General features: G+C 35.8%; 6 protein-coding genes across 8 annotated transcripts; 2 read left to right on the top strand and 4 right to left on the bottom strand.

Annotated features, from left to right (window-relative positions):
• Window positions 1-5,365: 5,365 nt before the first annotated feature.
• LOC134742791 (androgen-dependent TFPI-regulating protein-like) lies at window positions 5,366-21,968 on the bottom strand. 2 transcript variants are annotated; one of them, XM_063675986.1, is made up of 4 exons: window positions 21,810-21,968; window positions 7,853-7,996; window positions 7,169-7,389; window positions 5,366-5,757 (listed from the first exon to the last, which is right to left on the bottom strand). In XM_063675986.1, exons 1-4 carry the CDS (start codon window positions 21,828-21,830, stop codon window positions 5,463-5,465), a joined length of 681 nt encoding a protein of 226 aa, XP_063532056.1. In that variant the 5' UTR covers window positions 21,831-21,968; the 3' UTR covers window positions 5,366-5,462. The 2 variants fall into 2 exon arrangements, with proteins under 2 accessions (XP_063532056.1, XP_063532048.1); XM_063675978.1 differs by lacking the exon at window positions 21,810-21,968 and adding an exon at window positions 11,886-12,132.
• A 6,556-nt stretch (window positions 21,969-28,524) lies between these two features.
• On the top strand, window positions 28,525-166,243 carry LOC134742670 (neural cell adhesion molecule 2-like). Its single transcript, XM_063675863.1, has 11 exons — window positions 28,525-28,774; window positions 148,810-148,925; window positions 149,050-149,254; window positions 150,091-150,222; window positions 151,099-151,260; window positions 151,972-152,032; window positions 152,583-152,691; window positions 153,925-154,086; window positions 159,218-159,332; window positions 159,670-159,765; window positions 160,583-166,243. Exons 1-11 carry the CDS (start codon window positions 28,726-28,728, stop codon window positions 160,771-160,773), a joined length of 1,398 nt encoding a protein of 465 aa, XP_063531933.1. The 5' UTR covers window positions 28,525-28,725; the 3' UTR covers window positions 160,774-166,243.
• Window positions 117,932-119,240, bottom strand: LOC134747393 (uncharacterized). Its single transcript, XM_063682021.1, has one exon. The coding sequence runs from the start codon at window positions 119,121-119,123 to the stop codon at window positions 118,683-118,685; it is 441 nt and encodes a 146-aa protein (XP_063538091.1). The 5' UTR covers window positions 119,124-119,240; the 3' UTR covers window positions 117,932-118,682.
• A 2,980-nt stretch (window positions 166,244-169,223) lies between the features above and the next one.
• LOC134742119 (limbic system-associated membrane protein-like) lies at window positions 169,224-184,491 on the bottom strand. The gene is made up of 10 exons (XM_063675083.1): window positions 184,327-184,491; window positions 183,285-183,424; window positions 182,550-182,745; window positions 182,258-182,389; window positions 181,035-181,229; window positions 180,317-180,374; window positions 171,755-172,013; window positions 171,018-171,102; window positions 170,461-170,583; window positions 169,224-169,660 (listed from the first exon to the last, which is right to left on the bottom strand). The coding sequence occupies exons 1-10, from the start codon at window positions 184,376-184,378 to the stop codon at window positions 169,305-169,307; spliced, it is 1,596 nt and encodes a 531-aa protein (XP_063531153.1). The 5' UTR covers window positions 184,379-184,491; the 3' UTR covers window positions 169,224-169,304.
• Window positions 184,492-200,122: 15,631 nt separating this feature from the next.
• Window positions 200,123-245,942, top strand: LOC134742487 (ATP-binding cassette sub-family G member 1-like). Its single transcript, XM_063675702.1, has 12 exons — window positions 200,123-200,265; window positions 229,811-229,928; window positions 231,981-232,173; window positions 232,866-233,011; window positions 233,268-233,506; window positions 235,480-235,626; window positions 236,630-236,778; window positions 237,512-237,680; window positions 240,269-240,369; window positions 240,850-241,005; window positions 241,425-241,608; window positions 244,232-245,942. The coding sequence occupies exons 1-12, from the start codon at window positions 200,124-200,126 to the stop codon at window positions 244,384-244,386; spliced, it is 1,899 nt and encodes a 632-aa protein (XP_063531772.1). The 5' UTR covers window position 200,123; the 3' UTR covers window positions 244,387-245,942.
• Window positions 206,114-218,026, bottom strand: LOC134742555 (uncharacterized). 2 transcript variants are annotated; one of them, XM_063675772.1, is made up of 6 exons: window positions 215,150-217,862; window positions 214,596-214,714; window positions 213,816-213,956; window positions 212,298-213,011; window positions 211,651-211,810; window positions 206,114-210,311 (listed from the first exon to the last, which is right to left on the bottom strand). In XM_063675772.1, exons 1-6 carry the CDS (start codon window positions 215,211-215,213, stop codon window positions 209,803-209,805), a joined length of 1,707 nt encoding a protein of 568 aa, XP_063531842.1. In that variant the 5' UTR covers window positions 215,214-217,862; the 3' UTR covers window positions 206,114-209,802. The 2 variants fall into 2 exon arrangements, 1 of the variants encoding a protein (XP_063531842.1); XR_010127950.1 differs by lacking the exons at window positions 206,114-210,311; window positions 211,651-211,810; window positions 212,298-213,011; window positions 214,596-214,714 and having other exon boundaries at window positions 213,044-213,956; window positions 215,150-218,026.
• Window positions 245,943-247,572: the final 1,630 nt, after the last annotated feature.

Raw genomic sequence — 247,572 nt, 5'->3', positions numbered from 1 at the left:
GTAACCATGGTAACTCCAGGTTTAACCGGTTAACCCCGGGTTAGTGGAATGGTGCAAGTGGGCCTTAGTGTTTGCTTTATTAAACAAACAGTGTAAATAATTTTAAGCACTGTTCTAATCTGTTGCTTTGCAGCAATATGAACTTATTGCACTATAATTACGGTTCTAAATTAGAAAGAAACCCATGAGTTAATAGGAGTTCTCGGAGGTAACCCTCGGAACCGTCACTAAATCAACGGATTCAGTTTATCATGCGCCTGCAGGTAAGCTTCCCCACATTTGTTATAGTTTGGTAGAGTTACAATTATATATTTAGTTTAGTAGATTGAACAAATCCAATTTAATCGTACTCTGCGTTAGCGAATATTCCAGTTTGACACTGCTAAGGCAGTCGTGGTCTGTCTGTCTGTCTGTTACCTCTTCACGCTTAAACCGCTGAACCGATTTTGTTGAAATTTGCTATAGAGATAGTTTGAGTCCCGGGAAAGGACATAGGACTTCTGCTGCTGACTATTCTTATCTCTCTCTAGCCATTCTAGTTATACGTAAATGATCTTCAACTGTATTGCTTTGGTGCATGCAAACTATATAAGTTTAAGTGGTGAGCTACTTCCTCTAAGCTTTGCACGCTACATTGACAACATCGCCTCTTCTCTCCGGCGGCTAAATTTAGTTCATCGATGCCATTAGTTACTCGTGCTTGAATCTATTTAAGCTACTAATAGTTAGATAAGTACTGTAACAGACTGACATCAACATTAATTTATTTATTCTCTCGGAAATTACTGAATCTGTTAGTTTGATTTCGCGCGTTACATTTGTACTGAAAATACGACAGTGGAATCTGAGCGCCTGGCTTTTTTTAGGTATCAGGTATGGTAGCGGGGATGTCACTCGACTTAGATTAAATCTATACAACAATATCACAAGAAGAAATATCTTATTAAAGTAGAAGGGAACTGCATGCTGGAGAAACATATGAAGTTAAGAATCGTGACGTGCTTCACGCCTCCGAGGGCCTACCGCGAACCACGTTCGACGTGTTGCCTCCCTGTCACACATCCGTACGAATTTACAAGTGCGACAGAGAGGCAACACGTTGAACGTGGTTTGCGATAGGCCCTCTGATGCCGTGGATGGAGCTCGCGCCAGTTGCAGTAGATGCAGATTGGAATATACTACACTATAATGATATAAGCTGCAAGCAAGATAAAGAAAACTTGAAAAATTTCTACGAATACTATACTTTTACTTTTTTTTTCTATACTTTTATGTGTACTTTCACATAAATTAATATTATACGACATTCTTACATAGATTGACTAAGTCCCATGGTAAGCCCAAGGAGGCTTGTGTTATGGGTACTCAGACAACGATATATATAATATATAAATACTTAAATACATGGAAAACACCCATGACTCAGGAACAAATATCTGTGCTCATCACATAAATAAATGCCCTTACCGGTATTCGAGTCCAGGACCATCGGCTTGACAGGCAGGGTCACTAGTGTCACTACCCACTAGGCCAGACCGGTCGTCAAAACCGCCGTCGGTCGGTCGGCATTATCTTGAACTATATTTATATACTCGTCTAGTTTAGTATATCTATAAATCAGGGTGTTTTAGGTGTAGCATAAGACATATAAGTACATTTTAATGTTGGATAGTCTAAGAGACTTCTAACTAAACTACAACATTAATTGTAGGTGCTAGTGTAGATGAAGTTCTGTCAAAATGTCAAATGCATAGAACTTTTGGTGGTTTCAAGCTTTTTTATCGGGAATTTTCACTGCTTATTCATAATTGTGATAAATCTTTGTCCATCTTTAATTAATCATGGTAAACAATAGATATAGCTCAATAAAAATGTTAGTTGTTTAAAAAAGTGCCAACTAAAATACATGCAAAATTAAACAGGTTGAAAAAATGCCACATTTAGACGTTAAAATACTTTTGTGAAAGTATATTAGAACGTATTGATTTTATAAAAATAAGCATAGAAGAATTTTGAGATCTGTTTTTCTGGACCTACATCTACAGTGGCGCCAACTGGTGAGCACAAAGAAGGATAAGTATATTAGAAGGTATTGATTTTATAAAAATAGAAGAATTTTGAGATCTGTTTTTCTGGACCTACATCTACAGTGGCGCCAACTGGTGAGTACAAAAAAGGTAGCCCTCATTGAACATATCTACGAGTATGTAGGTACCTATATCATCTTCGCACACTGATAAGGTAAAAAAAAGTTGCATTCGAAAATCCAGTTGTTTTCCGTATCGAGCCTTGAAATAATTAAAAATAAATCTAATCAGAGCACAAATCTTGTTTATCTCCTGTTAGAATTGGTAAATAATCAAGTCACCAGCGGGGGTTCTCGAACGGTATTAGTTTAATAAGTATTATTCCGTATTAAATCGTATGAGTTTCCATAGCAACACACTAATATCGTTCGAGAAATGGGCCCCTGGGAACCGTTATCTCTCTTACTTACTTAATTAATGTCCCTCGTTCTATTTACAAAAGCAGCGTCTCGGTAACAAATGCATCGTGCATAGATAACATAACAACAAGATAGGTTGTTTGTTACCAGGCTGTCTTCGCCAGCTCAGTCAGTTAAGAGCGATGGGACCGGTATTCCGAAAGGTCGCAAGTTCGAGTACCTATTGCCCGAAGTGAAAACTTTTTAGATTGCATACTGATAATTTATACCTATTTTCAATTTTACACCATCAAGTGACATATCTTCGTGCCATTCTCTTCGGGCTTCACAGGCGGCATCTTTTAGTGACAGGACTCCTTTGTGCACTGGACTAACTTTGCCCAAAATAAACTTGTAGCGCTCTCGGTTATCGTACTCGTACGATATTTGAAGGTAACCATCAAGCGTCAACGACCATAGCATAACCAAACTGCACCTTTGGAATTAACAAAATCAGCAAACAGCAACAAAGCTCATAAGCTCATCACCGGAAAAACTACTTCTTATTCTATGGTTTAGCTTTTGTTTGTCAGTCTGTGAAGTAGCTTTAACCACGTGATCAATTCACAAAATAAACAGAATGACGCTAATAATTAAAGAATATTTACCTAGCAGAAACAACGAGTAAAAATTATTTACTGAAATTCAGATTATGGTTTTATAGTTTAACAGTTTGCCTTATGTTTGTTATTTGATTTATACAGCTTCGAATATCTGGTGAGATTATATCTTCACAACCGCTGGTTGCTTATTACTTCTTGGTTTAATGTGAGTTTTTTTACATGTATAAATAGAATACATATACCACTTATACAATCGTGCATCCCAAGAAGAGTACCGCGTTGGTCGATTTCAGTAACATAAAACGTACCTACATTCTTTAGGGCGTTGGTACAAATCTGCGCCCCTTGTCACAAATAAAGAGTTGAATTGGAACACACACTATAGAAAATGAGAAGTTTTTATTGTTATAGTGTCCAAATATTAAGGATAAGTAATCTTCCTACAATTCTACAATCTTAAAAATCTAAGTACATAGGAACTGTACCCGTACCATGAGTCACTGACAGTGTCAAAACTGACATAATTATACTCTAACGTCTACGTAATTTACTTTCTATACATCTCGCTCGCACTAATAATATGTCAGTACGAGCGAGATGCATAGAATAGTACATTTCGATGCTAGTGCGGAAAGTATGTCATTACTTCACGATTACCGAGATATCTTGCCACAAGCCGTAGGCGAGTGGCAAGACTCGGGACGAGTAAAGAATGACATTTCCGCACGTGTATCGAACGACGTTTTTTAATACAGTTGCGAAAAAATAAAAAAAGCAACAAGTAAGGAACGGAATTCACAACTTTTATATTATTAATTCTGTGACATCATTGACATTGACATTACGAAGAAGTGTTTTTCTAGCTTTTATTCGACTAGAATAGATTTTGTTATTATAGTTGGTCAAACCAAATTGGCAGTAAATAAGAAAAAAAAAACTATACTCATCCTTTTCTTTCGGGTGCTAGTACTAGTGTAAGATAAAGATAGTATGATTGTCTATGTTTGAAATAAGACAGTCCTTTGACAAACTATATTATTGAACCCACTTCAATAAAAGTTTTTTTTTCAAATGCATGTTCTATAAGACAGAAACAATTGTAAATATTAAAACATTGTACTATTATTACCTAAATATCGTTATTTATGATTATTTGTGTATCGTATATTTATAAAAACAACAATATCGAATGTTGCCTTTGGAAACTTAAAACATTCTTGCAGTAAGAAAATACGCCTCTTCTTTGACAGGCGTTCCGTTCCATTCAGACAACTTATTAAGAACGGTTTTTCAACATTAAAAAATAAACGTGTTATAATACTTATAATGATGAAATAGTACATTATAATACAAGTGTGCTAATAAGCGAGCGCGCAATAAGAAAGCCGATGTGTGTAATGACTAATGCACACGCGTTTCATACGACGTTTTTCAACACACTTGCGAGAAAAAAAAGAAACTTTCATATTAATCAAATTTTAATAGTTAAAACAGTTAGTATTGTGTGTTGCATCTGTCATACTGCCGGCCGCCCCTCGCCCCGGCCAAGAGCGGCGCGGCGGGCGGGCCGGCCGGGCCGCGCACCGCGCAGGCGGTCGGGCGCGCCGGTGCCCGCCAGTCCGACCAATTAAAGAAGGCTTCTTTCCATGCATATTATTAGCAATCAGTTACCTTCTTAACTCAGTCGAATAATATAATGAAAAAGCACGAGTGGAATAATACACTGAAAGAGCACGCGTGTTTAATATCTAGGATTATGAGCCAAAAATCGGTGGAATAAAAACGTCGTTTTGAGCAAGTGTGTTGAAAAGGTAAGTAATAAAATATGAAATATGCATATTTTTCGTATTCTTACATTCAGATTTCAGATTTCAGATGATTTATTGATAAATGTACATCTCATTTACATGTCAAACAAAAATACAAAATATTCAAAGATAATATAAACATTAAATTATTTGTTATTAACATTAACAGTAGGTTTTTATGTTGATTACGACGTTTAAAGGAAACTAATATTAACACTCATCAATAAGTAGTCATGAATTGGAACAAGTAAAAATTAAAAAAAATTGGAAAAGTAAAAAGCACTAGTTCGCGAAAACCAATTTTCCGCACGCTAAACAGCCACGAAAAGTAGCACTTTTTGAGCAACTGTATTAAAAAGTAAGTTACGTTCACGCTAGCGTTTATGTCAGTGCCAAACTGATGGTAGCCGTACTGGTAAGGTAATGTCAGTAATGTGGGAGTTAACTGAAAAAAAAATGTGAATATTTTTTTATTTACGATTTCACTATCTGTAAATTTGCTCCAATAACTCATCCATATTAAAATAATATAGCACCTAAATATTACTTAGAAACGAATAATGTATAACATAGGATCTTGCAGTTATGTTAGCTAATACAACTAGTTTAGGAAGTTTTTATTTTGTTGCTGTTTTTAATTTGGCTTCCAGTATTAAATAATTCCATTTTATCTTTTCTACTTTCGTTTAATTCTAATTGGCGCCTTGGAAATCTTTGTAAAGATATCAAAGCATGAGTTTGCGTTGTTCGACCCCATACTAAATCGAGTATCAGCCACTGTATTGTGAAGTAGAAAAAATGTTCTACGCTTGCAAATATTACCAACGGGATAAAATTGTATCCACTGAATAGCCTCAGCAGTGGGTAAATGTGCTCGTTGTTTATTATACTGCGACCGCATCTGGAAATATATTATTAATATGTAAAATTAATTAGTTTGTTCAGCGTTGCACCCACGTAATAATTACATAAATATAAAATTATGTAGTTTGCACATACGAACATAGACATATACGAAAAATGTTTACCTCCACATCATCATAATAAATTGCATATCAATAAAAACAATACACTCCTTTTTTGGGCAGTCGTGTAAAAATTAGGGTAAAATGCTTTTGATGTCATGATGTCAATCAATTGTTTTGAATTTTAATTATCTTATATATTACTAAAATGTTTTCATGTAAATAACACACGATACATAGGGAATATAACATTTTGGCTTTTTGGTAGAATAATTTTTGGTAGGCCAAATAATTATAGCCTGGCCCACCATTTCTGTCACTAAGAAAAGGTGTGACTTTAGAAGTGACTACAATGATTTGCCAAACTATGAGAATACAAAATAAGTTCGTTGATGGCCAGTGTATAATCTTATAATCTTTAAGGCCTTAAGTTTTGAGAATTAATGTAGTTTAGAAAATGTCAAGGACGAAACATTTGTGCGTCATAATAGTAGTTTATGTGACTGCTACATAATGAAAGGCATTAAAATACGAGTGGGAGTTTATGAAACGAATGAAACTAGTCTCATAAAAGGATTACACGAGTATTTTAATGCCTAATTATGTAAAGTTACATACACTGCTTTATCTACATCAAGCTTCAACAAAACAAAGTAATTTTGTACTTACAAAATGCTTACAAACTAATTAAACGTCAAATGGCGGTAATGCAAACTTTCTCGCGCACGTCGTCACGCATTCGTTGTTTTTTTTTATTCAGCGACAAACTAGTCGGAGGCCGACTGCCATATATCTTTCGATATCAAGTAACATGCGAAGTTTGTCAAAATTATTTGCAACTGACACTTCATTTTGAATAAAACGTCATCTCGACTGATATTAGAATAGAGGCCAAATCAAATTTCTTTGTTTCTCAGAGATGTTCTTGAATGTAAATTAAGGTATCGGCTATCGATAAAGTAAAGTTAAAATTACGATACACCCCTGTGGGCCTATATTAACAAACCGGTATCTGTATACCGGTTTGTTAATATAGGCCGTTAGCTTATCGTTTTTGAATATATTATCAGGAGGGGTATGATATTGATGTAGATAAAGAAATTTGCGTTCGCCTTATTTTCTGTGATCATTGCCAAAGTCAAGGGATATTAAACCTTATTTATATCCCCATAATCGCCTTCTCCTTTTATTTACTCTATGCAACAAAATAGTTACTTAAAAAATGTTAATAAAAAAACAACTCTTGGATAAATCGACCATAACTCAAAGTTTTTAAACGTGACTATGTTCCACACTATGTTCCTTCGGGCTCCTCCCGAGCACCCTGTAATAGCCAAATTCACTTACGTGACAGCGTAGGCAGCTAGGAACGTTGTCAACACGTACACTCCAAATGTTAGGTTTTTAGGTCTTTTCTTCGGCACCAGCAGGAGGTCTAACAGGATGATGACCAGCGTGATGGTGTGGAGACAGTGCTGCAACCACATAGGCACCAGGACGTCCACTGCAGGTGGCGCCACCAGCTCGCGGTTCTTCGTCCACAGCCTCCAGAACAGGATATCTGAGAACTGGGAAACAGTTAATCATCAGTAAAACGTCTTGCTTGTTGCCTGAAGAGCGGAATAAATGCATAGTTCATTTTACCGCTCTCTGAAGTACTCGTTGTGGACGTTGTAGTAATAGGCCGTTTAATTATAAACACCTATAACGCGTAAGTCTCTTCAACTCAACATTTTACTCTTAGCTAGGTGAATCCTGCGTTTTCATTCACTATTTCGTTTCAATCACGACGTTGTAGTGACGACTTTGTTTCGAATAGTAAAGCTATTTAGTAGATTAAGCTCGTAAAGTTGTAAATGACATTTATATATTATTATGTTGCACTGTTCTGATTTAATCACACCTATGAACTAGTTTGATGGTGGCTTAGCCGCGTTAAACTATTTCCAAAATAACACATTAGAACACATTAACTCTCATATAAAACTAAAAACTCGTTTTTTATTCTCTATTTTACTCAGGGAAACTTACACAAGTAGCTGGGAACAGGATACTGGAGAAACATACGAATCTAAATTTGTTAAGAATCGTGACGTGCTTCACGCCGCGGTTGGTGCCGCGGAGCTCCCGCCAGTCGCAGTAGATGCAGATTGGCGTGTACACTAACGATATTAACTGCAATTATATAAACATAATTTTTAAGAAAAAAAAACCGACTTCAATGGGGGATGCCGTTGAGAGGTTACTTATTGTTGATGGTGCACTCCAGACAATGAAATGAAAAAGACAGCACCGTTTGCCTAACTAAAAGGAGGTAAAACCACCCACTTTTCTAGTAGCATTTCGTTTCTGTAAGGGTCACAGTTCTAACCAAACCTAACCCAATATTCTGATAGCATTTCGTTTCTGTAAGGGTTACAGTTCTAACCTAACCCACTTTTCTGATAGCAGTTCGGTTCTGTGAGGATCGCAGTTCAAAAAAGTTCCACATGCTGGATTTGTTGATGAAAATACAAAAATCACTATATGTAAAGTGACCACCAAAATGGGTTCCAAAAAGGTAAATCCACCACATTGGCCACATTTAATTTAATAAACAAGATAGTTGATAATGTAGATAAGGGTCACAAAACTGTTGCCATTTTCTTTGATATGAGCAAAGCTTTTGACCATGTATCGCACAGGTTATTACTAAAAAAATGTGAAGCCTATGGCATGAGAGGACTGGTAAACTCGTGGATTGAGAGCTATCTCAGCAATCGACGCCAAATAGTTGAAATATTAGGTGCAGACGATGACAAAATGCAACAGAATTATAGATCAAACATGTTATGTAATAGGGTCGGAGTACCTCAAGGGACTATACTTGGACCTTTATTGTTCCTTCTATACATTAACGATCTGCCTCTAATTACAAATCACAGTTGTAGCTTATTTGCGGCGATATCTCAATTGTTATTTGCGATAGGGATAATGAAAATTATGAGAATATTATTAATAATGCAATTGCTGACATAATTAAATGGTTAGATGATTTACAAGTTAATATTGATAAAACAAAGTATATCCAATTTATTAATAGAAGAGGAAAGAAGGAGAAACTGCATATAGCCTATAATGGACAGACTCTCGTAGAATGTGATACCACTACGTTTTTAGGGTTTGCCCTAGATGATCGATGTACTTGGAAAACGCATGTGGATAAGGTATGCTCAAAAATTAATAGATTTGTATATGTTTTATGGCGATTGACACGCATAACTGATATGAAAACCGCTATAATGGCATATCATGCTTATGTTGTATCCAATTTAAGGTACGGTATATTGATGTGGGGAAATTCGTCATATGTAAATCATGCCCTTATAGCACAAAAACAATGCATTAGAGCAATATGCAACATGCGTCAAAGAACATCTTGTGTAAGTTCTTTTATTAAATTGAAATTGTTAACTGTACACTCGATTTATATATACGAAGTTTGTGTATTTGTTAAATTGCACCCCGATATATTCGTCAAAAAAAGAGATATAACACATTTTAACACTAGATATCCTGACAGACTAGTACTCCCTAATATGCATACAGTCATGAAAAATAAAAGTTGTTATGCAATGTGCGTTAAAATATTTAATAGACTGCCTGATGAGCTTAAACAGCTACCACTCAATAAATTTAAAAACAAACTGTACTCTTTCCTTGTCGACAAATGTTACTACAGTCTGAAGGAATTTTTAGTTAATTAACTGTCACTTCATAATTTGTTAGTAACAGTCCACGTTAATAACTAATGGCTTTATAACTAGGTTAATAATGCATGTTTTGATTAAAATAATGATGTCAACTTAAATTTAGTATAAGTTTTCAATTTGCATGGCTTTTTAAAGTCTAAATGTGTATGGCTCTATAAATAATAATGTAACACCATTGTATACCACATTTAATGGCAAATAAATATATTTCTATTTCTATTTTCTATTTCTATGCCTTTCACATTTGAGGAGTTGCCTCGATTCCTCATGGATCCCATCATCAGAACTCGAGCTAGACAAAAATGCGTCTTGAAAACCTAACTTGCTCAACAAACATAACGAAGAGGACAAATCGCCAAACGTGAACTATGCGTCATTGAAGAGTTCCGTTCTGATCATCATCAGCAGTTCCACTTCATCAAATGTCACTTTTTTAAATGGAAATGCTGGATTTGTTGACGAAAATACAAAAATCACTATATGTATGCCTTTCACATTTGAGGAGTTCCCTCGATTCCTCATGGATCCCATCATCAGAACTCGAGCTTGACAAAAATGCGTCTTGAAAACCTAACTTGCTTAACAAACATAACGAAGAGGCCAAATCGCCAAACATGAACTATGCGTCATTGAAGAGTTCCGTTCTGATCATCATCAGCAGTTCCACTTCATCAAATGTCACTTTTTTAAATGTAAATGCTTGATTTGTTGATGAAAATGTATGCCTTTAACATTTGAGGAGTTCCCTCGATTCCTCATAGATTCCATCGTCAGAACTGCGTTTTGACAAAAACGGGACCAATCTGTATGTATATACTTACAATCAAAAAAAAAAATTTCAAAATCGGTCCAGAAATGACGGAGTTATGGAGTAACAAACATTAAAAAAAACATACAACCGAATTGAGAACCACCTCCTTTTGAAATCTTGAAGTCGGTTAAAAATAACATATTATGATCAACTTAATATAGACAGACATAAACGCTAATTATTTAGCGCATGTCAGAGCTAACTAAGATCTATCCCAAAGATAATACACTTTTATCTATTTCTTGCCCTCATACTTTTATTAGGGCTTGTGCTAGTGAGTAACCCATATTCATAAAACTTTCAAAACCTATGTTCATGTTTGTCTCTTTCTAAACACAATTGTCAAAATGATAGACCAATGATTATTAACGACTTGTTAGTTGTTCTTCTTCTTCTTTTAAAATTATGGCTTCAGCCCAGTGGGACTATTTCGCCAGTATCAAGGTATTAAGAGGTTTAAAAACGACAAAAATTGTACGGTTGTACAAGACAGTGTACGGTGATTTGTTAGCTCTTGTAAATCGATAGCTAGACTTTACAAGAAGCACGTGGACTACCGGCCGTTGACTCCAAGATAGTGGTTAAACGCGCTTCAAAATTAATTCTCCATTCACTACACACTACCACATTAGTTTACTGTATAATAAGCTATCGATATTACACTTTAAACAATATTAATGAGCAAAAAACAAAGTAATTAATCACGATGCTAACTATCAAGATGGCGCTCGAACCGGAAGTCCTGTTAGTTGTTAGACTTAACAGAAGTTTATAAATAACGTATTGCAATGAGTCAACACATATTATTATATATCTACGTTAGAAACAATAATATTTGTAATATGAAAGCATTAGAAAGTAAATGCGAATTGAAAAATTATTTCATTTCTGAAATCATAATATTTCATTAAAGACAAAACACCACACACCACACAACACACACACACACACACACACACACACACACACACACACACACATGACATAGGTTTTTTTTTAATAAAAACATTATTACCTTTTATAAGTACATATAATATACATATAAAATAATAAAACGTCCTGCCCTTTTGGACCTGAACGTTAACTACCTATATACTGGAGCATAACTTCTGGCTGTGACTTATATTATATCATCCGACACCGGTCTCAATCTAGTTCGCAGGCATATCAAACATTTTGGCGAATCTTATCACCTATACAATATCCTTAACTTTCGGGAACAAATTAAAATACTAATAAATGTATGCTACATCCATAGACACCATAGATATACTTATTGTCTTATAAAAAATACAAACATGGTAAACTTTGTAATTAATGGAAGAGCGGAGCATTCTGGCACAAGTATCTATTTACTTAAAATTGCTTAAAAGAAGGTTCTTGTTTTGATACTAGTTTTCATTTTTTTTACAAATATGCCACGGCCATTTAAATACATAGTTTATGTATACATAATTCATAAATATTATTAAATTTTTTGACAAAATATAGATAAACTCACATTAAACCATGAAGTAATAAGCAGCCAGCGGTTGTGATGATACAGTCTTACTAAAGGATCCTCGGCAACAGTAAAGTCTATTCGTATTAGCATTAACCCAATAACAACCATGAGACAATATGTTAAACTGTAAAACCATAATCTTATTTTCAATAAATATTTTTCACTCGTCCGAATATTGTTACTTAAATATTCATTTAGTATTTTTGACATTGTAATCACTTTGTAATTTTAGGAATATCACAACTTGTTCACCATCCAAATCAGCCGCAAGGACTGAGCAAAAGGGTACCATACCTATACCGTATTTATGGAGAAACATTAAATTTGTTTGATGTTTTTTCCTGGTAGATACAGTCAACAAAACCTGTGGGCCTCCACTACTACGTAGTATGGTAACTAAGTATAATGATAAAAAAACGTTCGTTTTGTTTTCTAGATTGCTGCACCCAAATGTAAATGTTTGCCAATTCTGTCATCAAAAAAAAACACTAGTAGCGGAGCGGTAAGGCGTCCGGCTTCCAAGCTGTGGTTTATTAAACCCGGCTTGTACACCAATAAATGAGCAAATTGAATTTTTGATAAATGAGATAGGTAATTGGGAATAAAATAGGTAATACTAAAAGCAAGCTATAGATAATCTTGAATATATAAATTTATCTCCGTCTGTGTCGTATGCATTAGCAATAGAACAATAAGCAGTGGAACCTACACAAATGTATTTTAAATAAAGTAGACATCATTCTTGTATCTATACTACCTAAACATTATCATGATGCCTTATTTCTTTCCCGGAACGTGATGCAAAATTATCCAATGAGGTCAATGACACGTCATGAGCAGTCAGCCCCTTTTAAGTATCACGGTACCGTTTGTGGACGATTTCGATTTTTGTACCTCCCTCACTAATTAACTGCTAGTTGCTGTTAATGTTAACAGCTGATACTTGACCTTGTGTTCACTACTCATTATTGTCGTTGCCCTTATGATATATCCTATTTTTCCCAAGAATAAGAACTATTTCTCAACTGTAGGAAAAAGTTGTTTCGTGCACAAAAGGGTCGGAATAACTTCAAATAACTTCTAAGGTGTTGACATCAAAGTTCGTCGAACAAAAATCAGACTGTTGTCATGTTGTGATACCAATATTATTATATATTATTTAGATGATGATTGTATCTATATAGATGCGTATTATTCAAATGTTTGTTAATCAAAATGTATTTTTTAATACAGTTGCTCAAAAAGTGCTACTTTTCGTGGCTGTTTAGCGTGCGAAAAGTTGGTTTTCGCGAACTAGTGCTTTTTACTTTTCCAATTTTTTTAAATTTTTACTTGTTCCAATTCATGACTACTTATTGATAAGTGTTAATATTAGTTTCCTTTAAACGTCGTAATCAACATAAAAACCTACTGTTAATGTAAGAATATGAAAAATATGCATATTTCATATTTTATTACTTACCTCTTCATCATTATAAGTATTATAACACGTTTATTTTTTAATGTTGAAAAACCGTTCTTAATAAGTTGTCTGAATGGAACGGAACGCCTGTCAAAGAAGAGGCGTATTTTCTTACTGCAAGAATGTTTTAAGTTTCCAAAGGCAACATTCGATATTGTTTTTTATAAATATACGATACACAAATAATCGTAAATAACGATATTTAGGTAATAATAGTACAATGTTTTAATATTTACAATTGTTTCTGTCTTATAGAACATGTATTTGAAAAAAAAAAACTTTAATTGAAGTGGGTTCAATAATAATAACAAAATGTATTCTAGTCGAATAAAAGCTAGAAAAACACCTCTTCATAATGTCAATGTCAATGATTTCAGTGTCACAGAATTAATAATATAAAAGTTTCGAATTCATTCGAATTCCATTCCTTACATGTTGCTTTTCTTATTTTTTCGCAACTGTATTAAAAAACGTCGTTCGATACACGTGCGGATATGTCATTCTTCACTCGTCCCGAGTCTACGTGGCAAGATATCTCGGTACTCGTGGAGTAATGACATACTTTCCGCACTAGCATAGAAATGTACTATTTTTCGAGCTAGTGTTTTGATTGGTAATCAAAATGACATACTCGTATTATAAGGGTTTTTTTTGTATTCTCCTGCGCCTCCTTCACTCCCTACAAATTTAATAATTGTTGTTCCAATCGTATAAAAATAACTACACACACAAACACACACACTATGACGAAGTCAAAAGTATTTTAAGTCTGTTATGGATCTATGTGGCTACCACCAGTTTGCTATCTATAAATGATATCGAGAACGTAACTGACTTTCTATGCATCTCGCTCGTACTCGCATATATTATTTAGTGCGAGCAAGATGTATAGAAACTACATTATTGTTTTAAAATGAAAATGAAAATGAAAATGAAAATGAAAATGAAAATGAAAATTTATTAATAACATTAGGTTACAGGTCAGGGTTGTATAAGATTTGAAATTCGTATAGTATCAATAAATACAGTATACATATTTATACCTATGAGTATATTACACATTCAATTTGTATGTCACAATGTTACAATTATAAGTACATTTTTATTCTTATAGTTAATTTTATTTAGGTACATCAATAATCTCACTGGAAAAATATTCATCTATGTCATAAAATGGTGATTTTAGTAACCAGTGTTTTAATCTACTTTTAAAATTATGGAAGGAAGGTGCATCCCTGATACTTTTAGGTAGGTGGTTGTATATACGTGGGCCAAGTACATAGGCTGATCGTCCACTTTTCGCTAACTTATGTGGCACAGATGCGAGGCAGCCCGCGTTCTTGTTACTACGCAGATGATGATTTAGATTAACCTGTTTCACAGTAAATTTGTTCGTGTTGGCGTAGGTAAATCTCGCTATTTGCTGAATAAGTACACAGGGTAGTGTTAGTATACTGTATTCTGTGAAGTACTGACGAGCAGAGACGTCATCAGAGACACACGCTATTGCTCGTACGGCTCGTTTCTGTAATGAGAACACTCGACGCCAGTCAGCGGCTCCACCCCACAGCTCGGTGCCGTACGAAATGAGCGAGTGCACAGTTGCAAAATAGCAGCTCCTAACGACGTCCCTGGTCGCAGTACTCGCGAGACGTCTTAAAGCGTAGCACGCGCTGCCCAGCCTCGCGCACAGATGGTCGATGTGTACGTTCCACCTCAGGCCACTATCGATGGTAAAACCTAATAACTTTATGTCCATAGCTTGACAGACAGCGTCGTCGCCGGCATACGTGGTCATGGGCCTGGATGTGTGGCCATTTAAGTTGAGTTTACGTAGTCCTTAATATAATTTTCAATATTTGATGTCGTAGCTTTAGTAATTGTAGATAGTTTAGTATTATTTTCGCCTATAAAACGTTGCACCACGTGAATTACTTTCTTTGTTTTGTTGTTTTTGCTTAGCGCGTTTTAATTGGTGCTGTGGTGTAACAGATGGCGTCAGCTGCTTGTCATTTATGTCAAAATTGGTCGCGTTCACGTTTTAGTTTGTATCGCCATCATTACGTTACTGCGATCTGTCATTTATTTCTTTGTAATCTGTTTGTTTTATTGCCATATTGTTTTAGTTTTTTATCGCCCTCTTATCTTTTTAGTTTTTATCCTATATACATAAAATGTAACTGTCATCTGTTATTTATTTCTTTCTAATTTGTTTGTTTTATTGCCATTGTTTATTATTCATTTATTCTTTTTTTATGTTGTGTACTTTCCGTGCTTGACTCGTGGCCCCGACGGAAGACCAGCGTTGGCCTATCCAGGCTAACACCATGCTGAGTCGGGACCATTTCGTGGCTAATATCGGTCGTGTCATGTAATGTAATGTTATGTGTAAGTTTGCTTTTGGTTCTTCTTGTGTTATAATGTGCCACGAATAAACTATTTCTATTTCTATTATGTAGACGTTTGCGTATATGTCAATTTTGACACTGCCAGTGACTCATGATACGGCTACTACTATCTAGTTATTCATTCGTTTTCGAGTTTGTTGATACCAACATATTATAGTACTCTTTGATACCAACCCGAAGCTAGTAGGTAGGTGCTGTTATAGTATAAGGTGTATATGTAAAGACGCTGGTCGCACACCGGATGCGTAGTATGCCTCACGTCTCCGTCTGCAGTTCCATTAAAATTGAGACTGTATGTGATGAAAGGCCAAAAGTTGGGGAATCAGTAGGACGCCAATATTAATATACTAATTTATACATAAATTAGTTAATTGGTTATTGGTATTGGTTATTGGTGGTTCTAATAATAGAAAACACAATTCCCCTAAATGAGGGCGTCACTGGACGGTCCACATAGTCGTAAGGAATTTTTATGCTTTGATAAACGTTTTATAGGTTGCAAACGTGAGGTTATAGGAAGTAAAAAAAAACAAGAATTGACGCGGGAAAATTAAGAAAAAAGCGGGAAAAGAAACTAAGGCCTTGGAATTTGTCCTATTTCTTCATTAAACATATATATCTAACGATGTTTCGTACATTTCCTACATTGTTATATTCGTAGATTTTGTACAAATGATAGTTACGAGAGAAATTCTCGTAACTATCATTGATTCGGGCTCGAACTATATTGTAGGTACAATACTATTGTATTGTATTGTATTGTACATACAACATAGTTCGAGCCCGACCTGCAAACAGGTGCTCGCGGTGTCTTGTTTGTAACATTTGGGTGGTATAAATTACTTAGTTATTAAATTTATTCCAAATATTTAATAAGACGCGATAGATACGTCTTATTAGGTATTAATATTCGAAATTGCCTGCCGTGAAGTTTGGTTCTGGACTGCAAATCAACATTATAAAGGCAAGTCTCGGCCTGGCATCTCGGGTTGACATGAATCTTATTGCCGGTAACCCCAACAAAGTACTGGAATTTATTTGGGTTTTACGATAAGAATGTCAAGTTAATTAAACTTTACGCAATAATTTTATCCCTTCGTTAATTAACTACTGTTTATAAAGTAAAGTGGAGAAGACTTCGATAAATAGTTTCGATGTGGCTTCGACGGATGTCTTGACTCACACTAGAGAATATTACTTTTGTAGGTATCTATTCATTCGTCTTGTAATTTTATACATAAAAACCAAGATATGCATTTGAAATAAAAAAAACTGTTACGTATACACAAGTAAATATATAAAAAAATATAACCGACTGAAAATACCTGAAATATTTTTTCAAAACATGTTTATTAAACGATTGCATCGCCATCTGCGTAAAGTTTTGAACGTTAGTCGGCATTCTCGCTTGAGAAGTTTTAGCCTCCTAAGATCCAGAAGCATTTGTTTTACACTGATATAAACTTTCACGATTTTTACTCATTATTATTCACAACGACGGGACTTAATCGCGTAAAATAAGTTTTAAATTTACCTCCGACGTTGTCCTCGTCTTTAGCCAGTCTTCTCCGAGGCCAAGGGGACAACGCCGTCCTCGAAACGTCGGAGGTACATTTAAAACTTATTTTACACGATTAAGTCCCGTCGTTGTGAATAATAATGAGCATTTGTTTTGTTTTTGAATTTGGAATCCTTAGTTACTTAATAAAAGTTCAAAATAGATTGGGGAAAATGTACAAAAATATGTACGCAGAGTCTTAAGAGGTTAGATACTTCATAAATAATTTTGTAAAACTAGATATATCGCTGAAAAAAATGTAAAGGTTTACTAAATAGTTACGAACAAAATAATACTCCATATCGTATTTTTGCATTTTATTTACCATACTCGTATATTATACCCCTATTAAAAAATGAGCAATGAACACGAAATGAATAAACCATACCGAGTATTTAATTAGTTCTGCTCTATGCTATTCAACGCTTATGCCATTTTCCACTTTTATTAACACGTATGAATGAGAAGTTTTCAGGGACAGCTCGTGAGCAGTAAAATATTAAAATCTACATCTACAGTATTAAAATCAGTACTCTACAGTACCTATCTAAATCTACATCTGCAGCAGTATTAAGATGAAAGTGGAGGACCCGTGCGAAATCGCTTTTTCATACAAACGTAGTCCTCACTTTCCTCTCTGGATATTAACATTAGTGAAAATATTTCACTAACATTAGTGAAAGTCAATTATATGAGCCAACATAAAATGCAACTTTCTCATCAGTTTTGAACAATCAAGAGACCCTTTTCCAGCTGGTGTGGTGAAAAAATACATAATATATTTACCTTGTATTAGTGAAGTCAAATTAGTCAACACGAACCAGTTCCTTGAATGACACTTCAAAACAGGTTTCTAACTACAATTTTCCTCATCTTCCGCAAGTAGATGAGACAGTGGAGTCCCGAATGTTTGCACACATGGGAGACTATAACCATTTTTTTCATATATTATTTATTATTTGGCACGTTGATATATTTGTTTATGATTCAAATCTCCCACCTGGGCAAGTCTCCCGAACTAATATATATAGCGTTCCGTTACTAGGTAGTGTTACTGACTTACTTTTATTTTTGTTTACGCAAAAATGTCCACAGAATCACAAGACTGAGCCGACCGTCCAGTGGCACCCTCATTAGGGGGATTATGTTTTCTAATAAACTAATTATTTTTGTTTAATTCAGTATATTAATGTTGCAGCCCTACTGATTCCCCAACTTTGGTCTTTGTCACATAGTTTTATTTTTCTAATTAATTGCTTTTACATCTAAACTACATTTTTCCGTGTAGGCGATGAAGTCAAAAGTAAGTAATATAAAACGATATTAGGTAGATCAACTAATATTACAAGCAGAAGGGGAGTTGAAAATAGAGTTCCGGTTAATCCAGCTATAATCGAATTGTGATAATATAATTTTAACTGAAAATTGTTGAGCATTACACTTTTCGGTCGTCGCGACATCTATTGTCAACTAGCAGTATTGATAATTCCCGCTACTTGACGCTAGGTGTCGACTACGAAATAACTCGCGTTTTGGTACGAAAACTGATGTATGGAGTTCCTTACTTATATTTATCTACTGCTTTCTAGCCTCTCTCAATATTTTTAAAGTTATGTTATGATCAGTCGCTTAAAAGAAAAACATTTATTTCTTCAATTTGTATTGGTACAAAATCGTCGTGTTATACCTGGAATGCTAATATAAGAAAAGGAGGCCGGATCTGATGCAACAATGTGTTAAGGTTTTAACACGCCCATATGGGTCAAAGTCAAACACAAAATTATGTTCACGTCTTTCCTGTAGACATACTCAAAAGTTAAGGGCTATATAGGTTAATTTTCTTATTTAACCCTTATCCACATGAAAAGGTACTCCTTTCATTTGGATAAGTATGATAAAATCATTACCTACATGCCCACAGGCTGTTAACTATGTCCACAGAAGAGAAAACTTGTGTGTTCTATAACTCACGCTGATTCGCGTCGAGTCGAGTCATAAGGCATATCACTCGCACCAAAGATAGATATAACTCGGTAATAGATGGATACAGTCTAAGGAAAAAACGTGCCTCGAAAGTCAAGAAAATTTGATTCTCGATCAGAGGGCGCTACTAGCTTTGGCCTACTGTCGTATAGATGGCGTTGACGGTTTCGTTTGTTATTTAACAATTGGGTAGGTAAAGTTTTTTGAAGATAGGCAAATTATATTTTTGACCGATAGTATTCGTCATAACGATCACGGAAATGCAGCTCTTTTATTTTTATTTCGTATTATTTATTAAATATATTTTTTTAAGTGACCGAGATGACGTTTGTGAAATTTAATAGCAGATCAGGCACTAATGCCTTTGCACGTGATTTAATTGATGAGATAGAAAAAAAAACGATGTCAACTGTCAGTGTCACTTAGCTGTCATTGACGAAAAATAACAGACAACGGCCCAACCTTTTCTGTTACCTTGCGATTTAGAGTTATCATATGGTTATCATTGAGATTTTTGACGACCTCAGCACGACCCAAGGACTTCTGATTCCCCACGACATCTGCGAGTATTTTGATAAAGATTGAATCTACTTTCGACAACTTGGCACTGCTTATTGGACAACGTTTTCTTCCCTTACGACGACCCGACCCCTGCGCTGACCCTTGGACTGAGTTTTGCAAGAAGGATGAGCGAGTTTATGCATGCAGATTCTACAAACTTGCCCCACATGGACCTAGTTATGATTTTAAATTATTATCATAACAGCGATAAGCACAATGCCGCCGAAATTAGAGGAGCGAAGGCCCTCCTGTACGTATCCGTGAAATACATACATTAAACATTTTGTTATTAACATTTTTCGGCAATGACAGCTAAGTGACACTGACAGTTGACATCGTTTTTTTTTTCTATCTCATCAATTAAATCACGTGCACAGGCATTAGTGCCTGATCTGCTATTACATTTCACAAACGTCATCTCGGTCACTTAAAAAAATATATTTAATAATTAATACGAAATAAAAATAAAAGAGCTGCATTTCCGTGATCGTTATGACGAATACTATCGGATAAAAATATAATTTGCCTATCTTCAAAAAACTTTACCTACCCAATTTTAACGCATATAAGTGAAAGGACATGGGTCAAAATCATAAAAATAATTAATGCAAATAAAATAAAAAACATTCATCCACATTTAAATACATTTTATCGTATCTTTATATATCTTCATTTTTAGTTTTAAAGTGTGTCGATAGATGGCAGTGAATTTACTGTGGTTACAAAATTTACTATGACAGTACCGCTCTATCTTATTATATCCTCTTTGCTCGCACTTATTGTCGCATATCGTGAGATGCATGCACTGCGAGCCGTGTCATAGGAAAAACAACTACTTATACCATTTGGATCGGCCTCCAAGCAACATGAATAATGTAACAACGTGATTTATCCGGACTTTAACCACTAGCCCCAGTGCAGTTAACGGCGTTTATAAAACCGTTTAACTGCGCTGTAAATTAAAATCTGCTTTTTTATCCGCTTGATAAATAATGAAAATGCGTTTTACTTGCTGCACTGGTAAATAACGTATAACTATGAAGGTTAGAAACTGAATCCATTATCTATATATATAAACGTAAAAGCCCTGACTGACTGACTGACTGACTCACTTAAATCAACGCCCAGCCCAAACCGTTGGACCTAGAGAGCTGAATTTTTCACAATAGGTAGCTTTTATGACGTTAGTGTCCATTAAGAAGGGGTTTTTCAAAATTCATCCCCTAAGGTGGTGAAAAAGGGGTCGAAAGTTTGTATGGAGATCATAAGTTATTTCAACGTTCTTAAAAATTCAACTCCTAAAGGGGTTAAAAAGGGGATGTAAGTTTATATGTGGTACTTGAAACTTTGGTAAAAAGGGCATTATATTAAAATAGACGAAGACTGATTACTTACACCGTTTTTAACAAGTTTGTATTAATAGTTTCGGGAGCAATATTTTTTTTAAATAGTGGACTTGTAAATCTTCTAAGAGGGTCGAGAGGGATTATATCGGGAACAATTTTTTTCAGTTAGGGTCTTGAAACTTCGTAGTTTGTGAAAGACAAATTTCATGCGTTGTATAATTATTAACAAATGATTAACCGTCCCTACTGATATCTTTTGCTGCATAATGTTCTATATTATGCTCATGTATAATATATAACCACCAACATACAAATCCACGCGTACGAAGTCGCGGGCAACAGCTAGTAAACTATACTTGTCGGACATTATATTCTTGGGCATAAAATTATTTTTCTCGTCTCCTTTTTTAGTAGTCTCAGTCTCCGTGTTTTGATTTTTTCTTATTTTTTCACGCCAGTCTCATTTCGTAGTGATATCTAGGTACTGTAACAAGAATGACAAAATAGTAGTATTTATGAATTTCGGTTAAAAAGGTCAGCTCCACTAGCAAGCGTATAGGGTGTATGTAAATTACAGTTTTATGTTATTTTTACGGTCCTGACCCTAAACTTGTTGGTATCCATCAGCAAGGCGTCGTAACTGCTCTTCGGAATAGTAGTTTAGAACTATTCCAATCAGGAACACATCGGTTCGCCGCGACACAAACTTCTTTAGTCGCGATCAAAGTCTTCACAAATTCGCTGGAGAGCCTGGGCCTCGTACTGGGACTGGAAGACAAATTTAATAAGCTTACAAAGTCAATGGCTGTGAAATACATTTGCAGACTTTTGATACCAACATAATAAATAATGCGCGAAACATTACATTTAGCTAATAGAATCTATTATAAATATATGTCAGGCGATATATCTAATAATTATTACATACTATTTAAATTATAAGTTAATCTAATAATGCAAGAGGTGTCAGTCTTTACGAAAGGCGAAGCGCATATACCAATGCATATCCCGAAACTGCCACATAACCGATTCCGATTGCTATCTATCGAATCTCTCTCTAAAATTTTCTTACATTTTCAACTAAGATACAATCTCTACTAATTTAATATTATAACTGCGAAAGTAACTCGTCTGTCTGTTTCTTCTTTACGCTTAAACCGTTGAACCGATTTAGACGACATTTGGTATGGAGATAGTTTGAGGCCTGAGGAAAGACAATAAGATAATTTTTCGTCGTCGCGGGCAGAAGCTAGTATAATGTTATTGACTAACTCGTAATAATGATGGATTTACATATAAAACACTATAGATGCAATAAGTGCAATATCAAGATGACGGGCAACTGCGCTAATGCGTTGCACTTGCATTTACGCTTCTTCACTCCCCTACTCATGGTTCGGCGACCAGCTAAAAGGCTTTAAGTGAGATAAGAAGCCTCGTTAAGTGAGTAAACTTATCCTGAAGGATTAGCCTCACGGTGTTAGGTTGAGTTGCAATACCTAACACAGCGCAGGGCAATGACATACGAGGAAAAATAATTCGGTTAAGTACGAGTCGGATTTAAGGTATAGGGGTCAGCGCCACCTTAACACGACGTCACACACGAAATTACTCATGGGAGAGTTTCGTTTCAAAATCGTCATCTTCGTGGTTTTTCTCGCATTTAAAAGTCAATCAGTTATTGTGTAAATTAATTCTTATCACGTTTTGTGAAACTATGCGCCTGTAGATAGTAAGTGAGCAATAAGGTAATTATAACAATTTGAGAAATTTATACGTTTGCAACACTATAACTTATAACATTTAAAACTTTCGCGGTTTGAACACATATTAAATCACATTTAGAAACGGGTCTATCGCGTATTTATTTTGTTACCTTTATTTACCGACGTTTCGACACAGGTTTCACTGGTCGTGGTCGCGGCTAACTTTATAACTTTTAATCTTATCTTTAAAAAAGTAAACTGATTCTTTTGTGGGTTATAATCCCGTACAAGTCTAGGAAATGTATATGTAGTTTATTCCGATGTGATTCCATCTGCTTTTGCTTCAGTACCTCAATAGGTACAGAGAGGAAAATGGGCACTACGTTTGTATGGAAAAGCGGTCGTACAGTTTCCTTTTAACAACGGCCAATGGCGTAACGGGCTCAGTTCATGTAAATATGATTTAATGAATTTCATTCCACCAATATAAATATGTTAATTTTTATTACATAGGTAATGAAGTCATTGAAATTATAGGAGTGTTAAAAAGTACAGGGTATTTTTTTTCGTCCCTAGTACCTATAGGCCGTGATTGTTAATCGACATATTCCTTAAAAGAGGTTATTCTAGAGCTCAATTGCAATGATTTAAGTCTTGTCAACCTAGGGTCTAAATTGGTTTAAACTATTTCAGTTTTTTTTTATTCCACACCTTTATTCACCATATCCACACCATATTTATCTAATAGCCAACAAACGACTGATTGCCTACTCTAAGTAAACTGTTGTCATAAATTCCAAAAACTTTAGATATATAACTACCTACAAGGACTTGAAATCATTTATTATAAAAAAAATATTAAATGTTTTTGTAATCGAAGTCATTACTTAAAAAATACACTTTGATTAAAAAAATGCAGGCATTATTTCCTCAATAATGTAATAATACTAATAATTGTCAAAAATATCTTGCATGTTTTTTTATGTCAAATTTTAAATCAAAAAAAGCTAAATACCCTAAAGCTTGTCCAAGAAAAAAAGGTCGCATTTTAATTTTCAACAAAATCTTACACAACAGTTCAAGATTAACTGTTCTGAAGTAAATTTTTGTTACAAATTTAATATACAACATGTATGTATGCATGTTTTGAGTCTGACTTTATAAATCCAGAAATTTCGTAATTTTGTTGTACGTCCCGTAAGTTTGTCTATCTGACCTAACTAGTTTTTCACTCATCTACTCGAAGGTTAGCTGGAAGAGATTCCTTATAGGGATAAATTCGCCTTTGTACTTCCATTACTGTAATTTATTTTAACAAACCTGTGTTGTTTACAATAAAGTGATTACTCGCACTTAAACTATCGTGAGACATGAAATAAAACTATGAAAACGGATTATATCGCGTATATTGAATTTATAATACATCCCGACGTAGTGTTGGATGATGCTGGACATTCTGATGTTTTGAAAAGATGTGTCCCGCCGAGTTTGTTGCCGGTCCCATATTGGGATACCCTCCTACAATTTAGGAGGGAATTAAATCTTCTCGGGTCCGTGGTGTAGGGTTGGAGCCGGCATAGTTTATTTTTATCGCGTATATATATATATCTTTACTTGAAAAATAATTATAGTGTATAACTAGCCTTATGAACCGATTTTGCATGTACAACCAGCCTTAAAGTTTGTAGTCTATGATTGTTCATTATTTTAGTATGTGGGTATTTTTGCATTTTGTAATTTTTCCTCAGTCACCCGTTGACCACGAACGCTGTAAAGAGTTCGAAACGTCGGGATGTATTATAAATTCAATATACGCGATATAATCCGTTTTCATAGTTTTATTTCATGAGTAACTATCGCGGTAACCGAAGACAATATTATCGTGAGACATATTTCAAAATATTTATCAGTACGGTTTTTACTCACTATTATTTTTAGTCGCTTTTGGCGACATGTTTCGGATTCTTTGGGAACAACCGCCGCGGACACTCGTGCCTGAGGATGGATTCCCAAAGAATCCGAAACATGTCGCCAAAAGCGACTAAAAATAATAGTGAGTAAAACCGTACTGATAAATATTTTGAAAGTGATTACTACTACTACTAAATACTATTTATGTTGGATGATCGATATTTGAAATATCATTGATATGGCATAGCTTTCAATTGTTCGGTAGATTTAAATATAATGTCCGTGTAACAACAACGCTATTAATTACTTAAAAAAAAGCTATGTCATATAGTTTAGTTAGTGTCCTTAAATGCACTTAATAATACTCCTAACTTAACGGAGTTTAAAAAATATCAACCTGTATAATGTGAGCCATCTTCCATTCCATTTTGAGTTGTTCACTATGTTTGTTGGTGTTTTCTGAAATGTTTAATACATTCGGTTTATCTATACACTGTGTTTTTTTTATTTCCGTTAAATTCGACATGTTGCTTGGTACATTAATAGAAGCTACCTGGTATATCGCTTTTTGTAAATTTCCAAAAAAAAATATTTTTTTCCTTTTTCATACAAAATAAGTGAATATTGCATTGTAAAAGGTCCTTTACAGTTACGTAAAAGTTAGTGTGACACATAATGAAAGAAAAGTAGGTAATGTCGTAATTGTCAAACTAACTCACATCAGTAACCTTCTTGTAGTGAATAGCTATCAATGGAAAACTCTTTAGTGACGAAACTTAAAAAATAAATAAAATTTGGAGGCAATGAAGAATCTTTTACACAGGTTCAGCAATTAAATTTATTGATTGAATATCTCAAAAACCGTAAGAGTTAAAACACTAGTTTCTTAGAGAAATTAACTTTATTTAACCTGAAGAATCTCCCCTTAAAAAAAACGGAAATCAAAAAAATACGGGTATATATAAACGTAAGAGTCCTGACTGACTGACTGACTCACTTAAATCAACGCCCAGCCCAAACCGTTGGACTTAGAGAGCTGAATTTTTCACAATAGGTAGTTTTTATAACGTTAGTATCCACTAAGAAGGGGTTTTTCAAAATTCATCCTCTAAGGGGATGAAATGAGGGTCCAAAGTTTGAATGGGGTTCAAGTTTTATTTTAAGCTAGCAATTTGAAACTTCGTTAAAAGATATATTATTAAAATACAAAAAAACTAATTTCAGCGTTTTTGAAAATTCATCCGCTAAGGTGGTGAAAAGGGGGTTGAAAGTTGAAAGTTTGTATGGAGATCAAACATTTTATTGAGTGCGGGACTGGATTCTTTGTATAAAGGTATATTATTAGCATAGAAGAAAAGTAATTTCAGCGATTTTAAAAATTCACCCCTTAAAGGGTTTGAAAGTTTGTATAGGGTTCAAATTTTATTTTAAGCTAGGAATTAGAAACTTCGTAAAAAGGTATATCATTAAAAGAGTAGAAAAATGATTTTAGCGTTTTTGAAAATTCATCCCCAAAGGTGCTAAAAAAGGGGGCTGAAAGTTTGTATGGACATCAAACATTTATTTGAGTGCGGGACTTGAATCTTTGTATAAAGGCATATTATTAGAATACAAGAAAAGTATTTCAGCTTTTTAAAACTTCATCCCGTAAAGTGGTTAAAAAGGGGTAGAAAATTTGTAGGGGGCTAATTTTATTTTAAGATAGGTACTTGAAACTTTGTAGAAAGGTATTTAATTAAAAGGGAAGAAAACTTATTTTAGCATTTTTGAAAATTCATCCTACAAGGTGGTAAATAAGAGGTTGAAAGTTTGTATGGAGATCAAACCTTTTTTTGAGTACAGGACTTCAGTCTTTGTATAAAGGCATATTATTAGAATACGAGAAAAGTAATTTAAGCGTTTTTGAAAGTTTGAATCCATTACAAATGCTTATTGAAACTTCTTAGAAAGGCATTGTATAATATTACAAAAAAAGTTATTTCAACGTTCTTAATAATTGTACCCCTAAGGGTGTTAAAAAGGGGATGTAAGTTTATATGTAGTACAAGTTTTCGTTTTAGCTAGGAACATGAAACTTGGTAAAAGGGCATTATATTAAAATAGACGAAAACTGATTGCACCGTATTTGAAAAGTTTGTATTAATAAAGTTTGCAGCGGGAGAGAACATTTTTTTAAATAGTGGACTTGAAAATCTAAGTGTTGAGAGGGATTATATCGAGAACATTTTTTTTCAGTTAGGGGCTTGAAACTTCGTACTTTGTGAAAGACAAATTTCATGCGCTGTATAATTACTAACAAATGATTTACCGTCCCTACTGATATCTTTTGCTGCATAATGTTCTTTGCCCATTTAAAATATATAACCACCAACATACAAATCCACGCGTACGAAGTCGCGGGCAACAGCTAGTTTATTTATGTGAGTGCTACAATGCAATAGTATGGTATCATCGAGCTGATCTTATGACGGAGACAGGAGGTGGCCATGCGTTCTCTGAGATAAAACAACATAACCTAATCGTGTTTGGGGTTGTCTCGACGAATATTAGTTGCCTGTTGAAAGAAAAACTAAGTACAGTCAGCGATAAAAGCTTGTATTAAACACGATTATTTATCAAAAAACATATTTATTTGTAGTAGGAAAAGTGCACAACTAAATCGAGTACTCTGGATATTGCTAACTATATGCCGATGCCGTCGAGTTTGCTAAAGAATGAAGTCTCCGTTAGTAGGTTACTTATAATACCCATGTACGTTAAGCATTGCATTATTAAAGCAGGTTTTTAGGTGAAGACCGACGCATTCAACTTGGCAACACATTTGGTATATCCACGCCAAGTAGGATTGATTATGTAGGTACTTGTGACCCAAAAATATCTGGCAAAGGATTGCGAAGTCTCGTTAATGGCTGCTTTGGTCAATAAACGCGGTTGAAACTAGCGACAAACTTCAACATAGATATTTGCAGAATTCGCAAGTTCAATATTTGAATATTGGTCATCAATAGTTTCGATACAAATATTTGGAAAACTTTGGTTGTATTAAGATAGACCATATTGTGTTATAAATTTGACATGGTGATGATATGAATTTTCCATGACATATATTACAGTGGTCCAGTTCCGCAACATAATCATTATTCATCAGACATTTTGTTCTAAAGCAGTTAAAGAGCAGCTAAAGAGTTAACGCAGTCACTAACGTAAACATCAAGTGTCAGCTTGTGGTATGGCTAAAGAATGTAAATGCTCTCTGAAACATGTCGCGCGAGTGACTAAAACATTAAAACAAGTGAGTCTAAACCGTATAATTATTTAATGAAGGTAAATGCATTTTGAACTTACCTACTAACGTTGACAGTGAAATTCAAAGTGAAAACTAAATTGAGCTAATTATGCAGGGTTTCGGGTTCGAACCCTATTACAAAGTAAACCTTCGAAAGTCTATCTCCATGTTTATCTACACACTGCGCATCGAAAAAATAACACGAAAACCGGTCAAACGTGAATGGGTTTTATAAAAAAAAAATGGTACGGAACTCTCGAAGCGCGATATGTGTCTTGCACTTGGATTTGGTCAGGTTTTTAGTTACTGTTATTATATCGTTTAGGGTCACTTTTAAACTATATTAACGTTAGAATTTTTTGAATTAACTTAATAATCAAAATATGTACTTATTTTAAACAGAACGTACCAATGAATCTACATTAGCGCATGCGCGATAAGGAGTGTCGACTTGTGGGACGCTCGCTCCTGTAGTAGGCCTGTAGAACCCGCCGGCATCGGCGCTTTAGCCCCCACGGCTCCAGTTACGAGAAAGTTTTTTTCAGAATTAAAAAGATAACTATTAAAAAAGGGTAGTTTTCATTAGTGTAACGTGGAGTGCCGTGATTCAAGCAACATGCGGCGGCTTCTGATGGTGGCGATTTGTTGCTACGTGGTCTGTTCAGGTAAGTTTATTTACAAACTTTTTCGTATGCTCTCTAACGTCAGCTGTTTTGAGTTTTTGATAAGAAAAACGTTAAACAAACATGTGTTATACCGTAAGTTTATAAAAGGATACCGTATTCGTATACGGTACGATACGAGTGTTCCGACATAATTTTCCAAAGTATTTTAAGTAATTAGATGCGAGAGAACGTCAGGAAATTAAAATTATCACGGGTATCGTAAAAATCCTGACATTTCTTTATCGTCCAAAATAATATAGGGCCAAGGTGTGTTGGGGTTTATTACAGTCCATTTTTGGAATTACCCTACAGTGTAAAGTACTCGGAGTGACACGATTACGCCTTAGTAGATTTTTTTAAATATTATGAGCTGCAGAGATAGTCGACATCCCTACAAACAAATGTCTATGCCCCCAGGGGTCAGTTATCTCTGCAGCTGACGTTAGAAAGCTTTGTAGCTCGTAGGTGGGTACTCGTATCTTACATCAAATCAATGTCAGTAGTAAAACATAACACAGGGACATTGATGGATTAAATAAATAGAGCTATACATTATTATAATATAGATAATAGGACAGGTAGGTATTTAAAACATATATATTTAAATGTTAAACTTATTATTAGTAAGTATTGATTGAGGAAAGGGGACGGCCACTTCTCCATACAAACGTAGTCCCCATTTTCCTCTCTGGATATTGACATTATGGAAAATATTTTTACATAATTTGATGTATAATATAATATTAAGCTAAATTTTCAGCCGAGTTCCTGTTTTATACCTATTCCTTTTCCCTTTATGCGGAAGACAGACATCCACAACCATCCGTTTAATTATTCTGTTGAAAAAGTGTTTTTATAAATTTTAATGAAAATTGTCGTCATTTTATACACCGTGTTAAATGTGACCCTAATTACCGAACCGAACCGAACAGAAATATTTTTTGTGTAAGTGCTAAATTACACGTGCAACGCAGAAGAAGTTGTTTTACTGCAAATTACCACGTTTGTGGTTGTGTGTTTGACTTATTTAGATTTTTTGATTAGGTATTGTAAAATTTAGGAGCAAAAAACAGATTTCATAAATTTTTTTAAATGTTAGGAGTAACTTATAATTCGAACAAAATCAAACGTAGGGGCATAGCTGTGGTTGCTAAACAACAAATTGTGTCAAAACATTTTCAATAATGTTAATATCCAGAGAGGAAAATGAGGACTACGTTTGTATGAAAAGGCAATTTCGCATTCGCATGGCTCCTCCACTTTTGTCTTAAGGACTATTACAAACTAAGGATACAAAAGTTCTTGATAAGTCTTTTACTTTACTTCAATTTTATTAGGAAATAAACACAAAACGAGAATGAAAGCAATATTGCTTATTACATTTCGGGACGAGAATTCTGGTCACGTTGTGAGTCGAGATTTAAAAAAGTTTACGGCACCGGATATCCCTTAAGAGTCACGAGTTTTTGAAAAAGGAAATAAAAAGGAAATAAAGGGGTGTACTCTGTTTGTTTTACAAATAGACCAGAAAATAAAGCAACAGCCTGTATTGCTATTATTTTTATTAAGTTATATCTAAAATTTAATAGTTTTACCGGATACTTTCATTACGAATAGCGTAGGTAGAAATAATGTAATTAGAAGAAGATATATGCTCGTATATGGTGATTTTTTGCCATTAACTTTTTTGCACCCAAATAAATCAATTTATTGTTAAAAAAAACTTCTAACACATGCCTTGGTTTAAAATGACCGGTATTTTCTTTCTTCAAAATGATTAATACTGAGTATACTGACTGAAAAACAGGCTTTGTGGCCTTATTGGTTATAGTTGGAATTTTTTAGGGTATGCAAATGTTAAATTGAGCTTCGTATAAATTAGACGTTTAAAAAAACTAAACGCGCTATTTCTCATCATATCATATCATATCTGTACATTATTGTTTACTAGGTAGGTATGAACATGAAGTAATGAATTTCGCTAGTACAGCTTGAGGGACTACGAGTTTACCTCCGTAAAGTCGGCCAACGTCACACCCTGTATAGTGCCTTTATTTCATTCAACACTGTTAGGTAACATTGCAGAACAAGTCAGCAACAGTTAAGTAAGCAAAGTTTGTAAAAATATAAGACTGCACAGTCGCGGTAAGCAAGGACGAACAAGTTTATTACAAACTGAATCAACTCGCAGACGAAGTTAACACTACGAATTCCGACTTGGAGTTCCAGTGACTTATGATTTTCTTTTAATTCCAATCCGTTCATTTAGTAACAACAAAACAATAAAATATTGGTTATAAAATTTTCTCCGTTCTATTAATGCACAAAAACACTAAAGAGGTGCAATTTGAAATAAAACTATGAAAACGGATTATATCGCGTATATTGAATTTAGGTATAATACATCCCGACATTTCGAACCCTTTACAGCGTTCGTGGACGTCAGGATGTATTATAAATTCAATATACGCGATATTATCCGTTTTCATAGTTTTATTTCATGTGTAACTATCGCGGTAACCGAAGACAATATTATGACCTGCAATTTATTTATTAATAACGTGCACGTTATATAAGAGTGCCAATTTGTACTTAATTATTAATAGTAGTTGCTAGTTGATTCCGATTTTTGTTGGTTTTCTCATTAAATTACTTTAAAAAAAGTTATGCTATTAAGTTATTTCTTATTTCAAAATAATACCCCTTTTTAGCATTGTGTGATATAAAAAAACAGTTTTTTTAATACATATCTCAACGATCTTAATGACCATAATCATTCATAAAGCAGCAGCCCATTTCCTGTCACCCAGTAGGTATTAATTTAATTAATGAATCGCTAGTAGTGAGGTTTGCATTTGTGAATAATTTACTATACTATACGATTATACTTAATCCTCAATTGTCATATAAAATGGTGTAAGTGACACATAAGGCGCGCACGTCTGTTTAATTGGGAGGTCAGCCGGTGTGTCAATTATAGTTCATTCAACCAATAAAGATACACACCTACTGAGCTATTATAGTGCCAATGGCGATGACGAAAGCTTTTCACGCAACTTATTTTAAGAATTAAGAAGAATAATGCTTTAAAGAAGTTTACTAATCCTGCTATCGAAGCTAGAATGTATGTGACCGCTGAAGTATCAAATATCTCGCAGTAATATCGGTTGATATTCGCTCACATTAGTTCATTTGCGGTAATTAACTATTTGATGTCGACTGATGCCAGACGATAGGTTTAAGGATACCGCGCCGGGCCCGGGTCTTTATGTTCGAAATATCATCATGATGCGAGATGGTGACGTTCGGATGGCAACTGCAGCCGCATTGTTGTTGCAACATTGCAGCAGCGGCCTTGACGTGGACGTTGTTACTGTCAGTTTCCTTGATAAAATAGATTGCACGTGCAGTTGCCATCGGAATGTTACATTTTATAAGGAAAAATCTTTTTTTTTATGCGTCATTTTGCTGCGCCAGAGAAGAGAGAGAGAGAAGATTTTGTTTGGTTCTGGATTTAAAACAAAAAAAAAAAACCGGACCAAGTGCGAGTCGGACTCGCGTTCCAAGGGTTCCGTACTTTTAATGTGAAACATGGGTCGGATCAAAAACTAAGTAATTAAGTCCGACTCACGCTTGACTGCACATTTCTAATAGGTTTTCCTGTCATCTATAGGTAAAGAACTATTTCGTGTATTATTCTCAAAATTTTAGAGTCTGTAGTTTCGGAGAAAAAAATATTTTAAAATTACAAATAAAATATATTTGAGATTCTCAAAATGAGCTCTTTCATTTGATATGTAACACGATATAGTTTAAAAAACTTTATTTCTAAATTTTCTCATTTACCCCCCAAAAGTGGCCCCCATATTTAAAATTCATTTGTTTACGTTACATGTCCGTCTTTGGGTTACAAACTTACATATGTGTACCAAATTTCAACTTAATTGGTGCAGTAGTTTTGCAGAAAATGGGCTGTGACAGACGGACTATAAGGGTTCCGTTTTTTTCCTTTTGAGGTACGGAACCCTAAAAATGACCTTTCAAATATCTTTGATGAGTATTTAATCTTTGACGAGTACTTAATCGATACCGATATAACACGTTGAATCACGCTCGGCACTAATATTGAAAGGTTGATTGATGACGCCATCAAGCCGTTGATATACGAAATAAAGTTTTACGAGATATAAAAGCTTGCTATTAGACAATTTGATCATTAAACAGGGAAATTATAATTCTGCCATTAGTGACGCTATTAGTGGTATGTAGGTGCGGCGACGGCCACTCCCTAGGCTAGGGCATTCGCTATTTCAGCCAATGACAGGTCAACGACTCTGACCTAAGTAATTGCAACTATTGCAAGTAACGTGTTGCAGTTAAAATTAGTAAACTTGTAGTGGGTAATTTTGCGTACTATGTCGTTCACAATACAGTGATACAAATACTCTTTATTGCACACCTTAATAAAATTAAAAAAAAAAACAATATAAAAAGAATAAAACAGCAACAGAAGTAAAGGTAAACAACAGGCGGTCTTATCACTAAAAAGCGATCTCTTCCAGACAACCTTTAGGTAGCGGAAATTGAAAAATTTACGCAATGTTAGTAGGTTGTATAGTGTCGTTTACTGTACTAAAAGATTCATTATCATAAGTAAAGTAGCCTTTAGTCTCGAAAATGTGTGCAATGAATAGGTACGTATATTATTAAGTGACTGAGTAAGTATATAATGTATGGCATTGCTGTATACAATATTTTGGTTTTTATACTTGAACTGTAAGAATTTTTTTATATATACTCATAATGTAGTTTATATAGGAACAATTAAATACCCTTATCTTATTATAAACCATATTAGGAGCAGGAATCTAAAACAAATATTAAACCATTGCTCGTACCAATAAATACCCGTATGCATTCCCCAGGGCTGTCGCCCCCGTCGCGTCGCGCCCAGTAAATATGTATTGAGAGTGGCGTTGAACTAGGAATGAAAATAGACAATACCATCCTTTAGTGCAATTTAAATGAACTAAAACGAGCAAGTTTTTGCCGCAACTATGTTTTGCCAGGCTATTTTTTTACTTATCATGGTATTCTACAAAATGTCACTTAACTATAAAACTCCCGTGAGACTCAAACATATTAGATTATTTTAAACCGGGTTAATAATACGTGAGTGACCCGGTTTAAAATAATCTAAAATGTCACTTCTAAGATAGTAACTTATAGTTATATGTATTATTAAAAATTAATATAGTAGGGTGTTGCTTATTTTGTCGAACTTAAAATTTTCTATATCTCACCCGCTTAATTTATTCTCTTTCACTAAAAAACAAATGTGTTTTTTTTTTTAGAATTTTTAATTACAGTACATGCAAGTATTGAAGCTATTAACATGTAATTCAATAGTAGGTAGGTATGGTTAATATATATTTTTAAATAATTTTTATTCCTGTTTTAGGAGTGCGCATTACTTTATCAATATTTAGAACGCCTAAAACACGCATAATATTCTTTAAAATAATTAGGGGTATTATTTTATGTTCAACTGCGCATTAATGTACCCTGAACCGATGTCTCATAAAAAAAAGGGGAAAAAAAATCTCGTATAAAGGGTCCAAATTTTCAAAATTCGGTAGCGACCCCTAAAACGTAATTGAAAATTCTGAAAAAAAATCCAAAAAATCGAAATCGAAAATTTTAACTTCGACGAAATAAGCAACACCCTATTATACCTATAGGTACAGTCAGCTGCAGAGAAAAGGCACCCCCCCTGCATACAAAGTTCTGTAAATTAGTATGGACGTGGGGTACCTTTTCTCTGCAGCTGACTGTACAATGACAGAAGTTTTCGTGAAAATATTTATTAAGTAGAAGGAGTGAACCATGAAAATAAAAGTTGCTTTAACTCATAAAAAGCATTTCATTTATTTTATTTACATATTTAAATTACATTTGCAACTTACAGCTAACACCATAGCGTCATAAACTCAGTTACTACGTATGTACTAATTAATACATTCATTCATCTCAAACATGCATATACTTTTATAACTCTTTGTTTATTATTTAATTATTTCATACAATTTATATTATTAATTTATTACAAGTTACACATGCCTACGAAACAATCCGCAAGCACTCTTTGCCTCCATAGTTACCTTTAATTTAATTTATTTAAAGGACCTAATATAGGTATACTTCGGGTAGATATGTTAGAAGTTGAATGTATTTTTAAATAAATTCATTAATTGTCACATTAATTCATCGAACAGGATGCACAGAGCGCTCGGCTCCGCCGCAAATTGAATTCATTTCGACTCGTCGCCGGCTCAGTGACGTGATCGGTCGCCATGCGACGACGTGCCACTTTTGTTTTTATTTCATAACATAACTGTCTACAATTACACATGTAGTGTTCTCGCATGAATAGTAATTGCTGCATATAAAATGTCCATATGAATAGTCATTTTGAGAATAAAGCTAGGATTATATAAATTAAATAGTAAAAGAAAAAGTCTTAAAATGTTGCAAATAAGATTATATACATTATAAAACTTAAAAAAAGGCTTAAGGAATGGTTAACTTTATTGTTTGTTTAAATATTTATTACCAGTTTCTCATTGTTCCTAGTTGCATTTGGTATAGGCGAGAGGATAATAAAATTTAGCAAAGACTCTCGTAAAATGGGTAACAACGTTCGGTTGGCCTTTAATGAAGGTGTTGTAAGGCGTCCCTTTGACAATACTGTGCTCTAAGTGACCCACCGTGTTACCCTAATTTGCCTCAATTTCCGTACGTACCTAAAGTACGGCATTTGCAACATTACGCCGCTTTTGCAAATAATTAATTTATAAATTTGCGTATTTCAATTTTAATACCACGCACCGTTGATGATTTAGCAATTATTAATGGTTTCAAACTTTAGAATTTGTGAATTGGAAATGATGGCAGACAAACAATATTTGAACCAGTCAGGCAACAAAACCGTAACCGCATAATAGGCTAGATAACACTTTTTTATTAATGGTATGGTACTCGATCAGGTTTGTTTTGAGGATCAAATATATAAGGGACCCATTGCTTTGAAGCAATATCGGAAATTGCATTCAAGGTCTGACAATTGTACTCTACGATGCCAGCAAAAGTTTTCCTTTTAGTGGAATGGCCGAAAAATCAGTCAGATATAAACACTTGTTTGTAATCATTTGGTTATTATTAATTATAATTATGTTATGCAATACATGGTTACTTTGACATTATATGACAATACCGGCAATGTTTAGCTTTACTTTATAGTTTTAGGTACTGTAAAACTAAATCATATCTACCTAAACCTAAAGGTTGTCTGGAAGAGATCGCTTTTTAACTATAAGACTGCCTGTTGTTTAATCTCTTCTTTTCTGTGTTTTTGTATTGTTTTCTGTAATGAGGTATGCAATAAAGAGTATTGTATTGTATTGCATCTCTGAATAAACTGAAATATAAATATTGACAGACCAAATCAACTGTTAAATTCTATGGTGGTAATTTGAGCATAATCTGACGGCTTCTTATTTTCCGAACACGCAAAAACTTTCTGCATAAATAACCTCGGTGTTGGCGTTGACTTTACGACTATTCTGTAGGAAGTTGGACTCATCATTTTTTTTTTGCGGAGAGTTATAAGGGTGCATAGTGGAGCATAATCCGATATCTCTTTATTCTTTTTATCTATACAGGATTGGTCGTTGTTAGAAAGAGATGGGTCTCGTAGTCGTGGAAAGTTGGAGGGTATAAATTAATCGCAGTGTGCATTTGACACTTTTGCACAATAACTGTCGGAAAGCAGAGAAAGCATACGCTACTACTATAAATGCAAATGTGCTCTTTTCAGCTCATGTGAAATTGATCTCTTAAAGTTTTCGGACACTGCTCTTTGAATAATATACATTAGCATGATTAGCATTAATAGTAGGTACAAAATGAACGACCTTGTTAGTACAAACCACTCATTTCCTTTAAAATTGTGAAAATTGTTTTTGTGTATTTTGTTTCATATAAATTGGTATGAGATTTTCTACCATTTCTTTAAAAAAAATGAATGTGTATTTTTCAATGTAACACAACACACACACAAACTATTTCAAATAAAATAAAAAAGTCGCGGTTGGTTGACATCTTTGGCTGGATAAGATATAGTTCTACTTTTTGTAAGGGCGTTTAAACTTTAATAAAGTTAGAACCGCGCCATATAATAGAATTTGTATGCAACATTGTTGTGGCGTAAGTTGGGACTTCGATGGGTTTAACTTTTTAATTTTTAACCGATTATCAACTAACCAGCAGACTCAGTTTACGGCCATTTTTAGAAAAAAAATGTACTTACTCGCGATACATACATTGACAACAGAACACGTGAGTGATGTCACTTAACTTAACCAGCGCAGTATGTGTATCTACGTGGTGTAGTTTACTAGTACCTATTTACATGACTTTTCTTTGGGCCCTAGCATTATGATTCATACGGTACAGCGGATCTTATTGCCGTTTTTTATAACCCTATTATATTTCCCTTTACTTTGAGGGGCATTTTCTTGTCGCACATAACGCCAGCCAACTCTTTCCTTCTGTATGTGTTTATTTTTCCGTCACTGCTAATCACTGAACCCAGGTATTTGATCTTTTCGGAACCTTAAAAATTATAGCCTTTTTTATATCTAGGGCGTATTGTACCTTTTTTCGTACTTTGCACATAGTTATGCTTTAAAAAATGCCCTACTAAACTAAAATCCAAATTATAACTATCCAAACTTCTCATGGAAAAATCGTGTATGATACAGGGCTATGGGGGTTCGCGAGGTCTGCAGCTCACATAGCCACTAGTAATATAACTATTAAATTAGAATAATTGTCATCATTAAATCTTGGCAAAGACCTAATAATACATTGTTGTAGTTGGCAATTTGTGGATATTTTTCAAGCAATACTTTCAAAGGTTTATGGGCAATTCGAGTCGAAAATCTCTTATTATTAATTTTTAACAAGCAGAAACGTCTGCGATCGATGCTATTAAGCTCTCAAAATCTCTTAGTTACATTTTGTGTATACTAACTTATTTTAAATTGTATAAAATACATAAGGTAAACGTTATCACACTTTACGGATATCTAGTATATCTATCAGTTTGATCATCATGGGACGACACAAGTTTTTGTTTTCCAGCCTCTTCTTCTAGATACCTATCTAAAGTTTGCTTTTGAAATGCGGCTCGCTGTTTGTATTGTACTTATTCTCTACTTTCACAATGCGAACTGGCGTAGTCAACGTCCCTGCTTTTTGCTTAGTTTTATTATAACGATATTTATTATTATATATATTAACGGTTACATTTGCTTATAGTTATTCAAGAAGGGATCGCTTGGCATCGAAATGTAATAAACAATAAACGCTGGCATTCAGTAGGGAGCTATCGTCGCCGACTTAATAACGCTAAGATCAGCCGTTTGTCCTCTTGACCCATCGTAATAAAGTTAGGCCGTTAGGCATTCGAGTGGGTACTTTATTAAGAGCACAACTACGTTTCGAGCCAGTCAGAGGTCAGAGGTGTTGGACATTTGGACAATGATAAACGATTACAGTTTCATCGATACTTATAATTCAGGGCAAACAATTCAAGTGAGTTGGAAACTAAAGTCATGTAAGAGACAGGGGTATTTCTATAGGTCCTGCCATTTATACAGAGGTGAATGGAAATAAATAAAAAATAAAAAAAAACAAAAAGCATTTTTTGGAAATAATGATGATTTAATGGAATAATACTCAAAGAGATAAATGAAGTATGGAGTTGAAAAATGTTGTTGATTCATGTGCACAGTGTATAGTAAAAATAGGTACCTATATGTGTAATGTGTATAGCTTCCACACAGAGAATTTGAGCGGGCCAGACTTGATAAATTGCCGGAAGTAAATATATTATAAAATTGATGTACAAATACAAACTAGTAGTAAATAGGCACAATACATGATATCAGTATATATTTATTGCCTAGAACATTGGTGTTACACTTTAGGGTTGCGTAGTTTAAAAATGGTTCATTTCTTCTGTACCATACCACATACCATACTGTATTTAAGTCGACCATTAAGGTATGTGTACATATACTATATCTTTAGTGACTACCATAGGTCCCGTTATTTTATTTGCAAACTATTGAACTGGTAAAATGAGCATTTGCTCACTCGTTGATGCAAGGCAATTAGACAGTATTGTTTTACACGGTGTGTAAGTAGAAAATCCTGTTAACAAAATAAATCTGCATTATCAAGAACTTACGTAGTTCTAGTAATTAATATTACGAGTAAGTATATGTTAGCTTTTTAATTTATGTAAATAGAAACACACAATGTGGTTAGTTATTAATTTACCAAATTATTCATTGCACATATTTTAACACGCAAGGAATCAAGGGAGGCAATCTGTTGTAATCATTCTGTAACGTAATTAATTACAGTAGCAGGTGAGAATTATTCAGGTCGCCATTTCCGACGAGATGGTGCCGGTCGCGGACCCTAATTAGATTGCCTCTTTTGTTTTAGTAAAAGCGGTAAATTGTGAAAATACGGGCGTTTCAGTTACTTAGCGTATGTTGTATTTCGTTGAAGTTACTCGACGCCGACGAGCGTCCGTTATAACTAAGAAGCTGTTACTCGCATTTGATGTTAGTTACAATAAGTAAAGTGTTGTTATTTGTGTCCTTAAATAGAAACCATTGATCAGTTAAGTCCAGTTTATACAGATCATTCAGCCCCAAGTAATATAGTTTATGTGCCAACCCCGGACTCGAATACATACACGTGATGGGTAAAATGTTCGCAGTAGGTAAGCCTGTGCTTTTGCGTTGCTTTTGAAGACGGTCTGTACCACGTTGTAAATTTTATTTTGAAATCTGTCGCATAACGTAGGTCATCATTTATAATGGTTGTATGGGAAAGCAAGTCGCTTATTCAAGGATCAAATTATGCAACATTGTATAACTTTTATTTTTTCTTTATAACGAAATAGATGAACAAACCTTTTCTGTACCTACATATGTATATCAGCTAGTGAAGCGCGTTCTTGACTGTGGTCCTAATTCCCGAATAAGCTGCGAAACACGTCCGCGAATGGTTTTGCAAAGAGTTCACGCAGCTGCGCGGTGCGTGACGCCAGATGACGCGCTCATCGATAACAATAAAAAAAATCTCATTGCTCATACATTATCGTGAACGTTCCTGTTGCTAATGTTCCATTGTGGATTCAGGCATTGTAACAGAACTGTTGAGTTTGAGTAACAGAACATCATAGATGGTTAAGGCCGGGGTGCAGGCAGACCGAAAAGGAGATAGCGGGACGACTTGGATGCATTCTAAGTACCCAAAATGGTAGGAAAATACGAATGACAGGGTCAAGTGGAGAAAACGACGGGAGGCCTTTGCCCAGCAGCAGTGGGACACTTAAATGGGCTAATAAATAAAAAACTTGTCACATTGCTTAGCTATGAATCATCAATTTATTAAAGAAATTGATATTGAAATCACCCACAAAGAAGCAGTAGCAATTATTTTATTTCCATGCAGTTGAATTCAACAAAAACCCTGTAATATCTAGTTAGAGCGTTTTTCGAGTTTGTTAATAACTACATATTGTAAAATGAAACGAGCAACCTAGGAGGGTTAAAATATTAAAAATATTAGAATAAATGTGGGGGTGTTATGTATAGATATGTGGGTACCTATAATAATGTATGCATACCGCCAGTCGGAATAAAGCATCAGCTGTGTTAACGTACTCGTGGTTTCAATTATCCAAAATACCTCATTGGCAAATACATAAGGTTAATATTTAAATCACATTTACAATCGGATCTATCGCCAAGTTAATATTTCACCGACAAAATCGCAACTTCTTTGTTTTACATATATCGAAACGGCTTCTGTTACATGGTGACGTCACGATGTATCGCCATTTAGTTAGGAGCGTTTTGCCAGTAAAGTGCGATTGTCAGACTTTGATTATCATTTGTGACTTTTGTATTGCTTTAAGGCAATGGGTCCCATATAGACATTTGATCCTCAAAACAAACCTGATCGACTTAAAAAAATGTCAACTAGCCTATTGAGACCATCTATTTTAATTTGAACTAGCGAGGTTTGTATTTTGTGAATATGTAAATAAACTGACACATGATTTTGCAGATATTCTAGTAAACATTTGCTTTTAAAAACTACAATTAGGGGCACGCTAAATTAAAATGTTGCCAGTTAAAAGGCGTGGTGTATTTTCTACCTAAAGATATTCTTCTTACTTAAACACACTGTCGCCAGTAGAAAATGATGGCAAATTTTGCGCCTTTATTGAAAAATTGGTTTACCAGACTAAATTTAACTACTTACCCTATGATTCGGTGCCTATTTATAGTAAGTACTTCTGCTTTCATTTTGCTACGCTCCCGGTCCATCTTTTCTGTAGCTTTGCTTGGTCGGACGTCAAAGGGAAAGCCCGCTTGGCGACGTGTGACGGCTATCGTTCTGGGACTCGAATTGAAACGCCCGTAAAGGAATATTTTTGTAAATTCACGCTCGGGTGATTTTATAAATGTATTTTATAAGGGTTCACGCCGTTTACATCTAACGCGGTAGGGCGACGGGCATAGATAATTGGACACATATAAAAGAATATAGCAATTAAGTACACCCAATAAGAATCTAATTGTGAATAAAGTGAGACAAAGCTGCGCTAATTATCTTAAACCTTGTGAAAGAAAACTCAATTATTTTCATAAATGTAAAGGTTGAATGAAATGAAAGAAAGAAAATGCTTTTTTTGTTTTTGTAGTAGGTATTTGAATATGCTTCACAGCCTTCACATGGTTAGGGAAATTAACTGATGTATGAGTATTTCGCAATAAATTAGTATAAATTAAACAGTAGTATTCAACAATATACCTACCCAATATTATTAATTACTTATTCTTGGTATTGTTTGTATTATACCTATACAACGTTTAAATCGTAAAAAAATAACTTAAAATATTATAAATTAAAACGTGTCAGTGTTTGACTGAAAGTATTTATTTATACGTTGTTTTACTGGACCAAAACTAAAAAGTTCCACTTTATTTAAGCGTATACACGCTTTGTATTCGAGCATCAACTCAACTCCAACCACATGTTTCTTTAATATTAGTTTCAGTTTGTTCCATTCTATATTTATTATTGTCCCAAGTCCAACTGCGAGAGTTGGAACATAGGTACCTGCAATGCAACATCATATTTTCGTGGAAGGATTTTATTGATTTTTATACTTATGATATATTTTTCTATCAGTTTATTTTATTAAAAAACCGACCAAGTGCGAGTCTGACTCGCGTTTCAAGCGGAACCCTTGGAACGCGAGTCAGACTGTTGGAATCATTTGCTTATTCGGGTATCGGGCACGTTAGACTGGGCCGTGTCCGGGCCGGAGCTTCCGGCGCTTCTTTTTCTATGGAAAGCACCACGTGATCACCTGTCATGTCATAGAAAAGTAAGCGCCGGAAGCTCCGGCCCGGACACGGCCCGGTCTAACGTGAGTCATCCTTAAAACCTTTGTAAAACAAGTAACTAGGTACCTATATTATCGTTTTTAACACACCGTAACTACGCCTCCAAACAAAATAATTATCACTACTAATACATACTAAAAATGCGAAAGTAACTCTGTGTGTCTGTATGTCTACCTGGCCTAAATAAATTACTTTCCCACATTTTTTTATTAATAATCATCATTATTCTACATAGACAAAGTCGCGGGCAAAAGTTATTGACGTACCTAATAAAAATTAAGATTGAACAAGAAGAAAATTACAATTTCCATATTTTTATTAGGTAATTTTAAACACTTGAAAATACAAACAACTGACAATGGTATGACTGTATTATTGTATTGTTATTAAAATACATTCTATTAGGTAATTCATGTGTTCGAATGTTGGATTCACTCAGAAGTTGTGCAATCATGGTACTCCGCAAGAGTATTGTTTTGTTTGTGTTTAACACAATATGTTTGAAGCACTTTATTAAATTTCCTTCGAAGCGTCACAAAGGTTCATTCGCGACGTTTAAGATTAGATTCCACTGGGTGTTCAAATATTTTTTCAGTTAAATTTTATTTTTATCGTGTTAAATAAATTGAGTTTGGGGTGACTTGTGTCTTTTTTTGTTTAAACACACATATAATTATATAAACATTTAAACATTTTGGTTACGATTCTGGAACCCATACAAGATGCATACGATCACGATCGTAAGACAAGAGAGAAAACTACAAGGAAAAAGAATAATACGCCACTTGCGTAGAACGTAGAACCCATAGTGTCCTATACATAGTACTTACGATTATGTGTAGGCACGACTGAAGTCTGTTTTCTTTTCTTAACTTTTAGCGTGACTATAAATGATTGAGTATTCATGTTTAAGTGCAATATTATTGATAAAGACAGAGATGACAAAATACATTGATAGAGATACCGCGGGGTTGGGGGCTCCACAAGGCGCCCAGCAAACGCTTAAGGTGCAGTAGATTCAGAAAACGAAGTTTTCAGACAGTCGTGGCGCTTTTTTCGATCACAATACGGCTGCCATAGATTTAATTAGCCATTACGTAATAAATATAAGAGCCTCGGTAGAGAGTATCATTTCGTTCCATTTGGAGTTGAAACTCTAGGTCCATGGGGTCCCAGCGCGCATAAGTTGTTTGCAGAAATCGCGAAGCGTCTGGTTGACGTAACTGGTGACCGAAGAGCTGGCGGCTTTCTCGCACAACGTATCAGCATTGCGGTACAGCGGGGAAATGCCGCCAGCATCCTTGGTACAATGCCTCAAGGGCCTATTTTAGATTTAAGCTAGTTATTAATTTCGTTTACGTAGTACCACTGTATATATCTTGTATGTAAATAAATTTGTGAATTATTAGCCATCTTGAGGCCTTTCTCGAGGGACTGTATCGATTCGAATCCTGAGTTTTTGACTCGCTCGATAAAAAAAATCACGAATATACCTAGGTCTAAATTGCTTCTAAAAATCGGCAAAATCATGTTTTAGGGAAGTATTTCGATAGATATTTTTTTTATTGAAACGTACAAAAAATTTAAATTAAAAAACATGATATCCACGCTTTCGGGCACGCACTTCCATCTCGCTCAAGCTTACGCTCAGTGAGAGAGAGACAGAAGAACACGAACTTACTGGGCCTTAAGGTGATCCTCGCGCGCGGGCGGATTTCTCATTCAGCGCAGGAATGCCGCCTGCGTGATGAACACCTTACCTAGGAAGCAAATTTTATACAGGCCTTAGACCTACATGTTTTAAGTTAAATTTGTTTATCCATTCGTTTTATTTTATTTAAGTGTTATCAATTAACAATGTCTTTATTAACTTACTTTGAAAATGCACTTGTGAAATAATTATAAAATAAGACTGCTGCCCAGTCTGTAAACTATTTATCATGATGGAGCACCCCTAAACAAAAATATAAGCTGAAAGATCTACAGACAATTATAAATACATTAGAAAGTTTATCGATTAAAACACAGAGGTCGGTAACCTTAACAGAAAGATAGCGTGTTAACAGAATGCTTCCGAAAGTGTTCCGAAATTAGTACAAAACTTGTAAATCCGTCTAAGTTCGTCTGTAGCGGTAGCGGCACACAGAAAACGCACCTACAGCCAAAAGTTTATATTACGCCTAAGCGGGGTTGGGGTCCCAACTTATGTAATAACACTAGTGCAACGACCAACTCTCACCTTATTTTGGTATGTATACTTTGTTTTGCTTTCGCCCTCTGATATTCAAGAACGAGCGTCTTTGACGAAACTCCAGCTTAATGTTAAGCTGTAAAATCGAATAGAGTTGAGAATCTTGGCAGGAGGTTGGCTGCTGACGTTTTAGTCTTTGAGATTGTATTGGGGTTGATTAATTGTTACATCCATAACATGTTATGTATTAGAGGGAAATTAGATGTAATGTCATATAACGGTTTGAACAGCTACTTTGGGGTATAAGAAAATACGCATGGCGATTTATATAATTGAAATTTATTATCGCAAATTGATTTGGTATGGTGGGTTCCTATGAAAAATCTATAAGGCATTAGTTACGTAAATGACCTGCCTTATTACCTTTAAAATTAATTTAACAACCACTTTACAAAACAGCCTAAAATGCCATTGAATGGTCTTTGTCAGCAGTTTCAATTTACCAAATGGTGCTTCTTGAGAGCAAATAAACGGGGTGACATTTTAGGATATCAACTGTAGCGCCATTACTGCGGTGGTGTTGTCACGCGGCCGCTAGAATCTGCAATACAGCTGCAGTTCTGTTGCCATTCGAATGTCACCTTTACTACCTATAATAAAATAAATCACTACTTAATAGCCCTATAGTACGCTTAATGATCGTCAGTTAATTAAAACTTGTACTAAAATTTGTAGGCCCAACTTGGAATTGCCTAACTTCTCAGTAAAAGTTGTTTGTATGAAATTTTATACATATGTCAGAGTGGTCACTAGGGCATTAAACAGAAGACTCGATCATCTGGGCCAGCATCGATTCGGCTGTGACGTCACGGGCGAGACGTCGCGGCGCGACAGAGCGTCGCCAGCGCACCCTCCAAAGGGGATGATAAAATCCCCTGACCTAGATGTGACGACGAAGTAATACGCTACTGCGGCATGCTCTAGCGAGTATAACTTATTAATTTGTGTTACTGGGATATGTAAATTGATAACTTTGGTTTAAATGCTGTGATTTTTGTAATATTATTTTAGCGCCCCGGCAGATTAAAAGTTACTCGTAACGTCATATTACAATCTTCGTAACATCATGATTATAATGTATTGATATAAAATAGCTAATTTTAGCTTCTAAAACAATGTTATTATTTTAGCAATTTAGAATATATAAATCTACATTTTATATTACATCGACATTCTAAACTTCTAACATTATTTTATAAAGGCAAGTTATTAAATAGGTATTATACAGCAGCATGAACACAGAACTAGTCATTTTCGCTGTATGTATAATAATAATAATATTGTATACATGGGAGTCAAATTGGTAGGTATAAAAGTACTTTATCAGCTTGCGTATGATCCATATACTAAACCTGAACTGAACAGTATAAGGTATAACATTCAACATCGTTAAAATAAAAACAAGTCTTTAAATTAAATAATAGAATAAAAAAGTATATATTATGTTTATTGTTTGTAGTTTACTATGTATTCTCTTCTTCTTCTTTGTCGTTGTACTCTTTGCAGAGTGTTGTGGTCAACTGCTGACATGAGGCACAGATGTTGCTTGTCGTACGATTTCAGGCCATTTTCCACGGTTGGAGGTCTTTCTACTTACTATGTATTACCTAATTAGTATCTTTTTTGTAGATAGTAGGTAGTGATCTCGTTTAAATATTCTCAATTTTAAAGCTTTCACCTAATATACGTCTCTGTCTGGCCCAGTAGTTAACTGGTAGAGAATGCCTTAAGTCATTAAGATCGCCATTTGTACTTATTATTTTGCGTGCAACAAAGATTAGACAAATAAATAAGAATTATAATATATCTTAGGTAGCTTTTAATAGATATTATGAATGATATTATAGCTCGCAAGTTAAATTGTAAACTGACGATAGGAAGGTTACAGACTAACCTGACCTACTGCGTTAGATTGTAACTAACGGTTTCACAATCTTACGGTAATTATATATGATGATAGATATTTCCCATTAAACTTTTATTAGATCTACAATGTGACCTTATCACTACAAAATCTATTAGGTACACTAAATCTAATAAAAGTTTTTACGGAAAAGGTAGATAGATTAGGTTATAAATGTCACGGCAATGTTAAACAGACCGGAGCGACATTCTCCACTGCCCCAACGACCCTTGGGCCTTGTTGAGCGTTTTCCGTTTTTCTACTTGATCGATTGGGCTGTTAATCAAATCCCAGACCGAGAGAGAATTAAGACCCAATTTTGACTCGAGAAAATAGTACATTCTGTTGTACATAACTACCGAGTGTGTACTCCCTCTTCCGGAAATAGTTTTTTCCGGATCGCGATTTTTGCTATTCGTAATTTTAACGATTTATTTTTTTCTCAATAGCTTCCTATCCCGAAAGCATGTCTAACCATTCGCATATTTTCCCATTAATTTTATTTTCCAGGTAGCTTATGTTCCTGTTACGTTTTCTAACCATTCGCATAATTTCCCACTATATAAGTATTTCATTTGTTAACAATGACGGAAGACAGATAATAGATAGGTGCGACGACGAGCGAAGCGAGGAGGAGTGTGTTAGGTGAACTGCGAGCAAAACAGTGCGCCAGAACCGACTTATTTTATATTAGGTTTTGTAACTATATAAGCTACAATAGTTTTGTAGCTAGGCCACCAGCGCTTCCAGAGAAAACTATATTATAATTATAACTAATTGTTTAAAACCGGAGGGCCTACCGCGAAACACGAAAATCTAAATACCGTTATATGCCTCTCTATCACTATTGCATATTGGAACGATATAGAGGCGGATAACGAAGTTTCGATTTTCGTGTTTCCTGGTAGGTTCTCTGGTTCAGTGTAGGTATTATAACTGACTTACGCTTCTGAAATATATAAAGAAAGTATTTAATAAGTAAGTAGTAATAACTGCCATATTTTCTTTACTTTTGTAAATTATGATATAAATAAGTACTTAGAAGCTTAGTATTTACTAAAAGGGAGTGTAATAATATCTATATATTTTCATCACATATTCGAAATATCAAGTTTCGCAGTAAATAAACCGAAGAACATACTCGTAGGGCAGGTATCCCAAGTCTCAACATGGATAGTTTAGTCAATACGCCTTGATTGGATTCTTATAAAGTAATACAAGTGCTTGTCTTTGGGTGGATTTTTGAGACATTTAGTTTAACAAACTATTCAATTCTCTAAACATTTACACACAGGACTAAATACTTCATATAATCAGGATTAAAATTCATCTCAGGTAAGTTAGTTTAATCCTATCAAATTAATGTCAGCTTTCACACTCACTTTTTGGACGCTATACTTATCCTAAATCATATAGTTAGATACATATTGATGAATCAATATTGTCTGAATATAACGGTGAAAGCGAAACGTAAAAATTGATTTCGACTCAGTGCTCTCGGATAAATAGATTTCGCATGATAAATAGACCTTGAATACCGGACCGACAAAGCGGAAAAAGTGACGTCCAAAAGGTACCTACACGATAGAAGTACGAGCTGGGGGACGCCAGTAGACACATTTTGTAATGAAGCTATAAGACAATGAAATCTGGCCATGCATGATATGGTCAATCTGGCCATGCATGATATGGTCATTCTGGCCATTCATGATATGGTCATTCTGGCCATGCATGATATGGTCAATCTGGCCATGCATGATATGGTTAATCTGGCCATGCATGATATGGTTAATCTGGCCATGCATGATATGGTCAATCTGGCCATGCACGATATGGTCAATCTGGCCATGCAAGATATGGTCAATCTAGCCATGCATGATATGGTCAATCTGGCGATGCATGATATGGTCTTCTGTGACTGATATTACTGTGATATCGATCCATTCATGCATTCTCTTGCTGCTTTAAGAGAGCATAGGAGATCCAAACTGTTGTTGATGAAATAATTAATAAATTATACCTAATGTTTTACTTATTTCCTCTTCGCAAAAACGCTTTTGTATCTTTTGATGTTTACATTTATTAACCTCCAGGACTGTTTTTATATATTTTGTAAGTTATATCTATATTTTTATGTATGACTGATATGTGTTCTGAACAATAAATAATAAATAAATAAAATTTCATTCGGTAAAAAGATATACCAGATCATGTATGGCCAGAATTTATCGTGTAAAGTCTAGATAGTGCCCACAAAAGTCGAATCATAGTAGGCGGGGTGTCAGAATCGAGCTCACAAATTGAGCTGACAAGTGCCATACAACGGATCTTGCCCAACGCGTTCCTCGTCATCGTTGTAGGTGGCGCTATTTTTATGTCTACATTTTAGCTTTGTGCCTATAACTACTCGCATCTCACTGTTAATTATAACTTCATAGCTTACAATGATTGGCTGGCTGCTGTCACTGGCACTGAATTGCAATGAAAGCATTTTAGACTAAACTCGTCTTCCAAGAACAATGTTAGGAATGGTTTGTTATAAATAACAGAAGTAATCATTTCGCCGAGCATATTATTCTGAATACTTTTTGTCAACAGAAAAATAAACAGTGAAACATTATAACCGAATCTACATAAACATGCTTGTGATAGGCTAATTAGGGTATGGTTTAACAGCAGCTGTTAAATCATGGCCTGATGCAGGCGGGATGCAAATGCGGCTAATAACCCGATGTGCATCCGCTTTAATGGCTTAGTTTTACGTCTACCATAAAATTATACCGGTTTTTAGATTATTACATGTACTTATTTCGATTTTCATTATTATTTGTTATTTCAACAGATTTATTATAATATATTTTCTGATATAAATCCATGAATTAATCTCAATTTATTAATTTTCGATTACGTATTTACAAAAAAGTTGGCAATGCGTATACGACAGCTCTGAAAATGCAAAGGTTAACACGCTAAGGTGACCACTTACTTGTCTTGTTTTTGTTTATGAAAAAAGGAACTAGTTCACAAAACAGTATGCTATCATTTTTGGCCTTCATCAGCAGCTTCACGTCATCCAATGTCAGTTCTAACCGAGAACAATTAAATACCTAATTGACTATAGGCGTGTTTAATAATATTTGGAGTTTTCTCGATTCTTACAGGATCATTTAACCTTTTAACGCTTATGTTTAAAAAATACACAATTTAAGCCTCATCGCATCAAAACTATAAAAAAAATACAAAACATGATGTTGTAGTGTGGTCATTTTTGACACATTGACAAGTTGCCAGGATTAACAGACAACAGTGTGGAACTGTATGAGAATTTGAGGTTCATACTTAAAAAGCTCGCTCGAGAATCGCCTCCTTTTTGATGTCGGTTAAAAATAATATTAATATAGTCTTTATTTAATTATTATTTATCAGTTTATTTTTACAAAAGGTAGATTAACTAAAAATATAACTATATCTAGTTGCCCATCCCGCATTCGTTACAAAAGACATAGAGAAAAAAAAACCGGACAAGTGCGAGTCGGACTCGCCCACCTAGAGTTCCATACTTTTTAGTATTTGTTGTTGTAGCGGCAACAGAAATACATCATCTGTAAAAATTTCAACTGTCTAGCTATCACAGTTCATGAGATACAGCCTGCTGACAGACAGATGGACAGCGGAGTCTTAGTAATAGGGTCCCGTTTTTACCCTTTGGGTACGGAACTCTAAAAAGTAAACTAACTTAAATAATTTCTATTTGCAAAAGGTATCATTACGGTAAAGTTAAATGTGTAATACACCCAAAATAAAAGCCTACTTGGTAAGCATTGTTTTAATTTAATGCCCCCAATGACTGCTAAAATGGGGACTCATCGTCCATCATGAATTATTACCTCATTTAAATATTCTATTTTGTGAGAATAAATTAGAGTCATACCCTGATTCAGTAGGAAGAATGTATATTAAATGTAAACTCACGCTATTTACAAAACGGAGGTTGAAAATAAACAACAAACTTCGTAAGATGTCGATGTCGTCAAAGGCAGTGAAGGTTCAAGCGATTCGTGTAAATAAGCCTTAGAAATTGATATAGCGAACCTGTATTTAATAATTAATTAAACCTAATTATTGGAACCTTTGACAAAGTTTTGCTGATAAAGCCTTCAACGATAATCCTCCGATTCAGGAGTGTTGTTTCAAAATTGTTTTCGTAAGAGGTATTCTAGTTCCATGCCGCATTACTTAGATAATTGAAACGCTTATTAGGTGAGGCGTAGGGCGTAGCAATACTTTCCACACCTTTTTTTATAGTGCTTAAGTTTATGTACCTATGTACCAACAGCAACAACACAAAATCATAAATATCGTGTAATTAAAAAACGAAAATGTCATCCGGTTGTTTTGGCGTTCTGCTGGGAAATTGAATACTTGCAGCTCCGTCGCTCCCTCATCCCGCTCGCCGTCGCGTCGGAAAAATCGCTCACCGGCTCATTTGTTGCGACTGCGATAAACAGAGATAACAATCGTGCATGAAATAAGTTTTATTTTTTCACTGGTAAGAGCATTTCCCTCATAGGTATGCTATAAACACTACAGGTAGGTAGACAAAACGCTGCAGCTGTAGGTATATTTTATCTTATAAATAGGGGTTTTACTGTGTGTCTTGAATGATGTTGTACCTATTTGTTTATTTTTATATGTTATTTATTTGTTTATCATAATGTAATTCGTTGTATATATATATATATATATATATATAATATATATATATATATATATAATTTATAATATAATTTATTATTATGAAATAAATAAATATAATCTAAATCTATATACAAACACATAAACAAAAATTAAGTAATATACATTTATTTGTGTATATATATATATATATATATATATATATAATATATATATATATATATATATACACAAATAAATGTATATTACTTAATTTTTGTTTATGTGTTTGTATATAGATTTAGATTATATTTATTTATTTCATAATAATAAATTATATTATAAATTATTTTAAGCTAATCTATACGAATTACATTATGATAAACAAATAAATAACATATAAAAATAAACAAATAGGTACAACATCATTCAAGACACACAGTAAAACCCCTATTTATAAGATAAAATATACCTACAGCTGCAGCGTTTTGTCTACCTACCTGTAGTGTTTATAGCATACCTATGAGGGAAATGCTCTTACCAGTGAAAAAATAAAACTTATTTCATGCACGATTGTTATCTCTGTTTATCGCAGTCGCAACAAATGAGCCGGTGAGCGATTTTTCCGACGCGACGGCGAGCGGGATGAGGGAGCGACGGAGCTGCAAGTATTCAATTTCCCAGCAGAACGCCAAAACAACCGGATGACATTTTCGTTTTTTAATTACACGATATTTATGATTTTGTGTTGTTGCTGTTGGTACATAGGTACATAAACTTAAGCACTATAAAAAAAGGTGTGGAAAGTATTGCTACGCCCTACGCCTCACCTAATAAGCGTTTCAATTATCTAAGTAATGCGGAATGGAACTAGAATACCTCTTACGAAAACAATTTTGAAACAACACTCCTGAATCGGAGGATTATCGTTGAAGGCTTTATCAGCAAAACTTTGTCAAAGGTTCCAATAATTAGGTTTAATTAATTATTAAATACAGGTTCGCTATATCAATTTCTAAGGCTTATTTACACGAATCGCTTGAACCTTCACTGCCTTTGACGACATCGACATCTTACGAAGTTTGTTGTTTATTTTCAACCTCCGTTTTGTAAATAGCGTGAGTTTACATTTAATATACATTCTTCCTACTGAATCAGGGTATGACTCTAATTTATTCTCACAAAATAGAATATTTAAATGAGGTAATAATTCATGATGGACGATGAGTCCCCATTTTAGCAGTCATTGGGGGCATTAAATTAAAACAATGCTTACCAAGTAGGCTTTTATTTTGGGTGTATTACACATTTAACTTTACCGTAATGATACCTTTTGCAAATAGAAATTATTTAAGTTAGTTTACTTTTTAGAGTTCCGTACCCAAAGGGTAAAAACGGGACCCTATTACTAAGACTCCGCTGTCCATCTGTCTGTCAGCAGGCTGTATCTCATGAACTGTGATAGCTAGACAGTTGAAATTTTTACAGATGATGTATTTCTGTTGCCGCTACAACAACAAATACTAAAAAGTATGGAACTCTAGGTGGGCGAGTCCGACTCGCACTTGTCCGGTTTTTTTTTCTCTATGTCTTTTGTAACGAATGCGGGATGGGCAACTAGATATAGTTATATTTTTAGTTAATCTACCTTTTGTAAAAATAAACTGATAAATAATAATTAAATGAAGACTATATTAATATTATTTTTAACCGACATCAAAAAGGAGGCGATTCTCGAGCGAGCTTTTTAAGTATGAACCTCAAATTCTCATACAGTTCCACACTGTTGTCTGTTAATCCTGGCAACTTGTCAATGTGTCAAACATGACCACACTACAACACCATGTTTTGTATTTTTTTTATAATTTTGATGCGATGAGGCTTAAATTGTGTATTTTTTTAAACCTACGCTTAGGTTTAAAAAAATACACAATTAAAAGGTTAAATGATCCTGTAAGAATCGAGAAAACTCCAAATATTATTAAACACGCCTATAGTCAATTAGGTATTTAATTGTTCTCGGTTAGACATTGATGACATTGGATGACGTGCAGCTGCTGATGAAGGCCAAAAATGTAGGTATATTTTATCTTATAAATAGGGGTTTTACTGTGTGTCTTGAATGATGTTGTACCTATTTGTTTATTTTTATATGTTATTTATTTGTTTATCATAATGTAATTCGTATAGATTAGCTTAAAATAATTTATAATATAATTTATTATTATGAAATAAATAAATATAATCTAAATCTATATACAAATACATAAACAAAAATTAAGTAATATACATTTATTTGTGTATATATATATTATAGGGGTTTATATGTTACCTAAAATATAAACTTAATATACATATAATATAAACTATATATGTATATACTACATATACATATATATATATATATACACACACACAAACATATTGACGACTGATCTGGCCTAGTGGGTAGTGATCCTGCCTGTGAAGCCGATGGTCCTGGGTTCGAATCCAGGTACGGGCATTTATTTGTGTGATGAGCACAGATATTTGTTCCTGAGTCTTGGGTGTTTTCTATGTATGTATTTATATATTATATGTATATATTGAGTACCCATAACACAAACCTCCTTGGGCCTTACCGTGAGACTTAGTCAATCTGTGTAAGGATGTCCTATATTTAATCCATACTAATCCATCCATACTAATATTACTAGTGGCTCTGTGAGCTGTAGACCTCGCGAGCATAGCTGAAGATGAATGTGTCTAGGGCTGTCCTGCCGACTAACCACCAAACGATGGCGTGATTGTGCACAATTTGCGAATTATCACCATCGTTTCCAAAACTCAAACATTTTCTAAGACGTGTTGATATTCACGGATGCAACAAAAATATGACGTCTAAATCGAAATATATTAACACTCAACAGTAGAGACTGTCACACTTCATCAAAATTGTGTAAAGACTGCAAAATATAGCAATATCTTGCATTCACATACACATACCAATTAGTATTTGTTGTTATAACGGCAACAGAAATACATCATTTCTAAAAATTTCAACTGTCTATTAGCTATCACAGTTTATTAATTAGATACAGCCTAGTGACAGACAGACGGTCAGACGGACAGAGGAGTCTTAGTATATATATTATAACAGGGTCCCGTTTTTACCCTTTGGGTACGGATCCCTAAAAATCGGCCCGTTTTGACCTCACGATGTTACCACCTGTCGAGTAAATTAGGCACTACTTAGTTAGGTCACCAGACCTCTGTTAAAGTGACATCTTTGTTAGTTATTATTGAACAACTTTACCATCTTGTTTGACATGGATAGTGTAAAGGTCACTCACACAAACAGGCGTTGAGTAAAATTTTCTCATTTTTTATTGAATTTTTCAATAATATTATTGAATAATTGGCTCCATAAACCCGCTTAGACAAACGAATCTATATACTATACTTAAACCTCAAAGTTTATGGTGCAAGAAATCTACGTATTTTAAAAGAAAAACTGTAAATCCAACTGTATGAAATTCGGAATAAGGAGAACCACTTAAAGCTAACTAAACGTATGGCTCCGCCGTTCAGAACACTTTAGAAAACACATCTCAAAAATGCTGTTATAATATCGATACGACTATTTGTGTAGGCGCGAGCTATCACAACTCCGCCATTTTGAAAAAATTTCAAAAACCGGATCGACAATTTTTTTTTATTTAATTATAGAATTTGGTCACAAAATTTTACGAGAATCGGTTGAGAATTGCGACCTGTAGAGGAGAACATCCGGACATACAAAAGCAAAATGCCCGAGTCAAACCGTAGACCTTCGCTACGCTTCGGTCAATAAATGCGAATTTCTGTCTGTGTGTTACCTCTTCACACTTAAACCGCTGAACCGATTTAGCTGAAATTTGGTATACAGATAGTTTGAGTCCCGGGGAAGGACATAGGATACTTTTTATCCCAGAACTCACCCCTCAAGGGGGTGAAAAGGTGGGTGGAAATTTGTATGGCGAATCAATAACCGCTGAACCGATTTAGATGAAACTTGGTATGGGGATAGTTTGAGCTGTAGGAAAGGATATAGAATAACTTTTATCCCCGAAATCATCCCTTAAGGGTGTAAAAAATGGGGTGGAAATGTATAGTGTGGACCAATTTGGGGGTGAAAAAATTTGTTTAAGAATTAAGGTACCCAAATTACTAATTCCACGCAAACGAAGTCGCGGGCAAAAGCTAGTATTTATATAAAGCCCTTCATACAGGCTGTAACCGACTTGTACCGCACAGCGAGAAAGTTCAATACAGGACTCTCATGGGTTGTAATGTAACGCACTGAGAATGAGTTCACAAAATGCTGCTTCGCATTGAACGTGTTAAAGAGCTACCTGTAGATAGGTACCGAACTTTTCGTAGTGCTACGACGCAAGTCTACGACGACGTTCGCGAGTTGCTACGCCACGCCACTGCCAGACCCGTTAATGCCAATATCGGTCAATGTCGAATGCAGTGAATTGCTGTATGTTTCAGCTGAAATATTCAGTTTATAAGCGGCGTCAGATAGATATTCACTTTAATACTTCACTGACACGGAATAAGAAATTATGAAAATAAGATATGGTATTTTTTTTTTCATTAAGACTTACGGCTCGTTTGACTTCTACATTCTGTTTTGATTTTGAGACTTCTTTATTTACATGGAATCATATGACAGAAATGAATTGCAGGATGTAAGAAGTTGTTAAATTAGGTAAATGTAATATTTTGAACATCCGTGTTGCTACAAATTCCGGTCGTTAGTCGGTAGTTGTGCCGTAAAAGCCTCATAAAATGATCACTTATCTGCTGCCGCCGTTAACACGATTAAGTATTCTATTGAAGGCGCCACGGTACTTAATTTAAACTAAGTGTTTCAAGTTATGTAGTTAATTCTACTAGCGCGCAATGCCATTATAGTGGGAGCGCTCTATGGACTCACAGAGACGAAGCTTAGTATATATCTAATTAAACTGTCATTGTATTATACTAGTCCCTGCCAGAGACTTTGTCCGCGTAGAAATTGATACATTTTGTAACAATATGTTACTGCAGCGGATGCACATATTAATAGTATCGATTTTTTTTGTTTCAGTTAAGGCAACTCTTTTGAAATAAAAGTCGTAATGAGTAGGGTGTATCTACATATTTATAACAGGCGAATACCTAATCAATGCTATAGGTGAGAGTAAAAAAATATAAGAACACGAATATAACATAACTTTGAACATTTAAATTGTAGTTTTATTTATGTAGATGGAAAATATTTCTTTTAGTTTTTGATACCTCACTTTTAGGAGTAGTAAAAAAAATGGTAATGGTACTTAATTGAGGTCCAATTAGATCGGCTACAATGATCCAAGTTTTGTAATAAGAGGCGATGAGACGTCACAATGGTTTATTAGTTTTATTACAATACATAATAGCCTACCTAATAGTAATATTAGTATACCAAGTAATGGTCTAATCAGCGGCTGGTGACTATACCTATATATATGTGTGTTCACTGTCATAGTAAAAAACTACACATTCAATTAACTCTCTTGAAATTGAACTCTCTTATAGATTTTCGGTATTACGAATAAGTATCTTGACCTTGTCAACCGATAGACGCCAACTGCAGTGCATTTTATCGATGGATTCTAAGTTGTGTGTTGTTTTAAAATTTTATGGAAATATGTGCTAAATTGCACAGCCGTCGCCCGGCCCATAGGTATGTAGGTAACACCAAAGATAGATATAACTCCGTACTAGATGGATACAGTTTAAGGAAAAAACGTGCCTCGAAAATCAAGAAAATTTGATTCTCGTTCAGAGGGCGCTACTAGCTTTGGCCTACTGTCGTATAGATGGCGTTGACGGTTTCGTTTGTTATTTAACAATTTTAACGCATATCAGTGAAAGAACATGGGTCAAAACCATAAAAATAATTAATGCAAATAAAAAAAAAAACATTTATCCATATTTAAATACATTTTATCGTATTTTTATAAATCTTCATTTTTATGAAATAATAGTTTCAGTCTTCATTTTTAGTTTTAAAGTGTGTCGACAGATGGCAGTGAATTTACGGGGGTTACAAAATTTACTATGACAGTACCGCTCTAGTATAAGTTACTCTATGGTAACACGAAAAACGAAATACCTAGTTACTTTTATCACAACGACATAATGCAACCACGGTGTTTTTGCATATTGATCTGATTTAAAGACATATAAATTTTTGACGAACATTGTTACGAAAGTTCAAGGTCTTTCTTTTATATTAAACTCGAGTTTCATTCATTTTTAAACACAAATTATGTGCACTCACTGTTTAAACTCTTGATTAATTATTTATAATGAAAAAGAGCCAAAATTCCATTCACGTACTTCAAAATTTACTACAAACAAGTGACAATATGGCACGCACAATGCGCGCGCATTCGACGAGAGGGCACAAGGTCAAACGAGCTACGGAGCGCCGCTCCAATTTTACCTCTTTCTTCATAGAAAATCTTCTGTTTCACGTGCGGAACTGTGACGAAACTTCTCTTTTGATCTTATTGAATTTCCTATTGATTTTATGTACTAAATCTTTTTCATAGGAGCGCAATCCAAAGCGCTCCGCTTCGCGCGTTACCTTCCTATGAAATTATAGAAGGAGGCCGAGTAGTATAGGCTGTCTATAAACTTATAATGAATAAAGGTATTGACTTTTGTACGTTAGATTTTAAAGAGTAATATATTAATTAGGTACTATAATTTCATTATGATTATTGCATTATGGGAGTGCACTGTACAAGCGCTCCTTAGGGATTGTTATTATCATAAAGCTTAATAGAAATAATTGGCGTTAAAAAACAGCATGTGAAAAATTCTAAATGTGTTTTTCATGCTAGACGTATGGAAAACTTTTTCTCCCGTTTATGACCTAGTGCCCTAACCTAGGTTTGTTCTCTAAGAAACTTTTGATCCCGGATAGAAGGAATTGAGTGGACTGTCATAAAAAAATGAATTTATAAAAAATCTAGTCTTAATATGGACATTATGGACTAACAATGTTAGTCTCTGTTTAGAGTTCATATTAAGACTAGATTTTTTTATAAATTAATTTTTTAGGCCTTTAGAGGCCTCCCGTAAAAAGGGATAATACTGATGAACAGGTATGTGCGGCGACCTCTATTGGTGGGCCGGGAGTCATTCAATAATAGCACGTGAGTGCGTCTCGCCATCAGGGAACGAACGTCCATACAATACTCTTTCATGGTGCGAGACTAGGGTTTTGGGAATCCGCATTTGCTTACAAATTACTTATATACAAAGTGAGACTTAACCTGACAAAGCGTTGACCTGGTTATTATTTCGAATCGATGGAAACCCAGTAAGATAAACGTCCCAGTGTTTGACATGCTAATGGCCAATGAGTAGGTAGAAATAACGAAATATTTATAGTACCATAGAGTAACTTATACTAGAGCGGTACTGTCATAGTACATTTTGTAACCCCAGTAAATTCACTGCCATCTGTCGACACACTTTAAAACTAAAAATTAAGATTTATAAAAATACGATAGAATGTATTTAAATATAGATAATTTTTTTTTGTTTATTTGCATTAATTATTTTTATGATTTTGACCCATGTTATTTCACTGATATGCGTTAAAATTGTTAAATAACAAATGAAACCGTCAACGCCATCTATTCGACTGTAGGCCAAAACTAGTAGCGCCCTCTCAACGAGAATCAAATTTTCTTGATTTTCGAGGCACGTTTTTTCCTTAGACTGTATCTATCTATTACGGAGTTATATCTATCTTTGATAGTACCTACATTGTGCAATGGGGGTAAGTGAAATATTGTACTAGAGTCTATAATATATTCACGGCAGCTGGAGGCTGGAGTGAATTAAAGACTCTAGTAACAATATTCTTACCCCCGGATTTACACACAATGGTTTTCATCACACTTGCATGCGAAGACGAAACTAAATGTTAAGCGAAATCATTCTTAAATACGGTGACATTTCAAACATTCGTCCGCCATTTTGAATTTTTTGGCAGTTTAGGCATCGAAGGCATCCCCAACCCATCGGCATTCAGCCACAATTGATAATTGTTTAAAAATATTTGGAACGGCTATTAAATTATTCAAATAAAATATTTTAAAGCATAAACAAAAAAAAAATATAAACTTTTTCTCCCGTTTATGACTTTTCTAGTGCCCTAACCTCAGGTGAATTGACAATTAAATTTACAATACTCCCTCAGACCATATTAGCAACTAAGCATTTGCCACGCCGGTCTCGCTTCAGCTGCATTGTGGCGATATTCGCTGCATAACTGTCGAAACGTGCCGACGGTGGGCTATTTGGGATGCGTTGGAGGTTGGAGGAGAACAGCGAGAGGAACCACTAGGTTTTCGGTAATATGTGAACAGTCAGTGATTGTCATTTAAAGACGTGCACTGGTTTAATAAGCTCAAGAAGATATACTCAGCTGACAACTGAGCATAATATTCAGCATGCAAATTTTAAGAACTGTTGCTTTAATTTTGATTACATGCACACACCAAATACAAATACCACGCCACGCCACGCCACCTCACGCTTGCCGTATATGAGCCGTGGCTCATAGGAACCTGGGGTCCGGCTTTTTAGCCGGAATAACGAGAGGAAGATGATGATGGAGTAAATTTTAAACGATTGATTAGTTAATTAGATATGTATGTTTATACTAAAATCGAAATGGAATATATAGGTTTAGTTTGCCTGACTGAACATACACGTCGCGTCGCTGTCTAGATTTTTATTTCCCCTTTACAATACTATGTTTCAAATATGTTAACTTTGCGTACCACTGACTCTGCCAACCAGTTTATCTTTTAAAACTCTTCTGAAATGAGAAATAAATAGAGTGGAAGATGCGTTTACTCATATTTTTATATTTTCTTAGATGATGTACTTTACTTGTCGTAGTAGGCTCGAAATCCCCGTCCGATTGTGCAAGTATATTAGGTATTTGCCGCGTGCCTTTGCTGTTACGTTCCGCTGCGATATCCCCGCATTACCACCGAGATGTGCTGATGCATAGGTACATCCCCATAACGCGTCCTGAGGCGAACGGGATTCGCTTAGCTCGTGGATTACCGGTGATCGAGTGGTTATTGTTAGTTGAGTAGGTATAATTGAAAAGCAGATGGATATGCTGATCAATATACGTTGCTGTTAAAACGTGTTTTCCTGCTTAAAGCTAGTAAGACGATACCTGGCGGACAACCGCTTCTCCATACAACCTAAGGTACCCTTTTCCTCCCTAGTTATAAAAGTATATAGACCATAGCTATGCCCCTTTGTTTGACTTTTTTCGATTTTTAATTATTAAGTATACGGTTAGGAGCTTTTAAAAATTTGCATGAAACAAAATCGAATCGAAATCGAAAATCGATAAAAATATATCAAAGTGCCTTGGCGTAGCTGAAATTAACGACTACTAAAACTTAGAGGCCGTAGTCGATTTTGGAGCAAAAATGTAAAATTGATAGATTTAGTCGTTGAAATTATACACGTTTTGTTACGTAATATCTAAATAACAAGTATTGATTTCTATTAGCACGTCTTCTCATCTTGCCTTTTAATAATGAGGTCGCGAGCGTGCGTCACCGGTAATGCATGAAGAAAAGGGGCAGTTTTTAAAAATTCATAAAAAAATCATGTTGGTAAATTATACAAATTGATGTACAAGAATAGTTTCAGCAAATGTTGTAGATTGTTTAAGTATCAAAATTACGTTGAAATTAAGTCGATTTTTAGAGAAATTGTCACTTGTTTTGAAGTAATTTCTGGAGAAAATTGATTTCGTCTAACTTTCATTTACACTACTTCAAAGTCATAATAATAAAAATGTAGTCTGATAAACGTCAATTACAGGATATGTGTAATACAAAATTACCATGTTTAGCCGTCCAAACATTACGAAATTTACAAATAAGAGCGACAAAATCAGTGCTTTACGCGCGTTTACCTAAACGTCCATCAGACAAGCAAACATTACTAATTTAGTGAGTCTGTTTTCAAAAAATTGATCTGATAAAAGGTAAGATAAGAAGACGTGCTAATAGAAACCAGTACTTGTTATTTGAATTAGGTAACAAAAGGTGTAAAATTTCACGGACTAAATCTATCAATTTTACATTTTTGCGACTAAAATCGACACCGGCCTCTTAAAGTACCCACTTATTCGCTAAACATGTAAACCATATAATCTAAATCACATTTAGAAACGGGTCTATCGCGAATTTATTTTGTTTCCTTTATTTACCGATGTTTCGACACAGGTTTCACTGGTCGTGGTCGCGGCTAACTGACGTCCCAGCAAAATGTCAAAACAGAGATTTGTGTGACTACCCCACGAAAAGTGCATTTAAAGTTTGAGGTAGACATCACATTTTCAAACCACCCACTACACATAAAAGCGATTGAAATCAAGAAGCACCCCAGAAATTTTAATAGGGAAGATGGTTTTAACTTATCGGCAACTTGGGGACCAATGATCCAGAAGTTAAAGCCAAGGGATCTATCTTCGGATGTGTGCGCGGATGTTGTGAGTGTTGTGTGTCGGACTGTTGACAATAATTAACTTTTATGTGTGGGTGGTTTGAAAATGTGATGTCTACCTCAAACTTTAAATGCACTTTTCGTGGGGTAGTCACACAAATCTCTGTTTTGACATTTTGCTGGGACGTCAGTTAGCCGCGACCACGACCAGTGAAACCTGTGTCGAAACGTCGGTAAATAAAGGTAACAAAATAAATTCGCGATAGACCCGTTTCTAAATGTGATTTAAATATGTGTTCAAACCGCGAAAGTTTTAAATGTTACATATAATCTAAACCTTATAACTAAACTATGTAAATAAACTTGGACTTGGGTGGACTTGGTTACTTTTTATTTAGTGTATGATATCTATTTCAGTTTATTATGTAAATAAATTAAAATTAGTTAATAAATACAGGAAACGCGACACGCGGCCGTGGGTTATATATTCTATACAAAAAATATATATTTAAAAATGAAATCACAGAACGATTGTCTCTGCCTATGCTCCATTGACAAACGACTCTTGTCGTGACTTTATATTTGCTTCATATAGACATTTAAAAGTGGTAATTGTATTTATTTATTTAACCTTTATTGCACAAAAGAAAAACTTACAGTACAAAAGGCTGACTTACGTATTTCCGCAAATAGGCATGTATTTCTAAAACAATGAATTTTACGCGCACTTGTGTGTACAGAAGGCAAGCTTAACCCAATCCACTTTGAAACTACACGCAAAGCTATTTAAACTATTTTAAACTTTGGTGCACATCAATATTCCAGCGTGTTATTAATTTGCCAAGAGTTATATAATGTCAGGCGTACTCCAAACTTTGTATGTATGTGTGTACATGATAATTTTAATAATTAATTTGATTTATGTAACCTACTAAAAAAACGACATGTAACAATTGTAACCAATAAATATTTTGATTTTCATTTTCATTTGTATATGCTTTATTGTACATAGAAAAAGAAACACTAACTAGCTTTGCTTGCCCCAAGTGATCTGATTTTTATTTATTTTTTAAGTAATTGATTTAATTTTATACAACTATGTAGATCATTTGCACCGGTATTGTGCAAACTTAATTCTAATCTATAGCATTGAGATGAGCCTCTGATTAACTACAAACATGCGCATTTAGTTCCCTGGAAGCTAGTAAAACTCCTCTCCTATTTATTACAATTTTCGATATCCAGGTTGTACGCCACCAGCTCAATCATCTGGCCTGTCCACTGTGATTAAGTGTAATTTAAAACGTATACGCGAGAGGACCCTTACTCAACTTTACTCTCCGTCTTCACAATAGACGATTGCGTCAGCACTGACGTGATGTTGAAATTTCATTTCCTATTTCCCATTCGTAAAACGTCCCTAATTTACTCATCAAATTTTCAACCCGGAATTAATTTTGAATTACTTAGCGCCACAAATCATACACGTATAGAGGTAGGCAGTGTTTTCCCGCGGGGATCGCGTGCACTGGCACATAAATTGGCCGCCTTTGTAAAGCGGAATTGGTTTTTCTCCAAGTTCGATATAGACATCGGCAAAAAAAGAAAAAATCCGTTATGAAAACAAATGGTACTGATAGAAGAGATAGGTCGTGATCGGCAAGCCCTGCGGCCAAGTGAAAAGTATTAAGAGAAAACGGAATTTACTTTTGGACTAGGTACCTATATTAATGAAATGATGTGGCCAGATTTAGTTTTGTAACACTTTAAAGTAGGTTGACTGGTAGAGAATGCCTTGTAGCATTAAGTCCGCCTTTTGTACATTTTTATTTTCTTTTGTGCAATAAAGATTAAATAAATAAATAAAGTAAAGATGATTGTATTTATTTTTTGCATAAACCATAGCGACTTTGAATCTAGCAAAGCTATGTATTTATAGGTATTTAAACAAAAAAAAATATACTTATATCATATCACTAGCTGTTGCCCGCGACTTCGTACGCGTGGATTTGTATGTTGGTGGTTATATATTTTACATGAGCATAGAACATTATGCAGCAAAAGATATCAGTAGGAACGGTTAATCATTTATTTTGTTAATAATTATACATACAACGCATGAAATTTGTCTTTCACAAAGTACGAAGTTTCAAGCCTCTAACTAAAAAAAATTGTTTTCGATATAATCCCTCTCAACGCTTAGATTTTCAAGTCCACTATTTAAAAAAATGTCCGATGCAAACTTTATTAATACAAACTTTTTAAACACGGTGCAATCATTTTTCGTCTATTTTAATATAATGCCCTTTTACCAAGTTTCATGTTCCTAGCTTAAACAAAAACTTGTACTATAATATAAACTAACATCCCCCTTTTAACCCACTTAGGGGTTGAATTATTAAGAACCTAATACCTTCACAAGAAGTTTCAAAGCATTTGGATTCAAACTTTCAACCTCTTTTTAACCCTTTAAGGGGATGAATATTTAAAAGCGCTTAAATTACTTTTCTTGTATTCTAATAATATATGCCTTTATAAAAAGACTGAAGTCCTGTACTCAAAAAAAGTTTTGATCTCCGTACAAATTTTCAACCTCTTTTTTACCACCTTAAGGGATGAATTTTCAAAAATGCTGAAATAGGTTTTCTTCCCTTTTAATTAAATATCTTTCTACGAAGTTTTAGCTTAAAATAACCCCTACAAGTTTTCAACCCCTTTTTAACCATTTTACGGGATGAATTTTTAAAAACGCTGAAATTACTTTTCTTGTATTCTAATAATATGCCTTTATACAAAGATTCAAGTCCCGCACTCAAAGAAATGTTTGATCTCCATACAAACTTTAAACCCCCTTTTCACCACCTTGGTGAATGAATTTTCAAAAACGCTAAAATCACTTTTCTACTCTTTTAACGATATACCTTTTTACGAAGTTTCTAATTTCTAGCTTAAAATACAATTTGAACCCTATACAAACTTTTAACCCCTTTTCAACCGCTTTAAGGAGTGATTTTTTAAAATCGCTGAAATTACTTTTCTTCTATGCTAATAATACCTTTATAAAAAGATTCAAGTCCCGCATTTGATAAAATTTTTGATCTCCATACAAACTTTCAACCCCTTTTTCACCACCTTAAGAGATGAATTTTCAAAAACGCTGAAATTAGTTTTCTTGTTTTTTAATAATATATCTTTTACCCAAGGTTCGAATTCATAGCTTAAAATAAAACTTGAACCCCATACAAACTTTGGACCCTCATTTCATCCCCTTAGGGGATGAATTTTGAAAAACCCCTTCTTAGTGGATACTAACGTTATAAAACTACCTATTGTGAAAAATTCAGCTCTCTAGGTCTAACGGTTTGGGCTGGGCGTTGATTCAAGTGAGTCAGTCAGCCAGTCAGGACTTTTACGTTTATATCGGGTGGAACAGAATGAGGGACTTTTATGCAAACGGGGAATTGTTTAGGCAACATACTTTATTTTTCACTTATTAATCACTTTAATATTTATAACCGTTTGTGAGATACAGTTTGTTAAACATTAGTGCAAAAATAAGCATGTTTCAACCCTAGCAAGTATATCCGAGCATCGAATATAGTCAAGTTAATGGCGTGTGTCAATTTAAAATGTAAATAAATGGTAGGATTGTCACTGATATAAAAATATTACATTTTAATGATTTTGTTTTACTCTTTAATCCAGCTTTACGATTATAATAACTTGATTGTAGATCACTTAGATAACATTATTCTTTCAGTTCAGTCTAGAAATTTTCCACCCTGTATATATAGATAAGTGAGATAAATGCACCAATAATTATTTGTTTAACAAGTTTAACCGCTCGTGCTTATTTTTGCTACCCGAATTATTGATACCCGATCAAGCGAAAGAGTTCAAAATTGAAACACAAGCGTAGCTAGTGGTTCGAAAAGTGGAATCTTGAGCATTGCGAGCGTTTCAAGGCAAGAGGGTTAAACAAATTATGCCACGGAGCGAAACACTTGTTTCACCACATCAACGCGAGGAAAATATCAACTGAAACGTGAAACAAAATTAAACCAAATCAAATCCAAATTAACGTTACTCATTCAAAATCATAATTTAAAAGTCGTTTCTACCAGCCAACATAAGGAAAGAACTTAAAATTTGCATCAAGTTACTTTGCCACTCTTGTGGGTAAAGAGTTTCTTATCAGTTTTTGAACAACCAAGAGAGCCTTTACGAGCTGGTGTGGTGAAAAATAATTTTATGAAAGAAATAAGGTAGTCTGTCCCGTAACTTGTGTGGTGTATTAACATTGCGGGCCGAATTATTTTGTATGGTTAAAGTTTTCATTGTATTTTTGAGCAAAATATATCTTAATATATTTCTTAATGATAACCACCGTTTGTGTGTTAGTGTCAAAAGTGACGTTTTTGTTTGAATAAACGTCACTTTTGACACTGACATATCTAATCTATATCGTTTCTAGACCTCATATTTGATGTATCTTAAAGTTCGAATCAGGCCGTAATTTTGAAATTACTTTAGGTGCTGTAATCCAGTAATTAAACCTTTGTTTTTGCGTTCCTCTAAATTTGTCCATGAGTATCATCATAAAGTTTTCTTTTGTCAAAAATTGACAGAGCACCACAGAACTATATCAAGATAGAAGGAAACAGCTCGGCAATTTGTAGGGAGACCGAGCGTGTAACATTTTGCGTAGGTACTTTGACGTCACGAGCGTAATTTAGTGATGAGAAACATAAGCCGCGCGAAACGATTCAAAAGCATCGATTCACAGATCGATAAGAACACGGCATCGATTCTAAAATATCGATAAGAACCGACAGAAGAAATGATAATTATTTTCGACAGAGGAAATGATAATTCACGTTGACAACGGAGCCACGACGTTTTCTATTGCCAAAATAGTAATATTAATAAGACAAAATATATCACACATACGCACGCACGCACATTTTTTAAAATAATGTTTAACCTTATGTAAATGTGTACCTTTTCATCATTTGACATCATCACTATATCAATAGTCGGATAAGCTGTACCGATTACTCGTCGGTACTTTGATGGGCCAGTAAAGGTGTCTTCGTGGAAATGTATAGAATACATTCGGCTGCTCTTTGTAGGAAACCATTTTTTACGACCAGTTGATTCAATCCATTTATTTTTAATATTAGGATCATTCGGAAAACTAAAACAAAATTGCAATATAGAAATAACCAAACCCTGTTTGTCAATAATATTTGCTTTGCACTACGTACATTATATAGCTGCATAATAATATAAGAACGTAATTATTATTTCGTCTGTTTTCGAGTAAGAAAATCGCAGTGTACAGCACTATTCTTACTTTTGACAGAAAAAATGAGAAATCGGCCTTGAGCGTGACTCGACAGTTTAAATAGCTTATTTTTACATCGCTGGTTTTGAACGCACGCCAAGTCTGGCTCGTCAAATTAAAGCCGCAATGGAAAGCTAGGACAAATTGTACTTACCTATGAAAGGAAATACCTCCATTAACAGCTCAAACGTTATTGGTAGTGTTTGAACAGTTAATTTTTGTGCAACAAACCATTTTGTTTTTAAAACCTGACGTCGCAAGCAGACATCGATCGGGAGTTAGCGGCGAGCAACTGAGACACCGTGTCTTAGTTTCGCCACGCGGTACATACACTCTTTCCTTCTATCTTGATATAGTTCTGTGCAGAGCACATAGTGGAATTTATAAGCGCAACGAAATGACGCAGGAAAATGAGTTTTGCAGAGACCTCATTGTCACAAGCAGGATCAAATTAGCGGTCACATCACAGAGAGATTACTTACGAACGAACATAGAAGCGTGCGGCAGACTTAACGTCTTCAACAGTTATCGACGTTGCAATCCTATAAACTTGCTGGTGGCTACTTAAAACCACAAACAACCATTTAAAACTGTTATTGCTGTTGGCTGTTGCTTGAGATTTAACATCTCTATAAGTACATACAGGCTAACGGTAAAAAGATGTTTTGTAGGTATAGGTAACTTCATTTTGCTCACAAACGAGTTAGATGAAAACGTGAAATTTGTTTAATGAGAGAAACTAATTTTAAAAGGCTTTATAATATTTTATTTCAGCAGTTTCAATAAGCCAATCAACTATGCCAGTCAGGCGTGTTGCAGTATCGTCTTTTATAATTATAAATTTTGACTCACAGTAAAATAAATTAAAAAATAGCGCGGGTTATCCTCCAAAAGGCCAAAATAATTAAATATGATTAATTAAAGGACAAGAAATTTAAATTAATTTATGAAGATTAAATTAATGAAATACATTGAAATGATAGTTGAATCATTCTGAATTAGTTGGTACTGCCGATTATAATCAGGCATAGGTACCTACGACCTAACAGAAGTTCTATTTTAAAATTTAAAGAAACCATCTAGCACAGTTAAGCATCGAAGTCTTGCTATAATAGCTCTTAATGTCCCGCCGTCCGCCTTGAATGGATTCTTATTTTTCTAGACGCAATAACCCGAATGGTAACGATGAAAGCAGGTGGCACCTCCTGTTCAGAATGGCGAGTAATGTGCTTTTTTCTCGCCAAACCCTTTAGGCGAATCTAGAAATGACTTAACATTTCAACAATAATTGTTTTGTGGAATGGTCAATGTTGTTTAATTGTTACTTTTTGAAATGATTACAATATTGAAGTTATTACGACTTTAGTTTACGAGATGATGCAGAATGTTTAAGTATTAATATTGTATATAAAGTTTAAGAAATCTAGATTTTGTTAATCACTTTTCATACCTTATTACTTCATTTTAATTAAAATAATATACAGGGGTCCACGTTTGTCATTCTATAATGTTTATAACAGAGTGTTATATGAAGCTACTTAGGTATATGATTTTTTTTGTTTTCAAAATGCAAATGTAAAAGTGTGGTGTATTATTTAATTCATTTAAATTTATGATTAGAAAACAATTAATCTGAAAAAATATAAAAAGCTGTTTTTAATATTTTTGCATTGTTTTTATTTATTCGTGAATACAGTACGCAGAATAAGTCTCGTGCATTTACTTTCTTAATTATTACCCCATTTAACATTTATTTAGCTAAAAACATTAAACATTATTTTTTTCTTCGTAGGTGCGATTAAAAAATTAATTTGTGGCCATATTAAAATTATAATGTCGAATCATAAAAATAGTCTACCCTTCGGGCATCGGACTTCTGGTTAACAATTTGGAATCTTGTTAATAATTTGGAATGTACTAATTTAATACCCAATCGCAAACCTACTCGACAATCAAATGGATAAATCTGGCAGCAAAAGCAACAACGCTACGAATTGACTTCGGATTAGCCTCATAGCGATTAGTGGCTTGGCATTTTCTCGAAAAGTCTTCTAGAAATCGATTTTCGCTAATGTCATCTCGGATATGGGTATATTTGGTGTCAGTACATGCAGTATAATGTTCTGAGCACAAATATATGAGATGATAAGCGCAAAAGTGGTGGGGGTAGTTGCTGTGAGGTCAATAAGTTGGCAGTACAATTTTTTCTTCTTTTAAACATACCATGTGGGGTACCAAATGAAAGGGCTTTATGAGTAGATCACAAATATCTGGGCACTGGAGGCTTTGGTCATTTTTTCCTTCGTATATGATATTTATTTCAGTTTATAGTTTAAATAGTAGTGTGTCTACTTGAAAAACCACAAATTAAAATATTTTCATAGAAAATAATTTAATTTGTTCTTAGAGATCACAAATATATAACATACTGTAACTTTTTTAATACTTAGTCTAACAAATTATTAGAAGTCGTTCAAAAATTTCGCAATTTCAGAGTTTACTTTGAACTGCTCTAAATTGAAAATGACTGACTGGATTATTCCAAATTTTATACAAAATGACTGTGATGTCCTCTATAATTTGCTTAAAAATAATTAACCAGATATATCAAAAAATAAGAAAAGTACATTTAACTGCTTTCTGTTACGTTTAACTGCAACTATTAAACAAAAAACCCAACTGAACGAACACATGAACGAGAAGTAACCTAAAACCTGTTCCGCCGCCCTACTATCAGTGAGCTATAAAAGTTTACTTTTGTGATATATTCCAAATGAAATATTAGCTATTCATAGCCTCGTCCTGCCCAGTGTTCTGAAAAAATAACACTATTTTATGTGGTTCTTGCCGAGAAAACCCAAAATTAGAACGAGTGTCCTTATTTGATAACATGGGATAAAGTTCCTTAAAAATGCTTGGGCTGGAGGAGGAGACATGTGTAAAAATAGGTGTGTAAAATTATAGTTGTACTTTGTTATTTATTATATATTGTTAATACTTATAAGTAAGTAATTGTACGCCTATTATATAAGAAAATGTAGTTTAAAAATAGTATTTTAGCATTATAATTCTTTACATAGAAATCCTTAATTTAAAGTTTTTCAATATATTTGCAATGAGTATCAAGGTTCTTAAGCTTTATCTATTCTTGACAAAAATAATCATTAATTCATCAGAAATATGCTATAAAGAAAACTGATTATTTTGGTCCTAGAAAACATACCTATCGCTTTGAGTCCACTGCCATTTGCGTTTATTTATATATATAAACGTAAAAGTCCTAACTGACTGACTGACTGACTCACTTAAATCAACGCCCAGCCCAAACCGTTGGACCTAGAGAGCTGAATTTTTCACAATAGATAGCTTTTATGACGTTAGTATCCACTAAGAAGGGGTTTTTCAAAATTCATCCCCCAAAGGGGTGAAATGGGGATCCAAAGTTTGTATGGGGTTCGAGTTTTATTTTAAGCTATGAATTCGAACCATGGGTAAAAGATATATTATTAAAAAACAAGAAAACTACTTTCAGCGTTTTTGATAATTCATCCCCTAAGGTGGTGAAAAAGGGGTTGAAAGTTTGTATGGAGATCAAAAATTTTATCAAATGCGAGACTTAAAACTTTGTATATGGGCATATTATTGGAATACAGGAAAAGTAATTTCAGAGTTTTTAAAATTCATCCCCTAAAAGGGTTAAAAAGGGGTTGAAAAGTTTGAAACCATTACAAATGCTTTGAAATTTCTTAGAAAGGCATAATAGCCGCTTACAAAAGGTTTAAAAGGGGATGAAAGTTTGTCTTGGGGTTCAAATTTTATTATAACTTAGGAACATAAAACTTTGCAAAAAGGTATTATATTAAAAAACAAGAAAACTAATTTCAGCGTTTTTAAAAATTCATCCCCCAAGGTGGTGAAAAGGGGGTTGAAAGTTTGAATGGAAATCAAACATTTTATTGAGTGCGGGACTTAGATCTTTGTATAAAGGTATATTATTAGAATAGAAGAAACGTAATTTCAGCGATTTTAAAAATTCACCCCTAAAAAGGGGTTGAAAGTTTGTATAGGGTTCAAATTTAATTTTAAGCTAGAAATTAGAAACTTCGTAAAAAGGTATATCATTAAAAGAGTAGAAATTAATTTTAGCGTTTTTGAAAATTCATCCCCCAAGGTGGTGAAAAGGGGGTTGAAAGTTTGTCTAGAGATCAAACATTTCTTTGAGTGCGGGACTTGAATCTTTGTATAAAGGCATATTATTAGAATACAAGAAAAGTAATTTCAGCGTTTTTAAAAATTCATCCCGTAAAGTGGTTAAAAAGGGGTTTACAATTTGTAGTCCTAATTTTATTTTAAGCTAGGTACTTTAAACTTCGTAGAAAGATATTCAATTAAAAGGGAAGAAAACTTATTTCAGCATTTTTGAAAATTCATCCCCCAAGGTGGTAAAAAAGAGGTTGAAAGTTTGTATGGAAATCAAATCTTTTTTTGAGTACAGGACTTCAGTCTTTGTATAAAGGCATATTATTAGAATACAAGAATAGTAATTTAAGCGTTTTTAAATATTCATCCCCTAAAAGGGTTAAAAAGGGGTTGAAAGTTTTAATCCATTACAAATGCTTTGAAACTTCTTAAAAAGGCATTGTATAATATTACAAAAAAAGTTATTTAACGTTCTTAATAATTCAACCCCATACAACATAGTACAAGTTTACGTTTAAGTTACGAACATGAAACTTGGTAAAAGGGCATTATATTAAATTAAAATAGACGAAAACAACTGATTGCACCGTATTTGAAAAGTTTGTATTAATAAAGTTTGCATCGGGAGCGAACATTTTTTTTAAATATGGACTTGAAAATCTAAGTGTTGAGAGGGATTATATCGAGAACAATTTTTTTCAGTTAGGGGCTTAAAACTTCGTACTTTGTGAAAGACAAATTTCATGCGTTGTTGTAACAAATGATTAACCATCCCTAATACTGATGTCTTTTGCTGCATAATATTCTATGCCCATGTAAAATATTTAACCACCAACATACAAATCCACGCATACGAAGTCGCGGGCAACAGCTAGTTACTCATATTACTGGCCTGGCAATTTTATTAAAAAAGCCAAATTGATAACTGATGACCATTCGTTTAGTGTTTTTAGTTATTCTTGCTAAATAGACAAAAGTTTGAAATGGGAACTCGGCATTTTTATTTTTTATATTTAAATTTTGTTCAAAAATATAAGAACTTACATTTTTTCGAGAAGCATAGACATAGTATAGTAGTTATTGAGAAGTGACAATGTTAATGTCATTTCTCTTTGAAGGCCGCCCCTGAACATTTCTGTCAGTCGCATACCGGATATAACTTTATCCGAGTAGCAATACAAATTTGTTAAGAAGTTTGAACGTGAAATATCTCTTGGCAGGCAGGAACAATGGAAAATAGGTGTGACGTAAAAATATTAAATTTATAACGTCACAAGAATTGAACGCGCTCCGTTATTAAATCAGGCGAGTTGAGACAGCAGGTGTGCCGCCGATATTGCGTTGTTCGACGATGCTTTAAAGTATACAAGGAATTTAAATTTTCTATCCATGACTGTAAATATATATATATTATATATATTATATTCATATAAAAGCAACAAAACAATAGAAATGTAAGATAAAATTACCACTGTGATAAAAACGAATCCTCAATAAATAATCCATATTCTCTTAACTACTACCCACTACTAACTACTACTACTACGGTACACGCGTGAAAAAGAATCTGTAAATATGTAATTGCGTCTCTCTCACAGTTATTTTTTAGGGATCCGTACCCAAAGGGTAAAAACGGGACCCTATTACTAAGACTCCTCTGTCCGTCTGTCTGTCACCAGGCTGTATCTCATCAACCATGATAGCTAGACTATTTTTGTTGCCGCTATAACAACAAATACTAAAAAGTACGGAACCCTCGGTGGGCGAGTCCGACTCGCACTTGTCCATTTTTTATATATAACTAAGTGACAGGTGTTTATTTATCACTCGATAAATATGACCCATGTCTAAAAATAAATCTATTTACCTTACCTTACCTTACGTAAACGTGTATGTGTAAAGTCGTAAATCTAATTTTCCTCTTGATCTTTCTACTCGTTTATATATGAATTTAGACACATTATAAAAAATATAAATAATGTAGACAGTTAGACACATATTTTATTTCTTGCAATATAAGAGGACTCACAAACATCAGTTTTTGTAGGCATCAGTAATTCAGCATGTACCTGTGGGTCTCTGAAGCAGAAACGCTGAAATATCACGGCCAACCCCGCCCCGCCTGCGAGTAAGTGCGCCACTGCACTCGCTGCATCGAAGCCGTACAACTAATGCGCTGTTGTAAAATATGTGCTACGAGCTAGCCACTGACTGACTGACATGAATAGCAAGCATTAACAAGACTTATTCAACGTCTTGTATCTTCGTTTAAACACAATTTGCGGCGATCAGATTCGAAACATTGTAGCACGTGTAATCTCCACATACTTCATATTCCTTTGGAATAGACTATCGTACCTAATATAATATAATAGGTATACAAGTATGTACAGTAAAATGGGGTGAGTAGGGTTCGCGGGGAGAGTTGGGTTATAAATGGGGAGAGATGGTTTGAAAGGGGCACCAAGGGGAGGTGGGTTTTAAGGGCTACTGCTACAAAAATAATGTATTCCAATTTAAAATGGAGCTACTTATAATAAAAAAATCGGACCAACAATCTTCCAAAATCACCTTTGTATGAAAACCCATCTCACCCCAATTACGAGGGACTACGGGGTGAGGTGGTTTTTCCTGTTTATCGTCAAAGTTATGAAATGGAACTACCCAAACAAAATAAAAACTAAAATACAAACGTCCAGAACACTTATTATATACACCATTCAGTTTGCATATGTAAAAATAAAATGTTATCGAGGTTTGAATGTCAGTTTTGCTCCTACTCACCCCATTTTACGGTACCTACATAAACAAAAGTGAAAAACGCAAGTCCTTACCTAAGATTGCTATGTTCTGTTAGTAGAATGTAGTCTTAATCTGTGTATAGTGGATTCCAACATATGGATTAAGTCTAAGTTAAGTGAGAGGATCTGTGTCTGCCACTCAGGCCAGCTTAGTGCAGCATTCGTTAACTTAAAAACCCATCAGCTTTAGCGGGCATTGGAGCGTCTAAATGCTTTGTGTAATCAGATACCTACTGGGTCCAGAACTTTGAAGCAAAATTAGTTGCGACGGACAATTTATTTCATCTCTAACACCTTTGCTTTAAGTGAATTGCAAATTGAGGTGTGAACGCAACGCTTCGGTGGGCTAATGGCCTCGGAGAGAATTTGAAGTCTGTTTCAGTATCTGTATTCGAAAGCCATTTCATGTTAGATATTTCATACAGTATTTGCTACACTTTTAGAAAATGGCGAAGTGGAAAAGAAGAATAGGTGTAGAGAAATAGTGTTTTTAAACTTTTTTCTACTGAATGTTTTGAAGTTAAGGTTAAGTTTGTTACCAAGTAGGTTTACCAACAATTTGTCAATTTGAGTACATACTGGTACACACCTCCCTAATCTGTTCAGTATACACATCCGCTGTTTCTAAGGCGACCACTAATGCCGACTCTAACTAACATCACAAACATGGCGTTATCTCACATTTCTCGTCTCCAAAGGCACAGAAGCATGTTGTGTAAAGATAAGCTTAATCGACAGGTTACACAACAGGCCGACACAAGTTCACTGGGTTACAATTAGGTATTCGGCAGAGACTATATTATATTCATAAACGTATTAAGGAAAGCTCCAAAGCCAATAGTACATTGGCGGTACATGCCTGGCTGGGGCGTATCTAAGTTAAATATTGCAAACGAGAGTATAGTTAAATCGCGACGGCTTGCCGGAACGATTTATAGACTCGAGTTGGCAATATTATTACGCCCCGAGTTACACACAATGTTTTTTATCACACTTGCGATGCAAAAATGAAGTATAAAGACAAAAAACTGTTAATTATAATCCTAGAAACGTTATAACTCCCTAGGGAAAACGCTTTTTCTATAGTTGACGCAAGGGTTTAAGGTTCGAAAGGGAAACAAACTTTGATGCCTAGTGTGACGTAACGTTTAATATTTAAAATATATTTTACAGTACATATGGTGCTACTTTTCCGCACTAGTGCGTAAATTAGCACATTTCGTAACTATGTCAAAAATGTAAACTGCCGTATGTACTGTAAAACGTTGTACAATACACGTGCGAATAGGTAATTTGCAACTCGTGTCGATTTAAAACACTCCCTTCGGTCGTGTTTTAATTTATCGCCACTCGTTTCGAATTTCCTCTTTTTCGCACTTGTATCGTAAATAACTATTTTCACAAACCTGAAACATAAAAAAACCTGTAAAATTGTAGTTGTAGGTAAGTACTTCTACTAGTTAAAAAAATAAAGCAAAGCCAAAACATGTGTATATATAAAGCTGCCGCTATTTATTACAATAATAGATAGAATGTCATTGTTACAATTGTCTTACATAGTCACATTGTAAAATTTAATGACAAATTTAATGTATACATAAACATGTCGATACAAAAACTGATTATAGGTAGTCGTATCGTCTAAGACCGAAATCGCGAATATATTTTCAAATAAACAGGAAAATACTACTAACATTATTAGCAACATGTGTTGATAAGTCGGACCAGACAGCACTAACAAGTCCATCTCTTCAGGGTGCCTAGCCAACGTGCCAGTTGTTTACGCTGCGTAACGTAGTCATCTCTCTGTATCACTATTCCATATTAGTGCGACAGAGACAGTTGCGTTTCGTTCGCTACGGAGCGTAAACGATTGGCACGTTGGCTAGCCACCCAGGAGTGATGGGCACGGGAGCGTTATGTGTGAAGATAAGCGTCACCTGTCACGTTCATGGACGATTGATAACCGCCACTATTCGTCCCCAAATGTTAAGATTTTACGGAAAAACTATTGGTGCAGCTTATTGTCATAGTAGTAGGCAAATATTCATTATTTGGATAAAATATGTCAAATAAAAGAAAAAAACCGGCAGAGCGCGGGTCGTGCCACGCATCTTGAAGGGTTTCGTACGATATGGATAACACCATAAAAGCAGAAGAGCGTATGTTCGCGACAATTTCGGTATTTTTATCATTACAATAAGAATTAAAATGAATATCAATAGAATAAATAAGAAGAGAAGTTTTATGGAAAAAACTCAGTAATGGAGGTTGAGCCATCATGTTTAAAATAGTCTTCATTAACAGTATTTTATAAAGATTTGTTATTTTAATTTTTTCCGGTTCAAATATCACGTTTAAAGTAAACTTTAGTTATTATTAAAGACCTATTGAATGATGTACGAGTAGTCCCATGTTGATTTTCAATGGTTTTTTATTTTTATTTTTAAATTACAAATGTCATTAAATATACACAGATCTTTCTAGTAAAATGGCTGTGAGCTGTGACACACGCACAGACATGGACATGACGAAACTAAAGGGTTCCGTTATTGCCATTTTGTTTAAGGAAAAATTGTGCCCTGAGTTCGACAGCGCGCGTCCGGGTACGGCGGCATATAAGTAATTATGTTTTGTGGTAAAGAAGAGAAGCCTGTCCCTATCTCTATCGCACGCGCGTAAATATATATCTGTCCCGCCCATGATGGCGGCTGTCAATGTCACTGTGCGAGCGACACAGTAACATAATTAAGGGCGTACGAAATCCTCGTGCTAAATGGATTTTCTTTAGGTAACTAAATCGGGTATTCCACAAATTTTTATTATTGTTATCTGTCGATCAGGTTTGTTTTGAGGGTCAAATGTCTGTATGGGACCCATTGTCTTAAAGCAGTACAAAAGTCACAAATTATGGTCAAAGTCTGGCACCCGCACTTTACTGACGAAATGCTTCTACCAAATCGGCATTACATCGTGACGTCAGCATGTAACGTCGCTATTGCTTAGAAGCCGTGGAAAACAAGAAAATTGCGATTTTGTCGGTGAAATATTGTTGCAATTTTTTAATAAAATGTAAGGAATCGAATGGTACCATTATTTTTTCCTATTTGGAAGTTATTTTTTTTACTGAATTCTTGTATTTATTTATTATTCCCATATATTTTTTGTTTTCAATTTATTGTGATAAATTGTTCATTTTCTATCTATTAACTAGATTTAGTTATAAAATTCAACATGTGGAAACAACCCTATTGTCAAACGTCAACTTTTAACCACCAGAACATCACCAGAATGACCGCAATATGTACAGAGCTGTACTTTCAGCGCCATGCATGTCATGTACGAATTTAGCTTAGACTTTACACACAATGCATCATCATCGTAGGTAACAATGTCAATATTTTAGTGGATTTCTAAATACTTATTAGATAAATATGCTAGTAGGTATTGTGTGATAAGGCGGATATCACACTACAGCTACATCCGGTCGCAATATATCATGAAACTCGGCAGTTTCATCATCATTATCTTTCTAGTGTTGTCCCGGCGGACAACACTAGAAAGATAATGATGATGTACCTAAAGAAACCTTTTTTTTGTTTCAGGTAATCATGTTCCGATAATTCAAAAATCAATATCACAGATGTACCACGGTAGAAAGTGAAAGGTATAGATCATCTGCGCTTGGAACAATATTACGTATCATCAAACTAAGCAAGCATAGTTTTAAATAAGCAAATTTCTGTAAAAATATGCTTGTTTATTGATAAAAATGTTTTACAAGCAAGCGTAACGTAAAATGTTTTTTCAGTACGTAATGAACCGCGGAAAAACTGAAACTATCCGTTTTTTCGCGGATATATGTTGAACAGTCAAAGTTGCCAGTTGGGACATATTAAATATTACCTATATACATGTTGTATGAACCAAATTTCATAATCCATCCTGGAAAAAATGTGAGTGATGTTTAATAGACACCCAGTAAAAAAGTTTGTAGGTACCTACCATAGAATTAAGTACAGGCTTGCATTCAAATATCGTCTTAAATAATAATTATTTGTAACAAAATTATAGGTGTATCGTTTAACAGAATCGATTTGTAAAATATTATTATGGTCAGCTACGGACTTAACGGAATGGTTGAAGGCTGGGTTGCATTGCCTGAAGTTAATTTGTATTAATTTAGTAAGAATGTAATAATACTTATGTGTAAACTTGTTTTATTCTTAAAACTCACCTCCTTAGTACTAGAAAACTCAGCTCCTTAGTACTAGAAAACTCAGCTCCTTAGTACTAAAAATCACCGCGCAATTTCTTTACTAACCGCCTAAGATAAGTGGTAGACCTATAATTTGATATCAACAAAGATATATGTATTATACAGACAATACAATCAAATAAAACAAGCGTAATTCACAATCATTAAAATTTGGTTCTATGTAAAGAACAAAAATCCAGTAGGTACCTAAATAATATTCACATATAAAAACGAAAAAAATATAATCATAACAATTTATTAACCTATTAAAAATAAAAGTATCTTAAGGTATACTTAAAGTTGGAACACAAGACACTAAACCTCAACATTACTCACGTCTTTTGTTTTAGTAGTCCAAAGAAGCAAAGAATACTGTTGTTCCCATATAAAACAAGCGGTAACACGAACATACATTATTGTTAAAGTGGGCACGACTTTAATGACGTTAAAACGAAACATGACGCCGCGCCGAGCATCAAAAACTTCGTAAGCTCAGATTCCTCTACCACTACTTCCTTTTCTACTCATCTTCCCCGTTTAGTTTGTTTACTCTTACCTCCTAAAACCTCGAGGAAGTATGAAATAAAATGTTATTGAATATAACAAAGCAAGAGGATTGTAGGTAATGTAGGTATCATGATGAATGTGATTGTATGTCACATGTGCCTACATAGTAGAAAAATTTGAGGCGAACTGGAACAAAAGAAACTGCTTTAGCATTCAACACGCTCCTGCTCATTACTGCCGTCTCTGTTCTATTATTTACGGGCTACGTGCACTCTTTCTACAAGCCTTGCAGTCCTTACATAAAATACCTTAACTTGGTAAAATTTTAAAATGGTATACTATTAAACTGAGTTTTTAACGGCGCGCCCCAGGACGCTAACTTTTGAAGAACCGATAAAAGTTCAACGAAGACTGTTCTGTAGTGTTTGAAACAATCGCAACTAATACTTATGTTTGTGCAGTTGTATCGTATGTGCAGGTATCTTGATGGTCAGAAATTTGCAAAATTAATTACAAATAACTACTTAACATTTGCAAGCAAGTTGTTATTAAAAGTTTTTATCGATGTTCGTTTATTAAATGATTATACAGTAACGTATCTTTGATTTTCCTTCTCACATTTCGATGTTCCGTACAGATTCCGCGACATTTGCTTTAAAGTCCCATTAACGCTTCTGAAAAGCAAAAACAGAATGCTATCGGTAAGGGGGAGGCAGCGCGCGTCATAGTAACATCATTTATAGTATTATATTACACTTTATTAGGTCTACTTGGGAGGTTTATGAGTAAATTTTTTGTTTGATTTCTTGTAACCAGAAAGTTTTTTGTTACAAGAAACCAAACAATAAATTGACGTGTAAACCGACCAAGTAGACCTAATATTATGTAGGACGAAAGTACACGTACGGATGCATATGTGCATGCACACAAACATACTTAGTTTCGGAATAAAATTAGAGATGACGCTTTCAAATTAGTTTTTATAATATGCTTCAAGCGGGCTCTATTTACCTCATATACTTTCTTTACTCTTTGATTTAAATTTTGCAACTCTGTGACCGCAAAGTTTATAGTATGTATATTATGTTGATCTCAGTGACCAACTTTATACCAAAATTGCAAAAACCAATTCAATGCTCTACAAAGAGCTTTATCGTGATATTTACCCGTTTATTATAAAGATCGTGTACTAGTGACATAGTTTTTAATATTTTTATTAGCATAATTGGGCAGAGTGTGTACAAGGTTGTTTGCAAAATTGGCGCACAGCCAAGCGTCATTCTAGCGAGGTCGTTTGAATGAATTATCAATCGTCAGTCTTGTAATTTCTTATAATTTTTTGGCGTAAAACATTAAAAAACCGGCCAAGTGCGAGTCGGACTCGCGCACCGAGGGTTCCGTACTTTTTAGTATTTGTTGTTATAGCGGCAACATAAATACATCATCTGTGAAAATTTCAACTGTCTAGCTATCACGGTTCATGAGATACAGCCTGGTGACAGACATACAGACGGACAGACGGACAGCGGAGTCTCAGTAATAGGGTCCCGTTTTCACCCTTTGGGTACGGAACCCTAAAAATTGAAAAATTATTATCACGAGCACTTCACATACACACTTCACTTTAATTATTGTTCTAGTCATTTATTATTTCTACTTGTTTTAAATGCTTGTGTACAAACAGCTGCAAATAAACTAAACTGCAAACTGTATAACTGCATACTATTTGAATATTTAGATGATAGGGTTCAGCTATCCTTCAGCTGATTCGATATACTTACTAAAAACTTGCTACAGACGAAATAACATAATTATGTATTTTAAAATACTGCCGTGGTGGATGAGTGGATGTATTTATAGCCTAGATTTTTTAATGCTCATTTCGGTCCCTGTTTTACTAATGTATGTGTGATAATGATAAACCTAACAGGTACACGTTTATTTATTATAAATTTTCATTTATAACAGACATACTACTATAAAGTATGAAAGATGACGTCTGATCCCCGTGGTCCCCGAAGCAAGTTTTAAGACACGCAAGTAGGGATCCCAAGATGAATTGGTGTCAAATTTGATTAGGTACTGTCACTATTGTTTGAACCCCAAAAACTGTTCTGTTTGTCTGTCTGTTTTTGCAATCACATTATTTAGCCCTAAATATATGTCCGCCATCAATTTTAGTAAATTTGTATTGCATAGCACTCGTGTACCAATTATTAACCTACTGTATAGTCCGTTTTTTTATTCCGTAGACTAAAATGACATTTCATGTGTTGCTAGTTTTTTACGTGTTGTAAATATAAATATAAGACGTAAAAAACTGGCAACACATGAAATGTCATTTTAGTCTATGGAATAAAAAAACAGACTATAGTATATTTGATTGAAATCTGCTTAATAGTTTAGGCGCTATAAGAAAAAGTATAATTTCATATTCGGCGTCCTCTCAAGGCGGCTGTATTGATTTTTATTTAATAAACCAAGTGTAACCAGGTTGTAAAGGGCAAGATCAATCTCTTAATACGTCATTTGAAAAAAACCGTCCACTATTCTAGGCTACAGGGTGTACTGAATCATCAGTACTTAAACCCATTACCCTAGTTTCTGGTGAAGTCGATTAAAATGTTGATATTGGGGTAGATCATGTACGAATGTATAGACAAAAGTGGAATTCATATTCCTCTAAGTTTCCTATTAAGATAATGTCCTCTGGAAAGGTATAAATAAGCGCTAAATCTGGATTCAGCAAGTACGAGTATTTTCTCTAAGAACATGTATTTTTTCCGCAAAATTGTGTAGAATTTAATCGGGTTTAATGTTGCATTACATCACAATTGTAATAGAGAACTTAGATTCCGAGTATTTAAAATGCAAATTTCTCCAAGACGGTACACATTTTCCAAGATGGCGGCGGTTCCTCGAGGTCCCCAAATGTCAAATAGTGTGGACATGAAAATAGACCTTTTATTAACATAAATACCAAACAGGACTATCCCAGAGATTTCGAAGTTAGTCCTAATCGTATTGTGCTAAATCCGGAGGACGCGGGTTCAAACCCCGGCTTGTACAAATGAGTTTTATGGAACTTATATAGGTACGAAATATCATCTAATATTTACGAAGATGTAAAACGGACTAATCTTAAAAAGGCTTAGGTTCTCCTCATGGATGGAATGTCAGGTGGCAGTCGCTTTTGTAAAAACTAGTGCCTATGCCTACGCCAGTTCTTGTCGCAAATGTCTGTTGTAGCTGATTGATTACGCATCGTCGCAGGGACAGTTGCATTCCTTAATGAGCCAATTGCCCCCGCTCCGGGAGGACTATCGTTAGCAGAACGAGCACTCTCCATTTCAAATGGCACATGTGCCAAGCAAGAAAGCACCTGCCAGGATGTGTGAAACCCTTTATTAAAATAGTGCAATATGGTTAATATTTACATAACTAGGTTTTTTTTTTTTTACAGAACTTGACATATCTCTTCTTCGTCTTGTATGACAACTAATTTAATTATTTGTGTTCTTAATTCAGTAAAATATGAGGTTGTCGTTTATATTACAGCTACAACCACGTGACGCATTGCATCTTTAATAAGTATTTAAAATATTTAGTTTTCAAAATTGCACCTGATTATGATTTATTAAAAGCAGGAGCGGCATTCGAACATAAAACATCTGTTACTGATATGTTATGACATGACTCTCAATATATAAGTAGGTATAGTCTGTCCGCTTTTCTAAGATCAAGTACGCCATAATAAATCTATGGCGAACTTGATCTTAGAAATCGGACAGGCTAATACGAGCGAGATGCCTGGGACATTATATCGAAATTGCGAATCGGCTCCCTGCGAAGGCTGATTGTGTCCATAGGGGAATAAAATTTGGAGCCTAAATCATAAATTATTTATTTGCATTAATATAATTAATTTAATTATTAAGTTTTATTGAGACTCGGCGAGAAAATACTGTACAACGGGCTAGAGACCTGGGCTAATAATAAAAGAACTTACAGACTACTAAACTGAACAGCTTTTCGCAATGTTAAAAAAATGCTACAAGATGTGGTGTGATTCACATCATAGAAAGAGTCGTAACAGAATATTTATGGTCAGCTGCAGAGAAAAGGCATCCCCCTTGCATACAAAGTTTTGTAAATTAGTATGGACGTGGGGTACCTTTTCTCTGTACATTTCAATGCAAGTGTGGAAAGAGTGTTATTATTTACGAGTCCCGAGATGTCTTTTAAATATGAGCCGTAGGCGACACGGGACAAGTAAATAATAACACTTTCACGCGTACATTGAACGTTTTTTAATACATTTGCGAAAAAACCACAATAAAACAAAAAAATACACTTACAGTTACGAATTTTCCTTGAACTGGAATGATATTGTATATTATATATTTCATCATTCAGCTCTATAAACTACGTCCAGCGTTGATTTATATTGCAAAAATTAATCAGATTAACTCATTTCATACAAAAACACTCTTACAGTTGCAATTTAAGTTAATTTATTTTGATACAGCTAAATTTTAAGTGAAACTAGCGGGTGCCAGTTTTACTTTTAATTTTTTTCTGTTAAGAGGAAAGGGGACGGCCGTTTCTCCATACAACCGTAGTCCCCATTTTCCTCTCTGGATATGGGCCTCCACTTTCGTCTTAACGACAGCCAACGTGGCAATGATAGTTCCATTCAGCCAAATAATGAAAGATTTTTAGTGAAATGTCGTATTTTATAACGTTTTATTTATATGTATAATAAATACATATTTACTTTATATCGTGTAGCAATACTTTTTAAGGATGACACGCTAGACCGGGCCGGGCCCGAGCCGAGGCGTCCGACGTGTCAATTTCTATGACGGCTGATCGGTGATTTCCATAGAAAACGAAGTGCCGGAAGCTCCGGCCCGGCCCCGGCCCGGTCTAGCGTAAGTCATCCTTTATACGTAAGTAATAAAAATGTCTAATGGCAAAAAAAAATATATAAAATTTTTGAACATCCAAACTTAATAGCTACGTAAAGAAGCACTTTTTGAGCAACTGTATTAAATAGTATTTTTCAATATTTAAGTCTTGTAGGAGGCTTTATTTCTGCACTGCCTAAATGTAAGTAATAACTGGTAGGTAGGTATCACACATTTCTCTATGCAATTTCGAAGCTCACTGTACATACATACATTATTGGTAAAGAAATTCGACTCTCATTAACGCACACTCATATTTATACATTGTCAAAATCATAATTCCGAAAACCTTTCACCGTTCCCAACGAATTCAGACTTCAATTTATCGTATCGACTTGTTTAATGGCGGTACTTCAAACTTGCAATTTTCATTAAAACGCGCTTAACATGAACTTTCCGCGCGATTTCGAATGCATTCATAGCGTTGAAAATCGGGAGGGAAGTGAAATATTTGGAGCGCATTTGTATGACGACTGTGACAACTTGACTGTGATGTTTGTTTGTAATTTCATTACCCAGCTGCTAATAAATGTTGTTCTATTTTGTGATTTAATCAAGATATACGTAAAATGCAAAAATTAAGCAGTTTGGAAAATACTAAACATTGGGTACGGTTTTTTCATAAGATTCTGAAAATTAGGGTTATTTAATCAAATTTATTTACTCGTAAAAAAAGCTTTTTATTTTCTCAGAAGCAAAATCATCGCAAAAAGACGCGACTAACCATTAAATAGGATCGTCAGTTTGATTATGATGAAACCTCCTTCATCTAAAGGCATCGGTTAAGGCAGTTAGAAGTTATGGTGGAAAAAAGAAACTCACATAGGTACAAACATGAACATTGAAAACAATACTTTTTTTGTGCAGTCATGTAAAAATATGTCAACACACAACAGTTTTTTTCTTATTAAAATTAAAAAAGTGTAAATTTTATCATTGTCTTTTTAAAAATACACGACTCGGTAATATCAGGTTGATTTCACAGATTGCAAGCAAGTTTATCATACCTAACTAGCATATTAGCCAAAGAATTCTGCCCTTACAATGAGAGTTGGTTCCGTTGCCTACACTATTCAGAATGTGAGCCAACATTTTTCTGATACAACGCTAGTTAGGGTCCTAACAAGCGCTCTTCACAGTTCCCTGTAGCTCGCAAAGAAAGCCTGCGATGTCGGACGAAATAAAATGTATATAAAAAAATGTTTTGTTATAGGTAGACCTATTAGTTACCGGACACGTAACTAATGTTCAAAGAATATTGGTGATTATTTTATTAGATTGAATATTGTTGTAGAGTTTTTGTTTTGATATATTTATCATATCATTTTTAGGGTTCCGTAGCCAAATGACAAAAAACGGAACCCTTATGGATTCGTCATATCTGTCTGCCTGTCTGTCCGTCCGTATGTCACAGCCACTTTTTTCCGAAACTATAAGAACTGTACTGTTAAAACTTAGTAAGTAGATGTATTCTGTGAACCACATTAAGATTTTCACACAAAAATAGAAAAAAAAAACAATAAATTTAGGGGTTCCCCATACTTGAAACTGAAACTCAAAAAAATTTTTTTTCATCAAACCCATACGTGTGGGATATCTATGGATAGGTCTTCAAAAATGATATTGAGGTTTCTAATATAATTTTTTTAAAACTAAATAGTTTGCGCGAGAGACACTTCCAAAGTGGTAAAATGTGTCCCCCCCCTTGTATGTAACTTCTAAAATAAGAGAATGATAAAACTGAAAAAAATATGTGATGTACATTACCATGCAAACTTCCACCGAAAATTAGTTTGAACGGGATCTAGTAAGTAGTTTTTTTTTAATACGTCATAAATCGTAAACCGCAATTTACCTCTCACTCACGTTTCACATAAAAAATACATTGTTTAAATTGTGTAATGTACGGAACCCACGGTGCGTGAGTCTGACTCGCACTTGGCCGGTTTTTTATAAAAGAGGTAGGTAATTAAAGATGATCGCCGTGTAATATGAAAATGGTACATTTTTGCCTTGCATCGGATAAGGTATTGCTGATTTTTAAAATTTTGATGGTGAATGCTTAATATATCCCCCACCTCGTAAGCCCTCCGGGTCATTGTCTCATTCTGGAATATTACATGTTAAAAGACGTTTCCCACGAAAGACGTTACGTCAAATGTCACTGAAAATATTTAAGTAAGTGGAGCATATACAAAACGATTCCTATGGTCGAGTCCCCGAGATAAAACTGCCGCTTCAGCCTTGGTCGACGTTCTTGCCCCATATCTGATCTAAAATTAAACAATCATATCTGAAATTAAAGAAGCAAAAAATCGGGTTTAAATACTATTTGGGCAATTATGTCTGACTTGCTCGAGTAACTCTAAAAATCCTCTGTTGGTTTCTCCTATTACATTGCAAGTTTGTTACTACTAAGATTTTATATATCTACAGTGAAACAGTAAATGCAACTAGGTAGTAGTTAATTTTGTGTGTTTGTGGGTAAATAAAACTTATTAGCACAAAGTACAGGTACACTCTTCTTTGTCACTCTTAATTATAAGGAGAAAATTAAACATTGTTTAACTCTCCAAAATAGAATAACTTAATAAAAAGCTCGCTGAAGTTATTTGAGAAAGGAAACGTTTTCTTTTCTACCGGAAGGTAAGTCCTTGGAACTTGCAGGCAAAGGATGTAAAACTGTCTCAGTCCTCCTTTTTATGTTGCTTTGGTGACATGTTTTTAATGATAAGCTTTTAGAAATCTACTAATAGTTTAATTAACATATTATTAAGATTTAGTAAAAGAAGATACCTACCCATATTTAGTTCATTGTTTTTCATATTTATTCAGGTAAATACTATAGTCTGTTTTTTTACACTATAATAAAGTACTACGGCATATATTTTCTATGCTAGAAACAAATGAGCCTTCCGTACTATTTCCTATAGGCTAAAACATCATAATAAAAAAAAGCATAATATAGTTTAAAATACGAGTTTAGGTTCTAAGAAGAGGGAGGGACAAAGAAAACGATTCTTAACTCCTATTTCCTCCTTAAGACTATTTAATCAACGAGTAAGAAATTTTAAACCCACAGAAAAATAATGTTAGTGTCCTATCAGCAAGGAAAATAATACAATCATTTTGTATGTGACTTGATTATCCACATAAATTAAAGAAATCCATAATCGCACAAAATCGGAATTATGTAACTTATATATTTAATTAGCGAAAGCAATCAATCCTGAATATTATATTAATAAAACAAGCGACGTCAAGCGGCCCACATGACAACTGGGTGTGTTGAGGCAGTGTATGACCAGGGGCCCGTTGCTCAAAAGCTTGTAACTTGTAATACAAGCGGATGTCACTTTTGACAGCTTTTGTTAGAAAGGGACTTCTACTTGTATTACAAGTTACAAGCTTTTGAGAAACGGGCCCCAGATCAAAAAATATATTGTACACACAAATAAAGAGTGTATATCCATATAAAAATTATATTCACAACAAATATGTAATTTTACTCGTATTAAAATGCACAGTTTTTTTTTTTCATGTCATGTAGACAGTGTCGCGTTCAGTACGGATCAAACGAAGGCCAATGATAGGATCTTAAGACGTAAGTGGACGACCGCCCCGAATCCGCCTTTCCATATAAGCGTAGTCCCCATTTTCCTCTCTGGATATTAATTGAAAATATTTTGACACAATATGATGTATATTAACCACAGCTATGCCCCTTCGTTTTTTTTTTTGTCGTTTTTTTTATTAATATGAGTTAGGGGAAGGAGAGGGAAGGCCTTTGCCCAGCAGTGGGACACACTAATAGGCTAACGAAAAAAAAAATGAGGAGCATTTAAAAATTTGTACGGAATTCGTTTTTCGCTCCAAAACTCTTATAGTAATAATCAAAACATCGAACGTCATGAAAAAGTCAAAAGAAGGGGCGTAGCTTAAAAATGTATGTCTTACATTAATTCAAATGTTCCACTTATTACGGTGACGCAACGACCTAAAGTGAGTCCTGGCCTCCGACACCAGATCACGCCATGCCTTTCGGTCTTGCGATTGCTCTCGCCAGTCGTCATGGCCGAGGTTGAGCAACGTGGTTCGCGGTAGGCCTTCAGGTCTTGAGCTACTACGTCGTTCCAGCGGTACCTAGGACGTCCAATCGGGCGTCTCCCATTTGGTTGTCCCAAGTACGCTCTCTTCACGGCACGATCCTCTCCCATTCTCTCTAAGTGTCCGAGCTACTGAAGCCTAGCCGCTTTGGTCTCTCCAATAATGTTGGGTTCGGACACTAGGTCTTCTATCTCTATGTTCTTCCTGACTCTCCACCTCCCGTCTACCACCTTTGTCAGCCCCAGAATCATTCGCAGTAAGAAATGCTCCATGCTCCACTAACAATTAAAATGATTTAATACATGTCAGTAAACATATCGGTATTTTGTGTTCAAATAGTATTCCTTTAATTATTCATTATTGATTTTGTTTGTTATTCATTAACTTTGAAAGGATGTAACTGATTTGGCTAAAACTGAGAAACACATTGTTTGTTCTGGAAAAATGGAATTAGACCTATATGTACCTACATATATCAATAACAGCGATTTTTAGCTTATGTGATTAAGATGAAACTTAAAAATATAAGGGTGGATATCTTCTTTTATAATCCTTGCATCAGAATAAAAAAATATTTTATATTTTTACCATGCAGAGCTGCCAATTTTAGATTCATAGCTAATATTACCTAAGAACTCTTCACCAACCAAAGTAATGTATGTCCTTACAAGTCACTACTACATACAAGAGAGGCTTAAAGTTTCATTTTCCTTACGTGACGGTGTCGTTGGATTGTCTCATTCACTATAGAAGGACGATATAAGTACCTTTTCTCAAAAATGAACGGCAAAGTCGACGTTGCCGGTTAAAAAGTAGTTCGCGAAGTGCGTAGTTTATGGTCAGTCAAAAAATTAAAAAGTTAAAAACATTGCAGTCTCGATTTCGGGACTGCAATGTTGCATACAAATTCCATTATTTGTCGAGTTCCAAACTTTTTAAAAGTTGAAGTGGCCATATCAAATGAAGGCATAGGTCCATTAAACAGCCAAACAGATGATCAGTACTTATTATTATAATGTTGGTACCGCGACTATTTAGGTGTCTCAAATAGGTTGGCGTATTTTCAGCAGAAAAATACACTTCCATTTTCAATTAAAAAAATTAAACGGCGGCAAAGCAAATCTTTTTACTTTTTTCTGTGAAAATATATACATAAGAACGTTGCTTCTGTAAAATATTTCTATTATATTTGCATTTATTGCGCCATTTTTGAGAAAAGCACTATATATGACTCGGCTGGAAGGCTACTTGCTGGCTTCGGATTCAATTAAACGGACTCCCAAGGTCGTCCGTTTAAAACGAATCCTCAGCCAGCAAGTAGCTACTTCCGAGCCTCGACAATAATGTACTAATAATATATGAGTTACTTATTTAAGGGCTGTACCAAAAAAAAACTGTAGAAAATGAAAAAAACTGATGCTATTGATAAGGATTTTTGGATTTTAGGATTACTAGAATATAAAGCTAGCTTATTGAATGACATTTATGTAATTACAACATAATGTAACGGCACCTAAATAAAAGTGAAGCAGCCGCATACTGATGCGTGTGAACGTTTGAAGTAGAAACTTACTCCTCTACAAATGACGCCAGTTAGACTCCGAAATTCAAGCGCAATACCAGAATTTACAAGATGAATTTGAAATACCTAGGCGTTTAATAACGACGATAGGCCATTTTGATTCGTATTATGTGGAAGGATAACCTAAATGCTTTGTAAATGCTATTAATTAAATCTGAGGCTTAAACATAAGCACTGGTAATTTACGTGTAGGTATACAAACAATATTCAAAGCTACCCTTTGAAGTAGGTTATTACTAAACCGGAACATTTGCTATTTAAATGACTATATTATATTATTTAAGCTCTGCAATGAGAATACCAAAACAAAATTAGGTCTCTATATATATTACCTAAGCTGTATTTGCTGCAATGCTTACTTTCTAAGGGTCCTTAAAAAGGAACGTTTTCAAGATCACTTTGTTATCTGATTTGGGTAAGAGATCCCTACTATAATAATATATGCAAATGTAACTGCCTATCTGTGACCTTTTCACGCTTAAACCGCTGAACCGATTAAGATGAAATTTTGTTATGGAGATAGTTTGAGGCCCGGGGAAGGACATGGGATAGTTTTTATCAAACATCATCATCATTCCACGCAGACGAAGTCGGGGGCAGAAGCTAGTACCAATATATATAGCAGACAAATTATGTCTGTCTACTGAAAATCTTGTACTTGTAAATATAAATAACAGTGGCTTTCCACAAAATGAGTACGTGATGTACCTACAGAAAAATGCACGGCTTAGGCGCTTTTTGCACTACCTACCTATAAATATAAACTCAACACGTCGTATACCAAAACTTTAATACAAACTTGTAGAGATATTTTTCTCTGAAGATATTTAGACAGACGTTTGTTCTTCTTGTTAGTACCTCAATATGCCAGTTTTGATATAAATATTAGCCATAGGTATATCCAATAATTAGTCACGAGGCAGGGAGTCCTTTTAAAAATGCAAATAATTATTATGAAAGCAGAATATTCATTATTCCAATAATATCACCATAAAGCTGTGTATAGATAAGTACAAGTAGGTAACACGTTAAATAGCCATAGACGTATAATGAGTGTTTGTTATAGTTAAAACGTTTTGAGTTTTGAGGTACTAGGTACTCGTGTATTAAGTAAACTTATAGTAGTTTATGTGACTGCTAGATAATGAAAGGCATCAAAACTCGAGCGTGGGTTTATGAAACGAACGAAGTGAGTTTCATAATAGAATCACACGAGTGTTTTAATGCCTAATTACCTATATATACAGTTACATACACTGCTTTATCTACACACATATTATAAACTTTCTATGAGATATTCACTAACCTCATATTACAGCCGACATTGGGTCACAGTTGCTTTCTGGCGGAATTCGCGGATAGGAGGTGGCGTCTCCGAAATATCTTATTTATCTCATTTACACGAAACTTTTGCTAGAGTTACTTTCAAAACAACCAAACAATTTTTTTTTTACTTACAAACTATTTATTTATCGTATGGCATATGTACATGTCACTGGATTATAATTAAACAACAAAACTTATGGTTTTTTTTTAATACCACGACGGTGGCAAACAAGCATACGGCCCGCCTGATGGTAAGCAGTCACCGTAGCCTATGGACGCCTGCTACACCAGAGATATTACATGCGCGTTGCCGACCCTTTAAAAACCTGTACACTCCTTTTTTGAAGGTTCAATACCGCTTGTGAGTTTGGGATCGTCGACAATTCGTACAGCGCGCCTTTGGACCGAGTCTAATGATCCAAGCTGGCATCCAGGTGCTCCTGCCCAAAGGTGACAGCAGTACTCCATATGGGATCTGACTTGCGATTTATATAGCAGCAGTCTTTGCCCCGGAGTAAAGTATCGCCTCGCTTTATTGAGCTCACCGAGTTTTTTGGATGCCAGTGCAGCCTTCCCTTCCAGGTGGCTACGGAATTGGACGTCACTGGAGATGTCGACACCGAGGATCCCTATACTTCCCGACATGGTGAGGGCTGTGCCTTCGAACTGAGGGACCACAGTAAATGGGGTTTTCTTAGCGGTAAACGCGCAAACTTGTGTCTTGGTGGGGTTGAATCGCACTAAATTGTCTCGGCCCCACACCGAAACTCTGAATAGAGTGCTCTCAATATCCGATACAAGCTTTTCACGACTCTCCAGCACCACGGAACGAGGGATGTTGGCACGGCCTGTGTAATAGGCATCCCCAGTACTGTCGTCTGGACAGCAATGAATGTCGTCGATAGACAACATGTCATTGATGTGCAGCAAAAACAGCGTTGGGGATAGCACAGAACCTTGCGGAACGCCAGCGTTAATGTCCATGCTATCGGAGCAGCTTCCGTCTACTACGGCTCGTATGCGTCTGCCGGACAAAAAGCTAGCGATCCATTTGCATAGTCCCTCCGGCAATCCATAAGATGGTAACTTCGACAGGAGACCCCGATGCCAGACCCGATCGAACGCCTTCGATATATCTAGGCTAACTGCCAATGCCTCACCTTGACTCCTCTCAATGGTTTAACCTATGCTGTTGCTTATGTTTTATGTTTTGTTTTATGTTGAATTTACAAACTAATTAAATATAAACTGCACGTCAAATGGCGGCAAAGAAAAGTTTTTCACGCATGTCACGCATCCGTAGTTTTTTTTTAAATTCAGATACAAACTAGAGTGGGGGTCGATTGTGATATCGTTCGATACCAACTCTAGCAAGCGAGATTTATCAAAATTGTATGCAATTGACATTTTATTTCGAATAAAACGTCATCTCGACTGATATTAGAATAGAGGTAAAATCAAATTTCTTTGTTTTTCAGAGATGTTTGAAATTTGAATGAAATAATATTATCGAAATCGATGTTATTATTAAGCAATAATAACATTTTCACAGATAAAAAATTTGCCGTAACAAAACAGTTTATCTTAATGTTGGCCATTATTTACGGATTTTGAAGGCATCATAGAGGGTTTATGATATGTGTGTCTTTCCCCTATGGGAAAGACAGATGGTAGAGAGTGCAATGTGGTATGAAATCCGCCTTTTTGTTTGGGTTAACGATTTTTATTTAAAAATACTTCAATTTCCGACTAAACTAATTAATTTGATTAAACTAGTGGAAATTATTCAACAGAAGCAAAATACGATAGTGTTGTGTCATAATTTTAAGTGAATATTTAGTGACCACTAGAAAATGTCCGTAGTGACACTAGCGGAAAGCCAGAAAGACTATTCTCGTCTAACATTGCATTTCTTCAATTAATTAACAGTGCTACTAAAGTCCATTTTGCGTTTCAATATACAGCTTCTTATTAGAACGGAGCCATACTAATCCTAATTTACAAAACACCACTGCACATATTTTGAATTGTTGGCTTGCAATGCTTCTAGGCAATTTGCTAAATGCTGAACATTATTGTTTACGAATTGCATATACCCTAAAGCTACAAGTATTATTTAAACCGCGCTTTAGCAAATAACGGGGGGTCCGATATGTCAAAAATGATCGTAAGTGCCAATCCGATATCGGATGTCGGGTGGCCCCTATGGGAAAGACAGATGGTAGAGAGTGCCATGTGGTATGAAGTCCGCCTTTTTGTTTGGGTTAACGGATTTTTTTGCCATGCAGATTTTTTACATGAAAAACATATTTTATCCGATGTGCGATATCGGATCGTACAATGTAAGAACGCTCTTAGATTAAATGCTAGCATGGTTGTAATTTAGCTTTTTTGCACCTACGCAACAGAAATAAGGGCTCCTAGTCTAGTCGGTAGTGACCCTGCTAGGAGGTCCCAGGTTCGAATCCTGGTAAGGGCATTTATTTGTGTGTTCATCACAAATATTTGTTTCTGAGTTATGGATGCTTTATACAGGGATCGAAACCGGTTTTTTGTAAAAACTTGGAAATAATCATATATATTTTTTTATACTTCATATAGTGTTTTTAGGTAACGACTTCGTATTATTATATTGCCCAATTAGAACTGAAATAATTAACAAAGAAAGAAAAAATACTGGTTGTATATATTGTGTAAGTATTTCGTCTGGTACCCACAAACACAAGCCCTATTGAGTTTACTGTGGGACTAGGTCGATCTGTGTACAATGGGGTTGGCAACTGTCAAAGGTTTGCAGAGATGGCGCCATCATAGCTTGCCCCTTTTTCTATGAGATTTGGCATAAAGGGCAGGGCATTAAAAAAATAAAACTTTGACACAAGCAAGCTATGCTGGCGCCATCTGCTAAACACTTTGACCGGCTAACCCCATTGTCCTATAATATTATTTGAATAACGCTACTTCTTTGTACCATTTGAGTCACTAAAAGTGTCAGGGAACCGTGCATATCACACGCTAAAAGTATCTGCCACTCCGGGTTACTTCTCCAAGTATTCAAAACTATCTTTTACAGTCTAATTATTCTTCATTTTATAATCATATATTTTTTGGTAAGCAGTTAGAGAATGGTAGATACTTTTGACGCGTGGCCGCTACTTTTGATGCTAACTATACTCCGTGTCTCTGTTTGTGTTACATAGGTATATAAATTGTACTTATATAATTTCGGGTCAATACTGGCTAAACGTAACTAGTCAAACAAATTACTTTTGCAAGTAATCTACAATTTTGACAAACACTCGTATTTTGCATTCATTGACGCGGTCGGCCTATTTTGTGATACTTCTCTACCTTTATTGGATTCCGTCTCAAAGTGCTTCTAGTCACATCTAATTGTGTTCTCATTATATTTTAATTTATCAAATTTACCTTTTGGCCAGTGGACACAGGAAGGACAGAAGGTAACGGAGATTCAAGCCGTACATACCTATTTACTTAAAATTGTCGGTTAGGTTATTTATTGTCTTCGAGAATAGGCAGGAAGTGTCAAATTAGCTACGCTCAAAGAGTCTCGCCAATGGGGAAGATATATGACCTCCTAAGTAGCTCGCTCAATATGAACTCAGCGCACTCAATAGAGCTCCTTCATCAAAAAGGCTTAACAGGAAGCCTTCTTTGCTAGCTATTGAAATTTGAGTACTGAACGTCTGATCAATATAGTTACTAAGTTTCTAACGCAGTAGAACATTTATTTATTTCTCATAAAAATATTTTTTCGAGTGTATAAAACACATTTGAAATTGTAAACTTCAATAATGCACTATACCTACCTATTGTTTTCAGAAACTTAACTATTTTTATTATGGCTGTCCACTATCTGTTTCCAGAGAATCTTTATGTTCCTATTTCGGACACGTCGCTCGTAAGACCCGGATAGCTTAGAAAAGCAGATGGTAGTTGGTAAGGTCGAAGGGGAAAGAGGACGTGGTCGATCGCTTACCCGGTGCGGTGGTCAGACTTGATAAGTATCATCACGGGCTTGCCAATACCTGAAGCTATTACGACCGCCGAGGACAGGAACACTTGGAAGAACATGGTACATCGCACAGGAAACTCTTCAAACTAGACACGACCTTCATCTTCAGCAATGAAGACGCCGACTAAGATGAAGATTCCATTTGTTATAAGGCGAAAAATGTAAACATAACTTTGACGTTAACTACAGGTTAAATAAAAAAAAAATGCAGGTGCTATTGCAGGTGTCCGCAAACTTTTGAGCATTACGGGACTTAGTGGAAAGAAGTTTCCGCATTTTACTCTTAAGTGCGCAGTCGTATACTACTATGGTATGCAAGGTAACGTTATATGAGTACAATTACTTAAATTAAATTAAAATTAGACATACTAGACTTATATTGACCGGGATATGGACCGTGATTGCCTTTTGTATAAGTCTAGTGAAACTGACCGTGAGTCATTTATAACTCTTAAAATTAGACATGTTTTCCTGATTTTTTTCTACCTAAGTAGTGAGGTTTTGTTGGAGTCTGCCCTTGCAAATATAATCTAGTTTCCGTGTGAATTAATTCATGGTGTTTTCCTTAGTAAAATATGTAACAATTCAATGTAAAAACTACAATTTTGCGTTAGCCCCCTCTAAACCATCGCTTGATATGCACTTCGCTGCTATTTATCACGGCGGCCTCCGCAAACGCTTAAATATATCCCGTCGAATCCGTTAAAGTTATTAAATAACCATTATGTGCCCTGCTCAACGTTCGAAAATTATTAATGGACGAATTTTTATGGAAATTACGGCCACGAATGGCCTGAATAAGAAGTGTTTTTTTTATTAATTATATTTTTCATGTTTAGTCACCGACCGCTTTGAGTGTTTGTCTGACTTACATGGTTATCAGAATGATCAGAATTCGCACGTCACTCCGGTGTACGAGCGTGACAGCGCTATGTACGTATATAGCGATGTCCCACTCGCACATCGGAGCGACGTGCGAATTCGCATGCGACGTGAAGACCGCCTTAGAGCGTTCTCACATTGCCCGATCCGATATCGGATGGCGGAAGGTTGTAAAATGTAAGATATATGTGTTTTTCTGTATTTATTTATGCATTAAATAAATCATTATTACTAAAAAACGATAAATGTTACATACCTCAAAGGCAAAAATAGAACCCTTATAGGATCACGTTTGGCTGTCTGTCAGTCCGTCTGTTACAACCGATTTGCTCCGAAACTACTGGACCGTTTGAATTGCAATTTGGCACAAATACGAGTACTTTCAAGAATTTTCATGACCACATTATTAAATTTCAAAATCGATGCCATTTTCGTAATTAACGTCCCAAAAACCATAAAAACGGCACATATTTATATTTAGATATTTTAACCTTATTTCACCCCAACAAGGGAGATATATGGTTTTCACGTCCGCCACGTTGGATTTTAAAATCGTTGTTGTTTTCGTAATCAGTGACCCGATAAACCATAGAAACAATACCCATGTTGATTTTCACATTTTGTCACCACATTTCCCCCTTTTAGGGGTTGAATTTTCAAAAAACCTGAAACACGTGTTTATTCATTTATCGTTAGTAATACTCCTGTGAAGTTTCAAATAAAATAGTCTAACTAATCTTATTTCCCCATACAAACTTTGGACCCCCATTTCACCCCCATCGGGGGTGAATTTTGAAAAATCCTTCCTTAGTGCACCCTTCTAGACCTTATAAGAAACCTACTTGCCAAATTTGGAATCTCTAGAACCAGCGGTTTGGGCTGTGTGTTGATATGTCAGTCAGTTAGTCAGTCGGTCGGTCAGTTTCTTCTTTTATATATTTAGATGGAAGATATTACAAACTTAACAAAAAATATTTATTGCATTTTTATCAACGAAACTTATACATAACATCTAAATGTTCTAATGTTGTCAATGCTTTTGTACAGATAACGAAAACACGTTTTTAACATATCTAATTAAATAAAGAAACCTTTACCTATTCGATTATTTATGCAGAAACCGTGAGAACCTATGGCGTTTATGCCATTTTGTAAAGAATTCAGGGGGCTAAAATTCCAACTCTAATGGGGCAGATTAAGCTCCAAATAACATAATTTAATTCCTTAAAATTATTATAACATTAAACACTGCAGCAAATACATTTCATTGGATTATCAACGCGAGGTCTGAAACAGCACAGAGATACCGCAAAATATAGCATTTAAAGGCGCGTAAATTATTGGTTTCACTGCCGGCTTGGCGAGCGGCTCGCCGTCAAGCGGCGCTGTGACGCGGCAATGAATGTGGCACATAAATTAATGGCGCCTCCTGATATGTAGCGGCTGTAGCACTACGTTACGGGTTACGGGATATTGGAATTCTAGATTACTGGCCTAACTAATATACGATCAGGCCAGTGTACAGCAGTGGCGCACTTGTATAGTTACTTAACTTGAATAAGTCCTCAGAGATCAGAGTGCACCCGTATTTTGCGAATAAACTCGTTAAATATATGTTGATATGCGAACATAGATTGCCTCACACAGACTCCACATTGTAAAACTTATAAAGATCATAGTCACACAATACATGTAAACTCCTTGTTTTACTAAAATACTTCTTCCTGAGCCACAACACATCGCGTAGGTAAATATTGTATGCCAATTATTTCTACAACGCACGAAAATTAGCTACAGTAGCTTTACAGAAATATTTGTTGGTATTTTTAATTTATTTGACAATGTCCAAACCGTGGATGAAACTAAAATGAGTAATAATTCAAATAATTACTATACGACTGTCAAAGTGTGGTAACCGCGAATCATCTTATATACCCCATCCATTAGGTGTGTCTGTATATCCAGCATACGAACTCAAATTCAACGTTAACTTTATAATTACAAGCTTCATTGGAATTATTTCTCAACGAAATTAAACCTGACAACTTTGTGTTTTGAAATAATTTCCGCTGTTGAAAACAATCGTCTCCAAAGTTGAGATCTACGGACAGCCTAGTCAATCTGTGCCAACAAACGAAGATTATGCAGATTGGCTCATTAATATGCACGGCACTCCTAAAATACCCACTTGATTAACAGGGCCGCAGCGAATCCCTAAGCAGATAGTTTGACATTCATAAACGCTACGCACGAATTGTGTCAAATCAAATCTGCGGTGATTAAATCAGATTTGTAATATATTTAGGTTTGTAAGTAATTCACTTACTCACTTGCAACCAATAGGAATCTACAGGAATTACCGGCAGCATTTAAATGTTGATTTATCTTACTCAAATTTAATCTTTTCCCACAGCAAGGCCTGTGTACGAGACTTAAAATCAGAGACATTGTTCGGTAAAATGTTAAAGCAATAATAATGATGTTCAGTAACTGTGTCAGATTAATTCAGTATTATACCGTATTAAAGTTGATTTAAAGCTGACTCCTTCTGTGAAGATTTCTCTAAATTTCACGCTGGTTGAAAACTTATTTAAATGTTTTATGTAAATTTAAATATACAATTTTAGCAAGTGTCCTTAACAAATAGTAATATTACCTATTTTATCTTTATATTTTATAATTATTCTATTATTTTATTATTATTTATTTTATCTATTCCCAGTTCACTATAACTTGGATCTTTTTAAATGGAGAGTGAATAGACAGACATTTTTTAGGTAAGCATGTTCCATCCTAGACTGCATCGGCACTTACCATCAGGTGAGATTGCTTGCAGGTCAAATGCTTACCTTTTCTAATAAAAAATAAAATAATATATATATGTGCGTGTGTCCTGACTGACTGCCTAATTCAATCAACGCAAAGCCGAAACAAAAGATAGAAACTTGAAGTTTGCACACCAGGTTGCATAATATATAAAGTGTACAAGAGATAAGTAGCGATTTTGAAAAATTCAATCTCTTAGGGGGTTAAGAAGCGTATTTGAACATTCTGCCCCTAAGGTGGTGAAAAAGGGGTTGAAAGTTTGTATGGAGATCGAACATTTTTTTGAGCGCGGGACTTTGAATCTGTGTATGAATGCATATTATTAGAATACAAAACAAGTAATTTCGGCTTTTTTGAAAATTCATCCCCTAAAAGGTTAAAAAGGGGATGAAAGTTGTTGTATAGAGTTTAAATTATATTTTAAATGTATTTTATTATAAGAGAAGAAAACTAATTTCAGCGTTTTTGAAAATTCATCCCCCAAAATAGTAAAAAAGGGGTTGAAAGTTTGTAAATAGATCAAACATGTTTTTGAGTGCGGAACTTGATTATTTATTTTATTATTATGTGTATAAAGGCATATTACTAGAATACAAGGAAGATAATATATATTATATATATACATATATGTTCAAGACTACGATACCACACTCAATAAAGGTCTTGAAAGTGTCCTAAACGTCCAACTGAATGAAGTGCAGTGGAGCCAGGCAACACTTCCTATCCGCTATGGGGGTTTAGGGATCCGTAGCATGAACGATGTCGGAGTTGTAGCGTTTCTTGCCTCCTCTCATGCGTCGACAGGTCTTGTCACTAAAATACTATCTTTTAATGGTGGCAAAATCTGTCTTCCATTTGTAGAGGAGGCCTTAAATGAGTGGACGACCCGCTGTTCTGGAGGTGTACGCCCGGACAACCCTGATCTTCAAAGACCTTGGGACGACACCTTGTGTGAGCGCACGTATTTCAACTTATTGAACAGCGCTCCACAAGCAGAAGATGTCGCCAGACTAAAAGCCGTCAGGCAACCCGAGTCGGGGGCCTGGCTGCATGCACTGCCTTCACCACAATTGGGTACCTTCCTTGACGATGACACGTTAAGAGTCGGAGTCGCCTTAAGACTAGGGTGTAAGGTATGCGAACCCCATCGCTGCATCTGCGGGACTATGGTCGAGACTAATGGGCACCACGGCTTAAGCTGCTTGCGATGTGCGGGTCGAATACCAAGGCATCACGCCATCAACGAGCTGATCCGTCGTGCTATGGTCTCGGCCAGTGTACCATGCATCCTGGAGCCGCAGGGTTTAAGCCGCACAGACGGTAAGCGACCGGACGGCCTTACGTTGGTACCTTGGGCAAAAGGCCGCAGCCTGATTTGGGACGCCACTTGCGTTAACACCTTTGCCCCCTCCCACATCACTCATACCAACAAAATGGCAGGCGCGGCCGCCGAGAATGCTGCAAAATTAAAAAATAACAAATATGCAAACTTGGTACCAACATACGACTTTGTTCCGGTCGCTATAGAAACGGCGGGGCCTTGGTGTGCGGAGGCCAAAACACTTATAAAAACTTTGGGGCGACGTTTGAGGGATAGGGGCTGCGACCCCCGTTCCGGGTCTTACCTGGTCCAGCAAATATCGCTGGCCGTGCAACGCGGCAATGCCGCTAGCATTTTTGGCACGTTTGGACCAGGTGACAGTCGGAACGGGACATAGGCCTTTTATATACCTACCTATACATTGCCTGTTAGTTTGCTAAAATTATAATTAATTTTATTTTTAGGTTTAGTACTTCTAGTTTTAATTTTATATACTTAAATAGATAAATACATATTTACATACATAGAAATAAAATATATATATATATATATATAAATGCGTGTGTCCTGACTGACTGATTGATTCATCAAAGCAGAGCCGAAACTACAAAAGATAGAAAGTTGAAATTTGCACACCAGGTTGCATATATAAAGTGTACAAGAGATAAGAAGATTTTGAGAAATTCAATCCCTAGGGGGTTAAAGAGGGGATGAAAGTTTGTACGGGGTTCGTTTTATTTTAAGCTAGGAATTTTAAACCATGTAAAATAGTATTTTATTAAAAAGCTAGAAAACTAATGTGAAAAAGGGGATGACAGTTTGTATGGGGATCAAGTTTTGTATTAAGTAAACCGTAATATATTTTTATTCATAATTACACAGGTCAAAAATACAGAAATACAATGTCAAAAATTAAGTTAGGAACTTGAAACTTCTTAATAAGACATTTTCCACTAGTATATATATATATATATTGTCCAATAGGCTTCGGAAGCCGACGTCTAAGTAGGTACCCTCCTGCATAGAACTTGGTTAAGATGTTTCAAGGGGGTCAAAGGTCGTCATCTTAATTTATACTTGACCGACAAGCTCAAATATTAATTCATACAAATGGCAAAATAAATTCGGATTGCAACCCTAGCAGCGCAACGTTATCAAAAGGAAATTGACAGAAAAATCACCCATTTTCCGCAGCTTCAACATTGCAACAGCAACGCTGCAGCAGTCATGCTAAAGTCGCAGTCTATGTCATCTTTGAAGCAAACGGTCCTCTATTGTTTTGACTTATGTATTAGTAAATTACTAATAGAGGCTTGTAAAGTTTTAAGAATAAGCGCCACTTGCACCATCCCACTAACCCGGGGTTAACCGGTTAAACCGTTAACCCAGTGACAAATTGTACTGGTAACCATGGTAACACCAGGTTTAACCGGTTAACCCCGGGTTAGTGAATGGTGCAAGTGGCTCTTATGCCATTACCTATAATGTTTCTACAAAAGAGTTCATACATTAAATCTATGGAAGCGAGTATATATATGTAGAAACATGCGAGTACAAGGAATGGCGAATTTGACATTCCGGTGGTGAAAAATAACTTTGTTTTATTACCACTTCTTTGTAAATAAAACTGTTGAAATGTTTATTAACCCGGGCCCCCTAGGAGTAATTCGTGGAGTTTTGCTGAAAACGTGAAAATTGTAACAAGTAGGTAACTTAAGAATCGTAAAAGAGTAATTAATTTCTTCATAGCAGTAAACATTAATGTATTAGTTGACGAAATTCGAACGATATCACTATATACGTTTCAAATTTGAAAACATAAACGAGCAACAATGAGAAATGAGGCATAGGAAAGTGAAAATAAAAGTGCCTTTATTAGGTTTTCGTTGTCTCGTAAGATACAGCAATATCTCAGTGATCCTGAAATCGGGGCAAAAAGCCAGGTCAGATCGGCGACAGAGTGTCTGGCCAACACTGGTGAAGTTAGAGGCCACGTGAACTAGTGCGTCCTAAAGTTGACCTTTGAGCGATTAAACAAACACGAGACAAGATGTACTTAACAAAAATATTTTCATCTCTCACACTCTGATTCTCAGGCAACACAGTATGGCGAATTATTTCTTTAGGGTTCCTTCTGTATAGGTACAGGTAGTGGGGATGAATGTTTATGGTGCCGTTGTCGTCTCTCAGAATAGAGGCCCTGAAAAGACAGTTTTTTGATATGTAAAACTTTTAGGAATAAGAATTTTACCCTAAAAGGAATCAGATCGAAAACTCAAATTCAGTACACCACAGTTTTATCGCAAAAGCGTTAAATTAAAAGCGGATAAGAATGTCAGAATAAATCTTTTTACTTAGCGTTAAGCTGTCTCAGTCTGAACTCAACATTACTTGAAAAATTTTAAAGCCTTTAATCCGAATCGCTATAAAATCGCTAATGTTGCCTTTTTGGTATATATCCTTGAAAACTGGCAGAAATGGCAGAATAATTTAGATTTGCATGGACAGTCTCTCGTATTCGTAAACAAATCAATGGGAATTCCTTATTGTAATATATAGGTAAATAGAAAGAACTGCTTACTGATTGTTAAAAGTTAAAATCTGTTACTAACTAGGTGACAATCGCAACGTCTGTGAAAAAAACCAGGATGTTGTATTTAGTAAAAAACAGAAATAAAGGGATTTATTATTCAGTTTTCATGAAAAAAACTTGTATTTCGTAAATAACGCCATGATAACAAACAAGGTTGCGAAATTCGAAAAACGGGACACTTACCTAAGTCACACATAATTTCAATGACATTGAACATGCTAGTTTTTAAATATTTTTCCTGGTTCCTTGGTTGTATTTAAACCCCCTTTGATATATCTATAATTTTCGATGTTTTATGAAATTCATTTATCTTGCCAATTCAAGCGTTGAAAACAATAGTTATTTAACCGTTAATAATATTTCGTATTGTATCGTACCTATCGTAGTTGTTGTTTAACCTCTCGTGCTATTGATAACCGAGCAAGTGAAAAACTTCAAAATGTGGAATCTTGAGCGTTGCGAGGGTTTCAAGGCACGAGGGTTAAACAAACATTGCTCCCGAGTGAATCAACATTTTGCACCACTCCAACGCGAGTGAAATAATAATAACCCTCTTTTAGCAAACCTCTGCTAAAATTCGTCTCTTTCTAACAAATACAACAAAATGACGGATAAAGACAAACGATTATCGAGGGCTTGTTAGGCTTGATAAGCGTTAAAATACGAATAACGCCATAATAACTAGATACTTTTCTATCTTTTTGTTTTTGTTATAGGAATCCATATGATATGATATGATGATATGATTTATTTATCTCACAATATACAATTGCACTTAAAATTACACATGGTAAATTCTTAGGAATTTCGGCTTTTTACATTATGAATAATTGAATATGAAAAATAACAGTGACAATCAAAATTACATTCAAAATTATTAAATTACAATCGTATGTCAGCAATTTCGTTAAATCCAAAACAATAGATTAAAAGCATTCAATAAATTAAAAACAATTATTTAGAAAATAAATTCGCTAGGAATGGGTCGTTATTAAGCTATAAAGTAAATAAACAAAATTGAGCACTTATGTCACAGAAATTAAGGTCACCATTAAACTAACAAATAAGTAAATTACCTATACAATAAACCTTGCAATTCCGATGTCAGCAAAGTACTATTTAAATAAATCTAATTAGTGATTTCATATAACTCTAAGACGCCCTGTTGAGCGAATCACCTTGCCAGAGACGTCTACTTTAGAAAACGACAAGTTATTTCTGACATACATCAAAACTTCAAACATATGTAGTGATTAGTGCGTCATTATTCGGTAGCCTACGAAAATACCCCTACACGAATGTCTTGTTTTAACGCCATCCATGGCGCGGAGGGCACGCTTTTGTAGTTTTATAGAGCTTATTACACTATCCTAATTTAGTGACTAACAAGAGGGACGAAGCTATACGTGAGAAACGATAGGATGTATCTCTTATCGCGTCTCACGTATAGCGGCGTCCCTCTTGTTAGTCACTGAATTAGGATAGTGTAATAAGCTCTTAAGACTCGATTCGCATCCGTCGAATGCCCCCACATTATAAGACATTCGCGAATGATATTTAATTAAATAATGAGTGCTGTGAAATTACAATGAAATTGTTTAATATAATAGGTATTAATCTTAAATTTACGGAATTATTTATTTATTTTGTAGATAAGATAAGATAAGATAATCGTTTATTTGATAAAACACGAATTACATATAAGATGTAAATATGTACAAATTCAGTTCTTTACATGTCTGGCCGGAATTTCAGCATTCAAATATTTATCACAAAAATAATTACAAATATTAAATAAGAAGTACAGAAAAATGTTGAAAAAATGTCAATGTGTGTCAATGTCAAACTACTAAACTAAATTATCTAAAAATTATTAATTTTAAATAGTTATATTTAATTATTAATGTCATAAAACAATTTTCTAACAGTTAACTGTACAGTTCTTCACATGTCTGGCTTCAGCATTCTATTCAGCACAAAAATAAAAATAAATTACAGGTAAAAGAAGCATGACAGAATAATGTAAAATAAAGAAAACGAATCAAATGTTAATATGTATCAATGTCAAATTTGGTACTTAGCTAAATTATATATCTAAAAGTTATTAATTTTAAAATGTTGTATTATTTATATCATTTATGTTATAAAAACAATGTTCGAGTAATATGCTGTACAGTTTTTTTCGAAAAGAAAGAAGTATATATTAGCTCTTAAGACTCGATTCGCATCCGTCGAATGCCCCCACATTATAAGACATTCGCGAATGATATTTAATTAAATAATGAGTGCTGTGAAATTACAATGAAATTGGTTAATATAATAGGTATTAATCTTAAATTTACGGAATTATTTATTTATTTTGTAATTATGATACTTGATAATTATATAGCATAGTAATTTTGCATGCCTGATGTGGCGAAACATGCATTCATGACATTTTTATATCTCTGACATGACTATTGCATCATTTGTGTATATTATTGCAAAATAAATGATTAATTGATTGACCTGTAAAACATTATAAATTAAATTCCAATGAACGTTAATAAATATTTATCATTGATAATCATCACTTAAAACTTTGTCAATTCTACCAGCCAACATGAGGAAACCACACAAAATTTACAATGGATTACTTTTCCACTCTTGTGGACAGAATGCAACTTTCTCATCAGTTTTTGAAGTATAAAGAGAGCCTTTACGAGCTGGTGTGGTGAAAAACACTTTACCTCTGTTTTCAGAGTCAAGCTTTCTAACTACTTATACCTCGATCGGCGAAATATGGGTCTTGTGCATAGACATAGTATAGTAGTTATAGACATGAAATCAAGGGCCTGACACTCTTTGATAGAGAAAGATAGTCTTATTGCGTTTCCTATAAGAGAGAAAATAGTGCCTTGCTTTGTCCTTATCACCGACCGGGTGGCGTCATAGGTAGGACATTCCTTCTGTGTTGTATATAATTGACATTATAATATTTATTGGAGAAAGTGGGGCGTTTGGATTTCTGTGGTTGAGATACGTCACGCACCCTACCTGCATCCCCATACTGGTGACCCCGGCGTGATAGACACGACCTGCGTCCCCATATTTACATCGTTGGTCAGTGTCGACTAGAGAAGTGGTGTATCGATAAAACAATTTTCAATAATAGATACGAATACATTAAAATAATGTCATTTTTAAGTAATACAAATGGATATTTTTTATCTTGGGGATATAGTACATAAATAAAGGAAATATTTTGTTATGTAAAATAAAAAAACTGCTAATTTTACTGATTTGGCTGTTATACAGTACAACCATTGCCCTAAAAAAAGTAAAATTATCGATACTTTGGCTTTATTAACTACAAGAAACTACAAATAATACCATTTGAAGTGTCACAGGACTCATCTTTCGCCGATCAAGGTAGGTAAGTATAGTGTAGGGGGCTGAGGAATAGAGGCGAGCGTGGGCTGGAAGCCGAAGCTTTCAAGGCAACTGAGACTATATGATTTTTGTATTCAAAACATTGACTTTCCGTCATATATAAAAATATCGAATAACATGTACATGATCTAAACGTGTGTTAAGTAAATACTGTTTTTCTGACCCATCTTGGGTTTAAAAGCCGGCTTTTCGCCTAAAGCAATATTCATTATGTCACGCGCTTGGCGGTTTCGTCGCTAGCAAGCTCATGAATTAAGGTAGGGGCCATTATGGCAGACAGGAAATTTGCACGCCTCGCGTTTCAGATGCGTAGATACGGCTATTTTATATAACCCAGCCTGCAGCAAATATGTTTATGAAGCCGAATGCAGAGTAAATATTTAGACAGATAAAAACGTTCTCGAAATATGTTAAGTATTGCTTTATAGGATATAATTTTAAAATAGCAAAATAGAAGCAATAGTCAAGCTATAATGCCTGAAACTACTCATATTATAAAAGCGAAAGTTTTCCTAAACTGGACGGATATACATAAAGTTCTCGTGAGGAAATTAAAATATTTAACAGTGTATTCCTGATCGTATTTAGATATTTAAATGTTAATACTTCCAATCATATTTCTTTTAAAACATTTTAATGACCGACTTTTTTCAATGACTTAGTGTACATTTTTAATGTCCGTCCTAGGGTAATGACCAAGCCTTAATAGAGTTGGCCGGGACATGCTGTTAGGCCAACATGTTGACGGATTGTTGGCTCGTTGGGTGAATAACGTTCGAAAAATCGAGGGGCACTTTTGAATGAGACTAGCCCAGGACCGGGATAAGTGGCGTACACGAAGAGAGGCCTATGCTCAGCAGTGGGCGACTGAAGGCTAAAATGATGATGATGATGATATGATGTACCTATCATGCTTGTGGGAGATACTTTTAAACGTAGAGATGAAATTTAGCTCTACTAGCCTCCGCTACGTTACATACATAAACGACTTTATATGATTATTAGTATTACATTAAATTAAATAATTATTTCAAACAATAATGCAATCAATAATAATCAGATAATAATGCCAAAACCAAATCATGTCATTCATTACCTAAAAAACGAAACCAAGAGGCGTATTCTAATTCTTAACGTTTCTGGTTTAAGAAATGTCAGTTTTGACACTGACAAGTCATATCCATAACAAATCCAGATCAACTTCATAACCTATTATTACAATCAGAATACGCCCCCAGTAAAATAATCCTAGGGTGAAATTAGTAAATTACTACCGATACAACGATCGGGTCGGGTACCGCTGCCAGTGGCAATCCATTATCTCAATTCACCATCAGTCATAAGCGGCAACAATGCAGCTTATAATTTAATAATGTAAGTACGATTCGGTACTTAATTTATCCACCTTCTTCTTAATTTATCGAGTGACTAAAAATGAAATTTATCCACCGTTCATACAAACCGGTTTTAAATTTTTGCTTATAATTTTCGGCCTCCACGTGCAGTAATAGTGGGCACCCATTTAAATACCTACACTATTTTTATTTATTGATGGGATGTTAATTAATAAAGTTTTTAGGCAACTATGAAAATACACGTTCAAAATTATGTTTGAACTGCAAAGCGATGTAAGCGATTAGATGTTAAGGTACATACATTAGTAATTAAATATGTGGCACAAACAAACAAAGGAACATTACACGTTACCCACCTGGTCCTGTATTCCCAATGCATTGCACCCACTATTGTTCGTCGCACACAAACCAATTTAGTAATCAAGGGCCTATTTTAGATTTAAGCCAGTTATTAATTTAGTTTAGTAGTAGCACTGTATATAATTTTTTATCTTAATCTCCTAATTACGCTAGGGTAATATTGTAATAAGTAGGGCATCTATCGCAATTTGGAAAAATGATTTTGCCCGATGTTTCTTTACCCATATTTCTTATCATTCGCCAATGCGTCTTGCTTGCGCTGGTACATGTACGAAGAAGTACAAGAGAAATGCACGCACGAATGATAACAGCCAGGTTGATATATATGTAAATGACATCACTTCTACGCGTTTGGGGAAATGAAAATTTAGCAAATGAAATATCGGACAAAAATATTTCGAGGTTGTGATAGAACTTACCCCGATATCACAGTTACACTGGTATTCATCAGGCGTTAGCACGCGACGCGCACGCGGGCGGGAACGCGACGGGAAAAGTCAAACAACTAGCCATCGTCTGGTTCATAATAGCCTCCTGGACAGTCCCGGAGGACCTAGTGCAAAGAAGGTAAATTATGTAATGTTCCTCCCCGCAACAAACATTGTGTTTTTTGTGCTTATTACTCAAATTTATGAGTAGGTACATTATTGACATTGTAAATAAACATTTTAATTAGCAGTTACTCACAAAATTATCAATTTAGTTGCTAATAGTTGTGTTAAGCAAGGTTTGTAATAGCGAGTCGGTACTTTGTCTAAAAGTCTTCTAGAAATCGATTTTCGCTCATGTCATCTCGGGTATGGGTAAATATGGTATCAATGCATTCAGTATGATCTCCTGAACACAAATATGTGAGATGACAAGCGCGAAAATGTGGGGTTAGGAACTGTGACGTCATAAAGTCGGCATGGCAGTACAAAGTTTTTTCTTTTTTCTTTTAAACATACCATGTGGGCTACCAAATGAAAGGGCTTTGTGAGTAGACCACAAATATATAAGTAACATACTATAAAATTTTCACTACTTGGTCTAACAAATTATTAGAAAACGTTCAATAATTTCACAATCCAGTTGATTTTGTACTGCTCTAAATTGAAAATGACTGAATGGTTTATTCAAAATTTTATACCAAATGACTACAAATGTCCTCTATATAATGTTTACCTTTTTTGATATTTTTACTATTAAAAGGTGTTTATCGCTTGAAATTGTAAGGTAATTCGTTTTCGCTCCTAACTTATAATCGTAACTGAGTTGTCCTGTAAGTGAATACTGTATATCGATACCTACTATGTAGTAGTCAGCTAGTCATCATCGACTCCCTGGCCGATCCTCCTCATGTTAAAACTAAACGAATACCTACGTTTAATATCTCGATTACTGTCTTACCAAATTTCATTAATCTCGTGAGGCTCATTATATTACATTACAATATAGGTACCTACACTCCGGTTTAATGGAAATTTAATCCTTCCTAAAATGTTAAACAATGTAAAACACATTTCTTTTGTGTTATCATTTTATCGAACAAAAGAAATTCAACTGAAGCAAATTATTCGTAACTAGATATTTTTTCTAGCAAACATTTTGTATCGTTAAGAAGAATCCGATTATAGGTATAAATATCGTAAGACTGACTTTCAAAAATCTAAAGACACAAGACAGAGATGTGCTTAGTTAAATTGAGCAATAATAGCTGTGCACGATGGATTAATTAAAAAGTCAGAATTGAGAAAAAAATATTGTCAAAAAAACCGGCCAAGTGTGAGTCGGACTCGCGTTCCAAGGGTTTCGTACAATTTTTAACAATGTATTTTTATGTGACACGTGAGTGGAATGTCTTTAAAAAACATCCGTAGGGGTCGGATCAAAAACTAAGTAATTAAGTCCGACTCACGCTTGACTGCACATTTTTAATATGTTTTTCTGTAATCTATAGGTAATGAACTATTTTGTGTAATTTTTTCAAAATTTTAGAACCAGTAGTTTCGAAGATAAAGAGGAGGGGAAATGTAATTTTTTGCCTATTTTTAACCGACTTCAAGATTTCAAAGGAGGAGGTTCTCAATTCGGTTGTTTTTTTTTTATTTTTTTTATTGTTTGTTACTCCATAACTCCGTCATTTCTGGACCGATTTTGAAAATTCTTTATTTGATTGTAAGTATATACATACAGATTGGTCCCGTTTTTGTCAAAAAGCAGTTCTGATGATGGGATCCATGAGGAATCGAGGGAACTCCTCAAATGTTAAAGGCATACATATAGTGATTTTAGTATTTTCATCAACAAATCAAGCACTTACATTAAAAAAGTGACATTTGATGAAGTGGAACTGCTGATGATGATCAGAACGGAACTCTTCAATGACGCATAGTTTACGTTTGGCGATTTGTCCTCTTCTTTATGTTTGTTAAGCAACTTAAGTTTTTAAGACATATTTTTAAAATATAATTGAGATTCGCACGAGTTCTTTCATTTGATATGTAACAAGAGATAGTTTTAAAAAGTTTATTTTTTAATTTTCTCTTTTACCCCCCAAAAGTGGCCCCATGTTTAAACTTCATTTGTTTACGTCACATGTCCGTCTTTGGGTCATAAACTTACATGTGTGTACAAAATTTAAACTTAATTGGTCCAGTAGTTTCGGAGAAAATAGGCTGTGACAGATGGACAGACAGACAGACGCACGAGTGATCCTATAAGGGTTCCGTTTTTTTCTTTTGAGGTACGGAACCCTAAAAAATACGTAGTAATGTCATTTCTTATTATACACATTTTTTATAAGTTTATTTGAATTGATGTACCTATTTTAGCTCCTTTTACTATTTTGTCTGCACACTATTTGTATTTGTGTAAGTATGTGTATTTGACAACCAGAATCAAATCATATCAAATGTATAGGTGGCCTACAAATTATATAAGGCGAATTTATTTATTGATTTAATATAATTAATATTTATGAACTAAGTATTATAAACGTCACTAAGCGACAATTACTTATTTAATTTTAAAGCAATAAACAACACGTTTATACAAGTAATGCTTTCAAGTACGATTGTGTGAGTTTTGTGCGGATGTAAAATAGAACTATACTATATCTAGGAAGCGCCGACGACTACATACCCATAGCCATTTAAACGAAATGCGTCCAATATTAACCATATCCCGAGTGACCCTGAGCCTTATGCTGTTCGCGTGACCCATTATCCCATTAATTAGGTGGTTGATGCCACCGACCGCTCCGCCGCTCCGTTACCGTTTGCCTAGCCAGTGTTGACTCTGCCACGTCACTGCAAATACCTACAATGTTTAGGGTCATTTACACCAATTCCTAAGTTATTTTCAAAGCTTTCCTTTTTACTTACTATTGTATGAGTTACATTTATGAGATATAAACCATGTGATAAGTCAACCAGACTAACTGTTTATTGAATTTGTTTAAATCTAAAAATCGTACGAGCTACCACACAATAACGCAATTATTATTGACCCAAAGTAATTTTTAGACAGTAACTTTAAACTCGATCGATATATTTCTGACAAGAGACAATAACATTAGCTTGACTTGACTGTCGAAAGAAAGGTGCGTCCAAATACTTGGCAAGGCACATAGAGCTACATGACAGGATTACAGGACTTGAGAAGATTTCTTACCGACAAATGCAAGATATTACATTACTTCGTTTCGTACCCAAAAGGTAAAAACGGGACCTTAATATTACTAAGACTCCTCTGTCCGTCTGTCTGCCTGTCCGTCTGTCTATCTGTCCTTCTGTCTGTCCGTCTGTCACCAGGCTGTATCTCATGAACCGTGAACTATAAGTTGAAATTTTCACAGATGATGTATTTCTGTTGCCGCTATAACAACAAATACTAAAAACAGAATAAAATTAATATTTAAGTGGGGCTCCCATACAACAAACGTGATTTTTTTGCCTTTTTTGCGTAATGGCACGAAACCCTTCGTGCGCGAGTCCGACTCGCACTTGGCCGATTTTTTTATGGTGATAAGGTAATACAATTAAATAATTTCCGTTTTATATTGGATAATCCCACTATCTACTTCACATTAAAAAACACGTGATAAAAGATTGCATTAAATAGGTACTTATTGAGGTCTATGGGAAACATGTTTCATTTTTTTATTGAGGAATGCAAGCGAAAAATTTATCATTGTATAGAAACAAGGTAGTACCGTATTTATGTTATACAAGATTTTAATATGTCGCCAGACTAAAACCCGTCAGGCAACCCGAGTCGGGGGCCTGGCTGCATGCACTGCCTTCACCACAATTGGGTACCTTCCTTGACGATGACACGTTAAGAGTCGGAGTCGCCTTAAGACTAGGGTGTAAGGTGTGCGAACCCCATCGCTGCATCTGCGGGACTATGGTCGAGACTAATGGGCACCACGGCTTAAGCTGCTTGCGATGTGCGGGTCGAATACCAAGGCATCACGCCATAAACGAGCTGATCCGTCGTGCTATGGTCTCGGCCAGTGTACCATGCATCCTGGAGCCGCAGGGTTTAAGCCGCACAGATGGTAAGCGACCGGACGGCCTTACGTTGGTACCTTGGGCAAAAGGCCGCAGCCTGATTTGGGACGCCACTTGCGTTAGCACCTTTGCCCCCTCCCACATCACTCATACCAGCAAAATGGCAGGCGCGGCCGCCGAGAATGCTGCAAAATTAAAAAATAACATATATGCAAACTTGGTACCAACATACGACTTTGTTCCGGTCGCTATAGAAACGGCGGGGCCTTGGTGTGCGGAGGCCAAAACATTTATAAAAACTATGGGGCGACGTTTGAGGGATAGGGGCTGCGACCCCCGTTCCGGCTTTTACCTGGTCCAGCAAATATCGCCGGCCGTGCAACGCGGCAAGGCCGCTAGCATTTTTGGCACGTAAATTTGGTTTGGTAAATTTGGCATAGAGATAGTTTGAGTCCCGGGGAAGGATATAGGATAGTTTTTATGTCGGAAGTAAAGAGGGTGAAAAGGGGGATGAAATGAGAAAATTAATAAATTGCCTGTTAATTGGTGTAAGCAATTAAGCATATTATGCTCAAAATTATTGCCATTAGATTTTATCCAGGCGCTATACTTGCTCTAACTGCTGGAACTAATTCCACGCAGACGAAGTCGCGGGCAAAAGCTAGTACTAAATAAAAATAAGTAAATATATACCGAATAATTTTTTTTAGTTTAGAAGTTTTTACCTGGTAACATGAATAAACTTTTAGTTTAATTCCAGGGGGAGTGTAGTGAAGCCGCTAACGATCCCGATATTTAATGACGTGTGAAATTAATAGGGGGAACTTTGATGAATATTCCTTAATTATGGTAAAGTAAGCAATGAAGGGCTTCAAATAAACGATAGCACAGGTGTTCGTATATTAAATGACTTGACGTTACAGGGCAGCCTCGGTGAGGCAACGAAAACATAATACCTATTAGTGTTCTACAGTGCATTGAAATCAGACGTTTGAAATAAAACGGACAGCTATTAATGCTACGATAAATAAATAAATACATGTTATAGAACAACGCCTAGTTTCTCTTCTGGGTTGGAAGGTCAGATCGCAGTCGCTTTCGTAAAAACTAGTGCCTACGCCATTTCTCGGGATTAGTTATCAAACACAAAAAAGCCGGGATAACGCGAGGAATATGATGATGAAATAAATAAATAAATGTTATACACAGATCGACCTAGCACCACAGCTAGCTCAGGAAGGTTTGTGTTGTGGATACTTACTAAAGAAGAGACGCCTTCCAGATAGATTTTCGTACATTACCCGCCTGTTGCTATTTCTATTGCACGCGCATACTCGTAATTATATTGCTGTCAAACAATTTTTAATATTTTTTGCAGTTTTTATTTTACCATTCTGTCGCTATCGCCATGCATGATTTATGTATTCATGCCAAATTGCTGCTTTCTAGCACCAACGATCACGGTACAAAGCCGCAGACGGACAGGCAGACGGACATGGCAAAATTATAAGGGTTCCTAGTTGACTACGGAATCCTAAAAAAAGAGAGGAGGTTCTCAATTCTCAAGTCACCGAGGTCCTCAGACTCTAAAAGCAACAGTTGCTTATGTGTTATTATAATTTCGTTCATTCTCGGAATAAAAAAAACCGGCCAAGTGCGAGTCGGACTCGCCCACCGAGGGTTCCGTACTTTTTAGTATTTGTTGTTATAGCGGCAATAGAAATACATCATCTGTGAAAATTTTGACTGTCTAGCTATCACGGTTCATGAGATAAAGCCTGGTGACAGACAGACGGACAGCGGAGTCTTAGTAATAGGGTCCCGTTTTTACCGTTTCGGTACGGAACCCTAAAAAGACGAAAATTGGGCCCTTCCCATGTTTATTATTTACTTTACGAAGAAAATGCGGGCATTTCAAATTGTAAAATAGCACTTAGGTGTGTATTTTCTCTTCTTCCATGTATCCATATCATATTCTCTAAGCCGTAATACTAATACCAGTGTAAGCCTCACGTTAGAAATCTATTTAAAATAATATTTCCAGGAAATAAGGCATGTTACACTGATTGTATTATGAAATAGCAAACCGAGTTATACGGTCTCTAATCGGCATACTGCTGTCACATTTCCATAAATATTCGTTTATCGGGCTCGCCGTGATTCGAGAAGAAATGCTTCGTAGGCAAGAAACAGGCGCGGAAAACAATAAACGCCCACTTTCTTGCGCCTGCCAGCGCGAAGTGAATAGGCAAAATTAAAACGAGCACATCGATTTTGTCGATATTTCGAAAAACAATGTTTTGACTTTATTTAACTTCTAACTTTTGCAACGAAACTATAGGTTAGGTACCTCTTCATAATAGTGTAAGCCGTTCGCATAAAATAACCGCAAATCGATGTACAGGTTAGCCGTTTGGCACACGCAAACTAGAGATGAAAACAAAATTTTTGACCCGCAGTTCCTAAAAAAATTCCCTTAGGAGGGGTACTTTTTTTGTGTTTTTTTTTTCTAAAGCTATAGTGTGTGGTATTATTAAAAGGGATTTTGAGGCGATTCTAATAATATACCACATCATTACATTTTAGCCATTTTTTCGTAATAAAAACAAAAAGAATTTTCATAATATACCAAGTTTGGACTCCTCCAGATACGATATGGCAGATTTTTTTTGTACAATATACTACAAATGGTACGTAATATCCTCATATCTAACCCCAAGAAAGCAATTTTGAAAATAATTAACTTAAGTTTTTTTTTTTTTAGTTTTTCAATTTTACAAAGTGACACAGTTCTATTTCAATACCTATTTTACGAGACTTATGAAATTGTACTGCAGATACGGTACATATTAATCGTAAAATGAAACGTAATATCCATATACCTATCCAACGGGAAATACCTCTTTAACCCTTTAACTGCGCCTTTTCATCAGTTGGTATAGTTTGTTTAGTTTTTGACACAAAATATCAAGGTGTATCCTTCAGTTACGATATACCTTACTGGTTTTTTTTTGTACAATATACCACAAATTAAACGTAATATCTTAATATCTAACCCCAAGAAAGCAATTTTGAAAATAATTTCATCAAGTTTTTTTAAAATATTTTTTATGTGTATATTTTCAATTACAATATTGAAAAATTAAATAACAATACTAAATAAAATTATTTTCAAAATTGCTTTCTTGGGGTAATGGGGTTAGATACTTAGGCTTATTCTTTGAGAAAACAATGCAACCTGTGTTTAGATTCGTTAGAATTGTCTCGATGATAGTTGACTGTTGAAAACAAAGTACAAAAGTTGTATTTTTTTTTGACAAAAATCTTTTTTCCATTTATCTATTCGAGAAGTTGTCATGGATGTCCACTCGTAGGTCGTTAGGGGCACGGAATTGCAGTGTTCAGTTGTTGACACCGCGACATGCTTCAGCAGCTTTGCGTGGGAGCTTTAGGTATACATGGCCACCCGCTGCTGGAATAATATACATCCTCCCCTCAGGAGCCTACAAAGTATCATAAGTTTCATAAGTTTTAAAGCCAAACTTAAACCATGTATACTCCAACACCAGCGTCCAGCGGCAGCAGGAAGTTTTTAGAAATGACACAAGTTTCATTTAGCGTAATATTATTTTAGTCAAATAGTTTATGTGCTTACTATGTTATATACTTAACTAGTGAGCAAATCAATAAGTAAATAATATACCAGGCGCTCAAAGCGTCCGTATACAGTTGTTGTTGTCATCATTTCCTTTCGTTTTCTTGCAACTCGTGCATGTCGGCGAAGTTCTACTATTCGCATGGTCTGCATGGTCATCGGGTGGCACGTTTTCATGACCATCCCTTAGGATAGAGATAATAGAGAAGAAACAGACGTTTCACTTAAAACTCACTTTTATTTACGACACGGGTATAGATAGCTCTTACACAGTCGAGGCTTAGCATAAGAATGAAATCAAACAACGGCATGCAACCGCTTAAATAACCTTTCCAACCCTACCCCTCCAGGTAACACCTGCCACCTGCTATCTGAGATCACGCCACACCACCTGCGGTATGGTTGTTCTATCAATACCTATACAATTCCCAATTATTCATATTTCCGAGATCGTCTAAAAATAACAATTAATTTAATAATAATATTTATTTAATACAGTAACCTTGTGATTATTTTAATTAAACACATTCAATTTATCATTTCAAAATTATAATTAGTCAGTCAATTGACTATGCTTCCTTTGAATCAAATATTTTTATTTTTATTCGTAACTATCGACTTAAATAATAAAAATCTAATTAAAATTATTTAAAAAAACACGCATGTAAACAAACATCAAGGATTGCCGCCCACACGGCCATTCTGCTCCAGCGCGCTCCCTGCGCTGACCCTGGCATCACCCATCCTGGGATCTAGCCCACATCGGCATCACTCAACATAGAGATCTAGCCGCCAAGACCGGGAAAAAGGAAACGCGTGGTGGCCAGCCAGCGTTATAAGGAAGGTGTTGTGGATAAGGTGGAACAATGCATACACATAATTATAAATTTGTTAATACAAAAGAAAACACTTACAATAATATCTAATGAATAAAACCACGTTTGTTGAGTCTCGGTCTGTGAGCAGTTTTCATTTTGAACACTGCTACTCGTCTCATCCACCGCCCACACGGTAGACTCGTCATCATCAGTAATTCAGTATTAAATGGATCTGTCTGTCCCGTAGGAGTAGGTCTTAATAAATCATGGCTGGCGATCTTTTCAGTACTTCCACGTAAATTAACATGTTTTAATTTATAACGATAGTTTAGTAATATTTCTAACATTTCCATGGGACCTCAAATTTTGCACCCAATTTGGTAGTATGTCTTTCATGACGACGCATCAAAACAAAATCTCCACTTTGTAAGGTTTGACTCGCGCTTTACCTATATCAAACCTCACTGTCTTGAAAAGATCGCTCGTCCATCCTTTGCTTACAAACATTTCTAACAAAAGTAAGGTTTCTATAGGCTCATCATCGTCAACTTGAAGAAGCTTGGTAATATACTCTGCTCTGCCTGACCATTTGCTCTACTAGCGCCTTTAGCCACAACGTAATGCTCAGTACGAAAATTATTACAAAATCTTTAAATTCTAGCGACGTCATACTTTTATCTTGGTCTGTTATAATAGAGTTAATAATTCCTTTTTGTTTTTTTTTTGCGGAATCTATTGTACGGTCGTCAGCATAAACTAGATGAACGTATTTGGTGAATGCGTCTATAAAAACTAATGCAGACTCGGTTTCAGTTCGGGTCCCATACATACGGCCAGTTATGTCCGCATGGGCGGTACGAAAGGAGCCACTTTATCAATAGGATATAGAGATATTTGCCTAGTGCTTTGTTTATGGCGTAAAGTAACGCACCTTCCCTAACCTATCTATCTGGTTAGCAATCAAAGGCAATGGAAACTTGGAAAGTGGGCTCTTAAAGTGCTAGCATCCAGCTCACGGAAATCTATGCAAAATCGATCTAAACCATCCTTTTTCTTAACTATCAAAATTGGACTACTAAAAGGAAGTGTTGTTTTCAATTTACTGGTATTTACTTTGGAAACTAGATTTTGAAAGCTGTCTTTATATTTATCAACAATGCATGCATGTAATATTTTTTTTTTTTGTAAATCAGTATCTTTTACGTCAGTATTTAAATCAGGCTCAAGACATGATTATTTTTGTATGCATTCGCTTACTAAGAAATTGCGTTTTACAGAAATATCATTTTTTTGCTTGGATGACAAAAAGTCAAATCCAATTATGATATCATGTTGTATCTCAGTATCTTTAACAACATAAAACTCCTAACTCAACACAAGTACCAGCTATTTCCACCGTATTAGTAACGGTCTGTCTTGAATCAAATGAGTGTTCACCTGCACCGAAAAAGTGGCGTTAACAGCCTTTCTCTTCCCGGGAATCGAACCAAAGAAGTGATTTCGCATCAGTGAACAATCAGCACTAGTATCAAACAAGCAAGGATAAGTAACGTTACCTATTTTAACTGTAGTAATACTACGGGCCTGGCGGTAAAAATTACCTACTGCAAAGGATTACTGACTTGACTGAATTCGACCGCTCATTTAACATTTTACGAAAACAATTATTTTCAACATGACCCTTTTTATTACAATATTTGCATTCCACTGATTTAGTATCATTAGGGGCTTTAGACTCGCTTCCGACAGTAGTGGAATTATCAGATCCGGAATAATTAAGCGCCTTGCAATCGCGAAAGCGATGACCAGGTTTATTACACCTAGAGCAAATAGACAAATAGTCTGGTTTAATACCTACTTCATCTTCAGTGGCGCGAGCTTTCTGAGAATTGTTATTATTGTTTGTTTTTTCTAATGTATCGAATTTACGTTTACGGTATGTCTTCAAAACAGGTACTAGTTTAGGCAAAGAGTCAGGCGTATTTCGTAACAATTCAGATCTAATATGTTCAGGATAAATACCTGTGATAACCGCATCCACAGCATCGGCATCATTAGCTTCCGGCCGCACGCGCTTGAATAATGTTCAAGCTGTAATGGCGTATTCGGCGTAGCTCGATGCTTGGTCCGACGTGTAGTTGCGCCATTTCTGTACATCATCAGCATACCGGAACTCCTTCGAGAAGGTCTTGATTAGATCTTCCTTCACCTGGTCCCAAGTAGTTGAATGTAGAGACCACGTGTCGGCCCACACTTTTGCTCTTCCTTTTAACTGAAGTATGGCTTTCATCCGTGCTTCTTTAGGTGATATAGCGAAAACGGAAATGGTTTCATCGACATTAGCGCACCAATCTCGAATATCATGAGATCGTACATCCGGGTCGAACGGAGGTAGGTAAAAATTTCCTCGTTCACGGGGTAGCGCCGGCTGTTGTGGATTAGCGGCGGTGGCGGACACTGCCGCATTAACAGCACTTGCTGCGGCTTGCTTGGAGACTGTTGTTACCAGGCTCATCACTTGGTCCATGGTAAAAGTAGGCTCAAGTTGAACAAGCGATCGGCGGCGCCCGCCTAGTATAGGGGATTGTGATCCCACCGCTGCTGTCGGCGAAGTTCTACTATTCGCATGGTCTGCATGGTCATCGGGTGGCACGTTTTCATGACCATCCCTTAGGATAGAGATAATAGAGAAGAAACAGACGTTTCACTTAAAACTCACTTTTATTTACGACACGGGTATAGATAGCTCTTACACAGTCGAGGCTTAGCATAAGAATGAAATCAAACAACGGCATGCAACCGCTTAAATAACCTTTCCACCCTACCCCTCCAGGTAACACCTGCCACCTGCTATCTGAGATCACGCCACACCACCTGCGGTATGGTTGTTCTATCAATACCTATACAATTCCCAATTATTCATATTTCCGAGATCGTCTAAAAATAACAATTAATTTAATAATAATATTTATTTAATACAGTAACCTTGTGATTATTTTAATTAAACACATTCAATTTATCATTTCAAAATTATAATTAGTCAGTCAATTGACTATGCTTCCTTTGAATCAAATATTTTTATTTTTATTCGTAACTATCGACTTAAATAATAAAAATCTAATTAAAATTATTTAAAAAAACACGCATGTAAACAAACATCAAGGATTGCCGCCCACATGCATCACCATTGCGCGTGTAATTGTGTATTTATTGTGTAATCATTTTCTTCCTATAATATCTGTTTTGCATTTGTAACAACAAAAGTCAAGCTTCTTATACGCTCTGTTGTAAAAACACATGCTTCTGCAAAGTAAATATTTTGGTGACTGTAAATCTAAATCAGCTAGGTACCTATTATTGTTTATTTTACATTGTATGTTTGTATTTCATCTTCTTTGTAATGTTATCGAGTTTATTTCATGTAATTTTCACGAAAGCTATTACGTATTATATGAATTAAATAGGAAATTAATCTAACAACACTTGTGCGGCATGGCCTTATAAGTCATCATGACATTTTAGGATAGGTTGGATGGCGCTGACGCCACCGCAAAGTGGATGCGTTCGGTGATAGATAAGGCCGTATTGTACAATTTTCTATTCATTCAATTTTGTACCGTATTGATAAGACTTTAAGTAGATATTAATAAGTAAGAGTAACTGGTCAAAAAATCTTCGTCAGTTTCCATTGGTGGATAATGTAAATAAGTGACCGTTTCTCGGGTGCATGCGAAAATGAACCATGCCTGGTCAAAGCGTTACTGTCGGCGATAGTACTGTACGACTTCTACGGTTGTGTTCGTGGCCCACAAATGGTCTCGTCGGAAGACCAGCGCTGACTTTAGGGTTAGCATTATGCTGAGGCGGGACCATTTCGTGGTAAACTATATACTTTTTGTTTTAAATATACTTTTTCTTTGTAATACTTTTGTATGAAATGTAGTTTGCCATGAATAAATGAATTATTCTATTCTTATTCTTATTAATGATGGCCAACCAATATAAAGAAGCTTATTAGAAAAATATTGGCGAAACCTGAATTGTTTACAGTTAAATAAGTGACATTGACAGTTTTGACAGTGAGGAATCTGTCAAACAAAAAAAGTTAAACCACCGGTGACAAAAAATATAAGCAAAAATGTTTGCCTACGTTTTGGCGTGTTCAGGCCTATGTGCCTTCAATCTTTGTAATATCCAGAGAGGAAAATGAGGACTACGTTTGTATGAAAAGGCGATTTCGCGCGGGTCCTCCACTTTCGTCGTAATAATACAAGTGTAAGCAGGTTGTGAAGGGCAAGAGGAATCTACCGTTACGTCATTCTAAAAAATCCGGCCAGTATCCTAAGCTACAGGGTGTACTGAATCATCTACTATTACGGAAAAAGGTTAAATAAATATTTAGTGCCTAGGCTGTTTAACGAAATAGGGTGGTTAAGAGTTAAATCTAGGTTTAGTAAGGCGGTCCTTAAAAAGAGGCTGTATAAGAAGACGTATTTTTTCGCAAAGATATTTAAGACTGTTGTGTAGAATTTAATAAGCGTTGCCTTACATCATATTTTCATAGAGAACGTAGATTTAGAGTAAAACACGATTTTCTCCAGGATGGTACACATTTTCCAAGATGGCTGCGATTCCTCGAGGTCCCCAAATGTAAAATGATGTGGACATGAAAAGGGGCCTTTAATTTACATACATTCCAAATTTCAGGACTGTTCCAGAGATTTCGAGGTTTGTCCTATTCCGATTGTGTTAAACTTACACGCACGTCGCACAATCATACGTAAACAGACATACACCCAGGATAATTTCGGTCAGCAAATTCCTAGCCACTTGGTTTAGTAAATAGTTTACCTGCCATATTTTTCTTTTTTGTTCGAATTCATAAGTTCCTGACCGACCTTGTAATGGTAGTTAACTTTTGTAACGTTAGATGGAGCTTTACTTTCACGTGTGCGCCGCGAAGCTCTTCCATGTGTGCGTGCTTGCGGGGAGGGAAGAAGCTATCGCGCGTGGCTTACGAACCGGCATTCGCGGCTGCAGTAGCCCCTTAACTAAAAGAGGTAGTACCTACATTTTGTTTGTTATTATCGTTTCCACCATTCAGTAGTCGCGGCACGCATCAACACGGAACGGCCGGCTGTTTCAGATATTATGACAAATGCTATTAATTATAAATACTCGTATCTAACGGTATATACCGCGGAGTACGAGACTGACCAGTGAGTCGTATCACAAATATTTATATGAATTAGGTAACTTTCTTTCATGCTATATGTATGAAAAACCTTTATCTTTAAATTGTGGCTTTTCTACTGCCCTAACCTAGGTTGGTTTTTTTGATCCTGGATAGTAACTTTTTTTTCCAAAATCTGTAGGTAAATGCCAATCATCGGTACTTAAAAAGTTAGGGAAGAACTCCTAAGTCAATTTTTTTCATAGCAGCACGAGATAAGGTAGCTGGCTTTAATGCCCACTCAATTTTTTTTAAATCTACCCTGTAATTATACGTGCCGTGTTGGTAAAAGCTCGATAAATATCTATTGAATTTTTACACAGCCATTATGTCAAGACGTCAAATCATCCATTATAGGGGATAGCTTGTTAGGTAAAGTGATCCTTGCGAAGGTAAACAACGTGTGCGCTGTGCGTTTTTGTTGTCGAATCACCTCAGCGTCTTATTGTCAGTTCGAGACACTCCCTTACATAATCACCCAGTCATGTTGATCGGATACCTTTAAAATGATAAATAGAAAGAGGAAGAGGAGGTTGATTGTGAAAAGTAGATAGTATCTAAATGGTCAAATAGGAAGAAATACATTACGTGGCTCACACAGTAATAATGATAACAAAACGGCAAAAAAAACATCTTTAGTTGAAAATTAAAGATCCATCGTAATTTTTATGGTTTATCAATATTGTGGGCATTTGTATTACCAATGCTCATAATTATTCGTAAACCGAGAAATGAGACTTAAACATCTGAGCATAACCCATAATGTTTTCAACAATTTTCCTTAAATTTGTGACTCTATATTTATTCACATACTTTGTAGTAAAATGAACTGGTTAAATTCTCAACTCTTGAACGTGACTGACATCATACAAACTTATATTGCTCTCAAATCATTAGAGCCCTAATATCTGCGGAAAATTCGACACGTTCAACTTTAGTCAAAACATAACTTCCCTGGAAATTGATTGAAGTTATTCGCAACGCAACGTCAAAAGTTTGCAATCAAAACTCGACTTCAATTTGAAGCTTGTCTACATTTATAAAGTAATTTGACTTCCTATTTTAGGATCAGAGCTGAAGTTAATTGTAGATAAATATGTAGCTAATTTTGAGAAATCTTACACTATATAGATATACCTATATATTTAGCACTAACAATATGTAGCACTAATCTAATTTCCAAATTGCATGCTTTGAAAATCTACAAAACATTTAACTTGAAATGCTCGTTCGCACGTAATTATTCAAAAATATACCTATAGTGAAACTTGATTAAGTGGGACCTAGATAAGTGGGAAACCTCTATAGCTGGGTGGGACTCATGGTGCGGTCCCGACACTTTAGCACTGAATTACCTCTATTAGTGAGACAAATCAAATCTCTATAACTGAGATTAGCACTTTCGATTTTATACTTACATTTACCTCTATAATTGAGACAGGGAGTGTAATTTACCTATTTTAATGAGACTATACCTATTTGAAAGAATACTGTTTCCCAATTGTTTGTTTAGGAACTGACTATGTTAAAGGACTGACCTCTATCCATGACCTCTCTAACTCGGACTTTATGGCAGCTCAATTTAATTTTTTTTTGACTCATTGTTAGTCTGCCCACAGATTCCGCATTTGGTTGATTGTTTCTAAACGTCTTCAAGTTGTATTTAGTACCTAATTAAATCTTTCGAAACGTAAGCTAAAATCTTAATACGTAAGACGAAAACAAAAAAAATACCATTTCTTAAAGTGGTAAGATGCAATAAAGTGTAATATTAAATTTAATGTGACAACATTTATCCGTTGAATAAGTAAATAATGTCGAAAATTAAACATACTTAAAAAAATCACTCAAAGTTTTGAAGGACAAGGATTATTTTACTTTTTAGGGTTCCGTACCAAAAAGGTACAAAAGGAACCCTTATGGTGTGACTCTGTCCGTCTGTCTGTCTGTCACATTGCTAAATATTTCGAGAACTACTGTAGCGATTTGAAACTTGGAATAGTTATGAACAGGTAATTTTTTTATTTTATTTTTATTAATTATGAAAGATGCCCAATATAAAGAGGGGGCAAAAAGTCAAAGTCTAGTTAGTAGGTCGAGTGGGATATCATTTAAAAGAGCTCGAATTGAACATTACAAAACATTTTTTTTATTTGTTTCTCATAGTGAAAAAAAAAATTGAATTATGAATGAAAATGCTAAAAAAAATACAATCCCCCCCCCTTATCACCGAAGTTTGCCAACGAACATTTTTGAAATTTTTACACAATAATAATATTATCTATATATATAAACGTAACTCACTTAAATCAACGCCCAGCCCAAACCGTTGGACGTAGAGAGCTGAATTTTTCACAATAGGTAGCTTTTATGACGTTAGTATCCACTAAGAAGGGGTTTTTCAAAATTCATCCCCTAAGGTGGTGAAAAAGGGGTTAAAAGTTTGTATGGAGATCATAATATTTTTTTTAGTGCGGGACTTGAAACTTCGTATAAAGGCATATTATTAAAATACAAGAAAACTAATTTCAGCGTTTTTGAAAATTCATCTCCTAAGGTAGTGAAAAGGGGGTTGAAAGTGTGTATGGAGATCAAACATTTTATTGAGTGCGGGACTGGAATCTTTGTATAAAGGTATATTATTAGCATAGAAGAAACGTAATTTCAGCGATTTCAAAAATTCACCCCTTAAAGGGGTTGAAAAGGGTTTGAAAGTTTGTATAGGGTTTAAATTTTATTTTAAGCTAGGAATTTGAAACTTCGTAGAAAGGTATTTAATTAAAAGGCAAGCAAACTTATTTTAGCATTTTTGAAAATTCATCCCCCAAGGTGGTAAAAAAGAGGTTGAAACTTTGTATGGAGATCAAACCTTTTTTTGAGTACAGGACTACAGTCTTTGTATAAAGGCATATTATTAGAATACAAGAAAAGTAATTTAAGCGTTTTTAAATATTCATTCCCTAAAAGGGTTAAAAAGGGGTTGAAAGTTTGAATCCATTACAAATGCTTATTGAAACTTCTTAGAAAGGCATTGTATAATATTACAAAAAAGTTATTTCAACGTTCTTAATAATTCTACCCCTAAGGGTGCTAAAAAGGGGATGTAAGTTTTCAACAAGTTTTCGTTTTAGCTAGGAACATGAAACTTGGTAAAAGGACATTATATTAAAATAGACGAAAACTGATTGCACCGTGTTTGAAAAGTTTGTATTAATAAAGTTTGCAGCGGGAGCGAACATTTTTTTAAAATAGTGGACTTGAAAATCTAATTGTTGAGAGGGATTATATCGAGAACAATTTTTTCAGTTAGGGGCTTGAAACTTTGTACTTTGTGAAAGACAAATTTCATGCGTTGTATATAATTATTAACAAATGATTAACCGTCCCTACTGATATCTTTTGCTGCATAATGTCCTATGCTCATGTAAAATGAATGAAAAATATATAACCACCAACATACAAATCCACGCGTACGAAGTCGCGGGCAACAGCTAGTCATAAATATTACGGAAAAAATATAATCTTTTTTTTAATAAATTAGTTAGCCAATTTGCCGATAGATGGCGCTGTACACAATTACGCTTAGTATACTTCTGGTCAAGTCTTTCGTGATTCTATTTACATGAGGAAATTAAATGTTTGTACGGAACCCTCGGTGCGCCAGTTAAGGCGGTTCCCTGAGCCAGAAGGCGAAAAATCTCCTTATATGATCATGTTTTTCTAAGAGGCGTTGATATTCATAGACGTGGAAAAAATATATGTAGTTCTTGACTATATTATCTTTAACAACATAGCTTCCGATACACGAATTATGACACTTCGCTCGATAAAATTAATTCCCAAAATAACCTCTAACTCGGACTTTTAATCCTACTTTACTCGGTTATTTATTACGTGATACTTTAAACAAAAAAAGAAAAAAAAACAATCTTAACATAAATAGTAATTTCAAAACTTTAGAATTTCAATGTTGTAAGGTAACGTTTTTAAAATAAATAAAAACCGACAAAATTCGAACAAAATTGACACTTGGCGCGTATGTTCGTTCCCGTTCTTTCTTGCGAAATGTGACAAAGACAGCGGCAAACCGATGGAACGGCCTTAAACGAATTCGCACTTGGCCGGTTTTTTTTATTGTTTAAGATTACAACTCACACATAATGTTTACAAAGGTCCCATTTTTCGGTTTTTCACTTATATCTTGGAAACTTTGCGTCTAGAAGTTTAATTTAGTATTTTTTTTCGATATCAAATCAAAATCAAATTAAATCAAAAATATTTATTTGTATAAGGGTACCAAACAGGTGGTATACAAAGTTTTCATTATCATTCCTTTAATAAATTATAAATAAATTAATTAACTTATTAATAGTGTTCGAGATTCTATTGAAAGTTTATTTGAGGCTCTCAATTTTATCTTGATACATATCTACATCAATAAAGCTACTAGGCCATGTTTGGTATCGTTTTTGTATAAATCGGGAGAGTCAAATTTATTTATGATATCACATTGACACCATTCCCAAGTAAAAACATAAACTTTAAACAAATACGTTTTTTTTTAAGCTCCTCTTCACTCTTAAACCACTGAACCGATTTAGTTGAAATTTGGTACAGAGATGTTTTAAGTCCCGAGACAGGACATACGATAGTTTTTATCTCAAAAATCATACTTTGAAGGTGTGAAATTTGGTGTGAGGGGAATTCAGCTTCTTCGCCGAAGTTGAATTCCTGAAGTAACACTGTTTAAGTTTAGGTTTGAAGTCATGTTTGGTATAATTTTCAACTAAATCAAACATGTATACTATCCCAAATATTATTTAAATCAGTTCAGCGGTTATTGATTCCCCACGCAAACTTCCACCCCACTTTTCACACCCTCAAAAGATGATTTTGGTTATAAAAACTATTCTATGTACTGTCAGCGGTTTAAGCGTGAAGAGGAGTTTCAAAAAAAGCATTTTTTTTAATTTTGACTTTACTTAGGAATGGTGTCAATGTTGATACCATAAATGAATTCAAGCACCCCCGATTTATACAAAAACGATACCAAACTCGGCCTAGCAGCTTTACTGATGTAGACAATCAAGATAAAAATGAGAGCCCTAAATAAACCTTCAAGAGCGGATATCTCAAAAACTATACAAGATATCGAAAAATCTGACTCAATAAAACTTGTAACAAATTAAATCAGTTTTTATTTTGTTTCAGTGGCCATGTCGCTCAGGCGCATAGGTTCCGAGATATAATCGAAAAACCGAAAAATGGAACCTTCAAACCAAAGTAGAATGTAGATCCATTATTTTTCTAGTCAATTGACTACCCACATAGTATAATAAAAACCCAAGATAACAAAATAACAAAAAAATAATAATAAGCAACCAAAATAAACTACCGACAAATGGAATAAACAAAAATACTCTGAACTTTTTCTGATGATAAACGAGCTGAGGACGAAACAAGATCCTTTTCACGGCCTTTGCTGTTCATGGCGTAAATAATGAAAAAAACAGTACGTGGCCAGAATGCTCAGAGAAATAACCAGTTATTTAAAATACCTTAGTGAAGAAGGGAGCTTTATTTCTAAGACGTCGCTGTAGTTTCTGTTATGAAATATTCCAGATGTTTTTAGCTCTAGATTTAAAAAAACCGGTCAAGTGCGAGTTTGTTTAACTCGCGCACCGAGGGTTCCGTACAAACTTAAAATTTTCTCATGTAACTATAATGTCGAAAGACTTGACTAGAAGCACAATTGTAATGGCTAAGCATAATTGTTTACAGTGCTATCTATCGGCAAATTGGCTAACTAATTTGCGCGACCTGTATGTATGTTGTTTTTTCAGGAATAATTCTTAATCATGTGAAAAAAATTCAACATTTTTTTTATTTAATTCAAAGAAAGTGTTTATAGTCGTGTAATCTCATAAAAAATTCAATTATAATAAATACCCGTACAGGGGTTTAAATTGCAAATAAAATTAGTAAATGTTTTTTGATAATTAAAAAAAGGTTTTCTAGATAGAAGTGTCATTATAGTTTCCCTCTAATATATATGATAATGTAATTATTATGTAAAAATTACATAATTTTTCGTTGGTAAACTTCGGAGATAAGAGGCGGGGAATTGTATTTTTTTTTTTACATTTTCCTTCATAAAAAAATGCTTTGTATTGTTCAAGTTGAGTCGCACCAATAAGGGTTCCTTTTGTACCTTTTTGGTACGGAACCCTAAAAATGGTCAAAATGAAGGTAATAATTTAAATAATAAAGAATATTTCAGGCAGGTAAATAGTACATTTGTGACAATAGGTTAGATGACAAATTTTTATTAAGGCGGTTCCCTGAGCCAGAAGGCGAAAAATCTCCTTATATGATCCTGTTTTTTTAAGAGGAGTTGATATTCGTAGACGTGGAAAAAATATATGTAGTTCTTGACTATATTATCTTTAATATCATAGCTTCCGATACACGAATTATGACACTTCGCTCGACACAATTAATTCCCGAAGTAACATCTAACTCGGACGTTTAATCCAACTTTACTCGGTTATTTATTATGTGATCATAAACAAAAAAGAAGAAAAAACAATCTTAACTTAAATAGTAATTTCATAGCTATATTCAATTTCGATATTGTAGGGTAACGTTTTTAAAATAAATAAAAATCGACAAAATTCGATCAAAATTGACACTTGGCGCGCATAATCTTTCCCGTTCTTTCTTGCGAAATGTGACAGAGACAGCGGCAAACCGATGGAACGGCCTTAATGGTATCAATCGATCAGGTTTATTTTTAGGATCAAAAATGTCTATATGGGACCCATTGCATAAAAGCAATACAAAAGTCAGAAATGATAGTCAAAGCCCGACAGTCATACTTCACTCGCAAAACGCTTCTAACAAAACGATAAGTGAACGTGACGTCAAGTTCACTGAGAGCCCATTCTGAACGTATGGACAAAATAAGAAAATTGCGTTTTTGTCGGTGAAATATTGCGTTTATGTATATAGTTGCAGTTTTTCCGGTTCCGGTTGTCAGATAGCGAATACGTGTATTACGATTGCTCCGCGAAATATTTAGAAATAAAACGAAATAAACACCACACCAAGTTCAAAGTCACTCATTCCGAAGCTTAGCACAGTGATCTAACGAAACTACGAAAAATCCGGCGAAAAGGCACCAAAACCAACGAAGAAATCCTGCGGAAATATACCATAACGGATATTCGAGGTTAGAATCTCCTGTCATATACAAGAAATTGTTTTTCAAGATCACCCACAGAACACAGACGTCACATGAAACGTCAGTGTCACTGTCAGTGTTGCAATTGGTAAATAGTAAAAAACGACCTGTCAAGTTCCATTCCACGCAAAAATGAATAGCTCACTGCAAGTACTTTTTGACAACATTAAAATCGAAATGAATAAACAATCAACAGACATCCATAACTCCGTAACGACAACATTATCTATGGAAATGGATAATAAACTGTCACCGCTGATAGAGGAAAACAAAAAATTAAAAGAAAAGGTCGAACGACTGGAAGAAAAAGTAATTAATTTGGAAAGGAAAAGCAAAGAAAACAATATAATACTTTTCGGTTTAAAGGAAGAGGAAAATTCAATGGGAGAACTGTATAATTTAGTCCAACAAAAAATACAAAGCGATCTAAACATGCAACTATCAGAAAACGATATAAATAAAATACACCGACTAGGGAGGAAGAACCAAGAAGGAAAGGCAAGACCAGTACTAGTTTCCTTTGTCAGAGAAACGAAAAAACGCGAAATAATGAAAGCGAAAAAAGGATTTAAAGATATCCATGCAAGCGAAGATTATCCGAAAGAAATTGTTAATAAGAGAAAAGAACTACAAACTAGGGTCCAGGAGGAGAGGGAAAAAGGGAATATCGCCTATATAAACTACGATAAACTCGTTGTCAAAGAAGACAAAGACAATAGGAAGAGAAGGCCCTCCGCATCGCCTCAAGATTCAAACCAACTGAGGAAACATCAAGCGTCAAAAGATATCCGGGCAAACGCTTTCGACATTATGCGAGCGAGAGCCAACTCTACTTCCTCTAATTCCTCTGCTCTCTCTGCGCTCCCGGCAAACTCAAATATTTAGCAACTAACAGCCTCCCCCAATAAACATAATCAGAAAAAACAACGGAACTGGAAGATCAAAGCACACAAATCAGACACAACAAACAAACATACAAGCACCCCAAGCCGGCTGGTCACCGTGGGGGAAAGAGACCACTACCCTCCAACTAAGAAAAAAACACAAAACGTCTACATAACCAGTTTAAATGTGAGAACCTTGTTAGCAGACAGCAGACTAGAAGAACTGAGACATGCAGTAGAATCAATAAAATGGGACATACTAGGATTATGCGAAGTAAGAAGAGAAAGAGAAACAATAGCAGAGTATAATGATTTTATTTTATATCACACAGCTGGTGAAAAAGGCAGATATGGTGTTGGCTTTTTAATAAAGAAACACCTAAGAACTAGAATAATTAGCTTAAAAAGCTTTTCGAACCGTGTGGCAGCACTGGAACTACAGACATCTCCAAGTTCTACCTGTTTGTTTGTCCAATGTTATGCTCCTACAGAAGCAGCTACGAGGGAAAACACACAAATATTCTACGAAACAGTTCAAAATGCTCTTGACTCTACTAAGTCAAAAAATATCATGATACTTGGCGATTTCAACGGCAGGATAGGGAAAGCACAGGCAGGCGAAGATAAGCATGTAGGCAAATACGCCTATGGAAAGAGAACCCCGAACGGCCACAAGCTAATAGAATAAGCCCTTGAAAATAACCTATTCTTTGTAAACAGTATGTTTAAATGCAAGCCACACCAAAAGTGGACATGGCAGTCTCCAAATGGAGAGCACTTTAACGAAATTGACTATATACTAACAAGCCAGCCAAAAAATGTCCAAGATTTCAACATAATAAAAACTCTCAATTTCAATACAGACCATAGAATGATCAGGTGCAAACTGTCTTTAGATACCAAAACAAATAGAAGAAAAATCAAACCCAACAATTATAGCAGCGACCTGCCAAGTATGTCTGAGGAAAGTGCTAAATACTGGGAGAACAAATTTACGAATTCCATCACATCATCAACACAAGTACAAGAGCAATACGATAAATTAGAAACCGAATTACAAAACATTATAAATGAGTTACCGAAATTAAAGAAAGAGAAACACAAATATTTGAATCAAGAAACAATAGAACTTTTAAACCAAAGAAAAGAACTGTATAAGGAAAAGAGAACAAAAGAAATAAAGTCCAAAATAACGAATATTAGTAAACAAATTAATAGAAACATAACCAAGCAGAAAAAAGAAATAAGACAAAAAACTTTTGAAAAATTCATTAGCAAAACTGGAGCTCTCCGGAAAGCCTATAAAGAATTGTGTGAGAAGTCGGAATGGACAGAAAAGGTGAAAAACAAGCAAGGCTTTATGGAAACCAGACGCCGGAACATAGTAAATGAGGCAACTCTATTTTATAAGGAACTGTACTCCGATGAAACTCTAACTTCAAGTACATGGGAGCCCCAAGATACACAACACTCGGATATGGAACCTCCAGAAATTCTTATGTCAGAAATAGAATATGCTATAAAGACACAAAAAAATGGGAAGTCTCCAGGAAATGACAACATCACAAATGAAATGTTGAAATCCCTTTTGCCTTCACTACTCAGACCGCTCCAAATACTCTTTAATAATATTTTAAAATCAGAAAAAACACCAGAGCAATGGTCTAAATCTACAATAATATTGCTACACAAGAAAGGTCCAAAGAGCGAGCTGGGAAACTACAGACCAATTAGCCTTATGACAAATATATACAAGGTGTTCTCGAAAGTAATACTGAACAGGATAACAAATACGTTAGACGAATGCCAACCACGCGAACAAGCAGGATTCCGCAAAAAGTTTTCAACTGTAGACCATATACAAGCTATTACCCAACTCATAGAAAAGGCAAAAGAATTTAGAATAATGTTATATATGTGCTTTATAGACTACACGAAAGCCTTTGACTCGCTGCACTTTGAAGCAATATGGTCATCATTGGCGCAACAAGGTGTAAATAAAAAATATATAAACATTATATCCAATATATATACAAAATGTTATGCGAAAGTGCGTCTAGAGCGTGAAGGTCCAGCATTCTCCATACAAAGAGGAGTAAGACAGGGGGACCCGCTTAGCCCAAAAATATTTTCAGCGGTGTTGGAATCTGTTTTCAGATGTGTAGAGTGGAAAGCGAAAGGCATAAAAATTGACGGAGAAATACTGAGCCACCTACGTTTCGCAGACGACATAGTCGTTTTTGCCGACAGTGCAGCCAACCTGGAAAGCATGGTAAATGAGTTAGCAATGGCGAGCAAGAGAGTAGGGCTGTCAATGAACAAATCAAAAACAAAGATCCTGACCAACGGCGAACTCGTGGATATTGCTGTAGAGGGCGAAAAAATAGAATACGTGGAAGAGTATATATATCTTGGCCAAACAGTGTCGTTTGAAGACAACACAGAAAAGGAAATTCAAAGAAGAATATCTACATCGTGGAAAAAGTACTGGGGATTAAAGGAGATCATGAAAAACGGCTCTGTCCATATTAATATAAAGAAAAAACTCCACGACATGACTATACTTCCATGCTTAACATATGGTTGTCAGACATGGTCTTTAAGGAAGAAAGATGAAGAAAGAATCGCTGTTTGCCAACGCAAGATGGAAAGAAGTATGCTCGGGATAAAGATAGCAGACAGGGTAAACAACCACAAAATAAGAAAAACAACAAAAGTGGTAGATGTAAAAACCAAAATGAGAAAATTAAAATGGCAATGGGCAGGGCACATATGCCGTATGGAGAACAGGTGGACGAAGCGTTTGGTGGAATGGTACCCGTACGAAGGGAACAGAGGTCAAGGACACCCGAGGAAGAGATGGAGGGATGTCTTCACCGAAATAACGGGTTTAGATTGGATGAGTAAGGCTCGTGACAGAGCACTGTGGAAGAGCTTGGGGGAGGCCTACGCCACGGAGGCGACTACTATTACCTAACCTGTAAATGTGATTAAATTATTATGTAAATGTAATAGTAGAAATAAAGGCTATTTTTATTTTATTTTATTTTATTTATTATATAGTTGCAATACAATTTTTGTGGATAGAATGTAAGGAATCGAATGGTACCCTTACTTTTTTCCTTTTTGGAAAATGAAAAATTACTTAAATTTCGGAACTTTCAAGTCCTGTATTTTTGTATTATTTCCATATATTATTTTAATATCTACATTAATGTGACAAATTGCTCATTTTCTATCTATGTTACTAGATTTTGTTATTAAATTCAACATGTGTCATCATCCCTATTATGGTCAATCGTACGTTTAATTAAATTACCGACTTAAGTATCTATTAGAAATCCTTTTCTGGCTAAAGGATTTCTAATACATAGAGACCATTTTTAGGGTTCCGTACCAAAAAGGTACAAAAGGAACCCTGGTGCGACTCAACTTGACCAATACAAAGCATTTTAGAATAGAATAGAATAGAACATTTTTATTCAACATCACATGAAATGGCAGAGTTAACAGATAGCGTAGTACATTTTTTACAGATAAACCTTAAATTTAGACTTAAAAAAATAAAAAGTTGAGTTGCACATATCAGAGAAATATTCATGCGTGTTAAATAGTAGCTTGCCTCAGCATAATGTTGCAGTGTATTTACTACAACGCTGGTTTTCAGGCAGACCCTTGATACATTATCCCTTACTCGCTGTTAGTCGAAAACTAAATGGCTTAGAATTATGCTAACATGTATGTATGAGTGTAAACTATGTTTTAGAATGTGGACATAACAATTGCTGGTATAGTGTGTAAGCTGAATTTAATAGTTACATATGTATTAAAGGAAGTATATGAGCTTATGATAGATAGATATGAGTGTAAATATACTTAATATTGATAATAATAAATAAAGACATAAGGTGCATAGATATAATCATTTTAAATATGACGGCGTGGGTCTAGTACCAAGAGGTAGCGAGTTTTGTATTGCTAAAAGATATTGTTTAAGCCGCAATTTAAAACTACTTATTGTATTTAAGTTTTTGAGGGGTGGAGGTATATTATTCCAGCATTTCGTTGCTGTATATTTGAAGCTACCTCGAATTTTTTTTTTTATTCTTTGTACATAATATGTTTTGTAGACTTTAAACTCATGTAATTTAATGAAAGATAAGTATAAATTACTCTAAATTTCCCAAAGTGACTTGGCAGCAAGGCTGCTATTCCCTTTGATGACCATGTGTACCAGTGTATAAAGCTAGAGGTCAAACTTTAGTTCCACTATACGCGTATTTGTAAATCAGAGTTGTTAGAATAGGCTATTTTGATACCCGTGAGACACTGCTCAATAAACGTTGATATTAACACCCAACACACACCAGCTGCCAATATACACGGTGGCTAAAAAATTAGTGCATTTTCGTTGCCAGGGAGGTTTTGGGATTATACTGAGCAACTTTCACTATGGGACCAACCCCGAAATTGCGAAAAAAAATTGGCTGTTTCATACATTTTGGCTGGTCCATTTTCTATGGGAAGTAAACTTTTTTTCCCTGTTTCGTGGTTTGGTCCCATAGTAAAAGTTGCTCAGTATAATCCCAAAACCTCCCTGGCAACGGGAATGCACTTATGTTTTAGCCACCCTGTATACCTACAGGTATCATCATACGCATCATCAGCTATATAGAAATTCACTCCGGAATATGATAGGCGGTTAGCACTTAGCTATATTACAAGAGTTGACTGACGGATATCACTTTAAATCCCACATAGTGAGGTGCCGTTGTTGCCAGTGTGGGAACAATGTTGAGGGCGGTGGCTACAATGCCAGCAATAATATTTCGACGATGCTAAATTTCCTTTCCAATATTTCTTTGTGAAACTAAATGTAAATGCACTAAAATAAGCAGCGAATTGGGTAGCCTTTATAATTATCAGTACTTAGGAAAATCGCCAGCTGAATGACGTGTAGCAGAATATGAGATCATCATTGGCCACATCATCTGTTGTAGATGCTTGTTGCGGCGCTTGTGGGTTTATGGGGTCCTGCATCGCCGTTGATGGCTGTAAAGTCCTATCGCAGCGCGGCATTTCTTGCCACATCGATCGCACACAAAACGCGAGTCCGCAGGAGGTGGTAGAGCACGACGAAGACTTTTCTGCTTAAGGTTCTCCAGCCAGTCATCGTCGTGCTTTGATGTTCTGACTTTAATGTCGTGACGCCATTCCGGTCTCATTTGAGCACGTTTCTCCCAACTGTCGGTCCGAATGCCAAAACTGTCCATGTCCCGCTTACAGGAGTCCTTAAACCGTAGAGCTGGACGCCCAACAGGTCTTTTTACGTCCACTATCTGACCCAGCATAACTTGGCGTGGTAGTCTCTCAGGGTCCATGCGATGTACGTGACCGAGCCAGCGAAGTCTTCTCTGCTTTAACATAGCAGTTAGGCTGCAACAATGCGTTCTTGAGAGCACTACCTCGTTGCTAATCTTATCTTGCCAAGTAACTCCAAGAATAGTCCTCAGGCAGCGCATGTGGAAAGCGTTGAGCTTGCGTTCTTGTTTCGCGTATGTAGTCCATGTTACCGATGCGTACAGCAATACACTTAGTACGCTTGTCTGGTATACAAGGACTTTGGTGTAAATAGTGAGCATACGGTTTCTCCATACGCGCGCAAAAAACTTCCCAAAAACAGTTGATGCTCTGCCTATCCGAGTATCCATCTCCTTGTCGCTAGATAGAGACTGGGTGGTAGTAGAGCCAAGATAGCAAAAATGGTCCACAACATCGAGTACAGCACCGTCGAGTATGATTCTCGGAGATTGGCTTACGCCTTTCACCATGATGACAGTCTTCTTGGTGTTGACGCTGAGAATATGAGATACATTATAGAATATAATAGAATAAAATTTATTTAGGACGCTTAAACAACAAAAATTTATACTATAATATAGGATTAGTTACCTATAGGTAAGAGATAAAATAATAATATATTATCTGAAATCAGCCACTAAACAAAAGTATTCAATAAAATCTAATCATTATTATAGTTACGAGTAATATATTTTATGTTTAAAACGTGATGATGAAAATATTGATTTAGTTTAATTACTTATTTATTTTAGTAATCAAGCGGCTCCCATGAGCCGTGCAAAATGCCGGGATAACGCGAGGAAGAAGAAAATTCATTTTATTATTTTAGTAGAATAGGTAGGAATGTGGCTAATTCTAATTTTTGTCTAAACGATATTAGTCCGACAAGTGGTTCAACGATTGTTTGTATAGTACTTTTATTTGAAATGCCTTTTTTTAACAAAATATTCTTCATTATAAATATTTTTGAATTATCTGTTTAATAATGAAACATTCGAGTTGTTTTGACAATGAGTGTGTTATACGGAGTGCAGTAACTTTAGGTTATTAATTTACGCCATGATCTGTGGAAAAATAACATTGATAATAACGCTTATTAAAATTGCATACCTATAAATGTAACCTACCTTCATACCTATCTGTTAGTACCTATATACCTTACCTATTAAAAACCAAATATTGTAATATTGATTATTGATTTATTATTAAGTTTTATGAGAAAATATAATACTTAGAGGGCACCGTTTTCATAAATAAGATGACTAAAATGTTACATTTCATTGGGCGTCAATATTAGTAACATAGTACCTAACATAAACGACTTCTTTTTACACATTTTACAGGGGTTAGTTCCCTGCTGGAAGTGAGGGTTTTTTGAAATTTTTGGACTCAGTTTTTCTCATCTCAAAAATAGCTCCTCGTAGTTAGTAGGAACAAAATTAACTATCTTTATAATAGTTTCTCTTTTTTTGGCAAACTTTGGAATAAACATCCTTTATGACAAATGTTAAAAACAAACCTCAACTGAAGATCATGCGAGTTCCTTTTAGTCGTTATTAAGCACTTGTTTAACAAAACTCTTCTCGGTGTAATTACGCAACGTTCGAGGTGCGAAGCAATACCTGTCAAGATGATTTATTAAGAGAGTCTTATTGGTCGCTTCAACAGCACCTCGTCACAGGCGAGGCGCTAACTCGAAGTATTTGGTAAAAAATTATACTACATATAAATCATATAATACACAATAATAATAATTATAATACACAATTTTCTGCATTATACGTAATAATTATGTTTGTTTTACCTGGAACCATCATAAAATTTATAATTTTTTATTTATTTATTTAAGAGTTAAAAAAAAAAATTTCGGCCTCGTCCCGAATGCGTGACCCGTATTGATATTAGCCTGCCACTCTACCGAGTTTTACCCATCTGCGGCAAATATTTCTATTATCTAGTTTAAAAGGGTGTAAAGGTTAAAGGGTGAAAGTGGGAAATAGTGAAGGGGCAGAAAAGGTGTTACGCGAAGAGAGGAGAATGAAAATGCATATGGCTTAATATTTTCAGATTTTCCATAAACCCGTTTTTCTTAACCGGAAAATGAAAGCGAATTTTTGATGGGATTTCCTTTTATCATCATTGGCCTTCAACATCAATTAAATGATGGTTTAAACAGCGTCCCTAACATTGCGGCACTTACGTAAATGACTAGTAAGTCCAATGCGAGAGCGGCAGCCGCGACCGCATAGCGTGCAAGAGAATGTTATGCCCGGTGATGAAGGTGGGAAATCAGCGCGCTGGTGTCTTAGCTCTCGCCTAGTGTGAAGGAGGTCAAGCCATGCTTCATCGTGTGCAGCTGCTCCCTTGCCCAGGGTTTTCCTCCAGTGGTCGCGGTCATCAGCCTCCCTTTCCCAGTCGGTGGGATCGATCCGGAAGGACAACATATCTCGCTTTGCGCAATCCTTAAAACGAAGCATTGGTCGCCCAATCGGTCATTTCGCGTGCGCTATTTCGCTCAAGAGAGTCTGACGTGGCAAACGAGAGGGCTCCATCCTGTGCACGTGCCCCAACCACCGTAAACGTCTCTGTTTTAAGACTGCTGCTGTGATACTGGGTAAACGTGCGATGCTAAGTACCTTCTCGTTTGTGACTCGATCCTTCCACGAAATATTTAAGATACGTCGAAGGCAGCGCATATGGAAGCTGTTCAACCTCCGTTCCTGTTTGGCATACTATGTCCAAGTCTCAGCACCGTACAAGAGTATGGACAAAATACATGTCTGATAAACAATCATCTTCGTGTTTATGGTTAGATGTTTATTGTCCCATACTCTTGCACTGAGCTTTCCGAACATCGTACTTACCAATACGAATATTAATCTCTGCTTCCAGCGAGAGATTATTGGTTACGGTTGATCCAAGGTAACAGAACTTTTCAACAACTTCCAAAGGCAAATCATCCAACTGTATTGTTGGGTCTTGATTTATGCCTTGAGCCATTACGACTGTCTTCTTGACATTAATCGACATTAACTGGCCGCGGGGGCTGCCCGGCTTAAAGCGGGCGATAACTTGTCAATGGGCCTACGATGGACCCTCCCACTGTCGAGAGTGACCCCTGGCGTCCGCACTAAAGCCTATCTGTTTGGACTGGGATTTCCTTTACTGTTATCAATATAACGTCTAGCGATACCCACTGTAAGAACCCATGAATTAATCAATCACGATATCTACTGCGCTTCAATGCGTTTTCAAATGGCATGTGTACGTACGTTAGTTGTTGAGCGGATAGTCTAGCGGTAAGGCTACCGGAAACACAAAACGGAGGTCGAGGGTTAGTTTTCAATGTATAGAGGCCAATTTCAATGATTTCTTCAAAACTATTGATTTTGACTGAACACACAGGAAGGTCAAATAGGTGGCTCTTAAGGTCCTCTATCATTGATTCGAACTGGACTCGACATCCTATAGGTACTTAGCCAGTCCAACTTTTACTTCCTTTACCACCTTAGTCACATAAAATACGAAAATTTATGCAGCGTGTTAGGCCAAAGTTACGAAATAAAGTATTTCTCTCCATGTAAAATTGTATTTCCTCGACTTTGTGAAAGGACCACAGTCATTTGTTTGTAGGGATCCAAAACGAGTTTGAAACAAATTCATTCGGGTGATTCGTGCTTAACATTCTCGGTGAATTCTAAGTCTATTAAAGCGGAAAGCGGATTCTCGGTTTTATTTAAAAATAACTAACAGTTAACAGTATGTTATAAACTGATACCAATATTAATTAGGTAAGGTTAATTATATAATTATGCTAAGAGCTAGACTCAAAATTAGTCCAATTTGTGCAAAAGGTGAGATTTTTTCGATAGCGAATGAGAATTGTAAGGGAGGAATTCAAAGGGCTAGTGGGGGTAACTGCGCCACTTTTCAGCCCGGCAACATCGGGTTTCTAAGAGCGTAAGAACTCCACTACAAGGATCAGAAGACAAACTGCGGTCCGCTATTTTTGCAAACGGAACTTTACTGGAAGCCCGGTTTAGTAGGCATGACTACACGTCATGTGTCACCTGCTTCATCATATAAATTCCTTAGTTATTTACTAAAATACTAAGTTACGGGATTAATAATTCACAATTTGCATTCTACTGTATTTAACACGAGAAATATTGTAGGCAATTTGCTAAGCATACCTATCCCCAGGCAGCTTATTCAACATTCAACATATGGAATAATGTTTCATTTAATAATTTAATGCAATTCGTTGCTTTTTTTAGTGTTAGTTATTTGTGGCTGTTAACAGCCACTGTGCCAACTCGCGTCTTATGCATCTTTCACCCACACCTGGAGCATATTACTCGTAGCTCTAACGCCTCCTGTCTGGACGGCCAATGAAGGCAGGCCAGAGCTTAGAGTCCTGCGGGTTATCTTGGAGTCTGCTCCGACCGACAGACACGCCGGAGCCGGAGACCCTGACCGGCTCTCGGGAGCACTCGGGTCCGTGGAGTCGTTACTCCCCAACAGCTTACCACAAGCTGCCCTGCGGGCTTATTATTATTATCTCTCTCTCTCTCTCTCGTCTCTTACAAATTCTCGGGACCATGGGGTCTCGGACATTTGGAAGGCGTGCGTGGGACCGAAGCCAACACGTGCCCCTTGTAATAAGACAATTTACTCTACATGTAATGTGGCACCAACCAACGATTATCCCTGTTTGCACTATAATAGTGAACCCAAGGACAAGCCCCGGTTAATGTAGGACTATTGTAAGAAAAAGGTACAAAAAGAAACCGGAATATTATGTTGAGCTGCTAGTGGACTGGTAACCGGGACTATGAAGGAGACTATGGCACCTGCCCTGATCATATGTTAAAAAACACGAAAAAATGGGCCAGGTCACAATATGGGTCCCCGAAAACGGCCGCTCGCACGGAGCGACAAAGGGACATTACGTGAGTGGCTCAGGGTGTGGACAGTGTGCGCCGCTTTCTATCCAGTGGCTGCCCACAGCACTGTGACAACTAGCGTCTTATGCATATTTCACTTCCACCCTAGGAGCATACCCCACATCCCACCCCACTCTGACACCCCACTCTGGACGGCCGGTAAAGGCAAGCCAGAGGTGAGAGTCCTGCGGCCCCTGCTCAAGGTTCACTCCAGCCGGCTAATTAAGGCAAACCGGAGAGAGGGGCCTGACCGACACTCGGGGTAATCGGGTCTCTAATATTATTCAAGTTCCTAGATAAATACAATTTGAACCCATGCAAACTTTCAACCCCTTTTCAACCCTTTTAGGGGATTAATTTCCAAAAACGCTGAAATTACTTTTCTTGAATGCTACTCGTAATAATATGCCTGCATACATACTTTTAACTTTCAACCCCTTTTTCACCAACATAGGAGAATATGTTCAAAAACGCTGAAATTTGTTTTCTTATTTTTTAATTAAATACCTGTTTACAAAGTTTTAAATTCATAGCTTTAAATAAAACTTGAACTCCATACAAACTTTCAACCCCTTTTTAAGCCCCTTAGGGGTTGAACATCTCAAAAACGTGTGTGAAAATTTCAACTTTCTATCTTTTGTAGTTTCGGCTCTGCGTTGATTAATCAGTCAGTCCGTCAGTCAGGACACACGCATTTATATATATATATATATATATATATATAGATAGTTTTTTTACCGTTGTATCTCTTTTTCTTGTCTGGATCTGGACTACTATATACGTATACACAAATATCGGCCGAACAATATCGATGTACGTATGTATACATACTTATCCTAAATTTAATACTAATTTGCTATTATTATAGAAAATATAGAAATAATACGTACCTAACGAAGATATAGGCAAAAGTTGTCAAAAATATAAGCTACGGAAGAGATTCCCTGAATAATCCATTAAAAAAGTGCAGGATCTTTCTACATAAGTTTCTCAAAGTTCGTATTGTAGGTATTGTCAAACGAAGCACCAATAATTTTACCGTCAAAAACAAAACTTCACAAGTTTTAAATAAGATGACGTTCCACTCAGACTTAGTTATGTTGGTAATGTAGCTACTTAAATGAAGTTTTGACGTGATCCCCGGGAATAAAATTAGTGTCTAAGAAAATTTAAATACATTAAACATTTTGCATATAATAAGATTGTCACAACCTAAAATATCGTAGCGTAGCTTTGTATTTCAGTTCAGGTACTTTTTTACAATTCCTGATTCTTACGAGTTGCAAATGCACAATTTTTGCCAGACTTAATATTAATGTAAATCATATTGAAAAAAATAAAAAAATAGAACACAAAGTAGAAAACAGTTATTTGACGTAAGACTCATAAGACACTTATTATGTGGCAACGTTAAGAAATGTTTGTATGTTGTATAGCCAGCCAGCCAGCGTTAAGGGCCGACCAATGACCACGAGTTAGTTTGTCTTGGGTACTACAATAAACACATTCTTGTGACACGATTAAATAATGTAAATTGATTTTTAGTCACCTACTATAAATAAATGCTAATAATAAATAATAAATGCAGCTAGCTTTTTTATGGCCCAAAAGTTAAAATATCGAGTAATCTATAAATATTTTTCACCGAATAGCTGCTGTAGCTCGTATAATTTAATAGGCAGAGATGAAGTTGTGGACTTTCGACGCCGACCAACAACTTTTACCATAGAGTGCCCGCCTTACAATAAGATACTTATTAACTGTATATAAAGATTCTTTCAGGCCGGTTGACTTCTGTAAGTTTGTTAGTAGGTACTAGGTACGTTGTTAGATGAATAAAGAGCCTTTACTGAAAACATTACAATACAATTTAAACTTATTCTTGTAAACATACTTACACGTATTTCATAGTAGTAGTATCATCAAGTAGGTAATTTTCACCATACTACACCTATTTTTTCTCCTAGCTACTGCTGATCTATTGACCACATTCAGATGCCTCGCTTGCTGTCAGACAATATTTATAAGTTACTGTTATCTCTTTATTTATCTTTCTTTTTAAGTTAGGCTTTTTACAATATGAGTATAAAAGTAAAATATAAAAACACTTACAAAACATTACAAAAAATATATAAACACATTATAAAAAACCTAACCTAGGGTGCCGCCGGCAGCGGGGCAGGGCCCAAGCTGCCGGTGGTCAGGGCCGCAGAGAGAGGAACCGGTGGACTATCCGCGCCGTGTCCAAGATCACCGCCTTTTGCATCTGACCCTTGATCCAACCACCTAGCGAGAGTCTCTCAAGGTGTTGATCGAGACTTCGCTATGAGACAGTTCGACGTTACGAAATTATGTCTGTGCAAGTACTTGCCGTTAAGGGGCCCACTGACTATCAGTCCGCCGGACGATATCGGTCTGTCAGTTAGAACAAAAATTTGACAGTTCCGAACAACTGACAGGCCGATATCGTCCGGCGGACTGATAGTCAGTGGGCCCCTTTAGCAAGATGAGAACAACCGGAAATGATATGCCTGAATGCTCTTCAACGTGGAACCAGTCAAACGTCGCTAAAAAAACCGGACAAGTGCGAGTCGTACTCGCCCACCGAGGGTTACGTACTTTTTAGTATTTGTTGTTATAGCGGCAACAGAAATACATCATCTGTGAAAATTTCAGCTGTCTAGCGATCACGGTTCATCATGAGATACAGCCTGGTGACAGACAGACAGACGGACATACTGACAGACGGACAGTGGAGTCTTAATAATAGGGTCCCGTTTTTACCCTTTGGGTACGGAACCCTAATTAGGTAGTTTGAGGGGAAAATACACTTTTAAATATAAAGCTGTGCTACGCCACCCCGGGCTTTAATTAGCCTTGGTCCAAAATGACTGAAAAATGCACTGTACTCTGTACTATGTAAATACTCTGTAGTAATAAGTCTATTTCACCTAGTTGTTATTGCTATGGTAGTCGCGTCACGACCTCTGACCAAGTCTAATATGCCCCTTGTCCCTTTCATTCGGTTGGTTTCAGGAGCAGATGTTATTAGGGTTCCGTACCCAAAGGGTAAAAACGGGCCCTATTACTAAGACTCCGCTGTCTGTCTGTCTGTACGTCTGTTACCAGGCTGTATCTCATGAACCGTGATAGACAGACAACTAGACAGTTGAAATTTTCACAGATGATGTATTTTTGTTGCCGCTATAACAACAAATGCTAAAAAGAGAATAAAATAAATATATGTGGGGCTCCCATACAACAAAAGTGATTTTTTTTCCGTTTTATTTATTCGTCTTTATCTAGGTAGATGTAAATATCATGGGCCGTCTACCTAAGTATACATTTGTGAACCTATGAGTTTCGCTTACAAATATCCCACGAAACGCCAACATATTTACTTCAAATACAAACACAAAAAAAAATTGTGGAGAATTGTTGAATTTTTTTTTGTAACTTTAGTAGGTAACCATTTTTCTAAAAACAGTGAAAACCTGGAAAATTTTAGCAAAGTATGTATGTAGCTATAAATAGGCGCTACATAGGTAAAGAAAGGTGAAAGGAGGTATATCGGAACGTTTTGTAAAACGAAAGGTTTTCAAGCTTCGTTACTCATCGGCGCAATTAGCGTCAAAATGATTTATTTCTTGTGTACCTAGTTACTTATTTGAAAGAGGCCGCTCTTATGTTTTCTACCTTTCGTTGTATAGTAAGTACTGGTTATGTTAAATGTTTCTAATCGTGTTGTTAAGACGGCGCGTAGCCAATCGTTCACGCTCCGTAGCGTATCGTAGTCATCTCTCTCTATCACTCGTCCCCACTAGTGCGACAGTGATAGGAGGGCTATGGAGCGTTAACGATTGCACGTTGGCTACGCACCCTTCATGTACCCTCACCAATCTCGCGCGGCCTTAAACGCTAGCGACTGCGTCAATTCGCAATACACAGTGCAACTCGCTTGCTCCAATGTCAGTACGAAGGAGATATAGACCGCGAGCCAGGCGCACATTTCGTCAGTCATCGCCTCCCGGGCGAAAACTCGTATAGCAGTTAACGGCTATGTATGATGAACCCTCGTGAACGTCAGCTGCCGCTCCGTTGGTGGGTTGAGGAATGGCAGCCACCGAAACGCGTAACACGGTCTTTCCACCGCGATACAACCGGCTGACGATTTGTTTTATTAACAATAGCATCTAAACTATCATCTGACAAAGTATCAAACGGGAGGCGACGAGGCCGATGACTGAAAAGAATTTTCTTTTTTACATGTTCATGTGACCAGCTGACGGTCTGTTCGCATCCGTACTTCCATAGAATAGCTTTCGTACAAAGATGTTTACTCAATATCACGCTAGATGTCGCTGAACCGACCGTGCAACTAGCTAACGACATTCTTATCGAGTTTAGATATAAGGTTCGGAAATTATTTTTAATATATTGGCTTTATTTGTGATGTTAATGGTTCTTTCATTCTATCCCAAGTAAAGAGCGCCCTTTTTGAAATTAGGAGTACAAACATATGGTCCTTCGAACCGGATTGTACTGGGCCTTAGTATTTAGTGGTGCTTTCCTGCGTCAAGTGGCAACGGATTGTTGTCGAGGACGCAGTCTCCGAGGGCGGCAGCGGATTGGAGCAGTCGACGGAGTCAGCAGCGCCGTGACCTTGAGTGACGTCACGGTGGATCAACTTGGCGGGAAGTTCAACTAAGGTTCAAGTACTAGTGAAGTGAAGTGTAAGAAGATTTCAAACTGTGAGTACATTTATGTTTATCTGTGCAAAGTGTCATTAATTGGAACTGTCACCTGTCAAAATAATATTGGAAAATAGAACTGTCAAATTTGGACTTATTAATTAATAATTTAAGAAAAAGTGAACCGACGGGGAACCTATGCCCGATTTCATATCGAAGTACATCAGCCAAACACTTAGAAAATTTAGGAGCAAAAACAAAAAACACTTGTAACTTTTCAAGATTTACTGTTTGAGGACTTAGCAAATTTACGTGAGCATTTGGGACTTAGAAAATTTATGATAAGTTTGCTGGGACTTGTAAATTTTCAAGATGAGTAGTAAGATGGAAGCTAGTGTCAATTTTCAAACAGATCAAAGTATTCGTATTACCAAGGCTTTCAGTAATTACAAAAAGTCTCCGAAGGAGCGGATTACCATCTCGTACGTTGAAACCAGACTTGAAAGCTTAGAAAAAATATGGGATCAGTTTTCACGTATGCATATGCAGATACTGATGTTGCCAGAGCAAGATGTGTTACAAGACACTGCATACATAAAAGACGATGTGTATGATGCCACCAACGAGTCATATATGGATTACAAGTGCGAGCTTAAGAACGCTTTGAGCAAGTTAAAGGCAACACCCAGCAATGATAGTCCCATGTTGTCAACTACAGCATCAACGTCAAAATCGAGTCATGTGAAGCTCCCTAAGATCACGATTCCAACCTTTTCGGGAAAGTATGAGGAGTGGATGGGGTTCCGGGATTTGTTCATTTCACTCATCCACAAAAATCAGGACATCGATGACATACAGAAGCTTCACTACTTCAAGGCGCATTTGACAGGCGAAGCGGAGCAGCTTCTTAGACACATACCCATTTCTAGTGAAAGTTATGATCAGTGTTGGACCCAGTTAGAGAGTCGCTATAATAACAAGCAATATTTGGCGAATAGCATATTAAAAAGATTTTTTGCACAAAAGTCTCTTCTGACTGAGTCTGCCACTGATATTAAGCATATGTTAGATTGTACCACGGAAACGTTGAATGCATTGTCTAGTCTCAAAATTGATACAAGCACTTGGGATATTATTATAATTTACATTGTTAGTCATAAATTGGATCCAGAAAGTCGGAAAAACTGGGAATGGAAAGTAAGCAAATCTGTATCTCTGTCTGAAGAGTTACCGACACTGGAACAATTTAAAGATTTTTTGCAAACGCGATACCATTCTTTAGAATTTTTGGAACCGAAATCGGGATTTGTCCAACAACCTAAATATGTTAATAACAATTACAAGGGAAATTTTAGTCAGGTCAAGGGCAATCAGGTGGAAAGGGTTAGTAATCTGCATATCTCCACCAATGTATCTTGTAATTACTGTAAAGGTGAGCATAGGATAATACATTGCAAAGATTTTAATGCTTTAGATGTCGATGTTAAGCGTAATTTTGTTCAAACCAACGGGATATGTTTCAACTGTTTGGGTAATAATCACTCTGTCAGATACTGCAAACTGACAATAAATTGTCAAATCTGTAACAGGCGACATCACTCGCTGTTACATCAAAAAGGGGACACTCAAGCCAATGAAGGTAAGGAGCCATCAGCTAGTCAAGCGGTGGCACAAGTTCATATACCACAAGTCACAAATTCAACGGGAGAAGCTACACCGGGAACCAGTGTTTCAAATCACTTCATGAATGAAGTCTCACAGCAAGGGTTACTGGCTACCGCGGTAGTAAAAGCCATATCATGGGAAAGGGAAGAACTAATGAGGGTATTAATAGATCCGGGCTCAGAGGTCTCATTTATAACTTCAGCTGCAGTCAAGAAGCTAGGGTTAAAACAAACTGCAATTAAGGTTTCAGTAACGGGATTGAGAGGTCAGCAGATTACAGCGTTGAAGTCAACAGTTCAAGTCACAATTGCATCGCGCACCGACTCTAGCAGTGTCATTGAAGTTACAGCTTATGTGATTGACAAAGTTACCTCGAACCAACCCTCTGCAAAAGTAACAATAACCTCTTGGCCTGAGTTACAAAGTGTCGAGCTCGCAGATCCTGAGTATCACACTCCAAATCAAATAGACATATTGTTGGGAACTAAGGTCTATGCGCGAATCATCCAAACAGGTTTAATCAAATCACCACAGGAGACTATGGTAGCCCAAAAGACGTGTCTGGGATGGATTATATGTGGTGAAGTAGGATTAAAGGCTGACATCTCCTGCAAGCTGGTTAGCATGCACACTCAGGTGAAACAGTTGGATAGGTCATATGGGGAACTTGAATCAGAACCTACCAACAATCCAAGGATCTTAACACCTGAGGATAAGAGGAGTGAGGAGATAAACAAAGCGACTGCTACACGGGATGAGAACGGACGCCACGTTGTTAGGTTACCGTTCAGGGGTGAGCAACCAGCCTGTGCAAATGGAGGGTCCAGAGAGTTACCGTTGCGAAGATTTCACTCTCTGGAAAGGAAACTTCCAGCTGATGAGCGCCTGCAAACAAAATACACAAAGGTGTTCCATGAATACAAGGAATTTAACCACATGGGACCTTTACACAGTACCGCGCAGGAAGCTGAAGGGCTGAAACAAAAGGTGATTGACCACAAAGTATCACAACCAAAGAATACTCAGATAGAAGAAAGGAAAATACATACTCACCTAGAAACTATAGTAACTCGATCGGACGGCGAAGATAGTATGTGGTCGAAATATTTTTCACTTAACAAGTTGTTGAGAGTTGTTGCGTATTGTCGAAGATTCCTGAAAAATTAAAAAAAGAAAAGAAAAAAAAACGTGTCTACCTGCTGAAAAGTGAAGAAGATTAAGCTTTAGCTTTATGTCAAGAAATGTATTCCAGGTTTGAACAAGGTAGCGCGAGTTGTTACTCTTACAATAATGTAACCGTTGTTTTAGTTAGTTATTATTCATGTAATTCATGTTGCTCAAAGTTAAAATTCTTGTTAGATATGATGTTATAAATTATTCTGTTATGTTTAGTTTTAAATTGAGTTAAGAACTGTAGTTCTTGGTGGGCGGCATGTTCGCATCCGTACTTCCATAGAATAGCTTTCGTACAAAGATGTTTACTCAATATCACGCTAGATGTCACTGAACCGACCGTGCAACTAGCTAACGACATTCTTATCGAGTTTAGATATAAGGTTCGGAAATTATTTTTAATATATTGGCTTTATTTGTGATGTTAATGGTTCTTTCATTCTATCCCAAGTAAAGAGCGCCCTTTTTGAAATTAGGAGTACAAACACGGTCTTTCCACAGCGATACAATTAGCTGACAATTTTGTTTATTCACAATAGCATCTAAACTATCATCTGACAAAGTATCAAGCGGGAGGCGATGACTAATTTTTTTTTTATAGACTTTATTTGCTGTCATTCCTCAACCCACCAACGGAGCGGCAGCTGACGTTTACGAGGGTTCATCATATATAGCCATGGAAATCTGTTCCTGGCCCGCGGTCTAATATACGACTGTTGTGAGTTAGTTTACGCAGTCGCTAGTGAATTTGTCAGTATCAAACTCGTAGCATGCGAGTTTTTATCAGTACCCGTACCATAAGTCACTGACAGTGTCAAAAATGACATTACGCTTACGTCTACGTAATTTAATTTCTATACATCTCGCTCGCTTTAATATGCGACTACGATTACGTTCTCGATAGCGTTTATGTCAGTGCTAAGTGGTAGCCACACAGTAACACACCTAAAGGTGTGATCGTGAACGAAAAGTTTTCATTTTTGGTCGGTTCTAATGATTTCCGTATTTATTTTTCAGTCTCATCGGCACCGGCAGAAAGCGATGAACCGTACCTGAAAATAAATACTTTGAAGAACACGTTCAACGTTGGAGAGAAAAAAGCAATCTACTGCGAAGGACAACATGTAACGGGTGTAAGCACTTTTGCAGTATTGCCTTTAGCCGTAGCTATAAATTTTTTTTGCATCTCAAATTAAGTCATTCAGGAAGATTTAAAAATGTGCCTAATTTGTACAACTACTATTGTTTCTATTGCAGGATCTGGAATGGTATGATCCCTCTGGCGCTAAGATACCACCGAGATCTACCAAGGCTAAGAGGATTTATGTGGAGCCCCGTGGTGCCGCTACTGAAGGGCCCACATTTTTGCCTTTGATGATACAAAACTTGGTTCTTGCTGACTCAGGAACCTACATTTGTAAGGCTGGGGATCTAAGTGGCAATATTACTATTTTTGTGGGCGGTACGTTAATCTAGATACATTAAACTTAAGTTTACCTGGGTATACCTGGTATTACCCAAGCCTTTTGGGTAAAGCTCGCATCGCATCGTATTCGGGGTTTACCCGTATACATCTAGGTCTAACCCAATACTGGGAGGGTAATGGCAGAAGTGATGATGCAACGTTATTAAAAATTTTGGACTATGCCCAAAAGCCGCGGGTAATACTATTTAAACCAGGGTAAACTTGAGTTTAATGAACCTTCTAACATTACCCGTAACATACCTATATGTATAATAACAGCGACATTGATATAGACTACCTATTACTATCGAATTACTTTTTTTCACAACTTGTAATTTGTAGTTTGTTTGAGGATACCCAGGATTGTGCGTCTAGGCGCACCACTCAGTCATTCCTGCCGCAATACAAAGCAAAACCCGACTTCACACAATTCTTATACTATTTTAAAGCCAAAAAATCCTGTAAAAGATATAAATACACAGATAATAAAAATACGCCCAATGAATGTATTGGCAAATTGATAACCACGACGATGGTCACGAGAATATTCCTTTTTAAGAGATGAATGTTTTTGTTAGAGAGAGAGAGAGAGTGGGTTCGTAGGGATTGGGACATATAAACAGGACCTAATGAATAACTTTTATTTGCCAAACCATGGACACGTAATTTTCTACGGCTTACCTACAATTGTGATAAATCAGAAACCTAAAGTTCAATAATAATTCCTTAATGAGCAGAGTAGCTATGTAGGAACAACTACTTGCCGTAGGACAGCCAGTTTTGCTTAGCACTGTTTCATTAAATTAATGTTCATTCACATTTGTTTTCCCCAGAAAAAGTAGTAATTAAAGAATCGGAAGAAGATCTAGTCGAGGAAGAAGGTCATCATATTGATTTATCCTGCCAAGCCAAGGGTACACCAGTACCAGATGTTCAATGGTACGATAAAGACAGCCAGCCCATAGGTATGTATATTCCAATTTTCTAAGTACTACTACTGTACTAACATAATTAGCGACGATTTGCTATGCTCAAGATTGTAAATTAGATTCACGAGCGTAGCGAGTATTATAGAATATTTCGTTTGCACGGGACTCAAAAGCACACGAGATGTAAATAACTGATCTCGTGTAGTATACAAGACTTTTCATCTCAGCAGTAAGAACATAATTTTAGGAAGGAAAAATACAACCTGAAAAAATGTAATCCTTCTTCATCACTTTTTCGCTCATCTTTTCTTAACAATTAAGTTTAATTACCGCAATAAAACACAAAAACAAAACGAAATAAATTTCAGTGAATTAATGTGGCAATAACGAATATCAATTGATAATTCAATTGACAACAATTTTTGTTAAAAAGAAATACTTAATAGAAATACTTTGTAAGATAGGGTCCGAATTTTAGATACTACTATTTATCAACTATAGTAGAGATCGTTAAAAAAAGAATTATTTATTTTGCGTGATAATCTTTGTATTTTTTTAAGTTCATTATTTTAATTGTACAATAAAATTCGTAAAATATAGTGTTTCAATGAAATTTGAATCTTTTTTTAATTAATTATTTATTACGAAAGACGCCTAGTCTTACTAAGATGGCATATAGTCGAGAAATTCGGACGGGCACCGCCGTGGCGGGGTGGCCTAGGGGTTCATGGCGTTAGCCGCGATAGCTAAAGACGCCGGTTCGAATCCGGCCTTCATTCACCACTGGAGGGCTTCGTCACTTTTTCTTTAATATTTATATACATCTATTACAGTTTTTAATAGTTACGTTGATGTTTGGCACTCCCTGTTATTATCCTATTATTATTCTAACATTTTTCCTTACCTTTTCAGTTAATAATGCAAAATACAGGATAACATATAAGCCTAGATCCAGCACTAGCGTCTTAAGAATAAATGACTTGAGTCACATGGACCCCGGCACTTATAAATGTAAAGCAACACAGGAAAAGATATCACATTTTGCGGAAAAGTTTTTCCACTTAAGTGTGAGGCGTAAGTATGTTTGTTTTATTTTGTAGGCACATAACCTTAGTAAATGTGTACAATTATTCTCTGGTGCCCTTAAATCAAGACAACTATTTTATCAACAAAATACTATGACTATGACTTGTATAGTACAACAGAAATATGATATTTTTGTCCTTTATATTTTTTACCATGTCCACATCAAGTTTTGTCCTCAGGATAAAACAGGGGACCTAAATGTATGAGATTAGATGCAGTGACTTTTAGTTTACCGTGGACGGTAACGCTATATCGTGGGCGTCATTGACGTCCACGGTAATTGAAAAACTACTGCATACAATCTCGAAAATTTAGGTATGCTTGAACGTGCTGTTAACAGTTAACATTTCAATACAAAGGCATAATTTCAATTGCAATACATTTAATAAGCTTAGCGGAGATGACTTGGACAAAAGCATAATGCATAATTTCGTTCAAATAGAATAAGTATGTAGTAATCGTACTTACTATTAACTAGGTACTAAAATTTAAAGTTTGAACTATTTTTATGATTACGAATTTATCATCAATCATTACATAAGGTTCAAACAACTATGTCTAGATTTACTTTACTCAGGAGTCCTGAGTAAAGTAAATCAGGAGTCAGGACAGACGTACTTAAATGACACTAATTAGGAATTTCCTTTTTTTATGCATTTTAAATAATATTAATATTAATATAATATTTGTTGTTTACAGACAAGCCGGTAATAATCAACGAATACTCGGAGAGTGAAGTGTACGCTATTTTAGACGAATGGTAAGTTAAACATTAACTTCCTTAGGGCCACTTGCACCATTCCACTAGCGCGGGATTAAACCTGGAGTTACCATGGTTACCAGTACAATTTGACACTGGGTTAATGGTTTAACTGGTTAACCCAGGGTTAGTGGGATGGTGCAAGGGGCGCTTATTCTTAAAACTTTACAAACCTCTATTAGTAATTTACTTTTAAGCCCTTCCTTACAAATACATAAGTCAAAACAATAGAGGAGATTGAGGCTTGTAGCGCGTTTATGAAAAACGGATGTATTCCCATTCGTCCACGCCCCACGTGACGTCCTCCATACATGAGGCGGGGACAAAAGGGAATGATTTATATGAAAACACCTATTCCCATCTGCGCCCGGCGGGGACAAATGGGAATACGCCGAATAACGCTATAAATCGACTATAAACTGACCAAAAACCAAAACATCAATCGTCAAAAAAACTACCAATGAAAAGCAACACCATACAATTTTCTCAGTGAAACTATTATTCTCGCTTTCACTTAGGTAGATAATTGTGGTGTATTATTTGCTTCCAGGAAAAATATAACGTGCAAGGCCATCGCATATCCCGCGCCTACCTTCACTTGGTCGAAGCACGACGACAACTATGACGAGGAAATGAGAAGTGATGGCACGGACCATAAAGTTAGTAATTTCACACACTTTACCAATATAAATATTTAGCCTATGTATGTATTTCTTAGATGATTATTAGGACTATCAAATCAGTAGTTAGGAGGATACATTATGAAATTATGATACATTTTATTATATTCTATATGAGTTTAATATTACCAGTATATGTGTCTGTACGTTGTGCTTTTTTGATATTCTTGTTTTTATAAGAACTGGTTACTTCAAACAGCGCTAAAACGGCCAAATAAATGTGCCGTAAACAGACGCCTAGCATACAAAATCGGCAACAATAAACGCAAAAATCAAAACGGTCAGGCACTGATAATTTCTTTCTCATTCCGTTCCCAAAATTTATTTACGGTTGGTTAAGTTTTGGAAGAGGAAAATGTCGAGAACGAAACCTCGATTTCTCAGATATTTACGCTGGATTTTTCGCCTGAGCTGCAGTTGTCCTTATAGCACTAATCTTAGGAGCCGTCCCCGTCAGCTTACATACTTAAATCACCTACCTTAAATACTCAAATCTGAGAAGGGGCTTAGCTCATATATATGCTTTTAAGTATTATCCGCTAGATCACTCATGATAAGACAAATGAATATATAGTTTATCAAAGGACTGTCTCATTTCAAACATAGACAGAGATAATCATACTATCTTCGTCTTACACTAGTACTAGCACCCAAAAAAATAAGATGAGTATAGTTTTTTTGGTTCTTATTTACTGCCAATTTGGTTTGACTAACTATAGTTTTAGGATTTGAAATTACGTAAAACGTATTCTTGAACATTACGATACGACTCTCTTAATTAAATCTTCATATCAAAGACCGTTGATAATTTTGTACCTATCTAAAAGTTACAACCGCGGTGCGTGTGCAGCAACGTTGACACTGCAATGTCGCTGGCGCAGCGTTTCAGCAGCGAAAAATGAGCGATATCACTGTCAATCTCTTTGATAAATTGTTCGCCTGTTGATTCAACACATTACTAGACCGGGCCGGAGCCGGGCCAGAGCTTCCGGCGCTTCGTTTTCTATGGATAGCACCACGTGATCACCGATCAGCCCTCATTGAAAATGACGTGTCGGACGCCTCGGCCCAGGCCCGGCCCGGTCTAGCGTGAGTAATCCTTTATTCTGTAATTTAGCTGTACTCGTATTCATGTTAAGTCCATGTATTGTAATATTTCGGAGATGAAAATATGATTCACGGATATGTCTTGTAAAATTTAACCGTTTTCAGATCACCACGTCAAAAGAAACAGACGGGAACTCAGTGCTGACGCTACACATTACCAACGACACACTTGAAAAGCAGTACAAGTGCACGGTGGAGAACCCCAAGGGTCGCCAGAACTTCATGTTCCACGTGTCGCTGGGGAACAAACCTGACCCACCAAGCGATGTAAGTGTATTTAAAATTAATATAGCTAAAACTGTTTACAAGTACATTTCTACAGTATACAGTACCGGTCAAAAGTTTAAGTTTATCCTATGTTTTCGGTACAAATAAGTCTTTTGTGCGATATTTTTTTGCCGTTCGGATGTCGAAATCTGTTTCCAACTGATCCGTTATAGTTGCCAGAGATGTATTTGATTAGTCAGACACAATTTACGTACATTTTTAAACAACTCATTCCCTAAAATCTAATAGGCCACGTCGGTGGGGACACCCGACGTGACTGACGTGTGTGCGTTCATACGCTTAAGAGCCCTTATTCCGTGGAGCGTTCATCGATTTCACGAAATAACACTCAATAGATGGCGTTGACGCGCGGTACGCGAGCGCCGGCAACTATAACGCGTTTTGAACGCAGAGAAGAATAATCTTGATCGTTGTCGATTTCAATAGCAAGTAACATTATTTTTATTGTTATAGCCACTCTTTTATTCTATTTTATATGCATAGTAGTAGTAATTTCAGTTTATTATGTTAAGAAAATATACATACTTGTACCCAGAGATGACCAGGGTGCCTAGCCAAGATGCCAACCGTTTAGGTACTTATAGTTTACATTAAAACCAAATCTGTAGCTGGCCTCTAAAATGGGTCGTAGAAACGTGATCCGTATGTCTTTCGCTTTCCAAATGACCAGGGTGCCTAGCCAAGATGCCAACCGTTTACGCTCCGTAGCAAACGAAACGTAACTGTCTCTGTCGCACTAATATTGAAGAGTGATAGAGAGAGATAACGCTATTGTTCGCTTCAGAACGAACGACTGGAATCTTGGCTAGGCACTCGGGTTTAGTACCTACAGTTTACGTTAAAACTTAAAACCACTTAAAACCAAATCTGTAGCTGGCCACTGAAATGGGTAATAGAAACGCGTTCCGTATGTGTTTTGCTTTCCAGATAATCAGAGTACCTAGCCAAGATGCCAGTCGTTCGTTCCGTAGCGAACGATAGGGTAATCTCTCTCTATCACTCTTCCATATTAGTGCGACAGAGACGGTTGCGATTCGTTCGCTACGGAGCGTAAACGGTTGGCATCTTGGCTAGGCACCCTGGTCATCTGCAAAACGAAACACACACGGAACGCGTTTCTATTACCCATTACAGTGGCCAGCTATAGATTTGGTTTTAATGTAAACTATAATAGGTACCTAAACCTGGGTGCCTAGCCAAGATGCCAGTCGTTCGTTCCGCAGCGAACGATAGGGTAATCTCTCTCTATCACTCTTTCATATTAGTGCGACAGAGACGGTTGCGTTTCGTTCGCTACGGAGCGTAAACGGTTGGCAGCTTGGCTAGGCACCCTGGTCATCTGCAAAGCGAAACACATACGGAACGCGTTTCTATTACCTATTCAGAGGCCAGCTACAGATTTGGTTTTAATGTAGACTATAGGTACCTAAACGGTTGGCATCTTGGCTAGGCACCCTGGTCATCTAGAGAGCGAAAGACACAAGGAACGCGTTTCTACGACCCATTTTAGAGGCCAGCTACAGATTTGGTTTTAATGTAAATTATATTCTAGGTACCTAAACGGTTGGCATCTTGGCTAGGCACCTTGGTCATCTGGAAAGGAAAAGACATACGGAACCCGTTTCTACTACCCATCCAGAGACCAGCTACAGTTTTGGTTTTAATGTAAACTATAGGTACCTAAACGGTTGGCATCTTGGCTAGGCACCCTGGTCATCTAGAAAGCGAAAGACACAAGGAACGCGTTTCCACGACCCATTTTAGAGGCCAGCTACAGATTTGGTTTTAATGTATATTATATTATAGGTACCTAACTGGTTGGCATCTTGGCTAGGCACCTTGGTCATCTGGAAAGGGAAAGACATACGGAACCCGTTTCTACTACCCATTCAGAGGCCAGCTACAGATTTGGTTTTAATGTAAACTATAGGTACCTAAACGGTTGGCATCTTGGCTAGGCACCCTGGTCATCTAGAAAGCGCAATACACAAGGAACGCGTTTAGCTACGACCCATTTTAGAGGCCAGCTACAGATTTGGTTTTAATGTAAATTATATTCTAGGTACCTAAACGGTTGGCATCTTGGCTAGGCACCTTGGTCATCTGGAAAGGGAAAGATATACGGAACCCGTTTCTACTACCCATTCAGAGGCCAGCTACAGATTTGGTTTCAATGTAAACTATAGGTACCTCAACGGTTGGCATCTTGGCTAGGCACCCTGAACAAACCCGATCACCTAGGCGAAAAAATTTAATATTTGTGCTATAAAATGTACCTATGATTACATTGATCACCTAAGGATCAAGATTTTTTAATCGCAGTATACACTACTTCTCGGAACTAGCTCGCTGGTTACGAACAAAACAAACGCCTGACGATCGAGCACAGGTCCGTCCCCTAAGCGCGCCCGGCGGAGACTGAGCGCGCAGCGTCCGTGCAGCGTGATTTATACGTCTTTTAAAAATATTTAAATTTACGGGAAAATAGGTCCTATAGTTATGATAATTTTTTTATGGGTTAGCATAAAGTTAGAGTTTGCTATAATATTATTTTGAGGGCAAAATATAAGTACAATTTGCGATAAAAAATATATTGCGACCCTGTTTTCACCGAAAAAATGAAGAAAACTCGGAAGGTATTTTATCATTTTTTTTAAATGAATCTTTGATTTTCAATCATTTCAGCCCCTCGTACAAGATATGGTGAATTGAATTGTAATCATTCATGTACCAAATGATTCTTGTTTACTGCAAAATTGGCAACCGAAACGACACTTCTCACAGCAAATTTTGAAAAATACTCCCAGGAAAACTCATTTATTTTAGGTTTAAAAAGAGAAAATGAAAACTTTAACTATTTCAGCCGCTAGTTTAGGAAATGATTATTTAAGAACGTTAACAGTTTTTGAACAAATACTAATAGTTACGTCGTAATGTTGAATGCAAAAGGACGCATTTTGCTAAATAGTAGTAGTAGTAGTAGTAAATCACTTTATTGTACAAAACAAAAATTGATAACATGAAATTCATATAAATTTAGGTACAAAGGCGAGCTTATCCCTATAAGGGATTTCTTCCAGCTAACCTTAGAGTAAATGAGTGGAAAATTCGAATTAGATAGATAGACAAACTTACAGAACGTACAATAATATTTAAGAAGGAAAACTACAATATTAACGTCTACGAATAACTAAAATACATCAATTGCATTATGCAATAAAATAAATATGTACTAGCATACATAAATATATAGTACTAAATAAATATTAAATAAATATATATATATATATAATATATAAATAATATATATATATATTAGCACTCAACCAAATCACAGTTCGTGGGAAAGCCAAAGCTTTTTCAGATTAACTTTGAGTGATGCTACAGACCGGGACCGTTTGAGCGACAGGGGCAACTCGTTCCACAACTTCACCGCGCGCACTGTGAATGAATTTGCGTACGTTCGAGACTTATTCGAAGGGATAGCAAGCGTAAGATTATATATACTAAATACGCTCGTTTGTAGGAATAAGGCCTCATAATAATAATCCACATCAAATCTTAAAAACAAACCGCCTCATATTACATTTCACGCGTTAGTATCGAGTTTAATGTGATATTTTGGGGTCCCTTGGTTTGACATAATTATTTTAAGTCATAATGTAATGATTGTCATATTATCATTAGTCATAATTCTGAAACCGTTAACTTTTCAGGATTTTCCTCGGGTTATCCTATAAATAGGTTAGGTTAGGTTTGTTTTATGGCAATCCTGAAAAATTACGCGTTTCTGAGAAAAACCAATTTATGACTAACGAAAATGTGGACAAACAATACATTATGCTTAAAACTATATGGGAAACAATAGAGACCCGATATTTTTACGTAATCGTAAATACAAAAATCAAAATTTTCATCAGCCGCCATTTCTTATAAATGTTGCCAGTGTAGTGAATATTTTTTCCTTCAAATGGGACATGAACTTACATTCTAAACTGAATACGCTTAATTGAAGTTCCTTGTATAATTATAGAAAATTATATATTTTAACATTTTTCATTATTTTATTTAAAAAAATAATGTTTTTTAATCAAATAAGTTTAATTAATTATTTCGTTTTTTTCTTATTTTTATTTTGTGTAATGTTCGTTTTAGATTAAAATTTCGGAAAATTTCAGTTAAATGCCTACAATAAGAAAAAAAGTTTCACTTGCATCGTGGTTTCCTAAAGCAACACAATGATTTTTATTATTTTATGCACATTTGTTAAATCAAAAAATAGTAAAAACATATCAGCTTATTTATTTATTAACCATATTTCACAAAGTCAGAAATGCAATAAATCACTAAAAGAAGCATAAAAATCTTTTTCTACAAAATCAAATCTACACACTTCCAAATTATTAATAACCAAGTGTAAGAGGATGATGTTAAAATTACCCTACTTTAACATCAGGGAAATAAATATATACTGGCAACATATGTTTGTATATATGTGTGTGTTGCTGAGCGTAAAATACGTGTGATATAATTTATATGATTTAGGTATATATTTAACTATACCTATAGGCACTTATGTATTTATAAATGAAACGTCAGACCTTTTGGGCGGTCAAATACCAACTGGTTTATTCATCGAGCTGTAAGTAGAGTGAACCTGTTTGTTTACATTATGGGGTCGTGACGTCACACAACCACGGGGCGGCTATCCAGTGCGTTCCACGCACACATCAATCGTGCTTCGGCTTCACTTTTGGCCGATTAGCCGTATGGGGACTATCTGTCTATGTGTAATTAGTCTGGTTGTGAAATGTGTGATATGTTAATAATAATAAAATTTGTCTTTGTCTAAGGTGACCCCTATTTGCACGTCCTGTTCCATACATAAATGTTAGTAGTAGTAGTAGTAAATCACTTTATTGTACAAAACAAAAATTGTTAACATGAAATTCATATAAATTTAGGTACAAAGGCGAGCTTATCCCTATAAGGGATTTCTTCCAGCAATGTTTGCATAAAAATAAATATTTTTTACTAAATACCAAACCTTTAACGAATCATGCTGCATAAAACAGCAAATATTTAACATTATGTTTTAAATCGTTTCCAGGTTGTGATGTCATCTGCAACTGCAAATAATATAACATTCGAAGTTTCCTGTGAAAACTGTACATTTTACAAAGACGATGGCATAGCGCCTAAACCTGAAAATCTCCCTGTTCTTGGTGAGTTTTTTATTAAACCAAATCATATCCTTAGACTTCGATCGACCGGGATATAATATAAGTAATGAAACTACCTAACCGTAAAACATTCCAGACTGAAATCATATCCTTATTCGTTTTCATCAGAACTCAATTTCTGAGGGCCGCAACAATCCTGCGCCACTTGCACCATCCCACTAACCCGGGATTAACTGGTTAAACCTGGAGTTACCATGGTTACCAGACCAATTAGACACTGGGTTAACGGTTTAACCGCTTAACCCCTGGTTACCGGGATGGTGCAAATGGCCCGTCTCTCACTAGTTATTTAAAACAATATTTCATTACTTAATTCCAGGTTACGTGTTCGAAGTTGTACCGCATATGGAGGGATTTGCGGTACCATACTGGCTAAATGGGACGCAATACACGTTCGACATTACTTACGATAACGGTAAGAATGTTATCATAAACAATACTTACTTTAAATATAGGTACGAAAGAAAGACAAAAACAGACATGATGTATTTACTAGATGAGACGGAGTTCAGAACTTCAGATAGTGCTGGTTTTCGAACTTCGATAAAGATTTAATATTAATTTGTCATTACTCGCAGTGCATTTCGCTCGCACCAGTATAAATCTAAAGCTCAAATGCCGCCTAAATTTTTAGAATCTCCGCTTTCTGTCTCTATCACTTTTACATTTTAGCGCGAAAGAGAGACAGATAGCGTTTCGTTGTCATGGCAAACGATTGGCATCTTGGCTAGGCCTCCAGGTCTGTTTGTTTCTGAATATATATATATATATATATGACTTGCCAAAAGTGCTTATTTTTAAGCCTACTTGAAATAAATAATTTTTGAGTTTGAGTTTGAGTACCTATTTATTGAAGAAATCAAGCAACTTTGGCAGGCTGATTTTAAGACGTATATGGGCTATGTACCTAGACCAAATTTGACTTATTTAGTGGCATAGTCTGCGTAAAAGTCTTGTAATCTTTTTAGTAACTTTTACTGAAACATAAGTTATTATAATAGGAATAATTCTCAAAAAAAAAAACAAAAAACATTGGTGTTCCAAGTATTCTTGGATTTGACAGGCAATTTGTCACTATTAACATATAAAAAAAATCTGCCGAACCTTATTTAATGCAAGGTGTAATGTAACATATCAATGGCCTACAGAACCCAACCCAACAGACAACAGAAGTAGACCCAAATTTCTACATAGGCTATTGTTTTCTTAAAGTACAATTTATTTTGTTTCAGAGACTACGTTTACAATCGGCAAGTTGGAGATGTCTACAGAGTACCACGTACGAGTAGCGACACGAAATATTGCAGGCCAATCCGACTGGTTCGACGTCGTAGGATTCCCTAAAACAACGGATGGTGCTGCTACCTTAACCAAATCGATTGGGTTACTTATCTTCGCCTTATATGTCTCCCTAAGATACTAGTGTTTTATGCCAACTAGAAAAATATGTCTAAAACGATATTGCTTTGTTTGAAAATTTTGCTCCGGAACGGCTAACACAACTTGTTAAAGTTGTTGCAAGAAATCGTCCCTTTCTTATCTTATCAGTTAGTTAAGAATAGGTGACAAATGTTATGCAGGTAGCTCAATGTCAGTCTTGTTAGCCAATTAATTGTTGATTTTGTACCGGGGAGGTAGGACTATGGGGCCATTAGTGTATTAAATAAAATACACTAACACAATGCTGTTGGGTTCTCGTGGCTGATGCACAGATTTTAGCATACGTGATATCCAAAATGTAATTAAACGGCACCGTAGCATATCCCGGAGTAAATGATTTCATTGAGTCATTTTTTACAGATGTCTTTAAAGTGTAAATGTGCTAAAAGCTTTGTAATAACAAAGCTTTTAGCACATTTACACTACACAGTTACAGCTCTAAAATATTAGAGCTTGATAAAACCATGTCCCTATGACGACATTTACAAACATAACAAAGTTGTAGATAAACAATACTTGTATAATTACTTTAGAAAGTTTAGAATAGCTACATTACTATTTTGTACTATTGAATCTTTCTTGTAACAAATAGACGGAGAGACAAAGTTATATAATTTTGAGAAAAACGAAACCCCTCTAGTTAGTTTGCTGTATTATCTTTACTTCTGGGTCTGAATGCCTGACAGTTTTAATTTGTGGAGGTCAGAGAAACAAACCAGCAACGGGGCTTTGGGCTAAAAGCGCTTCCTTTTAGCATTTCAATTGCCAAGTAGAAAAGAGAGCAGAGCCCGGAGCTTAATTTGTATATTAAAATATACTTTGCTGACACAGGGCAGAACACTCACTGTGGCAGCACTCTCTTCCGTAGCTGCCAGACTCTCGAATCTAGTAATAAGAACCGTACTATGTAATGTAACTAGAGGTTTCGTTGCTCCTAAAATGTCCTTCCTTTTTCCAGGCTAGCTCTTAGTCTACGAACTAAATGGCTGAAATATAAACGTTGAAAATGGCTAACAGGCCATGTACACATTGACATCAGAATGATATTTGAATGATGTATTATTATAATGTTTTTGCTTGTATGTAAATTCAATGTTGACGTGTAAAAGTGCCCTTGTGGCCTATTTGCTGAATAAATGTTGAAGTTGAAGTTGTCATTTAGTTATCGTGCGTCTCGCTCACGCCAATACATGTACAAATAAGTACGAGCGAAATGCACAATAACTGAATAACATCATTTAGATGTCATTCTGATATCAGTGAACGTTCGAATTGGCCTGTAAAGGCAGGATTCTACCAGTGTACAGCACCAGCACCAGTGTGTAGCAGTATGTAGTGTACGGCACCAGTATATTCAGTACAGAAATGATTGTGCCGCACAGTACCTCACATTGGTGGAAGCCTGCCTTAAGTATGTCACAAAATGTTACTATGTAAAATACATGTAATATCTCGCAAATAAGAATTAAATTCATTTGCAAGCTTAACCAATTTGTTATCACATAAGTGTGCTTTCGTGTTATTAGGTAGGTACGAGTAATTATATAAATATTTTTAAGACGGGCACCGAGTGAAGTCGCAAATTTTGCAAGCTATTTTGAATTTGCTATATTTATCTTTTAAAAAAATCTCTCGACAAAAATACTATCAACTCAAAATGTATTTATTTGTAGAAGATTATCTAATAAATATCTACTAGTCTAACGCGAAAACACGATCACTATGTCATACATAATGCCTTAATTCAGATTTTATTTTGCTATAGACAAAACACATCATACTTAGATCGGATAATAATGCAATCACAGAATTACCCCTACTATCATAATTTATTTAAGATTTTCCGAAATTAGGTCCAGTACCTTTAGCTTAAGCTTAAGCTTAGCTTTGGTGCGGTGCGGTATCAAATAAAATATATCATACTAATATATATATATATATATTTGTTTAATAATTTTCTAAAAGATTTATAAAATAACAGAATAGTCGCAGTAAAACGTGCGCAATATTGTTTAAGTATATTATTAGCTTAACCATGATAAACTTAATGTTAGTGTAAACTTGTAATCGGGTTGGTTTGGCTTTGTAAATAGTCTACGACTTGTTAACCTCAATTTAAGCAGGATTAAAGTGTGATTAAAGGACTTGTTATAATAGTTTACATAAATATTTTGTTGAGTAAATACAATAGCGGATGTGTTCTCCAGCTTACACAGTACGCGGCCTATAATTTCAGGCCTAGAGGATGAACCGATAACCCTACTAACTACACTATCCTAAAGACTCATTGATTGTATTAGATGCGTACGATCGTGCTTCAAATTTGACAGCTAATGTATATGTAGATGGCGCTGTATGGCCCCGTAACCATGGTTATAAAAAAATTACGTTTATAATTCAGTGACCACAAAACATGGCGCAGCATAATTATTTCTTTAGCTGACTAACTGTGGAGCACCATTTTTTTTAACTTTACTTATCTTATACAATCAATTAATCTTTGCTAATCCTAAATTCTTATTACACTCTTAATAGTTAGTTAGAAGGCCGTTCAACCATGAAGCCTATATCCAATAGAACGTTTTTGGAATGAGAAAGTTTATGTCACACTAATTTAGTGATAAGACTGATTTCTTATAAAATGCCTTAGACGAACACGCAGCCTTCTTTTCGCTAGGCACATCTAAGGTCGGTTGTTTTAAACCGCCTGAAATCGTAAGGTTCGTTGTTCGTTATTTGCTTTTTTTGTCCTTGTGCCCTCTCTTGGGTTATGTTCGGTGCTAAGCTAACCTAACAAAGTCATTATACCTGTTCCAAAATCTCCAAATTGCTGATTTTTATTCACGATGTAAAATGCCCATAAACATTGTTTGGCTTCCAGAAACGTCTTGTTTACTATAAATTGTACACAAAGAGGAAAGAAAACGATTTATTTATCTAAAGTTCAATTTTTTTGCAAATTTAATAAACCTTCTTTTTCGGAAAGCGTTCGTAGTTTAAACGTGATGTATTTAAGTAAGAATATCTAATTCTGATGTTGCACTTATTTACACGTAGTATTTCATTATTATTTAAGTTGATGTGTGATTTCAATATAATACTTAATTTTAAATGTATAATGGATGAAAATCTATTTAAAGAAAGACAATATGTGTACAGGTAAAATACCAAAGATTTCGTTTGTTAGGATTAACCAATGTATTTTAATATCATTTAAGGCATTCCTATGTAATTATTAATTTTATTATTTGTAAATAACAAGGGTGTATTGTATACATACTAAGGCAATTATTGTGGTCAACCAAAAACAATGACATCCGTCAATTTTATAAGAGCTGACTAATCTAGGTCTAAGAGCTAGCCGCGGGAAAGGTATAAAATTTAAAGATCAACAATAGTGACCCCATTGAGTATTGGCTTATCAATAGAGGCTTATTACCTGATCAATGGAGGTCAGTATGGAAGCGAAGGAAGGGGTTTTCAGGGTTAGCTCTCGGTCCATAATGCTCATAGTTTTCTTAAGACTGAGTTTCTTAAGTCTTTTATAACGAAGGCAGAACATGCGGAACTGATTATTGGAAAGTCGAAAATAAAGCTAACGCCGTGCACGCCGTGCAATTATTACAGTAGCATTGTTTTTATTGACTCATTAATAAGTATTTACCTAATAAAATAGATCTACATAGGTATATACTATACAATATAATTATACCTAGTTACGCGTCTTGTATTGTCTACTTCAAAGACGGTGACTATCTCAAAACCGACAATACTTACAAAGTTAAGGCTTGATAAGGAGACTAATATTGAAGCATAAATATCCAGCAATTATTAAGTCTGTGCAATTAGTATTTTATATACTATAGGTAGATCGTTTAATCCATTTTCTCAATGTCAACGATGTTAAATGTTAGTCAAAGCAGCGCCATCGACAATTAAAAGTTTCCGTGCGCATAAGTCACATAAATACGCTTAAATTAAAGTTTATTTCCGTTCCGATCCAGCATTTGCTGCGGCTTATCTATGAAACACGAACTAAGTATGTAAGTATTTGGAAATAGTCAAAAATATACCTGGGATCTAATTACCATAGGGTGTGGTCCGTAGTCATTATACGCAAATGCAGACATGCGTTTAAAAAAATGACAGTTTTGACTCACTAAGGCCCACTTGCACCATTCCACTATCCCGGGGTTAACCGGTTAAACCTTTTTTTTACAATGTGGTAATGCTGTTACGCATACCCCCTGTGACCTAAAGAGGCGTCGGGGGTTATGTGGGACTCCCATATTCAATTCCTTTCTCTTAGCGAGAAAAGGGGGAGAAGTCCTACCCACTAAACCCACATCGGCTTTACCCGCATTGCCGTATGGGAGACGTCATGGGATCGCGAACATTCTGGAGTTACCATGATTACCAGTACAATTTTACACTGGGATAACGGTTTAACCGCTTAACCCCGGGTTAGTGGGATGATGCAAGTGGCGTTAAGGGCCACTTGCACCATCCCACTAACACGGAGTAAAACGGTTAATAAACCCAGGGCCGGATTTGCACCTAGGCCCACAAAGCCCGCGGGCTTAGGGGCCTAGGCAACCTAGTTTTAAATTCTAAATGCCATATAAAGTGCCTAGAGCCCTAGATCTCTAAATCCAGGCAATTTGATACTGGGTTATCGGTTTAACCTGTTGACCCCGGATTAGTGGGATGGTGCAAGTGGTGCTAACTGTTAAAGTTAAAGATTGTCATATTGTAATGAATGATTGTTTATTAAATGTTTATATAACCGTTTAATTGGCATTAAGTGTTCTGAAATGTCTTTTTCAACGCACTTGCTCAAAACAACGTTTTTATTCCACCGATTTTTGGCTCATAATCCTAGATATTAAACACGCGTGCTCTTTCAGTGTAATATTCCACTCGTGCTTTTTCATTATATTATCCGACTGAGTTAAGAAGGTAATTGATTGCTAATAATATGCATGGAAAGGGAGCCTTCTTTAATTGGTCAGACTGGCGGGCACCGGCACGCCCGACCGCCTGCGCGATGCGCAGCCCGGCCGGCCCGCCCGCCGCGCCGCCCGCGGCCGGGGCGAGGGGCGGCCGCCAGTATGACAGATGCAACACACAATACTAACTGTTTTAACTATTAAAATTTGATTAATATGAGTTTCTTTTTTTTCTCGCAAGTGTGTTGAAAAACGTCGTATGAAACGCGTGTGCATTGGTCATTACACACATCGGCTTTCTTATTGCGCGCTCGCTTACAGCTCGCGCGCACAATATCGCCTCGTATGTAATGACCAACTTAGCACACTTGTATCATAATGTACTATTAAAATATAGTTATGACTTATGACTAAATTTGTTTTCTACGACTGCAATTCTACGGGTATACAGTGTCAACACTAATGTTTCTGCCTCCAATAAAGGTGATTCATAAAGACATAATATGTGTGTAATTTTATTTTGAAACCTGTTATTTTCTTATACGCAAATAGTGTCAGGTAACACTTATTCGGTAGGTAACATTAATTCAAATCTTCTGGGTCTATATAATCAAAAGGTTTCAGAACGATACCTACGAGTTACCAGTTTAACAACTGTAGTTTTCTTTAAAAAAATCCCGACTGGTCAGAAGGGAACCACTGTTAGTCGCAGGATGTACGAGTCGTTGTAGTAACGATTTTTTTAGTTTTAATTTTATTTAGTACGTTTCGAAAGTATTGAAACTGGGGTAAAAAAAACATAATTACGGACAAATGCTTTTTATTCCACACACCACAGAATCTTGTTTGAAAATATACTTAAAAAAACATGTAGTATACGCTTTAGATTTCTCCAGCACTATTCACTCCTCTTGTTATGGAATAGTTGTAAATTAAACAAAACATAAAGCGTATTAAACATAATTAAACATATTAATAACGGGTCCGGTCCGTCACCGTCGACGCAAGCTCCTGATCATGGTATAGTATCTCTGAAGAGGAGTAATGTAATGCTGATAATAATGCCATCTCTGGGTTATGCTGGACATATATTCCTCAGCCGTGGTGCCCTGCTGAGCTAAAAAGCGGTATCTCAATTGAAGATTGCATGCAAATAAGTACCTTAAATTTGAATCATAACGTTCCATTTCCAGTTCATTCGTTTTTGAGATACCGCCTTTAGCATAAGGAGGGCTGAGTGTGGCTAGATATCATTCTTGTGTGTAGATAGTAGAAAACAAAATATACCAAAACAAATATTTAAGCAGGTAACTTAATCGTATTTAATTAAATCTAGAAGAATATATTTTAATAAAAAATGTTTTGATAGTGTTACTAACCTTACGTTGCAAATGAACTAGGAAACAAAATAAATTTGAAACGTAAAAGTAGTTTTTTTAATATGTAGTGCAAACACCGTACAATGACAGACTGACGTATTTAGACGAATAAAAAAACCAAATGACGTTTGGTTTGACGGGAAATTTTGAAATTATTTCTAAGTTGTTTTTGAATATAAATTCCGTTTAAACATATTTTTGGTCAGATTTATGTTAAGATATTAACAAACAGCGTTTCTTTATATCACAACCAACCTTGTAAGTTGTGTTGAGTTGTGCTCTTACTCATTCAACCAAACCAACGCAGGCAAGATGAAAAGCAATGCCGGCCGGGCCGCGCCGAATCTGTGTACCTTCTTGTATGTACATCGGTATAAGGGCAAGGTAAGTAAATTTTCGAGTTTATAATATATATATACCTCCTGAACATTTATTTATTATTTCATCTTTATCAAAAGCTTTGATAGAGGCTTCGGGTAAAGCATATTTATGAAATGTTGGCGATGGAACATGGAACATTGTAACATTTCAAATAACAGCCGTTGAACTAGCACCATTCTTAGTGCCCGTAAGGCCCGTCATACACGTTGCTCTGATTATCATAATTAAGATACTATTTTCCGTGCCTAGGTCTTAATCTGATAAATCAACTACAACCTGCCAAAATTAGAAAGACATACATCTACTGATAAAATCCAACCACAATACGTTACCTTTGTCGACATTTTACATGAATAATATCCCGATTCACTGATTTCTTGTTACCTAACATTAAATGTGACAATAGCACACCCTAAAAATGCATGCTCAACACTTGTCCTGTTTCGCTGTAAAATAACCTTTTTATACTTTTGATAACATCTTAACTGTTAATATATTTTCAGGTATTAAAAAGCTTTCAGAATAAAGTTGCGACACGGCAGGTATCGTGCTTTTCTTCGATAAGTTTTTCGATGTTGTCAATGGCAATTTCAGTGAACCTAAAAAAGGAAAATCTACCTAATCTAATGCGCTGTAACACCCAGATCACCGCACCACAAATTGTGGATAAAAAGCTTGAATGTTCTCAAAACTATGAAATATGCGACAAAAATGGATCTAAATTAAATCAAAAAAAGTTGGATCAAACTATTGAAGCTTTCCAAGTTATTTTGGGATCAAGAAGAAGAAATGAATTAGGTTGCCTCTAATTATTGTTTAAAACATAGTCAGGAAATAAATTGTTACATACTTGCTGTTAAGTTATTTTCACGGAAGTGCGCTTAAAGCGTCGCTGTATTTGCATGTGTCTTAGTTACTTGGAATGGAACGTATGTAAATAAGTAGGTACTTATAAATAATATATTGTACTTGATTCAACATAAGTTTTCATTTATTTATTCTGAAAAACTGATTTATGTAGTTTTCTAAGCAAATGGAAATTGGTACGACAAAGATTACTACATAAATCAGTTTCCAATATTAAAGTTGTTACATGTAGGTAAAGAACCCATAAGTACGTGTGTGTGTGTGTGTGTGTGTGTGTGTGTGTGTGTGTGTGTGTGTGTGTGTGTGTGTGTGTGTGTGTGTGTGTGTGTGTGTGCATGTGTGCGTGTTTACTGCATATACAGTCTCATTAGTTGAGAGCAGGACCGCTAGGGGCAGCACTAGTAGAGACGTGAACGTGAAATGTCCGAGAGTTTCTTATCTATTACAGTAATAACATATACTAATCTATGCTCCTGATGACGCTCCTCGGTACGGAGTGAAACATGTCGAGCGTTTTCGACTTAAAATACGTGAGTGACCCGTTATTAATATGTTTAATATGTCTGTGTCTCAAGGAAGTTTGACGTTTTGTTATTAAAACATTAAGCGAATAAAATAAGTAAATCTGACAATACTGCACGTAAATTAATCGTTATTATTCATTATAAATAAGGTAAAGAAGAAGATATCAACAAAACAAGAGAACATAGTTACTTATTTCAATTAAAAGCAACCTCACAACAGTTATAGCCATATTCTTGTTAAGTACTTTCGACAAATTCAAATTAGAAAATTATTATTATAACTATGTTATGAAATTTATGTCATCTTAATGTCAATAATTTGTGATGAATAATGTGAACCAATAAACTGAACAATGTACGTAAAATGTCAATCATAAATAACGATGAAATAATATCGGAATAATGAACACGATCCTAAACCATCCTTACAATGAAAGTGCAACCGACAGCAACTATTAAAACACCTACGGCAAAGAACAGGCCGTAAAACCTTCCGGAATCTTCTGATAGCGGCGTTGCTTGCTTTTCGGTAGTAACAAGCGAATCGTCTTCATTTGTATCTGGCTCGGGCTCAGTGGGTACTTCTACATCGCGATCTTCTTTTATTTGTTCGTCTTCTATTTCATTTTCTTCTTCCTCGTCGTCTTTTCCTTCTTTGGTTGATGCCCTAATTGAGTTTGACCACAGTGAGTCACCGATGTCGTTATTAATGCGTAATCGCACCCAATACTCAGTCGATGGCTCTAAACCCTCCAATACAGCCATAGTGCCTGCAATAATGCAACGTTTACAGATAAAAGGCAAATATACTTATCATAAAAACATTTTTTATTTATTAGATTGGATTTAATTAAAAAGTCAAATTACTTATAAAGCGATACAAATGTACATTCTTCAGTTGCAATTTAACGAACAACAAAAATAACATTTGGTTCTTTAAATTTCTTCTCTGGTTATAGGTGCCGTAATATATAATTTTGATCCCATATTTTAAAACTTTAATTAATTAAGAAATTTTGGGTTTACTACTACTTTTAAAACGGCTAATTAATTAGCATTATTTTTCAGAACTGTTCATTTTTTTCGTTCGTAGATTATAATAAATTCTTGTTAACCTACTACCAAAAATCCTTTAAAAACTTAAATTAACCTTAAAACTTTATTAATAGAACCAGGCGTTACTTTGCGGAAATCCACATGAATTAAGGCGGTTCCCTGAGCCAGAAGGCGAAAAATCTCCTTATATGGTTTTTCTAAGAGGCGTTGATATTCGTAGACGTGGAAAAAATATATGTAGTTCTTAACTATATTATCTTTAACAACATAGCTTCCGATACACGAATTATGACACTTCGCTCGATACAATTAATTCCCAAAGTCACCTCTAACTCGGACTTTTAATCCTACTTTACTCGGTTATTTATTATGTGATACTATAAACAAAAAAAGAAGAAAAAACAATCTTAAACAAAAATATTGCTTCGCTAGTATGAATTTTTCGATATGTGGTCGCATCAAAAATATATGCAGTATGTATACTTATACGTCATTCACAAAAAGGAATACGTACTATCTTCAAGAACTTCACCAGTCGGGGCCGAATATAGTTTTGAATGTTTCCAATCTCTTTCCCTCAGTGTGGTCGCTCTTTTTCTTGGTAATTGCGCCGTTGGCAAATACTGTACTTCAATTTCTAAAAGTAAAGAGAAAGTACGAGTTAATTATTAGCATACGATAAGAGATACAACTGTAAAATTATACGCACTTTTAGTATTTACTTAGACAACTTATTCGAATATGAACAAGCAAATGAGCAATTACATGTTTATTTTTTTAACAACGAACAGACTTGTCCAGGTTACAAGGACTTGACTCGCCGAGAGTCGTCCAGGTCAGGAATGTTACACTAACAAAATGTTGTACATAGAAAAAATTTCAAAACTTAGCTCATTTTCTTGGAAAACAAAATTTTCTGATATTTTCGAGAATGTTTCAAATTTTTTTGAAAACTTAAAAAATTGATGATGTTTAGAAGTTACATTAGGTAGGTACTCTTATTAGGTAAGGTCCCGCTCCAAAGCAAACGGAACACATACATAAAACAAAGCGAGACCGCTATTAACTTACTGCTTATATCAAATCGTATTTCTTCATTCCACGAAAGATTCAAAACAATTGTTTTACTTGTGGTTAGATCTTCGTTAATTTCTACCTGAAAACGATATACTTTCATAAATAATTTAACGAACAAAACGTCGCAACTAAGTAATTGTCGCAAAGTGATGATTTCACTGAAGTCTTGAAAATTACCAAAAATCATTAAGTTATTAGTGCATAATTGTTTTTTAATACAACCATCTTATACTTAATAAACTAGCAACTCAACTACTTTGTTCGCGTGGGATCCACAAACAAACTTCCACTTCCATCGCATATCACCACATTACGGGATGATTGAAAATTAAGATCAATTTGTACGCCATACCCATACTAATCCATACAATACAAATATATATATTATATAATATATAGAAATATCCCTACTAATCCCTACTATATTATATAAAATATCATAAATGCGAAAATAACTCTGTCTGTCTGTCTGTTACCTCATCGCTGATCTGATTTAGATGTAAATTAAATTTGGTACGGAGATAGTTTGAGGCCCGAGGAAGGACATAATGTAGGATGTTTTCAATTTTTATCAATCGTCACCATGATCATTCCACGCAGACTAAGTGGCGGGCAGAAGCTAGTTAAATATAAATCCCTTAAACCGTTTTTGCATGGTTGAGTAAAAAACATGCGAACAAGCATCACATGGTAATATTTCGATAGATAGTGAGTAATCCATAATAATGTACCTCATCAGGTTTTTTAGGAATCATAGATTCCAGTATATGAAACTCCAATTCAACATCTCCCAGCTGGTTTGACGCGTGACAAATGTACAGACTGTCGAAGCTGTCTTCTGTCACCTTTACTGGTAAAACAGAAGCGGAGTCATTATCAGCGAAAACTATTTCTTTATCAGCTATTTGTACTGAATTTGCTCCACCATTTTTTATGAACCACTTATAGGTTGGTTGAGGGTAGCCATCAGCCTCGCATCTTAGAAATAAACTGAAACCGATAAATAAATTTCGTTTGATTGTTAGGACCATTTGCACAATCTAGGGTTAGCCACTAACTAGAAGTTAAACCCGTTAACACAGGGTTAAATTGTACCTACTGGTAACTCCGGATTTAACCGGTTAACATCGAGTTAGTAGCTAACCCTTGATGGCGCAAGTGGTCCTTATCACTTTTACTGTCCGTGCATTACATGACATGCACCGTCAAACTACTATGTCACGTCTACGTGACGTCAGAAATGGATGGCTACATTGATGCATTACCTGTAATGCACTGACGTATCGATCCATGTCAGGAGTGAAAGCGAGGAGCAGTTAAAGTGTTAATATAATGTGTGTATTTAACATCTTGTAACTTACCTATGTTGAACAAATAAATCTTTGAATCTTTGAATCTTTTGAATAATTAAAAGGAGTAACTATCACGGTAGTTGCGAACGCAACCTTTTATTTGTATAAAATCTAAAACTATTCACAATTCACGCAGCCGTCAGGCTCGGCTAGTATTCGGAGGCTTTTTCTAAAGCTCCAATAGCAACGCTTCACATATTTTGTATCGCGGCCAATCAGAGGCACCTAGATTTAAAACCATTTTGCGCTGTTCAAATCATGCAAATCACTTTCATCATCCTCCATACCCTCCTGAGACCCCGCGTTCAAATTTTTGTACATATTCCACAATCTATTTTGAACTTTTGTTGAGTAACTAAGGGTTAGAAATTCAAAAACAAAACAAATGCTTCTGGGTCTCAGGAGGTTAAAATACGCACTACTTCTGCACTTAACCGTTTTGTCAAGCAAGAACCCTTGTAACCAGGACTATTTATTGAAAGATTATATCAGTTCACTAAGAATTCATGCATGCGTTTTATTTGAGTCGTCGAGATCCTGACTGCACGGCGGCTACAGCGGTTATACTATACCGTAGCTTTTTGGGAGAGTTCGTGATTGGAATAGAGTCACAAGTTATATTTCCCTTAATTAAAAGTGATATCGTTAGTGTTTTATTGAATGTTGTTGATCTACGTATTGTCAAAGCAGTGTTAAAAAATATTATTGGATTTAGAAAATACTCGTGTTTGAAAATAGGACTGATTTTTTCTACGGAGTACCTAATTCAAAATATCGTCTAAATATTGTTTGTGTTTTAAATACAGGGTTGGGCAGATTGTCCTAGTTTTGTGTAGCCATTTTACTTAAGACGATAGTCGCTGATGTGCCCTTGAGCGTCTCAGCGTCTCTATACCCGCACCCCGCTAACTGCGATCGTACGTGAATTTACCACAACGAGGTTCAAAGAATAAGCTACAGCCCAGAGGCGCGCGGTTGGCGCTATACTCGTATTTGTGTATCTTTTGCAGATATTTTGTCGTTTGAGTATGAGTAGATCATGCGTTTAGTGGAGGTCGTAAATTATAATGAAAATATATTCCCTTATGCATTATACTTTACAAGCCTCAATTAGTTAATTTGTGTTTTATCTGTTTCTTCTTAGAAATACCTAAGTCAATTCGACAAATAATGATTTATAGCTAGAGCTTGGTATGTACACTATGTACTAAATTGAGGCGTACAGTGTGTTTATTTTATAGTAATTTTTTATCCGTAATAAATAAATATAAATAATGCCATTCATAGTTAACTTATAAAATTAAGTACCTACTACCAGTCTACCTACATAAAAAATTTTGGGAATTGTTACCTACCTATTAGTGTTAAACTAGTATTATTTTTCGAAGTTCGAAGTTTTCTCAAACATTACGTGGGAATATCATCATTATATTACAAGCGCGCCACAACCAAATCAGCGCTCTGCAGTTTTATTTTTATTTTTTGGCCACAATAACTCCGATATAGTGGTTAACGGCTATGTATGATGAACCCCCGTGGACGTCAGCCGCCGCTCCGTTGGTAAGTTGAGGAATGGCAGATAGCGAAACACGCAAAAAAAATATTGTCATCGCCTCCCGCTTCATACTTTGTCAGATGATAGTTTAGATGCTAATGCGAATAAAAAAATGGTCAGCCGGTTGTATCTCGGTGGACCGTCAGCTGGTCACATGAACATGTAAAAAAATCTTTTCAGTCATCGCATCCCATTTCATTATACTTTGTCAGATGGTAGTTTAGATTTTAGATGATATTGTTAATAAAACAAATCATCGGCCGGTTGTATCGCGGTAGTAAGACCGTCAGCTGTTAAAACATTATTGTTAGTTTAAAAATAATTTTAATTGATTTAGCCGTTAAGTAGAAATAACCAAAGTAAGCCGCAAAATGGCCCGTTGTATTATTTTTATTACGGTGAAACTAAATTTCAAGAAAAAAAAATGTTATAATTGTTGAACAATAAATAAAGATTCATATATATTTTTTTCATATTTTTTTGTTTACGCATTTAGAAGAAATATGCTCTAGACCGTAACAGTAAGTAAGTATATAGTTTCTGAATTAAAGAGGTCTTATTTACCATTATAATAATTTACCACCTCCACGAAATGCAAGGTCTATTCGTATCTGAACAAGAAAACATTTGTAAAATACGAACAAACGATTGCAATATAAGCATAGGTACTCGTATTATCGTTGCGGTGGTAAGTAGTACGTTTGATTTTTTCCTTTCGCCTTAATTTATAGTTTCGCAAAAAACAATACGACAGGCCGTTTTGGTCTTTTTGCTTAAAGGCTTAATCAATTGTAAGGGTCATTACTTATAAATAGTTTATATTTGGATTATGCCTACTTTCATTTATGGTTAGCTTATAAAAGAATATCAACTGACTCTTACTGTTCGTTTTCATCATCAACCACCACCAATCAATGGGAGATTACCCAATCTCCCAACACAATTAAAAAAAATTAAACTTAAAAATAATAAATGAATATCTATATAGAACGTAAATTGAAAGCCTATATTAATATTAATCAATTAATTATTGTTTTGTTAGGAATCGAACTTTATTAAAAACGTAAAAATGGCAATATGTCCGCGCATGTTAGAAAACTTTTATTTTTATATTTCAAATGAAGCTCTCTCAAACATAAGTGGAAATATTTTCATTATTTTCGTAATAATAGGCTGCGAAACACCGTGTTAAGCGCGTTAAAGTGCGTCAGAACCAAATCAACTTTCTGCAGTTAGTTAGTCTTTGGCCACAATAACTTCAATTTTATTGAACTTGGGCTCTGCACAAGCATACAGAGTACAAGGAAGGCACGGAGCGACGAGCGACACAGCCTCCTCGTCTCAAAGCTAGCACACGACTGCCGGCCACGCTTTTTTCGAGCTACATACGCACGAAATGTGGAATAATATTCGATTTCTTTAAAGAAATATTATTTTTTAACATTATGAAACGTTGCATTTGTAGTGCCTGTTAATAGATTTATTTTAGTTTAAAAATAACTTTAATCGAATAAACCGTTTAGGAGATATAAGCAAAGTTATTCGCAAAACGGCCTGTCGTAATGTTTCTTTTATGGAGAAACTATAAGTCACAGGGAAAAGGTCAAACGTTAGGAATATTGTACATAAAATGTAGATTAATATATATTTTGTTCATAATTTTTTGTTGAACCGTTAAGCAGATATATACTCTAGAATGTAAGAGTTTACGGCCAACAATAGCGACTAGCGCCTTAAATATAGCGGAACTTTTTTAACTATATATTTTTTTAATTAATCGAGAATGTATGCGTTTATATGATTTCTAGACGTGAGCTTGATATATATTGTTTTGAACATGGACGCGAAACGCCAGGTCGTTGTAAATGTATACAAGCAAAAATTCCGACCCTGCGAGATATTTAAGAATCTAAAACATTTAGATATTAATGTAAGGTTCATATCTCGGACCACTAAGCGATTTAAAAAATATAGGATCTTCAAGAATCAGGCCCAAACCTAGCCGAAAACCATCTGTTCGTGTCAAAAATATAAATAAAAGCGTTTAGTGGGCGTATTCGGTGAAAACTAGCCTAAGGTGCAAGTAAACTCGCTAAAGATATGAAAATATCCCGACGATCAATGAGTCGTATATTACGACATGATCTTAGATTGAAGGCCTATAAAAACCAAAAAATAATGGATGAAAAGATGCCCAGAAAAAATCTAGAGTGAAAAATGCAGGGACTTGCGAGCTTGGCATGAGGGCGATGATTTTTTTTTTCCGACGAAATGATGTTTCAATTGCAAGATAATAGTACATTTCGATGCTAGTGCGGAAAGTATGTCATAATTTTACGAGTACCGAGATATCTTGCCACGAGCCGTAGGCGAGTGGCAACACTCGGGACGAGTGAAGAATGACGTGTATCGAACGACGTTTTTTAATACAGTTGCGAAAAAATAAGAAAAGCCATTCCATTCCTTAATACTTGTTGTATTAAGGAATGGAATTCGAAACTTTTTATATTATTAATTGTGTGACATCATTGACATTGACATTATGAAGAGGTGTTTTTCTAGCTTTTATTCGACTAGAATAGATTTTGTTATTATTATTGAACCCACTTCAATGAAAGTTTTTTTTTAAATGCATGTTCTATAAGACAGAAACAATTGTAAATATTAAAACATTGTACTATTATTACCTAAATATTGTTATTTACGATTATTTGTGTATCGTATATTTATAAAAACAATATCGAATGTTGCCTTTGGAAACTTAAAACATTCTTGCAGTAAGAAAATACGCCTCTTCTTTGACAGGCGTTCCGTTCCATTCAGACAACTTATTAAGAACGGTTTTTCAACATTAAAAATAAACGTGTTATAATACTTATAATGATGAAGAGGTAAGTAATAAAATATGAAATATGCATATTTTTCGTATTCTTACATTAACAGTAGGTTTTTTGGTTGATTACAACGTTTAAAGGAAACTAATATAAACACTAATCAATAAGTAGTCATGAATTGGAACAAGTATAAATTTTAAAAAATTGGAAAAGTAAAAAGCACTAGTTCGCGAAAACCAACTTTCCGCACGCTAAAGAGCCACGAAAAGTAGCACTTTTTGAGCAACTGTATTAAAAACAAATTAGCCGTACAGCGATTTCAAAGTGCGTCGGCCGTCATGGTATGGGGTGCCATATTACCTAGGGGCAAACTACCACTGCTGTTTATAGATCGGGGAGTAAAAATTAACCAAGACTATTATATTCAGAACGTGTTGCATTGCAGGGTCATTATGCTAGAAAATATCCGAAAGTTGTATGGGGATGACTATTATTTCTTTCAACAAGACAGTGCCCCGTCTCACAAAGCTAAACGTACACAAGACTGGTGTCGAACAAATTTGACAGATTTAAGACCACGGCAACCACGGCAAGAACCACCAGACTTGAATCCGATCGATCTAATCTTTTTGGGCTACCAGATCAAGCCTCAGAAACCACCTTGCAATTTTTTAAAACTTCGCAGCTTTGCGAGGCTTGACATGGAAGCTTTACGGGAAAGTGCGCGTGGAGAAGATTGGTCGGCGGTGCTGTCGGCACAGTCAGTGGACGAGGCGGTACTGTCTTTAATAGTATCCTTAAATTATACGATGCTCATGCGCCCGTTCGTTCAGTAAGACTGAAGCGCCCACCCGCACCTTGGATTACGAATGGGGTTCGCATAACCATGACTAGGCGGGATAGGGCATTCCGAAAATATAAGCGGGATCGTTCTGAAGAAAATTAACACCTGTTTAATATTGCAAGGAATCGGTGTAATCAGATGGTGAGAGCAGCTAAACGCAAACATATTTTCAATAACATCGTTCCATCATCGCCTAAGGAAACTTGGAAATTTTTGAATTCAATCGGTGTTGGTAAAAAACAGAGTCTGAGCATGTCCTTCTCCACTTTCTCTTTAAATGACCTGAACTCTCACTTTTCTAAATCGACCATTTTAGATCCTGTCACTAAATCTCATAGTCTCTCTCTCATTTCCGCCCTGCCCTGCCCCTCTAATACAACTTTCTCATTTACGTTGGCCACTGATGATGAGGTTGCTAAGGTTATTAGGTCTATTAAGTCTAATGCTGTTGGCCACGACGAGGTTAGTAGACTTATGTTAATATGCATCTTGGAATGCATACTCCCAATTATAACCCATGTTATAAACTTCTCACTTTCAACTGGGATTTTTCCGTCATTGTGGCGTAAAGCACATGTCATTCCTTTACCAAAAGTTTCTAACCCCAGTACACTAAAAGATTTCCGTCCCATCTCTATTCTCCCTTTTTTGTCAAAAGTCTTGGAAGCTATTGTACACAAACAATTATCTGCTCATATCTACTCCAACCTTGTTCTCACTCCATTTCAATCAGGTTTTCGTCCAGGCCACAGCACTACCACGGCATTGCTTAAGATCGTTGAGGATGTGAGACTAGCTATGGAATCAACGCAGCTGACGGTTTTGGTGTTGATTGACTTTTCAAACGCATTCAATGCAGTCAATCATGAACTCTTGTTAGCTGCATTGAACCACTTAAATATAACGTCATCAACGGCTAAATGGTTCGCCTCATATCTTCAAGATCGACGTCAGATGGTTCGTGTGGACAGTTCCTCTTTTTCCGACTGGTGTGACCTCACTTCCGGTGTTCCGCAGGGCGGCATACTCTCTCCACTTCTTTTTTCCGTTTTTATTAACTTGATTGCGTCTCACTTAGCATGCTCTTTCCATCTTTACGCCGATGACCTGCAATTGTACACCCGCAGTAGCATTAGTGATCTGGATTGTGCCATAGCGAAGATTAACGAGGACTTGAATCGCATCTCTGTTTGGTCGCGTTACTTCGGCATTTCTGTTAATCCGTCCAAATGCCTGGCTATTGTACTGGGAAGCCCCCGTTTACTCTCCGTAGCTGACCTTACTCACTTGTCTCCTATCGTGTACGAAGATATACCTGTGCCGCTAGCATCGCAAGTGAGAAACCTGGGGTTGATTCTTGACAATGGCCTGACTTGGGAACCGCAGGTATCTGACGTATGTCGCCGGGTCACTAACACACTAAGAGCCCTATACCGGCTTAAACATTTCCTTCCGACTGGCACTAAAGTTCTCCTTGTTCAAGCTCTTGTATTACGTATTGTAGACTATGCTGATGTGTGTTACACGAATATCACAGAAGTCTCTCTGAGCAAACTAGATCGGCTTCTTAATAACAGCATCAGATTTATTTTCGGACTCCGTAAATATGACCACATATCTGCATATCGCCGCCGACTTAACTAGCTCCCTATTCGAGAACGGTGGTCCTTGCGTATTCTGTGCACACTATATTCTATTTTATTTGATCGGAATGCGCCCGGCTATCTTAGTTCGAAATTTAATTTTATAACCGCCCGATCAGGTTGCACCCTTCGTGAGTCCCGTAGTCTCAAGCTTACTGTTCCTTCTCATCGCACCGGTTTTGTCTCTAACTCCTTCACCCTTCACGCGATCCGGCTTTGGAATGATCTCCCACTCAACATCAGACAGGCTCCAACCAAGCTCTCGTTTAAGCGCATGTTACGCAAGCATTTTTTCGACAAGCTCACTGGTTAGTTGTCCATCGTAGGCATAGTATTATTTGCACTGGGTACATGAAGTAAAGTAATATATATGTAAGTTTATTTAATTATAGTATGTATAGTATGTATATGTAAGTTTATTTTCGGTAGTGTGTATTATTTATCGCTATATTTTTTTGTTTTAAGTTACCTATTCTGCTTTTTTTTGTTCAATGCCTGCACCTATCACTGTTTCTGTTTAGCCTGGTGGTTGACTGGTAGAGAATGCCTTTAGGCATTAAGTCCGCCATTTGTACTTTATTTGTTATATTGTGCAATAAAGTTTAAAATAAAATAATAATAATAAATAAATCCGTTGGACTTGTCTATATGGGGATACATGCTCAGCAGGATTGGGAGCATACAGGGAATGAATTTAAATTCATTCAAGCATCGGTTGGTCAAGATATGGGACGATATAACAGATGAAGTAGTGTGTGCCGCGTACAACTCATACTGTAGTGGAATGTGTAAAGCTATACAGGTTAAAGGAGAGCGATTTGAGCTAATGAATTAATTTTGCAAATATAGAGTATACCTAAAGTAAAAACAAGTTTAATATTGAAATTTGAAGTTTTGTTTTAATTTTATGGCTATTTTAAACTAGGACACTCTGCTTAACCCTGTGTGAACATGTATCCCTACTGCTAGCGAATAGAGCGAACGGCAATGGAAGATCAGATAAACATGCCGTCTAATGTTGAAAGATTTTTCTAAGTCTTAAAATTCAAAAGGAATAAAACGCACCTTTCACTTTCGGTTCCGTAAACATTCTCCTTCGTCCTTTCTCCAAATGTAGGGACATCTGCAAATGATGGTTTTTCGGTACAATTATGTAACGGGACCGGTCACCTTCATAATGCTGGGGCCACACTAACGGGAAACGCGTTAATTATAGCGTTAATTCGACGTTTTTCATACGGCCACACTAGGTTTCCCGTTAGTGTGGCCCCGGCATAACGAAGTTTAAAAGTTTTAATTAACTGAATTTTGTACATCCTTATTCGATACCCAGCAACTGCCAGAACTTATCAGGTGAATTCAACACAAAAACATTGCTAATTCTAAATTTTTGATTAACGAAATTCACATAACATACCTACCCGTTGCGTTGTTTTTATCCGATTTAAAACTTGACAATGTTATATGACGTCGAAATAGTATCTGCGAAAACCATTTGCGATGCCCGGTTATCAAAATTTATAAAACCACCGTAATAGGTACTTGTCGTCATGTAACAATCATGTGACGCAAGAGGCAAGAGAAAAGTAAAACAAAGTAAAACCAAGGAAAATGTGGATGGACTATGTGAGAGATGATATCAAAAGAAATCAGGTGAATGATGAGATAACTGACGCCAGAGAGGTATGGAAGAAAAAGAGATGCTGCACCAAATTCCAAGCGAATGGAAAAAGAGCAAGCGTATGGCGATGTTATGAACCAGTCAATAATTGCATAAACTTACGGTTAATATTTAGCATAATATCAACAGTTTGGTTTTTTCCACATTTGTCCGCTAATTCCGTTTCTTGGGTGGCAATACAAGTATACACGCCGCTATCCTCGACACTTAGTGACATAATAGTTAGTAATCCTTCAATTCCTTGTCTGTTATATTTCGTCATTACTCTGTACTTAGGCATGTCTTGGTAATCAAATTCTGTAATAAAATATATTTTCAACGCACTTGCTCAAAACGACGTTTTTATTCCACCGATTTTTGGCTCATAATATTTTTCAGGCCCGCTTTTTCAGTATACGTGCTTTTTCATTATATTATCCGACTGAGTTAAGAAGGTAATTAAGTGCTAAAAATATGCGTGGAAACGGAGCCTTCCTAATTTGGTCGAGTAATATTTTTTTTTTACCAACTATTACGTTTCAAATGTTAGTTCAAAGAGGTTTTAACTCACCAAACATAATTTATAGATTAAATTATCTCGTAAATTACATTAATGAATAAACATAACATTTTATCGATTTGATCTCCATTCGTCGGTTAGAAATACGAAAATAATAGTTTTTTTTTTTTAATTGGCTGTTTGTCGATTTCATTCGCGCCTTTGCCTTGCGCGCATTGTAAATGCGCCAGCCATTTTCCGTATTTGTCATAAAATTGAAATAGTTTTGCATGTTTTTAGTTTATATATTGACGAAAATGTCATTTTCAAGCATTGAAAATGAATAACACATAGTGGACGCTGCCAGTAAGTAATACTAATAGAGGCAAGAGCCGAGAACGATAGCCTTTTACCATCAAAGCCACCATTTTCCTCGCAAGTGTGTTGAAAAAGTCGTATGAAACGCGTGTACATTGGTCATTACACACATCGGTTTTCTTATTGCACACTCGCTTACAGCTCGCGCGCACAATATCGCCTCGTATGTAATGACCAACGTAGCATACTTGTATCATAATGTACTATTTATTATGACTGAACTGTTCAACAACAACCAACAACTGAATGTCTATCATAATATTCATAATAAATGAGTTAAATGATACTCGGTGTGGTAAATAAGCACCTGGAAAAGCTAACACAAAATGACATAGGAGACACTGTCCAAGATTAAATTATGTATATAAATAAAACTAATGATATCTCAGATATTTGTCTCGAAAAGTATGGCTACGATTTTACATGAGTTAGTTAGTAGTAGTAAAAAGGACACTTTTTTGTACGTTACCGTTTATAACTCGTCCGTTTCTAGTCCATGATATCGTGGCCTCGGGTTCTCCCTTGGTCTGGCAGGACAACGTGTAGGAGCGACCCTCATCTGCAGCTACTTCAGTAGGTGTTCCTTCGAAATTCGTAGGATCTGAACACAAAAGTACGTGCGGGCAAGGATTAGCTTTAGAAACAGTTAGTACCTAACACATGTTTAACAGTTAGCAACTGGGGAAAAAATTCATTAGTGGCTCACTTGGTCGAAGTTTATCCAATAATCACTGAATCCTCTAAAGCCTTCGGAAACTCACCAATGACACAAATGGAGACGTTCCTAACGGTGTCTCCCGCGCGGCACACCCACACTCCGCTGTCGTGCACTTCGGCCTCCGTAATGTTCAGCACCAGCGCAGGCGCACGCGGGGACTGCACGAAGTACTGCGACGTGTACACGCGCCCGGATTGTATGCGAGATATGGCGAGGCCTTTAGGGTTGTACCATTTTATCTGTAGGCATAATTTTATGTTGACAACTGCTAATATTCTGGCATGATTATGCCAGAACAAGACACCGAGTTTAACGTGACAAAGTGTGGCATTGCAAAGTTAACTTCTAGATCCAACTTTAATTGTACGTATGCCATGAACGCTGTACCTTGACCTGCCTACAGCTTCCTGTAATAATCTTGACTAGTAATTAGTCACCACTTAGAAGCCTCTCTCCACCAGCGGTTATCTATTATTATATGACCAATAGGCCTCCCTTGTGACTACCCAAACCACATTACTATATATATTTTTTTATATTTTTTAGAATATCTGTGTTTTAATTCTACATTTACAGTGCTTAGTGCTTATTTGCAGCGCGCGATGTCGAGACCGAGCCGTAAATGTACGTGTGGCGAAAATAACGATTTATTTTCAGTCAAGGCAAACATATATGTTACGCGTATTACTGGTAGAGTTACTATTCTACCCACGGCAAACTTTCGCCAGTTAGATATATGGTAAGTTGATTAGTTGATTACTCTTAATAATTGTCATACCTCTTGGTTTTTACCCGAAGCTTTACAGCTAATAATTTTTCGCTCTCCCGCGGCAACAAATATCCCATCTCCATAGTCAGAGTTGTCATCCAGTGCTATTACTTGGTTACTGCCAATTCCGTTAGTGTTCAGTCCATAAACTGAAAAAAATAAGGTATTCAGTAGTGCATGAGCAGTTTCAGATTGCTTTCCAGTAATTTAATTAGAGATAATAAATAGGTAAATTATTTGTAGTGTGAGGTTTTTGTACATTTTAATTTTACTGGTTACATTTTAATATCTTATCGTGAAGTCTTATACTTATTACAAACACCATACTGTTTATTGGTGTAGACTTTGATTTTCTATTCTGCTTGTGCTAGGGTAGAAAATCAAATGTCAGGTCAATTACAAACTAGAAATAATTTACCTACTTGCTTATAATTATATATCATAATTACCCCTTTAACTGGTACAATGCATTGAAAGTTAGGGTTGGCAAAAATCTGTACCTTAATAATGCCCTCTTAGTACATAACTTGGCCTTAACTAACATTTAATCACAATAATAGGTACCTACTATTTATTACACACTTTTGTCAACATGTAGGATGTTGGATGTGTGAATTTGAAACACGTTTTAGTAGATTTTTTACATTTGTTATAATTTTTAGGGTTCCGTACCCAAAGGGTAAAAACGGGATCCTATTACTAAGACTCCACTGTCCGTCTGTCTGTCTGTCTGTCACCAGGCTGTATTCATGAACCGTGATAGCTAGCCAGTTGAAATTTTCACAGATGTATTTCTGTTGCCGCTATAATAACAAATACTCAAAACAGAATAAAATAAATATGTAAGTGGGGCTCCCATACAACAAATGTGATTTGATGTGATTTTTATGCCGTTTTTCGCGATACGGTACGGAACCCTTCGTGCGCGAGTCCGACACGCACTTGGCCGATCTTAGTACATTTATGATTTCCATATTTATTCATAAGGCACATAAGGCCAAATGAAGGTGCTAACCGATCCTTACAAATTTTATTATACCTACCTACTCACCTGCTCTATAAAACATATACACAAACACGATTACATAAAAAACCCACTTCATCTTAAAATTTGTGCAATTTTTTTTTCGAAACAAAGGTAAACTATTCTAACATCACTTAAAATATTTGCGACAATTTCGCGGTGCCAGTTGAATCGTGAATGAGCCAACCGTGTGTTGTACCAGCCTAATTGAAATAGTTAATTCCAACAATGTCGCTTGAATTAACACGTAATATTAAAAAGGTCACAGAATTGAGCTTAAACAGGGAAATTAGATCAGGGTGGAAACCATCAATTACGTGTTGTATTGGTACGGTTTATCATCTATATATGTATAAGTGGTTCAATCGGCTGTATAGCGTTATCACCACACCAGTTTAAGTTCACCCTCTATGAACATCACAAAATATAGCCAATAACGACGTTATGGTATCGTTTATGGTGAAATTGTAATTTTCCTGCTTGTTTAAGAAACAAACCACATAAAAATAAAAATGTAACGACTAACGACCCCATCTAGGTAGTGAATTCTCAGGCAGCAGATATCACCAGCAGCAGCGATATTCAAGCTCGTATCAAAAACAAGTTCATAACCTTCACAAATTGTTAAATCAGAATCGGCCTCTTGTTCAATTAGTTTTTGCTGAATATCATTATAGTCCGTCAGTATATATATATGAATGACCTACCTACAGACAGTAATTAAACTGCTTAATTAGTCATTATTAGTACCTAATTTAACTGTTCTATTATTAATTTTTTCAATAACTTAAAATCTTAAAAACAAAAATTGTTTAGGATTATTATTAGAGGATTTCTTTCAATTATTTTTTATGTAAAATACTTTTTGTTGACAATGTCAACAGTTCGATCCCCTATTTAGGGTGCGAGTTAACATACATAGTTTAAGCTATTTGTTACCACTTATTGATTAGTCACCACGATTCAAGATGAAAAGGTATGAAACGCGTCTGTTACGTTTGGCTCTATATTTACTATCAGGCGTTCCATTAAATATCTTCTAATATCTTAAAATATTATGTTTTTCATGAGAAAAGACTTACAACAGGACATATTTTAACGAAAAGGATCCATCGTCTAAAGTCTTTTAGATTAAAAACTTTTTTTTGAGAGATTTTTGTGGATTGGATCCTCTTTCCTAAATACCGTCCAACTGATTTAAATAATACAATTTGTGAGGAAGGTAACAGTGAATTAAAATTTGTCCATCACAATTCCATGCCAATAAACACCCTACAGATACAGTCGTGTACTTAACTTACTTTTAAAGTTGCACCTTTGGGAACAAATCCAAAGTTTTCAGCACTTGAAAATAACATAACCTACGTTATGATTAAAAGAGAGAGAGAGACATTTCAAGAAATTAATATCATAAGTAGTCACTATCCTAGATGTACTAGATCGACGAAATATCACCTTGATTTTTCTATATTTGTTTATTTATAAAAAACTAATTTATAAATAAAAAATGGAGTAAATTTCGAAATTCGAATCCAAATTTGTTTTACTGTAATTTTAATCCGCGTTTCCATCACTTACCAAATTGCGCCACAGTTAATGTCAGGCGTGATGCTGAATATGAGAATACCTCGTAACGGTAAACATAGTTTTAATATTATTTATATAGTGTAGTCGCCGTGACGCTGCCTATGATGCAGGAGGTTCCAGGTTCGAATCCAGGTAAAGGTGTTTATTTGTGTGTTTATCACGAATATTTGTTCCTGAGTTATGGATTTTTTCATAAGCATGTATTTATCTATATAAGTATCGTCGTCTGGTACCCATAGTACAAGCAGGCGCGGCTTCCTCTAAGGAGCGCTTGTGCAGTGCACTCCCATAAAATTATAGTGCCTAATTAATATATTACTCTTTAAGATCTATCGTACAAAAGTCAATACCAATTAAATAATTACCTTTATTCATTATAAGTTTATAGACGGCCTATACTACTCGGCCTACTCCTATAATTTCATAGGAATCATAGGTAACGCGCGAAGCGGAGCGCTTTGGATTGCGCTCCTATGAAAAAGATTTAGTACATAAAATCAATAGGAAATTCAATGAGAGCGAAAGAGAAGTTTCGCTACAGTTCCGCACGTGAAACAGAAGATTTTCTATGAAGAAAGAGGTAAAATTGGAGCGGCGCTCCGTAGCCCGTTTGACCTTGCGCCCTCTCGTCGAATGCGCGCGCATTGTGTGCGCCATATTGTCACTTGTTTGTAAACAGACCTTAGTTAGTAGTCAATTTTAAAGTACGCGCGTGAATGGAATTTTGGCATTTTTTTATTATAAATAATTAACCAAGAGTTTAAGCAGTAAGTGCACATAATTTGTTTGTTGTGAGGTGTTTAAAATGAATGAATTTAACGGGAGAATGTGAAAAAAGTTTACAAAATCGACTCGAGTTCAATATAAAAGGAAAACCTTGAACTTTCGTAACAATGTTCGTCAAAAACAAAAACTTATATGTCATTAAATAAGATCAATATGAAAAAACACCGTGGTTGTGTTATGTCGCTGTGATAAAAGTAACTAGGTGTTTTAGTTTATCGTGTTACCTACCTAAGTACATGTATGTACCTAAGTATATGTCTTGTTTGGAGCGGGCGCGGGCGGGCCGGGCGACGGCTGTGCGGTGAGTTTGCTTGGACCGAAACCGATGTGTTAACAATTTAGCACATATTTCCATAAAATTTGAAAACAACATTCACAACCTAGAATCCATTTGTAAAATGAACTGCAGTTAGCGTCTATCGGTCGTCAAGATATTCGTAATAGCGAAATTCTATAAGAGAGTTCAATGACCGTATTTTGTGTCGGTTAATTCAATGTGTAGTTTTTTACTGTGATAGTGAACACCCATAATATAGAATCACCAGCCGCCGCTGAGTACAAGTTTTGCTTAGTTTGGAGCTTGGTCGATGTAACGGCCTTTTTCGTGTAAAATTGTCCCCATATTTTTGTAGGTATAGAAAATAATAGGATTGGGTAGAAATATTAAGAAGAGTTACACTTTAAAAAGTAGATAACCGTCTTGATTCAAGACAAAACATAAAGTGCAATTCGAACTCGCGTCCCAAATGTACCATGCGGTCACATTATTTGTCTTTTTTTCGTTTTGTACGATTTACTGGATCAGTTTTAATGTATGTCGCTATGAAGTAGGTTTTGTTATATCACGTCGAGTTTTAACTTTATATATTTATATGTTATAAGTAGTTTTTTATTAGCGGCAATAGACAAACATACTGTGTGAAAATTTATTCCAACACGAGTTTTTTTTTACTTTCTACCTATACTCGTAACAGTTTTTTAGATAGACTAGAGCCCGCTGACAGATACACGGACAGCTTAAGCAATAATAGGGATTCCTGGGTTCAGATTGTCTCCCTTACAGTATGAAATTAAAAAAGTACTACCTGTATAATTAAAGTACCTATAGTAAAGGCGAAAACGAATTCCGAAAGTTCTTGGAAATTACCTGCCAGCTATATCAGTTGGTGATTGTTGTATAACTTCCCGATTCCCGAAGGCAGGTCGCCCTATTACATAGTTGAACATTATGCAACGAAAATTATTGCAGCTTAAAAACAGATATGCCACTCAAGGGATTAATTGCGATATATGCTTCATATGACATCATTAGTAAGGCAAACTTATTAATACAAAGTCAAGTCGGAAAGTTCGTCACTTTATTATGACGTTTGACTGGACTAATACCAGTTGGGGGACACTCCTTTCGGGCATTCTCGGCTCCGTTCGGCTTAGCATTGCTCCGAGCAATTATAAGGGTTGACACAACTTGACATCCCTTTGTGTGCACGACCACAGATAAGATAATGACTTGAATTTTGACAACCCTAAATAGCCGAAAGGGATAGTGCCATACATTAGAAAGGGACAGCATCAGGGACGGTAGTATACTACCTTACAGAAAGGACGCTTCCTACAAAACTGAATGTTGACAGCGATTCAGGGACTAATCATGTTATTCTGTGCTAATACGGACTTCATCACCAAGTAATCCGGCTGTGCATATTAAAATTACTAAACCACGTTATTAATTAAGTTTTTTATTTACTTAACAAGCCTTACAATGCACCGCGTAATAAAACCCAAATTTGGCCTGCTAAAGCCTTGTATTTAAAATATTGTGTTGTTATTTTGTATGTTAGGTGTATGAAAATAAGCACTAGCAGTGTTGTCCGTATTTTATTTTTCTGTAGTCAAAGAGAGTACAAAAAAACTCGAAAGCCGTATTCGTAATATGGCAACCCAGTGACAGCACCTACTTTACTGACATCCAGTGTTGTTTAACAGCACTCCGCTGATCTCTTACAAACCTTACCTACAATACATCTGCCGATCATTGGTATAATCGATCTCCTAAAAGTGCCATTTTCAAATGATAAGATGATTTAAGACATAATTGGTGGTAGTTTGAAACTTTAATAAGTTATCTCTCACAAAATGCTCTTCAAATTTGTTTGAACTATTGACGAAGATTTTGACTTAACGTATCTGAAAATTAGCCATTCTTTAACACGGAAAACTGAGATAGACTTGTTTTCTAGTAGAAACCAAGTCTGAGAGCCATGGCTCTCATAACTGCCCTAAAAGCTCCTTCCCTGTTGGATGCAGTCTACGACCTACATACCTACTACAAGTCCACGTTGAAAATGTTGGTGCGCAAGCGCAAGTAAAAGTGACAATAAATAAACTAATTTTTAGTCTCTCAACAAACACATGGTCATTATGTTAATAACCCTAACCTAAAAATATTAACTTTAATCAAGCTTCGTTATTTTGACGTATATCAACCTATGGCGTGGCCATAACTATAAGTATACATATGTGTAACTACTAACGTAAAAAAATGATTTCTGAAGAATCAGGCCGCGCAGCCAACATGTCAATCGCTTACGCTCCGTAGCGATCGAAACGCAGCTGTCACTGTCGCACTAATATGGAAGAGTGATAGAGACACAAAGCGCTTCTCTGTCGTAGCGATATAGATTGTCACCTTGGCTATGCCGGCAGTTATCAATGTTATTATAAATTTAAAAGTGGAAAAATTACTGCCTTAATAGCATCGATCGCAGACGTTTCTGCTTGTTAAAAATTAATCAATGTTATTATTTTAAACACGCAAAATATCAACACATTCGTAAAAGTACGTAATCGTGCGCCGCGTTTTCATATCCACATGAATCTCGTAAAACCTAAAAAGGGTAAATAAATATACTTAGTCAAACTTGTTCACACCAGCCATTTATTAAAAAACCGGTCAAGTGCGAGTCGGTTCGCGCACCGAGGGTTCCGTACTTTTTAGTATTTGTTGTTATAGGGGCAAGAGAAATACATCATCTGTGAAAATTTCAACTGTCTATCACGGTTCATGAGATACAGCCTGGTGACAGACAGACAGACGGACAGCGGAGTCTTAGTAATAGGGTCCCGATTTTACTCTTTGGGTACGGAACCCTAAAAAGCAATCACAAAAGCCGAGCCAAAAATCCACGCGAACAAAGTTGCGGGCTACACCTGGTTCACAAATAAAAAATAGTGAACTAGGTAGGTATATAAAACCCATTTATTGTTTAGTAAACATTCAAATGTACGAGCGATGTGAACTCAATGCGCAAAATAAAATCGCGCATGACAATTTATTACATGCTATGCGATCACGTGTGCGCATACACCAGTCAACAGTATAGTGACATTCACAACAGCATCTATTTCATTCAGCAGAAACAAACTTTAATTGTCGATTGTTGTTAGCATATTGTGCGGTTCAACAATGTACATAGGTATTTATCTTTACTAAACTTCATGTCACCTTTCTCATAAACAGATTTCTCTTCCATACACCTTCATTCCATAACACCATGACTGAGTGCAAAAAGTAAGAAATTCGTACAGGGTGCCGGCACAGTTGGTCAAAGGCGCCTAGGCTTTCAAAGATTGCATAATGTTTATACTTACTCTAGAAATTGGGACGGATACCGCCGTGACCGGATGGCCTAGAGGTAAAATAGCGTTAGCCGCGTAAGCTGAAGACGCCCCCCATTCGATTTCGTGCTCGGCTGGTATATGTAGTTTGAATCTTCTCAAATTATTTTTAGATTATATGATATCCATTTCAGTTTAAAAGAATGCAAAAACATTATACGACAGACAAGTATTTATTAGCCATTTATTAGCCACGTAGAAACTTCGATAACATGAATTCATGAATCTTGGGGACAATTTAATTAAATATAGGTAATACCTAGATGAAAAAATACTAGCGAAAAAAAACCCGAGTATAATTGGGTATGAAGATGTGGGAACACACTACACAAGTGAAGATACATCGATTGACACCGTGTGCTGAGGCTGAGGAACGGTGCGATTGACATACTCCGCGGTTAGGCGGAGAAACATGAAATTGCTCTGATAAGAGCAGTTTGGATTGTCCTGAGAAGGACAGTTGGAATATCCTGCAGCATCTTCGTCGGCCTCGTCGTGTCTTGTCTCCAAGCAGCGGGCGCGTGGCGGCGCAGCGGGGCACGGCGGACCGACGACATGATGTTGACTCCACAGCGGCCGGCGAGCGAAAGGACTCGCGAAGGCGGGCCACTCAGTTTTATAGGCGCGCCGCGCGCGCCTGCGGCATGTACCAGCGTACCTCCTTATCTCTTGTTTCACTCTTCTATGTAAATATGTCTCTTTCTTTCTTTCCACCATTTTTGTATATAAACCGTGTATTCTGTAAATAAATTCATTCAATTCTTGTACATAGACAAGTGTTTTACTTCAGCTACAGACCTTCTGAACCACCATAGCCAGCACCTTCGCCATAAAGATATATTTTTGATTATCAGATTTATATTTAAAATATTCATGAACTAAATTGAGTCGGTCTGCATCGAAAAAAAAACAGTAAGTAATTTGCCCTTTAGAATCGTAATGACGATGGCAAACAATATAGCTTGTTAAATACAATAAGTACTACTTGCGAATTGAAGATGTGTTACCTACTAGACACGAAGGTCAAGCGTGAGTCAATCTTCCAAGAAAAAATAAAAAACTTTGTAAAAGTTGTCCTTAGGGAAACCCTTACATTCTGTCACAATCACAACTATCAGCAGTGTTTTGCAGAAATACCCCATTTCCAGTTCCTGCAGCCGACTGTGATACCTCGTATTTTTTTTGACAATTATTTAAAAAAATTACAAAATGTATCCCATAAGCCGTATTACGCATTTTTTTCACACTTGTTGATTGGAGTATATTAATGCATCGTCAAAGGCTACCAGCCTGCAAGGAAACCCGTCACTCGTCAGTTGCCCATAGTGTTGTGTTCGGAGAGGGCGTCTCGCTCGCTGCTCTCAGATATAGGATAACATCGCGATCTTCAACTTTCTTCTGTCTGAGTAACAGAGGTCAGCTCGGATGTGTGTGTAGTGTATGTCGAAATAATTTACGTAAGTGCAGTTATTTTCACTTATGACAAATTTTTATCATGTGTTTATTATATAGCTTTACATTAGAATATTTCCTGTTTAAGCATATCTCAAACATTTTTGTTGCTTCTGTAAGTTTCAATTACAACAACAACGTACCGGACGTTCAATTAAATATACTTTTAAGGACAAAATAGTTGCTATTTTTGTAAATGCCATATGTTTATATGCAAAGCGAAATTTTTAAATGGGTCAGTTGCAGCATCTCGTAATTTATGTCACCAGGGCCTGGTAAAATCATTGTAACCACGCATCAATGATTTTATTAATTTTATATTAAATTATCTAAGCAGGCACTGACTAAGGTAACTTAAACTCGCTTAAAATGTGCTTAAAATAAAATGCTTAGTGCAGGTACAAGAAAAGACTTATTATAGGTATAATAATAAAAAAGTTTATTAAAGTGAAATTTTCACTTTTTTTCGCTACTAAGCAAACTTATTATAATAATTTACAAAACGAGACATTTGGTAAGACTAGTAGATTATTATTATTAAATTTAACCAGACTTAGTGCCAAAACTTAGTTCTAGTAAAAAAACGTACCGTACGACTACTTTACCAACTGCCTTAGCTAAGTGAGATACCTACATACATTGTATACAATATATATTGTAAATAATTAATTAACAAATATTTGGGGACAATCTTACACACATCGACCAAACCTCAAACTAAGCAAGGCTTGCTATGGGTAGTAATAGACTTAAGCGAAGATATACATAGTATACCTAATTATATAGATAAATACAGCTTTGTGCAATATTGATAACAGTCAGAGATAATGAAAATTAAGTGAAAACCACAACTTAAAATTATAAACATTAATCCAAAATTAACTGTAAACTAGTTATACTTATATAATATTGGAAATAAATAAAAAATCACGAAAACTGGCTAAAAAAAACTAAAATATTGCACATTATTTTCAGTTGATGCTTTACATCTACCCACACCCATCTCATCCAGAAAATATTAAACTTTTCTATACGATGGTCTTCGTCGCTGACTGTACTAATGGTTCATCATTCGGACTTTGTTGTTGGTTTTTTCCAGTTGGAAAAGTAGTAGATAGCTCATGCAAGCAAACAAACCAAGTAAGTAGTCACTTGGTTTGTTTGCTTGCATGAGGCTAAGGTGATAGTGCTGCCCACGACAAACCATGACTGTCTATGTACTCGTACCTATAACCTATTTTTAGAAATTATTTACTCGTTACTTTAGTACAGAAGTATAAATACACTGCTAGTTATAATTAACTTAATATATTACACACACCTGTGGGTAGGTACATAGAATAACATCCATACCCTAAGTACAGTATTCGTAGTAAACACACAAATAAATGCCCTTACCGGGATTCGAACCCAGGACCTCCTGCTTCTTAGGCAGGGTCACTACAAACTGCTCTATATTATTTGTAAATTTTATTGAAGACATTAACATTTCTCTCAATTGGTAACCAGGCCATGAGAACAAAGATCAGCGAGAATACTGTATACATTTTTTTATTGAATAACAATGATTAAGAAATTCCAGTCAGAAATGCTAAAGATGGCGCCCGTGGTGTTAAAACGACGGACGCTCTAAAGCATTGTTTTAGAATATATATCACACATAACAAATTTGCCAATTATGAGAACTTGAGAACCGTTGCGTTGATTTAATATACCTAAGTATATATTTTGATTTCGTATAATTTCTTTCTAGTCAGTTCAGTGTGTTCAGTAGGTATTTAACTTGGGTGTAAGTACCACTTTCACCCTCGAACTATCTAAGATGAAATGAGTCACCTTCAATCGTTGATTAACATTAACAATCTAAATACTATTACAATCGCATTTTAGAAGTTTATCTATGATTTGATATGAATCACATAACTTTGAATCAGGAACTTATAAGTGCGAACCTAACTATTGTTAGTTTTATTCAAAGGCCGAAGTTATTAAAAAATCATGATCCCCCAATCGTGGTTTACATTTATGTATACAAGTGTAACGTGTAAGACGTTGATGTTAAATCTATGCTATAATTCGTCACGCACGGGTTTTATTTGCATAAGAAATAGCATACAGAAGCAGCGCTAACAGAAGCAAATGGTTCCATAACTATGGCATTCAATCCACTTGGCACGTGTTCGCAGACACGTCGTCCCCTGCCCTGCCTGCTATACGGCCACATCTCAAAATTTATGATTTTTGACATTATTGCAGATTTAAATTACGACCTTAATTTGAAAAAAATTAAGAAGTCTCCTTTAAAGCCTTTTTTGCCCAAGTATGCACCGTATGCACCTTTCCAAAAATCATCTACTTCCTGCCCCGCTATACAGCCACAAATCAAAATGGCCCGTTTTATGATTCTAATTCTTGAATTGTGGCCGTATTGCACAAATATGCAACTTTTTGTTTAAGTAATGTGATCCTAGTTAAAATTAATCCGTTAAAAAATAAACAATATAAATGAAATTTCACCATGTTACAACAGGAAGCGTGAATATAATTATTATAATAATATGCACTTTGTGCTAGGCTAGTTGCCATCAACCTCACGGGAATGCATTTTCGTCGTTTTGCCATCTGGCTGCGGGATAAGGGTAACTGGCCTTCATACCGGAGCTTGTTTACACATTGATTAGTTTTTAGTGCGAATATATACAATAGATTTGCTACTTACATATGTGTACCAAATTTCAACTTAATTGGTCCAGTAGTTTCGGAGAAAATAGGCTGTGACAGATAGACAGAGACGCACGAGTGATCCTATAAGGGTTCCGTTTTTAGGGTTCCATACCAAAAAGGTACAAAAGGAACCCCTATGGTGCGACTCTGTCCTTCCGTCTGTCTGTCACATTGGAAAATGTGGAATTTACGTCATCTGATACAAAGATGGGACTATTGGGACTTGTGGCAACATACAGATAAAGATAAAGATTCTTTATTTGCAAGAATACTTAATTCTAAAATACAGGTCTGGTGTTGTTTTGTCAAAATATGGTGTACAGTATTCAGTCACATAACGACATGCAAATTTTCAAAAAAAAAATGTTATCTAATAGTATAATTAATAGATTAAAATTCCAATATTAAAATTAATAATAAGTAATTGATTGATTAGTTAATAATAAGAACACTTAACTTAAAATAAATAAAATTTTCAACCATTAATTCTTAGGTACTACTGCAAATTACATTCCAAATATTCCTTAACGCTATAGAAACAGTGCTCTAACAGAAAACTAGTTAGTTTTTTCTTGTATTCCATAGCGTTTAGTTGTTTTATACTGTTGGGCAAATTGTTGTATAGAACTATGCACATATTGTACGCATTCCTCTTATATATATCCAAGTTGCACCGGGGTTGATAAAGTAGATTTTGGTATTGAGTTCTCTGGCTTGAGAAGAATTCAGATCTCATTTTAAACAAATCTGGACGGTTTTTTACAAGTAAACATGCTTTTTTAATATACATGCATGGCAGCGGTAATATTTTTAATTTCTGAAATAGTGGTCGGCAGCTATCAGTTACCCAGGCTCTCATTATTGCACGGACACATTTTTTCTGCAATAGAAATGCTCTTTCGACATCTACCGAATTTCCCCACAGTAATAGCCCATAATTTAGCACTGACGATACCACGCCGTGATAGGCTGTGACAGCTGCCTCAAAGTTGACAGTATATCTTAATTTTCTTAATGCAAAGACGAACCTATCTAATCTACTACACACCGCATTTACATGTTCTTACCAGTTTAGATGCTGGTCAATGAATAATCCTAAAAATTTAATATTTTCACATTTTGATATAGATAAGTTATTGTAATTGATATTTAATTGAATTGGAATACTACAGCAATTTATAAATATGTAGGTTCAGAAAACACCCAAATGGCCGAAAGTACGTCTGCCGGGGATAATTAAGGTACGAAAAAAGTGGAATTTACGTCATCTGATACAAAGATGAGACTTGTGGCAACATATAGCAATTTATATGTAGATTCAGAAAACACTCGTCTGCCAGCTGACAAATGACAACGTTTAAAAAATATTTCAAGTAATATAAAGTTTTTAAATGCTTACGACTACGGTCACAGTGGTCAAATGAATATATTTTTGTTAGTTTTATATATTAAAATACTCAGCGTATATGCGTTTATTAGATTAAAACTACATTTTATTCCTACTTAATATAAAAAAAAAACCAAAACATCTCACTTCAAAACAATAGCTCGGTAGTTTTTGGACGTGTTTCGTAATTGAAATCCCCACATTTCTAAGATTACCAAATATTTTTTTACTAATGAATTGTCATTTAATAGTTTGTATATTAAAATGCATTAATAAATCATAAAATTTACTAATGTATATATTAATGCATTACACAGGATTAGCGATCAAAACATGTGACGGTGAGCTGTAAGTACAAGCTGGCGCCTGTGGTGGCCAAAATCATTTCCGGTATTTTAAGTTGAAAACCTCTAATAAAAGTAGTAATATGCATTTTATTAGCATCAGACTATTTATTATATGACTATATTTTAGTACTCCACTGTTTCACGGTAAGCTGATTAATTTAAAAGTTTCTTATCGGAAATTGACTATCTTATACTCAGCATTTTTATAGGAAAGTTATCAGGTTTTTTTAGTATTATTTGAAAGCTCATTAAGTCTTCTTTACATTGAGTACAAAAAAGAGATACGTTATGGTTATAGCTTTAGATTATTTATAGAAAATAGTTTTCTACTAAAAATCAGTAATTATTTCGTTAACTTGGCGTATTTTTACAAGCTTTTTATTAACTTGCAATGTACCTACATATGTAAGTATGTATGTAATATGTAACTATGTTTGTAAGGGTCAAATCTTGCAAGTTAAATTTGACCCACTTCCCGGTTTCCGATGAAGCTGAAAATTTGCATACATATGTAAGTCGGGTGACAATGCAATATTATGGTACCATCGAGCTGATCCGATGATGGAGACGGAGGTGGTCATAGGAACTCTGTGATAAAACAACGCAACCTAATTGTGTTTGGGGTTTTTAGAATTGGCTCGATGAGTATTAGTTGCCTGTGGAAAGAAAAATACAGTCAGCGATAAAAGCTTGTACCAAAAATGAAATGTTTGCCAAAACTTATTAACTATTATTTTTATTATAACAGCAGTGAATTAAAGTATTATTAAAATCAATTTCTTCGTTTTATCAAATGTTGCAAATGCTTTAGTAGAAAAAGAGTTTTTGAAAATAACATGTCACTGTGCCGTCGTATCTGCAAAATGTCAGAGCAATTCAGGGCACCCACCTTTTCTTAAAATCTGAATTATGTGAGTGGGTAGATAGAAGGTAGCGGACTATCGGAGCCCACATCTACTTAGAGCTACTTAGAGCGATCCTTGTGACGTTAGTCCTGTATAATCATATTACTTAATTACTTACTATGGTCTCAGTTAAATCCGGTTTTCCGTTTTAGACTTGCGAAATGCATACCACGAAATATAATGATTGCCAAGTGTAGGTAAACTGAATATTTTGTTCTTTATTTTGAGACTTGGCTACAAAAAATAAATGAATATTAAATGTAATAAAATATACCTAAAATCAGCCAGACCGATGAAGGTTGCGTTAACAATGAACACGCTTAATCGTTCATTACCCGACGCGACGACAACATCAACCATGGCCACGACTGTCATGCAGTCAACAATCAAGTACCTGCGATTGATTACTGAACGGTTATTTTCCTGAACTTGCGTCAATTGGTTCTTCCATATAATATCATATTATAACTATGTACTCTTTGTACTTTGTACAAACTTGTTTATTTGTAATCGAACCGAAACTAACCTTAAAAACACAAAGAGATAGTAGATACCTACCTACCATCGTCGATGCAATTAACTGTAAACCATATTTCAATGCATTAAGAATATCAATGGTCAGTTAACTCTTGTTACAGCCGTTTGGACCGGAACAAATGTCATTCTTTAACCATTCTTATCTGTCGTAGGGCCTGTAGGGTATCTACTGCGCGCTGTCTGTCGAGACACTTTTACCTCGTTGACCCAGTAAGCCAATAGCTACGTGTGTAAAAACATTATTAAATATTATGTATTTTTATAATATATGCTTTGTATTTTCAACATTTATTTATTCATTTAAACTTTATTGCACAAAATATATAGGTACAACTTACAACAATGTACATTGTACAAATGGCAGACTTAATGACAAATGGAATTCTCTAATCTCTACCAGTCAACCATTATAGGGCTAAACCACATAAAACAAAAAAACTATAGAAATGTACGCTTGAAGCGTGTGGCATGATTAAGATTAGTAAATCGATCACAGACAATTGTCAGTTCAGTATTCACTACGAAGATTAAGCGTCAAACCTATTTTAAATTACAAAAGTGCTGTATTGCTCTGTTGTGGAGGGAAAAACGACTAACTAAATAACAAATTTAATATCACCCATTAAGGCATTTCATACTATCGATTGGTCTTATTTCTTTATTTTTTTAATATTATTTTATTTTTGACTAATCGGTTTTCTGCATCACTTTTTTATTACACAATACAAAAATCAACTTTACGTTTATACGATATGGTCGATATCTATTTTAGCTTTAAACTGCGGAAAGTTCTCGAGTCTTAATTATTGCTCGCTACTCAAACGTGCACAAAAATACCAAAAAGTGCAATTGTAAAAGAGATTGAGCACAGAAGCTGGTTGTGACATTTTTTGTGGAGTAGTGGAACTGCAGCGTGTGTGTAGCTCAACTATTTTATGCTAGATGGCGCTATTTAAAAAGAAGGGTGTATTGCAATTTCGAAAATATTTCCTGGTTTATAAAGTTTAAATTATCGTGACGGGCGATGGCTCATAATCTCTTTTGTAATAAGATAGTATAGCCCAAGTTTTGGCGACACTGGTTCTTATAGTAACCCATCAGGCTCAAGTCGCTTCCCTAGTTTTTGTTTTTCCGTGGGCCATACAGAGATACCTACAATTGGTAAAAACAGTAAGTAGTTTAACTTCAATGGTACAATGCGTTTTCCTTTATACATATACATAAAATATATATTTATTTATATTAGTCAATACATATAAAACGCAAGTAAATAGGTCAACTCAGGTATTTTTAGTTACACGCGCGACATGTTTCAGAGAACCGAGGACCTCGGTATCAGTCGGAGGAGACCTGAAAAAACTGAACCCATGGGGCCTTAAGTGTTAATTTTCAAGAGCTCGAAGAAGATATATTTTGCAATATTAAGTTTTTTTTTAAAGAATGACACAGAAATTTGTGAAAGCGCATGGATCCTTTACGTAACTAAATAAACACATACGAGTTATATGACTCATACAAACGAAGTCGTATAGAGAGGTACAATGTCGATTCGAAAGTGTGAAAATAATAGCTTTACCAATTACCAGCATATTCTAGCTACATACTACATGGGCATTGACACGGGGGTTGGGAAGGAGGGGTTGAACACTTTTGAAATTAAATATCCAAGTCGCCTTCAATTTGTATCAACGTGTATCTTATAAACAACATTTTAAAAACTTAAAACCGACTACGGTCTATTAGAAATTTTCATTTAGTTTTATTCAATGTCTAGTAAGTTTTGAAAATGTCACCCGATTCGATTGATACCTGATTCAATTCACCAAAATCGGTTCAATAATTTTGACCTTAGATACGATGAAATACTCGACACAGACATACAATATCCATGCCATATTTGTTTTTCTGTGCCATACTTGTGTTCTGTGTTTTGTACAATAAAGAGTTTATACATACATACAATATAAGTAAGCACGTACTTATATACCTAAGTATACGCATACCCATGCACTGTTAAAATCATAGCACTTACCGCGGAGTCGGGTAATGAGAATAGGTTAATATGATGGTATAGTATAGCTAGTATATTATAGCACAGCGGCCTTGCTTTAATTGACTTTATCGCGGTCACTCGTTATCGACCACATGTTAGTTAGATAATAAATCATAACTAACGGTATATTCCCTTTATTTACAGATCCGGACGGAATGGATTACTACTTACCGCGTTGAACTTGGGACTTGGTAACCTAGAAGATTCCCTTGGGATAACAGCGACCGATACGGAGCGGTAGCAGCGTCACCACGCATTACCCCAGTCCCCGCCTCGTGGCCGGTACACGCGGACCTGTCCAAGTGTTTTAAAAAGTGCCAGTTAACTGTCAACAAGTACTTAGTGAAAGTGACGGTTCCGTTAGCGCCATGAAACCCACGGCAGAGTCGGCCTTGAGTGAACTGGGGAACAACAATGTGACTCCCCTCTTACCCCGACCATCAGTGTTGTTAGAGTTTAAAAACATCCGATGTACTATCAACACATTCTCCTTAGACAAATTTCGATTGGGTAAGTGTTTGCTTATCACTTTAAGGTTTTTAGTGACATAAGAGTACCTATTACGAAAATGAACCGGTTCATTATTATGCGGGTCAATAAAGTGTCAAAAGAAAAGAAAAGGTATACTTATTCAGATTTCTTTTCGATGTCCGAAACGTAGCTAGATCTCGTAGCATATGGACACCTTCAAAAATTCCAACTATGTAGGTACATTGGTATATTTGCATCATTATATTTTGAATATGAGAACCGTTTTGTCCCCTAAATTGACTTATATCGGTACATATTTTTTAACATGCATATATAATTTCATATGTATTATATAAATATGAAACAAGTACCCATACATAAACCGTAAACGCATGAATCACGCAAGCACCCATATTAGTCAGTAGTGTAGTGATTAAAATTTAGTAATGACTAATTCTAGAATATTATTGTTTTAGCTAAGATTTCATAATATGAGGATTTTTAAGAATATAGTAACAGTCAACTCACTTCGTGGTTTGTTATTGTATTGCGTCGTTGCGCCACTTTCCTTTCACATCATCATCATCATCATATCAGCCCTTTATCGCCCACTGCTGAGCATAGGCCTCTCTTCCAGTACGCCACTTGTCCCGGTCCTGAGCTAATCTCATCTAGAAGTGACCCGCAATCTTCCGGATGTCGTCCACCCAACGAGCCGATGGACGCCAGGGGCTTCTTTCATTCGAAAGCGGCCACCATTCCGTTAACATTTTAGTCCACCTGCCATCACTCTGCCTAGCAACATGTCCCGCCCAACTCCGTTTCACATATTGTGGAAAGAGATGCATGTAGTGGAACTCGATAACAAGCAAAAAGTGAATTGCGGCCATGCACCATGGGGGAAGAGGAGGCATAGTAGAGTAGCGGGTAGCATAAGTTTTTCGTGACGCCTGATCATAATGGCAATACAAATAGTACGCCGCGTACTAAGGCGTTTAAAATTATAGTTTTTTTTCACTGCTCCGCTTTACTATACGGTATAATGGGGAAAATTCCAGTTCAAATATAAGTAATATACGCTGTGCGGTTTTCCTGTTTATAGCGTTTATGTTGCCTGGATTTACCATAACTACCTTCTATCATACCTAACCTAACCTACCTTTTGAGTCTGTTTACTAACACAAGGGAAGGGAGGAACGGAATGGAAACCGCCATATACATATACAACCTTACCGGACATCCTCCCGCTTCTTCAGGCCAGGCCTAGAATAAGCGGACTTCCTGCGACAAGTTGTTACTTGGGACACGGACAAGTTGTATTCATGTTTCATTGACTGTTGCCCTTGTAACATAAATACCTAATTTGAACAGTTATAGGATATTAGAAGTATTTTACACAATTATAATAATACTAACTGGTGCGAGACAATTACCTACGTTTATTATCGTCATTAGACTCACTTACTAAAAGTATCGGCCCGATTCGCACTTTAAGATACGTCGGATATTAGGGCTAGATATAGATAAGATATGGATCGGATATGTCAGTACCAAGTGACGTTTTTGTTTAAAGAAACGTTACTTTTGACACTGACATATCCGATCCATATCGTATCGGTCCTTTCGTATTTCCGTGACCATTTTGAGAATTTAGCGCACGAAATAGTGGTTTTACCATATAACATATGCATTTATTAACCATTATCATTCAAAATTCGATAATTAGTCTAAGTATTGCTTGAAATGTGTGTTAAAAAATTACATTTAAACACCGTTGTTTTTAACTCCGTTAATTTCAAGGATGTATTCCTGTACCCGTGAGTCACTGACAGTGTCAAAACTGACATATACGCTAACTTCTACGTATTTTACTTTCTATAATCACGCTCGCACTAATATGCGAGTACGAGCGAGATGCATAGAAAGTAAGTTACGTTCACGCTAGGGTTTATGTCAGTGCCAAACTGATGGCAGCCGTACTTAGCTTTAATAATGTTAATTTTTCAGACCTCCATAAAATAACCTACAATTTATTTGATCTGATTTATTGATTAGTGTTTAGTACGAGTTCATACATTTGCTACTAAACGCAAGTAGGGGAAAGGTGTATGAGTTGATCCCAAGAGGTGAGATGATCCTTTTCAATTGCGAGCAGACAACAAACGCCATCTAGTAGGAGTTTATGCCATTACATAGCTCTCGATATGGGACCAACTTCGGAGTAGACCCTATCCAATAAAGAAAGATTTATCAAAATCGAACTACTCTGTAAAAAGTTATGCGTGGTCACACATAAAAAAATATGTCTATACGCGTCCACTTGAGAACCTCCTCTGTTTTTTTATGTCGGTTAAGAAGACGACATATTTAGAAAATATCGTTTTGCACTTTACAGTAAGTAGGCATTCTCGAAGAAAATCTTTGCATATTATTAGCAATAAATGTCATAAGACTACAGCAGCAGCGGTTACCGTGCCGTGAGCGTGAGTTACGAGTGTTACGACAGAATAGGGTTCTTTATTGATTATTTATGGACGAGAAGAAGATATACTTAGAAACACGTGTTTCCGCATCGACCTTATTAATAAATAAATTTCCCATAAAACGCATTATGGCTTTATAATGCACATAAAAAGGCATCTGCGATAAATTGTTTAAATAAATATTATGACAAGGACATACATATTTCGCGGGCGTCCATTTAGGCACTAAATGATTATGACAAAATATACGCAAATAAGAACAAATACAAATTAATGTGTCACAAGTCAAGAAAAAAAATACACGATATGTCTAACCTAATCACAATACTTCGTATTTGAGCGCTTAAGTGCTACGACAAAAACCTTGTTAACTATCATAAGGAAACTCACATGAGACACAAGAGCCCGCAGCAAGCTTGGCCGAAATTCACCTTCGATACCAAACGATACCAAACCCGGCCTAGCAGCTTCACTAATGTAGCTAATCAAGATAAAAATGAGAGCATTAAATAAACCTTCAAGAGCGGATATCTCAAAAATCATACATGATATCGAAAAACTTAAATAAAACTTGTAACAAATTAAATCATTATCATTTTGTATAAGTGGCCATGTCGCTCAGACGCATAGTTTCCGAGATACATATAATCGAAAAACCGAAAAATGGAACCTTCAAACCCCCTCTCCCCCCGGCACCGGCGGGGCGGTGACTTTTGATATGTTCACCCACTAACTAGCTACGAAGTCAAAAATTGTGTTCCAAGCATTTCCCTCTATAACTTTTTTGAGCATTCATTTCCTGGCCTAGATAGATATATCTTATCCTATTGTAATATAAGTACAAAGTTTCAAAGCACACTCAGAGAAAACTATTGTGAAAATAACAAAAAAACGTTGCTAAATAGGAGCCGACAGAGTCAAATTGCGGGCGCAGCAAGCTTAATTTTGCGAAAAAAAATTGCGTAAATGACAAAGCGAAAGCGTTAACTTTGTGAAAAAGCACATAGCGAATTTCACAAAGTCGAATTTTTCACAATTTTACTCTGTCGGCTCCTATTTCGCAATTTCAACTTTGTGAAAAATCATATAGCTAATTTCACAACGTAACATTTCTCGCAATTTGACTCTGTCTGCTCCTATTTTGCAATTTTAACTTTGTGAATATTCAGCAATGTCGACATTGTGAAATAACGTTGACAATAATACATAGTAAAAGTTGTGATTTATAACATTGCTAATTTAGCAAATCTTTACATTGCAATATGAACATTGTTAATTTAACAAATTTAGTTTTTAACAATTTTTCTTTGATGCCTATTCCGAACATAGCTATTTTAGCAATTTTTATTTTGTGGTTTTATCAAGTGAACTTCGTTATATAAACTACTTTGAAGTCGTAGTTTTAGCAAAGTTGAAAGACGGAATAGAGAAGTCATCAATGTTGATATTGTTAGCTCAGCAGAATAATATTGCGGGGATAGCAATGTTAATGTTGCTAGCTCCGCAGTGTAATATTGCGGGGATAGCAATGCTGACGTTGCTAACTCCGCAATGGAATATTGCGGGGATAGCAATACTGACGTTGCTAACTCCGCAGTGGAATATTGCGGGGATAGCAATACTGACTTTGCTAGCTCCGCAGTGGAATATTGCGGGGATAGCAATTCTGACGCTGCTAGTTCCGCAGTAGAATATTGCGGGGACAGCAATGTTGACGTTGCTAGTTCCGCAGTGGAATATTGCGGGGATAGCAATGCTGACGTTGCTAACTCCGCAGTGGAATATTGCGGGGATAGCAATACTGACGTTGCTAACTCCGCAGTGGAATGTTGCGGGGATAGCAATTCTGACGCTGCTAGTTCCGCAGTAGAATATTGCGGGGACAGCAATGTTGACGTTGCTAGTTCCGCAGTGAAATATTGCGGGGATAGCAATGCTGACGTTGATAGCTCCGCAGAGGAATATTGCGGGGATAGCAATGCTGACGTTGCTAGCTCCGCAGTGGAATATTGCGGGGATAGCAATACTGACTTTGCTAGCTCCGCAGTGGAATATTGCGGGGATAGCAATGCTGACGTTGCTAGTTCCGCAGTGGAATATTGCGGGGATAGCAATGCTGACGTTGCTAGCTCCGCAGAGGAATATTTCGGGGATAGCAATGCTGACGTTGCTAGTTCCGCAGTGGAATATTGCGGGGATAGCAATGCTGACATTGCTAGCTCCGCAGAGGAATATTGCGGGGATAGCAATGCTGACATTGCTAGCTCCGCAGAGGAATATTGCGGGGATAGCAATGCTGACGTTGCTAGCTCCGCAGAGGAATATTGCGGGGATAGCAATGCTGACATTGCTAGCTCCACAGAGGAATATTGCGGGGATAGCAATGCTGACGTTGCTAGCTCCGCAGAGGAATTTTGCGGGGATAGCAATGCTAACGTTGCTAGCTCCGCAGTGGAATATTGCGGGGATAGCAATGCTGACGTTGCTAGCTCCGCAGTGGAATATTGCGGGGATAGCAATGCTGACGTTGCTAGCTCCGCAGTGGAATATTGCGGGGATAGCAATTCAGACGTTGCTAGCTCCGCAGTGGAATATTGCGGGGATAGCAATGCTGACGTTGCTAGCTCCGCAGTGGAATATCGCGGGGATAGCAATGTTTACGTTCAACATTGCAGAACTAGCAATGCCAAAAGTCGCGAACGACAATAGCTACCTGAAAAAATACAACAATATTTATAAAACTAACTTTTATTATTAAAAAACGTTTGCAGGTCCGTAAGAATAGAAAAAAATGTTGCCCACTAAAATACAAATAATGTAGATAATAATGGGAAACTAAAAGTTTCCAGTGAAAAATCAACTATTTACTAATATGTAAATCAAAAACAAACACTCGGTGTTTCGAAAATGGGAATTGAACCCGCTAAATGAAAGAAAGACCTGCAATTTACTGTACCGATCGGAAGGCTTAATTACATACATTTATTTAAGATGCTATGTTATTTTGAAGAACCCTTTGATTGAGCCTTTCGATCGGTACAGTAAAATTGAAAGGTTTTTTTTGTTTTTCACATTTAGCGGTATAGTAACAGTTAAGCTATGTCAGCTCATATTCAAGCGCGCGTGCACCGCGATTTGATCTGATTAGCCAAAACCCATATCCGTAGGAACGGATCAACGGGACGCCAGTCCCGCCTGAACCATTGTACAGTTAACTGGTTATTTTAATATACGGAGTCGAATATAAAAGTGATTATTATTCAACACTAAAATACCTATTTAAATACTATTTACCCTCTAGCCACTATACAGAAGTACCGTCAGCGGGATCCGGGAATCGAACCCGCTTTAGAAGTACTAAAAAAGCGGGTTCGATTCCCGGATCAGCCAGGCGACTTTTTTCAAATTCTTTGAATGTAGTTCGTATTGTTTTTAAATAAATATAGAAATGAAGCTATTTTTACTTCCACTCGTCAAATATTTGGTGACAACTCGCCAAATATATCGAAACACAACCTTATTCCCATGGCAAGAAAGGTGTGTTGCGACATATTTGGCGACTTTGGCTGGCTATTTGAAGCTGACTGTACCTACTATTTCAAAGTTAAATGGATGCGAATGGATTAGAAGTATGACCATATATTTGACGAGTAGAAGTAAAAATAGCTTCCTTTCATTTTTATTTCAAAACAATACGAATTGCAAATAATTAAGAAAAATCGCCTGGCTGATCCGGGAATCGAACCCGCTAAATGTGAACAAATAATAATAATTAGCATACCGTCAGGTAACAAGCAAAACTCACTAACTACTGAAAAATAATTAAACAAAAATCAACCTTATTCGCATAATATTACGGTTCACTATGGCTATGAACTTGTGGTGGTACTTAGTGACTTTTGCTTATCACCCGACGATATATCTACCTGCTGTTAACCTAACCTAACCTAACCTAAGTACTGGTAATAACCAACAACAGTATAACGTGACCCACCCCGTGCAGTTCTGTACCTTACTGTCAATATTATAGTGACAACGCTATTCATACATCAGGTCACTACTTACATGCAAGGTGTTTCCTAACACAACAATCTAGCGCCACTTGCACCATCCTACTAACTAATGAGGGGTTAACCGGTTAACCCCTCATTAGTTAGTAGGATGGTGCAAGTGGCGCTTAGGGCCACAACTGTAGTTACATATCGTTTAAATAGAAACTAAACTTATAGCCACGTCAAATTAAGCCGAAAATATCAATCAGCAGAAATAATTCGTGTTGTTTTGAAAATTGGTATAGTTATTTATACCTTGTGGTGTCCAGATAAACATACTAAAAGTCCTCGAGGGTGTAGGGGGGGGGATTTTCCAAACCACGAATTATATCCGCAGATTTTTTATTTTTTTTTGGGTTATTAGCATATTATCACTGCATGAACAAAACTGTTTTCATAATGAGGGCTATTCCCATCAATAATCATTACATATTTACCGTAATATAACATTTGATTACTTCCTGTAAAATAAAATACGAACAAAAATATGTTTAAAATAGGAATTGTTAACACTGTAATGTTCCACGGCCCTTTTGAACTTAATTTACTAAACTGAGTTAGGGTATGCATTATACCTGCATAAGTAATTGTAATCATACTTACTATTACTACAAATTATTAAATCTTACTCTAGTTGGGTTAATTAAATCGGTTTACTGAGTACGATATGATACTCAGGAAGATTAATGTTATGCCCAATGACTACACAGTTGCACAAAAACGGATACTGCATGGTGTCTTGATCAATGTATATGTGTGATGATTGTAATGAGTCCAGTACATTATAAGCATGGTAATGATTATCAAAACCAATTGTTTGTAAAGGCTTAGCCTTGAAACTAATCTTAGACACTCCATCAACATATATGTCATCAATTTTGGAAAAATAAATGTTTTCTTCATTAATAGCAGTAACTATTACAGAATTTACTTGGTAGCGCTCGGAACACTTTGCCGCCCAACTCACTTTATATAATTTTGTAATATCTGACCATTGCATTTGATCTAAAATCTGTTTACATTCACTAACTGGTACTTCTGCTTGGCCCCCAAACGAAAGAGGCGAACGAATAGTTTCTTTCAAGAATATGTCATTTAACATCAACTGATGCTTTCGAGCTACTGTCAGTGTCATGTTAATTCGGTTATTTGTTGATTTTGCAGCTAACTTGTTGAAGCGATGTTTAGCTTCGTAGCGCATTGAAGACAGAAATCTCAAGGGACCAAAACGTAACATTGCCGAATGATAGTGCAGTAAATTGTGAAATTTAGGCTTAAGACTTTGGTTAAACAGTGTGATGTACATTTCGCAAAAGTCAGCGATCATATACTTAAAATAGTCTATTTGCTCAGATACAAAACGGGGTGACATAATAAAATCTAAAACAGTCATTAATTGAATATACAGTTGCCAATATTTATTATGTCTTGGAATGAAATCACCAAACATTACACCAAAATACTTGCAAAATGTGCTCATTTCGGCAGCATTTAAACGTATATTGCCTTTTCGTAAATTGGACATGGCCAGCGTGACGGGCTTATCTTTTTTATCGGGACCGTATTGAAATGAGGAAATTTTGTTATTAACAATATCAATTGTAAGATATTTCATTTTGTCTACAAAAACCACAAGTAAAGAGCACATGACGTATTTGGCACAGCCTTCGTGCATGTCATGCATTACATCAAAACCCATTTGCGAAAATAAATTAAAATTTTCTATGTCGAGCCATATACATTTTTCTTTGACGCCTGTCAGAGATGAATTATTCGTTTTTAAATCATCCTGGTAATTTGACTCGGTCCTTAAGAGAGATTCATCTTCATAAACCTGATTAGCCATGACTTTTTTCTCTACTTTGCATGTTCTGCAAGGAAAATTGCTTGAAAAACTCTCAACAAATCCTAAAACACTATGCAAGCCTAAATTATCTCCTAAAATTAATGACAACTCAAAGTAAATTGTGCCCTTGAAATCTGGCAAATCAAAAACTATTCCATGCTTAAATAAATCATTAAACTGGTCAATCAGGGGCTGAAATATTATACGATTCCCAAATTCCACTCTGTCAGTGGAATGATAGAGTAAGACTAAAAATATGTTACCTAACAGAGAGGCACAATAGTACGGCAGGCAAGGAAGAGAAATGTATGCGGCTCCTAGTTTGTGCACACCACTATGACTACCCAAAGGGTTCAAAGTCTCGAAATCGTCAATTTGCAAAAATATGGGCATGACTATCTTATCTCCATGATTTTTCTGTCTCCAAAATGAACCATGCATATAATGCTCTATACTGTTTGACGTGTCATGAGCCATCAGTTTTTTCATAGCATCGATGGTCTCATGAAGTATGTTAGGCAACGAAAAAAATTTGTGCAACACATCTCTAATAGGTATTTTATGGGCTATGCACTCTACTGCTTGGTAATAAGTTTTACCTTTTTTTTTTACGTAATCAAATCGTCGCCCTACAGTATAAGGCTCAGGATTAACTAAAGTACCCTTACTTTCAAAGAACTGATGTCGTTTATAAGTTGAACTAAACATCTCTAGATCGGTTGTCAGTTTTGCTACGGCAGAGCTAGAAGTTACTGGTAACAGAGGTCTGATTGACATAGTGAACATGTTGTGAATACCGCTATAAACTGTATCTAGCACATTGTTCGGCAAATGGGGATTACTATACAGGGATGAGAAAAGTTGACCTAAACTGTCGCTTAGCGGCGGTGTGTTGTGTTTGCTATCACTCTGTATAGTACTATTATTTTCTTTAATTTGAAACTCGGTTGCGCTACACACATTATGTAATGGATCATTATTCACGGGAGAGGTCTCTTGTCCAATAGCAAAATCCTGTACACTTGAAGCCTGTTGTAACATAGAAGAATCTGAATGTTCTTTCAAATAATGACGCCTAAATGAATTGTAGAGTTGATAAGTTCTCCCACAATCCATGTTTGGACAAATATAACATTTACCTGGATGATAAAATGTAAAATGGGTTTTAAATTGCTTCATTTGGACAAAAGACCTTTTACATATTGCACACAGCACCATCGTGCCTGTTAGAAACAGAAGCAAGCAAATCTAGCATAGGAGTGCCTTCAGTGTCAAACTTGCTCTTCATTACATATATACTTCTTTGGATAAACATCCAGACTGGGGCACAATCTTTTGAATATGGTAAGTCTAATGCCCATAGAATCTTAAAAGTATTTGAAACAGCTTTACAAATGCTGGGAAACGTGTACCTGATGTCTTCAGAGATTATTAAATCATACTGCGTAACATCCTGCCAGCAAGCCCCAACAGCAACCAAATATGGAAGAACAGGCAATTTTTTTTCCTGCAATGTGGCCTTCCGTTCACTGAAGTGGCTTTGAAGGTCCGATGTAGATGGCACCAAGCTTAAAAACGCGTTGCTTACTTCTAATCTAGACGGGTTCCAGGGTTTTCTGACTCCTTTCACGGGAACAGTGTGCATTTGTTTCAGCAACAGGGGAACTGCCAGAAAAGTCGCAACATTCGCTTGTTCCTCCCCCGCTGCAAAAATAATTAATACTTAGTATGGTTAACGGTTACTTAAGGTAAAGTTTCTATTGAGTAAAATTCGTCATCTCCTCTATCTATAGTACCTACTTCACTTCCAGCCGGGCTAGCACATGATTGGCGCGAGAGTATCTCGCCGCGACATAGACTACCCGTCGCCTTTAAATTCATACAGTTAGTAAAAGACGGGTAGTCTATCTCGCGGCGAGATACTGTCGCGTCAATCATGTGCTCGGCCTACAGGTGTCGTTAAAAAAATCTACCCTGTATATAATATGTTATTTTCATCACACTTGCTCGAAAAAGATCTAATATCATGCAGGTGTACTAAAGGACAAAGGCCTATATTGTTCCCGCAGGAGTTATGGATTGTGAAAAAAAGGTGTAACTCTCTAGGGAGTTACAGCTTTTTTTTTATTATGTCATAACTACTACTATTACTACTTAATATGAACCAAGTAGGTATACATGAGTTTTACTTTTAAAATACTGACGTTTATAATTAGATATTTCGGTTAATTAATTTAATAGCTGTTCAAAATAATATTCTTACTCAATTTTCAATCGTGGCTGAATGCCGGATGGGTATGTGCCTTAGATGCCTAACTTGGCAAAAAATCACAATATGGCGGACGAATGTTTGAAATGTCACCGTATTTAAGAATTTTTTCGCATAAAATTTAGTTTTTTCTTCGCAAGTGTGATTCTGTGTTACTCCGGGAGTAAGAATATTAACAAACTCGAGCCCCTTGCAAGAACTTGAACGTTATGCTTAGGTACTTACTTCTATATAATCTATATGGCTGAACAAATAAAACGTATGTACCAGGGTGGTTCACGTGTGTATGGGAAAAATTCAAGCTCTACCCCCTTATTTTGTTGATCAATCACAACTTTATCTCAACTACAATTTTTATTCCCATAATTTGAAAATGTGATTTATAAGTTATTAAGTAAAAAAACATTTTTATTTCAAATTTTTATGAATTTTTAGGTGAATTTAAAAAAATCTACCTTTTGAAAAATTACAAAAAATAGAAATGAAATTGTTTTTTTTTTTTACTTCAAAACTTATAAATCAAATATTCAAATGGTGTGTAAACAGATACATAAATAAAAATCTAAATAATAAATACGCATCCTCTTGTAGTTAAAGTTACAAAATTGGGAATATTTTTTCAGCAAAATGAGTGTAACAAAATAAAACAAAAGGTTTTTTAGAGCCACCCTAGTATGTACAGTGTATGCAATTTCGAAGCTCACTGTACATACTGTATTTACATATAGAGGCAATAAAGACACTATTTGACAAAAAAACGATAATATAACTTACAAGTTGCAAGATCCAAAACAGTTTGAATAGAAGTGTCAGGTCGTGTTAGCTGTTGAGCCTTCTCATCTAGTAATGATAGCAGGCGACCTTTCACTACCGGGAAATTTTCTTCGAACTTTCCTTCTATTTCAGGGTATATTTTGTCAAAGTCACTGGCCAGCTGAAAATAAACAGAAATCAAACATTTGTTATTCAATTAGAGCTTAAAAGCTCTTTCACAAAATCAAAAATGTTGCTAGTCATCAATCATCATTCATAATCATACAACGAGAAATGTTGCTAGTGTATATATGAGTATTTAAAATGAAAATCAATAACCCGACTGCATAATAATAATATAATCTACTAGCCCGCGACTCCACCCGCCACAGATAGACACACTTTCGCATTTATAATATTAGTATGGATTTACTCGCAAAACTGAGACAAATGTAATGACACCTCATATGTTAAACTCCGCTAAATGGTTTAGGCAGTAGAGCGTGCCAAATAATTAAAGATACATACATACATACGCTTGAAAAACTTAACCTCCTTTCTGCAGTTGGGTATAAAAATAACTTAACACAAATTGATGACTTCTGCCTGGTGATGTCATGAAGTCTGGCATGAAGACACTTGATTGATTAGTATTATCATTGACTCACCAATTCATAGCCCCAAGGACATTGCAGTGCTGGGAAGATGCTCAAATAACTAACATGGTCGCCTTCTTGCAGTGCAGCCATGCGTTCATGTAGACAACTGTTCCATTTTGTTTCTACCAATTCTCTCGGTGAAGAAGAGTGCTTCAACCACTGCACGGTATCTTTTTCAGAGTCTTGATTGGTACTTATTGTTTGAAAGGTGTCAGGAAAAGGTCTAACCCGTGCATTAGAAGATTTGACAGCAGATTTTTTTCTCTTGTTTTGGTCTCCGCTGCTGTCGCTGCTCTTGTCGCTATTACTGCTGTTACGACTTCTGCTGCGGCTGCGGATTTCTGCATTTAATTTTCTGCGTACTGTTATTAATCGGTTCACTATCAGGCCACTGGCCTGGATAGCTTTTCCATCAACAAGACGAAAAGGATTATAATATACCCCCTTTGTTTCACCTGGGAAAAGCTTTATAATTTCTGATGTCCACGTATCCCAGGTTTCTTTTCGTATTGGGTCAGTGTTTTCTTTCAATTTCCGCACCTCAGCCTCAACAATAAGGGCCGTCAGTATCTTTCGGTCACTAGACGATAATACCTTTTTATTGATTAGAGGTTTCCCAATACTGGATGTCTCTAAAATTTGTTTAAGATTTCCGCCAGTTATAGCCCCTATGAGTTTGCTTGCATCTATAAACTGTAAATCGTCACAATTGATGTCCCATTCCTGAAAATCAAGTAAGCACTAAGTTACTAAAGAACTAGAAGTCACGTCATGTGGGTATTTACTATTTGGGCACAATCATAATATTTACATAAAATAAATACATAAAATAAATATTTGGAGACAATCTTATTCAGAAAATCAACCTAGTCCCAAACTAAACGTTATTTATTTATTTTAGACTTAAAAACAAAACATTCATATTGACTACATATGATAGAAATAGCTTACACTTTTAATCTTTTGGATAGTAAAAAACCGGCCAATTGCGAGTCGGACTCGAGCACCGAGGGTTCCGTACTTTATAGTATTTGTTGTTATAGCGGCAACAGAAATACATCATCTGTGAAAATGACAACTGTCTGGCTATCACGGTTCATGAGATACAGCCTAGTGACAGACAGACAGACGGACAGCGGAGTCTTAGTAATAGGGTCCCGTTTTTACCCTTTGGGTACGGAACCCTAAAAATATATGATTATAATTAAATGTATTATAAATTAGTCGGAGTAATTCGTATTAAAATAAGTTGAAATAATTTGACCCAAAATAATAATGTACCTTAATATAATTATTCTGTGAAATGTATTTATTTCCTGGCCTACTTGTAATATGGGTACTAGTGACGATATAAATACTTATATAGTTTAATACATAGAAAACACCTAAGACTCAGGAACAAATACTCGTGTTTATCACACAAATATTTGCCCTGACCGGGGATTGAACAGACAGTTGACTCCCTCTGCATAACAAAAACATGATCCACCTTAAATACAGAGTAAAGATAAATATTATTATAATTACCAATAATTCAGTTGATGTTGTAACAACAGAGGATGTACTAGATTTTTGGCTACTTGATGGAATCACAAAGGAGTCTTGCTTTTTAATTGGAGCTATAACTTGCTGTACATCTACATCCCTCGGATCTTTTGTAACTCCTCTCTATAAAATAAAATTAGGAGTGATTAATTTAACCATAATGCCCATTCACATTATTTTATTTATTTTTATTTATTTATCAAATGGCACTATTTAATTGTTAATGCTTAGTTTATTGATGAAAATACAAAAGTCGCTGTATCTCCATCATCAGACTTAACCTTGATAAAAAATTCTTTATAAATCTTACTGGCTTAGTAAACATAACGAAGAGGACAAATCGTCAAAGTGAACTATGCATCGTTAAAGAGTTTCGTTTTGATCATCATCAGCAGTTCCACTTCATTAAATGTCAGTTTTTCTGAACGTGAATACTAGATTCATTAATGAAAATACAAAAATCGCTATATGTATGCCTATAAGATTCAAGAATTTTTCCCTGGATTCCTCATGGATCCCATCATCAAAACTGGGTTTTGACAAAAACGGGACCAACTTGGGACTATACACATTCAAACAAAAAAAACAATTTTCCAAATCGGTTCACCAATGACGGAGTTATGACGTAACATACATACAAAAAAAAAAACGGTCGAATTGATAACCTCCTCCTTTTTTGAAGTCGGTTAAAAATTGATTCAAAGTAATGAAAACATCTAAATTTTGAATCAAGTAGGTATACGAAAAAATGAAACTGCTCACGCGTTCTCTCTCACGGTCTAACGCCATACGCAGTTTCCCTTTTTGAACTGCTGCCGGGACCAATAACGACAACTCATGGTCGTTTGCGTTCAATAAAAAATCGAGATCCGCGCCCTGATCTATAAGCATAGAGATAAATAATAAGTACTGCATATTGCATAAATTTAACCCACTACACTGCACTGTCATGGCGGTAACAATGCCGGCAATATTTTTGCAGATATATTTGTCCATGGGGCTTCAAAGTGCCATAATTTCATTGCAACGTGTATTTTCCATGATTTCAAGAAAAATAAGAAGTAAATGGCCATTTCGATGGAGCTATAATGTCTACAACAATACATTGCTTTATTTGGGCAGTCGTGTAAAAAAAAATGGTCCAACATTGCAATTCAAAAATAACCTAAAAATAATTGTTTTAAATTCGATTTAAGAAATCTTCGACTTCGAATAGTTTATTAGGATGAAACAAATATCGATTAGCAACGACAGTCACATTACATTAACTACAATAGTAACTAGTTAGAACTATGTAAATACAAATTATAACTTACCGTTTAGCGATCCAAAAAGGTGTATCAAATCACAGTTGAACAGAAACACACTTAAGTCGTCCATCCTTTATATTTACTATTTACCTATAACTGTCTTAACTTTAAAGAAACTATTTCCTTATATTTTTAACAACGTGAACGGTTCGTTGTTTGAAAAGACAATAATAATCACTAAATAAATACGTTCCGTTGTTAGCGATTTGTCACGCATCCTAACCGTACGAATGTTGCCAGCGAAATGAACGATTCTTTTGTCAATTTTGCAAAGGACTAGTCAACATCACTATTTTAACAAAGTTAACATTGTGTTTCTAGCAATGCTTATATTATTTCGCAATGTAAAAGTTGTGAAATTATTAACTTGAGAAATTTTTCCCTTGTAAATTCCGCAATTCTAACATTGCGACTTGAGCAATCAAATACCTTTCTTAGAATTCCGTTTTTAGGGTAAAGGCATTAGTAAGTAGGTACTAAGTACAAATAATAATAATTAAGTACGTTGTTCCTTATAAAAAACTGCAAACCTGGAGAGTGGAGTCATAGCACGGTACGCTTATCACCATGCCTGTCACGTTCTAACAAGTATGTGAGTGCGAAAGTGACGGACTTAGTGATAGGGGAAACCATGCTGTGCGGGCAGCACGTAGTACGTACAGAAGGTTATAATTTATTATGTGTGAGCATTTGACAGATTCAAAGAGCAGTTAGATTAAAAACTATTTTAGGTAATAATTGCTTATCTAGAGAGATCGGTGCGGGCGGGTTGTGAGCGCGGCGCTGGCGGGCCGCGAGCATGACGTTGTCACTGACGCTGTCGCTAAATCTAGAGCCCGCGCAGCATGGTTTCCCCTATCACTAAGTCCGTCACTTTCGCACTCACATACTTGTTAGAACGTGACAGGCATGGTGATAAGCGTACCGTGCTACGACTCAGACAAAATTAATACAGCCGCCTTGAATAGCCGCCGAATAGTAAATCATATTTTTACTTCTAGCGCCTAAACTATTGAGTGGATTTCAATCAAATAGACATCAGTAGATCCATAATTAGTACACGAGTGCTATGCAATACAAATTTACTAAAATAAGTGGAGGAAAAATGTGTAAAACTTAAAAATGTGACTACAAAAACAGATTTTAGGTCTTAAATGGGGTTTAAATAATAGTGACAGTAATGAAATTTGACACCTACAATTTCAGGGATCCCTGTTTGCGTGTCATAAAATTGGAGCTTCGGGTCCACGGGGATCAAACGCCATCTTGAAAAGTATAAGTCTTTTTTGGTTTTTCTTTTTTTCTCGGAATATCTGGGTTTAATGTGAATACTGTGTATAGCGAAACGAAAGCTTGTTAAATTCCACATTAAAAAGTTATACAACACCATGTCCCAAAAACGAAGCCTTTTTCTAGAAATTACCAATTTTTGGAACACAAACACATTATCTACCCAACCACGAAAAAAAAAAATGTGTGGAAACTTGTAAGCTTCCCTTGTAACTTGTAAGCCCTATTTGATAGTTTGTATGGAGATCAAACCTTTTTTTGAGTACAGGACTAAGAAGTCTTTGTATGAAGGCATATTATTAGAATACAAGAAAAGTAATTTAAGCGTTTTTAAATATTCATCCCTTAAAAGAGTTAAAAAGGGGTTGAAAGTTTGAATTCATTACAAATGCTTATTGAAATTTCTCAGAAAGGCATTGTATAATATTACAAAAAAGGTTATTTCAACGTTCTTAATAATTCTACCCTTAAGGGTGTTAAAAAGGGGATGTATATAAGTTTATATGTAGTACAAGTTTTCGTTTTAGCTAGGAACATGAAACTTGGTAAAAGGGCATTATATTAAAATAGACGAAAACTGATTGCACCGTGTTTGAAAAGTTTGTATTAATAAAGTTTGCAGTGGGAGCGAACATTTTTTTTAAATAGTGGACTTGAAAATCTGAGTGTTGAGAGGGTTTATATCGCGAACAATTTTTTTCAGCTAGGGGCTTGAAACTTTGTACTTTGTGAAAGACAAATTTCATGCGCTGTATAATTATTAACAAATGATTTACCGTCCCTACTGATATCTTTTGCTGCATAATGTTCTATGCTCATTTAAAATATATAACCACCAACATACAAATCCACGCGTACGAAGTCGCGGGCAACAGCTAGTATATTTAATATGTCTTAACCGTTTCAACGCCAAGCAGCGAAGTAATTCGACGTGACTCAGACCAGACGCCAAGCAATAAACCAAATGTATGGTTTTCTAATAGGAGCAAATGTCGTGGCGTCAGTGGTACGACTTTCCGCTGACGTGATTTTCCGTCTTTGGCGGTGAAAAGGTTAAAACAAAAACCTATTATTGGATTATTTACCCTTGTAACACCTGCAAACATTGTAAATCAACTTAAAATTTGTAGTTAAGAGTTCTCTTTTGTGATTTTGACAAAGGCTCTCTCAAAGTTGCTAAAATCACAAGGTATTAATCAATGTGGTTGTGAACACTGTCAACCTCCAAACTTTAGCCGTGTAGATTCCGCAGAGTTCTATTTTGTTATTTTGACAAAAGCTCTTGAAGTTGCTAATATCACAAAGTAAAAAACAATGTGGCGGCCAACATTGCGAACCGCACAAAACTTAACTGTGAAGATTTCGCAGAGTTATTCTTTGTTATTTTGACAAAGGTCCTCAAAGTTGCTAACATTACAAGGTTTAAATCAATGTGGTTGTGAACACTGTCAACCCTCAAACTTTATCCGTGTAGATTCCGCAGAGTTCTATTTTGTTATTTTGACAAAGGCGCTTAAAATTGGTAATGTCACAAAGTAAAAAACAATGTGGCGGCCAACATTGCGAACCGCACAAAACTTAACTGTGAAAATTTCGCAGAGTTATTCTTTGTTATTTTGACAAAGGTCCTCAAAGTTGCTAACATTACAAGGTTTAAATCAATGTGGTTGTGAACACTGTCAACCCCCAAACTTTAGCCGTGTAGATTCAGCAGAGTTCTATTTTGTTATTTTGGCAAAGGCTCTTGAAGTTGCTAATGTCTCAAAGTAAAAAACAATGTCGCGGCCAACATTGCGAACCGCACAAAACTTAACTGTGAAGATTTCACAGAGTTATTCTTTGTTATTTTGACAAGGGTCCTCAAAGTTGCTAACATTACAAGGTTTAAATCAATGTGGTTGTGAACACTGTCAACCCCCAAACTTTAGCCGTGTAGATTCAGCAGAGTTCTATTTTGTTATTTTGGCAAAGGCTCTTGAAGTTGCTAATGTCACAAAGTAAAAAACAATGTCGCGGCCAACATTGCGAACCGCACAAAACTTAACTGTGAAGATTTCACAGAGTTATTCTTTGTTATTTTGACAAGGGTCCTCAAAGTTGCTAACATTACAAGGTTTAAATCAATGTGGTTGTGAACACTTTCAACCCCCAAACTTTAGCCGTGTAGATTCCGCAGAGTTCTATTTTGTTATATTGACAAAGGCTCTTGAAATTGGTAATGTCACAAAGTAAAAAACAATGTGGCGGCCAACATTGCGAACCTCACAAAACTTTACTGTGAAGATTTCGCAGAGTTATTCTTTGTTATTTTGACAAAGGTCCTCAAATTTGCTAACATCACAAGGTATAAATCAATGTGGTTGTGAACACTGTCAACCCCCAAACTTTAGCCGTGTAGATTCCGCAGAGTTCTGTTTTGTTATTTTGACAAAGGCTCTTGAAGCTGCTATTGTCACAAAGTAAAAAACAATGTGTCGGCGAACATTGCGAACCGCACAAACTTTAACTGTGAAGATTTCGCAGAGTTATCTTTTGTTATTTTGACAAAGGTCCTCAAAGTTGCTAAAACCACAACTCACAAATCACACGTTGTGCAATGAGCAAAGCCAAACTATGTTAAATTCGCATTTTTAACTATGCTATTATGACAAGGCATCGAAAAATTGATAGTTTAACAACATTTTTATTGTTAGTTTCGCAATAATTGCGTTTCGCAAAAAAAAAGTTGCTGCGCTAGCAAAGGCTAGGTTGTCAATGTCCCAAAGTAGTTTTGTGTTTTTATCAATAATTCGTTCGCAACGTAAAACTGCAGCCTTGTCTCCGGATTTTTCTCTGAGTGCACTAGCTAGTTTTAACATGAGAGCGTAACCACAGAATATCAGAATATACAATAGTACTAGATACAGAAGATTCACTCTAACAAAACGCGTCTACTACGCGCAAGGCGGCGCAAGCACAGATTATATAATAGTTCTTACGAACAGATACTTATCTCTCAAAGAAAACGCAAATACCTACAGTTTTGATACCTACACAAAAATACAATGGAGTGACCTTCAACGCGCCCCTCCCCGCACCGCGCGCGCCGACACAACGCTAGGGTTGCCGACGCTTCTTCCAAATACTTAGGTGTCTTAGGTAGATATCTAGCTATAAATGTGTCGTAAAAAACATTACCTACGTCTTTAAAACAATTTGATAGTACCTACGTAACTTGTAACTATCGTAAAACTAATAATAGTAGGTGTAAGTACATATATTGAGAATGTCTACTTACTCTTACTTTTCCTCATCCGTCGAAAGCGGAAAAAACTATATTTTTTATTTGTTTTGTTGTCTGTGACGAAGACATTTCTTTGGCATAACAGCGCGCGGTGCCGTGCGTGCGTGAGCGCGTGTGGCAACCAACTGGCTAGCTTGAGTCCCGCCGGCGGGAAGCGAGTCGTAGGTATAAATCCGAGCTCGCGCGGAGAGTTCCATAGGCCTGGCGCAAGCGCGAGCACGCGTCCGTTCCGTAGAGCGGTGCGCGGCAATTACCACCACCAAAACCGGCAAAACCTCTAAATTGAGGCGGCCGCAGGTACTTGTAGCAATGCGACGAAATCGCGGAGCGTGTAACTACATTTGTATGGAGAACCGAGCTTGCTGGGGACTTAACTAATTGAAATATCTACCTTGCGTTTTCTCATCCACAATAATGACACAGAAGTTTTTGGATATATGTATGTATTTGATTTTCGCAATAATTGAACCTACGAAACAAGACTGTGCCTGGTACTACATTATATGCTTGTGTTACTATTACATAGATATTAAAAAAAATTAAAACTGAAGTAGATGGATGCGATGCGTGAGCTCACATTAGGGCGCTAACATTTTATAAAGGGAATCAAATATGAAATAAGCATCTACGGCAAAAAAGACTCAATAGGATAGTAAGTATGATTGGGTCTTGCTCTTAAGTAAAACCACGTAAATATTAAAACTACTTAAGCAACAGCATCATTACCGGGTCAATTGATTATGCGTTTAATGCATCGCCTCTGGCGAAAGAATGTTTTAAATGTAAAATATGCACTGAATTCCTTTTTTTTACTGTTCATTGAAGTAAGCGACCTGACATTTTAGCTAATAATTGGTAACTGTTAACCAATCGATAAACGAAGTTTGATGCAATGATCGGAAAGCAGCGCTTCGTTAAAACACAGTGTCGCATGCATAAAATACATACGTATCCTATTGTGGGTCTCGCATGCGTTCACATAAGCATGGCACATGCTACTGAGAAATATATAATCGAATAAATAGAAGAGAAAAAATAGAAATCGTTTATTAGTGGCAAACGTTTAGTTGTTATTTTAATTAAAAAAAAATCGACATGTTCGATCAAAGAAACTACGCATATTTTGAAGCAATTTTTATGTTAAACTTTGTACAAAAAAGTTACAAATTTTTAATGGTGCCTTTTTGACCTACCCATGTTCGTGATGTTCCTGATTTTTTTTCTATCGAACGAAAGTAGTTTAATAAGGTTTCGAGTCGATGAAGTTACTACTAAAGAAAGGCCTCAAGATTGCATTCATATTTTTAGGCAACTGAATTATGATCTAAAAAGCGCTACCATAAATGGCCACAAAAAGGGTAGTGACAACAAACGGTACTTCTGCCCTACATATGATACATATATATACCCTATTATGTATTCGGTTTTCAAATCTCTAAATAAAGGCTAGACTAACACAAACGCGAATAAAAATCCACTATAACACCAAATGGTATCTTAACTATCAGTTATTATCTGCCGTGACTAATTAATGAAAAAGACAGAGAACTAATGATGATGAACTGGTGTAGACAAAAAACCATTAGTAGTCCGTCTCGTCTTTAGCTGCCTCGAATATATTATGAAGTACCTATGTGTTTATGTTACATTAGTTATGAATTAATAGTAATACATCGTGCACAACATATTGGCCTTTGGAAATACACCAGTGCATAAGTTTTATACATATTGAATATTGATGTCTCTATACTTTAGGTTGTCACTAAGTCTTTGTTAAATAGGTATGCCGTAGGTACGCGTCATGAGTGCGTAATTGTTCGCTGCTAAATATTCAGATTTAACCGGTCGTAATTTAATCAAATTAAATGCTTCGTCATATAAGAACATTGTTTCTAATTAATAGTAATATTTTTAAAACATATTTTAGATAATTTCCGACTGTTATACAATCAATCAAGTTGTTTTCAGAGAAATACAGATGATCCGCAAAAAAAGATTTCTAAAGTAAAGATAGAACCGTTAAACATTTCGACTAATGGATAAAATAAAAACATCGTTTATTTATTTTATGCAAGAAATAAATGTAATCTGAAATTACTTACCGATGATATGAAATCCCATCAATCTTCTTCATTTTTCTGTAATGGTTTTTAAACTAACCATTTTTAAAGTGTGTATATGGCATTTCATGATGACGACACACCGCGCAAATTGAAATGAGCTCACGACTGGAGTTTGGATCGCGTTGGTGTTACAGATCCGATGCGACACCAACGAACTGGCTCACTTCGTAGTTCTCGTTAGGCCAGTCTTTACGAAGTAATGTATATATCAAAGTTGTAAAATCATTTTTTTTTATCTATTTACTTATGGGACAACTCAGATATAATGTTTTATTGGCAAGTTAATCATTTAGGAGTGACTGTGAGCTCGTGCCTAGCTCAATTTGCCCAATAAAACAATAAGTAAGTGGAAGTACCTACTAACACCATTACACAGCACATAAGTGATACATAGTCATCTGCACAAGACTGATTCCGTTGGTAATAGTATCGTGAGCGAACCATTTTGTCGTGTCTAATTGACGGTCTGTCTGTTACCAGAAAAAAAAACTTGTACCAATCTTAAGGGGCCCACTGACTAATAGTCCGCCGGACGATATCGGCCTGTCACTCCTGTCAGTTACAATAAAAATTTGCCAGTTCCGAACAACGTACAGGCTGATATCGTCCGGCGGACTGATAGTCAGTGGGGCCCTTTACAGAGATTGATATTCCCAAACTAACCAAGTTTTTTATTCTACGAAGGTACATGATGATTTATTTGACGGTAGGTACAAACATGTATTTTTAAGCAGATACACTATTTTGTCCAAACGAAACTGAATATCCAAGAACACAACTCCATCAACTTTGCGCATTCAGTAAATTATAAGCAACTATATTCGTACCAGGGTGCCTAGCCAAGATGCCAATCGCTTACGCCGTAGCGAGCTATACGCTAATGTCTCTCTGTCGCACTACTATGGAAGAATGATAGAGAGAGAGATTACCGTTTCGTTCGCTACGGCGCAAACGATTGGCATCTTGGCTAGGCCCTCAGTATTCGTGGGATTACCGATATTTCTTTTTCTAGTGTACTTACAAAAAAAAGTGTTAATTTATTTACGACATGCACGGATACCCTACAATTAGAATAATTCCGTCAAATACCGATACTCTTTGCTTTATCCATGACAAGTGTCAAATTGAATGTCATCAGAGTTTGGTCATCTTGGTCTTGTTAACCATCTTTAATATAAATTGAATACAAGTAACGTTTTTAATAAAATATCCATAATTGTACTATTTGCCTCATTTCATAGACTTTACAGCACTAATTAGTAACTTATAAAATGATTTTGAAAAGGTTTTAATAAAAAATCACACGCGTTAACAAACATTAGAATAGAATAGAATAGAATACTTTATTCGTAAACACACACACAGACAATAGACATACATTAAAAGAACATGAAAATAAAGTATATAGTGTAGTAGTAGTATTAGGAGCTGTAACTGCTCTAATGCTGAAGTTTTTTTGATTTTACACACAATGTCAAACCCCTTTTCCAAGTTAGCAACGCACACCGCCAAAACACTACAACGCACTATAATAGTCTTGGCCAAGTCAGTCACTGTCACAATATTCAGAAACAACAGATTCAACTCAAGCTAAGTATAATATACCGGGTGTTTCCTGTAACAGGAGCAATAGATTAAACTGGAGGCTGTACGCTTCAAACTGACCAACGTTTGTTCAACAATTTTTTAAAATTATGAAATTTTTAGATTATACCTTTTTCATACTAAATAAATATTATTTTCAATGTACGCTGCCATCTGTGTGTTTGACGTTGCTTGTCACCTTTTAAACATAACACATTTTGCTATACATTGCGTCTTAGAATAAACTTTAAAGTGTAATGAAAATCAAACCACAAGTTATTTTTAAAAGTTGCTGAACAAATGTTGGTCAGTTTGAGGAGTACAGCCTACAGCTTAATTTAATGCTCCTGTTACAGGAAACACCCGGTATACGAAATCGCTAAAGTCTGTCATGACCCGTGAATTTAAAAATACGCATGAATCGTGGTTAATAGGGCAGGGTCTTGCGTTAATTATATGATAATACTTAATCGAGGCGTCAACTGGGTTGTTGACTCATGTGATGCGTTGTTTTATTATCCGTTGTATTTTATGTATTTGAAATATTAAATATCAAAACAATGGGAAAACATGCATAATAATTCGAAATATTCAAACGTAGGTACTTACTTACATGATTTCATAATTGTATAAAATGTAATCAAAAGTCTACAATGTAGATAATATAAATTCGTATTTTGTGTTGAGTTCCTCAGTCCGTTCCATCGATTTACAAAGCTGCAGAAATTACCTATATGATCTAAATATAGATTTTGACATTAAATATATTCCTTGTCAAATTTTTCAATGAAGATTGAGGCAACAAAGTGCAAAATTATTAATTTTATGTATGTAAATCTATTACAAAAGTTCAATGTTTATTATTAGCTGTTTGTCTCATAGTGCACAAACCAATAATTAAAATGACCTACTGCACCTGTCCATATTCCAATGAAACATGTTCAAATATTCACACCTAATGCATTATTTATCCCGAAACAACTACTCCTAAATTAGCCAACCAAGGATATAAATCGGTGTTGAAAACTATACTGCCAGCAATTACGTCCGTTTTGGATGTTTTAGTATTCCATCTAACTATGTATTTCCTTTTAAAAGCATCTGCCAAGTGGATGAATAATTTCAACATCCTTACAATTACGGAAGAGGAGAAACGCCAAAAACGTGATTACTCACTTTATTTATTGTTAGAACTTAGCGCTCCTTATAAGTATAAGATTGTTAATTAACCCTATGATGCATGTCATAAAAAAAAATGTTTTATTTGAAATTTAATAGATGCCAGTAGAGTTCAATATTATAACTGCCATATATGGCTTCGTATGAACTAGACTCTAGTTTTCTTTAGTTACCTACTAGAGTAGTAGTAGTAGTAGTAGATAAGTTCGACAAATTTTAAAACGGCTAATGCCCTATATTTATCTGTTTCAAGTGATAATGCTCAAGTGTATCAGCACTTATACGGCCACATGTTCTCATATCTTTACAGATTCATTACATTCTCCAGTCTAATATCCACAAAAAATATTAAAACCGGCGAAGTGCGAGTCGGATTCGCGCACGAAGGGTTCCGTACCATTACGCTCAAAAACGGCAAAAAAATCACGATTTTTGTATGGAGACCCAGTTAAATATTTATTTTATTCTGTTTTTAGTATTTGTTGTTATAGCGGCAACAGAAATACATCATCTGCGAAAATTTCAGCTATGAGATACAGCCTGGTGACACGAACAGACAGACAGATAGACAGACAGACAGCGGAATCTTAGTAATAGGGTCCCGTTTTTACCCTTTGGGTACGGAACCCTGAAAATGTATTCTTTCAATTTCGATTTATGTCTAACAAAAAAAAATAGAAAAAATATTTTATTACGGCCAAATTTTGTCTAGCATAGAATGTTAATTTTAAATACAACATCTACCTAATTGACTATTGGATGCAGAAATTCGTAATGGTAACTTAGACTCATATACAAGTATCTATCTAATCTAAAGCAAGTGTAGAAGTACGATTCACGTTTGCAAGACACTCGTTAGATGTGAAATAATTATTGACTATTTTCGAAACGGAACTAATTAGGATAGGTACTATATATATAGTGTCTGAGAAATTTACTTAATTTATTTAAGTTCAGAAATTTAAACAAATAGGTACGGTATATTTAAAGGTCTCCGGTATTATGTCCCCACTAACTTACCTTAAGTTAGAACTGCGACCCCCAAGAAAACGAACCGTTGCCAGAAAAGTGGGTTAGGTTGGAACTGCGACACCCAAGAAAACGAACTGTTGACAGAAAAGTGGGTTAGGTTAGGTTAGAACTGCGACCTCCAAGAAAACGAACTATTGCCAGAAAAGTGGGTTAGGTTAGAACTGCGACCCTCAAGATTATAAAACTAACTGTCGCCAGAAAAATGGTTAAGTTAGAACTCCAACGCGGAATGATAAAATTCCATATTCTAAAATTCGGTATATTTTTTTTTTGAATAGGGATGTAAAGTTTTATTTATATAAAATTGACATGAACATAATAAATAACACATTGTTATTATTGCAAAAAAAAATATATATTTATTCATTATTTTTTAATAAAAAATCGACTTTAATTAGTTTAGTTTTTAAATTTCGCGCAAAAACGCTCCAAGCTGTCACGTGATCTGGATGACGTAAAGATGTGATAAACAAACTGCTGTCAGTGCCAGAGAACCACCAGGTTTGACAACTTGTCTGTGCGTGTTTCTCACACCGTGCCGTCACGCGCTCCCATTTGCGTTTGCAGTCACGTGATGCTGGGTATTATTTTAAATACTTACAAAATATTATCTTCAGCATTTTAATATGGGATGCTATGGTAAAAATATAACATTTTATATATTCGCGAGCCATGTCAAGTGTCAACATCCCTATTATGTAGTGTACCCACTTGTGAGTAATTAAACGCAATTACATTCTTAACAATGGACACGGCATGTTTTGCAGATAATTCATTGGCATCCTATTAAGATGCGACGCCGGAGCGGGCGACGCGGGGCCGGAATACGTAATGGGAAGAAATCCGTTGTCACGCTATCAATCATCAGCAATGACCTCGCAGTTTATGACCCTGATTGTTCACGGCATCGTCTGTATTTCCGGTGATCAACAATAACGTGGTACTAAAAATGATGATACTCGTTTTACAATCAGCAACCTAGATTCATTAAAAAAGTACACCTCGAGTCTTTTATTGTCATTGAGTTTGCTTTTAACCCCCGGGCCCCAAAAGGGGGGTGTTATATGTTTGACGCCAATGTCTGTCTATTTGTGGCATCGTAGCACTCCAATGGACGGACCGATTTCGATGCGGTTTTTTTTTACGTAAAAGCGAGTTTGCTTACTCTTGGTTCTTAGCAGAGCTATGTTTGATACAAATCGATCCAGCATTATGAAGAGTATCAGCTCTATTCCAAAATTATGTAAGGCATTTTTGGCATATAGCATAGGGGGTTTTTAAAATGTTTGATTAGATAGATATTAAAAAGGTGAACATTTCGTATTTTCGTTTTATTTCGTTCAAACCGTCGTCCTGTAGGATGATGTCTGAAATACATAATAAATTTAGTATAATTAATCCGCAACAGTACAGTTTTTAATTCATATTCTGGCTAACAACAATTGACGATGACGTCAATACTGATGAATGAATTGTCAGTCACAAGCTATTGATGGGTGGTTTGTGATAAGAATATTGTCCGCGACATTAGACTGGATCCCATATGTTAAACACATCTGTTTGACGTCATGGGAATGGATCAGCATTGCTCTTTGAATAAAAATAAAATCACTTGGTAACTACTTAATTTCAAGACGCTAATTCTTCATAATATTACGTAAATTATATAATTGCAGTAGAGCAACCGAATACACACTTAGTTGATGGAGAATATGCATGTTGACGTTATTTGTGTGATGTGCTGATGTGTCAATTTATCCGATTTTTTTATAAGGTGAAATGTTTAATTAACACCAACTACTCATCAAAAAATCATCTAAAACTGTTGATACTCATCAAAAACTGTACTTACGTAGTTACTTCTAGTACCTACGCAGTTTACACAATAAATATTTCGGATTTCTACATTAGAGCAATAAAAGAGCCATAAATGAGTCAAAGAGGTCAATTCCAACGTACACTGACATCAGAATGATATTTGAATCATGTTGTTTAGTTATCGTGTGTCTCTCCCGCGCCAATACATGTACGGACAAGTACGAGTGAAATGCACGATAACTGAATGACATCACTTAGATGTCATGCATTCTGATATCGGTGTACATTCGAATTTGTCTGAAAGTCGCAATTATCTAGAGCGTCCTTGAAATATTGTATAGCAGCAGCAGCTGACGTTACAGATTCTTTTCATTGTGATTAATTTGTGAATGGAAAATATGTTAAAACATATTTTGAACACGTAAATGCGTTTGAGTAAATATTGTAAAGTAAATTATGGTTTAAAATTGAACATGAGTTACAAACATTTTATTGAACAATTTGAACATTAACATTAACTACAGTTATTATCGCATGCGTATTATGAATGTAGAGCAGAACAAGTAATTATTGCGATAAACTTACAGCTGCCTGTGAGCTGTGATATTCACATGACTTGTGACGTTTTAAAACATACAATCTGCAAAAACGTAGTAGCTATTTGTTTTAGTTTCATTTATTTATTTGAACAAATAAACTACAAATGGCGGACTTACCGCATTAAGACAATCTCTACCAGTCAACCATTGGGCTAAACAAAAAAATATTATGTTAAATATTTTATTTGCCGTTAGTAGTAATTTTTTGGATTGCAGGTAGAAGGTACTTACAAAATAATAGTTTTTATCGGCGAAGTGTCAATAAACTCATAAAAAGCCGGCATCATTCTCGATGTTACGTGATAATTCTCACACTCCATTTCACATTAATAGTGGTTTTATTGATTACGGTGGATTTATTTATTAATAGATATTATTTTGATGAATGATAATTTGTGTTACTTTTATATTGTATGAAATATTATTAACTAAAATCTAATTGTATGTGCAATAATAACCTGTACCCGTATCATGAGTCACTGACAGTGTCAAAACTAACATATACGCTAACGTCTACGTAATTCACTTTCTATACATCTCGCTCGCACTAATATGCGAGTACAAGCGAGAGGCGTAGAAAGTAAGTTACGTTCTATAGCGTTTATAAATGTCAGTGCCAAACTGGTGGTAGCCACACTGGGCTATTTTGCATATTAAAGCGAAAGACTATGTCGCCGATATTTGCGATTAAATAGGTACCTATATAGAAACCGGCCAAGTCGGACTCACCCGCGAAGGGTTCCGTACCATAACGCAAAAACGGCAAAAAAATCACGTTTGTTGTATGGGAGCCCCCTCTACTTAAATATTTATTTATTCTGTTTTTAGTATTTTTTGTTATGCGGCAACAGAAATACATCATCTGTGAAAATTTTAACTGTCTAGCTATCAAGGTTCATGAGATACAGCCTGGTGACAGACAGACGGACAGTGGAGTCTTAAGTAATAGGATCCCGTTTTTTACCCTTTTTTTAATTATGTTTTCTACGTCAACGTGAAGTCGTTTAAAATATTCATACGACAAAAAATTGTATTTTCCATTCAGGAGCTTTAAGCGTAAGCGCTGGTGGCCTGGCGGTAAGAGCGTGCAACTTTGAATACGAAGGTCGCGGGTTCAAACCCCGGCTCGTACCAATGAGTTTTTCGGAAGTTATGTACGAAATTCCATTTGATATTTACCAGTCGCCTTTCGATGAAGGAAAACATCGTGAGGAAACCGGACTAATCCCAATAAGGCCTAGTTTCCCCTCTGTGTTGGAAGGTCAGATGGCAGTCGCTTTCGTAAAAACTAGTGCCTACGTCAATTTTTGGGATTAGTTGTCAAAGCGGACCCCAGGCTCCCATGAGCCGTGGCAATAATGCCGGGATAACGCGAGGAATGAGAAAAAGAATTCAACAGCGTTTCTTTTTTTCGACATTTTTTTTATCGGACCCTTTTTGCCACTTTTGTGTTATTTCTAGTCAGGATCACGACGCCTTTTCATCCTTATAGGAGAAAAAAAGTGTCCCAAAATTTACATACATTTTTCAAACTTGCCATACAAAGTATATGGGGAAATGATAACACAATAGGAAAAAACCTAGGGATATTTGTTTATCCCATTAGTATCGAAAGATTTCGTGATTATGAGTAGAAATAATATAAAATTTATGAAAAAAAAAAAAAGAAATTAATGAGTGGTTTTTTTTAAGAAACGTTCTCAAATGCCTATTGATTACTAACTTTTTTTCTCTAAATATAGGTTTTTCTCTATTACAGAACCTAGGAATATTTTAGATGGCGTAGACGGGTGTTTCAAGCCAGGCGAGCTCACAGCCATCATGGGGCCGTCGGGAGCTGGGAAAACGACCCTCCTCAATATACTGGCTGGTTACACGTAAGTATCAAAACAAATCCAAATCCTGCTAATAATGTTAATGTGAAAGTTTGTAAGTATTTTTGGGTTTTGCATGTTAGATACTCAATCACACTAAAATGGCTGGACAGGTTTGGGAAAATCTTGACACGGATATAGGATATATTTTATTTGTTGAATCATCCCTTAAATATGCGAAAATTGGGGATTATCTAACAGTTGTGTAATACCTATAGTAGTAGGTACTAACGAGAGAAAGAAGTGTACGCACTAGTACACACTAGGAAACAATTATAAGGAACATCTTATCTGACTAATGAGGGAAATCCGCGTTTGTTTTAGTAATGTAAACCACATTAAATTGCCAAATATTCGGAGTTAGTTTAGCTGATGTAAAGTGAAGTATTTATGAACAGAATATACTTCCTAGCCGACACTAGGCCAACAAGAGTCACGCTCTAAAATATTGTCAAGTTTAGAATATTAACATATCCTTCATACAGCTCCAGCGAATATTATATAATTAAATATTGTAGAACGAATGCACCAAACCGTGCGTCTGTAATCATAATTTACGTTTGCTATAAGTAATTATATTAAATAAGTTTCATTGTGCGCTGTGGAATTACGGTAGGTACCTAATAGTTCATCGACGTGTTTGGTGCAACGTGACTAAAGAAAAGTAAATATAATGAAGGTTACATTTTTAGAGGTTAAAAAGTTGCTCCAAACCGCCTGTCATCGTTAAAACGTTCGTTATATTTTATTATAAGAAATATTAGTCGTAAAAGTGCATAGCGAATTTATCAATGAATTCATTCATAATTTCTCCATGCAATTTCGTAGCTCATTGTACATACTTATAGGAAATTTCATATTCACTGCTGAGTGGCTTTGATCGGTCCGTCTAATTATTAAATTTCAAGGTTCCAAGGCAAAGATAGATATAACTCCGTAATAGATGGATACAGTCTTAGGAAAAAACGTGCCTCGAAAATCACGAAAATTTGATTTTCGATCAGATGGCGCCACTACCTTTGGCCTACTCTCGGATAAATGGCGTTGACGGTTTCGTTTGTTATTAACAATTTTAACGCATATCAGTAAAAGAACATGGGTCAAAATCATATAAAAATAATTAATGTAAATAAAAAAAAAAACATTTATCCATATATAAATACATTTTATCGTATTTTATACATCTTCATTTTTAGTTTTAATCGAGTGTCGATAGATGGCAGTGAATTCACTGTGGTTACAAAATTTACTATGACAGTACCGCTCTATCCTATTATATCCTCTTTGTTCCAAGGTAATAACCCCCGCGGGGGTAAAACTGGCATTTTACGTGGTTCAAAATCAAAGATAACAAAGACCTATCTATAAGAAAGAACATTAATGATTATGGAGGAGGGGTAAAATCGAGTTCCCTAGTTTGTCAAAGGGGTGACAGTACTGAAAAGGTTAGGAACCACTGGTCTAATAACTGCCGGGACTGAATGCGTAAGGCGAGAACCGGTAATTCCCGACTCCGCGACTGATTTTACATAGAAAATCAGTCACTTGCGATAGATGCAACTGGCTTTTAATAGTACATTTTGATAAAAGTGTGCTAAGTTGGTCATTACACACGAGGCGATATTGTGCGCGCGAGCTGTAAGCGAGCGCGCAATAAGAAAGCCGATGTGTGTAATGACCAATGCACACGCGTTTCATACGACGTTTTTCAACACACTTGCGAGAAAAAAAAAGAAACTTTCATATTAATCAAATTTTAATAGTTGAAACAGTTAGTATTGTGTGTTGCATCTGTCATACTGCCGGCCGCCCCTCGCCCCGGCCGCGCCGGTGCCCGCCAGTCCGGCCAATTAAAGAAGGCTCCCTTTCCATGCATATTATTAGCAATCAGTTACTAACTCAGTCGGATAATATAATGAAAAAGCACGAGTGGAATAATACACTGAAAGAGCACGCGTGTTTAATATCTAGGATTATGAGTCAAAAATCGGTGGAATAAAAACGTCGTTTTGAGCAAGTGTGTTGAAAACTTTATTAAACTCGCTATCCCCACAGTACCCGTGGCGCCAAAGGCGAGATCTCCGTCAACGGAGTGTGCGCGTGCGCCTCACAGTCCGGCGGGCGCGGTGGCGCACGCTACATCCGCCAGCAGGACGACCTGCGCGCCTATCTCACGGTCTACGAAGCCATGGCCCTGGCCGCGGCTCTCAAGTTGGCGGACTTTTCGCCGCTCGAAAGGAAGGAGAAAGTTAGTATGGCTGTAAACCAAACAAATACGTAACCAATTAAGATTAATTTAAGAATGAATAGATCCTACCTATTCATTTACATTTGACAACAGAATAAAAGAAGTAAAACTTTAACCCTGGAAGTCGTCTTAATATGTGGCCTGTGTCACCCTAACATCCAAAACGAACCAATTAACCTGCTAAATTGCGACTAACCTAACCGACAAGGCGATTCCTATTGAAAAAAAGTCCTTACCTACTTTATAGTAAGTAAGTGTGAGAGTGAGACTGTGTTGCATTATTTACTCGTGATACTTTGACCAGCTGCACTAGCCGCGTAGAGCCATAAACTTCTATAACTGGATTGAACGACTTCAGACTCTAGATTACCTATAAGTACCAGAAATTATAACTTTCTCTTCGTTCACATGTTTAAATCAAAAGTAGGTAACTGGAAAGCTCAAACATGCAACTCCTACCTAGATCGTCTGTCATTAAACCTAACAAGGTTTATATTCACAGCTGCATTAGCGAAAGCGAAGCGATCGACCAACATTTTATACCTACATAAACATACCTACCAACTCTCTAGGAACGGATATTCTACCAACACACTCGGAACTATTTTGATAGAACACTGTATTTATATTGAATATTTTTGAAGCAAATGTTCTTGCGAATTTTATCGATAATAAGTGTTTTTATATTTCAGGTATATGAAATTATTTCCTTATTAGGTCTCAGTGGAGCTGCTCAGACCCTTTGCAGAGACCTCTCTGGGGGCCAGAGAAGACGGCTCGGCGTCGCTTTAGAACTCCTCTCTGACCCATCTTTACTGTTTCTAGATGAGCCTACTACGTAAGTTAACTTTTTCTTTTCTTTTTTCACAAACTATTAGCCTAAAGTGTTACTGCACCAAAAATGTTTTTCGGATTAGCTCGATTCAAGTTGTAGAAATCCGACCCGCAGATGACATAATCGCACAGAATTATGTTAAATGATGCAGTTGTAAAAGTACACATAATTTGCCAAGAATAAATTAACTACTATGCTACCACGTATTATGAACATATACTTGTTGATATGCTATTAAAAAGTAACTTGACAATTACAGGGGGTTGGACTCATCAGCATCAGCGTCACTCATCGCACTGCTAAGCAGCCTAGCCCGAGGAGGCAGGACACTCATTGCGACTATCCACCAGCCTTCAGCGCTGCTCTTTGAGAAGATAGACTCCCTATACTGTCTGATAAATGGCCGGACGCTGTACAAAGGCCCAAGGGCATCGCTGCTGCCGGCGCTGGCGAGCGCGGGGCTGCGGTGCCCACCGTACCACAACCCTGCTGACTTCTGTAAGCATTACATGTATAAACTTCAGCCATGAACCGTATCTGGATATTTTTTTTAAATCTACATTTATTCAAGCATTTTTCAAAAGATTCGGGATTAGATGAACGTTAATTATTAATTATTTTTTTGTTTTCCAACAGTATTTTAGTGGTCTTTAGGTTCTAAAAAGTAAAAATACCTATCTAAGACAATCTATATACCTAAATAAAATAGTCATGCTATTGTCCCACTCTGTGATTTTAATTCGATTGAAACATACGCAGTTAGCTCCAATCTCATTTAAATAAATGTAGTCCCACAGTAAGCAAAAGTTAATTTGAATAGCAAGCAGCATACTTTATCCATAATTGTTTGGCTTATCTCATTGCAATAGGATTTACAAATTGTCAGTTACTGTGTCGGTAATGATACTATATTTTTTTCCCCTCACTAGCTCGGAAAGTTGTCGTTTATCCTTCAATACAAGCGGGGAAAAACGCGTTTTATCCACTAGTGGGGAAAGTAATTTGACCTTGGATGGAGCGTGTTTAAGTAGCTTGACAGATAACAAAACGTAAAACGCTCATGATAATGGTTCGTTCGATATTAATTATCATTAAATAAATGGTTTGAGAATCTAATAAAAAATACCAAATTTAGCTTTATTTAATGATTTTAAGTCATAAACCTTAAAATTCCATAAGAAACGTTTGTTTTTTTATAATGATGTTAAATATAATTCTGAACGCACAAGTTGAGTCGATGCAATTTCAAAACGCATCGTTGACATTTCATACATCAGAAATGTCAACAATTTTTTTACTTAAAACCTTTTCTCACCGACTCGCGTAAAAATACACAACTTCCAGAGTTTTCTGTTATAATATCGTAAAGAAATGAGTGATTCCAGTGATGAAGATGATCTAACGCCTGTGGATGTTGCACTTTCCTCGCTATAGTGAGGTGAAAAGTTTTGTGTTACACACGGGCGCAAATGTATTTTACTTCTCGTGTGTTGAAACACTCGCGGGTAAAATACAACTTTGCACCCTTGTATAACAAATAACTATTTCTGCTTTCTACAAAACATGGGTCACTTTATGCTTTCATTATTACTATCTTTCAAATAACAACAGAAACGTTGCGAAAAATATTAAATATGTACTTAGTGTGCTTGTTAGAGTAAGGAAGCCTCTTTCGCGTCACAGTTCCGTGTAACCTATGTAAAGTATGTAAGTATTCTGTTGCTACGATAGGTAAATACGTATCGTTTCCTATGTTCCGAGTTAAGTTAGCCAGTCACGCGCATCCTACACTACTCATAGAAACATTGAATATAGAGATCTTTAGCCCGATACAATGAACATCGGACGTAGACTTCTTTAAACTGATACAGTATCTGTTAGTCTGATGCACTCCCACAAATTTATTTCGGTTTAGTGCGAGTGACAATGAACCGTAGTAAAAGGCACATTAGATTAATTAAGGGATGCGGGCTTTTAGTGTGGTAACGTTAAGTAAACAAGGAAAACAAATGAAATAAGCATTATAGTAAAATAAATATATTCCGTACTGTATACTCTTGTACTACGGAGGGAACAAATTCTCTAGTGCTTAAAATTGACAATCCAGCTTTGTTTTGTTGTGATAATATTTTATAATTTTATTGTTAATCTCAATAAAAAAATACCTACTTATTCACGACGCGCGTGTAATTATTATTAAATTAAATGTGACTTAATCGCGTATACTTAAGCGTCCAAGTGCAGGTAGCTAGAAAATGTTGATGTCAACTTTAACCAGTCTTTCTCCGGGACCACGAAGACTATATCATCTTCGAAACGTCGGAGGTAATTTGAAAGCTTAGGTGTACGCGATTCATGATGCGTGAAAATCGTGAAAGTTTGAATCAGTGGCACACGTCATATTGGCAACATCATATATAAAATTTTAGTGACTCCTTTCTTTTATTCTCCCCTGTCCTATTTTGTTTCAGTGATGGAGGTAGCATCGGGAGAGTACGACGTGGACCTCGTCAGGACGGCCAAGACGATGTTGCGATACAAACCCGAGGCGAACCCGGATGGCAATGACACCGCCAGCTGGAATGTCCCCACAATACCCGCGTTACCTAGTTCATTAGGTACGAGTAAGCTAAGCCTATATGCCTCATACATACATATGTACGGGTAAATACCTATGGTGTTATTCATAAACGCGCCTGCCTGCCTGCATTTGAATTAGCTATTGATCGTTTGTCATTTTGACTTATGGATTTGTAAGACAGGAATAAAACATAAATTGACGAATTGAGGGTTGTAAAGTTGTATGAATAAAGGAGATACCTAGCGCCTAGGTAGCTCTAGCGGCCTACCGCATAAGAAAAATTGCCAGTGAAAATTGAATCAATAATGTTAGAAAATATGACTGAATTTGTTTTGGTTCTAGTCGAATGAAACTATTCCAATAAAAAAAATATTTAAATCAATAAGAACTAATACTAGGACCGTGGGACACAAGAGGATAGACGCAACATGCAAATTCAAGTCCGGTCGCAAGGCGGTTTGATGCCATGATAACGGGGCTCTACAATGTAGATGAAATAGCCCTTTGTTTGACATAATTATTGAAAGTCATAATGTAATGATTGTCATATTATCATTAGTCATAATTCTGAAACCGTTAACTTTTCAGGATTTTCCTCAGGTTAACCTATAGATAGGTTAGGTTAGGTTTGTTTTATGGCAATCCTAAAAAGTTACGCGTTTCTGGGAAAAACCAAATTATGACTAACGAAAATGTCGACAAACAATACATTATGACAAAACTATATGGGAAACAATAGAGACCCAGATGAAATGTTTATTTCACTAGTGGTAAGAACACAAATAGGCACTAGGTTTTATTCTTGTAAACCGTAGTTCCCAAAGTTTTTATGAAGAAAGCCAGAAAGGCCTATCTATTAGATTTATATTAGCAACATTACGGTGACAAACAAGTTTCTTTGTTACCCAATATAAATGGAGACACTATTATGAAATACATATTCATTTCATAATAGTGTTCTAGTGAATAGGTTCTAATATAATATACCTTGTGAAATTTAAATCTGTTTTCCAGATATCTCCTAATTAGTAAATTTTCAGATATATGTTCGGAGCTCAGATTCAAATCTGTTCTGGGAAATACCAAGCACCAGCAGAGTCACAAGAAGACGATGTACAGACAATCTGGCCTTTTGCGCCAAACGTGGATCTTGCTGTACAGGAACTATTTAATCACTACTCGGAATTATGTGAGTCTCAGACTACTTCAAATTCACTAAATCATAAAACAATATGGGCACTAAATTCACTTTATTTAACCTTTTCGCCGCCACGTCAATAGTGTCATCAACGCCATGTCAAAAATTGCACGTAAACAAACCGGACCAAAACCACGACTGGATATGAAGTCGTGGCGTGTGGGGCACGAAATGTACTGACTTTGAAGTATATCAAGTCAATGGCGGCGTAAAGGTTAACTGTACTAAATTACCACACCGTTATCACTCCCAATTACTCCCCACACTTCGACCCTTGTAGAACCCGTGCTGACTCGAATTGATATGACGCTATACAGCGTATGATTATTGATAAGTAACAATTTTTCCCAATATATTTCAAACATATTCTCCAGATTTTCCCCCAGTATCACCATGTGTGGTGGTGACAACTACAGAAAAGCAAGTAAAAAGTTCAATAAATCAAACACTTACTTGTGTTGCATTGAAATATAACTTAACTTTAACTCGACCGAATTTACGACGCTACGTAGGTATGTTTATTTTTTATAAGGACATAAACACATACAGACTACTAAAATAATAACGTTCCACGTACCTACTCAAGTAAAAACTCGAATAACTGTAGTTGAAATGTTATAACTTTTTGGGTCGTGATTAAAAACTCAGAATGATCCAGTGTTTTTTTTTCTGCTTTATATGACAATTGATTGACCGTTATTAAATGGACATTGTTATTTTACAGTCTCACTTTATGCTCCGAGTGGCTTGTCACGTGATAATCGCGCTAATCTTCGGCTACCTGTACCACGGCGTGGGCAGTGAGGCGAGCTCCGTGCTCGGCAACTATGTCTACCTGTACGGCTCCATGCTGCTGGTGGTCTACACCGGGAAGATGTCCGTGGCGTTATCATGTGAGTCTTCAGTTTACATACGTATTTCTGTCCACCCTTGTCTACCTGTACCACGGCGTGGGCAGTGAGGCGAGCTCCGTGCTCGGCAACTATGTCTACCTGTACGGCTCTATGCTGCTGATGGTCTACACCGGGAAGATGTCCTTGGCGTTATCATCTTTTGATCAAATTTTTATGACACCTGTCACACCTGGACACCTGAAGTGGTTATTTTGAAAGCCGACGAGAAACCTCCGAGTACCACAGTTTGGGACCTATTTTCTGTATAAGATTTCACCCATCGAAAAAGATCACCGTGGATGCCAAGGTTCCAAAGTTTTACCAGAAGCGTATTGTAAGAAATTTTGTCGAACGCTTTGGCGAAGTTTGTGTAGACGGCATCGACTTGACTAATTGTACTGAAGTTAAAAACTGGCTTTGGCAGCGGTTCCACACAGTCGATGTCCAGAGGTGGCAAGGTGGAATTTTCAAGGACTGCTTGGAAGTGATCACTGAACATATTACAAATATTATCACCGTCTGATGCTGAAACACCCCTGCATTGTTTGTTGTATATCTTTATTGGACATTGAAGACTTAATAAATTTCTAAAAATATTTTACATGTGAATTTATTTTATCCTCGGAACTATCTATATAATATTTATAACACTCATTTTCAATTTTTTCTGCTCTTTTTCTTAAAATTTTATAACTTTTATGATCTAACGGGTTACCTTAACATTTCCATTTTTTTTTTTTATATCAACCTATTTTGGTGTCCCACTGCTGGGCAAAGGCCTCCCCTCGTTTTCTCCACTCGACCCTGTCATCGCCATAATTTATGATATTTTCTTATTTCTTTCAATAGAATATTCTAGAATAACGGCAAGATACGTGTTTATCTATTAAGGTATATAACAAATTATAAAACTTGGTTACGCAACCAAGCAATATTTAAATTAGGTATTGAAAAATGTGTCTAATCTATATTTCATAGGTCGCTGTTAATTAATATCATCATAATTTGCTGAATAGAATTTATATATAAGAGTATTAGCATATTTAATTGGCGCAGTATAATTAAGCTTTAAATTTAAAAATAATGCCGCATGGTGTATATCCTCTGGAGTCAAGGGAATATTACACCTGGTGACTGTACAAAGCTGGTTACTGAATATGAGGTCAAGGACACGATTATTGGCATTAACAATATTATTAAATTGATTTAATTTTAAATGCAGCCTAATCGAGAGCGTGGTAATGTGATAGCAGCTTATGATGTACCGAAAAACCCTATTGTTGTAATACGTGTTGGAAACTCCTTGGGTAGGTGTGTATAATTCTATTCACAATTGCAGTTTACCTTGCTGTGCATCTAGAATTGACCTAATCGTTGATGACAGAAGCCTTACTCATGTATAAAAAATATGAAACTGCTCAACTGTTACCTACCTATTTAAATCGAATACACCCGAGGTCATTTACCCTTGCTTTTATTTTAATCGCCCACTATCGAATAATATAATATAATCTAGCGTTTTATCTTATTTTAAAGATTAGAGACATACCTAATTTATCAAAAAAAAATGTTGAGAGCTAAGGACTAGCCGCAGCTGCTCCACAACATTGTATTTATCAGTAACTTATCGTAAAACACAATCACGGATTCACACGGCACTGTCGGAAACGTGTACATTCTTATCACTTAACTCTTTCGCCATTATTAATTATGACAAAGCCTATTTTATCCACCTGACGACTCCTGCGTTGCGGATTATAAACAATTTATCAACGCATATATATCATAGACCCTCTATTATGCTTTCTAAACCCGCAAAATATATAATAATAAACTGTTTTATTTCGTATCTGTAAAATGATAGTATTGCTTCATTATTGAGACAAAATCGATATTTTAATACAGCTGATCAAAAACTGCTAGGTTGGTATAATTACGTATCAAAAAATGTTTTTTGGACACCCTTATTCGTTTTGAAAGACCTATCCAACGATACCCCACACCATTGGGATAAAGCGAAAAGACGCATGCGATCAACGGAATGTAGGAAAAATGACATTTTACATTTGATAATCTAATGACACTACCTATATTGATATTGTTTTACGCGGTAAACGCAAAGGTAAGCGCATTGTAATTTTTCATACATTTCGTGATCGCATGCGTTCAACGCTGCGTCTATCGCATTGGCCGGTATGTAGACGCACACGGCCATAGCACAGAATAAGTAATAGTATTATCATACAGAACGACCACGCACCGCCCCGCCCCGACTCGAATTACTTCGCCCCGCGACAGAAATCTGCCGGACTTCTGGCGTACTCTCAGTTCGGTTAGCGACGAGATGACGGACCGTTCAAAATGCCGGTGTATTGTACTATTTATGTTCGGGTATGTTCTTATCAACGCGACAGAAATCTGGCAGACTTCTGGCGTACTCTCAGTACAATTTTTAAGCAACTTACTCACACTATGTCGCATGACGCATGTACAGACGTGCCGTTCACACGTAAACGCAAGTAATTTTGTATATTGTGTCCGCCCTGTAGCCGTAGTGTATCGTAATGACAAACAATGTTTTGTTACAGTTAACCTGGAGATAAATATATTAAAAGGAGAACATTACAATAGGTGGTACAATTTAGGACCCTATGTCGTCTCTATTCTGGCAGTGGAGCTACCATTTCAGGTGGGTTAATTTACATATTGTAGCTACCGACAGGATCACACTTATTGATAGATATTATTTCGTTGAAATAAGCTATAAGGATGACCATGGATGGCGACGGGAGTGTTGGAAGTGTTAGTTTTTCTTTAGTTTTACGGCATACTGTAACCATGATTCACTTCCAACACACCCATCGTATCAAGTTTTATAGAACACACGTAATTATTTCTGATTACAATTATCAATTAGAATTCTACTTGTCAGTTTTAAAAGCATCAGTAGGCAGAGCACATGATTGACGCGACAGTATCTCGCCGCGAGATAGACTACCCGTCTTTTACTAACTGTATGAATTAAAGGGGGACGGGTAGTCTATGTCGCGGCAAGATACTCTCGCGCCAATCATGTGCTAGCCCGGCAGATCCAACAAATTATAATTACGGTAGCAGATGTTTTTTTCTCAGTGAAAATATGAAATGCCTACTGTCATTTGGTCCGCAGATGATCTCTTGCGTGTCGTACGTAGTGCTGTCGTACTGGTTAACAGACAATCCTCTGGAGCCGACACGAGCGACGCTGTTCTTGGCTACCATAGTCACCACCTCTCTCTGCGCGCAGTCATGGGGGTATTTCATCGGTTCGACGACCCCTACTAAGGTAGGACTAAAGACAATTTTGCTCTTGGAGTTACAATACCAAAAACTATCAAATTACCTAACTAGTTGTATTGGCCCATTACTAATTTATGTTTAAGTGTAAACGATTTACCATATGAAATATGGAGCTACTCGTATTGAAAAATAAGATTATCAAGTAATAATTATGATGTTCGATATATCACAATATTTTTACTTAGGTAGGTATAGCTTACCTTGATGGCGAAGTATATACACTATGTCATGAAAAATATACCTACACTATGTTTCAAATACATAAGTAGTCAGCATTTTTGCAGTCCATATTATTAATACCAAATTGGTTAATTCCTCGCAATTATTACATGGAGGTATATTAATAGGAAGGTAGAGGTATAGATTATATTTAAAGCTACATATATATTTTTCTGTCATTTTCAGATCGCAGTGTTCATAGGACCTATATTAGCGTGCCTGTTCTCGGTATTCGGTTTCTGCCTGTCGTTAGCGGACACGCCCATAGGTTTCCGATGGTTGCACTACATCTCGTACTTCCGGGCCGGCTTCCATGTGGCGGTGCATTCTGTATACGGTTTTAACAGAACCAACATCTACTGTTCTAAAGGTAAGGTTTTTGAGCGCTTTTTCAAAATGATTATTCAGGTAGTTTTTTATGAGAAGTAAACGTTAAGAATTATATAATCTGTGGTTAAGATGCGTGTACCATAGACATAGTATAGTAGTTATAGACATGAAAGCGAGCGACCAGGGGTAAGAGAAAGACATATTCATATATTGGCAGGTTAATGTATGGCAGCATAATCCTTTTTCTCTTTCACTCTTATAAATTTCGGTATTTCGCCATCGCCTCCTACCTATATATGCTGCCATAACCCGACCATGAATAAAAACCCGGTCGGTGATAAGGACAAAGCATGGCACTATTTTCTCTTTCCTCTTATGGGAATCGCAATAAGACTATCTTTCTCTATCAAAGAGTGTCAGGCCCTTGGCGTGTACCTAACTACTAAAATCATATTCTCAGTGCCTGCTTGTACGATTATCGTTAGAATTTAATGGTGTTCCCACATTGGCTGTTATAAAATATTGTATAACAGCGTGTGGCAGACAACATGATAGTATTGATAGTGTTTTTATATGTTGTCCTTGTCACACAATGTTATATAACAGGCATAACTGCCAACGTGGGAGCACCATAAGTCAAATAGGTACTAATGTAGGTACGAATACAAATGCAATTGGTAGAGACAAAAACCGACTTTAAATGTATGCAAAAAATATTATCCTTTTTAAGGTTCCGTATTATGTATATGCGTTACCAACTGATATATGTTTGAGGGGCTCACAGTCTCTTTGGTCGTTTCCAACACTACCTACATCAAAAATCATAATACACCCAATTGTTTCTATTTTTTTATATTATTGTGTGTTGACGATTCTTATTGGGAGATATTTTTTGTATTATTTTATACTACGATTTACGATTTGTAAGTATTTACCTACTTACTTTTATTCTAATTGTGTTGACAATCCTTATTGGAGCTATAATTTTATTTCATTAGTATTCTTGTTATATTCATTTTTATTTTGACGATCATGATAGAAATTCTAATATTTTTGACATTAATGCAAACTTATAATGTAATTGTCTTTCATAAAGTAAATCATCTAATCTAATCTAATGTAATCTAATTATATTACCACGGGGAAGTTTCACATTTCGGTCGTGGTCTTCATCATCAGCCTTACCACGAGTTTGACATTGATATATTTGCTAACGTGTGCGTAACTTACTTTCTATGCATCTCGCTCGTACTGGCATATTAGTGCGAGCGAGATGTATAACAAGTTACGAAAACGTTAGAAAATATGTAGTGTGAAACTCGTGTTAAGGATACAGTTCCATTTCATCAAATTGGTGGTTTTCGAGAGAAAATGCTCGAGTTGCTAATGAAAACACCTAAATCACCATGCACGTGCCTTTAAAAATTGAAGAGTTCCCTCAATTGCTCATGGATCCCGTGATCAGATCAGAAATAGATTAATATGGGACCAACTTGAATGTAGCTCCTTTCGACCAAAAAAATAATTACTCAAATCGGACCACGGGTCTCGGAGTAACCGGTGTACGTACATAAAATGCCACAACCGAATACAGAACCTCCTCCTTCAGGGTAAAGAAGTCGGTTAAAAATGTGTTATAAACAGTTGTCATTTATTGCACACAAAAAAGGTCGCTATAAAAAATATTAGTTTAAATATGAATTAAACGTGACACACGTATAGATATAGTCGATAGATTTGTAGCTGGCCCCGAAAGGCGCAAAAAAAGGATCGTATAATTCTAATTGGCATTGGCACCTCAGCGCGGGCTAGTCCAACGCTCAAAAAACCAGTGTATGTGCGCTCTCCGATCACGCGCCTTTGTTACGTATCTCGATGACGACGATGACACATTTTAGACTGGTTACTAAAAAACTTACAAGACTAAGGGTAAGAAGTAATTACTATAAGAAGTCGTTACAGTAATTACTGTTTAGTATTATGTAATTACTATAACTAGTCGTTTTTAGTATTATTTAAAAGCCCGCGACTTCGTCTTCGTTGAATTAGGAATTTGGGTAGCTTATTTTTTAACCTAAGACCTGAATTTTAAGTATTAATTCCAATTACAAACTTCTACCCTCTTTTGGCTCTTTCCCCCCTAAAGGGATGGTTAATTGGTCAAAAATGCATAAACATTATTTCTTTCTTTCGAAAATTTAAATGATAAAAATCTTTTTTTTTTAAGAAATGATTGATGTCCTTTATAACTTCAACCCCCCTTCTTAAACCCTTACAGGATGTTTTCGGAGATAAATACCTACCTACTTATCTATATCCTTCCCCACAACTAAACTTTTTTCGTATCAAATTTCATCTGTCGGTTTAGCGGTTATTGATTACCCACACAAAATTCAACCCCTCTTTTCACCCCCTTAAAGGGTGATTTCTGGGATAAAAACTACCCTATGTCCTTCCCCGGGACTTAAACTAACTCTATACCAAATTTCATCTAAATCGGTTCAGCGGTTTAAACGTGAACAGGTAATACACAGACAGACAGACAGACAGACAAATACTTTCGCATTTACAATATTAGGTATATAGTATACATAGTATGGATGTATTTAGGTACACGTTAACCCGTAAAAGTGATTACTTACAAGTACATTCGTTTGTTTCAGAATACTGTCACTACCGAACTCCAAGTAAGTTTCTAAGCGAAATGGACATGAGCCACATCGACGTCGGCGGGAACATGACTTTCATCCTCGGCATGACGGTCGTCATGCACACGCTGACGTGCATAGCTTTATGGTACAGGCTCAACAAGAGGTGAAACAATTAAGAACGGCACAGATTATATGTACCTATAAATAGTTTACGTTAATACATAGCGTTAATAATAATGTCAATGACTACCCTTGTACGTGCCAAGACTGTATCATACAATTTTCTACTATAGTTTTTCTAGTGGGTTGGCTTTGCTTAAATATTTTTTAAACATTATATCCAGTGTATGTGTATAGTAGATGGTAGAATAATTACTAGTAGATAGGCAAAATGATGAATCTCGATCAATTAAATGTAGAGATAAGAGATAATGTAGAGATAAGGAATAGCCAGAAGGGTATTGTTTGACGTTACAGTTAGGGGTTTCTGTCAAATTAAAGATGTGTTATAATATACTTAGTAAAAATTTGCTCAATTAGCTTGCCCAGTTGGATCCGAATTAAAACCATGACCTTGTTAAATCTGCAGGCAATGATCTGAAGTGTTTTAATTTGTTCGCTTTATTTACATGATCCATAGTGTGGTGATAGGTGTTTGTGTACCTAAACTAAGTTATTTAATGTTTATTTATGGTAATTAGATTAATGACAAGTATTAATGTCATCTTTAGCAAACATCCTTAGTGTTAACTTGATTTCATTTTTGTATTTCCTATTACCTTAATGTCTATTTAATGTTTATGGTACCGATGTACTGAGTTTTATGTAAACTTTTAAAATCGGTATTTATGCACACTTTTAAATTAAATTCCATCTTACCTCTAATTACCTCTTAATTACCTCTTTTTCCATTTCAGACGCAAAAAATATCCCAGGTAGTGAGTTCAAGCCGTCTTGACGCTTAATTTGTTATAATGAGTCTGGTTTGGAAAACAATGCCAAAAGAGGGTCAAAAGTTGTGTTGTCTCTAACCTACATTGCATAATAAAGTGTTAATAAGGCTAATATTCAAATGACCCAATTTTTCTTAATCGTATGGCATATAATGATAATTGTGAAATAGAAACAGTGTAAGTGTTATAAGTCATTCAAGAATGAAACCCAATGAAACTCATATTCATAATTAGCATGTCATCTGTACCTAAGTGTATATACATTCTATAATTGTACAGTTAAAAACAGTAAAAACAGAATGTAGGTATAACATTTAAAACTTTCGCATTTTGAGCACATAATAAATAACATTTACTTCCAACAAAATAAATATAACAAAAGAAGCAAAAAGGTAACAAAATAAATTCGCGATACACCCGATTGTAAATGTGATTTAGAATGTAGGTACCTAATTTCAGCCTTTCAAATCGGAACTGTGACAATGAAACACATTGTATACAAGTGTATTTTACAATAAGATGTTACAAAATAGTTTCCACCGCATAAACTAATGAGGTACAAAGGTACCTAGTTATGTAAACATGAGTCAAGCATTTAATGATGGTCTTAAAACCATTAAAAACGAATAACGAATCTCAAGTTAATCTTTAGGGTATTTTAATCAACTTATTCCTGTAATCATGGTAGTCCATTGTTTGTTAAATTATTGTGTCTCTATTTAGAACTCGAATACTAAGTACTTAAGTAAAATAAATAATGGAGTACGTAATCATTTGTTTTTATTATTCCATATTATACAGTCAGATTACTAGTACCTATGATCTCTCTTCATAATGACATGTATTAACCTTTTGGCCGCCAATGACCGATATATACGCACCGTAGGTTCAGCGCCAAAGACCGATTAATCGGTCATAGACCACAGAGCAACATAGACCTACATGCATACGCATAAAGTTCAATTTCAGTTTTGACACTTCGGTGACGTGGCGTCTGGATGACAGTTTTTGTGTTTGACACGGCGTCGAAAACGTTAAATAACCCAGGGAACTGATTATGACGGAAGGGCGGAGCGATTTCATCGACGATTGTATTAAATTTGTATTTACCTTCGTAGGTACTAATTGCATTGCATGACACGAAAAATTAGACTTATGAGCACTGACAAGTACAAGCAAAATGCATGCTTGAATGATAACTACCGTCGGGGATAGTCCAATGCCGCGCAACTAACAAAGTCGAAAGAAATGTACAAGATAATTAGACCTTACTGCATTTTGTTAGTTATGCGGTATTGCTAGTGTCCCCGACGCTATGTAAATGTCACACCATTTCAATATCATTTTGATGTCAGTGTACGTTCGAATTCGCCTCCTGCGTGGGATACCACCCTATCGAGCAAGTGTAATGAAAAATATTTGATCCATAGCCTCCATCAGGCGATGGCAGTTCTGTATTGCGGGTTTACTATAGGTAAGAGTAGGTTCTGGAATCTGTATTGTAGGTTTTTTTTATGTTTGTTACATCAGAACTCTGTCCTTTCTGGACGGATTTGAAAAAAATTTCATTTTTATCAAAATCCAGTTCCTAAGGCCCACTTGCAACATTCCATTATCCCGCGGAGTTACCATGGTTACCAGTACAATTTGACACTGGGTTAACAGTTTAACCGCTTAACCCTGAGTTAGTAGGATGGTGCAAGTGGGCTTAAGATGGGATCCATGAGGAATTGAGGGAATTCCTCAAGTCGTATAAGCATACTTATTGCGATTTTTGTATTTTTATCTACAAATCAAGCATTTGCATTTAAACAGTGGTATTTGGTGAAATGCAACCGCCGATGAAGACCAGGAAGGAACACCACATCAACAAGTATTTTACACCTGTGGACTAATTGATGATGTAAAATTATTTAACTACAACCATATGATAGAGCATCTTCTGTGGTCACAAATAATTTTAATAGGTACGAGTATAGCATTCCAATTTTCTTTCTTTTGAAGATCATACACCGTTTTTTTTCAACTTCCATTAACTTCTGGGTATGGCTAAGTACCTATACATTTAAGGAAACTACTAAACGCAAATGCTATCTCAGATGAGATAGTATGTAAACATTTGCGTTTAGTAGCAAATGTATTAATTGATACTAAACATTAATCAATACCTAAACAGGCCCTAAGGCAACTGTACACGCTCGTAGGGGCCTTATCGAATAAAAAATCTTTATTAATTACCTATCTCCAAAATGGAGTTAATTAGAATACCGGTGTCTTAGAGAAAGTTGCTTAATTTAAGCTCAGGAATGCACCCTTGAAATTAACAGTTTGAAAAAAACACGTATTAAGTTTCCTTTTTAACAACTTTTTTTACTATGCGCTTTTAAGAAATCTCAACCA

Source organism: Cydia strobilella, chromosome 1 (assembly GCF_947568885.1).
Source record: "Cydia strobilella chromosome 1, ilCydStro3.1, whole genome shotgun sequence".
Classification (NCBI taxonomy): domain Eukaryota; kingdom Metazoa; phylum Arthropoda; class Insecta; order Lepidoptera; family Tortricidae; genus Cydia; species Cydia strobilella.
This window is presented reverse-complemented; position numbering and strand designations above follow the sequence as displayed.

What these genes read in the sequence shown, in the direction of transcription:
- LOC134742791 (XM_063675978.1), bottom strand. Translation starts at nt 12,098, where the DNA reads ATGTCAAAAATACTAAATGAATATTTAAGTAACAATATTCGGACGAGT. An exon ending in TTATTACTTCATGGTTTAAT is followed by an intron (nt 7,997 to 11,885) that starts GTGAGTTTATCT and finishes ATATAATTGCAG; the next exon opens with TTAATATCGTTAGTGTACAC. An exon ending in TCCTGTTCCCAGCTACTTGT is followed by an intron (nt 7,390 to 7,852) that starts GTAAGTTTCCCT and finishes ACTGTTTCCCAG; the next exon opens with TTCTCAGATATCCTGTTCTG.
- LOC134742670 (XM_063675863.1), top strand. Translation starts at nt 28,726, where the DNA reads ATGCGGCGGCTTCTGATGGTGGCGATTTGTTGCTACGTGGTCTGTTCA. An exon ending in TATTACTATTTTTGTGGGCG is followed by an intron (nt 149,255 to 150,090) that starts GTACGTTAATCT and finishes TGTTTTCCCCAG; the next exon opens with AAAAAGTAGTAATTAAAGAA. An exon ending in TACGCTATTTTAGACGAATG is followed by an intron (nt 152,033 to 152,582) that starts GTAAGTTAAACA and finishes ATTTGCTTCCAG; the next exon opens with GAAAAATATAACGTGCAAGG.
- LOC134747393 (XM_063682021.1), bottom strand. Translation starts at nt 119,123, where the DNA reads ATGGACCAAGTGATGAGCCTGGTAACAACAGTCTCCAAGCAAGCCGCA.
- LOC134742119 (XM_063675083.1), bottom strand. Translation starts at nt 184,378, where the DNA reads ATGAAGTGGGTTTTTTATGTAATCGTGTTTGTGTATATGTTTTATAGA. An exon ending in GTATATGTTTTATAGAGCAG is followed by an intron (nt 183,425 to 184,326) that starts GTGAGTAGGTAG and finishes TATTTTTTTCAG; the next exon opens with TTTATGGACTGAACACTAAC. An exon ending in TACGGAACCGAAAGTGAAAG is followed by an intron (nt 172,014 to 180,316) that starts GTGCGTTTTATT and finishes TATCGGTTTCAG; the next exon opens with TTTATTTCTAAGATGCGAGG.
- LOC134742487 (XM_063675702.1), top strand. Translation starts at nt 200,124, where the DNA reads ATGAAACCCACGGCAGAGTCGGCCTTGAGTGAACTGGGGAACAACAAT. An exon ending in CAGTGGAGCTACCATTTCAG is followed by an intron (nt 240,370 to 240,849) that starts GTGGGTTAATTT and finishes TTTGGTCCGCAG; the next exon opens with ATGATCTCTTGCGTGTCGTA. An exon ending in GTTCGACGACCCCTACTAAG is followed by an intron (nt 241,006 to 241,424) that starts GTAGGACTAAAG and finishes TGTCATTTTCAG; the next exon opens with ATCGCAGTGTTCATAGGACC.
- LOC134742555 (XM_063675772.1), bottom strand. Translation starts at nt 215,213, where the DNA reads ATGGACGACTTAAGTGTGTTTCTGTTCAACTGTGATTTGATACACCTT. An exon ending in CAACATCAACTGAATTATTG is followed by an intron (nt 213,012 to 213,815) that starts GTAATTATAATA and finishes CTTGATTTTCAG; the next exon opens with GAATGGGACATCAATTGTGA. An exon ending in GTCCTTGGGGCTATGAATTG is followed by an intron (nt 211,811 to 212,297) that starts GTGAGTCAATGA and finishes GTTTATTTTCAG; the next exon opens with CTGGCCAGTGACTTTGACAA.